Source organism: Myotis myotis, unplaced genomic scaffold (assembly GCF_014108235.1).
Source record: "Myotis myotis isolate mMyoMyo1 unplaced genomic scaffold, mMyoMyo1.p scaffold_m19_p_8, whole genome shotgun sequence".
NCBI classification, from domain to species: domain Eukaryota; kingdom Metazoa; phylum Chordata; class Mammalia; order Chiroptera; family Vespertilionidae; genus Myotis; species Myotis myotis.
In genome coordinates, this window is record NW_023416390.1 from 69,784,377 (window position 1) to 70,047,108 (window position 262,732).

The 262,732-nt window shown below is 38.3% G+C and overlaps 2 protein-coding genes and 2 pseudogenes across 4 annotated transcripts in view; 1 reads left to right on the forward strand and 3 right to left on the reverse strand.

The window, feature by feature from the left end:
- The window catches only part of ARHGAP15 (Rho GTPase activating protein 15), a 666,367-nt gene extending 569,608 nt beyond the window's left edge, over positions 1-96,759 (reverse strand). The window contains exons 1-3 of the mRNA XM_036320866.1: positions 96,630-96,759; positions 65,861-66,040; positions 15,767-15,835 (exon numbers count right to left, since the gene is read on the reverse strand). Coding sequence (XP_036176759.1) covers positions 15,767-15,835; positions 65,861-66,025 — 234 coding nt within the window. The 5' untranslated portion in view covers positions 66,026-66,040; positions 96,630-96,759. The remainder of the gene's footprint in view (positions 1-15,766; positions 15,836-65,860; positions 66,041-96,629) is intronic.
- Positions 96,760-134,964: 38,205 nt separating this feature from the next.
- On the reverse strand, positions 134,965-242,167 carry KYNU (kynureninase). Of its 3 annotated transcripts, XM_036320769.1 has the most exons (15): positions 242,013-242,159; positions 241,010-241,203; positions 235,181-235,362; positions 218,402-218,522; positions 208,205-208,287; positions 197,048-197,109; positions 195,244-195,315; positions 193,652-193,726; positions 190,790-190,936; positions 178,308-178,406; positions 177,442-177,515; positions 147,882-147,934; positions 145,983-146,068; positions 138,519-138,749; positions 134,965-136,234 (listed from the first exon to the last, which is right to left on the reverse strand). In XM_036320769.1, the coding sequence occupies exons 3-15, from the start codon at positions 235,347-235,349 to the stop codon at positions 136,100-136,102; spliced, it is 1,407 nt and encodes a 468-aa protein (XP_036176662.1). In that variant the 5' UTR covers positions 235,350-235,362; positions 241,010-241,203; positions 242,013-242,159; the 3' UTR covers positions 134,965-136,099. The 3 variants fall into 3 exon arrangements, with proteins under 3 accessions (XP_036176662.1, XP_036176661.1, XP_036176663.1); XM_036320768.1 differs by lacking the exon at positions 241,010-241,203 and having other exon boundaries at positions 242,013-242,167; XM_036320770.1 differs by lacking the exons at positions 218,402-218,522; positions 235,181-235,362; positions 241,010-241,203; positions 242,013-242,159 and adding an exon at positions 210,600-210,658.
- On the reverse strand, positions 229,219-233,270 carry LOC118661444 (annotated as a pseudogene).
- An 11,832-nt stretch (positions 242,168-253,999) lies between the features above and the next one.
- LOC118661767 lies at positions 254,000-254,688 on the forward strand (annotated as a pseudogene).
- The last annotated feature ends 8,044 nt before the right edge of the window (positions 254,689-262,732 follow it).

The following is a 262,732-nucleotide window of genomic DNA, read 5'->3' on the forward strand; positions in this document are numbered from 1 at the left end:
TGCCTGCACCTGTGCTGTGACTTTACCTTTCTGACCTGGATTCCCAGAACCTAGAGTCCTGGATAGCACCAATAGTCACAATAATAAATACTGTTTGATCAAATGAGTGAATGAATAATGGACTGTTTACATTTTTATTTAAATCATCATAGGAACCTGGAAAAGCCAAGAAATTCAATCTGTATTGTGACAGATGAAAGGAAGAGATATTTGGCAATGAGTTGTCTCAAACCACTAAAATGTCACCAGTTAAAGAATTGGCTGTTTACAGACCCACTCTGATCTAGGCAATATCTTTTCTGACTTGTTCATTATTATACTCCTAATACAAAGTACAGTACTTAACCTTCAAAAATATATTAGGGGAGAAGAATTTTGAATAATAATTAAGAAAATTGTGATAATTTATGGTAATCATAGTAAAGATTTTTTCACATATCAACATTTCCAGAAAATTCCTTTTACTTCAGCATGCTCTCCACAGGGTAAAAGAGTCTAAGGAAGCTCTCTTGCATAATTTTTAGAATCATGATGCTCATTAGTGACTTTTTTATACTTGGATACATCTATTCATTTGCTTTCCCCACCTTTTATTCCATGTATACTGTTCCCTTTTCTTGGTGCCAAGGAATCTTGTTTGTCTACCCACTAAAACCCATATAATAAGTTCAGTGTGTAACTCTGGGTAGTACTGGGTTCTACAAATGCCTGAAAGAAGGATGTTTTCGGTAGCAATTAGCATCACAGAGGAGGTCCCTTTCTTTAAGAATGTATATTGAGAAATTTTGTTGTGTAACCATAGACAAAATTTGTTTTACTTAAGCTTTCGTCTGATGAAAATAAAATTTACCAAAAGCCTGAATTTATCTACCAAAAAGCCACAAAACCTCTCTACCCATCAGAAAAATTGATGCATGCTTTCTCAGCTAAGAATATACCCTTTCTTACCCCAAAAATATTCACTAAAAGGCCACTGGGTAGACCAGATAAGTGTTTTGTTGATCATTTCTCAAAAAGAGGAATGTGAAAGGCAAAAGTTAATACTCATGCAGGGGGGGGAATCAACATAAGCAGGCTAAAATTATTTACCTTAAAATTCCATCTCCTTGAACACATAAGCTATGTTCTTCCAGAAACTGCTGGATCTTTTCAAGGTACCTGAGATTAGGGCCAGGGTCTGTATATCTCATGTTAGAACTCTATACATTTGACTTAATTGCCATTAAACAGACAGAGCCATTTCCCTTGGTCTTGAGTCAATGCATTACAGTTGTCAGGTATAACCACAAAGAGGTCCGGGAAAAAGGAAAGAGGAAGGGGTAAATGGCAATTTAGTAATATTTTCCTATATCTTCCAAAATCCAAGCTGCCTTCAGTGTAATAAGAAGAAGCTAATCATCCTTTTACCGTGTACTCTTAGCTACAACACTTACTATTACTAATGTGCACATTTTTACATATCTACAAGTATCTGCATGAATGTTTCTACATGTAGTTATATACATGTACAGACATCATGCACACATTCTCACTTCTGGAAAGTGTTCATTCCTCCCCATTGTCTCTTTATATTTATCTACAGTCATTCATTCTTTCAACCAATTTTCAAGTTAAAAAAAAAAAAAGAAAGAAAACCTTCCCTTTCAATATAGCTGCTATGTTCACCCTGTTTTGCTTTTAAGGGGAATGGATACCATAATCCCCTCCAGCCACCTCAGACACTTAGGCCAGCTTTTGCCCTGGAATAGAAAACTCCAATCAGGCTTCCAACACAGAAAGCACTGCCTTATTTTAAGTCCCATTCTGGCAAGCAAATATTTCATGAGGTAGATTTTAAATTACGTTAGTAGTCCTTGTCATCATATTTTGAAATGTCTCACTATGTTTCAGGCACCAAGAATCAATTATTCTGGGAGGCTCATAGGAGCTGGCAGAAGTATTAGGTCAAGCAAAAGATTTCCATGTATTTTGCATGTAGGTTTATACATGGTACCATACTAATTATTCTAATTATTTATTCCTACTTTATGGTCATGCCATGGTTTGAAAGGACAATGATACATAAATTACAGTTGAGTATGTTGGTCATCTAGAACTCAGGTGGTCTTATCTCTAGTAGTATATAAAATTATATATAGCTTTAGGTCTAAGTTGAGGATACCATAATGCCAAGTTCTGGGCCAATTTGAAGGTATTTAAGATAGTAACACTCCCTAAATTATGTATACTTAACAAATGTCAACTAATCTTTAGATGCTGAATCTGGCTTCTTGAGCTATTTGTCCAATGTCCCATAGAAGTCCTATTTAATGCTAAGTGGCAGGAAAGATCAGCAATTTGTCTAGATTGGATGCCAGCCAGTCTTCTAGCATTGAGGACATACTCAGTAGACCAAACTCTGCTCAAATACAGATGAAAAGAATGCATGGTAGTAGGATAGCCAGGTAGCACCGGTTTATCAACCTTAGTTGGAGGTGAGAGACAAGGCAGGAGAGCAGAAGGTGATCTCTGATTAATGTAACACTTGTGGCAGAAAGACCAGCCTACACTCATAAGTACAGACACTGCAATTTTTTATGTGAAGTCTCCACGTTGTTCTCAGATAAAGAAGTAGAATCGAAAACAATAGGTTTTCATCAGCACCAGTACACCAAAAGAGTCCTGTCAAAATACATGTTGATAAAAGGAAATGAACTGGATCTAAGGCTTTCACCAGATTTTGATGAGGAAAACTTGGCTTTCAACACCAGAACCACAAAGCCCTTACTCCTTATAACATTTACTCAGCTATTGTATTTAAGTCATTCTTCTTTTTCCCCTTTGTTCTGATTCTGTGTTCACTGGCAACACTCTGACTCCTAAATCAACTTCCTAGGTTCTTTGATGTAGAATGTGGGTGCCTAAAATAGTCAGCATCAGAATATCCATTACATAAATTTATAATCAAAATTATAGTTTATACATCAGACTTACAATTTGGTTACTAGTAGATAGTCCCTAGGGATCATTATCTCTCTAAGCCCTGATAACTTTGATAAATATAATTTTTTTAGACCCACAAAACTGAGACAGCCCTAAACTTGCGAGGGCCATTCAAAATACTGCCACTCTGTGAATCTGTCTCTGATGGACTGCCCTGCTCCAGGAGAACTATGCCTCATCATTCTGTAACTACAACACCAGGCTACTGTAATTGTCAAACATATTTAGAATTTATTTTCCTATTTAATTATGAGACACTTACTATATTTTTTCTGAACTTTTAATAGCTCTCAGTACTTTTCTGTTAATCTTGTTTGATTTTATAATCCTAATATATAAAGAGTCAGGGGCCATCACAACCTAAACGTCCGGACGGACAATCAAACACCAGGCTAGGGTCCTGGCCGGCAAGGTGGGAGTCAGTCCTGGGTCCTGGCTGCCCACAGCGGGAGTCAGTGCTGGGTCCCAGCCGCTCACGGTGCAGCAGCTGGAGGGAGCTGTGGGAGCTGAGCCATGCTGCCACTGGACTGGCCTCTGGGTCCCTCTGCACCCCAGCAGGCTCTGGGGAACCAGAGTCATGCTGCGATCTAGGAATCTTGGTCCCTCCCCCCACCTGCAGGTTCCGGGGAACCGGAGCCATGCTGCTTGCTATCAGACTGGCCTCTTGGTCCCTCCCCACCGGCCCGCAGGCCCGTGGAACCAGAGCCATGCTGCGATGGGACTGGATCCTACCCAAGGGGCCCTGGATTGTGAGAGCATGCAGGCTGGGCTGAGAGACACCCTCCCTCCCCCACCCCAAGTGCATAAATTTTCATGCATCGGGCCTCTAGTCTATATATATATCTATAGACTATATATATACATATATATATGCATATATATATATATACATATATATATATATATATGTATATATATATGCCTAAGCGACTGGCTGACTGGCCGACTGGCTGGCTGGTAGCTATGATGCACACTGACCACTAGGGAGCAGATGCTCAATGCAGGAGTAGAAACCACAGGCATGGAAACATGGAACAGACTGATGAATCTCAGAGTGAAGGTGGGAGAAGGGAGGACAAGAAAAGATTAACCCAAGATCTTATATGCATACTAGAGACCTGGTATACGGATTTGTGCACCGTACATTGGGCCTCTAGTATGCATATAAGAGGGTCCCTAGGCCTGGCCTGCAGAGATCGGGCTGAAATCAGCTCTCTGACATCCCTTGAGGGGTACCAGATTGCAAGAGGGCAAAGGCCATGCCAAGGGACCCCAATGGTGCACGAATCCATGCACTGAACCTCTAGTTTCTATTATAAAACTCAGAATGGGGACACACCTGGTTATATCATTTTACTCCTAAATTATGCTTCTCTTTTCCTCTTAAATTATTTTTTACTTCTCCATTACCCACAAATAGATATATCTGCCTGTCTTCTTTCCATTGGCTTAATTTTAAATTTATTTTTCATTTTTTCTATTTTTAAAATAAAAATTATATTGAAGTTGTACAACATAGTGTTTTGTACAATCATACATATACATAATGAAATGATTACTATAGTCGAGCTAATTAACACATCCATCTCCTCACATAGTTACCTTTCTTACCGTTTCTTTTTTTGTGTGTGGTAAGAGCATCTTAGATCTAATCTCTTAGCACATGTCTAGTATATAATACAATCTTATTAACAATAATCAGCATGCTGTATATTAGCATGCTGTATATCTCTGGAACATATTCATCCTACATAACTCCATTGGCTTTCCTTCTCATAACAATGTCTTTCGGATGTACCACTTCTCTCCTTAGAGCTCACTGTTTACATTTTTCTTCTCCATCTGCACTTATTTTTATACTGTCTCTTTTTTGCTATATCAGATCTGTTAACCTTATATGTGGACTTGCTATAGATGCAATTCGTTAGGAACAGAAATGAAAGTGAGGGGACAAATCATCTTAAAAATACAGCTTTTCTGTATGTCATATAAAGCACTAATTTTATAAAGAATTAAATGCTGAATTATAGAAATATCTTACATATAGCTTGAAATGTGATGTTTTTAGAGACATGAAATCATGAAATATAATGGTTTGCCTAATGTAAATATATAATTTACTGTGCACATACTTTTAAAAAGTGGTAAGCCAAAATTCAAGTTGGATACACTGATTACATGAAAAGGAGAATATAAGAACAGCAAAGGAAAATGATTCTGGGTCATGCATGAGTGGTGCCAGGGAAGGAGCAACTAAGCATTCTCCAAGAAGTTCTTGAGAAACTGGTCTTGATTTCAGGCCTTAGAGTTAGGCAGAGTTTGCTCACTGCAACCTATTAATAACCATCTATATACATGTTGCTCAATACTTTCATGGATATTCTCCCTTTCTCTCACTGAGAATGAGAGAGCATGTTAGGCATTGGGGTTCTGCTGAATGTCTTAAGCCATTTTTCTAATGTTGGGTTTGGCAAAGCACATATTATGCTTTGCCAAATATTTTCCCCATCATTTTAAACCCCTGTGTGTTTCAAAGGAATTTTACCCACATGTCCTGATTTATTTACCCCTAAATCATCAAAATGTCATTTTGAAAAAGCTAGTATTTGATGTCTAAAAACCCCCATAGCCTTTTTCCTAAGACCTTCATCTTGTAACCAGTGTGTTTTGTTTGGTCAGACCAAAAAATCCAGGTTCTGTTTGGGAAACAGACTCATGAAGGCACCTCTTTGTGTCTCAAAAGCTTACTTCAGTATTCTGGAGACTTTTCCTGTATCTCACCTCTCCTTCCTCCTCTTCAGTTTCTCTTCTGTCCTGAATTATATTTCTTTGTGTCCTTGATATAACTATATTGCTATTTCTTTGCCTGCTATTGGAGCTCAGTTAGAATGGCCTTCTCTGTACTGTCTAGGCCAGTCATTAGCATAATTCATTTTTTGTTAGAACCTAACTAGAGGCCCGGTGCATGGATTCATGCACCGGTGGGGTCCCTCAGCCTGGCCTGAGCCCTCTTGCAATCGGACACTTCAGGGGATGTTGGAGAGCCAGTTTTAGCCCAATCCCCACAGACCAAGCCTAGCTTGTGGGGATCGGGCCAGACTGGCCATCCAATATTCCCCGAGGGATGGAGTAGTGCACAAAGTGGCAGGCAGCCGGGGAGGAGCCTGAGCCCGGGCTGGGCCACTCCCACCATCCCAGCCCCACTGCGCCTGCTGCAGCTGCTGCTCGGTAGCACTGCTGTAGAGGCAGGAAAGGCTTGTGCTGCTGCAGCTGCGCTTGCCAGTAGTGAGCCCGGCATCTGGTGCCTGTCGGTCAGCTGAACAGCATAACCGCCGTGGGAGTGCACTGACCACTGGGGCCAGCTCCTGCATTGAGCGTCCACCCTCTGGTGGTCAGTGTGTGTCATAGCGACTGGTCGACCAATCTCTTAGGCATATCCTAATAATAGACAAACATGATAATTAACCGTACCTTCACTACACCTCCCATTGGCTAATCGGTGCAATATGCAAATTGACCGCCAACAAAGATGGTGGCTAATTTGCATACTGTAGGCAGGGTGGGACAGCATAAGTCGCCAGCGTGAGCCACCATCCAGGCCCCCATGTGCGACCCCAGAAGCCGCCTGCCTGCTGACCGTGATCAGATAAGATCCTGGGCCGCTGGCCAGCCCCAGAAGCCCCAGAAGCTGCCTGCCACCCGTGATCAAATCCTATCCTAGGCCGCAGGCTGGCCCCAGAAGCCCAAGAAGCCCCAGAAGCCACCTGATATGGTAGTAATTCTATCAGTAAGCACTCTGAAAGTCAGTGGCATAAATGCACCAATTAAAAGACAGATTATGAGGGTGAATCAAAAACAAAACCCACTTTAAATATAAAGACACATATAGATTAAAAGTAAATGAACTAAGATATAGCCTGTTTTGCTCAGTGCATAGAGCATTAGCCTGTGGACTGAAGGGTCCCAGGTTCAATTCCAGTCAAGGGCTTGTACCTCAGTTGCTGGCTTGATCCCCACCCAGTCCCTATCAAAGCATGTGCAGGAGGCAACCAATCAATGTGTCTCTACCTTTCCCTTCACTCTCTCTAAAATTTAATGGAAAAATATCCTTGGGTGAAGATTAACAAAAGTAAATGCATTAAGTAACATTAAAGAGATTATAAGAAAAATATATTCCAAATTGTGTTAGTTGTATAATGGTTATGTTTAAATTATTAACACCTAAGAAATTGGGTGAAGGGTACATATAATATGCTGTAGTATTTTATAGGTTTTTTTTACATGTATGAGATTATTTCAAATTAAAATATTAAAAAATTAAAAATTAATAAAATATTAATTGAAATGTATCTGCATTACATGAAAAATCTCCTAATTGCTTCTAGCATAATTTATTAAATTGTGCTAAAATTTACAAGTGTTCAATTAAAAAATATCTTAATTTTAAATGATATAATAGAAAAATATATAATAGTTCAGTTATAAGCACTTATCTGAAAATGAAAATTTAAAGAAGTGAATTTAAAGAAGGAATTAGCCAAAGAAAATATATACACAACCCATGGACACAGACAACAGTATGGTGATGGCCAGAGAGAAGTGGGGGACAAGAGTTGGGTAGAGGGGACAAAAGATGAAATAGGGACATCCTATATCTACACTAATAAAAGAGAAACATGGTAATTGGCGTACGACCGCTACCCTTTTCATTGGCTAATCAGCGAGATATGCAAATTAACTGTCAGCCAAGATGGCGGCTGGCAGCCAGGCAGCTTGAAACTAACATGAGGCTTGCTTGCCTCAGTGACGGAGGATCAGGATCATTGGAGGAAACCAACGTTCCCTGCCTGCGGCTGCAGGCCTCTGAGCGGGCAGTTTAAGAAACATTGTAACAAATACCGCCGGAATTCAGCCAGCAGATTCGCAACATTGTAAGCAAAGGCCAGAAACCTACTTTCAGCTGCGGAGGCCTAAGTGCTGGAGCCAAGCCTCAAGGTAAAGCTGGCCCAGAATAAAAAAAAAAAAAAAGAAAAAAAGGAGCGGTTGGGAACTTCAGTCACTCCCAGCCTGAAAACAGCCCTCAGCCCCTCACCCAGACTGGCCAGGCACCCCAGTGGGGACCCCCACCCTGATCCAGGACACCCTTCAGGGCAAACCAGCCAGCCCCACCCATGCACCAGGCCTCTACCCTATATAGTAAAAGGGTAATATGCATCCCGGCACCGGGATCAGCGTGACAGGGGGCAGCGCCCAAACCCCCTGATCGCCCTGTGGCTCTGTGTGTGACAGGAGGCAGGGCCTCAACCCCCTGAGCAGCCCTGCTCTGTGACTGATAGGGGGGAGCTCCCCAACCCCCTCCACCCCCCCCCATGGGCCCTGCTCTGTGTGTGATGGGGTAGAGCCATAACCTCCCCATCGGTCCTGCCCTGAGTGTGAGAGTGGCGGCGCCCCAACCCCCTGATGGGCCCTGATCTGTGTGTGACAGGGGGTGGCGCCGCAACCTCCCCATCGACCCTGCCTTGAGTGTGACAGGGGACGGTGCCCCAACCCCCCAATTGTCCCTACCCTGAGCGTGACTGAGGGTGGCATCACAACCTCCCAATCTGCCCTGCTCTGTACATGACAGGAGGCAGCGCCCCAACTCCCCAATCGGCCCTGCTCTGAGCCCGACCAGGGGCTGCACCTAGGGATTGGGCCTGCCCTCTGCCACCGGGGAGCAGGCCTAAGCCAGCAGGTCGTTATCTCCCGAGGGGTCCCAGACTGTGAGAGGGCACAGGCCGGGCTGAGGGACGCCCCCCCCCGCGCCCCCCCCCCCCGAGTGCACAAATTTTTGTGCACCTGGCCTCTAGTAATAATAATAAAAGGTTAATATGCAAATTGACTTAACGGCAGAATGACCAGTTGCTATGATGTGCACTGGCCACCAGGGGGCAGACGCTCAATGCAGGAGCTGCCCCCTGGTGGTCAGTGCACTTCCATATGGGGAGTGCCACTCAGCCAGAAGCTGGCTCATGGCTGGTCATTGCAGAGGTGGTGGCAGGAGCCTCTCCCACCTCCGTGGCAGCACTAAGAATGTCCAACTAACGGTTTTGACCTGATCCGTTGGGGGTCTAAGCCTTTAGTCGGACATTCCCAGGGGGCTCCCTGGCTGCCAGAAGGATGTTTGACTGCAAGCTTAGGCCTGATCCCCCGGGGAGTGGGCCTAAGTCAACAGGCGGACATCCCCCAAGGGGTCCTGGCCTGCAAATGGGCACCGGCTGGGCTTAAGGACCCCCCCTCCCCCCCCCGCATGAGTGCACAAATTTTTGTGCACTGGGCCTCTAGTGTGTGTGTATGTATATGAATGTATGTGTGTATGTGTGTGTTTATATATATATATATATATATATATATATATATATATATATATATATATATATATATATATATATATATTTCTGTCTAAGCAGTACGGCAGACAGGGTTATTCAATGTTAATAGCATTTTTGTTGTTGTTGTGTGTTCTTTTTCTCTACTCCAGAGTTAAATGAACTTAAAATGTGTGTCTGGATGGGAAAATTTATTTGAACCTCTTGTTGTGTTTTAATGGTTTCTAATCTCCTTACTATCAGCTCCAGGCCTTCATGATCTGAGAATCACGCCCCCCCGCCCCCCATTTGCTCACATCCCCTGACTTATTTCTCTATTTTAGCCAGTGTGTGATTCTTATACTTTTCCAAATGTAACAATTTGTTCTGTCCTCTAGACTTTTTCCCTTGCTGTTCCTTCTGTTTGAATCATTCTTCTTCCAGTTCTTTGCTTGACAATCTCCAAACTGCATATCTCAATTTAAATGTCCCCTTCAAAGAGTGTTTTTATGACTACTCAATCCAAGGTAGGCTCTCCCTCTCACATAGAAACTTGTTTTTCTGCTGTTAAAGCAGGTTTTGTAATATGCATTTATGGAATGATTTATTCCCTTACTTATTGAACACTTCTCTTTACCCATAGATTGAAAGTCCCTCAAGAAAAGAACATGAGTATTTAGCATATCAATGCATACCCAAAAACTAGCACAGGAATGGCCTCAACAAATATCAGAATTTATAAACACACTGCTATTTGAGACAAGAAAGGGTGCATGAAACAATGAAAACTGGAAATGGTTTCTATGAGTCATTAAGTTATATAATTATTATTAACATACTACCAGCTTAAGTATCTGGGAGCATGTTATTTCAGAAAACCTAATTTTATCTCGCCAAAGTCGAATTTTGAAAGACTGAAGCACTTGTGGATTTTTTCCTTCGGTTTAGTCAATAGAATCTTTCCCCCAAAGTGGCTGTCTTTTGTTTTAAAATAAGAAAACACTGTGTGCTCACAATGCCTTTCATCCTCAAAGTCCTCACAAGTATTAATTAATCTACAAAATGATATCTGGCTCCAAAAGGTAGAATCTATGACTTAAGGTTTATCTACAAAAACCTGCTTTGCCCCCAAGGCCTGGCAACTTCCAGAGCTCTGTCCTCCAAATCCTCCTAGCTCAGGAGGGAACAGATGATTCTCTGAAACCTGCCACAGGCTTTTGACTCCTGCAGGGTTATCCATAGACATGTCTTTTACTCTTTTGATAAAAAATAAAGATGATAAAGATTTAACATGTTCTAAACAGGGTTATTTTTCTCGAACATTTATTTACAGGGGGGAAAAAGAAAAGTGCCATGAAAATAATTAGGTCTCATGAATAATTATATTATAAAGTATACAAGATCAGGTAATAAACACATATTGGTATAGTTTATGTTTCATGTTTAAAATTGTTAATGCATTATAGTGCCTGCTAAGCATCCATATAGATTCTCAGAAAAGAATTTTGGGCTCTTGTATTGGTGGCACATGGATTTGAATACCAGGCGGCAGAAATGATGTCACCAGTCAGTGAATGGGGTAGTTTCCACCATGAGATTCTAATTAAGAATTTATTCTTTTGTCAATATTTGAAAGAAACACATTATGCTTCTATTTAACCACATTGATCACAATCTACTTTATTAAAGAAAACATTCGGAGGTAAAGCATGGCCACCAAAGGATGATAGCATCTTTTAGAGCCCCCATGATGGCAGATGCCACTTTTGTAAAATAAATCATTTTCCTCCAAAGGGGATGGATCTAATGGAATGATTTTGCCAGTTATGCTTAAAGCGAAAGCCTCTCATGATCCCTGGAAAACGTTCAAAAATGTTCTGAATATAAGAGATGAAAAAAGATTTATATAGCACCAAATGTTGGACATAAATAATCTCAAAAATCGACATCATGAAAATAATGAGTAATAACACCAACTTAAAGGATTTCATTACTTTATAAACAGTTTTAATGTATGTTATCTCATTTGTGGTAGCTCATTCTGGTAGTTACTGCCAAGGGAAACTACTGCCAAAACCTGTGCATGACTTCAGAAGCAACACTGAGGCATGAGGGAAAGCAGGAGAATTATAGGGCTGGAAGTAAGGAAGATGCCAGATTTGTGGAAAAATATGTAGATCTAGGTCAAATATACATATACATATATAAGTTAGATTAGTCAGATGTAAAGAAGACTTCATAGATTCTGGGATAATTCAAGTCTTGGTGTAAATCATAGTAGTTAAAAAGTAATCAGAATTTGCTGTTTGGGGGAATTGGTGGCTATTCTGGCATTGCCCATCATGATGGAGTGATTCATAAATAAGAGTTGTGGGGTAGGTGTGAGGTGGAGGGGGAAAATGGTGGGGAAATGTTATCTTAGTTGATATCTGAGTAATTAATTATTAAAATAAGATACTGTTACATGTAATTACATTGAAAAATTGGCTTTCACCATGAAAAGCAGTCATATATTCATTAATATTTGAAATCAACAATATTTAATAAACCTTTAATATCTTAATATTAAATCAATTGACAAGCATGTCTTTTTTGAACAAAAACTGGTGCCAAAAGCAATATAAAGTGAAGTATTATATAAGAAAGAAAATAGAAGTCGTGACCCCTAACTTCAAAACATTTATAGTCTAGCCATGAAACAAGCCTATTACCCATGAAATAAGAGTGAACAACAAAAGAGTGCTGGGATGAAGAAATAATTGTTACAGAAAATTTAAGCTCCTTCAGAGTTAGAGCCAAGTCTTAATCATGTTACTATTGCTGGCCTAAGGGTATGTATTTGGGAGTAGATAATAAATAAGGTAAATCGGGGACCATGAAAGAGGCCTATAGACTTAGTGTTATAGAATATAGGAAGCTGTTGAATGTTTTGACAAGAAGAATGAAATAATAAAGGTACTGTTTAAAGAAGGTTGGTGTGGGAGGTCAATGATCTTATGTAGCACTGGGTACAGGGGACAGTAGAGGGATTGAGATCAGAGGCATTGGGAGGTCTGGGCAAGTGTTTGACTGTACACATTAAGAAAAATGTGGGCACCACATCCATTGTGAAGAAACTGCTTCAGAAAATGCTGAAAGGTCATAGAGAAAATAAAGGAGCCAAAGAAAATGTGTTCTAAGCCTAGATAAATGTTTACTACTAATGCAGATGAGCTCAGTGCAAAGGGGAATCAGCTTGGGAGATTTCACTTCTGAGATGACACAGAGACATACCAGAACAAATGATTAATTCGAACTTCAAGATATAGGATGAGATAATGAAGAGAATGTACAAGGATAGACCTGTGTATTATGTAGGCCTGGAAGTAAAAACCAAAGCCATTAACTATCTCATTTGTGTGCTCATTTAACATATATTTACTGAGTTCTTCCATGTAATAGCAATTGTTATAATAATGGAAACAGAGTTATGAAAATAGGAGACAGTACCCTTGCTCTCATAGAATATTCTGATGAGATAAAAAACAAAAAATATATAGTATGCTACATGTTTGTAAGTTCTATGGGGAACATTAAATTAGGGTCGGAGAAAAGGATTGTGAATGGAAATGGTGAGGAAGGATTGTTTGCTTGTTTTTAAGAGAGATTAGGAAACACCTACCTTAAAAGGTGGAATTTATCATTTGCAACAGCATGGATGGACCTGGAGAGCATTATGCTAAGCTAAATAAGCAAGTCAGAGAATAAATATCACATGATCTCACTCCTTTGTGAAATATAATGAACAACATAAACTGATGAACAAAAATAGAACCAGAGACATAGAAGTATTGGACAGACCAACCTAAGAGGGAAGGCAGGAGATGGGGGCAAGAGATCAACCACAGGACTTATATGCATGCATGTGAGCATAACCAATGGACACAGACAGTAGGGGGGTGAGGGCATGTGCTCGGGGGTGGGAGCGGCCGGGGAGAGGTCAATGGGGGAAAAAGGAGAACTTATGTAATACTTTAAAAAATAGAGAACTTAGCCCTAGCTGGTTTGGCTCAGGGGATAGAGCGTTGGCCTGTGGACTGAAGGGTCCCAGGTTCGATTCTAATCAAGGGCACATGCCTGGGTTGTGGGCTCGATGCCCAGTAGGGGGCGTGCAGGAGGCAGCCGATCAATGATTCTCTTTCATCACTGATGTTTCTCTATCTCTCCCTCTCCTTTCCTCTCTGAAATCAATAAAAATATTTTTTTTAAAAAATAGAGAACTTGCCCTGGCCAGTTTGGCTCAGTGGATAGAGCGTCGGCCTGTAGACTGAAGGGTCCCGGGTTTGATTCCGGTCAAGGGCATGTACCTTGGTTGCTGGCACATCCCCAGTGGGGAGTGTGCAGGGGGCAGCTGATTGATGTTTCTCTCTCATTGATGTCTCTGACTCTCTATCCCTCTCCCTTCCTCTCTGTAAAAAATCAATAATATATATATATATATATATATAGAGAGAGAGAGAGAGAGAGAGAGAGAGAGAACTTAAATAAATAAAAGGTAATATCTGAATCGAGATACAAAGCAAATGAAGTAATAAGCCTTACAAATTTCTAGGCATCAAATGAATTATTTTATATCAGGCAGAGGATAAAATAGTTTTAATGGCCCTGTGGAAGAAGTAAGGTGGTCAGTTTGGCTGGAGCCGAATGAGCTGGGAGAAAGAAGAAAATGATGAGGCTAACTGGCTGGCTGGGACCAGTAGGATCAGATGAACCACTGGATGTTGTTCAGCTTTTACCCTAGGAGTTATGGGAAGCCAGAGAAATTTGAGACAAGGAGTGACATGATGTAACTTGTATCTTAATAAGGTCACTTTGGCTGTTGTGTTGAAAATAAAAAGTAGAGAGCAAGGATGAAAGTGGGCACATCAGTGATGAGAAGTGAACTGATTTTAAAGATAGAGCTAACAGGGTTATTTGATGTTTAAGTTTATCTTGTAAGAGAAACAAAGAAGTCAAAGATGACTTTATGAGTTTTGACAGAAGCATCTGGAAAATAATATTAGCACATTATAAAATGGAGAACATTAGGTGTAGGAGAAAATCAGAATCAGTTTAGGATATGTTCAATTTGAGATGTATGTTAAACATATAAGTGAAAATGTCACAATATACAGTACTGGAAAGCAGTTTACTAGCCAAGTGAAGAAAATATTGCCTCCAAAAAAGAGAGTTATCAATTGGGTTTAATATTCAGGTAGGTTTACTAAGGAGAAAACCTGAAACTTTAGGGATGAATTTAAGCAAAATGAAAGCAACTGATGACCTTGATAGAGGGTGAGTTGTTGGGATAAAAGCCTAAATGGAGTTGGTTCAAGAGATAAAGAGGGGAGAAATTAACAGGAGTAAAGGTAGACAATTCTTAAAGGGAATTTTTATTCTAAACCAGAGGAGAGTAATGGAGGCATTAGCTAGACTGCTAGAGTGAAGTCGAGAGATCTAGAACATGCAAAGCAAAAGAAAATAAGACTAAACCAAGAAAATACATATTTTAGTGTTAAAAATTAGAAATCCCAGTTAACAGTAATGGAATAGCAGGAGATAAATAGGGATAAAGTCATCACTGTGTAGCATCCTGTGAGCCAATAGATTGGTAGCATGTTGACCAATGTGAAATACAGCAAGAAGTATGAGCCTGAAGAAAAAAGGCATTGTATTTATCAAAAATGAGGTCATTAACAGAAAAAGCATCAAAATATATCAGAAATGTGGACATATATTTTTTAAATATCTTTTTCATTCATTTATTGTTTTTTAATGTTGCATGAACTTTTCTAGTCATTTGGACAATAAATAAAAGTGAAAAACAAAAACCTACTCTGGTAGACATAGAATCTAATAGTAAGAGATGAATCTTTCCTTAAAAAACTGTTAAAATGTGCCATAGGCCCCCACAGTCTCTGATTCCTACAATTCATAGCCTTATGTAATTCCTTCCCCTTGAGTGTAGACTCCATTTAATAATTTGCTTCTGACCAAAATAATGTGGCAAAGTTGAGAGGATATAATTTCCACCGTTAGATTACAAGAGATTTTGACTTCTGTCTTGTTAGTAGACTCTCTTGCCTGCTCAGCTTGCTGTGTGCTTTGAAAAAGCAAGCTGTCCTGCTGGAGAAACCCATGTGGCAGGTAACTGAGAGTTCTCTGACCAACAGCCCTGGAGGAACCGAACCGGCCAATAACCATGTACATGAGCCAAGCCTTCAGATGTGACCCCAATTCTGGCTCAAAATCTGATTGTAACCTTTTGAGATCTTCTGAGTTAGGGGACTCTGCTAGGTTCCTGACTCACAAAAACATGAGGTAATAACGTGTGCTGTTTTAAGTTGCTGAGTTTTGGGGTAAATTCACTTTGTAGAAGTAGGTAAAGAATACAGTCTTGGAGTGAAGGAATCACTTACCAATTGTTCCAATGGAGGAATAACATCGTTCAAGACATGCTGTGAATGATTCCTTCTGTGTCGGGATATCTGCAAAAGTATTGACATTTAATGCTATTATAGTTTTCCTTTTAAAAAGCGACAAATGATTTCAAAGAATATAAATTAGTGAATGTACAAAACAACCATATTCAGATTCATTCAAGAAGGTAAATAAATTAAATATAACATAGGAAGTAAATCTTTTGAGACTGACTAATTTGAATAAAATGTGTACTCAAAGATGGTTGGCTGCAATATTTCATATTCTACATTCTCTGTCTACCATGTAACTTCCTACAAGTTGTGGGGTCTATGTTCTTCATTTTGAACCTAGGAAGATGTCTATGTCTTGAGGTTTAGGAGAAAAAATGATGACATATATTAATGACAAAATATTTTTCATTGACATAGTTATTTAACTATATGAAATCTGGAAAAACACCACAAACATAATAAGTGCATGACTGAAGTTTGGTAAACAAATTTTAATGAGAAGAAATTGAAACAGAAATAACCAGTTATTGAGCACACACATTTCACCCTTGAAGGAAACCATTAGTTCCATGGTATAAACAAAATTCAAATTGATAAATGATATGATAATATTGTCTGCTATTATTTCTTGAGTACTTATTATTTGCCAGGCACTAGTCTAAGTGTTTTGCATTCATTAATATATATTATTCTCATCCAAACCTTAAGAGGTCAGTTATATTACCCTCTTTTCATAAGTGTTAGAAACACAGACACAGATTGTTTTAAGTAACTCTAAAAAAACCACAGTTAGTGGTAAATATGGGTAATATTTTAACATGGATTTAAGCCCTCAATAAAGTACAATATTTGATTTCAATTTATTATTTCTCCAACAATATAAATGTATATGTATAAAGACAGGCATTAAATGCTTAGGGAACTATAAAGTTGAAATCCCTGCGTGCATAAACAGATATCTGAGATAGGAATTTGAAGAGAGTCTAACTTATAAATTTGTACATAGTTACACAGGAAGCTAGAAATCAGGTTTCAAATCTGTTATAAATCATCTTAATATTCCTTTAGGGGAAGTAATATTGCTGATAATTCCTAAATCAATAAGCTAGCCAATCTATCATGTTCAACCTGGTTATGAAGATGGGGGGGAGGGAGGGGAGTGCAGAAGAAATTTCATCACCTGTCTTTTGCTTAACTGCTCTTCTCAGTGAAGCATTAGGCACAGAAATATGTTATTATCCCAAATCAGATTATGCTGACTGAGACTTATGATTTAGGAAATTCTGGATCCAAATTGTTCAGTTGTCTTGCATGGATATCAGGAAAATTAGGATGTTTTAAGAGAGCTGTCTGTACATGATGATATACTTAACTGAAATAATTATAAAGAAACTTGAGGTCAACCAAGTTTTGATTGAAGTCTGATTCAAAGAATATATGAATATATATGAAAATATTATAGAATTTATATATTTATAAATAACTTATTACTGCTATCTGGTAATTTTGCAAATCATTATGTGGCACATTCTTGAGAAACATTCCCATTTAAGGCATTATATGTCCTTATAAACCATTCAATTTAGCCACACCTCATGTATAGTACACTCATTTGCTGGTCATTTCTAATAGTAGGTGCTCAAAATGCACTTTCTTTGTTAAAATTATAAAACATCTCTACTACTAGTATTGCAAATAGAGTATTTTATTTTGGATGGTCCTACGTTTTTCTCCAGAATTTCATAACTTCTAAATGTATCTGATATCAAAAACCTACATTTTGTTCAGCAAATTTCTTCTGGATAAGTTTCAGAATGTGGGCAGAAGTGTGATCCATTGTGTGATCTTAGGTGCTTTCACTTTTGTAGGAATCATTAATTACTCCCTGAATTTGGAAAACTTGAATAACAGTAATAATATTAACAGTAGCTTGATATAACTTTATTTAAATACACTAGAGGCCTGGTGCACAAAAATTTGTGCACTGGCGGGGGAGGGGAGGTTGGGGGGGTGTCCCTCAGCCCCACTTGTGCCCTCTCACAGTCTGGGACCCCTCGGGAGATAACCACCTGCTGGCTTAGGCCCGCTCCCCAGGTGGCAGATGGCAGGCCCGATCCCTGGGTGCCTGCCCCACCTCCCTGGGTCATGCACATGGCAGGGCTGATCCGCGGGTTGGGGTGCTGCCCCGGGTCGGGTGGCACATGGGATGCCAGGGCGGGCCAGTCGATTGCTGCTGCCCCGCCCGGCCGCTCCGGGTCAGGTGGCACACGGGACGCCGGGGCGGGCCGGCCGGGCCGGCCTATCGCTGCTGCCCCACCCGGCTGCCCTGGGTTGGGTCACACATGGGACGCCCGGCTGGGCCGGCCGATCGCTGTTGCCCTGCCCGGCCGCCTCGAGTCAGGTCGCACACAGACGCCCGCCACCCCAGGTCGCAGATTGCAGGCCTGGATGGCGGCAGGACAGGTGGGATGGCGCTGTCCCGCCCTGCCTGCAGTATGCAAATTAGCCGCCATCTTTGTTGGCAGTTAATTTGCATATTGTGCTGACTAGCCAATGGGAGGCGTAGCGAAGGTATGGTCAATTACCATGTTTGTCTATTATTAGATAGGATTATTTTCTCCTTGAATTCCAGAAGCATTTCTTCTGAGGAAGCCTGACAATATGGTTTTTGGAACTTTTTTTGTTTCCAAATGTTCTGAAATAGTATAAGGTCCTTCCTCTAAACATTAAGTAGACATGTATGTATATCTACCACATATTTGTGTTCACAGCCTATTTTTGTTTGCTAATTCTTATATTCAAATTATAAAATGTTGGTTTCAACATTGTTTCCAAGTTCCTGTTTGAGAGATCTCCAGTACTTTAGCAAAAAGAAGCCTTAATAATTTAAAGTTTCTCTCTTTAGAGGTGACATGGTTATGTCTTACACTGCTTTTCTATCAGTGTTCTGCATTTTAAGTAACTGAATTTTCATAGTAAGTACTTGAGTTGATGACAACCTTTCCTTCTCAGGTGAAAAAAAATGTCAGAACTCATCTTCTTTTTATTTTTAATGATGCTATCTTCCTATTGATTTATTGTGTTCAGTAAATAGAAATGATTTGTTGTTATCACTGGGGGGAAATTAAATACAAATGTCTTCTGATTTGTCTTTTTTTAAAAAGATATGTATTTTACTTATTTTTTAAAATATATTTTTATTTATTTCAGAATGGAAGGAAGAGGGAGAGAAAGAGAGAAACATCAATAATGAGAGAGAATCATCACTGGGCTGTCTCCTGCTTGGGCCTCCCTGGGATGGAGCCCATAACCAGGGCATGTGCCCTTGACCGGAATCAAACCCAGGACCCTTCAAGTCCGTAGGCCAACACTCTATCCACTGAGCCAACCAGCTAGGGCTGATTTGGCTTTTTTTTACTCAATATCAGGTTAACATATCACTGCAACATTTTTAGATCAAATCTATGAGTTTTTCCTGCTTTATTACCACCCACCACTCTTTCTCCTTCTACTTCCCTGCTCATTCTCAAGTACTTTAGCTTTGTGCAAAGCAAAGCAGAAAAATGGAGTACTCAGAGTGTTCAATGCAAATTTTCCTTTAAGTTCCTTTTTGCTCTTATTATAATATGCATGATAATTAAGTTTTCCAGATATCTTTCCTTTCAAGAAAAAAAGAATTAAAAAGTCACTTTTTCAAAGTATCTTCATTTTTTCTTCCATTCCTTTTTCATTTTTATCTACTTAAAGGATATGAAACTGATGGGTGGAAATAGTACTTGATATATTAAAAACTGTAAAAATAACACAATTTGGGCATTTTATTTTTCTGGTGTAGGAGGGTCTACTGTGAAAGTTATACATAAACATGAAAAATTCCACATAGCTCTGTTTTTAAATAGATTACCATTTTTGATGAAAGTTTATATCTTGTGGCTTAAAATTGAAATAAAATCACTTGAATAAAAGCATTAGTTTGTTCCAACATTTTCACAGACACATACATTTTCTGAGGCATACCTCCCATTACCAACCTCCCTGGATACTTAGATAAAAAACAGAAATAAATTTGTGGCTAAGTTTAGTTTTTATCTTTATGGTTCTCAAAAGTTTCTCTCTCTCTCTCTTCTCTCTGCTCTCTCTCTCTCTCTCTCTCTCTCTCTCTCTCTTCTCCCCACCCTCTCTCTTTTTTGGTGTATCCCAATTCTTATGTTCAGATTTTCATTTGTTTTGCAAAATTATATTTCTTAAAGCTATCACAATCAGAAATTAAGAGATATCAGTGAAGTTTTTGTTAGTTTGTTTTATGTGGAAACATGGCCAATATTTTTTGTATTTACAATTTAGTTGTTTAGAAATAATAATCATAAACCTAAGTGCTGACTAAATTTTTAAAATTGTGTTTATGTGGAAGGTAACTGCTGTTGAGAAAAAAAATTTAAGATATGAGGACATTACCTTATCATGCTTTTTCCTCTCTGTCTTATCTGTTTGTGGGCACTGTAGAGTCATCCATGTCTCACAATTACTCTACCACTAACTAAATGTATCTTTCATAGTCCTAATTGAGATAAAGATATAAATCATAAAAATCCAAATTCTTCTGTTTTGTTCCATATCAGTGTATCACACATACAGTGTTTAAGACTTATATTCTACTCCTCCCTCTGCTCACAATATCATCCAATTGCCATAGTGGGCATCCAATGCAAATGTCCCTCTTTTTTATTTTTGGCTTTTACATAAACCTCTTTCAGTTGTATGTTGTCAATCAGAAATCTGACACTCTCTCTTAGCTCTTTTAGTCCCTGCAGAAAATGAAAGGAAAATATCTGTAAACCTTCTGAGGACATATGCAAACCTTCTGGGGACATATTAAAGTTTATTGACTTTTTTTTTCTTTAGTTTGTTGAATATTCTTTGGTCAGTGTCTGAGTCACCTGTAGTGTTCACCAGCCTTTCAATCCTGGGGAAGTCTAGTTGAGTTAAATTCAGCTTTAACCACATTTTCCCATCTTTCAGACAGACAAAGGGAAACACTTACTGGAATGATTTTAACTCCTTGATATTTTTCCCTTGCTTTATTTAGTCCCAACCACTGTGTTCTTCTAAGAAGAAAATTAAACTGCCACATAACTTCCTCTTTAAAGAAAAATTAATTATGATCTATGTGTACTTCCTTATTTATTGCTAAATACTATTTCCTTTAGTTCTCTCTCTCTCCCCGACCCCGCTCTTTCTCCCATGTTTTCACTTTCCAAGACAGTTTTTTCAGACTGAAAGGTATTATTTATATGGAATTCATCTGAAGTACATTTATGTATTGTCTTAATTTTTAGATTTATTTCCTTCTTTCTCTGTAGCTTAATTTATATTTAGTTATGTATTTATAAACTGCTATAATAAGAAACTCAAGGCCAAAATAGACCCATAAACATTTTATTCTACTTATAATGTTATTATAACTAAGATAGCATGTAATTTGTTAGATCTATAGCAAAAGTTACTAAAATTATCAGTTGAAATAGTGTATTCATCTCTTTTATGCTTTACAACAGAGATATTTCCTCTGTTGATATTACCAAAAAATAGTTTAGAGACTAGATAGTAAAAAATATAACACTTGTGCCAAACTGACATTTCCTCCACAACTGAAAGCCATGTTATCTTTTAAATAAAAGATTTAAGACAACAGAAATTGATACCAAGAAAGCTATCACACAAAAAGCACAAGTACCACAGAACAAAACAAAATAGAAAATAAATAAACAATTATTGAATGTTTAAAGTTATTAAAATGGTCTATTTTTAGCCAAATGAAACAAATCATTGTCAAGTCATCATTTGGCTATGTTGGGCAGAACCTTATATCTAATTTCATGAAGTTCAACTATCTGGAAAGTTTCAACAAATTAGAATCAGGCTTTATTTTCAGTCTCAAATATAAAGTCTCTTTCATGTCCCAGAAGAGCTTAAGTTGAAATTTCAAGTTTCCTTGTTATATTTTCAGGTGTATGTTCAATAGCTGAAGAAAATTTTCTCTTCTTTGGAAAGGTATAATCCATTATATAATAACTTGATCCATATTATGTAAAGTTTGATAAAGATATTTATTCACAATCAGATTTCTATAGTCTTTTGATACCTTTCCTCACCTGTCATTATTTTTTAATGCAAAGATGGAAATGTATTATTTGATTCATTGAAAATGCTCTGTCTGTGTGGAAAGGTCAATTCTAGAAGCATTGTGAGAGGCAATACTTTTAATAACTATGACTTGTTTTTTAAGAATTAACAGGCTTTTGGTCAAATATTTAAAATATGCATGGAAATGCTCTCAGCATCTTTAGTGAATATCTAATAATCGTATCATTTCAGTTTCCTTTCTCAGTTATTCTTTGAGGTTTTCATAGACCCCCAAACTCACCTTCTGCTGCCGAAAAAGCAGATTTAGTTCTGAAGGTTAATCCAACTCAGCAGGATTGAAGGATGGCACTTTTCCTTGGTCGTAAGTATGTTGGCTCAGGCCAGACAGCTGTTAGGACATTTTCCTCTGGGAATCCTGCCCTCAACACCCACGTTGATGCACATACATGGTCTACTGGCTGCCGACTTCTATGCCCATCTGCTCAGATGGCATGGTGCCCACTCACAAGTTGGCTGGATCCTTGCCCTTAGTGTGTAGATGCCAGGCAATGATGGGTTTAGATGGGCAGCCTGCATAATACTACAAGTGACAATTTTCTCTCTCTCTCTCTCTCTCTCTCTCTCTCTCTCTCTCTCTCTCTCCAATATCTGTCCTCTGTGCTTTCTCTAAAAGAGGAAGTTGTATTTCTCCACCTTTGATTATACCTGTGGACACATGTGGCCTCATACAGGTAGATATACAAATGTACCCAGCCTGCTACCAACAGTGAGCTGAAAGGGATGAATCCACAGAGCTCCAAATGGCAAGTTCTAACACTGAAACGGGTTGGACTGTGAAAATCCCCACCACCTGGAGTCTGTCAGAAGAAATGTAGCATGGGTGTGAGTACAGCAGACCTCTCGCAGACAGCGATGGCACCAGGAAACAGCTTAAGTTACAGCACTTTGTGTCTATTGCAGCTCCAGCACAAATCACTTGCCTTACATTGAGAAGGCACAAGCAGCAGCAATAGAAATAAATCAGGCAAAAAGAACCAGCTTAATGGGAAGACAATTTATATGCTCAATAGGGGCAAGGGTGCAAGCTATAATATTCAGACCTCAAAAATAACCCTGACTGGAGGTCCTAATAGAAAGAAAAGGCAACAGAAATAGCCTCTCTCATTCCAATCTACAGCGAACTCATGGAGAGGAAGAGACTGGCATAGGAGGTTGTGACTTTAATGATCCAAAGCATATGAATGCTTGTTAGCAGACAGCAGACAGACATAAGTAAGAACAACAGTAATGGCTGCATCTGCAGCCTGGCCTATGGAACGCAAACCAATCAGACAGCACTGGAGAGCAGTGCCAGGAGGCATGTTAAAGCCATGCTTTCCTTGTGTGTTTATTCAAGGGTGATTGAATTCAGGGTGTTGTCAGTCTGCCTTGGAGAATGGTTATCCATGTATAGGCATGATCTTTCTCCCTGAATATGCTCTGTTGAGTCAGTTAGTTATGTGTGACTACTTGCTCTGTCCTAGTCTTTATACAGTGCCAAAATTCTGCAGTTCAAGTTCCAAAGGAACAGGGCCTGAAAACTTTTGGCTCCAGAATCAAATTAGGCTTCTCTGCTTCCCCAGCCAGAAATGCATAAATACCCAATAGCCAAAACCAAAGAATTTGACATTGTGGAATGAATAGAGCTGTCATATAGCACTAAAGTGTGGAAATATCTACTGTTTGAAGTTAGGACTAGTTCAACATCTCCAGTAATCAGAACAGACTTCATGGGTTATTCTGGCTTTTGATTGGAAACGTTTCTGGCAAGCTACTGATTCCAGATATCCAGGGATCTGCCATCTTTTTCCTATCAAAAAAAATTCTCAAAGGCAGCACATTTTCATAAAAGACAGATCCCTCACCCTATTTTCCTGATTGACCTTCAAGTTAGCACCACCTGCATCGGATGTATACTTAAAAGAGAACTGGTCAAAGAAGAGGTTAGTTGGTATAGTATGAACAAATGTTTATGTAAAATTATATTTGGAATTATCTGGGGAGTTTTCACCCATTTTTATGAACATCGACAAGGAATGGGTATAATCACCCGAAACTCCTCAATCTGATTCTATACTATAACTCTCGGAGTTCTCAGAAAAAATCATTTTCTTCATGATTTAACACACCTTCAGGTTATAACAGTAAGAGTCACATGCAACTAACTTATGGTAAATGAAGAAAAGCAGATGTCCTGCCTTGAGGTTAAGGGCCATGTTTTACTAATCTTAAAATCCAAATAACTTAGCATAGTATAGAACACATATTATAGGACTGGTCATTTCTAACTTTATATTGTATCTCTTTATACATGTGACCTATTATTTCATTGAATTCACCAAGACCTTCAATAGCCTATAATGTCTTGTTCTAAGATATCTTGTTAGAAATGCATCCATCATTCTTTTTAAAACATGGGCCATTCTTTTTCAGATGAACTTTCATAATATCCCATAAAATAGTTGTCTTGTAACCTTACTGAAATAAGGTTAAATTTTCAAAATGATTTCCTCTCATCCCCACTCCCCATCAGTCAGCCATTGAAATAACTAATACTAGCTAGATAATAGTTCTATGATCTATGTAGTATATAATATGTTTGGGGCTTATGTTCCTCTTCTAGATAGAAAAAAAAGCACATATATAGATATATGTAGGTAGAGATATGAATATAGATATAGATGTACTTCTGCTTTTTAATGGGATTATATAATTACATAGTTTGTTAGTTTTGAACAGTTTTATGTTCTATTCTCACTTAACCATTGAGCAAATTATTTAACCTCTTGTGTCTATGTCCTCAATTGTAAACTATGGAATGGTATAGTACTTATTCTTCATAGGATTACATTATGAATAATGAAATTAATAACTATACAGCTTCAACCACATGATAAGTTCTCATTATTATAATCTCCTCTATACCAATCTTCTATTAGTCCTATTATTAAATGAGTAAATATGTTCTAGTAAAAGGGTAATTGACACTAAGATAATATGCTTATAAAGTATTCTTTCATGCCTCTAGAAACCCTTTTAAAATGATGTCTTATTTTACTTTAAGGAACTATAATCATTTCCTTCTAGGATACTTTGGAACATTTTATTAGAAAAACTTTTAAACACTCAAGGATATCAAGTTATATTGGGCACACACACCAGGAGGTGGAAATCTTGGATTCATCTTAGAATTCTGCCTACTACAATCCCCCATCTGGCCCCTAATCATGTCCCTCCCACAAGTAAAAAGTCACCCCCTCCCAAGATATAAAAGAGTATCTCTTATAATTACATCAATTCAAAGAAAGTCTCATCCTTTAAATCTAAATCCCAGTATCTCATCAGCTCAAAGAACTAAACCTAATTTTGAAAGAAGTTGAGTTTGCCTAAGATCAACTATTAAATAGCAGATGCAAGATTTAAACACAGGTAATTTGGTGCTACAGCCTGTTGTGTTTAACACATACTGTGCGCAGTATCCATGCTATAAAGTAGTTATAATGATTGCACTCATTGCATAGATGATAAATCTAAGGCAAGTAAGGTACGTAGGAAAAGATCACAAAGTTAGTAAGGATCAGAGGCAGTTTGGTTTATCCAGATTAATCTGATTGAAAACCCATGCATTCTGATAACAGAGCTTTTAAATGTGGAACTTACCACTTCTCATAGTGAATATTCAACAAATGCTTGTTACCTGACCATGATATCACGCAGTTTTCAGGTTAAAACATGGAATGATGTTTATCACACCTTTACTCAATTTTATACTGAAGTGCTTATTTTCTATTTTCATCGTCATATCTCAGATAAAGAATCTTTATAACCATTATTTTATCTAAGATGAAATAATAATAGCAATGCTTGGAAATCAGACAGGTGAAGAGAATAAGAGTATGTATAATTTGCCACTATATTTACTCAAAAATAGTGCTACATATTTTTATTTGGTGAATCCAGATGTTGGAAAATAGCCATCTGTTCTGGATATTATACTATACTAGTTGAGGTAAAGATGCCGAATGGATATCTAGTTGAAAGTTGAGGACTGACCACACCTTAAGCTCCTCTTTCTACCAAAATCAGAATAAAAGAATAAAAATGTACATATAGAGACTGATAATGTGAGAAAAAGTGGATGATAAATCTCAAAATATTTTTGGAGGATAAAAATTATATGAAAGCATTGTCATTACTTTATAAAACGAAATTAGCTACAACCTCAGTTTGCAGCAATGGAAAATGGAACCATGATGACAAAAAAAAGTTAGTAAGTCCCCCCTCTTCACAGACCAAAAGCTCATCACTTGGTAGCATCAGGTACCCTGAAAGACAAGGTTAAGACAGCCTATAACAGCATCATTCAGAAAGTTGGACACTCAAGCACACTCACTCATCACTTATTGCCAGGGATTTCTCCCAGACCTATATGAGACAGATATTAAGTCAGGTAGCCTCTAGATTCTTGGCTCAAGGCCATCTGGCATTGTGGATGGAAGAGAGAAGTGTAGGCCTATAAACTAAGGCAGGGGTGGGCAACCCCTGGCACGCGTGTCAAACATGGCATGCCAATAACTTTTGCTGGCACACGAAACCCTCTCTTATAATCTTCCATTTACAGTTTTTTTCTTAATATCGACTTTTTATTTTTCAGATAAATTCAATGTAGGTGCATCTTAGATAAATAAATAATTTTACATAACAAGTTATCTTAAAGACCATAGACATGGATTGACGAGAGAGGGGAAGAGCAATTTCTATGCCTCTGCCTTTATCTCTCCCTGCCTTCCTAGATCCGACCAGTGTTTTGGTTTCATCCACATACACTTGTGAATCTTTGTTCTCCGTGATGAATTTTGTTAAGTCTCATAATAGGAGTAGCCTGACGGATGAAAGTAGTAGCTCGTGCATATCTCTGAAGGTCACGAAATGTAAACCTGAGGTAAAATCTCTGTCATCAGTGATGCAGCAGCAAAAGTCCCACTGATAATATCAAACGGAGTCATAAAGTTTTCTGTCAAACTATCAGTGTACATGTATACATTAAAAAATACATGTATTTTTCATCATCATATACTGTGTTTTTGCCGCTTGAATGAATTTTATTATTTCTTCAAAGTTCTTCACATACGTACACCTTAAGAGATATCAAGTAGGCGTAACATGTTCTCCAAAAATTAGGGTTGACATGCAGGAGAATTTTGAGTCAGAGATTTTGCTGGTATTGGCAAGCACTCACAAAAAGGTTGCCACCCCTGAACTAGGGGATTAATGTATACCTACTAAGCAATGAGAACCTTAGCACCCATTCTCAGCTGTTCTACATGTTGGTTTTACATGTTCTACAAAGAAGCTAGTTAATAAACAAGCACACTAACCCAACTCCAAACACACAGATAGTATTTCAGTTCCTTCTTTTAAAATATGAATGTGCAGGCATGGGCTACTAGGAATTAATTAATATATGATAGAATATTATAAAATATATAACGTATGTATAGTTAATTTATAATATAAACATATTATATAATACCTATATAATACTGTACAATTAATATCTTATATATTATAAATTATAATTACTACTATGATCACAGTATGCCAGATGCTCAAGGCCAATTTGAGTTTGAGGGCCCTATTCAGAGTAGGATGTTCAAGGCCAATCTGCCATACGCAGGTGCCAAAGCAAGGACACAACAATCTTACTGTATGCACTGCATAGGCATGCCGTTCTATAACTCGAATATTGATGTCACTATTTGGCAAGAAGCCTCTTTTGCCTAAATTTGTATAAAGATGTGTTGCTGACCAGCCGGTATACAGCTGCTTTGTGGGGCTACTGTGTTTGCAATGACTGCTGTGTTTGCGGGGCTGCTTTGTGAGGCTACTTTTGTACAGCTACATTGTAAGGCTACTTTGCAGAACTGTTTCGTATGATAGCTCCTTGGTAGCAATGGCTACTTGGTCTACAATAAAGACTCTCCTATATGCCTATGGCTTCTCCTGTCTTGTCCGTCTAATGCCTGGCATCGGAGGATCTGTATTCCCACACTATATTGCACATATTTATTGAGCATCAGTATTTACAATGCACTGTTCTAACTGCTGAATAAAATAACCTCTGCTAAAATAAAGCTAATATAGTTGGAGAAAGTCACCAAATGAAGGAGAACTATCAAAACAAATAAACATAAAAAGGAACCCCCAAAAGCAGATATATGAAACTTAAAAAATGTTATTGGTAATATTATATAGAAATAAGAAAATATATAGAATTCATAAAAATAGGAACAATAGTAAAGAGAAGCATTTGAAAATTAATAATATAAAGAAATATATTTGTTAAATCAACATAAGTTTTGGAGGATAAGAATAATAAGTATGTTAGGATATAGTAAAAAAAGGATGAATCATAGGAAAGAAGAAAAAAGGGAAAGATTGATAGGAGTTTGACAGATCTGCTGACATCTTTGAAAAATTAGCTCTAGGTATGACAAAATATAAGTAAATTAAACTAAGTCAATCATTAACTACATGAAAGAAAGTTGAATGCACTGGGAATTATCCTATCTAATAATAGAGAAACATGGTAATTAACCGTAACTTCACTACCCTTCCCATTGGCTAATCAGGGCGATACGCAAATTAACTGCCAACCAAGATGGCGGCCGGAAGCCAGGCAACTGAAGCGAACAGGTGGCTTGCTTGATCCAGTGATGGAGGAAGCCAACGTTCCCTGCCTGCTGCTGCCAGCCTCTGAGCTGCACTCTAAGAAACAATGTTGCAATTATAGAAGCTAAATAAGCTCCAGAAACCTGCTTTCAGCCAGCTTCAGCCTCAGAACTTAGAGTGGCAGTGATGGCAACAATGTTTCAATTATAGAAGGCAAACAAACCCAGATATCTGCTTTCATCCAGCCGCAGCCTCAGAGCTGGAGCCGGCTCTCAGCTCCAGTGACAGCCATAGAGAGTAAATAAATCCCAGAATAAAAAAAAAAGAAAAAAAGGAGAGGTTGAGAGCTTCAGTTACCCGCCAGCCTGAAAATGGCCCTCAGCCCCACACCCAGACTGGCCAGGCACCCCAGTGGGAATCCCCACCCTGAAGGGGGTGTGACCAGCTGCAAACAACCATCATCCCCTCATCCAGGCTGGCCAGGCACCCAAGAGGGAACCCCACCCTGATCCGGGACACCCTTCAGGGCAAACCAGCCGGCCCCCACCCGTGCACCAGGCCTCTATCCTATATAGTAAAAGGGTAATATGCCTCCCAGCACCAGGATCAGCGGAGCCGTGAGGCCTCCTGAACCCGGGTTCAGTGGAGCTGCGAGGCCTCTCGGCACTGGGATCAGCGGAGCCGCGAGACCCCCCAGCCTGGGATCAGCAGAGCCTCCCAGCACCGGGATCAGCGGAGCTGCGAGGCCTCCCGAACCCTGGATCAGTGGAGCCACGAGGCCTCCCAGCACCAGGATCAGCAGAGCAGTGAGACCTCACTGCCCCGGTGTCAAGCAGAGCCACGAGGCCTCCCAGCACTGGGATCAGCAGAGCCGCAAGGCCTCCTGGCCCCTGGAGCAGCGTGACAGGGGGCAGTGCCCAAATCCCCTGATCACCCTGCAGCTCTGTGTGTGACAGGGGGCGGGGCCACAACCTCCCTATCTGCCCTGCTCTGTTCTTGAAAGGGGAAAGTGCCCAACCCCCTGATCAGCCCTGCTCTGTGGGTAACAGGGGGGAGCTCCCCAACCCCTTGATCGGCCCTGCTCTGTGTGTGACAGGGTACGGAGCCCCAACCCTCCTAATGGGCCCTGCTCTGTGCGTGACAGGGTGCAGCGCCCCAACCCCCTGATTGGCCGGCTCTGTATATGACAGGGGTGGTGCCACAACCCCTGATCCGCCCTACTCTGTGCATGACAGAGGGTGGTGCCACAACCTCCCCATCGACCCTGCCTTGAGTGTGACGGGGCGGTGCCCCAACCCCCCAATCGGCCCTACCCTGAGCGTGACCGAGGGTGGCATCACAACCTCCTGATCCGCCCTGCTCTGTGCATGACAGGGGGCAGTGCCCCAACTCCCCAATCGGCCTTGCTCTGAGCCCAACCAGCGACTGCAGGGCAGGCATCTAGGGATTGGGCCTGCCCTCTGCCACCAGGGAGCGGGCCTAAGCCAGCAGGTCGTTATCTCCCGAGGGGTCCCAGACTGTGAGAAGGCACAAGTGGGGCTGAGGGACACCTCCCCCCACCCCCCACCCCCCCGCCAGTGCACAAATTTTTGTGCACTGGGCTTCTAGTGATTATATAATAATTTTTGGCTCAACTAGAAATATTTTAAAAATCTCAATAACGTCAAATAGTGATTGAAAAAAAATGTGATGGAACTATAATGGAAAAGGAAAACAGGAAGGTATGGAGTATGAGTGCGAATATTAAACTATCATAACAGGAAGTCAATACAAATACCTAAGATATATAAATCAGGATGAATCAGTATATGATTAGTGCTGAAAAATATGAAGTTAATACAAAAAAGAGACAACAACAACAACAAAATAAATGTGGTTCCTCTAGGAAGTGAGATTGATAGATAAACATATGGAGAAGCCTGAGGAATGTTATTTTTAATCAAAAAATTTTTAGACTAATATCTTTACTTCGTGAATAACTTTGATAGAAAATAAGCATTGATTACACATTAATGGTAACATATCAATAAAAAAATAAAATGTTCATCAAATAGTCTTGAGAAAACATGAAAGGGAGCAGGTAATTTTCACACCTAATTGGATAAAAGCTGAACCAGGAGTTTTGGCAGTCAACTACATTAGGAAAAATTCCCACTTACCTATGAGATCCTTGAATACGAGTTGACTACAGAAAGAATTATAGGTTTGTTCAGCAGAGAATAATTGTTTTTTAAAAAAATCACAATGGTAACAACTAATGGATTTAAGCCCTGCATTCACCATTAACTTTGCGTGATTTAGGGCAAGTTATTTAATCTCTTTGTGTCTCAGTATCCTCAGATACAAAATAGAGAATATAATAGCTTATAGCAGTGATGGCGAGCCTATGACATGCGTGTCAGAGGTGACACGTAAACTCATTTTTTGGGTTGATTTTTCTTTGTTAAATGGCATTTAAATATATAAAATAAATATCGAAAATATAAGACTTTGTTTTACTATGGTTGCAAATATCAAAAAATTTGTATATGTGACACGGCACCAGAGTTATGTTAGGGTTTTTCAAAATGCTGACATGCCGAGCTCAAAAGGTTTGCCATCACTGACTTATAGCTCACAGAGTTATGGAATTATTAAATAGATTAATACTTCTAAAGGGCTTTCAAGAGCACCTGGTAGGTAATAAGTACTCAATAAATGCTAGCTATTATTATTATTATTATCAAAAGAACTCCTAAATCCTGAACCCTATCAGGAGCCCTCCTAAAGGAGCCGTGTCAGCCGTTTTATCTTTTTAGGGTTTTGAATTGAGGACTCACTTCCTAGTGCACTACGGGGAGTGAAAGAGAGTCAAAGGAGAAAGCAAGGAGTAAGTGCGACTGTGACTCCTCTTCTGTTTCCTCCGGCCTCTCTTTCTTTTGCTCTGTGAAGGCATTTCACACATACAAATGCAACTTTCCAAATAAATAGCTAAGGGATAAAATGCTTATGTTTGCATTTAGTACCACAGTGCAGGGAAGAAAAAGCATTGATGCTATCATTTAACTAGATATTTATCTTTCTGGACATTAAGTGGAAGAGGCTGGGAAATAACCTCTCAGTTGTTACTAGTGGGTGAGGTGCCACTATTTCCCTGATTCTGTAATGTCCACAGAAAGCTTTTTATGTTCCTGGTTTTTACAGAAATCTACAAAGATAAAGAGAAAGCCCCTTCACTAGTCACCTACTTAAAACCTTTTCATTTTCAAATCAAGGGAAGCGTCCACATTTTTATTAATTTTTTAAAAATAACTGTCTCGTTAATGCTCCCCTTAGATGAATAAAGAAGGAGTCCAATTCTGAGCCCATTTTTAATCTTCCATTGTGTACACACCACAATGCAAGAGTTAGCTCATTAGTGCTCTCGGCAAGGGCCATCATTTTTAAATGATCACAGTGTTTGGGGAGAAATCAGTCACATAGAGTAATGCTTCCCAAACTGTGGTCCTGAGCATTTAGGGGAAAATCCTCTGTGATTCATTTAAGAGATATTTTAAGGGAAATGTGAAAGCTGATAAAATATAGGACCAACTGGGACTGTTTTGAAGATAAAGGGACATAGCATGGCCATAATATTGGTTTAGGGACAGGGATTTGAAATCAGTGGTAGTCCAAAAATGAGGAATAAAAACCTTAAGTCATAGCACATAAAACAGGTGAAAACAAACCTAAGAATCATTGATTTAGGTTGTATACTAGAAGAAAAATTTTATAATTTAAACAAATTTTGTAATATAAACTCTTAAAATGAAAACTATCTAGCTACACTTTAAAACAGGAAACTTTAACCTAACAATCTTTAAAAATATGTTTTCATCACAAAAAAGGCATATTTTTATTCTTTGAAGGTAGAGGTAATTTAAATATAGATTACTAAGTTTTTATTATAAAAAAGAAAATATATTTTTGTTCCTACTACATATGCTCAAATTGCCCTCATAATTTTTTGTTTTAACACTGATTTGCTTTTCTTCAGTTAGCCACAATGAAAGATACACTCAAATCAGCATTAAAAAAAGAAGAGTTGATAATTATTTTTTAAATATTCACAAGAAGCTTAATGACAAAGCCCTTGAAGGAATGTAAAGAATATACTTTACAGGAGTTTGGTGGGGATTTTCTCAGGGTATATGACTTGTTAACTTGGGGTCTCAGTTTAAAGAAGTAAAAGAATAAGGTAAGGGTTAGAAGATCTTCATAAAGCTAATGAATTTGGGGAATTTTTAAAAGTACATATTTCATACCTCTTTTGTAAACTTAAGATAGGATAGTTTTTCTCTTCATGTTATGAAACATCACTTAAGAATTCTGTTTAAGAAAATCACTTTCACATGATTTATGAAGCCCTTCTGATAATACTGACAAAGGATAAATAGATTTCTTATGATAGCAATTACTAATGAGAGTCTATAGTGCATGGTGAAAAAGGCAAAATTCATTCTAACCATCAAGAAAGGATATTTATTTTTTTTAATATATATTTTTATTGATTTCAGAGAGGAGGCGAGAGGGACAGAGAGATAGACACATCAATGATGAGAGAGAATCATTGATCGGCTGCTTCCTGCATGCCCCCCACTGGGCATCTAGTGCCTGCAACCTGGGCATGTGCCCTGACCAGGAATCAAACCATGACCTTCTGGTTCATAGTTCGATGTTCAATCACTAAGCTACACCAGTGAGGCAAGCAAGGATATTTCTAGAGAAAGAATTTCAACTCTTTTGGACCTCCAAAAATACCTGTAAGTAAGAATTGTTACTATTTCAGTGACTACAGCCGTTAGGTAACACCAAGAGGATATTGCAGAATCTTTGAGGGGAACACAGTTTGAAAAACATCTCCCATGTGAATATGCTTCCACCCTTATCTACACTAATAAAAGACAAACATGCAAATTGACTGTACCTTCGCTACACCTTAAGCCACGCCCAATCAGAGCAACTATATGCAAATTAACCCAACCAAGATGGCGGCCAGCAGCCATGTAGCTGGAGCAAGTAGGAGGCTTGGTTGCCCCAATGATGGAGGAAGCCAAGCTTCCCACTTGCCCTGGCGGGCTCTGAGCTCCACTCAAAGCAACAAAGTTTCAATTATAGAAGGTAAATAAACCCCAGATACCTGCTTTCAGCCGGCCGTGGCCACAGAGCTGGAGCGAGCAGGAGGCTTCCCTCCTGCCTGCCCTGGCCAGCTCTGAGCTCCTCTCAAGGTTACAAAGTTTCAATTATAGAAGGTAAATAAATCCAAGAATAAAAAAAAAAAGAAAGAAAGAAAGGAGAGGCTGGGAGCTTCCATCGCCAGGGGGCTTGGCCAGCCAGAAAACGGCACTCAGCCCCTCACCCAGACTGACCAGGAATCCCAGGGGGGACCCCCCACCCTAAAGGGGTTGTGGCCAACCTGAAAACAGCCATCAGCCCCTCACCCAGGCTGGCCAGGCACCCCAGCGGGACTCCCACCCTGATCCGGGACACCCTTCAGGGCAAACCAGCTGGCCCCCACCCATGCACCAGGCCTCTATCCTATACAATAAAAGGGTAATGTGCAAATTGACCCTAATAGCAGAACGACTGGGAATGATTGGTCACTATGACACACACTGACCACCAGGGGCCAGGCGCTCAATGCAGGAGCTGCCCTCTGGTGGTCAGTGCACTCCCACAGGGGGAGCTCTGATCAGCCACAAGCCAGGCTGATGGCTGCCAGTACAGCGGTGGTGGTGGGAGCCTCTCCCACCTCCTCAGCAGCGCTAAGGATGTCCGACTGCAGCTTAGACCTGCTCCCCACTGGCAAGTGGACATCCCCTGAGGGCTGCTGGGCTGCCAGAAGAATGTCTGACTGCCAGCTTGGGCCCGATCCCCCAGGGAGCTGGCCTAAGCCAGCAGGTGGACATCCTCCGAGGGATCCCAGACTGCAAGAGGGCATAGGCTGGGCTGAGGGACTTCACCCCCTCCCCTCAAATGCAAAAATTTTTGTGCACTGGGCCTCCAGTCCTATATAATAAAGATGTAATATGCAAATGGTTGTTATGCCCAGATCAGCAGAAGGGTGTGGCAGCGAGCTACAAGCTGGTGGTGGAGAGCTACAGGAGGGCAGCAGCAAGCTACTGGTGCATGGATTCATGTGCAGGGCTACTAGTACTAGAATAAAAATTAATGAGAGAACCAAAATTTTAAAGCAAGGAAAATACAGAAAATCTTCAAGGTATATTAGCTTCAGTCTGTGTTAGCAGATAAAAGCAATGGGCAAAGAAAGTTTCAATAGGGATAAAGTAAATTACAAATGGAAGAAATTTATTTTTATGATAGCAACTATATGCAGTTCATCCTAGTAATCACAAATATCAACACCATATTGGTATATGGCAGGCATGGAATAAATGTTAAATTAAATGCTAAGAATCAATTTAAAAATTTCACTTTTTTATGACTTTATATATATTAGCCCACTTTATCAAAGCAGTATTGTATGATATAAAAGAAATTATTACATACATTTGGAAGACCAGGAAATTGAACTATAGTTTAAACAATTATTTCTTGGGTGATTTCTATGAACAAAACATTGTGTTGAATCTTGCATTGGTGAGGCAGGATTACTACTGTAAAAAATTATACTTTTTTTTTTCACTTACATCCAAAATGTCATTTGATCATACAATTTGTCTCCTAAGTAGGCATTACTCAATTCTAAACTAAGGCTCAAAGATATTAAGTAACTAGGTATTAGTTAGCTACTTATTTGATCCTATACCAATACATGATGTTTCCTTGAGGCCACATAGAGTAGAAGCTGCAGGTTCCTTTCTAATGGACCATTCCATCCCCAAACAGCCAGGTAATTTATGGGTGTGAATATGGATAAAGAAAATAGTCCTGCTGTACTCAACTCAAAGTCATAGGAGAGAATTCCTAAGTAAGCAACACAACTATATAAGTTTGCCCAGTTTGCTATCCCTCTCTTGGCTATGCAATGGTGTCCAATTTTTGGAGGTCATATTTATACAGATAGAGTTTCAGTTAGTGCTAAAGGCACTTGTCCGTCAGACTTTTGCCTCACCAAGAATCTTGCCTTTTCATCAGTATATGCAACCATTCACCCTGTCGAATGCTATTCTTTGCAATTCAGCTAACATGATAGACTTCAAATATAAGCCTGCAGAGCAACAAGCTGCATCAGCAGCTGTGTCATTTCAGGTTATATGTTTCTGTCCTTTCTTCATGAGACTTGGGCTGCTGGAATGCTGACCTCCCAGTTGCAGTCAACTGCCATGGGCTACTAGTCAAAGAGAAGGCAAGAGCTCTGAAGAGCAAGGGCAAACCAGCCGAGAAACTTCTGCTTTGGCTAACCTCACGTTCCCGTCTTTTGCCCTGTCATGCCAACTTGATGACTTACAAAGACTACCTTTTTATATGGTTCTGACTTCCAACTTCAATTTAAGGACACTGTCTTTTTCTTTTAAATTTTGATTCCAATAAACAAACTTATAACATAACAGTATTTTAGCTTTAAAATAAAGATAAACAAATTCAAGATAGAGAAATCTAAAGTGTTTTAAGTTGCATCCTATTCTCACACTTATACTGGAATTGTGTGACTCTTTCAGCTGTTATATACTTTTATTTCCTTTTAGTGTGCTCCGATTTCTTATAAGATCATTTTATATATTTTAATATACTTGATAATTTTTCAAATCAATATTTATATCAGTACAAAGTAAACAGTAGTCTTTGATGGTGCCCACTGAAGTCCTTCCCACTTTCCTTACTGATCATTGTTCCCTTTACACAGAAGAAACAAGACTTAAATCTGAAAGAGAATTTAAATCTCTACAATTCCAATAACAGACCTCTTAAAGCGATAATAATTAATCACTGATTATGAATAAATAATCTCTTGGTTATGAATAAATTATAATCCTTGACATTATACAACAGCCCTGCTGACTTTCTCCTACCTTTGCTAATCCTAATTCACTAACTCTTCTAATGAGCTTAGCTGAGCTCAGAGCGACTCAGAATCTAGGAGATGTCTGCCCTCTCTGCCCCTTATCTTGTAAGGATGAATACTCAGTGAGCCTCTCAAGAATCAGAGTCCTGAGCAATCCACCCTGAATCTCTGCTGTTATTCAGGCCTAAATGTTTGAAAATTCTTGTGATCCTTCCATAACTTTTGTACTTGCCTCTAGAATGGATTTAATCTCTAAGATTGATCTCCCATACTTGGCAGATAACCTTTAGTACCCTGATCTTTTTTTTTTTTTAATTATACAACATGATTTTATTTTTTTTATTATTTTTTAATTTTTTTCTTTATTGATTAAGGTATTACATATGTGTCCTTATGCCCCCATTGCCTCTCCACCCCCACTCATGCCCTCATCTCCCACCCCCTGGTGTCTGTGTCCATTGGTTAGGCTTATATGCATGCATACAAGCCCCTTGGTTGATCTCTCCCTCTGAACCCCAACCTCCCCTACCTTGGCTCTGAGGTTTGACGGTCTGATCGATACCTCTCTGTCTCTGGATCTGTTTTTGTTCATCAGTTTATGTTGTTCATTATATTCCACAAATGAGTGAGATAATGTGATATTTATCTTTCCTGTGTGATGGAGAGTGCCTACCTTGGATCATTCTTGTTAGCTGAAGGGCTGCCTCCTTTGAGATCCTGCTAATTCTTTTTCCACGGGCTAGACTAAATTCTTAGTATCCCTGCTACTGAGTGGGGGCCCTGCTACATAGAGACAGATATCTTACTACAGAATGCCATCTCACCTAAATCCTTTGTGATGTGCTCCCACCATCTGCTTGAGCCAGCTGGTAAACATGATTGTCTAAAATACCTCTAATTTTTTTTCACTCTGAAACATTTGCCTTACCAGAGCCAGTTCCTGAAAATGTATTAATTTCCATCACAATAGATACTGAGTTTTTTTCTGGTGAGTGTTTTTCTGGTGAGTGATAGCAAAAGAGAAGATAATTCCCTACAAAGCTTGTGACGCTTATGGAAGATGCCCTACTGGTTCTATAATAATTCAATAATCTTCTATACTCTCATCTCATATCATCTCCTCTCGTCTCCTCACTTCTTCCCTACTTTTCTCTTCTCTGCCCCTCTCTCTCTCTCTCTCTCTCTCTCTCTCTCTCTCTCTCTCTCTCTCTCTCACACACACACACACACACACACACACACACACACACACACAACCTTAGGGAAATATTTGATAGAACAAGTACAAAAAGGTATAGATTTTCTGAGACATAGAAAGATTGGAGCCTTGCAGCATAGAAGGTAGACATCTCTATATTCTTCATAAGTACAAGCTGACTTTGTACAGCCTGGTGATATTGGTTTCATAGGCTGAGTTTCAAAGCAGAGATTGGCCAGTAGAGGGGACTCCCAGTTTTTGTTCCTTTGTTTTAACTTTCAGGCCTGAGAGATTTGGTCCTCAGCAAATAGCAGAAGCCAGATTCTGATTTGTAAGGTCTAGGGTGAATTCAGGAATCTCTATTTAAAAAAATCTTTTCAGGTGATTCTTGTGATCAGCCAAGGTTTGTAATTACTACACTATAAAATAGTGCTAATTTCCATGGATACCCTACATAACTGCATGCACCCTAGCATGATGGAAAAAGAGCACTTCACATTCCAAGTGAGCCTAAGACACTACCTCTAGGATTTGGGTATTGGCTTCTGGAAATCCAAAAATTTATGCTAAACAAAATAAATTGATAACCATATATTGGGAATGAAAAGCAGTCCTGAAAAATACCACAGGTAGAAAGCATTTACCAGAATGAAAGGACAAAGGTAAAAAGAAAGGAGCTTTCCTTATTCTAGGACCTGAATGATTGTCTGGATTTGGTTTGCCTGTGAAAGGGTATGAAAATAATCTTAGAAATGTCGGTAAAGTCAACAGATAATGTCCTACCAAATAAAGAGAAGTACTCCTCATAATGATGACATTAAACTATAGGAGACAAATTCACTGCATCTACCTAGTTGACTATAAATAAGGATAAACCTCAAATAGCTTGAAAAACTCCTACTGTCAGCACCATTCACACATTGAGGTTTGCATTCTTTTCCAGGGCCATATCATTGTACTGTAACTCTGTTAGTGACCATATTACTAAAATCTACCTTACATATATGAAAATTAGTTGAGACTATGTCTATAAAGCACTGATACCCAGCTTAATTCATGTCATAGTTTTCTCTTCTTCCCCACTCCTCAAAGTAAATGCCTCTTAAGGAAATAGAGATAACACTAGTGGCCATGCCAATGTCCAGCATCAACACATGTATGCTCATGTGAGGAAGTGAAAATAGCCATGAGAAGTTTAAGACAGCATAGGATACTAAGAACACAGCTGTTGAGTTAAACAGGCCTAGGCTTGACTACCATTTTCTTCATATGTAACTTGGGTTTCCTGATTATATGAAAGTGGTAGGACAGGCACACCTCACAGAGTACTTTGGATAATTAAATCTTTTAATACATGCAAAGTGCAGAATGAAGTCCCAAAAACATAAGTAAATATTTGATAAATATTAGCTATTTAAATTTTTAAATTCCCATTTTGTTTTTCCTAGAACGTAATGATTTTGGAAAGAAAGTCCAACCATGAAAATTAATATGCACTGTTTATCCATAAAGGAATCACCATGATCTGGCCAAAGGAAAACATATTTTTTACAGTAATAAAGAAGAAGGCCTTCTTCAGTCAAGTGCACCTTTGTTAATCAGTGATTTGCTAATGTAGGTAAAGGTGTTTAATCATGGAACCTTCCTTTTCTCTTCTGTATCTGCCTTTTAGAGAGGTTTCTAAGGAATTAAAAATGACAGATATTATTGAACTGACTGATTCTGGCCATTGGGGACTGTGGTTGACATGTGGCTCTCTTGGGGAATGCCTCGGCTCAAACAAACTTAGTCCTCCCAGGCTCAGTGCATGTCCAGCTAGTTTAAGGTTGTCCTTCTACTTTGCCCTGTGCCCAAGTCTATTTAAATCTAACCATACAAAATTTGGAACAGAATGTAAGGTATAATCTAGGCCAAATCTCCAGTTTTAAACTTGTGAAAAATAATACCCAGAATTTGCATAGGAACCATACCAGAAGTTAGAAGTTCTGAGCAGCAGCCCAAAACTCTTTCCAAGATATAAATCATGCTATTATTATCACTATTAAATCCTCTAGCAAGTCAAAGAATTCTGAAGTGTAACTGTAAATCATGGCAAGAATGAAACACTAGCTTGCAAATAAGAGACGGTAACAATTATTAGAACTTGACATGTGATAATTACTTTGTGCTTTATGTGTATTAAAATCTTTTAACGCTCAAAACAATGCTTTGGGAGATATTGCTATTATTATTATTATTACTAGAGGCCCGATGCATGAAATTTGTGGACTCGGGGGAGGGGGGTCCCCCCAGCCTGGCCTATGCCCTGTCACAGTGCGGGAGCCCTGCCATCGATCGCCTCAAAGGGGTAGGCCCCACCCACCCATCCGGGGCTCCTCAATGGATTGTCCCGAAGAGGTAGGCTGGAGCTGTGGGACCTGCCTCTGCACCACATGGAGCTGTGGGACCTGCCTCTGTGCCACGTGGAGCTGCGGGACCCCCAGCCTAGCTGCGCAGAGCTGCAGGCCCTGTCTCTGCGCTGTGCATGCAGCATCAAACTCCTGCCCACCCACGCGCGCAATCTCCTGGTGATCGCTCATTGTGGCGTGAGGGCATCATGGCGTGAGGACGTGACGACCACATAGACTTGCACCCTCTCCAATCTGGGACCCTTCGGGGGATGTTCGACTGCCTCTTGCAATCCGGGACTGCTGGCTCCTAACTGCTCGCCTGCCTGCCTACCTGACCGCCCCTAACCCCTCTGCCTGCCTGCCTGATTGCCCCTAACCACCTCTGCTTGCCTGCCTGATTGCCCCTAACTGTTCTTCTACTGGCCTGATTGCCCCTAACTAACTGCTCCTGTGCTGGCCTGATCGCTCCTAACCGCCTCTGCCTCAACCCACACCCGGGACCCAGGATTCCCTCCTCCGGCCAGTCGCAGGCACTCTGGACCTGAGCTTCCCTCCCTCTGGCCTGCCACAAGCACCCAGGACCCAGGCTGGCATTGTCCAGGCTGGCCGCAGCCACAGGAGACCATGGGCGGGCAGCTTTGCCTGGGCCGCAGCCATAGTGCTGGCGCCCGGGACCATGGGGTGGGTGGCTTGTCCCTTTCCTGGGCCACAGGCACAGGCGCAATTGTTGGCACCTGGACCGCAGAGCAAGTGTTTGTCCCTCTCCCATGCTACAGCCAGGCTGGTCTACATTCCTCTCTTATGAGCTCATTTGTGCCTGGCTGGTCCCCATTCCTCTCTCCCTGGTGTTGAGTGTCCAAACCCTTATGGCGTGATGACCTGAGGGCATGATGACCATTTGCATATTAGCTCTTTATTATATAGGATTATTATTTGTGCTTTTTGCTTGTTTTGTTTCTTTAGTGAGGAAACTGAGACACAAAGAGGTTAGAAAGCATGTAAAATGCCCACCAGTTAGTAAGGATGAACCAGGATTTGAACCTAGTTCATCTGCCCACATTTTTAATCCACCAAATCATATTGACCAGGGAAATTTCCTGGCTATTTCTTGAGCAGCTGAGTACAATTTAGGCTAGTTAGCTATGGAATCACTTACCCTATCTGTGAGATGAGGAGATTGGAACCAATTATCTATAACAGCTCAAGCATTTCTAAATTGTGATTTTATGTTACTATCTGCATCTCAACTCAGAAAATAAAGCTCAAGATTCATAAAGCCCTCAAAAGCAACAAAACTCAATATAACATCAGGGAAATAATAAGTCAAAACATTTTTTTGTAGGTTTATAACAGTTCCTTATTACTCTAATGCACTTGACATAATACTATTTTTCTGAGTATAATGAATTGTACAACCCAGACACACAAACAATTATTAGTCATTTAGATAATATTCAGACTATATCAGTTAGTTGTAAATCTAAAATTCTAGTGAGTACTTTCAAACTAATTGATAACTTCTCAATTTCTTTTCTTTTCTTTTTTTTTTTTTTTTTTTTTGCTAACTTAGAGGTAAACTGGTATGAAAGAGAAATTTCATCCCTCAATGGGATTCATGCTGCATAAAATTGAACACTTATTTGTAGTTCTCCTTATAAAACCAATAGCTATTATTATTTTTCATTGATTTCAGAGAGAGGAAGGGAGAGGGAAAAATAGAAGCATCAATGATAAGAGAGAATCATATATTAGCTTCCACCTGCACGCCCTCTACTGGGGATTGAGCCTACAACCCAGGCATGCACCTTGACAGGGAATCAAACTGAGATATCCTGGTTCATAGGTTGATGTTCAACCACCAATTCTCACTGGCCAGGCCAATAGCTATTATTGTTAACATGTTTTTTTTTTCCTTAAAATAAATATTGCCCTCACCATCTAAGAACTTAAAGTCTTATAGAGGATACTGACAGATAGGCAAATACAGTGCAGCATGATAAATACTGGAATCCCTCTGGAAATAGATTAGCATTTCTACTACGCTCTGGAATGAAGACACTATGTACTTTTTGGATTCTACTTTGTTAACTTTAGACAAAGTTTCTCAAACACTTTTCAGAGTACTTTATACTAAAAAATAGCTTAAGTTCCTTAATTACCATAAACACCATATTACTGTGGGTTATATGTAATAATATTTACCATGTTAGAAACTAAAATTGAATAATTTTTAAAATACTTGTATATTAATCAGTTTATACATAATAATAATAAAACCATTATTTATTTGCATAAATAATATGTATTTGTGAAAATAGCTATTTTCTAAAACAAAGAACAATGTAGTGAGAAGGGAGGTTTTGATTTATATATTTTTTCAAATATCTTCAATGACTGGCTTAATAAAATACAGCAGGAATCTCACATTTGCTTCTCCATGTAACCTGTGATAGTACATGTCGCATAGTCGCTGGAAGACTTCACTGTAATTTGTGTGAGAATAAGAGTTAATATTATAAAAATCAATTTGATCTTTGGGACTCCATGAAAAGGTGAGAAATCCCTAGGATCCCTAGACCACCCTTTGGGAACATTGTCTGTAAGATCCACATGCACAAATACATGAGTGAATGAGCAAATGAATATGTAAGAGGAAATAAAAGATAGAAAAATGCAAAAGCCCTTTTCTACTGTCAAATCTTGTGTTGGATAGTCTTTATGTTGTCCTGAATAAGTTTCTTTTGGTGAGAGTAGGGACAGTCTTTCCTAAACCAATGAAATAATCTTGGTGGTACTATCCAAACCATAACCATACCTTTTAAGGCCTGATTCCACACCCAACTGGACCAGGCATTGTCGAAGAATAGTTTTATGACCCAAACAAAGCCAATTAGAGTTTTTGCCTGGAATTTTTCTGGCTCAGGCTGATGGAGAAGAACTTCTTTTTCTTCCACAATACACCACTCTAAGCATGTGAACTGCCAGCTCTCATATAACCTACTTAATGTAGAAAAAATTGTGTATGGCAGTGGAGAAAGAAACAATATAGATAGGGAAAATAAGCAATGGTAAAGGACAAGACATTCTAAATTTTGATTATGTGGCAGATTTTTAAAAATATTTTTTATTGACTTCAGAGAGAGGAAGGGAGAGGAAAAGATAGAAACATCAATGATGAAAGAGAATCACGCCCCCTACTGGGATCGAGCACGCAACCTAGGCATTTGCCCAGACCAGGAACTGAACCTCAACCTCCTGGTTCATAGGTCAGTGCTCAACCACTGAGTCATGTTGGTCAGTCCAGATTTTTTTAAGGTGTCTATGAGATCTCCCATTCCACAAGTACTTATTACACCATGACATTGACACTCCTCGCATTAATAATTTATATTCCTTTCTCTTTAATTTAGGAGGCCTGTGACTATCACCAAAGTGACACTATATGACTTCTAAAACCAGTACAAAGAGTTCAGACAACTTTTATCTGGTTCTCTTGAGACACTAAACACTTATAACCTTGTCACTATGATGTGAAGAAGATGAAGCAGGCCATGGAAGGCCTATGTGGAAGCAAATAGAGTCCCAGACACCCCCTCAACCCTCAGCCCCAGCTGGGCTTCCAGGAGACAGTAGCACTTGAGTAATTTTGAAAGTAAATCCTTCAGGCCTACATTGAGCTTCCCCAGCCAATGAGATGAGCCTTTCTTAAGTCCCGCTCAAACTGAAGATTTGTGAGTCAAAGAAACATTTGGGAATGGTTAATTAGACACAATTGTTAACTAATACATGCTATGGATGCCAATATATATATTTTTTCTAGTTAAAATGGGTGTCTATATTTGCAAACAAAAGGCCTGACTAGTACAAGATGATTTTTATATAGATTTTCCTATTTGTTAGTTGGTTTTCATCATTTAATGTTAATAGAGAAGGAAAGAGAAAGGAGATTTACTTTGCCATCATATAATAATTTTAACCAGCTGTCCAATGCCCAAACGTGTTTTGAATATCTAGTAGTTAAACTATTAATAGTGTGTCTTGTGCATATAAGTATCGATTCCAGTTTATTTTTGAATAATGTGAGGCCAATAACCTAAATTAACAAAGTAATAGATTTTAACTTCTTGAGTAATTTGCTTGTTTTTGAAAATGGCAATTACAAAAGTGTTATAGTATAGTTGAATAATAGGAAAGTTTTCCATTATTGCCCACTCAACATTTTCCATACATGTAACTGTGTGACAAAAGCATCCTGAAGTATTTTACTTAAGGGAATGAAGTCATCTCTCTTTCTCATGCAATCAGTTCATTGTATGCAGGAACCTTTCAAGATATAGGAACTCAATTGTGTTCAAGTTTCACAGTGCAGTGATTATCTTGAAATTTTCCAACACTATGTACCATAAAATATTAATTTCTTTCCGGTATTGTATACATCATATTATTTTTTTATATTATTATTATACTATTTAAATAAAAATATTTTCTGATTCTACAAACTTGAATTTGACTTTTTTTTCTATTGAAATTACATCTGTTATTAGGTTGGAATTTCAAGTTGATCATCAATCAAGCCCTGGTGATAGTGGTGGTTTGCAGTAGTTAGAAAGGCCTCCTTGAAAATACTGCACAGATTTCTAAATCCAAGTAAGAAGCTTTAAGAATAAAAGAGTTACAGTGACATCTGAAGATGACTTTAGAGAGCATTTCCACAAGATCTGTGGTTAGAATAAAAGTAGTGAGGATAATTTTTCTTCCCTCTGTCTATGCAGAAACCTATTCCATATCCATGGAGACATGGGAGCTTTCAGATTTTAAGCATTTGTCTCCTAAGGGAAGAAACACCAATGAAAGCAGATCATTATTACAGGGATCTCTGCCAACCACAGGCTTTAAAAAGGCTATCAGGTAATTTTCCATTCCAGCCTTTTCTCCTTCAGTCTTTCCTCCTTGAATATCTGCCAATTACTTCTGCCAATTGTTTCTGTCCCAAAACTTAGCTTTTGATCTGTGATGGGCCTTAACTTACTCTGTGGTTAATACATTTTCAAATTAGTCTTCTGTGAATATTATAATATCATCAAGCACTGGTAATACTTATGCTCTTCTTCATTTCTTCCACTCAGGTCAGACTAGGGGCTTCCCAAGGCTCTCAACCCACTGGTTTGGGAGCCCTTGAGATGCATTAAAGAGCTAATGACCCATACAAATTCAGGCTTGATATTGTTTAACCCTCTCTAGTTTTCTTTATATGTATGCATATGTCTACCACTACAAAGTGTCCATTTTCAAATTATGCAACTGTAGGATCCCAGGGAAAATTAAAAGTCTACAATATAAAATTGATTTAAAACTTGGATATGAAAAGTCTCCATAGTGTTGTTACTTTTTTAGTAGTGAAGTGAACAGTGTTCATATGTCTAATTAATACCTAAAGAGATATTTTTCCCCACTTGATCAAGTATAAAAATGTTGTTAATATTTTTTTCAGGATACATTGTGTTTGTGTAAGAGTTTCATTATAGAGTCATTATTCTACTATTTCCAGGAGGAGATGTGAATATGAAATAACCATCAAGTAATTCCTTCATCCTTCCAGAAAAGGGCGAGACTACACTTATTAATCCGTACCAATCCTTTTAACAAATAAATCAAATAAGCACTCTAAAGTATGATCTAATTCCTACCATTCCAACTGGATTTATAACACATCAGTTCTTATAGAAAGAAAATAAAAATATTGTAAAAAGTCAGAATATTAAAAATAACGCTTAGGCAAGCAGTCCGTATATGACCTGAATGACAAATAAAATGCATAAAGCTAACATTACTTGGCAAAAACAAACAAAACAAAAGAGGAGAAATTTTCTGTAAAAAATAACATTTCTTGAAAGCATTTTGTTTTCTTTCTTTCGTTTTTCTTTAAAAATTAAAAGGTCTGGTAGTGCTTGCCAATTATGGATGGGAAAGCTATTGGAATACAGTGCTCTCAAAGGTGATGATCAAAGTCTTTTCATTCAGCTTTTGGTGACTATTAAGCTGCTCATTTGGTCGAGGCTATCATTAGTGTCTTAATGTGAAACAAAAGCTTCAGGACAAGAAGTTCTGGTTGAAGATCAATATGAGAGATATCGCTTCAGTTACAGCCTTAATAATTGTAACCGTAGGGAGTCTGGCAGAGCTGGGTTTATGAATTAATATAATATAGAATTCACCAGGTACAAACGGAGAGTACAAATAAAGGAGAATTGCAAGTAGTGACTACGCTGGGAATACTTGGGTGAGAGGGAATTGTTTGATAAATGCGAGTTGACTTAAAGTGGGCTTTAGTACAGTTGCCACAAACACATCTTCCAATAAGAGAATGCATATCTGAGGGCCAAATTGGGAAGGGAATTCCACCAAGGAGAATAAAACTGAAAAAGACCCCTTGAAAAACGATTAATTTTACACATTCCATTATCTGATAATGTACCTTGTGGGATTTTTTCTGTAAGTGAGTAAAATCAAACATACGGTTGACATTTTCATGTGAGTTGCTGCTGAGGTACAATAGTCCACTTGGACAGAAGTTACAAACCACATGGTCAGAGACTGTTATAAATCTACCAAATAAATAATATGCCATTAACCTTTTCTGATTAATAGAGATTATCATTTTATCCTGAGGCAAACTGTAAATGAAAAATAAAGTACAAAAATATTTACTCAGTTGATTCAAAGTAAAATTAGAGTATTTTTAAAGTTTTATAGCTTTTGTTATTATCTCTGTATAGTTTATTGCTTTATCTTTACTTTGATGTTTGCCCTTTGATTCTATCTTTGAACATTTATTTTGCATATTGAAGCCAGCTATCATTTTCCAGACATTTGGACTTGTGATGTTGCAATGAGAGATTGCTTCTCTTGAACCAGAATCTGACAATTTTTATGGGAATGTTAAAAGGGCAAAATAAATTTTCCCCTACCAGGAGAAGAAAAGTAATATTTAAAACATATAAATATATCTATATTTTTATCAGAGCACACATTCAAATGTATCTGGATAAATATTACTTATGTATGCATGCATGTTCATATACGACTATAAATTATATTTAAAATACTTACACATGAAACAAAGATCCTGTTTTATTATATCTTTAGTTCATAATACCAAAATTTAGATCTACTAGTTTTACCTCATTTCCCACTACTGTCAAGTATTTTTACTTTTAAAGTAATGGAATCTACAGGCACTTAAATGATATATATATATTTCATATATATAAATGAAATATATATAAATATATATATTTGAGTATTCTCAGGAACCCCTTTGTTCTTAAACTTTATATTTTTGTTCAACTTTCTGGTCACTCCAACTCCTTTGTTGGTCTGAGTCCTCTTTTATGTCTATACTTTGTCACAATGGGATCTTGGCTGTTTCTGTAGCATTAAATATCAGCTGTTGGTTGAGGCATCAAAATGCTATCTCCAGGGCATACCGATTTCCTGAGTTCCAAAATTGTCCCCTTGCCACTTTGACTTCTCTGTGCCACTGAAATCTCACACTTTCCACAATCAAACTTCACCCCTTGACATTTCACCTTGTCAAATCCATACCATTCTTGCCCTGGCTAGGTGGCCCAGTTGTTTGGAACATCGTCCTGTACACCAAAATGTTGTGGGTTTGATTCCGTCAGGGCATATACCTAGGTTGTGGGTTCAATCCCCAGTCAGGCATATATGGAAGGCAACCAATTGATGTTTCTCTTTCTCCTTTCTCTCTAAAAATATCAATAACATATCCTCAGGTGAGCATTACAAAAAAAAAAAAAAATCCATACTATTCTTCTATTCTTGGTTCTTCCTGTCACAGTGTTAGGCACTGTAATCAATCCAATTTCTCCATCTAGATACCTGAAAAGAGCCTTCCTACTTCCTTTCTACCTGCATGTCTTTAAAATTCTGTGCTTAATATATTTTTTAAATTTGTTTTCTTTTATTTGTCTCCACTTAATCAGTCTAGTACAAGTTACCATGATTTATTGGATCAAGAAGAGTCTGGACTTCTTAATAGTGTTCCTGTTTTCTCTTTTTCTCTCCTAACCATTCTCTACCAAGCAGAGAGACTCCATCTGATTAAAATCCTTTAGTAGCCTTGGATTGTACATACAATAATAAAATCTAAACTCTTTATAGTAGACTACAAAGTGTTGCTTAATCTAATAAATGTTCCCACTCCCACCTCACTCTTAATATACTTTATCATCTTACTCTGATCTTTTATTAGCCCTAGCTCTGTCTGATATTTTGTTTGCAGCAGCAAGTATCCTGATTAAAATTTACATTTTCAAGTCTTCCTTGGAGTTAAATGTGATGATATGGTTTTGAACAATGAGCTGTAAGCAGAAATCACTGAATGGGTTTTCCAAGGAAGCTATTTAAAGAGGGTAGGTTCAGATTACACAGGCCTTTAGCCCTTTGCTTATCTTCTTTCCAGTCTGGAATGCAGCTGAAATGCTAAGGTAAAGCAGCCATCTGCTGGCTATGAGAGGTTCAGCAATAGGAAATTAACCACATTCTAAAGATGGTGAGTGGAAAGAGAGAAGCCCATGTCTTTGATATATTGTTTAGCCAAGCACTGCATCTGCTGAGTACTTACTACAAAAATGTAAGCCTGTTACTCATTTATGCTAGCGTGTCCACTTTGCTGTTACATGGGGCCAAATGCAATCTGTAATAATTACAACAGGTCAAGTGACCATTTCTGGACTGAATTCATTATCCAGATAGGTGGCTGAATTTTCCTCTTGGAATTGGGTACAGCTTGAGAGCAGTTTGATAAGCTCTGTTATCCATCTAATTTTTAGTCAACAAGATGACCTAGTATAGCCCTGGCCAGTGTTGGTCAGTTGGCTGGGCTTCTCCCCATACACCAAGAGATTGCAGGCTCAATTCTTGGTCAGGGCATATGCCCGGGTTGCAGGCTCAATCCCAGGTCAGGGTGCGTGCAGGAGGCAACTGACTGATGTTTCTCTCTTACATCAACGTTTCTCTTTCTCTCTCCTTCTCCCTCCCTCTCTCTCTAAGAATCAATAAAAATATATTTTTAAAAAAGACTACCTAGTATAGTTTTACTAGATACAGGTGGGATCATCTTCAATTTTCCTGCCTTGTTCTCTGATGCAATTGGCATATACATATAAATCTATATATAAATATAAGTCCCCAACCTGCCCTTCTACTGGTGCTCCTGAACTTCAGCTCCATCTTTATCAATATTCTTGTGGTTACTATAATTCCCACTTCATTTCCCTACCATCCTTACCTTGCTGTTTTCTGGGAATTTTGATCTCTGAGTGGATATAATAAGCTGGGGAAGGATAAAGAGGAACAGAAGTCTGCCTTTCAGAAAACAACACTGCACAGTAGAGGGAGTCTTGACTAGTTTTGGGGTAGCACACTCCCCATAAGTTTTGAATTATAGCCAGACAGTGAAAGAGATTAGCTAACTATTTCAGTTTTGGTAGATGCATTGGTGACTTCATGTTCATGAGGTGAAGCACAGATGGCCTATTGGTGTTTTATCCCCCTCAATTTATTTTTTATGTCTTTAGTTATGAGATATTTCTAGATTCTAATTTTTTCTTACTTTGTGTTTTTCTCCCTCTGAAACTAGAAGAGATATCATTAGGTACTACTAGCCACATAATATTTTAAACTTTTTAAAGTACATTAAATTAAAAAAAACCACATATATAACATATTAATTTTTAGCCAGGTTCAGTTGAGGTTAGCTATGATATCTGATTTTAAGAAATTTTCATGTTAGTAGGGGATATATGATATAAAAATATTAAAAGTTGAACAACAATAATGAAGGGTAAGACATTTTCAAAATAAAAGAGATACACTAAAGCTGAAATAATGAATAATTACATAATTAATCAAATGAATAATTGGTCTATCAGTTCAGATGAGGGAAAGGCCAGTCAGAGAAAATGTTGCGTAGATGATTGAGTTTTAATTGGTTCTTTAAAGTTGAATATAATTTTAATTAGCATGAAATAGAATATACGTCTGATTCCTACTTGTTCTCTGGGCCAGGATGAACATAACAGAATGTCATCACAGGGGCCTAGGGTAGGGTTTCAGGGCTTAGGATCAGAGCCATAATACAGATTGTGGCTCACAATGACCAAAGCTTGGGCTTTGGCATCAGACATCCTTGGGCTCACATCTCAGTTACGGCATTTATTTGTTGGTGTGAGGCCTTATCTTCTCCGTTAAAGTACTTAGCACAGTGCCAAGTCCATAGGAGATGCCCCAAATGGTGAACATTTGTATTACAGTAAGAGCTGCGAGTCATAGCTGAGGATGGAAGCCAGCAGGCATTATTGCATGAACAGTATTAGAGACTGTTTGTCTAAGAATCAGAAGCTGAAATAAAACAGGAATAGGTTGAGTGAGAGTTCAAGGTGATTTGAATCAAAATGGTTCAGAATATAGGTGAGTATTTGGAGCTGGTTTGCTGAAAGGTGATGGTCAAATGGCAGAGGAGCAAATGGGGCAACTTAAAACGACAGAGCCAGGCCTGCCAAAAGGACTTTACATAAATGGGTGGCATAATTATAATAATATTTTTATAAAATTTTTGAATGCTTTCTATGTACTCTGGTATCATACTTATGTACATTATCTCCTTTAACCTTCATTAGTCTACAGGTAACTGGTATTTTCATATTCATTTAAAAGTGTAAATAAGAAGGCCCAAAACCATCAAAAAATTTGCCCAAAGTAACGTAGTACAGTAAAATGCAGAGCCAGAATTTCCTCCCAGGTTTGCCCAATAGAAGTTCATGTTCATAATCACTAAAATCCTATTTGCTCCCAAGGATGGCAAAAGTACTTTGGAGATAATATGCAGATGTACTTGAGGAAATTAGTTATATACTTTTAGGTTTATGGTGCCTAAAAATAATACTGGCTAGAATCAAATGTTACTGGTCAAAACACTGAACCCATATCAAACTCATAACTAACAAACGAGGGCATTACAGTCTCTTTATCATACTCACCAATGACAGTTCTGATTGAACCTGCAGGGGCACTTCAGGGACAGAGGCTTGCCACATCTCCCCATGACTGAATCTTTGATTTGTCACTGGAGATTTGTGTACCACAGGGGCACTAATTAGTGTCTCTGGGAATCAGCAAATGATAACGTTTTACAAAGTTTCATTTATATAATAACCACCCAGATATATAAAAGAACTATTTTTCATATATATAAATATATATATATATATGCTTTTTCCTATTTCAAAACCTTATCCCACCTTGGAAAAGAGAGCACCTTGGAAAAGTTATATACTAAAAGGAGACATGAGTTCTGCAGTTCTTTGCATGACAACTCAGCTTCTTTTTTTTCCTCAGAAGGCTTGTGAAAAAGGTTGAGACAGATAATGCAAAGTTGACATGGCCTAGTAAAACATCAGGAAGGTGACCTGACCCAGTGAAGGGGGGGCGGGGGTGTGGCTGGTTCACCTGCCATGAACTAGAGGGCACTGGCCCATCCAGACTGGGCAATAGCTATTTACCTGCAGCTGCTTATTGTCTGCTCTTTGGGGAGCCAGAACAGCAATGCCTGCATTTCTGGGTATTTTGAGAGATGTCACATGTATAAAATTTTATGTGAAAACACAGTGCTAAATTAAAATGTCTGCTCAATTAAAAAGAAAGAAGGAAGAAACACTATCTAGGCCAAATAAAATACATCTTTAGGTGGAATTCAACATGCATTCTCCAAGTCTAGAGCTTTCTGAGAATCCATTGATGTTTGTTTAAAGGAATTTTTTCTTCCTCGTGTGAACCTATCCTCACTCCATAAAGGCACACAGCTTCTGATTGTGTTTACTTTTCTGTTTCACTTCTTATGGATATTACTAGTACATGTCAATTGAAGCTAAATAAAAATTTCTACCAAAGTTTTCAAGTCTTCAAATTAGTTTAACTAAAAAAAAAAGTAAAGCAAATGATAAGTACTAAGATGATTAGTCAAATTTAAGTTGACTTAAATGTTGTATAATGTTGTGAAGTGTTAGATAGCATCATTCTTCATTTTTAAGGACCTGGTGTGATTCTTTCTTATAAGATTTAGAAGTGCACCTCTTCATCACATACAAAGTAGCTTTGCATAAAGTTTTCAGAACTATTTAACAAAACCCACAAAAGTTAAATCAGAGACAACCCAGAATAAACAGAATATTTATAACTTGGTGACAAGAAAACACCATTACCATAGATAATCACAGTTGTTTTTTTTAGTGTTGTCTAAAAGGTGGCAAGATGTTTGTTAATTTATAATAATGTAAGTCTAAAATTGAAATAAAACCCAAATGAGAAAATCTGAATAAGAAAATTATTCATATTTAGTTATAAAATAGACTGCTTTTACACTGTCAGTAAAATGTGATAGAGACTACATTTCCAAATGTATGACTGACAATTGTCATCTTCTGAATTTCCCAGTTTATAATTAATAATTATCATCTTTTGAGTTGCCACAGTTTGCTCTCACCTGAAGAGCCAGTCAAAGAAATAACTTTAAGATTACAAACTGATACATCTTCAGGGCAAGCATTTTGCATAAATTGATGAAGATACCATAACCCCAACTAAATTTAAAAACACCATTCCAGTAAAACAAAAGATAATGTGAGCAAAATTGAGTCAGTCACTTGATAGTAACTCCTGTTATAGACCCATTAGCCTCACTGTTTAATGTGTAACTAGCACATATAAAGTCAATATTATTTTTAAACAAGTCCTGCAATACAGGTTAAAAAAAAAAGATATCAGAGTTCTAGGTGCATGTTGGTGATCTTGGGAAGCATGGATCTTCCAAGACAAGTTTCAGCTAAGCTGTCAGGTAGGAGCTGGGGGCTTCAGAATTCGAAAGGAGAGGAGTGGATAGATTCATAGTCAAAAGATGCAAATTAGTTCTCTTTATGCATCCAGAATCTGATCTGTGTTTCCTTGTCTATAATCATAGCAAAACTGCTTACCAATTACACATACTTGAGAGAAATAAGGAATTGTGTGGTCTCAAAAGAGCCTATTTTGTGCTTGGTCAGATAAACCCAAAGATCTGAGAATCAACTTGCCTTAGGCAGAGCTAAATCTTTAAACTGGTTAATTCCTTAGTTCATTTCCTGTATTGTGGCCCTAGTTTGTTTATTCAATTTGAAGAAATTACTCTTCAAAAAGTTCTTTTTTCCCTTTGTTTTTCTTTATTTCTCAGGATGGAGTAAGCTGCAAAATAGCTCATCCTGCCAGTTGAGCCTATGTGCTCTGCTTTTTGCTTCACAGTCAGTGCTGTCATCCTTGCTTTAATGCAGGTGCGCATTGGTCATGGCCGGCAACTTGTTTTAAGGGCCGTGATGGCAAGTTCTTCTTAAATAGGTAAGAATAGCACTAATAATAAGGACTACTTACATAGGTTTTGTAAATTAGGTCACTGTTTCCACAATCAACTTCATAAACCTTCCACAAGTCTGCTTGGAGGACAATGTTCTGCCAGACACCAACAGCAAATATCCAATAAGTATTTTTAATAGTCAAAAACTTGGTGAAAATTTTGCATGCTCTGTAAAAGTCTAAGTGGGGCCTGTTTTCAGTTTTCATGTTGAAAGTATAAGCAGTCATAGATGGCAAACAAACATACTAACATTTTAATTTTAAAAAAATGGACTCTTAAAAGTTTATCATAAATTCACCAAGACTAAGGAAGGGGGGATAAAAATGGGTAATGAATAAAATGTAACCAGTTAAGAATACTTGCACCTTGACTTGTTACCAAAGAAAGTACTTTAATAACTTGGATATGCTAAAGGAGACAAGACAAAGGAAATATGTCAAAGAGAGTTTAAAGTAGGTTAAAATCAGGTAGGAATCCCATGATTTTAAATTTTAAAAAAATGATTTGAGATTTACAATCCATAGAAATCCATCTATAGGAAGAAAGAGTGAAGACTTTTTATTTATTTCACAGGCCAATTTTAAACCCTGTGTACAATATTTGTGACATAAAGTAAAGTATATGATGCTAATACTATTGTTGAGAGTGAGGCGGTACTGGCAGAGACAATGATGAGGTCTAGGAAGCGAAGGGGCTGAGACCTGGGCTATCCTGGGATAAGGAGTGTACCTCACTTGATTGTAACCTCCAACAGGACAGAGAATCTTTCTGTTTTGTGTCCTCAGCTTTCAAAGCAGGCTCCTACATATAATGGATGGCAATAAATATCTGTAAAATGAATAAAAGCATGAACTAATGCATGAATGTATGAAAGTAGTTGATCTGCTTGCCTACTTTCCCACTTTGGGAATTCTTAAAAAAACAGAGGCAGGATTGGGGTGATGACCACTCAGTGAGCAGGAAATGATTAACGCAGGGACCTCAGGACACACCATTAGAGTAACATTTCCAAGGGTTTGTATTATATAAGATAGAGAACACTAGGGCAAAAATAACAATTATAAAACTAGCTTAAATATAGGTCTTTACTATCCAAAATAAGTTTTAGGTGAGAATTATAAGGATGTCACATCAATAATCTGTGTGAAAGTAAAAGCTATTCATTAGTATTTCCAAGACAGGGAAAAAAATGTCTTCTATCTTTCCTTCTTTTTCTTTTTTTTTCTTTTTTTTAAAGTATGGAGGTTAAGTATAGCACATCCAGGAATGTAAACTTCTTTCCCATCTATTTGATCATGCGTTATTGGCATTAACACTGTCAATAATTCATGGTAAAAGAGGAAGTTGCCATGAAAGGTTACCCATTGTCAGGCTATGATCAATAGGTAAGACCACAGTGGGTGATGTATTATCATGTATCAGCCAGATTCACTTTCTCATGGATCTTGAAAACAGAAGTTACGCTCAGTTTGTGTGACCTGAGCAAAGCTTATTTGTTCCTTCTCCTTTCACTGCTGATTATAGACTACACCTTGAATACATTTGAGTCCAGAACAGCTCTCGCTATTTAAATTCCTGTGATCTGGCAGTGGGCCTCTAGGACTTGCCTCCATGTTTTGATGTTGGCATTTATATTTGAGCAAACAAAACTGTCACTTTGCTTTCCTGTCTTCCTCTATTGGGTCACTTTGTGCTCCATGATATGATCTAAGACAATGCAATGCAAGGAGACACATGTCCCTTCTTATTGGAAATATGAAGACTGCAGCTTCCTTTTAGCCTGTGGGAAAGAAAGCAGGTCAGGTGTCCAAAAGTAGTGGAGGAAAGTTAATGTCATCACTATTTCTCTTCCCCACAGAAATGATAGAAGATCATGAGGCTTGAAGGGCACTGGTTTCTACACAGAGGGATACAGAGAAAACAGTATCTATGTTGTTTATGTATATGATACTGTGGAAGGACACCCATCTACTAGCAAGACTACCATTTCTGAACACGTTCAAACACATTCTTAATCTAATACCATCTTGCATTCTCAGGGGGGAAAGTGCGGCTCACTTATTAAAATCACCTCCTAAGTGATAAAAAAAATTAAAACATTAGCAGTCATTTGGCTTGTTTGATTTAGAAAGTAAAATCACCTGATTATTTATATATTTTGGTTTTCAGAGTAAAGCATCGAAAATATTTTGAAACTTAAACATTTCAATGTGTTTTTGTTTCATTTTATGTTATTTTTTATTGCATCCAAATGCTAGTAAATAAAATAATTTATACATAAGTGGGTGAGAGGTCTGCATCAGTCAGTTTAATTTTTGTTGTCAATGGCATTTGCATGTGGAAAATGCACCATATTGTGGAGATGGTAGGGGCCACCAGAAATGACACACTGGTGCTTCTCTAAGTAAAAAAGAAAAAGATAGAATATAATAATACATAGGACAAAGTGAAAAAAGAGTAAAATAACCGGATTTCTTGAGGTGTTTTTTTGTTTGATTGTTTGTTTTCTGCCTTCCTCCAAAGAGTTTTCTGTCCTTTTCTGAGGATATACAGGGTGAGTTTTCTGTCCTTTTCTGAGGATATACAGGGTGGGGCAAAAGTAGGTTTACAGTTGTTCATATGAAAAATTATATAATATTTAATAAATAATAATACAAGAATAATCTCTGTTTTGCATACTCACAAATGTAAACCTGCTTGTATCCCACCCTGTATATGATTTATCTTACTTTATCCTTAAGATTGCTTGACATATGACAACCATACTCCCTGTTATAATTGAAATCCCATATCTTTTCCCCAATAAACTTACTGCCAGTGCATTGGAAGTGAATGGGAATCATAAAAACACATCACCTCAAAGGAGAAGCCTATGAGATCACACGCAGAGAGGATGCATTGTGGCTGGGAGAGAGTGGCACTGTACATCTGCGACTTACTTACAAGACGCATCCATGTAAAAATCATTGCTTTTCCCTTACTTGATATTGTTTGGAAATGGTTCTGCTGATCAGTTTTTAATATGCCTTTTGAAAACTGACAAGTACTTTACCCACATCTCTTTAGGAACGCATGGATTCAAAGGCTGGATAAAATACTTTATGCTTCCCAACACAAACCTGAGAGGGTAATTAAACAGATGGTAACAATAAACGGAATCTGAACACATCAGGGACTGGAGTCCCTTATTAAAAGCCTTATGCACTGAAGGGAGGGGGAAAACAACTCTGGGGAAGTGTTTTTGCAGCCAGCACCTTTATGTCTGCCTTGACCTTATAAACAGAAGCAAATCAACCATTTAGGGCTGGGTTTCCTACCACTTGGGAGAGGGCAATCCAGAGGTCGTCTGCACACGCTGAGGAGCATGAGTGTGAAGTGTGCCTCTAAGGAATGCCTCAGGATTGCCTTCAAAGACATCAATTTTAGCCCTGGCCAGTGTTGCTAAGTGGTCAGAGTGTCTGCCTGTGCACCCAAGGGTCGCGGGTTTGATTCCTGGTCACGGGCACGTACCTGGGTTCCAGGTTTAATCCCCAGCCCCCAGTCAGGACCCATGCAGGAGGCAACAAATCAATGTGTCTCTCTCACCTCTCTCTCTCTCTCTCTCTCTCACTTTCTCACTTTTTTTCTCTCTCTCTCCCCTCCCCTTCCTCTCTTCTACTCTCTTTAAAAAAAAAAATCAATGGAAAAATATCCTCAGGTGAGGTTAAACAAAAAATCAAACAAACAAAAAAGACCTCAAATTCAGACACAACAATTTTGTAGCTGTCAATTCACCCGGTCCCCACCCCTCTGGCACACACATACACACTACATGGAAACCTATGTTGGAAGATTTATGCTTGAAGCACAAAGCTATTTTCTCTACCTGAGGCCCAAACTAGGTATAGATCCCTATGATAATACAGGTGTTCTGAATATCTTCAACCTCATTTGTGGCAACAGAATGATTTCCTACTTATTCCATCCTTGAAACAAATGAGAATTCTTCTTATTTCTCAGAACTTATTGTCACTGCCCTGAGTCAATCTACAGATGAGGAGAATTGAAGCAATCTTGATATTTCAGATTTTTTAATGTATGTGGTTATTTTTCCTAGAATGTAATGAGCTCAAATATATAAACATCATATACATCTCTCTCTGTATATATGTGTATATATAGACAGATACACACACACAAACACACACACACACACACACTAGAAGCCCAGTGCATGAATTCATGCACGGGTGTGGTCCGGCCAGCCAGCCCTGATCAGGGCCAATTGGGCTGGGCCGGCTGGGAAGAAGGGCCACAGGCGGTTAGCCGGCCAGCCCTGTCCCCTGGTCGAACTCCCCATAGAACTCCCGGTTGAAGAGACAATTTACATATTGGCCTTTTATTATATAGGATATATGTAGTATACTAGTATATGCACACAGTATAATGTATACGTGTATGTGTGTGCACATACACAAAAAGAATTCATTCTATGCAAGAAAGGATCACGTTGCTGCAGAAGGTTGCAGTGTTACCATGCCACTACACATGCAAAGATGCTATGTTGCCATTACATAAGGCACTTACAACCTGAGGGATAATCAAGTCAGTGTTTGTTCTTCTTCTGGTCCTCAACCTGCTTCAGTTCTCTGCTTCACTTGGCAAGTTTTTGGAGTACCATTTATGAGTAACATTCGGCATCAGTGCAACAATGATTTTTGCTTAATTAAGTGCTAGCAAGCAAAGTACCATGTCAACTACAGTGTTTTAGATTAATTGAGGTTATAATGATGATCTATAAAGGACATTTTGAAAACTGAGGCAAGTATTAAAACAGGAAAATCTACAAGGTATTGACAAATGTAAATCAAGTGGCAGACATCATATTTCAGCTTGCATGTTACCTCTCTGTGGGTTCACATTACCATATAACACTGTCCAATTTTAATTTGGGGGCTTGATACTTAATTAATATAAAAAGACTGTTCCCACCTTCTGTTAAAATTGTACTTAAAAATGACATGCATCAACTTGGGAATTTACTATAAAACTCTCTTAATAATATTGACTATGGTCCTAAAGTTATTTTAAGAGTGAAGTGTATTATATGAATTAAATAAGAGACTGCAAGTAATTTACTGGCATAGCATGGGTGCTGCCACACAGAGTAGTAGGGTAAGCTTTTTTAATTAGAATGTACACTTTTAGATTACTGATTATGAACATCAGGGGGACCAAGATTTTAATTCATCAGTAATTCTCCTTTATGTCTACACTAAGATGTAAAAACGAGACCTCTGGCTCTAACTTGGTATTTCAGAGCCTTTCAGGCTTGTGCAGAAGCTGTTTTACCTGTAATCTCTAGTGCTGCTCTGCCCCCTTGTGCTGCTACAGCGAACTCGACAGAGGAACAGTTTGTCTTCATCTTTGTACGTGAACTACAGAAAACCCCCGCAGTCTCTTCTCACTTTTCTGGCAAGTTCAAGGTCAGTGTCTAGCTATTTTCAGCTCATCTCTTCTTGATCCATGCAGAGAAATGACAAGGTAACGTGATTCGAGGTCAGCTGTATTACAGGAACCGTTACATAAACGGAGAAAGTGAAAATCAATCCTAGCTGACAGTGACTTCGGGATAATCAACGCTCACTGGATGCCTCTGTCAGCTCGCCTGCATCAAATACCGTGTGACTTCTGTCAGATCTTTTTAATAAAACTATATTCTCACTTTCAGCAACCTAAATAACTATTTCACTTGAGCTGGATTGTTCAGCTATGTTAGCCTTCCAGATCTGTAAACTATGCTAATGATTCTTCAAAAAATTTCATGGTTGATACCCATTATCCTGCAGTTTGTTATTCACCTGAGATGCAAGGTACTTTTGCAAAGCATGCTCTTATTTTGCGTGGCTCCTGTGAGCTTCCCTACAGACTATTGCATCTTTGGCATTGAACTCAACACCCTTCCCCAAATCATCCGCAGCCCGAATGCCTCTCTCTTCCCTCTTGGTAGCACAGCCCCTTCATCAATCATTTCTTGTTGAGAGATTAGGTTTCCTTCTCCATTGTAGGTGTTCACCATTGCTTTCCTTTTTATCTTTGTATTTCTTACTCGAATGTGTTTCCCTGATGCAGAACTGGAAAAACAGTGTTTAACAAGATGTTCCCCATCAGTGGCATTCCCACTGACTGCACCTGATATGCCAGTTTCAGGAAGGAGCTGTTTTATCCCAGCCACCTTGCGCTCCCTGGAAACTGTCAGGCACTCAGTCCTCCACTGAAGTACAATTTACCATAATATTAGTTGTCAGTAAATTCAAAGACGGAACTCCTAAAGCTATAAAATGGATTAGAAGCAATTTAAAAGAGAATTAACAAACTAGAGTAAGAGTATACTGTCAACAAACAAATGCTCCATCATAGGACTGTAATTTGGAATTTTAATTACCCCTCTGCTTCTGTAACAAAACAATGTCTGAACTGGCAGCGATTTGAATCTCTCACAGGTCATTGAGCATTCTAGTTAATTACTCTATGAATAGCCTGTTTTTCTCCCCTCTGGAAACACGTTTCTAATGGCAGTCAAGGTCTGACAAATGTGTCATCTACATAATTAGCTAGGAAGCAACACAAAACATTAAACATGCTTTGTGCCGACAACTATCAAAACATTTCATTTGTTGTCAATTATTCATTACTTTGTAGGTTCTGAAGGGGTTGTTATTATGGAAATAAGTCCAGATGCTAACAAGGTTAGAGTTTTGGATTCAAATTAGTAATCAGAGGACTAACTTTTTAAAAAATGTATCTCATCTCGTGTACACTCGGCACCGTGTTCAATCTGCAGGAGGTGACAAATGTAGCTGTGCTCAAGATAAAAACGGAAAAGGCAGAGCCATGTATGTGAATCCGGGAGCCCAGGCTCGTTCTTTGAAGTCCAGCTCTACAGTGTTGCTGTACACTTTCTGAACCTTTGACAAGTCCCATTTGTGCTTGGTAAACAGAGTTAAAGATTTTCACAGCATGAGATGACATGGGATGGCGCAGGCAAGGAAAACAATCTTTGGTGGAGTTTTTTATTCTCTCCCCCCTCCCCAGGGCATATTATGTAAAAGTCAAAATGCAGGCTAATCAACTATTTTTGTCTGCTCTACAGAAGCCTATGTACCTTAGGTAACCCTTGAATTTCATAAAAAATGTTGCTGATTTTGAAATCTTGTTTCTTTTATTATTGTTTTAATATCACAGAAAAGGCCAAGTATTTTGTGGAAAGCAGCACTCCTGATGTATATGGAGGATATAAAAAGATTTCTCAACAAAATTGACCTCTCAGTGGCAAAGAAAATTGTGGTGGAAGACACATTATTGCTTAGTCATATCTGAAGCTTGGATCTATGGAGAGTCGCACTCCACTGTGCTCCAGCTTTTCCTTATAAACCAAAATGCCTTACAAATGTCATCGAAATAGTCCAATAAAGATTAGGAACAAAACTCTGTCCTTACATTGATGAGATAAGGAAGATTTAACTGCTGGATGCAGAGTATAACAACAGCTCATAAGGTTTGTTGTTGAATCAGAAAAACAGAATTCAAATTATACTTGTGTGTGTCTGGAATTTAATTGAGATGAGCAGTTTATTTTCTACATAATGTTTAATCAGATGCCTGTACTACAGAGCTAGATAAAAAGAAAGAAAACAAATTCTATCAGGAGAAATCGAGAAGACCCGTTATCTACCGGGTGTGCAAAATATGTCAGGAAATAATTCTACCCTGGGTGCTGAGATTGCCCAGTTAATAAAAAAAAAAATAAAAAATCAGCCACTCGCTAAGAGAAAATAATTGTCTGTATCCATATTTTTCAAAGCAAAAAGGCAGCCACATCGTACATTAAGTAGGACACATTAAAATGAGCTTTAATAATCTTTATGCAGAAGGAAACTAATCCTTTTCCAGATCATACAATCCACAGCAATAAAAGGAAATCATCAAACTAAAAACAATTTTAGAAATGGCTGCAGACTCTCTTTTAATTAACATGCAACAGATCATATATTTATGAGGAAGTCAAAATATTTAGGAAGCCTATAATCCTGTAAGCCTTAATGTGGTATAAAAACAACAAATAAATGCAAAGTGTTACTGTTATCCATGCCTGCCTGATCAATGGTTTTCACATATTGATCTATAAATGGAGCTGACAGTCTGTGTTGGCTGCACATTTTCCAAGCGGCGCTATTTTTTCACAAAACCAATACGGGCAATTACCTTTGTTTGAGATGCCAAGTCTTATCAATTCAAAGTGATTTAGTGTCATTTTAATTAAATATCAGGATCCACTTCAGGACAATTTATACAAACAAAGCCTCAAACCTAACTATAAGCTTGATTTGAAGTAAACATGGACAAGTCATATAGTCTCATAACATTTCTCAAAAACTCGACTGAACAGAAGGCTTATATTTTTAGTAGCAATTTTTATGTCTGCCTTTTTGGCTAGCCACAACTTTGGCAAGTATCCTATAATCACAGAAGTAAGAAACAAAGAAAGTTGTTTCCTCTTTTTTCCTATAATAGATTTAAAAGGAACATGAACGAGCCCAGACTGTTAACAGAAGCAAAAGGAATCTTACGTGTTAATGTTTAGCAATGGTTCAAGCTAAGTCTTTATCTGAACACTAATAGAAAGATATTTCCCTGTCCATAATGGCCATGAATGAATTAATGCACTTATGTGGGGTTTACAAGATGGAAATGGTAAATATTCATACATGTTGCTGCTTAAGCCACCAGCATTAAATACCGAAACTACTCCTGCCTGCAAATCCTATGCCTGCAGTTTCCTGACTTCAACTATTCAAACTCTTCATTAATATCTATTCTAAAATGTCTACTAGGTTGGAGGATCGCTCTTATAAAAAACATCAATGCCACATTAATGCAACAACCTTTTGCATTAGCTATTTGCTGGATTGCATGCTAGCCTTTTTAGCCTTTAAAAAGCCACACTTCACTTGCCCCATTTACACTCACTAAGCTTTCTGCTTCTGTGGGTAGCACATTCTGATATATCAATAGCAGTCCACCTTTAAGAGGGCTCGCTCCAGTACTGAGGGTGAGACAGCAAACCACTGAGACCAAAGAACATTCCTTCCCCACCAAGCAGAGATCTCCAGATCTTGCTCACAGACAGGCAATTTTCTTGCTAACCATGTCCTCCCATGTCCAAATTTCCTCCCTCACCAATATTCCCCAAGTACTAAAGTGACCTCTTTGAATTTTGAAAAGGCATCGATCTTATAAACCACATAAAAATGATTATTTGGTGTTTAAGGAAAATGATGCATACCACCCAATAAAATAGTAATGGAGTATCGATACCTGGTCACTGAAAAGCTTCCCTGCAGCACTTAGGTAATCAAAACTTTTAATTTAACAAGTAAATTCACCTACGTTTGCAGGGCTTAGGGTTGAATTAATGTTCATATTGACATTTCAAACTTTTGCTCCTAGATTTAAACACCAACAAATAGGCTCTTATCAGGTATATAGGAGAAGTTTATATTGTGTTCTGAGCTCACAGTTGTATTGAACATACTTACAATTGAACAAAATAAAGAAGATGAATTTGTGAACTAATGACAAAATTATATAATTGATTTGACCCTAGAACCTTTGATTACTTTTTGTAATAAGTTAAATTGTTATGAACATAAGGTCAGATTCTTGTGTTATTATGTACTCTAATAAGTCCATATTTGCATAATTGTCATGCCAGTGTACATATATACATATATACCATGCATATTAAATAGGGTGCACATATATATACACCATGCATACTAAATAGAATGCATAAGACATATATATATATAGTTTCTAAGTATTCTTAATTTTTTCTGTACAGATTAAATGTACAGAAAACATATGCACACATTTTTATTATACATTTTCTCCTATTTCTCCTAAGTTCAAAATACCCCCCCTTGACCTCACTCCAACCTTCAACTTCTGAAAGATCAAGTTCTTAGTTAGCTTGAGCAGATATCTTTAACAGGCTTGTTTGAATAAATATGCCCAAATACTTTACATTCTGTCAGTATCTAGTCAGAAAATTGTGCATGGAAAAAAAGAGATGAAAAGAACTGAGACAGAAAGAAAATTAGTGCCATGGCAAGCTTTCAATACAGTATCTCAGCCAAGTTTTCTCGGTGAAATGACATATCCTCACTGAAATACCCTTTTTATATAATTATGCACTGAGCTCACATCACCCAAAGTAACTTACTTTTGTTCCTTATCAAGGAATACATATTGCCCAGGCTAAGAATGAGGAAACAAAAGCTGGGATAATTATGGCGGATTTAACTTTGGAAAACTCTTATTCTCCAGCAGTCCCGCATACAAACCCCCAAACTAAAGTTATGTAACAAGGTAATATCAACAATGAGAAACTGCATGATAAAATCCTGCCCAAAAGTGAAAAATGCTAATTTTGTCTCATTTAGCAGCTGGATACAGAAATGCTCATTAGTTTTAAGAGGGTTAATCCTTTTAACTTTTGCATATTGATATGCCAATTATGCCTAATTGTACAAGAGGCATCAGTCAAGGTAATAGTGCATAAACACATGAAAGTTATTAAGTACATCCCAACATGTAATAAAGTAGGTGTTAATTGGTAGCTGAGTTCTGCGGGCTATTGAGGTGGATAATTCATTGAGAGATGGATCACTTGTAATTTCTCTCCATAATTCCTTTTGCAGTCTCACGCTGTGATGTTTTCATGCTTGTCAAAAACAACTGCGGCATAGTGCCTTTTGTTAAACACAGCCAATAAAATATGTTAGGCATCATTAAATATACTTAACTTTTAAACTTCTTCAAAGGTACAGTTCTTACTGATAATACATTATAGAGATTCCAATAATTTACTCTAACCACTGCCTCAAGTTCATAGTTGAGGAACATTTTAGCTGGTTCAAAAGCAGAGTCGGGCTGGCAGTGTTGTGCCTCCCTGCAGACAATACTTTTAAATGAGAAATAAATAAAGAAAAATGCATCTCTGGATACCTTATCTAAGGGTGTATTTCTCGCTCCCAAAATATAATCACTGGCTTCCTTATGCTACATTTGCCTTAATACCTGAAGAAGGAATGATTCAAATCCTGTATTTCTCAGGTGCCTGAGGTGATTGTGGGTTAATTTGGCACTTGAAATTTGAGTGAAAAACAGGGAATACATGTAATTGGTAACATGCTACTCAGCAAGTTTATCTCATTTAATAACTCAGTTAGGGAGCTGAATATTTCATAGGTCCCTGTGATATTAACGGAACACACAATTAATAGCTCACATATTTCTGCTGGGTGACTGGAAAACACAGCCTGTCCCCAGCTAAACTATTTCTCGCTTTTGCTCTCACTGTGAGAAACAACATAGATCCGGGGTCCAAAAGAGTGGCTAACATTGCATCAATAATTTTGTAACATCCTATGGCCTCAGCTGCAAGTTACCACCATTATGGAAGAAAATTAACCAGAGGAGACTCATCGCAATCAGTGTGTTTAGTGGCTCAGGATGCGTGCAGGGGCAGGGACACAATTGGCAGTAGAGTTCATCTCTAACTATTTTATTTCAAATCTTCCTAATGACACATTATCGAAACAAAATGGCTTCCTCTCCAAACCTTAAATTGCCATACCATTTCAATCGTTTCAGCTCATTCCAAATCAGTCCTAATTTCCAATATCATATATCGCTGAGATAATTTTAAGAAAGAAATTGTCACGTTTTTGTGGGTTTTTTTCCCCAAAGACTTTTTTCTCGTCTCGGTTTATTCTTAGCTAATTTTAGCCTCTGGCTTTTCAAAGTGATGTACTGTATTTGGAAGTACAAACACCACATGCTAGCATAACCTCATTATTTTTATGACACTGAAGCATGATAGTGGAGACCCTTAAAATGAGGCAAAGGTGCTCTTCAGTCTAGCTAGCTCCAAATCCACTTTATCACTCTGGATTAAGCTCATCCCTTCTCTTGCAACTGGGGACATTAGTATGACTATAAGTAGGCAAGATAAAATACATTATAAAATCAGTTTTCTCATGCACATTAGGAAAACAAATAAAACAAGGCTAATTTATGTTGTTGTTGTTTTTTACACAAAATTCTGTGTTAGGGAACTTGGTTGTTAAGGATATTGACTTACAGGTTCAGTGACCTTCCCAACATCGGTGAGGATCATGGATTTACTTTGGCTCAGTCTATCATGGTGACTGTTGGCATTTTTGATTCTCATCTGCACAGCTCCAGTGCCTTGGCAGGTGGAAATCAGTGTTTCTACGGAAGTATCTGAATTTGTAGATTTCTGCATATTACAGTGTTATCCCTGAGAAAATATAAAAACATTATATTATTCTCTAAAAACTCTTGGTGGAGTGCACATTCCTATTAGCCAATAAGGTACAAAAATGAAATATAAAGTCTTTACTTTTCTGAGTAGTAAATAAAAAGTTCATTTCTTTGCAACTGTTTCAGTCAATTAAATTACTGGACAATGCTGCACATGCCAGAGGACTTCAAAGTGCACAGGCAACATGCCCATACTCTGTGCAATTTCTAATTCCATTAAAAAACAAATGGCGCCCTAACCGGTTTGGCTCAGTGGATAGAGCGTCGGCCTACGTACTGAAAGGTCCCAGGTTCAATTCCGGCCAAGGGCATGTACCTTGGTTGCAGGCACATCCCCAGTAGGGGGTGTGCAGGAGGCAGCTGATCGATGTTCCTCTCTCATCGATGTTTCTAACTCTCTATCCCTCTCCCTTCCTCTCTGTGAAAAATCAATAAAATATATTTAAAAAAAAATGGCAATATCATACAATGTTCCTTATATTTCATGATGTTGTTATCTAGTCATCTTTAGGTTATATTATTTTTGTATTCACATTTTCATCTGTTACCCACTCCACTTCCACACATGACCACCAACACTGCTTTTTGGTGAACAAAAAACTATGTCAATAAAGTCAACTTTAAGTAAATAGAATTGTCATTACAGCAAACCACCCTGGTCCCAATGACTATCAAATATGTTGGCTTGATCTTATTAGCATGGTACTTAGCCTCAGTCCCCCCCGCCCCCCACCCAACCACACACACGTATAATATCCACAAGGGGCATTAAAATTCTTATGTCCATCACCATCTGCCAACTGAACTAGATTTAGTAGCTTAGTTGGACATAATATTTACAAAGAATGTGAAGAAAGAGAAAATTAACACCATTTATTTATTTATGCATTTATTTATGTATGTATTTATTTATATTTGCATAGACAAAATTTGACCAGGCAGGAAAATTGAATGTGGGCACATTTAAAGGAGTAGCAGTGAAGAAATAATAATTTGGAAAAAGAAAACAAAGAGAACTGAATGAACTTTGGTAGCAGCAATGGGTGGGTTAGAAGGGCTTTAGTTACTTCCTCAAATCCATAATTATTTTCAACTGCTCCTCTCCATAAGCACCACAAGTTAACATATCATCTCATTTAATATAGAACTTTTACAATGCAAACACAGCTTTTAAGCTTCTAGAAACAGATCCTGGCCTGATTGTTGTCTCCACATTCCGCCTAGGTAGACATTCCATAGCTAGCGTGGGCCTATGTGTAAACAACAGAACACTTTGTCACCAGTTATAGAAGCCAATAAATTCCAAAAGAAGGATGAAATTTTAAGAAGCAACTATATTGGTAGCCCTATGTCTTCGGAGCAGACAATGGGGCTTGAATTATGGTAATGTTTAAGAGGACACTAAAATAACTAGAAAAGAATGAAAGCATTTCAATAGGAGGAAAGTGTCACCTCATAACTGACACCACTAAGGCAATTGAGTGTCGGGCAATGTGTTCGGTGGTTTAATCCTTGTAAAACCTATGAGACAGACATTAAACACATGTTTATAGAGGAGAATACTAAGAGTCAGAGAGACTAGTCATTTTTCCAAGGACACTGTACAGAAAGAATTAAGGAGTATGCATTTTATTCTCAAAAAAAAGACCCAGATAACTATCAACAGATTAATAGATGGACAAATTCTAAATTGATGCATACAACTACATGGATAAATTACAAATTCAATGTGCTGAATGAAAGAAGCCAGGCAAAAAAAAAAAAATAAAAGTACTTATTGGGTGCTTATGATTTCACTTACATAATGTTCTAGAAAATTCAAACAGTGGCAGAAAGATGATCAGTGATTATCTAGGGATGGGATGGGGAGAGAAGTGGATCATACTGGATACAAGGAATCTTTGGGAGTAATAGATATGTTTGTTATCTATGATTTAGATGATGGTTGAACAGTAGTAGTCTACATATTTTAAAAGTAATCAAACTGTACACTTTCAGTATTTGCACTATACTGTACTTCAGTTATACCTCACAAAGTTGTTTGTAGAAATGCTGTTTTAAGAATTTCTTCACAGATGGTTGCTCATATTTTCATTTTTATGTTTCTACATTAGTTATGTATTATAAAATTTATTTAATTAAGAATAAAATTTCATTGCCGAAACCGGTTTGGCTCAGTGGATAGAGCGTCGGCATGCGGACTAAAAGGTCCCAGGTTCGATTCCGGTCAAGGGCATGTACCTGGGTTGCAGGCACATCCCCAGTAGGAGATGTGCAGGAGGCAGCTGATCGATGTTTCTCTCTCATCGATGTTTCTAACTCTCTATCTCTCTCCCTTCCTCTCTGTAAAAAATCAATAAAATATATTTTAAAAAAAAGAATAAAATTTCACTTTTAATAAGATTTAAAACATAATTTGAATAAGAATATTTTGTCCCCCTATTTCATCCTATCTAATAAAAGAGTAATATGCAAATTGACCATCACTCCAACACACAAGATGGCCACCCCCATGTGGACATAAGATGGCCTGAAAGGGAGGGCAGTTGGGGGTGGGGGGAATCAGGCCTGCAGGGGAGGGTAGCTGGGGGAAACCAGGCCTCCAGGGGAGGGCAATTAGGGGTGACCACGCCAGCAGAGGAGGGCAGTTGGAGGTGACCAGCCTGGCAGGGGAGGGAAGTTAGGGACAATCACACTGACAGGGGAGCAGTTAGGCATCGATCAGGCTGGCAGGGGAGTGGTTAGGGGATGATCAGGCAGGCAGGCAGGTGAGAGGTTGGGAGCCAGCAGTCCTTGATTATGAGAGGGATGTCCCAGATTGGAGAGGGTGCAGTCTGGGCTGAGGGACACACACCCCTGCACGAATTTCATGCACCGGGCCTCTAGTAGAAATATAATCATTACTTTGATAAAAGAGTTTTAAGATATATCAAATCTGGCCACTAATGTAGGCATAAAGGATCTTACTTCTATATCTAACTAGAGTAAGATATAGATTAATATATGTGTGTGTGTGTGTGTATCCTATATAATAAAGAGGTAATATTCAAATTGACTGTCACGCCCTTGCACAAGATGGCTACCCCCATGTAGTCAAAGATGGCCACCCCCTTGTGAACACAAGATGGCTGCCACAAGACGGCCAGCAGGGGAGGGCAGTTAGGGGTGACCAGGCCAGCAGGGGAGGGCAGTTAGGGGCAACCAGGCCAGCAGGGGAGGAGGGCAGTTGGGAGCGACCAGGCCTGCAGGGGAGGGCAGTTGGAGGGGACCAGGCCAGCAGGGGAGGGCAGTTGGGGGTGACCAGGCCTGCAGGAAAGGCAGTTTGGGGTGACCAGGCTGGCAAGGGAGGGCAGTTAGGGGTGACTGGGCCAGCAGGAGAGGGCAGTTGGGAGCAACCCGGCTGTCAGGGGAGGGCAGTTAGGGGAAATCGGGCTGGCAGAGGAGTGGTTAGTGGGTGATAAGGCTGGCAGGCAAAAGGGGTTAGGGGCAATCAGGCAGATGAGCGGTTGGGAGCCAGCAGTCCTGGATTGCGAGAGGGATCCCAGATTGGAGAGGGTGCAGGCTGGGCCAAGGGATACCCCACCCATTCATGAATTTTGTGAACTGGGCCTCTAATGTGTGTGTGTGTGTGTGTGTGTGTGTGTGTGTGTGTGTGTATCTTTTCTTTTAAAAAGTAAATGCATGTGATATAAATAGTTATTTCTCATATATCCCAGTACATAATATATTTTTTATTTTATTCTGTCTGTGATTTATTATTGAGCCCATTAGTGTTTCTTAGCAGCAAATCTATGAATTTTTGACATTTATGAAAATGCTAATACCAAAAGCATGATTTTTTTTCAGTGTATATTTTAGTGAATCGAAATAAGAATGAATGAAGGCATGAAAATCTAGAAATTGCCTTTGTAATGGAGACCTTGGGTTCATGGTAGATTGGGTACATAAAAAATGCCCTCATGACTTTAGAAGCACTGTTTCTAATGGACACCTTTGCGATCTTGTACATGTCAATGGACCTCTGTTTCATCATTGGAGAAAATGGTAGTGAGGGGGCAGGGGCAGCTAAGAGGACTGCTGTGACCTGCTGGGTCCATTTCTTTTTTTAAAATATATTTTTACTGATTTCAGAAAGGAAGAGAGAGATAGAAACACCAATGAGGAGAGAGAATCATTGATTAGCTGCCTCCTGTATGGCCCCTACTGGGAATTGAGCCCAAAACCTTGGCATATGCCCTGTCTAGGAATTTAAATGTGACCTCCTGGTTCCTGGGTCAATGCTCAACCACGGAGAAGCACGGGCTGGGCTGTAGGATCCTTTTCACTTCTGAAACTGATGTGCTTAAAGTCTGGGAGCTCAAGAAGTATTACTACAGATTTACACAGCACAGTAGTTTTAGGTAGATAAGCAACAATGTGAATGGTTTGGTGTGAATTGATGCCCAAGGATTTGAGTGGGGGGAAATCTATGATTAAACATATAAATTTTTCTAGAAAAATCTGGGTTCTCCTCTGAGTGCATTCAAGTCTTGAGCTTCCATATTACTCATTAGATTCAAACTCCAAGGACGGTGTGTTTATAATACTGGTGAGGAAATCACTCAGGGCAACGGCACTTTCTTCTGACCAAGAGCATGAAGCCACTGTATTTACATAGCCCGGCCATGTTCCATTTATAGGACATGCTGCTTCCTCAAAGTCTGCAAAAATTTCATTGTCAAATCAACATTTGCATTCTTGTATTGATTTCACAACCAACTCCTAATTTGCCTAGTGATGTGCTGCTGTTAAAGGGCTGGGCTACTTAAAAAGCCTCTTATCTGGCTTCCCCACATGTTTTCCTGGGGACAGACTACAGGAAACATTTTTAAAAATCTTCTTTCTTTAGATCTTTCTGTTTGGCTGATTCCTCCCCTACTACAATGTTTGTGTCATTTTTCTTACCCCATTCTCTCCTCTAGCTTCACTCCCTTTCCTTCTGAACCATCCTTACATTTGATTGGCATCCCCCTGCACTCCATTTGTTCTCTATTCAGCTTTCCTGTATTTTGTTCTACAATGGCAGTAACTTCATATTATTTTATAATTGTTCTCATATTTGTAAATAATTTTGCAGAACATTACTACATTGCTCAGGGAAGAATAAAGAAAAAACACGAAGTCTCTTGTCAAAGATTCCTACGAGCAGAATATAAATTATCCATTAAACATTTATTGAGATTCTCTTAAGTGGCAAGCACTATAGTAGAGATTGGATATACTCTTTTTTCTAATGAAGTGTCTTACAGTCTGTCAGGGTGATAGAGCAATCATATGTAATTAAATGAGAATAGAGTTGTGACCAGGTAGATAGAAGAGCAATGGCATTAAACTCAGGTGGAACTAGGAAATGCTCAGACAGAAGCTGCTGTCTGCATAATAGATGAGTCAGTGCTCAAGCTAAGTCAGAGCAGGTTGGGCATTTCAGGCAAGGGGCTCAGTGATGCAAAGGTATGCAAATAACTGTGAGATTATAAGGCAGATATTGAAATGTGTTATGAAGAAAAAACAGAGTGCCAAGAAAGTTCAAGGAAAAGACAAATGATGGATTTTATTTTTTTAAAAGCATTTATCCTCAGTGTGTGTGATTGTGATCATCTTGCTTGCCTCTCATCCGGCTGAAGGACTGACTGAAAACCCCATCCCTTCTAACTCAACCAGTGGTGTAAGGGGCTGATAATCTAGACCAGTGGTTGGCAAACTTATTAGTCAACAGAGCCAAATATCAACAGTACAATGATTGAAATTTCTTTTGAGAGCCAAATTTTTTAAACTTAAACTATATAGATAGGTGCATTGTTATTAACTTAATTAGGGTACTCCTAAGGCTTAGGAAGAGCCACACTTAAGGGGCCAAAGAGCCACATGTGGCTCACGAGCAGCAGTTTGCCAACCACTGTTAGACTCTGAGGGAGAGAATGTGGGAAGAGGGCTTTCCTTGGCATAATGCACAAAGTTCTTGTTTGGGCGATCTGAGCACAAGACAGACAGAAGCAGTCCCCCCACCCCACCCCCAGGACTGTGGTAGGGGCAGGAGGAAGGAGGGAGGACACAGGAGGAAGGAAACCTGATGGACTGAAATGACAGCTGTGCTAGTGGCTGTGGAACTTATAACTGCTGTACTTGTGGGTTAAGAGATGATTTATTGTCTTCCCTGTTAGGAACTTCTCATTCTAAGCGGTTAAGGCTGTTTCTAGTTCAAATTTTGCAAGTTCTATTTGGATCCCACTTGCAGCCCTTTCTTTTTGCCATCTTTCAATTTCTCCTATCCCCTTTACCCACCTCCTAACACTCCTTCCTTCCTCTCCCAGGCACCTATGATTCCTTTCATGTTTTATAGGCCAAAGTCCTTACTGCAGCAACTACTCAGGCCTCCTCTCATCCACAGAGTCAACACTTCTGATATTCCATCACCCATGCTTTCTTAAAAAGTCCTTGAAACATACCCATTTGCTCCATGAATCACTTAGATGTATCTTAGAGGGGAATGATGAAACCAATCAACACAATGTCAGACTTCCCCTTCACTTCCTGGGGTCGCATTTCCCTGAATCTCAACTGGAATCTCTTCTGATTCTGTGGGGAAAATACCTTGCAGGTGAAGAGCTTTGATTAGCCAACTCCACATATGACCTTAAGTAAACTTAGGAGGGAGGTTGCATTGTGACTTGAGATAGGATGTTAATTAGCATTGCATTCTACTAAGTGGTGCCCCTGGAGTTGTGCAATATGATGGCCCTGCCTTGGTGGTCTTAATTTTGAGTCTTTATGAAAGCAGTTTCAAGAACAAACTCCATTATGATGCCTTCCCAACCTCAAATCAAAAGAAGCCCTCCCATCCCAGGGTCCATCCTGACTAAGCTGCCAGCATCGAGGAGTGGATGTGCTTCCAGAAACGCATGTTTCAAGTTCAGGATGTATTCAGAAAGACCATGAAGAGCTCCAATGTGTGAGTCTTTCTGTGTTATTATTCCAGGCATATTCACAAAGTTTTGAAATCAGATTCTGTTATTCCACCCAGGTTTTTATTCTTCAATGACCTTCAACTTCCTAGACTTGGTAGAATAGATTATATTATCAATATTTGTCTGTGTATTTCTATGCAACTTAGTAACATCAAACATTTTGTTAATTATAAGTAATATTAACTTTAAGTTTCATGTAATATATATGTGATTTGATTCAGAATTTCCCTTGTTCTTCCTGACCATCATCATCATCAGTTTTATTAGATAAAACATTGATACATGAGGCAAAAAGAGCCTTGTTGAATGACTAATGAAAATATGAAGGAATTCGTTCATTTTGCATGTGTCTAACATATCCATTGATTTTCTAAAACTCTCCAAATAAATATTCCTGAGTTAGAAATAAAAATGTAAATCACTTAAGACTGGCTTCACGATTTTCAGACTTCCTGATTTTGTATGTACCCAGAGAAGAGCAAGAATAGCTTCTGATATTGCACTAGTTCCACTTTCCATACTGTTTTAAAAACAGGAAGCAGTGATGACAATGCACTTCGTAAGAGCCACACAAACTCTGGCTCTGCTCAACAGACTCAGTTCTGGGCTGTTCTAGGCCTGATTCTCCCACTGTCTCTGCAAATACCCAAATAGAAATGAATGTGATATTTTGTCTAATCATAATTTCATGGATGCTCTGTCAATTATTTTTTGCACTCTGTTAATTACACTAAGATGCAACCACTGGCCCTTTTGAGTTAGAAACTGAATTTTTGACATCTCCTTCCCATCAGCAGCATTAAAAGTGGAAGTATATTAAGAAAATTGTGAGCTAGGAGATATTGAATTTGCACTGTGCTATATATCTCCAGGATGCAGAGCAGAGAAAACTGAAGTTCAGAGATACTGAGACATTTTCCCAAGGTGCAACAGCCTGTTCAAAAGTAGTCCCAGAACAGAACTTAGAGCCTACATCCCCAAACATCCTTGTTTTAGTCAAAGACCTCCAAGTCAAGTAGAAACTGTGTAAGAAAAAAATAAGGTTACAAGAATTCCCAGGGAAATCCGACAGATCAGGGAATTAAAATGGTAATAGGACAGCCATGTTAGGTAAATCTTACTATTTAATCATTTATAAATGTCCCTGTGCTTCTTGACAAAACAATTGAGACTTAATAAATGTTTGTTGAATATATAAGTAGAAAAATATGGAAACAAGTTAATGCCAGTGGACATAGCCTAGAAAAGCATTACCCATAGGAAAATGTCTTTGCGCAAGTTTATTTCTTAATGAAAGAAAAATATGTGTTACTCACATTGGCCAGTGTTTCGAAGGGCCACATGAACTATGGATATTTCATAATCAGTTAGAAGCAGGAAAAAAGCAATGCATTTCAAATCTTCTGAGGCTAACATTAAACATACTTGGAGGTTCATATAAATTTTTGAAAATATGAAGAATACCATGTTTCCATTTTAGAATAACTCCCTTGTTTCTTTCTCATTTAAAAAATGGCATTTATCACGAACTTAGAATTTAGCAGTTAATTATCCTGACAATAGAGAATGTTTTCCTTGAGTATCAAATTTCTTTAGGTACATCATACTCTTTCTCCAAAAAGCAGGGCTCACTTGCCAGACATGAACTACCACTGAGGATTTCGTAAGGAAATCCATCTCAGAAGCAGCACTGAATGTATCCCAGGGAATTCCCATTCAGTGAGTGTTAACCAGGTGTTCACACTGTGGCAAGTGAGCTGTCTGGTCACCCTTGCCTTCAAGAGTTACCATCCCTGCTGCTTGAGCACAAGGGGAACCCTCTGTGGTGAAATGAGCCCCCTTTGTTTCCTGGAATATCTGGGAAGCGCTGTTCCTCTAGGTCTGCTAAGAGCTCATGGCAGCTCCACTGACAAACAGTACTTCTCTGAGAAATTCACTCCGATCCCTGGAAAGATCTTATGTTGATCTGTGATAGAGCACGGTCTGTTTGCTCCCGCATGGAAATGACTTGCGGCCTTGGTAGCTCCAGTAATATGTGGCACAACCTTCGTGCTACACTTTCCTGACAGGTCAGTAATTAACTTGCATTGCAATTGTTTGTCGTCTCCACCACAGCAGCCATTTACCAAAATAACATTTTAATTTCAGTTTCCTTCCAGTTCACTTTCCTTTTCTTATTTTTTTCCCCCTATGGCCTCTACATCTCTATTAAGTCTAATTTCCCCAGACCACTTCCAGATAGTGCAATAAAACTCAATTTCAAAAATGTCAAATATAATGAAAAAAGAAGATCACAGTAAAGGAATGTGACCAAAGCCACCCCCATCGGGTAACATTGCCATTCACGGGGCAGGTGTTATATAGAGGAAGTGTGATAATAAGGCTTTGCATTTATTTAACTTAAATCAGGGAATCTGGGCGATATGCCACAGTTACTGACAACGTCTGGTAAGTCAACCACATGGATAAATTGTAACACAGTCATTGTCATTGCATGTGAGCATCCTAAGTGGTGAAAAGGACAAGTAAAATATAATTCTGAGTAGAATAAATCCTGGACAAAATTGTGTAGGTAACCTTGATCTTTTCTTAGATCTTGGTATCCCATTGCCATTTCCTTCAGCCTTTTAGATTCATCCTCTTGAGAGCAAAGCAACTGATTTCACATTTGAAATTTTCACTGAGCCTCAACCCTGATGAATAGACTTGCTAGGTCTCACAGTTTCTTTAAAAATTATTAAAAACTGGAGGTTGAGTTAGATATGAGCATGCTTGTCTACAGTGGAGTCTGACGAGAGTGCAATGGAGAGTGGGATTTAGGACAACTTCAAGAGGAAGGTGGCATTTGACTTTGATATTATATGATAGATAGGACTCCAAAGCAGAGAAGGGATATGAACAGCAGTGCAGGCTAATAACACAATATTTAAGGAAAATAGGGGTGAACATCCATAACAAATGTTAGGGTGTGTGGTGAGGTGGGAAAGTTAGGAAGAAAGAATTAATTAGGGCTGTACTGGAGAACCTTGCAATTCCTATTAAAGATTTTAGTTTTGTCTTATAGACCCTGAGGAACATTGATGACTTTATTTAAGGCATAATCCCATCTCAAAAGAGACCCAAAAGAATGGATCCCAGCCCTGGCTGATCTGGCTCAGTTGGTTGGAGCATCATCCCATACACTGAAGGGTTGTGGGTCTGATTCCCTGTCAGGGCACATACCCAGGTTGCCGGCCCAATGCCTGGACGGGGTGTGTATGAGAGGCAACCAATCGATGTTATCTCTCTTCTCTCTCTCTCTCCTCTCTCTCTCTCTCTCTCTCTCTCTCTCTCTCTCTCTCTCTCTCTCTCTCTCTCTCTCTCTCTCTCTCTCTCTCTCTCTCTCCTCCCTTCTCTCTTAATAAAAAAAAGAACGGATCCCTAGACACTTAACAGTACACAGTAAGCAATGGCATTGGCATGGATGCTTTTTAGTTAACTTTAAATCAGAATCAAATTCACAGCATCTATTTGTAATCACCAATATTATGATAAGAACACACAGGTATCTGGCGGGGTGCGGGGGGATTCTCTAGAACTTTAGGAACTTTACTTTGAACTTCCAGGTACAAGTTTAATGCTTCTGGTTACCAAGCAAATAAAGAGAAAGGTAAAGACTTCACGGGAATGACAAATGAAGAATTTAAAGATGAGAGGTCCAAGGGTGCGATTGTATTTATTAAGGGCATAGGAGAAAAAATAAAATTTAGATAAGTGGAACTGCTTCTGAATTTCCCTCTGATGATCAGCTAGGAAGTAAAGATTAAAAAGCAAATAAGAACACAATGTCTGCGCCATTGTAATTATGTTTAGGCAGCATAAGAAATTTTATGAAATGCCAATCTCCTTGGATACCCAGGAGAACCATAAGGGGCATAAGTAATGCAATCTTCTCTGTTTCCTCTGTCAGTTTTGACCTAATCTAGCAAGAAATGCTGAGCCATTTTCCGCCTCTTGCGTACAAGTATCAATTAAGGGAAAGCAGGGTGACTATCTTAGGGCACTGCATGATGAAATGTCACTGATGGAGAAAACTGGGCGACAGAACAAGCTGCTCAGCAGCCACCACATTAGAAACAGGCAACACAAGCAGTCTCACACTCGCTCAGATGGACTAATTCACTGATCTTCGGGAAAAGAGTATCAAGTGCGAAAAACACATTTCAACCTACAATTGCTTGTTTCCTGGGATTTCATGTTGTATAGTATTTATTTCCCAAAGGATGCTACAAAGCCCTTCATCAAGCAGATTAAATCTAATCAGGCATTGCCCTGGCTGGTGTGGCTCAGTTGGCTGAGCATTGTCCTATACACCAAAAGGTTGCCAGTTTGATTCCCAGTCAGGGCACAAACTCAGGTTGCAGGTTCAATCCCCCATTGGGGATGGAGCAGGAGGCAATCGCTTGATGTTTCTCTCTTTCCCTCTCCCTTCCTCTCTAAAATGAAGAAAAACATATTTTTAAAAATATCTAATCACCCATCAATTGCGGTACACCAGGCTTTCTCTATCTCTATTGTGGCCTGCCCATGTTAAAATATGGAGAAGCTGCATATTGCATAATTAGTGCTCAACATTAATGAACAGAAGTCAGTAACTGACAGTAGTCAAATATGGCTGACATTTGTTTTATTTAGCAAGTTTGTTATTGTATCCAATTAGTCTTTCCCTAATGCTCATGGTTTCAAACTCTGAATTTACTGGATTGGATTTCAGTGCCAAAAGGACATGTCTTAAATTGGGACAGTAATATCATAGTCCATTTTTGTGACAATGGCAATACCATTAAAACGTTAAAATATTTCACAACATCTCCTTTAGTGCATTTAAAAATCAGTTTCTCTCCCACTCAATTATGTATGCAAGAAAATACATTTTAAATAGTTTTGTGTGTGTGTGTGTGTGTGTGTGTGTGTGTGTGTGTGTGTGTGAATGTCTGTGTTTGTGTAATCTGTGAGGAGCATTACTCAGAAGTCCCCATCTACAGATTGTTATCAACTAGGTGGTATGTTACTAAGTGTCAGTTCTGAATGCCCGGTATTATTCAGAGGAAGTTCAATTACCCACAAGGGAGATTGGCCTAGAGAGGTGGGGCTTCAATCCTAGCAAGGGAATGGGGCAATGCATGAGTCAGTTGCCAGTAGAGAAAGTTATAGATAGGGACAAAGCAAATGCCTGATGATGAAGGCATGACTTGCTGAGGTACTGGGATTTGTAATTAAAGGGGAACACACTTGATATTTGTATCACAAGTGCAGACCAAAAGCCATGATCACTTTTTATAATTTATTATCAAACTCACAGAACTTCATCCCATGGGAATTAGTTCAAAATTATTTGCAATAAGCTGAGATTTATTCTGGGAATTCAGGTCAGAAATAACTCATCTTCCACTGAAAATGAGCAAATGGCTCTAGTAGTGAGGAAAAAGAAGCCTGTAGAGCAGTGATCTGCAAGGATCAGTGTGAGGAGCTTCATAAACAGGCAGGTTCCACTGTACCTTCCAAATACATGTCCACTCAGCAAGACTGAAGAGGGGCCTGAGAAACTACAGGCATGGCCATCACCCCTGGTGACTCAGATGCATACTGGTCTTTCTTGAGAAACATGTATATAGAATTATATAAAGTTACTAGAGGCCTGGTGTATGAAAATTCATGCACTGGAGGGGAGGTACTTCAGCCTGGCCTGCCCCCTCTCACAGTTCAGGAACCCTCAGGGGCGGGAGGCGACCCAGCGATCAGAGGAAGGCAACGCCCCATCACACCTCTGCTGCTGCCACTGCCGGCAGTGCAAGCCTTGGCCGGCCCTGGTTACCTGAGCCTTGGGCGGCCCTGGGCAGCTGGGCAGCCACCATCCAAGGCTTACCTGGACCTCAGACCAGCCCTGTGCGGCTGGGCAGCTGCCATCTGAGGCTTGCCGCGCACCTGCTACCCCAGCAGGGCTGAGGGGACTGGGCACCGCCATCTTGTGGCTGTGAGTGCCACCATCTTTGAGGGCATGGCAGTCAATTAGCATATTCCCTCATTGGCTGTGGGCACCGCCATCTTTTGAGGGTGGGGCAATTAGCATATTCCCTCCTTATTGGCTGTGGGCACCACCATCTTTGTGACAGGGTGAGGGTCAATTAGCATATTCCCTCTTTATTAGATAGGATTTTTAAATTTTATATCTGCATTGTTCTAAAATTGTTACCAATTATTATACTGTCTCTTTGTTTTTAGAGCCCATTGTTACTAGATTCATATTTTTTTATATTGTTGCTCAAATTAACTTTTCTGAGAATACATTTCACTTGGGAATATGCTGGTGGTTGGGGGGAGTGGTATGGATCACAGTTGGGAATAGTGAGAAGAGGGTAGGTAGCTGAGTAGGTGGGTTTAGAGATGGATACATAGACACAGAGGTACATGAAAGTAATACTGGGAATATCTATTTGAGATTAATTTAAGTATGATGTTTAGCAATCCAGAACACACATCCAGGGTTAGTTATTGCTATAAAATAAATTCTTTCACATACAAGAAAAACCCCAAAGGATCATAAGACAAGCAATCGGGGTCTATTGTATAACTTTCAGCAAAGGTGTTTTTTGTTATTGTTTAATGTTTATATCATGAACTCTGCATGAGTAAAACAACTTCAATTTAAATACTTGCAAACAGTTATCTTCTTTGTTGAACATCAAAGGATCTTTGGTGTAAGAACAGATTCCACAAAATATTGTTGTGTTCACCCAAATTTAATCTGAAGTTTGGGGCTAGTAAGGCTTCCTTTTATGAAGCCAAGAATATCAAAATGGGAAAAATTATTTACCAGCCCACGTTATTTAAATTAAATGTTTTTGACTGCATTTATCAATCCTTCTTTGAAGATCTTTCGATATGCTACATATGTTGTATATCTTAAAAGGTACCCTTTCCTTTCTAGTTTGATTAACTAAAGGCTCTTTTTATAGTCTCTTGAAGCACTTCAGCTGCATTATAAGGAACCTCAATCCTTGAGTTGTTTGAGGACTAGATTCCCCATTTAAAGAGGTAGTGTTTTCCATGGACACAGCCAATAGAGGAGGGGAGGAGGGGATCAATAGGGGGGAGGGAAGGGGACATCTGTATTACTTTTACAATAAAGATACATTAAAATTAATAATAAAATAAATAAAAACATATTTTAAAAATAATTAAAATAAAAGTGGTGTTTTACTTCTCTTTTTTCAAAGGAGAGCTGGGGGAGTCCTCTCCCCAGGAGCTGAGATGTAGAAAAGAGGGTTAGATGCCTACCTAGTTCCAGTTAATTGAGTGTTACTATCATTTGTAGTAGTGTAGTCAAAATATTATTTTAGGTTTCTCACAAAGCAAAATATATGACTTTGGCTTGTGCATATTCAACTCAAAAGGGAATGCATAAATATTTATATTTTTTAAATGGCTACCAGGGTTATCTATTTAATTTAAACATTGTTGAACAGTAATTCTTTTTTCTCACTCTCCTCCTTTTATTCACTTATAACCTTGTCATTCCACTTCTGAGGCTTAGGGATTCTGATCTATTAATAGATAACATGAATGATGAAATGGGTTATACAGCCACACCCAGCTACATTTCCCCATCTTGTGGGCTGTGAATTTCACATCTGTCTGTGTATGCATACATGTGTGTTTAAATTGTCCTTTCTATTATTACTGCTACCCAAGGTATATGGAACTCCCTTTTAGCGTCCCTACAACAATGCATCCATACAAGTGTGGATGCTCTGGTCCATAACTTATATCACGTGTCTTTGAAAATAGCAGGCAAACTAAAGATTACTATATTTGCTATGATTTAGAAAATTAACCTTTTGGAGATATCTTTTCATGGTTAAAAAATACTTTGAGGAGAATTGAAAGCAAAAGAAATTTTGTTCTTTCAAATCAGAAAAATGAACACAGTCATGAAAGTTAGACAAACAAAAAAGGACCTAAATTAAAAAAAAAACAAAAAAACACACAACTATATTTAAATGGATACATTTTCATTGGATAATCTAATGTGCTAGTCAGTCACTAACCCTTGATTAGAATGTATTGTGTATACAGTAATCATTGCACCCTGCTCCTGCTTGCTTAGGAGCAACCATAAATTCAAAAAGAGGTGGAAAACCAGCATACTGCCAACCAAACACAACCCACAGACATATATTGTTGGGCCTGAACAATGATTTCAAATGTTTTGAATGAGTTCCTATTGAAAATGAGGCTTTTTAATTTTTAAAAAAGTATCTATCTGTGTGTCTTCTCTTGAGAAGTCACAAGGTATGAAAAACTTATCAAGATATGCATGGTAACTGTCAGCTGGAGGTGGGCACCTACTACATCCTCTAAATGGCCAAGTTCTGTCTGGTCCAGAAGTTCTCTCCCTTCGCACCTGATTTTCATAGGTATCTTGACTGGCTGGGGGCATTTGTGACTGTGATTCTTGGTATCAGTCACCTCTGGGAACATTGTTCCTCTGATGTGTGGGTTGAGCAGAGATTCTACTGCACATTAAATCAATATATATATATACACACACACATACATACACACACATACATATTAGAGGCCCGGTGCACAAAAATTTGTGCACTCAGGGGTCCCTCAGCCCGGCCTATGCCCTCTTGCAGTGTGGAACCTCTCAGAGGATGTCCACCTTAGTGGGGACCCTCACCCCATGGAGGTTTGGCCAGCCTGGATGAGGGGCTGATGGCTGTTTTCAGGCTGGCCACATCCCCTTTAGGGTGGGGAGTCCCCACTAGGGTGCCTGGCCAGTCTGGGTGAGGGGCTGAGGGCCGTTTTCAGGCTGGCCAAGCACCCTGGCAACGTAAGCTCCCAGCCTCTCCTTTTTTTCTTTTTTTCTGGGATTTATTTACCTTCTATAATTGAAACTTTGTTGCTTTCAGTGGAGTTCAGAGCTGGCCCCGGCAGGTGGGAAGTTGGCTTCCTCCATCACTGGAGCAAGCAAGCCTCCTGCTCGCTCCAGCTCCGTGGCTGCCGGCCGCCATCTTGGTTGGGTTAATTTGCATATAGTCGCTCTGATTGGCTGGTGGGCATGGCTTAAGGTGTAGCAAAAGTACGGTCAATTTGCATGTTTGTCTTTTATTAAGACAGGATATATATATATATAGATTTTTTTTTTTTTTTAATCCATGCTGGTAGAATTAGAGATGTAGAACAGAAGCAAGAAGAGACTGTGTTTGTTCCACTGATTTAGAATAGGTTATTGAAGATTAACATTATTTCATATATTCTTATAATGTTTTCAACATGACCTCAAATTACCAAGAGTAGGAGATTGTACTGTGCTCTTTGTTATTGCTAATAAGTTCCCCTTTTCCTCCTTTCTTCTCTGACCTCCATTACTCTTCCTTTTATATTTTGGCAGATAATTATATCCTGGCTTCTAGTTTTTTTCTGTTCTCTATTTGAGTTGAGTATCTCTTCTGCTCAAATTTAGTGTGGGACCCTTAAATTCAGATGCTACATTTATCAGTGCTGTTGCTCTGTGTTGTGTCTAGAGCATTACAGGTACTTGGTGCCTGTCTGAAATCCCCTGCCTCCAATTCCCCCAAGACTGTGAGCATTTCCAACCAGGTCAGGTTTGCAACTATTTCAGACTGGTTGTGGTTTCTAGCCCCAAATGGCACTGGACTCCTATGTTTCTTTCCTACTTCCCTACATTAAAAGCTGCCAAATGACCTTGAGATACAATGCATTCAGGTCAGAGAATAACCACGCATCTCACCTTCCCCATCCCTCAAGTCATGCTCTACCCCACACTGACTAGTCTCTAGTTTTCCTTTCACGTCAACTTCCCACTCTGAAACCACAGCTCACTTTCTTAAAGCCAAACTATAACCCAAAGTGCTTGACCTGTAGGATAAAGCTGGTTCTCCAAGGGCAGCACCATAGCCACTTATCTTCTGAGCATCTGGTCAATTACTTCCCACCGCCACACCTTACTTGCATTAAGTGGATGTCCTAATAGTTTTCAGAATTAGGACTGAGATTGTTCTACTCACTTAACCTACATAAATGGAATCCTGAGCAGGTTTTCCCAGGGAGAAAAATAAAAATTGATCCTAGACCTCTCAATTTCCTTTCTTATTTTTCCTTCTAGAATCATTTTGCTAGAATCCTAGCATATCTACCTCAGGAACCTTCTATGTTATCATCTTACTGCCCCAGGCAAATTCAGATACAAAGTAAAAGTGGGTGAAGAACATTTTGCTTTCTCTCTTTCTCCTTGTCTCTGTAGTTTTTCTGTACTTTAATTGCGTGTCCAAGAGTCAACGGCTGCCTACCACTTTTTGAATTGCACTGTGTGATGGCTATTAATTCTTCAAAAATAAAGGGCATTTTTGGTGAGGACACATCTTGAGCTGCTCAAAGGGAAGTTTCCATATCAACCCAAAACTGGTAAACAAACAAGAAAAGAGTGAGCCTTCGTCCTTCTCCCACACACAGCTGTACTATCCTCCCCCACACAGCTGTACTATCCTCCCCCACACAGCTGTACTATCCTCCCCCACACAGCTGTACTATCCTCCCCCACACAGCTGTACTATCCTCCCCCACACAGCTGTACTATCCTCCCCCACACAGCTGTACTATCCTCCCCCACACAGCTGTACTATCCTCCCCCACACAGCTGTACTATCCTCCCCCACACAGCTGTACTATCCTCCCCCACACAGCTAGTACTATCCTCCCCCACACAGCTGTACTATCCTCCCCCACACAGCTGTACTATCCTCCCCCACACAGCTATACTATCCTCCCCCACACAGCTGTACTATCCTCCCCCACACAGCTATACTATCCTCCCCCACACAGCTGTACTATCCTCCCCCACACAGCTGTACTATCCTCCCCCACACAGCTGTACTATCCTCCCCCACACAGCTGTACTATCCTCCCCCACACAGCTGTACTATCCTCCCCCACACAGCTGTACTATCCTCCCCCACACAGCTGTACTATCCTCCCCCACACAGCTATACTATCCTCCCCCACACAGCTGTACTATCCTCCCCCACACAGCTGTACTATCCTCCCACACACAGCTGTACTATCCTCCCCCACACAGCTGTACTATCCTCCCCCACACAGCTGTACTATCCTCCCCCACACAGCTGTACTATCCTCCCCCACACAGCTGTACTATCCTCCCACACACAGCTGTACTATCCTCCCCCACACAGCTGTACTGGGGAAATGAAAGCAATAGCAAGAAATGCTTTTGATGAGCTCTATAATCATACCATAATACTTACAATTGAAATAAACCAAAAATATCTTGGAATAAGTTTTATTTCATAACGAGGGGGGAAATGGTCATCAATGGATTGAACCTAATAAACCAATTACTATGGCTACTATTTGCATTACATTTAACCTTTCTTAAAAAACAATTATTATTTGCCACAAACTAGACAAAATATTTTACATACATTACTTTTCTTTTTATCTTGTGATGAAACTCCCCCATTTTATTGGTGAGGAAACTCAAGGTCAGAGAGATGAAGTACACTGCACAACATAACGTATGTAATATCTAGCAAGTGGTGGAGCCCAGGATTGAGCTTTGCTTTTCCTGACTTCCCAGCCTGAGCTCTTAATATCTTTACTATCTCTATAAGGAATAATAGAAGTTCTGGACTAAAGTTTGGGAGAAATATGTTCTCATCATGTTCTCAAACAATTCAATTTCTCCATGTGTTATTACTTTCTTTAAATCTATTAAAAGCTCCTGTTTATTTCACTATCTTACTGGAATAATTAAGTAAAATAAGTATGCGAACTCACTTGAAAAACTCAAAATAGAATAAAAATAGAGAATGGACATTCTTCTATTAATCAACCTAAAGACAAAATAAATCTGAAATAGCCAAAATAAAAATAATGAGAAAGAGGTGTATGGAAACAAGTAAGGCCCCTTTCCAGAGTCTAGAAAAGACTTAATGGATAACCAAATAAATAGCTATGACAATAAGTAAAAACAGAGAGGAGGAACTGGCTTCCCCTAAAACATGGCAATTGACTGGACGTATGGAATAAGTGAAACCATAGAGATTCCAAAATTACTTGTTTAGATGACTCGAGAAATCAAGGTATAGATATATCAAGTAACAAACTAAAATTAGGAAAAATATTGGAAGAGAAGCCAACTCCAAAGATAGAAATTTAAGAATCAAATTTGTGAGATTACATTTAAAGCATAAAAATGGGAAAGAATGTCAAAGGTGCCTGGGTAAAAGAGAAGATGGTCTAGAGCTGCGCCATTCACTAGAAATATGATGTGAGTCACATATGTAATTTAAGTTTGTGGTAGTCACATTAGATGGGTAAAATAAAATTCATAAAATTAATTTTAATAATATATTTTAACCTACTATATAAAAAATTATAATTTCAGCACATGATCAATATCAAAATATTAATGAGATCATTTACATTCTCTTTATTTGTAATAATCTTCAAAAGTGGGAGTTCACTTTACAACTCAATTTAGACTGGACACATTTCAAGTGCTGAGTTACCATTTGTTGCTAGTCGCCACATCATAATGTTCAGCATGGCTTAAGAAGGAAATTTTGAACATTAAAGGACTTTGGGAAGACATGGGGTTGTCCAGAAGAGATAAAGAAAAATAGATAAGGTACCGGCGGTATGACAGAAACTAAGGCAAAAATGTTTCCTTCCTCATACATTTTGTATCACCTGTATATGAGGTAATTAATATGAACCAGCAACCCATTTTCCACAGATGGCATTGCTAGACATTCAACAAAGCAGAATCCCTTTAGACCAGTGGTTCTCAATCTGTGGGTTGGGGGGTCGAATGACCCTTTCACAGGGGTTGCCTAAGACCATCGGAAAACACATATATAATTAAATATTGTTTTTGTGATTAATCACTATGCTTTAATTATGTTCAATTTGTAATAATGGAATTGGGGGTCAACACAACATGAGGAAGTTTATTAAAGGGTTGCGGCATTAGGAAGGTTGAGAACCACTGTTTTAGACCCTTTTGGATGCTAAGAAACATAAAATGAAGTACAGCACTGCTTAACTGATGTCACTTAACAGGCTTGAAATGCATAGTGTAGCACTGTGAAAATAACATGCTTTTTGCATTATCCAGATATTCCTGTAAATCATGATATACTCAGCTAAGTAGTACATAAATTTGGATACTTAACCACTTAATCTTACCTTCCTTATCTTCAAAATAGATACTAACTCCCTTCCATGGTTTTAAATATGTATATATATGTATATATGTATATATATATATTCATTTTAGAGAAAGGTAGAGGGATGGAGAGAGAGAGAGAAAGAAACATTGATGTGAGAGTGAAACATCAATCAGCTGCCTCCTGCATGCCCCCTACGAGGGATCAAGCCCACAACCCAAGCATGTGTCCTGACCAGGAATCCAACCAGCAGCCCTTCAGTGCACAGGACAACACCCAGTTAACTGAGCCACACCAGCCAGGGCTCCCTCACATGATTTTTGTAAATATCAAACAATATTACATATGCAAAACACCTGATACATGATATGCATTATACACAATCATAGCTATGATTAGTATTATTAATAATCCCACTCTAAAAATTTAAGTATCTAAGAATCGTAAGTATCTTGCAAATAAGGGAATATTGTCTATTTTTTATAACACCATAGTACCTACCACGGTGTTGGAGACTCTACTGGCATATTCAACACTCATGTTCACTCCTAAACTCCACTTCCTTTAAGAAAACCATCAAGATTCAAGTAGATGATATTATATGGAGACTCAGGTTACTTCAGTTCCCAGTACACTTATCATAAAAATGAATATGGACTTTACTGTTCAGTTTCTAGCCCTTAAAATTCTAATATGAAACTAACTAAAGCAGAAAAATAAATTAACAGAAAGAAAAATTTCCCTTGACTCAGCACCTAGTTTCCTGAGCAATCTACTTTTCCTAACACTTCTAAAAACCTATCTCATTTTGACTCTCAGCTTGGCATTAAATCTGTAGAGACTAGAACAAAAATTTCTCTAAGGTTTTAGAAAATGAATCAAAAATAAACATAAAATGACTAAATTGTAATGCCATGGTTTTAGCAAAATAGCTTAAAATTGCAGTAGTTAGAGGTGGTTGGTATGAATGACGTGGTACTTGTCCTTGGTTTCAGAAAGGCACCACAGTATATAATGGATCCAGGGTTCTAATCTAACTTTCACCACTGCCAGGTTACTCGAAATGTACCCTTAAAGCAACGGTTCTCAACCTGTGGGTCGCAACCACTTTGGCAGTCAAACGACCCTTTCACAGGGGTCGCCTAAGACCATCCTGCATATCGGATATTTACATTACGATTCATAATAGTAGCAACATTACAGTTACGAAGTAGCAACAAAAATAATTTTATGGTTGGGTCACAACATGAAGAACTGTATTTAAAGGGCCAGAAGTTTGAGAACCACTGCTTAAAGCAGCCGTGGGCAAACTACGGCCCGCGGGCCGGATCTGGCCCGTTTGAAATGAATAAAACTAAAAAAAAAAAAGACCATACCCTTTTATGTAATGATGTTTACCTTGAATTTATATTAGTTCACACAAACACTCCATCCATGCTTTTGTTCCGGCCCTCCTGTCCAGTTTAAGAACCCATTGTGGTCCTCGAGTCAAAAAGTTTGCCCACCCCGGCTTAAAGTGTCATTTGTTAGAAATATGTTTCTAACTTCTCTTCCCCTAAATTTACCCTGTTTTTCATACCCAGGAGAAATCACAAACGTCCATAAAATTATCCCTGATTCTATAGCTACAGTCAACTTTGTATTGTTTATTAAATCACTAATCAAATATTCATTGTATGTTTATTATATGTACTAGAGGCCTGGTGGATGAAATTCGTGCACTGGGGGAGGGGTGTTCCTCAGCCCAGCCTGCACCCTCTCCAATCTGGGACCCCTCAAGGGATGTCCAACTGCCCACAGGGATCAGGTCTAAATGGGCAGTCGGACATCCCTTTCACAATCCAGAACTGTTTGTTCCCAACCCCCCGCCTGCCTGCCTGCCTGATTGTCCCTAACCACTTCTGCCTGCCAACCTAATCATCCCCTAACCACTCCCCTGCTGCCTTATCGATGCCTAACTGCTCCCCTGCCAGCCCAATCGCCCCCAACTGCTCTCCCCTACTGGCCCAGTCACCCTTAACTGACCTCCCCTGCAGGCCTGGTCCCCCCCAACTGCCCTTCCCTGCAGGCCTGGTCATTCCCAACTGCCCTCCCCTGCCAACCCAGTCCCCCCTAACTGCCCTCCCCTGCTAACCTGGTCAGCCCTAGCTGCCCCCCCCCCGCAGGCCTGGTCTCCCCCCCCAAAACGGCCCTCCCCTGCAGGCCTGGTCACCCCCAACTGCCCTCCCCTGCTGGCCATCTTGTGGCCACATGGGGGAGGCCAACTTTGACCACATGGGGGTGGCCATCTTGTGTTTTGGAGTGATGGTCAATTTCCATATTACCTCTTTATTATATTTGATGCCTAACATTGTTCTAGGTTCTAGGTATTCAGTTGTAAAATGATAGACTAGATAAATACTCTCACAGACCACCTAGTCTATGTAAAGATAGCCAATAAGCAATGTAACAAAATAAATATAATTCCCCATATCCAAAAGACTATTTAAGAAAACAAAAACAGAGTAATGAGATAGAGAGGGCTTTGCAAATAATGAAAGAAGATTGAATGAATTTGATGTACAATGGAAAGCTGTTTGAAATGGTTTAGTAGAAGTGTTGTATAATTTAAGTATTGAGAAGGCCACTCTGGTTACTCCTTGAGGAATGAATGTTATATGAAAAGTAGAAGCAGGGAAACAAATCAGGATAATTATACAGTAACAGGGGTAGAAGTGATGAGAAGTGATTTAATTAGGACATTTAGAGAAATCTGTTAAATAAGAGCTGAATATATACAATTAGCATTTATAAACATACAAACATATGAATAGATACAAATGGGCTTATGTAAAAATCAACAATTTGAAAAAATGTACATAAAATATAATATTTAAAAATTTATCAAATTTCCCATTTTTTCCTGAATCATTTTCTTCACCAAAATTTTCAATGATTGTGAGACTAGAGTTTTCTTATTCTCAGAGCATACTTAATAAATTACAACACAGAGAAACACTTTTAGGGCCAAAAAAAAAACCCTTACTGAAAGGTTCTGAAAGCTGCTACCTTCTCAATCTTCTTGAGTTCATTCAAAACGTGAAAATCAACATTAATCCATATATTTTTATGATTTTTCTCTAACTTGACACTAGAAAGTAAACTGTAAGTGTAGCTTTATCTAAAATTATGATGTCATCAAAATGTCACTTATTGTACTCATTTAGCACATTTTTTGAGGAAAAGCCATAATACCAAAAAACAAACAAAATTAAGAAAAAATTAAAAGAGCTATTTGTCAAGGAAAAAAAAGATATAACTTTTCAAGAGCCATTAAATAAAATAATGGTCAATATTTTGCAGGCTCTGCTTATAACTGATGAGTTGGATATGGTTTGGGGTAAGGAGTGTGAAGAAATAGTGGAATTGAGGGTACTTCTTAGTTTACTGTCCTTAAAAGATAGATGTATGTTGGTACCATTAAATGAGAAGGATGGAAATAGGGAAGAAGCAGGCTGGGTCAGGAACAAATGGGGAGTAGTTAAGAGGTTAGTCTTAAATATCCTCATTTTGTTATCTCTGTGGGAGATTCCATTGGAGACCATGAGTAGGCAATTGCCTATAGTTCCAGTGCTAAGAAAAAGATTTGGTGTTGAGATATAATTGGAATATAGATAGTATTTAAACTCATGGAACAAAGTAAGATCACCTAGGAATAAACAGAAGACAAGAGCTGGGATTGGAAAGGTAGAAATCAGAAGACTGAGTGCAAGACATTCCAACATTTAGAGGGGTGGATGATGAGAAAGAGTGAGCGAAGGAAACAGAGGAGGAACATCCAGTTAGTTTGGAGAAAAACTGGGAAAATGAAATATCCCAGAAGTTAAATGAACAGATAGGCTCAAGGGGCAATGAGTGTTCATTTGCATTAAATGCAGCTCAGATAATCTATAACAATAAAAGCATAATATGCTAATTAGACCAGACAAAGCTGGGGCTACTGAGGGAAGCCTGGGTCCCAAGTGCCAGAGGGAAGCCGGTGCCGGCAGCCAGGGGAAGGAGGGCCTACTCTTGCATGAATTTTGTGCATCAGGCCTCTAGTGGATAATATAAAGACATATAAATAGCCTTTGGACTTGGGAAAGCGAAACCATTAGGACTCTGACATAACATATTCTGTACTATTCCTATGGCATTGTATTTATACATACAAATTTATATTTAAATTGCTATGTTTGTGAAACTACGAAGTTTCCAATGGCTAAAGAGCACACTGATTCTTTGTGTCCCTGATAATTTCCAGCACAACATAGTGTACTTAGTTGCTCAAAATTATTTACGGAGTTGAACTGAATTGGGCTGATGCCACAGAAAAGAGAAAAATCAATTTTAAAATCCACAATTGTACTTATTGTGTTATTGACAAGAACAATATTTTAAAATAAGTTATTCTGCCTATTCTTTGGCATCTTGTAAGTACTCCCTCTCATCAGATGAGCTTCCCTACCATGTCAGAGGAGGAGAAAAAAAATGAAGCATGTATACCTTCAACTTTGTCTCCTCATTTCATCTTATCTATATCCACTTCACCTGCATATACACTTGTTCAGGTGCTCTTCCTTCTGTTCCAGGTCAATTTATCTGCCTGAGCTAGTGATTATATCCAGCTGTCTGAGGATCCTCTGAGACCTTGCTGCATTTCTGAATATTTTTCTTCATTTTATTTATTTGCATTCCTTTTCTCCTCTCCTTCCTTTAAACATTTATATTTTATCCCATTTTATTGGCGACTGCTATTTCAAGCTTTATACAAAGTGTATTTTACATATGTTAACCCCAATTCCTTACTTCCTTTAACATCTCATTCTAAGACTTGAACTTCACTGATGCTTTTGATCCTTTATTACACAGTTGAGAAAGGATAGAATGACAAATAGAACTTTAATCTTTTAAAATCAAGCTCAACCCCAATCATCATAACAGAAATATCAAATAAAACTGTTGAGATACAGTTTTGTACAGATTGGCAAAACCTGAAAAGTGTGGCAACACAATCTGTTGGGAAAGCTAAGGAGCTTCCAGCAGCATCCTCATTACATGCTGGGGGAAGTTCAAAAAGTTACAACTAACATGAAGAAGAGTTTGGCAATCACTATCAAAATTATTTTATCTCTTGGTTTTTAAATAAATAGTATTTCTGGAAATTCATTCCATAGATATATTTTCAAGTGTTCACAATTACATTAAAACGTTCATGTATTAGCAAAAAATTGAAAACGCCTGTGAAACTTTTAATGAGACTGAAATTATGCGTGATATATCCATGCAGTGGAATACTGTACAGCTGTAAAAAATAAGAGGATTATATAGGTTTGTATTTATTTTTAGTATGGAAATATATCCATGATATTACTAAATAAAAAAGCAAAGTATGCACAGTATGTTACCTTTAAACATAATAAAGGAAGACATGAGTTTAAAAATGTGGTTGACGCCCTAGCCGGGGGGCTCAGTTGGTTGGAGCATCATCCTGTGTGCCAAAAGGCTGCAGGTTCAATTCATGGTTGGGGTTGTGCAGGAGGCAGCCAATCAATATTTCTCTCTCACATCGATGTTTCTCTCCCCCTTTCCCTTCTTCTTTCTCTAAATTCAATGAAAACATATCCTCAGATGAGGATTTAAAAACAATGTGGTTGCCTGTTTGGTTAAGGTGGGGATGAATGTGGTATATAAAAATTAGAATGTGGGAAAAATTTTCTCTAAAAGTTTTATATTTGTTTTATTTTGATTTTGAACGACCTCACTGTATCTATCACCTATTCTCAAACTAAAAATAAACAAAATTACATATAAAAATGACTTTCATAAAATGAAAAGAAAAAAAAAAGATGATTGCAGCCTTTTTAAGAACCTCAGGGCATTTGGGGAGATGAGCTAGCGCCTGATTTCTGAGGAATACCTCTCCAGTGACTGCAACCATTGCCATAAACTTCCCTGACGCATTTGTCACCAACAGTGAGGTATATGGAACAAATAAATCCTGATGCTAAATACCCCATTGAGAAGCAAAATGTGCATATCCAATTAGGTATTTTCCATGCTCAACAACCTTGTTGTTATTTACAATCAATCCCTAGTCATAATCTGTTCAGCAAGTCCACTCTATTAGGATCTCAAACTATGTTTCTGGCCTTACCTCCTACCATTATCTATTCTTCTAGCCAACAAAACTAGACAACTAATCCTTCCTCAGAAATTTTCTGATATTCCTCCATGTTTTTGTGCCTTGACAGATTCTCTTCCTGTCACTTGGAATGTTTCTGATCTCCCAAGTCCTAGCTTTGTCTGAAAACTACTCCAAATGTTTCCCCCAAAACTGTCCTGAATTTTCCGGTAGGATATGACCAAATGAAGCAACATCTGCAAAATTCTCTAGTTTTTGGCTGACATAACAAGAATACAAAAATGTTAGATGAATTTCTGAACCCTGATAGAATATATTTTGTATCTTTTATGGCACGTAGAAATTTTTATTTGCATCATAATTATTAAAATAGTAATCATTCTAGATTATAAATTTTAGATGACAAATATTCTGGGGAGGGGGTTCATACATGGAGTAGCTGGTTAAAAGTATTTTAATTTCAGTTTAATTGAAACACTTGTGTCATTCAAACTTACCTGTAAACTGATACTGTATTTCATTCTGATGATAGAGTCTGGACAATGTAAGTAAGTAATGCTTTTAAATGTGACTATATATGTGGCTGTGTTGGGGAGCTCTGTGCTTTTCCCTACAAGTAATGAAATCACCTTTCTTCTGGGGAAAGCATTTTCATTTCTGTTGTGTGGAAGCTCCTCTTTTCAGCTAAGAGAACATGTGTTGCAGGTACAGGTGGCTCCTCGATGCATGTGTGGGCCGGTGACCTAGGCCTGGTCACTCATGGTCACTCAGGGTGTCTGTGCCCGAGTCAAATACCTGCTCAGCTATGGTCATGTGACAAAATTCAGTCCAAATAGATCTCAATCCAAGACCTTTCTTGTGTTACAGGAAAGGCATTAATTTGCAACAGAGTTTGTTGAAAGGATTGGATGTAAACTTAAAACTTTCTTGTCATTTAAGTGTGAGTTTCTACAAGAAACTGCTGATAGAAAAAAAGAACATAAGAACGAATCCTGATATTTATGTATGATCTCTTGGATACAGCCATGCCTGACTTTGCTCTCCTTGGAAATTTTAATTATATAAATCATTGCCTATCTCTATCATGTTGGCTAATTTTAGCTCATTTTTCAACCCTTTGTAAATGAAAGTCTACTATAACTGAAATTTAGAATATAAGTACATTTTATTTATTTATTTATTTATTTATTTATTTATTTACTTACTTACTTATTTTTAGCCCTCACTCTAGGGCATGCTTAGAGAAAGCAAGGGAAGGAGGGAGGGAGGGAGAAAGTAGGGGGGGAGAGAACATCGATGTGAAAGAAAAACATTGATTGGTTGCCCTCTCTATGCTCCCCAACCTGGGATGGAACCCGTAACCCAGGTATGTGCCCTGACTGGGAATAGAGGCAGGACACAAGTACATTTTAATGTCCAGCTATATAACAATTATTTTGTTATATCTATGCTTCTGTCACTAAAAGGGTTAAATTTAGGATGATAAATGATTTTTTAAAAATATATATAGCAATTGATTATGCTAAATATTTTCCAAGTTTATGAAAATACCAAAACTATCTGAAGATATAATACATGTAACTTTCATCTACCACAAGAAATATGTATGTCTTTTCTGGAATACCTAGAGCAACGGAAACATCTCTTTGATGGACCCTTTATAGAGGACAGTCTTAGGAATTCTGTGCTCAAATACCACGGCAGGACCAATGAGTAACAAAACACACTTCTGCCATAAAACCTAGCTTCCCATTTGCCTCACTTGACATGGAATTCCTCAACATTTAGCTGTTCTTGTGGATCCTGTCTGCTGGGAGACCTTAGTAGAATTCTAGTTGGAGGAAGAACAGTGGCCTGGCTAAAAAATAGAGAAACAAAACGCTATGACCTTTTTCTGTGAGCATGGACAACTTTCATCAGAAGCTCTCAATGCTGAGAAATAGGATGAGTAGATCTTTAAGGACAATGGGAGTGGGATGGCATGAGCAAAGTGAGGCCTATCCCTTTGGGTACCAAGGCTGTGTGGGGTATTCTAAATGAGGGATAGAGTAGGCCACTCCAGAACAGACCCTTAAAAAAGAAGAGAAGGAATATTAATGAAAGCATGTTTCCTTTCTGATTATTGCTGAGTGCTGGCCCCAAGTGGAAAAGAATGATATTCTTTTAATAAATCAGTTTTGAACTAACACTCCAAATGAGATCCTCTGCATTGCTGTTATTTCACCAAAATTCATTTCTTATTTATTCACTTAAAATGTATAAAGGTATAGTAACCTACAGTAACTCATTTGGAATTGCTTCTTAAGACTTGGTCTGTATATTCAAGAGATAATACATTACTTGTTTTACACGCAATTCTGAGTGTATTTTAGTTTACATGTCTATAAGTACTACTTATTGTTCTTTATGCTTTAGAATGCTAAGCTATGTTTAATTAATTCTTAATTTTACATATATCCCATGAAGTGTTTTTATTTTTATTTTTAATTGTTTCTGCAAGAAACCATTGTTTTACAGAGAATTTGGTTTTTAAAATATTACATAGTCTAAAAAACTATACTGACCTTTTTTTTTCAGTACCAAATGCTTATGTGGATATTCATTTTGTTCTAATGTGTAAGCATTACATATGTTTATTCATGCAATGTTATTTTATAATAAAATGAAATAAAGTAATAACATATCAACTCAAACTATCTGAATTACACAGCTTCTACAGATACAGAGGGTCAGAACCACAATATTGAAGGCAGATTTAAATAATGTTTTCCATTGTGAGGTAATGCAACAAATTAAAAAGCTAATCAGTATATCAAAGCAAATTCATATTACCAAAGTCTTCTTACATTCTAACAATAAAAAATGTATTGAACACCAAGTCTTAATTTGTTTTTTTTGTGATCATTTTAAGTTAACAAGTAGCAAGCTTCAGTATTGACAATTGAAGAGGTCTTAAAATGGAGTGTACTAGTATGCCTAATAATTTCCTGCTAACTTGACCATATAAAAAAACACACATTTATATATGTCTTTCAATAGAAGACAAGAAAATTGTTGCCACTTATCAACCCTGTGACCATGTTTAATAACACAAAAATATAGGTGTTGTGGGGGTCATCTCTTCCCCCATCCAACAGCACAATAAAAATAATATTAGAAAATAGTGGATCATATCGGGGGCTTTTATTAAAATTCTTTCAAAAATCTACAGTCAGATTTATTTCAGGTATTTGTCTCTGAGATTAGCAACACTTTCATATTTTTTGTACATATGTTACAGCACACACAGACATTCTCTAAAAGCAAGAAGTCAATATAAAAGTTCTTGTCAATTTATGATTAAGAAAACCTTTTTATTACTAGAGTTTTTATTTTGGAAAATCTCAAGGAAGGAAAATTATATAATTACATAAATAACAAAAGTATATCGCTAATTTGCCTCTTTCCCCAGAAGTAACCTTCGGTGAAGTCAGCTGTGACTTCTGCTTTAAACATACAGTTTTGCTTATGAAATAAAACTTGCACTCATTTCACTTACACCTTAAGTAAAATTTAGAAAAAAATACATCCAAATGTCACAGTACAGAGCTTTCTTTTGCATTTTAAACTTTGCTGATTTTTAATAGCTATTTAATAAACTACTCATTTAATGACCTACACCTTTTCAAGGGTTTCTAGTGCTAACTTTATTACAGCACTTTACAGTATCTCTCACATTGCAATCCAGATGTTATTTCTTATTGTTAAAATGCCTTTTTTCTTTCATTTGCTGGATCTCAAATAGTACATATTTTTATAAAACCAGTTAAAAATGCAAACTTTCACATTTTCTCTAGTAATTATTTTTAAAAAGCACTTTCAAACTAAAAATATACCTTATTTCGTCTTTAATATTTTACTATGAAATCTGAGTAAAGGATCCGAGTATAATATCTCAATAAAGAAGCTGAGAATTTGACAGCTGCGAATATGAAAAGAATATTCTTGCCTGCACCAAAGGAAACAAACTTACGTTTCAATCACAGGCGGAAACATCACATTTTTTATAGAAATGTTTGTATGTTCACACCAAAGCTTAGGATAATCTGTCAAATGTTTTCCAGTTTAAATTTCATGTTCAACATAAAGTTAAAACTCACTTACCTTTTCTCCGTGATGACTTGTTATTGAAACTGCCATCAACTTGTTACTGTTAATGACTCTTTCAGCAAAAACGGAAAACAGTGAAGTCACATGTCGTAAGAGTAGGCCTATGTTGGATGCTGTTTAATTTCAGAACTGAAGAAAAAAAAAAGGAGGGGGTGGGGGTGAGCACAAAAACTTTTAAATAAAACCACTTCCTGCGTAGTTACGGTTAACCACACACATCGCATCATTACTCGATTTGAAGACATTGCCTTGTATAGTCAACAATATCGCTATTTTTCGATGTGATTTTCAATTTTCAAACACTACAGACTTGTATAGGTATCACCAATTCTGATTTAAATGGGGAAAATGTGCAGTTAAAATTTTGGCAGGGGGAGGAGCCGGCTGCTCAGCACTGAGGGAACTTCCTCTTTCTCTGGCTCCTAGCAAGGGCTTCCAACCTAAGTCTTTACTCCCCGTGGCTGCCTTGAGCATTCTCCCAGGCTGTCAGAAGCTCTGCCTACTAACTGAGAAGCCAAGAAGCCACTCCCAGTTCACAGACTCGGGGCCTCGGTCTCACCCATGGGTGGGCCCACAGAGGGGCTCCAGTTAATAAGGTCATGGGTTGCACAGGTTGCATCAGAACTTCAGAGAACACAGCCCCGGCCCTGCCATCTGGGGGGAAGGAGGGCAGTCTTCTAGCACATGCTGGTGTGGCACTGGCTCTGGCTGTGGCTCTCGCATTGGTGTGTCCCCTCTGGCAGCTTCCGAAGCAGGTCTGAAATCTGCTGAAGAGCTTTTGGTCTAGCCCTAGCAGGTTTGGCTCAGTGGATAGAGCATCCGCCTGCGGACTGCTCTATCCACTGAGTCCATTCTGGTCAAGGTTCCATTGACCAGGTTCCATTCTGGTCAAGGGCATGTACCTTGGTTGCGGGCACATCCCCAGTAGGGGGTGTGCAGGAGGCAGCTCATAGATGTTTCTAACTCTATCCCTTTCCCTTCCTCTCTGTAAAAAATCAATAAAATATATATTTTTTAAAAAGAGCTTTTGATCTAGCTAGCTGAACGATTCCTTGTGTGGCCTGACTTAAGGAGAAAATTAATGCTCCGAAGGGCATCCTTTCTGGCATGCTGCTCTGTGCCCATCTGCGTCAACCCATCCAAGACATACCTTTGGTGGTTGTTGTTGTTGTTGTTGTTTGGGGGGAGGGTGGGCATCGCAACCATCAGGAGAGGGTATGTGTCTTTATTGGACCACTGCGTTCAAGAAATAAGCTCCCGCATGTCCAGGCTTTGCTGGTTTGGCGAGATTTCCAAGACATTCACAAACGGAAAAGGTTCCCTTCCAAATACAGGGGAACACTGAATCACAATATTTTGTCACCCAAATAAACGGCTAGAATCTGTACAGTAACAGTCAGTGGTTTGGAATGTTGGGCACACAAAAAGACGATCTTTAAAAATATATTTGGTAGATGCGGCCCAAGTTACGGGTGACACTGTCCCTGCAAGCTCATCGCCTTTCTCTTGGCTTCTCCTTCCCCAAACCGGATTTCAGATTGGCCCTGGGACTCACTGTGGATGTGGGTCCAGGATGCGCCTGCGCACAGGTTAGAGCCTGAAGGTCTGCGCTCGGTGCGTCTCTGACGCCGAAAGAAAGGGGACCGGAAGTGAGCAAATCAGAGTTCAGGCCTCAAGTCCACGCCGGTATCTATGTAACCTTGGCCAAGCCGCTTAAATGACTGAGGTTCCAGTTATTAGGCCCTATAACGGAGCATGCACACAAAATACACCTATCTTTTGGAATAACATTTTTGGTCCCCAAATTGGGGAGCTCCCCGGGTAACATGCGGAAGTGGCCTCCATGCACCCAGGGAGGGCCAGGGGCGATGGGCGCGAGGCTGCTTCCGGGTTGGGAGGCGGCGGTTCTACGAAGCGAGAGAACATATACACGAGGCTTGTCTTGGGGGCAAAAGGCACGTTTCTCTCTGCACCTGCGTTCCAGAATCTTCAACGTTTCTGTGTAGAAGCCGTGCCTGGGGTCAGTCCTGTATTCTGTCCAGATGGTCTCGCGAGGCTGTGTCCTTGGCCGTGACCCCTTCCCCCGCTGCGGCTACGGGGGGCAGAATGGTACAGTCCTAGGACGCGGAGCAGGCGAGGCGCCTCTGACTGCCCTGCCCAGGTCCAGGTCTCGGGTTACTGGTGGGCAGGACTGCCTGATGCTGACCCGCTGTTAGGACATATATGCCTGCCTCTTTTGTAATGTGCCCTGCGCCGTCAACAAGGGTTTGTGTATTTGTTTGTTTTTTAATATATTTTTATTGATTTCAGAGGGAAAGGGAGGGAGAGAGAGAGAGAGAGAGAGAGAGACAGAGAGAGACAGAGAGAGAGAGAGAGAAACATCAATGATGAGAGAGAATCATTGATTGGCTGCCTCCTACATGCCCCCCCCCCCCCCCCATCGAACCTGCAACCTGGGCATGTGCCCCTGACCAGAATCGAACCCAGGACCCTTCAGTCCGCAGGCCAACGCTCCATCCACTGAGCCAAACAGGCCAGGGCAACAGGGGTTTTGTTAGCAGGGAGGTTGCTAGTTTGGCAGCTATCTGACTACATTGGAGGCAGATATCACAGCAAAAACTATGGGCACATGCAAGAGAAAACATAGGCTAACTATTTGTAAAATAAGCAACACATTTTTTGTTTCTTTACAAAAAGCCCCATGTTTCAAACCATTGATTTATTAAGTCTCTTAGGCTGGATGTCAGATTGCTCGGGATATTCACGTGTGTTTTTATGTGGTTTAATAAAGACAAACGCATTAGCAGCTCATCAAACATTCTGTTTGGACTATGTCACAGGTGCCTCCTTGCGAAGTAGCAATAATGTCCAAGGCCATCTTATTTTGGAGGACAGCTTTTCTCATGGAGACATTTTAGTGTTTAGTAAGGACAGGCTTTGCTGGCTATCATTTAAGGATTGTTGGTGAATTTAGGAAGGGCTTTATGTGTGCTATAATGTCCTACAGGCCAATGAAGGGAGCAAATACAATGGCCAGATGATTGTACTAGTGGAAAAGAGAATGTGTCCACTTAGCTTTAAGGAGAGGAAGGTTGGCAAATTTTGTTACCTTGGGGCAGGTTCTCCTGACTCCAGAGAAAACCCAGGGTGTAGAGGCCCAACTATCCTGGTGGAAGCTATAGCCAAAGACTTGTACCATACTACCATCGGGTCCCATTTGAGGTTACCCAATAAATACCAACGTGGTGTGGCCAGTTAGTACCAAACCAGTTATTACCCTTAATGTGACAGAATGACTATCTAGTTCCAGGTTATCCATCCATATCCCTGGTCTGAGTTGCTTTTGTATTTCATTGACAATCTGGCATCCTTGCAAATATGTCATCCCACCCTGGCACTATACTGGCTGTTCTTTCTCTGCATACAATCTGCTATATCTGCTAGAAGAAGGTCTATTGCTAGGGTTCATACCCAAGCCAAGGAATCTAGTTCCTGATTGCCAGGGGTATCAGAATCTTATAAGCTGGGACGTGGCAAACAGTGAGGACTACCTGAGTCTCTTGCTGGTGAACCCAAATGTCTTCTCATGTACCCCGACCCCACAAGGGCTTATTCATGATCATCCATCCCTTAGCTTCTTATTGTCCAAGTCATAGGGTTAATCTCTTTAGAACAGCCCCACTGTGAGTGCAACGGGTTGACAGCCAAGCCACATCAGTGGTCACAAAGCAAAATGCTCTGAGTTCAGGCTACTGGCTACTGTGGTTCGTTCCTGTTTCCATCCAGATGGTGTCAGTGTTGGGTTGAATAGTGACTGTAGTCCATGTGGGTGAGTTGCCCCAACTAGACCCATCTGTCTAACAAGCATCAATGGGAATTTCCTTCATTCTTTTCTTCCGGCCCCGGCATCTGCCACGGATATAGGGACACAGGCATTTGGCAGATCTACATACCCTACAGGGCCTAGTAGCGCTTGCATTTGTAGGAGCCACTGGCAGACAGGGTGCTCATCTGCTGCAAATGAGATTGCTGTTTAGCCAGCATGGGAGTTTGAGCCATGGTAGAGGTGGATCAATGGAACATGGAACATAGTCTCAGCCCACCCCTGATAGGAAGGGAGGCTTGTATCATGATATGCTGTTTCTTTGTGAAAGGCTCTACCTTAGAAGAGCACCGTGTACACTGTTAGGAGCTGTTGCTCTTCGGGGGTAAATAGGGTTGTATGCCCCCTTCCAGACCTTGGGCCAAAATCCTAGGCATACTCTTTCATGTTGTCTCTGTCATAGTGAAACAGGAATTTTTAGGGGTAAAAAGGGACCAGTTTAGGAAATTTTAGAAATTTTGGAAATTAAGGGCACCGTGGAGGAAGCACAGGGCTGCAGAGCAGCAGAAGGTATATTTCCATAGAATGGGGGAGCTGAAAAGCTGGAACAGGTACATTTCCATAGAATAAGGGAGCTGGGAACAGCGAAAGGTCTATATTTACAAAATAAAGGTAAGGAAGCCCTTCATCCAGAAGGAGAAGAAAGCCCAAAGGGAATAGGAAAACAATAAGAGGGTGGAGGGAGGAGGACCTCACATGTCCCATGTGAGGTTCAACCTTTGAGCCCTGAAGTTACTGTAGTAACCAGTCCAAGGGAATAGTGACCAATCAGAGGGGATATCAAGGCACCAGGATCTGCATCCTTCATGAGCCATAGGGAAAAGGAACTCAGTGGGACTCTTCCCCCTCCCTATGTAGGAGTCTGTACTTGTTCTTTAATAAATCTCCACCTTTGTTATACCACCTCTGTCCGTGGATTTATTCTTTGACTCCGCAGACAAAGAATCTGGGACATCCTGCCCAAGGGAACACCAAGTGTTCCAGTCCAAAAATTCTGCTTCATTAGGGCCCAATCCATACCTTCCAGCGCCACATCCAACTCAAATGGCAGCATTGCTTGTGAGAATCTCAGAGCTATTCTTACCTTTTCAAAGGAGGCTTGTTGTTCTGATCCCCAATCCCATATGTGCTCTATCTTAACCAGGCAGTATAACGGATGGAGACACTGCGCCATGTGGGGAATAAAAGTCCTATGATGCCCCCAAATTACTACCAATACTTGCATCTATTGTATGTTCTTAGATGTTTATAGGCTTGCATCTTATCAATCACAGCTTCTGAGACAAAGTGCATCTTACCTGACCCAACAGTTTCCCAAAACTACAGCAGTGCCCGGGCTTTGAATTTTCTGTGGGTTCACTGCTCATCTTCTCCTTCGCAGATGTTCCAGCAAAGCCTAGTGTCCTGTGGCCTAGGCAAGTCTTGTCATGTTAACATCATCTTATCAAGGTAATGGGATCATTTTACTGATGTGGGGAAGGAGAACATGGACAGGTCTCAGGCTAACATCCCATGACATATTGTGGGGCTGTTAGGCAGCCTTGGAGAAGCACTTGGAAAGTCCATTGTTGCCCCTCCCAGGTGAAAGCAATTTTATCTTGTGACTCAGTGGCCAGAGGTATATTGAAATTTTTTTTTCTAAGTCATTATAGCATGATACATTCCAATGTGTCTAAAATGGTGACAATGTAAGGCACAGGCTCATGGATGGGATACATCACCTTAATCAATTCTTAGTAGCCCACAGTCATCTGCCAGGAGACATTGGGCTTTTGTACCAGCATTCCAGGCTGCTCAAAGAACTGTGGGCAGGGCACACAATACCCACTCAGTGTCGCCTTGGATAATTTCTCTTATTTTGTTATGTTCCCCTCCCCCAGGTGATTTAATATTGTTTGACAGTTACTGTCTTCATGGTTGTGGTAGATTTACTGGCTCCCGGTTGGCATTTCCCCTCAGCACTTGTTTGATTGCTCTAACCCAGAGACAGAATTCACTGCTAGACATATGCAGAGTTTGACTTTGTAGGATATCAATGCCCAATACGTCCTCAAGTATTGAAAAGAGAAAACTGCATTCTTGTGTGGGAGAACACCCAATTTGTAGAGTCAAAGCTACTTGCCTGTACATAACCATTTACTCTCTGCAACCATTGATGGTGCCGAGAGGGCCAGAAAACTTCGGAGGGTTACAATGTATTAGAGCAGCGGTTCTCAACCTGTGGGTCATAACCCCTTTGGGGGTCGAACGACCCTTTCACAGGGGTTGCCTAAGACCATCAGAAAACACATATTGAATATATAATTAAAATTGTTTTTGTGATCAATCACTATGCTTTAATTATGTTCAATTTGTAACAATGAAAATACATCCTGCATATCAGATATTTACATTATGATTCATAACAGTAGCAAAATTACAGTTATGAAGTAGCAACGAAAATAATTTTATGGTTGGGGGTCACCACAACATGAAATGTATTAAAGGGTCGCAGCATTAGGAAGGTTGAGAACCACTGTATTAGAGCATATTGAGCTCCAGGGTCAACCAGAGCCCTCACCTGTTGTTTGTTTCTGGGGAACCAGGAATAGTGAGCTAAACATAAGGCCTCCAGTTGTCTCCAAGGGCCTTCACCTGGGAGCAATCTTGGCCTGCGGTTTACACCCTGAGGCCTGGGAGGCACTTATCCCTAAAAGGGCTATATCCCTAAGGCCTTTGCTGGAGCAGGCATGGCATCAGGGATGGGTGGGACAGGTCTGAACTTCTGTTTAGGTTCTAAGGCTTTCCACAGGCTGACCAATGCAGGGTTGCTGGTCTATCTTTTCAAGTGGGATCCCTGCAGCAAGGATGTCAAACAACATTTGTTTTGGGGTTACTTTTATGAACTCTTTAAGGCTGATGGGGTAGCCTTTTTGCTTTCCAAGCTCCCTCTCTGTAGTTAGTCTTTCCCACAGCCTATACCCATTCCTGAGATTTTTTTCAGTGTCCCTAAGATCAGCAATGGATTGCCTAATATCATAAATGTTTTGTTCCATAACTGGGGTCAGCATGGATGCCAATGCCCCATACCAGGATCTTGGCATGGACTGGAATAGTTTGGCTTTGATTCCTGCAACAAACATAGCCCTATTAGGGCCTTCAAAGATAAGGGCATGGATGCCTGTCTCATTCCCAGCTCCCTAACAAGTTCTCTGTATTTCCAGGGATGCTTGTGCCCCAGGACAGTGGTCGGCAAACTGCGGCTCGCGAGCCACATGCGGCTCTTTGGCCCCTTGAGTGTGGCTCTTCCACAAAATACCAACTTCTGCGCATGGGCCACGAAGTTTCAGTCGCACTGTACGTGTGCACCCGCACGTGGTATTTTGTGGAAGAGCCACACTCAAGGGGCCAAAAAGCCACATGTGGCTCTCGAGCCGCAGTTTGCCGACCACTGCCCCAGGAGATCCTTCTCATTGGGCCAAACCTCTCTTCAGGCCAGAAGAACCCAATCTATAAAGGAGTGGAGTGCTTTGAATCCCCCAAACACCATGCTGATGCTGCTGGAGGGCAGGGTGTGTGGTGATGTTGCTCATTTCCTCTGCCACCTGCCCAGTTAGAGAGGTGCCATCTCCCCCTATATTTCAAAGCCACACTAACCATGCCTGGCAATGTTCCTTGGCCTTTTGTTAGAACTTGGCAGCTCTATCAATAAGCTTAACAAGAGGACAGTCTCTCATCGCGAATGTTTCCTGAGTTGCGGGCTGCCCTGCTGTCAGGGATTGTTGTTGCTGTGCTTTCGTTTTCCTTTGTCTTCGGGGTTGGAGCGCGCAGGGCATTTTGTCTGTTTTACTGCCAATCACAACATCTTGCACTTGTTCTCCTCACTTTCCCAGGGATTCCACCCCTTAGTGTCCCAATTAGGCTTTGTCAGAAGTGCTCAGACTTCAATACACACTGGCTTATGCCCCTGTAGCTTTGCAAAATCAGCATGCTAAGGTCTCCAACTTATTATCTTGTTTTCCCACCTTGCCTGCCAGCCTCGAAGCTAGCAGACTAGTGGACAACCATACATCTGTCGCTAACCTCAGCTCTTCTTCCAACTTTCTAACCCAGGCCAGCTCACTGTGGCAACCATTGTTTTCCCCTTTGCCAGGATGTTATGTGCAGCTCCTCAAGCAAGTGCATTAGATCAGCCAGCATTTCGGGGTGGCCCCATGTTCACATGGCAGTCCGCAAGCATCTGACATACAGGCCACCCCTTCCCACAGGGAGATCAAAGGCCAACTCGGGATTTCCACTGTGGAGGCCTCTTTCCCAAGGCTCATTTCTTGGGTCTCCAGGCTATTTTGCCAATTGTTGATTCACACTCTCAGGAGTTTCCCGGGTAACATCTGACACTAGCTGCTGCACATGAAGGGCAATGAGAGACCAAACAATGAGGCAGATCACCGCAGAGTGGTAGGTGGCAGGTTTAATTAGTAAGAGAACTAACCTTGGAGGCTTATCTTGGATGACTGCAAAAGGAGTAGGTCACCACACCCACCCATCAGAATCTTAAAAGTTTATACAGAGGCATTAGCTGAATTCAGTCAGGTATACTATCCAGATGGTCTCAACAACACTGAAGAAATTAGAAGAATCTCAGAATAGCCCTCCCTGGCCAATGTGGCTCAGTTGGTTCAGCATCATCGTCCTGTGTACCAATGTTTCCCTCTTTCTCCTCTCTCTCTTTCTCTCTCTATCCTTTTTCTCTCTCTCTTTTCCTCTCTCCCTAGAACCAGTGAAAACATATCCTCAGGTGAGAATTTTTTAAAAAAGGTCAGATTAAGTGTAAATAGACTGTGTTCATAGATTAGAAAACTAACAGTGGAAATTCATCAATATCTCTGAGTCAATCAACAAAAATGTTCAGTAATATTCCAATTATAATTGCAGCTGAATTTTTAAGGAATGCAACAAGCTGTCTCCAAAATTTCAACAGAAAAATGAATGTCAAAAAATACCTAAGTGTACTTTGAAACAGAAGAGCAAAGACTGATGACTTGTCCTGTCAGATATTGACAAAGTTCCAAACCACAATATTAAAACAGTTCCGTGCTGGCTCAGGAGCAGCTCAGAAAAAGACCGTTTATTTGAGAACTTGATATATGACAAAGATGCCATCATAAGGTAAACAAAAAGGAACAGATTGTTTATTAGATAGTGTTGCCAAGACAGACTCCCTAAATCAAGGAAAACAGAGTCAGGCCCCTACCTTAAACTATGTGCAAGATGGACCCCAGATGGATTAAAATCCACTTTTGCAAGGTAAAGCCATGATGCTAATACAATAAAATGAAGAAAATATTTTTGCAAAATAAAACTTTTTAAAAAGTTTTAATTACAGTTGGTATACAATATTATATTAGTTTTAAGTGTACAACATAGTGATTAGACATGAAAGGAAACATTTTAAACAATATCCCTAACTTAAAAGAACAACAAAAATATATGGATTTGATTACATAATAATTCATGATTTCTATTTATAAAACACTATAGACAAAGTTATAGAAACATAAAAGACTAGTAGAAAATACCTAGATTCACCAAAATCTGGGCAAATCAATAGGAAAACAATAGGCAACCGAACTAAAAAAACAAGAAAATAATTTGAATAAACAACTTATGAAAAAGAATGCCCTAACAACTGATCAGTAGAGATGCACAAACTCCCCAGTAATCACAGTAAAAACAAGTTAAATTAGCTCTTATAGAAATGGCAAATATCTGAATGAGAATTTATAGAGAAAGCAGCTCTAATATATTGTTGGTAGAGCTGTAAAGTAAAGCCATTCTGATAAAAATCTGGCAAAAATTAGCAAAATAAAATATATGCATGCACTATGTCCTAACAACCCAACTCTGGTATAAATATAGGGTCCAGGTAAATTTCTCACAAAGAGTTGTTTTATTTTTTTATCACAACAATTTAACTGATTTTGGTTCTCGTGACTCAGGTAATATTTATATGTATTGTGTCTGTGTGTTTGTGTATGATCAGGGGAAAAACAAGAAGTTTCTGTGCCTTCTGAGCAGATGTTGTGAGTTGGACACTACAGGAGAATAGGAAAGAGAAAAAAAAAAGACTTGATTTAGGCTGAGAAAGAGTTAGATCCCTTGTGAGTAGAATGAGAGAGAGGGATGGGTTTCCCTCACTGGAGAAGAGCTATGCTCCATTCTCAAGCAGCTGGCCGGCATTGGTAAACACATTAATCTGGAGGCAACACTTAATGGTTTATTGCACACTTACTATGTGCCTAGCAAGATAGCAGGCTGTGTATTAGTTAGGAAAACAAAGATAAATAATAAAAATATGTAATACGTTAGATGAAATCATTGATAAGGGGGGGGAAGAAAGCAGTGAAATGACACATGAAATATTAAAGAGGTTTAAAATTTTAAGCGATGAGAAGAGCGGTTTCACCAAGGAAAGTAAAGACCTAAAGAAAGTGAACGAGCTAGCCATGGGAATTTAGAGATGGGAGACAGGTATCCCAGGCAGAGGAAATAGAAAATGCAAACCCTCTGGATGAGGACTTTCTAGAGTGGTTGAAAACCTGTGTGGGGTTCAGTGTGGCTTGTAGAGGAGTGAGAGAGTATAGGGAATAATGTCAGACAGTAATAGAGGCCTAGTTCATGTGGCTCCCCCTGCCCTTTTGGAAAATCTGAGTGAGAAGGGAAAACATTAAAATAATTAAACTCTGTCTGTTTAATGAAGAATTAACTGAAGAAGGTAGGTGTAGAACCAGTGAGACCAGTTAGCAAGCTATGGAAATAATCCACAGCAGGAATGATGGGGGCACGGAGCGAGGTGATGGCAGCAGGTATAATGGAGAAACGGTCAAATTCTAGATGCGTTTTGAAAGTGAATTCAATAGGATTTCTTCTTGAGCAACCCTGGATAAATCAAGAGGACCTCCTGAACAACTGGAGGAAGAAGTTGCTATTAACTGAGACAGAAAAGACTTCAGAGGAGCTGGTTTTGGTGCGTTGGAGCACCCGAGTTGTAGTTCATGTTAACTTTAAGATGCTTATTTGTCAACTCAGTGGAGTTGACCGATATGAAGTTAGATAGAAAGGCCTAGAGATAAATGAAGGAGTCCAGGGTAGATATAAAAGTGGAAGTCATCAGCGTAAAAGTAGCATTTACTACCATGAGACTCAAAGTGATAGCCTATAGAGTGAACGTACATAGACAAACTAAATTTTCAAGGTCTGGGCCCAGTGCTCAATATAAAGGACTAGCTAGAAACAAATAGCAAAGAGACTTTAAAAGGGCATCCAGGAAGGAAAGAATTAAAAAAACAAAACAAAACAGTGAATCTGAAGTCCTAGAAACCAAGTGAAAACATTTTTCAAAGAAGAGAGATTTATAAATTATCAAATGCTGCTGCTAACTCAAGTGAAATGAAAGTGGCAAAATTACCTTTAGATATAGCAACATGAAGGTTACTGCAACCTTGATAAAAACAGTTTTAGTGAGATATAGGGGAGAAAATATTAATTTACTTAGTTAACGTGACCTCATCTTCTGTTTATGAGCACAGCACCTAGTAGAGAACTTGGCATATAATACATATTTTTTTTAATAAACCAGTGCACTTAAAAGTTTCTACCTCTGAGGAGCATTTCTCCCTTGGTTTAAATTTGACAACTTGAGTTATATGCGCCTAATGTTAGTTAATTTAGTTTAGAGTTTCAGTTGTAATTTCCTTCTAAATTGCAGGATATTGAATTAATTGAAGCAATTTTATGAATTATATTTTTCAAGAGTTTGCTGCACTATTTCCTTCTTTCTAGGGGATTTTTCTCTTTCTCTCTCCTGTTTGATGTATAGGGCCATTTAAGTCCTTCTGCATTTCTAGAAAACCAAAACCCCAAATCTAAGCCTGTTGAACCTCTTGTCACACAAGTATTTGAAAGAATGATACTTAAGGGAAATAGAAAATGACACTTTTCCCCTCATCTTTTGAAGACAAAATGATCCACCCCCCGCCTTTAGTTCTACCAAAAGAGATCCCCAGCTCATTTCCCTTAGCTAAAGCTTTAAAGTGTAAAAAACTCATCAAACATCTTTTCCTCTGAGACAATGTCATCTGAGTTCAAAGGATATACACAGCTCTGCAAAACTGCTGTCTTGTTTCAGTGATAAGGCCTTGGTTTTCATCTTATGTTTGATTCCAGGAAAATCAAATCTGTTTTTGTGTACACTATGCCTATAACTAAATCAGGAAATTAGGAGAAATAATCTATTTCTACAGACAACTGGGGGGGGCGGGGGAGAAGTTTCCAGTTAAAAAAAATCCTAAAATGACTTTTTACATTTTCACTCAAGATATGCTTGTTTATTAAATCTGAAAACAGATATTTATCCTTCCCCACAATGAACAAAACCTGTCCTGTTGCTCTTGAGAAACAATATTGTTTTCTTATTATGGTTAACTCTTTAGAGACCCTTTATTAGCTAACTAGGAGGTTGAGGGCAATGCTTCTTTGTTTGCAAGTTTTTCTCCAAATCTGGACAAAACTTCTGTACCATAATGATTAGCAATTAAAAAAAAATTTCAGTTCCATCCAAGGACCTACTGAATTAAAATATCTGGGCACGGATACAAAAAATCTTCACTTAAAAAAAATCCTAAGACATGCAATTTTATCTCAGCATAATTAATTTGTTCAATATAGTAATACTCAGAATAATACTTGAGCTTTAATTCATTATTTTTTTACACATTCAAAGATAGTCTGCAGATATTATGAAATAAACTATATTTCAGTAATACTCAGACAATGAAGAATTAACAACCTCCTCACTGAAATTCAGTTATAACCATTCAGCAGGGTTATTGGGTAAATTGGTTACTTCTTTCAAAGAAAATATGTAGTTTTAAATATTTTTTTTCTCTTTAAGTCTCTATATATCTTGCGTAAAATAAAAATATTAAGATAATTTGAAACCTACAAGTAAAAATATTCATCAAAGTGACATATTAGGAATAACTTTGTTTTATATTAAAGATTTTATTAATTTTTTAACCTCAAATATTATATTATACAAATATTCATAAATATTTCCTCAGTATTTGTCCTGATCAAATATAAGTACATCCTTTCCAAAAAGTCCTGAGGAATGCCCTAACCAGTTTGGCTCAGTGGATAGAGCATCGGCCTGCGGACTGAAAGGTCCCAGGTTCAATTCCGGTCAAGGGCATGTACCTTAGTTGTGGGCACATCCCTAGTAGGAGGTGTGCAGGAGGCAGCTGGTGTTCCTCTCTTATCGATGTTTCTAACTCTTTATCCCTCTCCCTTCCTCTCTGTAAAAAATCAATAAAATATATTTTAAAAAAATAAATGAAAGAGGTTGACTCTTTGACCTTTTAAGAAAGTTCTCCCCACTCTTCAATACATTTTATTAAAACCCTTTTAATATCTGATGAGGTATGACCATACATGGAGCAAAGGGAAGAAAATGTCAAAAATTAACTTTATACCCTAGCCAGTTTTGCTCAGTGGATAGAGCATCAGCCTGCCAACCAAAGGTCCCAGTTTCAATTCTGGTCAAGGGCATGTACCTTGGTTGCAGGCTCCTCTCCAGCCGGGTCCTGGTCAGGAGTGTGTGTGCAGGAGGCAGCCAATCTAGTTATTACATTTTAGTTCATAATAAGGAGAGTGTTGTCAGTAAACCAAAAGTTCCAATTAAAGTTTAAAAATTGAGTTATTTTAGCAGTTTTTAAAATTTTAGTTCAATCCTAATTATCATTGATTAATTACACTGACAAATCATTTCACAGTAGATATAACATTTATCAACAAATATTTCTGGAGTATTTATGACACATTAGGCACATTCTCCTTTGTGCATTACTCTATCCCCAATGATCTTCTTCAGTTTCCTTGAATGTGCCAAGTTCTTTCCTTCTGAAGACCTTTACTCTAGCTATCTTCTCTGCCTCAGAGACTCTGCACTCCCTCCCCATGCTCACCTCCCACTGTTTCCATAGCTAGTTCCAACAGAACTGAGTCCTTCCCCAGCTTTCCAGAATCACATACAGCCATCCTTTACAGTTGTTAGATATTCTACTGCCCAAACTCAAAATTTGCAGTCTCTTCTACCTCATATTATGCTAAAACTTTTCTGTTTGGCTTTACTGATTGACTGCTGTTTCCATCTCCTTTCCTTCCTGTTTTATTTATTTGTAGAGCAAAATCTAAGTCAAGATAAATGGGATCCAAAGAATAATAAATCAAGTAAAAACTAGGATTGTACCCCCCGGGAGGTTAATGAAATGGCAGGGGCTATCCTGCTATCCAGCCAGCTCAAAGTCTGAGACACCCATCGACTAATAGGATTCAAATCGGTTCTGGGGTCGTCTGTGGTTTGGTGCCCCCAGCATTATGGGTTTGGTGGCTGCCTGGGACTTCCTGTATCATAGCAATAAAGTTAGAAATTGCACAGTTACTCTGTAGTTAGTTGGAGGCTGGGTTAATGCTATCAGCTAGATCTGGTGAGAAGTGGACAGAAACTTACTGGGAAGGTAGAACACACCTGTCTCCTGAGTCATGGTTACCTCTGCTTGCCCATTGCCTAATCTCCCCTAAAAAGATGAAAGGTTGAATAGTGAAGAACCATAAAATACCATTTTTAATACTTTATTGATTTTTAGAGAAAGAGGAAGGGAGAGGGAGAGAGAAACATCAATGTGAGAGTGGAATGTCAATCTGCTGCCTCTTGCACACCCTCTACTGGGGATTGAACCCCACAACCTGGGCATGTGCCCTTGACCCAGAATCAAACCAGCAACCTCCTGGTGCATGGTTGATGCCCAACCAGCTGAGCCACACTAGCCAGGGCAAAATATCATTCTTTTTATATCTGATTCTGATTTGTTGCAAAGTTTTATTCTATTTAAAATATATTTCTGTTTGTATAGCTTATTTAAGATTATATTTTAGGTAATTTGTTTCTTTCATTTGTCCCAATGGAACAAATTCAAAAAGCAAAGATGATTTTCAAAATAGTTAAAAAGTGGTGAGGCATAGACATTGACTAGGTGATTATTGGTATTAATATTCAGCCTTACACTCATAGTGGTTGGGTGCTAGTCATGCCCAAAAGTAATGCTCCAGGTTAACACTGACATAATAATATAGGGCCAATAGCTCATTCTTCAAGTTCTTGTCTTGAATTATTATGTTCCTTGAGTTAAGGAAACTCTAAACTGAATGGTCCCAGAATATTAACTATAGTCATGATGAACAGTTATTACTGAGAGACTTCAAATTTTATGAAGAATTACAGGACACTAAAAGACTTCTGGGTTTATTTTACTTTGTTTTATGTTTTTGCATGTAATTGAATTAAGTAGTGTTGCAAGATTAGTGTGGTCTCCTGTTTCCTTTTCAATAGTAGATCAACTATATTGTAAACTAAACAAGCTTTTTCCACCTCATTTGACAACAGAATTCCAAATTTTAAACAACCACATGACAAATTGATCTCTAAAATGCAAAGCTGGTGCCCAGCTGGTGCCGCTCAGTGATTGAGCGTCAACCTATGAACTAGGTCATGATTTGATTCCCAGTCAGGGCACATGCCCAGGTTGCGAGCTCATCTGGGCGTGTAAGAGGCAGCCAGTCAATGAGTCTTTTTCATCATTGATGTTTCTATTTCTTTCCCTCTCTCTCTCTGAAATCAATAAAAAATATATTTAAAATAAAAATTAAAAATAAATAAAATGCAAAGCTGGTGACCTCATTTATTTCAGAAGTAGGGGGGTCCTATCAACCTTACTTTAGTATCATTACTATCATTGACCATTCACATGGTAATATGAATGGCCTCAGGTTCCTCCTTCTCTAGCATGTAGCTGAGACCTGAAGAGGCCCCTCCTGGAGATGAAACCCTCATATTAGAGGCCCTTACTGTGGTTTTCCTCCAGCAGTACGCTTCCTCAAGAGTTAGTGGTCCACAGCACCAGAAAAATGTGCCCAGCAAGAGTGGCGTCTCTGGCCCCCTAGGCTTCTATAGATACTGATGATTTGGAAATTTTCTGCCCAAAGAGCCCTGAGATGCTACCAGATATTATTAAATCCTCTTCGCTGCTTCATCTTTCCAAGGGTTGACCACACTACCAGCTGTGTACATCACTGCGCCCCAGGCTTGGCTGAGGAAGAGCTGTTTTGGGGAGAGGGTTGGATAAAACTGGAGATGAATGCTGATGAGGTCCCTCCAACTGTGGGATGAGAGGGAAAGAGAGCTGGGCTCCTCAAATTGAAGACCAAGGGCAGGGGTTTGGCTCCCCTGCACCCTCATTTCAGGATCAACTCCAAGAAGCATAAGAATTCAAACTTTGAATCTGGTTTTCCAGGTTATTGTAAAGAAATATATACCAAGCTAGGAAAATAGAACTAGGTATTATTTGTTAGCATATTAAGAATGTGTTTGATAACTTTTGAATATTTAGTAATATGTGATCTTTATTTGTACCCCTGCTATGGGCCTTGAAAATGGAGGAGGGATTGGGAAAAGGGTTATTATTTTGGTGTTGGAGCACTGAGGTCAAGGATGTATTTCAGTGGAGGAACTTGGAAGTATAAATGCCTGTGCACCATAGTTGAGAGAAGACAAAGTGTCCAGGACTTAAGAATTGGGTTCCTAAAGTACAATGTGAATATGACATAGGAATAACATTTTCCTAGAACTGTGGGACCAGCTATCACTTTGTGCATTTGGAGCACCCAGAAAGGCAAATATAATTCCATACGTTCCTCTTCATCTTTCTTCTTGCCATTTCAGACCCCACCAATTGTTGCCAAGTTCTATTCCTAAGTGCCAGATATTTTTTAAAGAAAGGAGCTCAAGAGAGAGAAGATGGCAAATAGAGATTTGAATCATAAGAAATCGAGATATCTGACTAGAATCAATCGATTGATTTGATGAAGTTGGCCAAATTCAATTCAAAGATAAAATGCACCAAAAAAAGTTCTCCTTGACTCAGGCAGGAGCCTAAAACAATTGAGGAGGAACAGTATGGGAAAGGATAAAATGAAAATATTTTCTGAAATTAAGTAATAGTCAATTAAGGTTATATGTATGTAATTTTTGTCATGGTGTGTCATAATTTTTTTTTAATTTTAATTTTTTATTTTTTAATTAAATATTTATTGTTTAGATTATTACAGTTGTTCCTCTTTTTTCCCCCACCCCCGTAGCTCTCCTCCACCCAGTTCCCACCCCACCCTCTGCCCTTACCCCTCCCAATGTCCTCATCCATAGGTGTACGATTTTTGTCCAGTCTCTTCCTGCACCCCCACACCCCTTTCCCCCCAAGAATTGTCAGTCCACTCCCTTTCCATGCCCCTGGTTCTATTATATTCACCAGTTTACTCTGTTCATCAGATTTTTTATTCACTTGAATTTTAGATTCACTTGTTGATAGATATGTATTTGCTGTTCATAATTTTTATCTTTACCTTTTTCTTCTTCCTCTTCTTAAAGAATACCTTTCAGCATTCCATATAATGCTGGTTTGGTGGTGATGAACTCCTTTAGCTTTTTCTTATCTGTGAAGCTCTTTATCTGATCTTCAATTCTGAATGATAGCTTTGCTGGATAAAGTAATCTTGGTTGTAGGTTCTTGCTAATCAACACTTTGAATATTTCTTGACACTCTCTTCTGGCCTGCATAGTTTCTGTTGAGAAATCAGCTGACAGTTGTATGGGTACTCCCTTATAGGTAACTGACTATTTTTCTCTTGATGCTTTTAAGATTCTCCCTTTGTCTTTTGCTTTTGGCATTTTAATTATGATGTGTCTTGGTGTGGTCCTCTTTGGATTCCTTTTCTTTGGGGTTCTCTACGTTCCTGGACTTGTAAGTCTATTTCTTTGACCAGGTAGGGGAAGTTTTCTGTCATTATTTCCTCAAATAGGTTTTCAATATCTTGCCCTCTCTCTTCTTCTGGCACCCCTATAATTCGGATGTTGGTACGCTTGAAGTTGTCCCAGAGGCTCCTTACACTATCTTCATATTTTTGGATTCTTTTTTCTTTTTGCTTTTCTGGTTGGGTATTTTTTGTTTCTTCGTATTTCAAATCTTTGACTTGATTCTTAGGATTCTCTTGTCTGCTGTTGTATCTCTGTATATTATTCTTTATTTCAGTCAGTGTATGCTTAATTTCTAGTTGGTCTTTTTTCTTTTCATATCCTCCAGGGTCTCACTAAATTTATCAGTGGTTTCCAGAAAATTCTTGAAAAACCTTATAACTGTGGTTTTGAACTCTATATCCAGTTGTTTGCTTTCCTCCATTTCTGTCATTTGTGACTTGTTCCTTTGTCTCCGCATTTTTTTTATGCTTCCCTGTGTTGGTAGAGTAGCTTTGTGTGCTAGGTGTCCTATAGGGCACAGTGGCTCAGCCTCCCCAACTACCTGAGGTGGACACTCTTGGTGCACCCCTTTGTGGGCTTTGTGCACAGTCTTGTTGTAGTCTTGTTGTAGTTAAGCCTTGATTGTTGTAGTTATCACTGGGAGTAATTGACCTCCAGGCCAGTTGGCTGTGAGAATCAGCTGTGTCTGCAGTGGGAGAACTTCTGTGCTGAAGACACCCTTCTGGGGCAAGACTTGCTTCAGTGGGGCTTTGGTGCTCACTGAGTCTGCCCCCTGAGTGTGTTCCTTATGGATCTGAGGAGTTGTAATCTGGATGGTCCCACTCTGATCACTGGGTACACTGGCTCCTGGATATAAGGAGGTGCTAATTTAGCCTCTGCCTGAGGCTACCCAGCAGGAGCCACGAAGAGATCTGCAGATTCCCCTTCCTTTTTTGGGGTTTGGAGGTGTCCAAATGAGGCCCAGCTGCGAAGCAATGCAAGCTGCTGTGGGGCCTTGGGCCTTCTCTTGGAAGTTCTGGGTCTGTCTGGCCCAGCTGCAGTTTGTTAGGTAATTTTCAGATTGCAAAGGGCCAGGCATTCATATGCAAAAGCCTCTGCTGCAGCCTGGGTAGGGCAGGGTCTCAGGGAATCAACAGGGTGGAGCAAGCAACTATGGCTGATCCTCAGCCCATGCCCTAATGGGCCCTGCATCTCAGTGTCCAGGTAATTGCTGCAAGCACCTCTGAGGGAAAGCCACCCTCAAGTTCCAAGTTCTGCCTGCTGCCAGACAGTCCAGTTTCTCCCTGTATGAGTCCTGGATCCCCTGAGACTTTCCGGAACTGGAGTTCAGAGCAGTTGGGAGCGTGTGACTCCCTCCTGATTCAAAAAGACAGCCGCGTCCTCAGGTGCCAGCCCCTTTCCACACGCTTGAGCCTTCGTACCTCTGCACTTTACATCCGCACCTCCTCTGAATCTCAGTGCACTTTTCTCTTTACTTCTAGTTGTAGATTTTCCACTCAGCCAGCCTTCCTGTAGTTCTGGATGAAGTCCGTTTTGTCTTTTAGTTGTATTTTTGTAGTTGTTGTGGGAGGCAGCAATTTCCGGTGTTTACCTATGCCACCATGTTGGCTTCTCCATAATTTTTTTTCTTAAAGTGTAGACTTGCCCTAGCCAGTTTGGCTCAGTGGATAGAGAGTTGGCTTGCAGACTTAAGGGTCCCAGGTTCGATTCCCGTCAAGAGCACAGACCTCAGTTGCAGGATCCATCCCTGTGTGCAGGAGACAACCAATCCACATCAATGTTTCTCTGTATGTCTCCCCCCACATCCCCGACTTCCCCCCGCCCCCTTCAGGCTCTCTAAAAATCAATGGAAAAATATCCTCTGGTGAAACAATAACAAAACATACACACACACACACACACACACACACACACACACACACAAAAACACAAACAAACAAACAAACTGTAGACTCATTCTCAAGATACAAAAGACCTTGTGATCGCTTCAGTAGTCTGCAACATAAGGAGAAACTTGAGTAGTCAATCTCATTTCTCCCCTTAAGCCTAAAATGACATAAAAATTTCTGAATAGTTAAATAGCATTAAGAAGTAAACAAGCAATGATTTAGAGTTTAAACATTTTTCACTAGCATTGAAAATCTTTATGAAATCAAATATTAGGGGTTTTGCTGGATTCTGAGGTGCTCCATCCATAAGGTTATGATCTTTTTTTTTTAATATATTTTATTGATTTTTTTTTTTTTTTTTTTTTTTTTTTTTACAGAGAGGAAGGGAGAGGGGTAGAGAGTTTGAAACATTGATGAGAGAGAAACACCAATCAGCTGCCTCCTGCACATCTCCTACTGGGGATGTGCCCACAACCCAGGTACATGCCCTTGACCGGAATTGAACCTGGGACCCTTCAGTCTGCAGGCCGACGCTCTATCCACTGAGCCAAACCGGTTTCGGCGGTTATGATCTTTTATAGAAGAAATATCTAATGATGTTCTTCCTATTAGACTAATATCTGCTGGATTTTCTAACTTCACAAACTTTAGTGTTAATGCAAAATATAATTTTTATAACATAATTTTATTACATATAATTTCATTCTTAGAGAAAGGTATTAACTTACTTAGTAGGAATATGAACTTGCTTTTATAAATGGCTGAAGAAAATCCCTATTAAAAAGGGGTCTTTCTGTAATTTCAAATGAGTGGCATTTTCATGTCCATGTTATTTTTTGTAATCCTTTATAAATATTTCCTCCCATGTAATTTTATGTACTCCAAATTATGCTAAGCATGTGCTTCATGTTTTCATTATATCAGGCTACTGTGTACAGAGGCCTTAAAAATCTTTGATGCTACATTGGCAGAAATACAATCTTTTAGTGAAGAAATGAAAGTGTTGTATGTATAAATCAGCCACTGCAAAATATATTAGTCATATTTAATGAAAGTTTAAATGCAGAATCTCTTTTTTACTTTTAGCCTTTTGCATATTGTTTGATTCATTACTTAAAACTGAAAATGATGCCCTTGCTGGTTTGGCTCAGTGGATAGAGCGTCAGCTTATGGACTGAAGGGTCCCATGTTGGATTCCTGGCAAGGGCACATGCCCATGTAGCAGTCTGGATCTCCTGTAGGGGGCATGCAGGAGGCAGCCAATCAAATATTCTCTCTCATCATTGATGTTTCTCTCTCTCCTTCTTCCTTCCTCTCTGAAATCAATAAAAATATTAAAAAATAAAAACTGAAGATGAAGACAAAGAGAACTTAGAAATTCATATCTTGAAGTATTACCAAGTACTCAGCTCTTGATATAAATGCCAGAGAAAGAAAGACCAACGTCTGATGAACTCTCTATTGGTGAAATACTGAATTGTTGCTGAATAGAATTATAAATGCAACTGACATAATGCTTTATCCTGAAGCAAAATAAGTGTAGTGTCATTTATTTGCTGTATATATTTTGGCTCAATAGTTATCAAATATCACTCTAGAAGTAATTAGGATGGTGGGACTACAATGTAAATATCTATGTTGCTCTTATGTCAGAATGTCTTAGCTTAGAAATTGCCCAGGAAATAATATATTTTAACCACTGGAGTCCTTTTTTTCCCCCCAGCAAGTTATAGCACCATAAGTTTTCATTTTCCTCAATGTCTTTTCTGCTAATATAATAGCTTGAGGATTTAAAATCCTGTGCTGTTATTGTAACTTCAAAGCCTTAAGACTGCAATTGAATGAGGCAGTTCATCTGTCATTATTCAAATATGAAGCAATTATGATGAAATAAAGATAAAATTCCATTGAGAAATACTCCAATCACTTTTCACTTATATTTAACTAGAAACATAAAACGATGCTTAGAAGAGTAAGTTAGGTAATAAAACTGAAGAATAAAAAAGCATGAATTACTGATCTATAACTGAGTCATTGTGGAGGTTTTGGGGAATGTAAATAAAATGTGTCACCAATATTGAGTGAAAGTTTTGTGCATGGTAAACAAAACAAAATAAAAGCCAGAACAAAACAACCTATTATTTAACTGGTCAAACTAGTGTCTAATCCGATGTTATCCAGCAGAAATCTCGTAGAATTGCTTGCTTTTAACAATGTATCCCACCTCATCAATATAAAACTCAGTGAACCTACATGACTTTGTGTGTTTTTAGATAAGATATTAAATGCAGTAAAAAACACGTGCCATAATAACAAACAAATGAGCTTTTTTATTTTTTTATTTTGACTGAGCATTTTACATTCTTTCACTTGTACCAACTTCATTATCTTTAACTTTAATATTTCATTTTATATATCGAAATTTCAGTATCTTACTTATTTATATTAATTAAATTGACCTAAAAGGCCATTCAATAACATGCTCAACTATTTCTAAAAAGAGGTAGAAATAGAAGAAAAGTAAAATATACAGCCTTGTCATATCATAAAATTTTAAAATGTTTTACATTAACCATTTTTCTATTAATTTAGCACACTTTTATTAAACACAATTCTACATTTATCTTAAGTTCATGCTATTCAAACTCATCTATAATAATAAAAGCATAATATGCTAATTAGACTGGACATCTTTCTAGTGTCTTTCCGGATGACCTTCCAGACGAAGCCAGGGCTGTGAAGGCTAAGCCCCTTGCACGAATTTCATGCATCAGGCCTCTAGTATAAGCATAATGTTCTACTTTTATTTAGCATGATTTATTATTTTCTTATTTTTTTATTTATATGTATAATTTCTAATACAGGAAGGACCCATTAAAATTGTCACAGTTTTCTGAAGTTTTCTACATTGAATTAATAATAAACATGATGACTAAGTTTAATATTTCAAATAACAAAGCATTATATGAATGCCTATTTTGTTCCATATCTCTGTCCAATACTTAGATGAGGACAAATACATTAAATGGAGATAAAAAATCAAAACAAAACAGATAAATACACAGGTGCAATGAAAAGACAAATAAAGGAGTACTCATATTTGCAATGAGAATATTTAAATAACTCATGGAATCCTGCTATAGGAAGTAAGGATGACACCCATCAGCAAGAACTTTGTTAGCAAGTTAAGACTTGGCTGAAACTTGAAGGACAAGTACAATGTGTCCAGGAGACAACGAGTGAGAAATGTCGTCTAAAACAAGGGAAAACATGGTGAATTCTGACTGAAGATCAGCTTGGAGAAGGAGTGTGACTAAAGTTAAAGACTTAGGGATGGGAAAATTAACCTGGATTATCAGGTGTACCCAATCACATACCTCTTTAAAAGCTGAGAACATTTCCTGGCTACAGCCAAAGGCTCTGGAGCGGGGATAAGGACACATATGTAATAACTTAATCAATAAAGAAATGTAAAAAAAAAAAAAAGAAAGAAAGAAAGAAAATGGAAGACGGGATCATGAGCCAAAGAATGTGGGCAGTCCTTAGAAACTGGAAGAGGCAAGGAAATGGATTCTTGATAAATGAATACAGCCCCATCAACACCTTGATATGAGCCCAGTGAGGCCTGTGTTTGACTTCTAACCTACGGAACTGTAAGATAATAAGTGTGTGTTGTTTTAAGCTACTAAATTTGTAGTAATTTGTTACAGCAGCAATAAAAAACTAATACATCAACCTAGGGAAGAAGTTGAAGAAACCAAAGGCTCATTGAAGAGGTGTCGGATTATAGTAACTAAAACTGATAGCAACTTGGAGGAAGAGTAATAATCTGGGGAGGAATAGAAGCTAGTTCTCATGTAAAGCAATGTCCCAGCGGTTGGAGAACAACAATGGTTGCCATTAATCATTTTAGTCTCCTTTACCTGCTTATGAAAGATCTGAGAAGACTCCACATTTCTGATGCTAGGAGATTATTAAAATAAGTGAGGAGAACCGATTCTCCAATTAGTTAATTTTATTAATCATGAAACCTGAAAAATATCTAGCTATTGAGAAGTCAGTAATAGTCCATTTAAAGTATACAAATTGTTGGTGGGAGAATGCTGATTACGGGAGAAAGCATTTTTTATTGTTAATATTACTTAATATTAATTAGTAATTGGATGAAAGTTTGTAGGTGGAGTGAAGTTCCTCTGTTTCCCCTAATGTCCTGCCTATATACTGTATTTGTTTCAAAACTTGCTGTGCTAACAAAAAAAAACACACAAAAAAACACAACTGACCAGTGTGTCCTTCAGGGCTGAGGGGCTTTTTTGACTTAAAGAATTTAGGTTCAAGTGTGTACTGGTACTCAGAAAATAACTCCCCTTCTCCCTAGGTTGCAGGAGGTGGGACTAGGTTAGAATGAAGTATCTTTAATGGAATAATCTTAAATTATTATTTTCTTCTCCTCAAAGTTAGTGTGAGAATAGTGGAAACAATTGTGGGGAGAAAAGAAAGCAAGTTGTCTCACAGGTGGGTCCACCCCTTCCTCCTGGGCACATACAAGAGGCACCTGACCAGTGTTTCTCTGACACATTGATGTTTCTCTCTCATCCTTCCTCTCTCTCTAAACAATCAATGAAAACTTATTCTCAGGTGAGGATTTAAAAAAAAAAAAAAGGTGATTCATGTATATCCTACAAATCAGTGGATACATCCTGCTTTCAATGCTAAATTTCCCATGTTTGAAATAAGTGTGTAGCGATTGAAGCCAGAGAATCCTCTGAGGTGCAATTCTGTTTTCTGGAAGGAGGAAAGCAGGTTTATGAAGACACCGAAGCAGCTAACAGAATCATCAGTAATCCCCATTTGTCACCCCCAGAGAGTGGTTGTGTAGCACTTGAGAACTGCAAAATCTTCACAGAAACACAATGGAGAACATGGAGGAAAAAGTAACAACAGAGAGTGTGAACCTAGGGTTCTAGAGCTTGAGTGTGCTGGACCTGAGTTTCTACATCTGTAAGATTCAGGGATGTAGAATTTAAGGGTCCCCATCGCCCGTTAAGCAAACCACAAATCTACAAAAGGAGATGACATATTGAAGACCTATATTTTTTAAGACCAGTGTGGATCGTGTTTCATTCATTATGGAAAACAGAATGCTTTGGTTGATATCAAGATAAAGTATCTAGCTTGTATTTTGGAAAACAATGTTATGGAAAAACAGACTTCATCTATAAACACAAGAATCCCATCCAGGGGGGACACACTTGTGTCCTGAGAGGTATCTGGGAAGTCAGGAGGAATTTGTGTCAACCTTGTCACATTCTACCTGCATCCTCTGCTCCTTCAGTACAATGGAGAGATTCATCAGTCACCCACACGATGTAGGTTTCTTTCTTTTTCATGTTTTTGACTGAGCACGTTTAATTGAGCTTTTGAACGTGAAGCCTGCTATATGCGGCAATGCCACAGCACTTAGATGACCCCAATTCCTCCCTGACTCACTGCTTCCCTTAAAGAAAATCCAGTAAGCTCAGACTTCTGAGGATTTTCAGCAACTAGAGGAGAAGCCTTCATTTATCCCTAGAGTTGAGATTAAAACTCTCCTATCTATTCACTTTCACAAAATCTGGTAAATGTACCTCTATTTAGTTCATTCTCACTTAGATTTAATAATATTGATATCTATTTATAGTTCTTGATTTTTTGGGAGACAACAATTGTATTTTCTATATTTTAATGTCTATTTTCAATGTTGGGCATAGTGCATTTAAAAATATTTTTAAAAATTCTAAAACAAAAATTTTAATGATGACATAATAAATCAATCCCTTACAGTTGTGAATTTAAATCAAATCCAGTTTTCTACTTTTATAAATAATATCTGTATAAGCTTTCTAAGTTTAATAAACAAAAGTAATATATAGCCTTATATAAATTCACATTAAATGAGTTTGGGTCAGATCAGGGTGTGCCATCAAATGAGCAAAGAATACCTGTGATTAGTAAGTATGAGTCCCTTCCTACCCTACTCCCAGTTACTTTATAGGACTTCAGGGCAACAAAGATTTATCAGGACTGGGTAGGGGGGGTGGTGAAGATGTTATATATTTTGCTTAATAGAAAACTAATATTTAAATTCTTACTCCTTTATTTTTCTACCAAGTTAAAAATTATATACCAATTTAAGGTTTTTATTTTTTCCCTTGCAGTGCATAACATTGGGAATTGTCCCATTTGTTCTGATTGTCTCTTGCTGTTTAATAAATTACCCCAAAATGTAAAGGCTAGTACATTACACCTCACAAAACTTTGGCCCAACATTTGAGAAGGGCTTGGCTTAGTGGCTCTTCTACCTTATGTGAAATCAGTTGAGGATATTCAGTTGTATTCAGATTGCAAATGGACTGGTCTGGAGGAGCCAAGATTTCTTTACTCACATATCTGTCACTTTAGTGGAGATTGCTAGATGACTGGGTTCAACCAGGTCTGCTGATGGAAGTGTCTATGCACTTCCTCCAGCATAAAACTCTGAGGGTAGCTAGACTTCTTCCATGGTATCAGCTTCCCTCTGAGAGAGGGATGCAAGGGATGAGTATGAACAGCAAGGCTTCTATGACAGCTATGAAAGGCCAACATCCTTTCTCAAGTAAATACTAAGCCAGCTCAAATTCAAGAGTAAGAGAATTAGATTCCACACTTCAATGGAAATAGCAATCAAGAACTTTAATCTAATAGAGTTGTTTAAGAAATGAAAAAACATATAGGGTGTCCCCGCGAAATGTATACATACTTTGAATAAAGGAAGAATACATTTCATTTTTAAAATGTTTTTTAATTTTATTTTATTGTTTAAAGTATTACAGATAATAGTACATATGTCTCCCCCCCCCATTGACCTTCCCCTAGCCTTCCCTACCCCTCAGCATATGCCCTTACCCCACCCCCCAGTGTCTTGTGTCCATTGGTTGGTTATGCTTATATGCATGCATACAAGTCCTTCGGTTGATCTCTTTTTTTATTTTTTTTTATTTTTTTAAAATTAAATCTTTATTGTTCAAATTATTACAGATGCTCCTCTTTTTTCCCCCCATAGCACCCCTCCACCCGGTTCCCACCCCACCCTCTGCCCTTATTCCCCCCCCACCCCCACTGTCCTCATCCATAGGTGTACGATTTTTGCCCAGTCTCTTCCCGCACCCCCCACACCCCTTTCCCCCCCGAGAATAGTCAGTCCATTCCCTTTCTAGGCCCCTGATTCTATTATATTCACCAGTTTATTCTGTTCATCAGATTATTTATTCACTTGATTTTTAGATTCACTTGTTGATAGATGTGTATTTGTTGTTCATAATTTGTATCTTTACCTTTTTCTTCTTCTTCCTCTTCTTAAAGGATACCTTTCAGCATTTCATATAATACTGGTTTGGTGGTGATGAACTCTTTTAGCTTTTTCTTATCTGTGAAGCTCTTTATCTGGCCTTCACTTCTGAATGATAACTTTGCTGGATAAAGTAGTCTTGGTTGTAGGTTCTTGGTATTCATCACTTTGAATATTTCTTGCCACTCCCTTCTGGCATGCAAAGTTTCTGTTGAGAAATCAGCTGACAGTCGTATGGGTACTCCCTTGTAGGTAACTGATTTTCTTTCTCTTGCTGCTTTTAGGATTCTCTCTTTGTCTTTTGCTCTTGGCATTTTAATTATGATGTGTCTTGGTGTGGTCCTCTTTGGATTCCTTTTCTTTGGGGTTGTCTGCGCTTCCTGGACTTGTAAGTCTATTCTTTGACCAGGTAGGGGAAGTTTTCTGTCATTATTTCTTCAAAGAGGTTTTCAGTATCTTCCTCTCTCTCTTCTTCTGGCACCTCTATAATTCGGATGTTGGTACACTTGAAGCTGTCCCAGAGGCTCCTTACACTATCTTCGTATTTTTGGATTTTTTTTTCATTTTGCTTTTCCGGTTGGGTGTTTTTTGCTTCTTCATATTTCAAATCTTTGACTTGATTCTTGCGATCCTCTGGTCTGCTGTTGGGAGTCTGTATAATGTTCTTTATTTCAGTCAGTGTATGCTTAATTTCTAGTTGGTCCTTTATCACAACATCGAGGGTCTCATTAGATTTCTTGAGTATCTCACTACATTTATCGGCGGTCTCACCAGTCTTCTTGAAGATCTCACAACATTTATTGGCGGTCTCACCAGTCTTTTTGAGGGCCTCATTAAATTTATCAGCAGCTTCTAGACAGTTCTTTAAAGACCTTAAAAGTGTGGTTTTGAACTCTATATCCAGCAGTTTTCTTTCCTCCAATTCTGTTGTTTGTGTCCTGTTTCTTTGTCTCGGCATTTTTTATGCTCCGCTGTGTCGATAGAGTGCCTTTCTGTGCTAAGTGTCCCAATTACCTGAGGTAGACGCTCTTGGTGCACCCCCTTGTGGGCTTTGTGCACAGTCTTGTTGTAATTAAGCCTTGATTGTTGTAGTTATCACTGTGAGGAATTGACCTCCAGGCCAATTGGCTGTGAGAATCAGCTGTGTCTGCAGTGGGAGAACTTCTGTGCTAGAGACACCTCTCTGGGGCTAGACTTGCTTCAATCGGGCTTTGGTGCTCACTGAGTCTTCCCACTGAATGTGTCTTTTATGGTTCCACAGAGCTGCAAACTGGATGGTCCCACTCTGACCACTGGGCTTCCTGGCTCCTGGATCTCTAGGGAGGTGCTAATCTAGCCTTTGCCTGAGGCTATCCAGCAAAAGTCTCCCTGCAGGGCTTGGGCAGGGCGGGTCCCATGGGATCAACAGGGTGGGGTTAGCAATTATGGCTGCTCTCAGTCTTGCCCTCAGAGGCTCTGCTTCTCTGTGTCCCAGTAATTGCTGCAAGCCCCATGGAGAGAAAGCTGCCCTAGGGTTCTGAGCGATGCCAGACAGTCCCGCTTCTCCCGTATGAGTCTGGGTCCCTAGAGACTCGCCCGGAACTGGAGCTCAGAGCCTGCGACTCCCTCCCGATTGAAAACAACAACCACACCCTCAGTCGCCAGCCTGCTCCGCATGCTCTCCGCACCTTAGTATTTTACTTCAGCACTGCGCCTCCTCTGAGTCTCGGTATGCTTTTCTCTTTCCTCCTAGTTGTAGAACTTCCACTCAGCCAGCCTTCCTGTGGTTCTGGATGATGTCTGTTCCATCTTTTAGTTGTATTTTTGAAGTGGTTGTTCGAGGCAGCAAACTCCGGTGTTTACCTATGCCGCCATCTTGGGTTTTTTTGATTCGGTTGATCTCTTACTCTCCCCCTACCCCTGCAACACTCCCCAGCCTTCCCATGGTAATTTGACAGTCTCTGCCTCTGTATCTATCTTTTTGTTCATCAAGTTATAATGTTCTTTATTATCCATAAATGTGTGAGATCATGTGGTGTTTTTCTTTCACTTCCTGGCTTATTTCACTTAGCATAATGCTCTCCAGTTCTATCCATGCTGCTGCAAATGGTAAGAATTCCTTCTTTTTTATAGCAGCATAGTATTCCATTGTGTAGATGTACCATAGTTTTCTAATCCACTCATCTTTTGACAGGCATTTAGGCTGTTTCCAAATCTTGGCTATTGTAAATTGTGCTGCTATGAACATAGGGGTGCATATATCCTTTCTGATTGGTGTTTCTGTTTTCTTGGAATATATTCCTAGACGTGGTATTACTGGATCAAATGGCAGTAGAATCTACAGCTCTCAGCTGTTAGAGTGTGTATACATTTTTGGGACACCCTGTATATATGATAATTTTTTAGCACTTAGTTTTCCAAACTGAATGCTTCCATTTTTACTTTATTTTCCTTTATTACTGGGGTTGAGCATTACATTAACTATCTATTGATCTTTGAAATTGTAATGTATTATGCTGTCTACTTCTGTTCTTTGCCCTTTATTGAGTGTTAATTTTTTCCTTACTGATGTGTAAGAATAATTTTTATACCTTTATATAAGATATATCTTTTTAGGAAACTTTGTGCTTATACTGTATATTGCATATAAATATAGAAGAACTAAAACAAACTAAGTTATTTTCAGAGAAATTTAAAATTATGGAATAGGTTTGATCTTACTTAATCTCTGATTCTTTAAAAAATTATTCCAAGTTTAGTGACATGAGCACAAATAAAAGGCCTTTGAAACATACACAAGAAACACACACACAAGATTCATAAGACTTTGCATGATTAAATGACTAGAGATAAGAAAATTTTTATTTCTTGAAGGCTATATGCTATATTTTGCATAGGCTATATTGAATATTATTTAAAATAATTTAAAGGTAAAAGAAACATTGGAGATAGTTGGGGAGAAGTGCTAACATCTATGGATTATCCGTTGAGCTGATAGTCACTTTGATAACTGGTTTATGAGAAAGTATTAGGATATTTAATCCTCACAACAACCCTGAATTTTGAAACTAGATGATTACTCATTGCACCCACAATGTTATAAATTAGAAGGTGAAATAATAACCTTTGAATTGATATATATTGGAATTATTATAAGTTAGAAGGTTAAAGAATAACCTTCAAATGTGATAAATGATAAGGTTAAGGGGATTGCCCTATATCACAAGTAAGAATTCAAACTCAGTATCCTTTTCACTTCCCTATTAAGCCCCCCCAGTATTTTTCCCACAAAACAACCCTGCCACAAAATGGCATCTATTTTGAAACTTCATATCATTATGGAGGATATTTAAAAGACACTTGTTAGGATTATGCCAATGTCTATTTCTACTCTCAGACATTTGACAAAAATATAGCAATAGATAACTAACAATTGAAGAGGTTTAAAATTTTGCATTGTAGGTATCATACAGAACATAATACAAAAAAAAAACACACCACAAAAAAGCAGTAGAGCAAACACTATCACAAGAATTGAAATTTTCCAGTGAAAATGCTGCCTGAAATAATCTACTACTTTTTTTCATTGATACACACTTACTAAATAATATGTAAAATACTGACACCTAATGTTAACTTTTGTAATATAATTTCAGAAAATTTTCAATATCTCAAAGTAGAATTTAGGAAGCTACTAAAGAATTATGGTTAAGCAAAGAAAAATCTTGTGTGGTATTTTCAAAATAAAGTTATTTAATTGTCTGGTGTATTAATGAAATAGTGTTCTTGAAAATTAAAGATATAAAAAATAGCTCATATAAATTTAAAACCTACAGTTAATGCCATGGGCAGGGGGCAGCGCCCAAACCCCCTGATCGCCCTGCGGCTCTGTGTGTGACAGGGGGCGGGGCCACAACCTCCCTATCCACCCTGCTCTGTTCGTGACAGGGGAAGGCACCCCAACCCCCTGATCACCCTGCGGCTCTGTGTGTGACAGGGTACGGAGCCCCAACCCCACTGATGGACCCTGCTCTGTGAGTGACAGGGGGTGGCACCGCAACCTCCCCATTGACCCTGCCTTGAGTGTGACAGGGGGCGGTGCCCCAACCCCCCAATTGGCCCTACCCTGAGCGTGACTGAGGGTGGCATCACAACCTCCTGATCCACCCTGCTCTGTGCATGACAGGGGGCGGCGCCCCAACTCCCCAATCGGCACTGCTCTGAGCCCGACCAGGGGCTGCACCTAGGGATTGGGCCTGCCCTCTGCCCCCCGGGAGCAGGCCTAAGCCAGCAGGTTGTTATCTCCCGAGGGGTCCCAGACTGCGAGAGGGCACAGGCCGGGCTGAGGGACCCCCTCTCCCCCCGAGTGCACAAATTTTTGTGCACCGGGCCTCTAGTGTGTATATATATATATATATATATATATATATATATATATATATATATAATATTATGTCATGTGCAAATAGTGAGTGTTACTTCTTCCTGTCCAATTTGATGCCCTTTATTTCTATCTCTTGCCTAATTGCTATGGCTAGGACTTCCCATACTATGTTGAATAAAAATGGCAAGAGTAGGCATTCTTGCTTTGTTCCTGATTATATTATTAATGATTGCCTTAGGAAATACAAGTAACATCTTAACTAAAACAATTTAATGTGGATAAGCAGCAACCTAATTTAAATAATATTTTCAAACATTGGTCTAATATAGCTCAGTTTTTTAAAAGGAAAGAAGCAATTCTCCTTCTCAGTCCTACTAATCCATTTTTCCTCTTTTCTATATTTTTATTTTCTTTTTAAATTTTCTCTCTTATAAAAATACTGAGTATAAATTTAAAATATTTTCTAAGATGCAAATATTAAATAGCATTTGCAATTATAAATGTAAATAAACACAATTTCAGATGGATAAATAGATAACTTTTCTCTATCATATTGTTTCTGTGTAGTCAAACTTTCTTTACTAGAAATATTTTTAAATGTTGTCCTATGTCTGGTACCAATGAGGGAATAAGCTTTGTCCTTTGGATGAATTCTTCTCTCCTTTAGTCAACATGCATACATATATGCACAAAATTACTAGCTTTAGTATTTTTTATAAAAATGTATATTATTTGAAATTTCCAAGATGTACCTAGATTTGCAGAGATAAATATGGCTCACTATGATTCTTGAGTTTTTGACATCAAATAAAAAAAAATTTTATCTCCACACTAGCTGCATGATATCATTTATTGGTATCCAATAGCTCTCCCCCTTTTCAGCCTTTGTATGTTAAATACATAAAGGGAAAAGCAGATTTCTATTTATATCACACCATATCTTCTCAACTTGCTTAAGTATGAATTATAGTATGATGTCTATATTCCTTTTTCAGGTATAATAATAAAAGGTTAGTTGTTTTTTTTTTTGTCCACGAGTTTCAAATGTTTTAAAGCTGCTATTTACAAACAGCCTTAGTTTAGTTACACACAAACTGTTGGAATGCCCTCAGAACTTCTTAAGTTACAGCTTTCTCTCTAATTATGAGCCATATAGTATTGTCTATATCACCTGCCAAATAAGCAGCTTTTGTGCTTGCCAAAACAACATCTGAAGGTGTTCTTATTTACATGTATGTTGAAAATACAAAGACATAAGCATGGTTTACTGTATGTTAAAATTAATAAAACCACTGCAATCAAAACACTACCTTTTTATTTCCCCCAATTAAACTGTATATTTTTTAAACGCAGTTGATTTTTGAATTATCTCCTTAACCTCTACTGAGGAAATTAAAACAGCATTCAGTATCCATTTTGCTGAGATTTTGGGTTTGTTTTACATGGAAGAGTATGGACATATGTTAAAGTATGTTGAGAATTAGGAATTTCTTAATATTAATTCAAAACATAGAAGGCATAGCTGCTATTATGTGAGCATATCTAAAGCAAATATATGACTAGTGTTCAGCAGAACAGAAGAAATAATTAGTATAAATATTAATTAGCCTCTGACAAACATTAATTATTAGTTTCAGATCAAGTTTATCATCTTTATTCCTTTCAGTGAATGAGATTCTGATTTTCTAGAAGCCTATTTTAATTTATATCTTAGGCACCATGTTCATATACTGATAATTACAGTGGACACAGATTAATATTTCATGATTCAGTATGATTAATAAAATGCTCTTGTTTAGATGTCAGATAATAAGAAACATACTTTAGTAGTTTATGCTGGCTTTATTTCATTCATAACTATTCATCAACTTTTAGTTTTTGAGTATAATGATTCTTTTCATCTCTTGACTACTTTCTATATATCATACAAAGTGCTATGCTTTCTTTGTGATTTTTTAATCAAAGTAATTTGTGTAAATAGTTCACAGTTACACAGTATTGACAGTAATGATACTGTGTGCCCCATATTATTTAAATGATTTTATGTATTAAGTTATTTAATCTGTGTGACAATTCTATGAGGTAGTACCATAACTGTCTAATTATACAAAGAAGAAAATTAGGGCATTGAACATTTAAGTTATAAGGTCACATGACTGGTAGGTACTAGAGCTAGTATTTCAACCCTATATGTTGTTTTCGGAGTCTGTGAACTTAATCCTTACAGTAAAATTCTATCCATGTTTCAATTTTTATGCCCCAAACAGTGGTCCTCTGACCCACTGACCCATGGCTTCAATTCCTACCAACAAATAGCCACAGCTCTCAATTATTTTAGCTATTTCTGCTTATATTTAGTTCCATATTTTTAAATAACATGAATTTATTGCAATTTCTTAAACTTCAAAATGGCAACATTATTTTTCTTCCTACTGTGAAAATTAAAGATTTAGTCATTATAGATCTCCTTCCCCACAGCCCACAAACACATGCATGCAAATACACTTTCTCTTCCCTCATCTCCAAATATAGTGAAATTGTGATTTAGATTACATCAATATTCATTGTTTGCATGTTTATAACTTACATAAATATTATTTACAGCTGGTGTTGTGTATATATGAAAGAATAGGAACATATGTTAAAATATAATGAAAACAGCATTTTTGTAGCATTAAATTGAGAAATACAGGGTATATAATCTCTACTATATGTTTTACTCTGATAATCTTTCCTTTGCTGTACAATCTTACTTTTTAGTTAATAATTGCCTTCTTTTACATTTGCTCAATACTGTTCCTGTACTAATTTGCATCTCAAATTTGTTCTGAGAGAATCTAAAACTCTTCTCACAATTCTGAAACATATCAGGCACTAGGTATTTCATCAGTTAGAGAGAGAGAGAGAGAGAGAGAGAGAGAGAGAGAGAGAGAGAGAGAGAACCTACTTATTTGTTTTCCGGAGCTCTCTGAGCAGATCCCCTTCAGGGCTGATGGACTGCCGTTTTAATGGGACATGAGCCTTCTCTTCATACTCAGATTGGGAATTCCATTGCTCCATTGCCTTCATTTTTGCAGCTTAGTCTTTTCCAGTAGCTTCTGAGAGTAATACATGAGAAGAAAACATTCTAAAATTTTTCTCACCAGAAAATATCCTTAGTCTACCTTCACATTGAATTGATAGTTTGGCTTGCCATGGACTTCTCTGTTGGCAATAATTCTCCATATGAATTTTAAAAGCGTCTTTAATTTTTCTGTATCTTTCAGAGTTGGTAGTGAGAATATTTATATCATTATGATTGCTAATATTTTAAATTTTATCTGTAAAAGTGTTTTATAAACTTCTTTTTATCTCTAGTGTCTTACATTTTTCCCATCATGTGATTTGTATTTTGTAAAAAATAAACATTATGTTTATTAGTCATGAGCCCTCTTCTGAAAACATAACATGTTTTAAGAGAAGTTCTTGGGAAGAGTTTCAGGTTTTGGTAATTTTTTCTTTTCTATTTTATCTACTCTCTCATTTTGTAGCTATCATTAGACAGGTGTTGACTACTAGTGTTAATTTTTTAATTATTGAATCTTTTTTGTTCTACTTTTTGAGATCTTCAATTTCAGATTCCAAAATTTCCTTTGAAATTTTTTATTTCTGATATCATATTCTTAATTTTCAAGAGCTTTTTCTCATTTCCTATTCCTTTTTAAGTGTATTGGGTCCTTGTTCCATAGGTTTTCTTTTCTCTTGGAATATATTAATTATATCTTTTCCCCTTTTCTTCTCTCTTTTTTTCTTTTTTCATTATATTATTTGTCTTCTTTATTTCTTTTGGATTCTATCCTGCATTTTAAATATTATTGTTTTATGTCTGGTGATAGTTTGTGTCCATCCTATATAATAAAAGCCTAACATGCTGTGTCTGACTGTTTGTTCAACCGTTCAACCAGTCGCTATGATGCTCACTGACCACCAACGGGCAGATACTCAGACCGGTAGGTTAGCTTGATGCTGGGGTCCAGCCAATCAGGACTGAGTGAGACTGGCTGGACATGTCCTGGAGCCCTCCCGCAGTCCCTCCCTGCCTCCCTGGCCCCAATTGTGCACCAGTGGGGTCCCTTGGCCTGGTCTGTGACCTCTTGCAATCCAGGACCACTCAGGGGATGTCAAGAGAGCCACAGGCCAGGTTGAGGAACTCCTCCGGTGCATGAATTTGTACACTGGGCCTCTAGTTCATTTATAAAACTGTAGCTCTTTAAAGCATTGCAAGCATTTTGTGTAGGGACAGAATTTTTGATTAGTGGGCAGCATTATACCACAATGAGATCCATGTAAATATTTGTAGCTCTTATCAATTAGACAGAACAGTTTTCCCAGAGAGAAATTTATATTCGTGCTCCTGTGCTGGGCTGGATATAATTTCTTGGGGGCCAAGTAGGGGGGAGAAGTTAGGGTTGTCACCACCTAGCCTGCAACATTTGGCTACATCACCCTAATTTCAGTCAGATGACTCATCCATCTCCTTGGCCACCCTCATGTGCCAAAGCCTAGAACCATTTCAAGTTTATTCTTTTTAGAAAGTAAACTCTTGCCTTTGTGGATGTGGAGAAGATGCAATATTCCAGTTGCAGAGACTGGAGAAAGCAATCTGGGTCCAACTGCGAAATGTACAGACGTTCAACCACCTTCTTTCTATTCCACCACACATCTTGGCCTCCAGAAATAACTGGTACCTCAAGTTCCTAAGCATTTCAATGGGTCTTTGAACTGGATCAGATTAATACTCTTTTGATATCCTCCCCTGTCGCACAGGGAATTATATTTCAGCTTTCTTCATTTTTCTGTCAGTCCCTCTACTTTCTAGCTTTTAAAGTGTGTTGACGTCTTTCCTGTGCTCTTATTCCTTATCATTTTGGGGGGTATTTCCATGTTTATGCCACTTTTATTCATGCACTATAATTTTTTGTGTGAGATAGATGAATAATATTATCTGGAAATATAGATTAGTATACAGTAATTTTGCTCCCTTAAAATGATTATAAGTTATCCAACTTCCTCAGAGAAAGTACTTTAAAACATTGCTTTCTAGGTTCCTTATTTAATTTTTAATTTTCCTCATGCAAGTATACATTTAAATCTTTAAAGGAGATGAACATTTCCAATGAATAGGAAATCACATAGGTACTGGATGTTAAACAGCACAGAAGTGCATGGATTAATCACAATGACTGTGCCAACGTGGGCTGGACTGTAAGCCATTTAATGGAAGTGTTCTTGAACTTTTAACATGCTTCTCTCCAATCCTCTGAAGTAGTGATTGTTGAGAGAAAGAAACATACAAAAGAGAAAGATAACAAATGTAGTACATAAAAATATATGTAACAGGTTTTTTTTTATAAGTTAATGTGGGAATTAATACAACCAAAGAACAGTTATGAAACAGCAATATTACTGAGAATTCAGTGAAAAATGTGACATTTGGAGTCACCAGTTTCAAACAGTCTGGTTCTGTTGTCGTTGCCTAAAAAAAGAATGTCTGTGATTCTCTCGTTCTATTCTTTTTTTTCCCTCTTAATTGCCACTTTTCCCCCAGACCAGCTGTAGCATCCATGTCCTGACTTGGATCCAACTGCTTACTTTAACCCATAGAGAAAATGCCTCCATAGACTCTGCATATATCACTGCACTGTCTCCATTCTTGACAAGCCTGTTGTTTTAACATAATACAAAGCAAGGGGAACTGCATGAAGTAAAGCTCCCACATACTGGGAAAGAGAAAAGTAAGACCTCTGTTGAGTAAATATTGGCACAAAAATGCAACATTCTCTTCACCTAAAATAATACTCTGAGTATATGTGCTTGAAATTCCAACTAAGGCCCAGCAGTCTAATGTCAGTTCGTTTATTTGTCTCTCAGGAGAATTTGTGCTTTGAAGCATCTTTCTCATTTGATTTAGGACAATGAAGTCATTCTCAATGTTGCTCCTGGGTGGGATACAGAGAAAGGGTCTTTGAGGCCTACAGGCCAAGGAGGCTGCCATATAATAGTGAATTACATAACCAATACATTACATGCCCTTGCTTTTTAAAGTTTTAGAATTATTTCCAACCTCAACATAAGAGTAAACATTTAATTTCTACCTATGGAGTACAGGTATCTATTGGTCTACATATTCGTAATATTTTACATAACTCTGATGTATTCTAGTGGGCTCATGTCTGAACCAGACTCAATCATACAGGATTTTCTACTAGTTACTCTTTTGAGACAAAGCTCACAGGGGACTTCAATGTAAACATGGACAGCATATACGACATGTTACAACTGCACCTTTCTCATTCATTACCTGCCTGTAAGAGGCTAACTGCATATTTAGCTCAGTGCTAAGAACTGAGAGACATCCCAAGAAAAAGAAAATATTAACAATATCACTAAATATTACTAAAGCAATTATACAGCCACTCAACTAAGATAACATAAAGAGAGCAGCACAATATATAGTACATTCTTGATAGACATCACTACTTGCTGGTATTGTTAGAATTCTGCATCTTTTTATTTAACTCTAACATCCAAGTGGTTGTCCAAGTTAATTTCATTCAAATTTGTTTCAATATGGAAATAATTATGTCATAGTCACTCTTTCTTGCTGTGAATATATACAAATGTAGAAGTTTGTCAACCCGTGAATAGTGATTATGGTATCAACAGCTAAAAACAAGGGACATCCAACAGGGCAGAGTACAACTCTAGCTTTCATAGAGGATAAGATTTGGAATAGAGGTTAAGAGATGAGGCACTCATTTCTTTTTTTTTTTTAAATATATTTTATTGATTTTTTACAGAGAGGAAGAGAGAGAGACAGAGAGTCAGAAACATCGATGAGAGAGAAACATCGGTCAACCGCCTCCTGCACATCTCCTACTGGGGATGTGCTCGCAACCCAGGTACATGCCCTTGACCGGAATCGAACCTGGGACCCTTCAGTCCACAGGCCCATGCTCTATCCACTGAGCCAAACCGGTTTCGGCAACTCATTTCTTAATTCTAACCCTCAACTGCCAGTATCATGGAGTGATTTCTTTCACTATTTTAGCGGTAGAGTAACATCCAATGTCTTTCATCCAGGGAAGTTGCCATTAAAAAAAGGAGAAATTATGATAACATTATATAAAGGGATATCCTTGAAAAGTGATTTAGGGCCCAAGAGTGGGTGGAGAAATCAATTTAACAAGTTTCAACCAATATTTGTTGTAATAAGATAAAACAGAATAATAAATATCAGAGTACAGGTAAATAATTCATGAACCTTTGGTTTTTGCTATATATACCACTTTTAATTCAACCTAAGGTGCTTCCTATTCATTGTGAGAAGCATGCTAATGTCAGGGATGGTAATGAAAAAGAATGACCAATGGCAATTGTAAGAAGCAGTTGATTGAAAACTGATAGACTTTTCTTTCACAGATGTTAAAATATTGTTACAAATTGTGTGTCAAAATAAGGCCTATCCACACATAAATGTAGGTCTCTGTTTTTAGATATATTTCTTAATATGGATTGTGGCCAAAAATATTTGAAAGCCACTGCTCTAGAAATTTGTTTTTCTGTTCCTTAGATTAGAGCTGGATAGAATATCCCAAAATCATACATATATCAGATGGTTCAACTATAGTGCGTATAAGAAAGTCTTTGGGTAATTTAAGCTAAAGTGATATTTAGAAAATTGACACAAAAATTTCACATATATTATGAAATTGTCAGTCAATGAGAAATTAAACCAGTAACAATATTTCACTGGCCATGAACTGTAACAGCTAACCAAGACTCTGTACATAATACTTAGACCAATGAAAACCTTGATTCACAAAACACCAAGAAATTGGATAGACATTTAGATTCCTCAGGAACATTGACTTCTAAAAGAATTATCCCAGATTTTTTTGTAAAGTATGCAATTCATTGCCAGTTAGGTATAATTAGTTTTTTAACATTTCTAATGATTAAAACTTGAATGAAAATCATAAAATAATCACAGCAGCTTTCAGTTTGCTTAATTTGTTCTAAACACTGTTATGTTTTCTTTCTTCAGCCTCAAGTGCAGAATTGAGCAGACTGATAAATTTATAAACATCGTGGAAAGAATTGTAGAGAGGAACCGGAGCCACTCGGATGCCATTGGGTTCCCGCTTGTCACACTGTGGGGGGAAAATAAGGCCCCAATACTGTCAGCATTATTCTCATCATGAAAATCTGCGTTCGAGATGAACTTACATGAAATAGTCATACTGATTTCCCTAAAACTTACTATATAAGCAATTTTTCATTTTAATTAAAACATAAAGTTTCTATGCTATGTGAAACTCTCTTCTTAATTATAAGTAAACCATTAATGGGCTGTTACATGAATATCCAAAAGCACTTTTCTGAAGTCCATTTAGGTCATTTTCTTTAAGCATTTAATAGAGCATATGTATGATTCGTCTGTGGGAGACACTGGAGAGTCGGGAATTTTGGACACATTTACATGAATGAGAACCTCACACTGCCCTGGCAAATTCCAATCAATTATCCTTACATTTAATTCTCTAAGCCCTAATCTCTCAGGTAAGGAGTTGGCTATATTCCTGATGTGCACCTCAAGAAAAAAGATTCATTTGATGTGAACCCAGAGAAAGAATTTATCTGCCCCATGGTCAACCAAGGGCCCAAATATTATGAATTACAGTCTAGTGTCATTAACTGACAGGGGCTCCTCACATACTCTGTACACGGAGAAAAACCTCAAATTGAACTTTTGGCTTCCCGCAGTTTGTTTATACCATCCGAGTCAACAACTGTGGGGAAACCATCGTTTCATCTTTCTACCAACAGACTGAGACCTGCCCCATCCAATCAGAATGGCTCAATTTGTATCTTTATTTTAACTATACTGAGCAATCACAACTGCACAATTGGATACCTCATTTACATAAAATGGACATAATTGGAAACCTGGGTGAGAACTTTCACTATAAAGGTGGCTTCCCCTTTGTCCAGGGTTGTTGAATACAATTTAGGTTGCTATCTAAACCTGTGTTCTCAGGCTGTATCTCCTTTTGCTCAAATAAGTCGCTTTGTTATTTATTACAGCCTAAAATTAGTTTGGGTTTACACTGGGAATGCTGAAATGCTATGAAATGGGCCCAGACAAATTTGACCTCGCCTGAAGTTCACTAGAACTATATTAAGAAACTAGAGGCTCAGTGCACAAAATTTATGCATTCAAAGGGCGGGGAGACCCTCAGCCAGGCCTGCGCCCTCTTGCAGTCCAGGACCCCTCGGGGGATGTCTGACCAATGGCTTAGGCCTGCTCAGCCATCAGTGGGACATCCTTAGCACTGCTGCAGAGGCAGGAGAGGCTCCTGCCACCACTGCTGCCCTTGCCAGCCGAACCTGGGTTCTGGCTGAGTGGTGCTCCCCCTTTGGGAGTGCACTGACCACCAGGAGACAGCTCCTACATTGAGCATCTGCCCCCTGGTGGTCAGTGCACGTCATAGTGATCGGTCGTTCTGCCGCTTGGTCAATTTGCTGCTTAGTCAATTTGCATATTAGCCTTTTATTATATAGGATACCCACTACAGGCTAGACAGCATAGTAAATGGTTCATGTGCGTTGGTCCATTTCATTCCCATACCAACTTTTTGAAGTAAGTATACATTCGCACCCCAAAACAGATGCGAATCTCGGGCTGATACATGTTAACTTTCCCAAGAACATGTCTTGGTCATATTGATTTGCAGGGGTGATATTCTGATTGGTGCCTCCAGAGTCTGCGGTGGTGACCTCTTCTAAAGGTCTGGAGGGCCACTCGAGTGCAGGAGTCCCTAGATTGCATTATCACCACTTTCCTGTGAAATTATTCTCTTAACACCTATTAGTTCCTTTCAAGAGACTAAGAAGGCCACTTTGGCCCAATGGTTAAAAAAATTATTTCATACAATGTTAACACTCCTCAGATGTGCCTACATATCTTTTATAACTTAAGTGACAAGCTTGAAAATAACTTAGTTTAATCAAACAACAAAAAAAGATTGACTGATTTTTCTCTCCTCCATTATAGTAGTATGTTCTTTAATTCTATGTATTCCATAAATATGTATTAGGGCTTTTACTTGTAAAAACTAGTGAGAATGTGTCCTAATTATGATGAAACAATATTTGTTGCTCAAACTGTAATAAAAGTGAATAAATTACATAAAACTGTACTTTGTATCCAAAATTTGTGGTTTCTTCTTTTTTATCAGAAATGACAGATCTCTGTGCCCTTTAATTAGCAAGTCCCGAATACTGACTTAGTTGGCACTTAATTTATCCCCAGTAACTCGCTGATTGATGTGAAATTACATGCACCAGTGAAAGAATAAACTAAAGAATCCAAATTTTCCCCCTAACATGCAACCCCTAGAGAAAGCCGGGTAGCAAAGCAAGAGATATACTTACAACCACTCCTCTTTTTTCTAGTTCTTGATATATAGATTTTATTGGAACGGAAAATGTTAATGTTAGCTGGCAGCCGCGTTCCTCTATACGGGATGGAGTGATTACGTTCACCACTGGTGTCTTGGTTTCTGCTTTCTCTTTGCCATAGTAGTGCTTGATCAGGTATTCCAGGTAACCCGTGAGCAAAACAGACTTTCTTCTCAGTGCTTTCATGGTTGCTTTCTTAAAGATCTGTAGAATGAGAAACAGTCAGATTAACAACATTTTGTTGATTTACAAAGAAGCAAAAATAAATTGCAAATCATGCATAAAGAAGGAAGTCACCACTTTTAACCTCTCCAAAAACCATCCCATTTTAAATAATCGTTTTGTAAAAATATGTCCTCTTTTAAATCCTTTGCCATCAAGAACTGAATGCAAAGTTTCTATATCAGACAAACTGCAAAAGTGCCATTTAAACAATACTTACAAAAAAAAAAAGCTGATGTAATGTTCCTTCAGAATTATTTAAATTAGCTTAGAATAATTATTATAAGTGTCCCTTAATAAAGGAATTAAAATATCACATAACTTGAACACTTTCTCCAAAACCATCATAATCAGGAAGATGTTTTCTTTTCTGATATGAAGTTTGTTTGGTCCACAAAACAATACTGTAAGAGCTAAATGTCCATGCCTATGTGGAAGGTGATGTTGAAAATATTATTTACAGATGTTTGACCACGTCCTCAATCTCCTCCAGTTTAGCAGTAAGAAAACAGCAAGTTTTATCAGACAGAGAAGCAAAAAATGTTACACAATACATTTGTTAGTACTAAAGACTCGGCCTTTTTTCCCCCTTTCTCCTCCCTCACCGCCCGCCCCCTCCCCCCCTCCCCCGCCTTTTTTTCTTTTTTCATCACTTTTTTCCCTGTTACACTCTAGTATGGTCTGAAAACACTGCAATTTCCTGCCTGAGGTGTCTTATATTAAGATGAGTGACAAGGGCACACAGTAACTGGTGTTGGAACATTAGAGGTCAGAACAGACATGCTTTTCTAGCTTATCTCTTCAGGTCAAGTAGAGTTTAAAAATATATCCTCCCTATAAGAGCGGAATGAACTTCAAACAGTGTGATGCACTGGCCTGCCACTTTCTGTCCCTTTACTGTATCATGTTATGCCACAGAGCAAAGACAGGGTCATTCAATGCTGTGTAGACTTCATAATGTCTATGAAAACACTTATATCTGTATATACGTGTGGGCCCGCATTCTAACAGGAGTAAACACTTTAGGCATACATGTTCGTCCCCTTCATTGCATGGAGGGTATAAATTTGGCTGAAGAAGAGGAAGGGAGTTGTATTTTTTTTCTTTCAACCTTTTATATTACAGACAATGATTTAAAAAAACCCCACAATTCATACCAATCTGGACTTAACGTACCAAGCTCTCTCATCCAGAGCCACGTATCTGACTGTTACTCGACATTCTAATTGGATACATGTATAACAGGCATTTCTATCTAAACATATTCAACATTGGGATCCCCAATATTCCTCCTAAAGTCACCTTCTCCTCAGGTGTAGCCTTACCACCTCAGTTTTTGGCAATTCCCTTCCCACCAGTTTTTCAGGTCACTTTGGTATCATCCTTGACTCCTTTATTTTCCAAACAACTCCCACAAATCCATCTGCAAAAGCTGGTAGCTCTATCTTTAAACTATATCTAGAATAAGACCACTTCTAACTACCCGCTTTACCATGTTTCCAGCCTGCACCACTCATCTCTCAGGCAGCATAGAGTGGTATCTTGCCACCCAGACCTCACAGACTATGCCTGCAGCCTTGGAGGAGACCAGCTGCAAGGGGAAGCTGATGCCTTTGTTTCAGGAGGCATTTGTGGTCCCAGTGCAAAGAAGAGAGTCATCCTCTCTTATTCGTGGCTTTGCTTCCCGCAGTTTCAGTTGCCCATGGTTTCAGTTGCCCTCCCTCAACTGAAGTTCAAAAATTAAATCAAAAGTTCCAGAAATAAACGATTCATAAGTTTTAAATTGTGCACCATTCTGAGTAGCCTGATAAAAATCTGTTGCACTTCTGCTCCATGTCGCCCAGGCTGTGAATGTCCCTTTGTCCTAGTGTCTCCACGCTGTGTGCCCTCCCACTTAGTCGCCAGCCTGGCTATCAGATCAGCTGGCATGGCATGGCAGTGCTTCTGCTCCAGCAAGCCTTACTTACTTCATAATGGCCCCAAAGTGCAAGCATAGTGAGGCTGGCAATTTGGACATGCCAAAGAGAAGCTGTAAAGTTTGTCCTTTAAGTGAAAAGGTGCAAGTTCTCTACTTAATGAAGCAAGAAAAAATCTTTGAGGAGCTCCCTAAGACCTATCGTAAGAATGAGTCTTCTATCTGTGAAATTATGAAAAAAGAAAAAATGATAAAGAAGGGTGAGTACAGTACAATGAAATATTTTGAGAGAGACCACATGTGCATAACTTTTATTACAGTGTACATTGTTATAATTATTCCATTTTATGATTAATTATTGCCATTAATCTCTCACTATGCCTAATTTATAAATTAAGCTTTATCATATATATATCATAGTATACATGGAACATGATATATACTATGTTCCATACTATCTGTGGTTTCAGGCCTCCACTGTGGGTCTTAAAATGTATCCCCTGTGGGTAAGGGATTATATTCTTTAGGACTCAGGTAACCCCGGTTACATGGAGTCCGGTAGGAGGCATTTCTGTGTAAAACAAAATGTAGCACGTCTGGCACGATGAGAACTCCATGAGGGAACATCTCCAAGTTGTTGTGTGTTCTTAAATATATTTTTATTGATTTCAGAAAGAAGAAGGGAGAGAGAAACATCAATGATGAGAGAGAGAATCATAGACCAGCTGCCCCCGCTTGGGAGTTGTGCCCGAAACCCTAGCATGTGCCCTGACCTGGAATTGAACCATGACCTCCGGGTTCATAGGTGGACACTCAACCACTGAGCAACACTGGCCAAGTTTTGGAACAAGTGAGCCCAGTTCAAGAAACAGCTTCCTCACAGAGGCAAGGCACAGCCCAGTGTTTTGACTCTTGAGTTTGGAATATAAAAATATGAGAATAATCTTTCCAAGCTTCTCTTTGGATATTAATAATTATTTGAGGAAACTTTTATTAATAAAAAATTCTGGAAAATTTCCTGGTTCTGATATGGGCCACATAAGATACAGATGGGGGCAATGTGAGAAGTAGGACTTTTAATGATATTTCATTTGTATTCATAGGTTAGCAAGACTTTGGGGAATATTACTTAAGCTCACAATTTTTCATAGGAGGCTTTGCTCTTGCAAATTTTTCTTAATAACTAGAAACTATTTTTTTTTAACAAATATCTCAGTGTTAACATGCTATTGCTCTTTGTTAACAATAAAATAACTTTGATCTAAAACTGTTTTCCACTTTACCACCGCAGGTGCATTCTGAGGCACTATAAAATTCTTTTCACGGAGTGTACTATAAATGTCTCTGCCGAACCCTCACATCGAAATATTAAGAGGGGCTAAAAGGAGAAGTTAACAGGGAAAGGGAATAAAATCTCCTCTTTCCTTCTTGGCTTCTGATCATTTCTGTGCTTGCAGTACAGAGGCAGAATATTTTTTAATAGAAAAAAAAATGAAAAGTGTAATTTGAAAATATTCAGCTTATAACAGAATTCTTGGCAGTTTCATCTACTTGGGCTCCCCCCCCCCGCCCCCCAGTAAAATGAATGCAAAGTTAGATAAGTTTAAATAGGAAAATAAGCATAAGCATGATGCTTTCAATTGTCATATTTTTCTCCTAAATTCTTAAAAATGGCTCTCTGATAATTTTCTGAGGAAATACAAAGTAAACCTCTTCTGACTTGCCATGTATTTTATTTGAGTACTCTAATTTTTATTTTGAAGCTATTTAATTCATTTTAAATTTGTGTCCTAAAAGGGTCTAAAATTTGTTTATATATTGCTACATCCAAATATGACCTTTCAAATTACAATATGAATATTATTTCAGTTCAAGTTAGTAATTGAAAATTGAGGAGACCACAGAAGTACTCTGGTCAAAAGATTTTCACTTAGAAGAGGTAAATCCATTAATGAGTAGTTGTCACTTGTGTAAGCCACACTTCGTGTCCCCACGAGGGGTGCAGTTCTTGCCAACCGGTTCCTACTCTAGTGCTCTTTCCCTTGACCCACAATATTTTTAAAGTATTGTATAAATGATTAAGAAGCAACAATATAAAGAAAATGACAGTTCAAAACTGACTATAAGGTGCTATTTTAATAGTATCATTTAAATGTACATAATTGTAAATAGTCATTTAAAATCCTTTGCTTTAAATTCTTATTGTAACCCTGAGATCATGCTCATATGCACTGCTTCTTAAATATAGACTCTCTCCTGCAGTTGGCATTTGACTATGTGGAATATTTTTCGAAAGGGAAGTAGAGAAAACAAAGAAAGGTAGTTTGATTCAGGTATTTATTTCATTTGCTCAAACTTCAATTGCCTATCTTCCATATGCAGTAACTTCTAAACAAATAAGTTAAGTCCAGACATGGTTAACTTACTGGTGCTTACTCACATGGCAAACTCAGAATCATCTAGAAAAGGGAACATTAGGTAGAGAATAGGAAACAATGAACTGTATTAGTTTGTAATTTCAGAATTTTGCAATTTATAATGTGGAGAAAGAATGTCAAAAGAATACTTTCATCAACCTAAGGTTTGATTACCTACATATAATTTCCTTTAGGTCATTGCCTCAGCAGTGAATGACTTCAGCAAGGTACTTCTAAGAGGCTCCTGAGAAGTACTCAGGTGATAAGAAGCCCCCCCCCCCCCCAAAAAAAAGTGTATATCCCTCTTCTGCTGGCTCTTAAGGCCCTTTGCTGGCTTTAAACTTAGATATTAAAGGAAGAGATAAACCAGTCTTCCGATTCCAGCTGAGAATAGAAGCTTGTCTGGGGGACTATAATACACTATGGTAGGAAACTACTGGAGGGAAAGTTCAGAATCAGACTCTTGCCCTGGCAGAGGGGTGAATGCTGGAATAACCCACCCACCGCAGAGAATATACCAGTGGAGAATCAAAAGAAAATTTCTAGATAAGGCTTAGAAAGATAGGAAAAATAAGAGGAAATACCTTTAAATATAGTTTTTTCTAATGTATGCCTTGGTGGCTTTTTTAAGTAGTGTAATTCATCTTCTCCCTGATATAAACTGGCAAGTAAGGTAAGCAAAACATTTTGTTTTGAAATGTTTAACAGACGCTTTTCTCTGAATGACTTTTATAAAAACAATTCAAATGTCATTATCTAATCTGCTGAGCCGATTCCCTCCAAAATTTATCACTAACAAAAATCTTGTTTACTGAGTTTATTTCAACCTAAAAAAAAAGCTAAAAAGTGAGAACAGCGCAAGTTCCATCTAGTGGTCAAACTGAGAACCTGCTCTTTAAATTAGGATGAAATGAAACCAGCTTGATTATCAAGACCTAGTAGTGAAGTTGCATAAAAATACTGTAGAGCAGTGGTTCTCAACCTTCCTAATGCCGTGACCCTTTAATACAGTTCCTCATGTTGTGGTGACCCCCAAACATAAAATTATTTTCGTTGCTACTTCATAACTGTAATTTTGCTACTGTTATGAATCATAATGTAAATATCTGATATGCAGGATGTATTTTCAATGTTACAAATTGAACATAATTAAAGCATAGTGATTAATCACAAAAACAATATGTAATTATATATGTGTTTTCCGATGGTCTTAGGCAACCCCTGTGAAAGGGTCGTTTGACCCCCAAAGGGGTCGCGACCCACAGGTTGAGAGCCTCTGCTCTAGCGGAACTTGACACTGCTTCCCAGTGGCCAAAATGAGAAACTGCGAAAATTGTTCACAGATTCCTAGAATTTTAGGTTTAGAAGAGACTTTGGAAGTATTTCCAGTCACTCCACAACACGATTTCCTAAAATATCAAAAACTATTTTATCTTTGGATGATTTAAAATTTTTGAAAATAAAATTTTATTTGAATAGCTATTTGCTTAAAAATCTCTATTAAAAATGTATATGTCTACTTAAAATATATTTTACCTAAATGTGTGTATGAATATATTTTTACATAATATATCTATTTATACTGCTATTGTGCATGAAAGAGTTGTTAAAACTATATTGGAATAAGTTTAGTCTCACTCTGAAATTAATTAATATTCAAATAATTAGTTGGAATATATAGATAGGTAGAGATACATCAAATTATTTAGATATATTGAAGTAGAGAGATATGCAGATCTAGGAAAACAAACTGGTTCCTTGGATATTATTATTTAGGGTAAGACTAACTTTAAGTAAAAATATGAATGAATTTAAAGAAAAATATTTAGCCAGTAAGAGTAGAGATTATATACATGACTATAATGGCATAGATCCCCAGTTTTAACAAAATTTACCCTAACTCATGAAACAACCTTACCCAATCTTTGTTTTACTCTGATTATTCATATATATATGTATATATGTATATACTCCCTCCTTAGTCTTCCTAAAACTTTGTCAGTTCATTGTTTCACAGAACTAGAAAGACAGAGCCCCAGTAATCATAGCATCGTCTGGCACACGGCATTCTCTTAATAAATAAATGTTGAATGATTTAATTAATTGGGAGTTAAATATGGCATGTTTGTTTTAATATTGAGAAATCAATAGAAGATTAAGTAACTCACTCATGTTCACACAAATTGGAAGTGGAACTAAAAGTACGTCTCCCCAGGTGTGTTACAGGTAACATTTACAATGTGCCAATCATCCTGCTAGGGGCTGGAGACACATAGAAGGTGATAATTCACATAGGGACGCATCCTAAAGGTGAACACTACCCTTTGCACAATGTTTGTGCACAGTGCGATGTTAAGTCAGAGGGAGCCCAGGATCAGATGCTGCAGAGGTGTGATGAGATAATGGACCCTCCCTGGAATTTCTAACAGGTCAGCCTGCCAGACAGATGGCCACACAGATACGGGCTCCTCCCTAGAATAAGGACCCCCAACACAGATACTGACTCCTTCCTGAATATCTTGCTGACCCCCACGGCGGGATCTTCCTCAGCTGAATACCGTGATGACCCCCGTGGGGGGAACTTCCTCAGCTCCTGCTCCCGCCCCTCACTAAACACCTGTATAAAAGAAGTGCCGCCCCGCCCTGTTGGCGCGAATTCACTGGCCCCACCTTTGGGCTGGTGGGTCCCGCTTGAGAACGCAGCATTAAACTCTCCTTCCCTCCTCTTTAACCGTTTGGTTCTCTTTGTTCTCTCTGCTGCTTTCTGGGCCAAATCACATGCACATTATAATCTTGTTGATTAGCAGAGAAAGTACTACAGCATGTCACAATCAGGTAAAGAAAAAGTAAAGATGTGGGAAGACTGGCACACAGATCACTTACCTCTAAACTAGCCTGCAAAGGACAGACCAACAATATGGGAGGATTTGAAATTCTAAATCCATTGGCTCCAGGGATTAACTGCAATTCTGAAAAATTCATATTATGTCATTTTAACAGAATATATCTTAAAAGTTATTCTTTATGGATTTTTTTTTCAATGACAGAGTAGTAGAGAGAAAAAGAATTAAACATTTATATCCCTAAGATTTCTGAGATAATTTAAGAGAAAATCTGTGGACCTAAAAAACTGGCACACATTTTCCCTTTACCTATTATGTCTGTCTCTCCTGCCCCCACCTTCTTAGGAAACTACCAAACACTAGAGCTCTTAGACACAAGATAAAAGTGGTCTCTTCTAAAAGCTTTTCTGGACCCTGTCCTCTGCCATTCCCAAGCCTGTATTCCTTGTTCTGCTTCATGCTATGTTCTTCCATTATGAAACCACATCAATGAGAGAAAAACATCAGGATTTAAATAACTTGTAATCATAATGCTGCCCAAAGCCAGACATATCAAATGAAATGACCTATGAAAGTGACTTTTAGCACTAGGGTCAAGTGGCTTTTCTTAGGGAAAAAGAGGAAGTTAAAAAAAATAATCTGCCTAAGTATGATATGTTTAAAAGGTGAATTAATATAAGATATTATCATAATTAGAATTAATTAAATTGAAAGTTAAATCCAATAGAGTGAAAATTGCTAACTAGAGACCAAATTAAAACTAAGACTGACTAAATAAACTAGAATATTCTGGGTATTTCAAGATTCATCTAATCCAGGATTAGACAAGCTATGTCCTGTGGGCCAAATGTGGCCCACCACTTGTCTTTATAAATAAAGTTTTATTGGAACACAGCTCCATCATTCATTTATGTATGTCTATGACTACTTTAGCATTACAATGGTAGAACTGAGTATTTGCCACAGTGACAGTACAAACCAAAAAGCTTAAAATAACTTTTGTTTTATCCTTCACAGAAAAACTCTGCTGCCTGATCTAATCCACCTCCCTCATTTACAGATAAGAAACCCAGCACAAAAAATTTAAGTAACTGGACTGATCTCATTATTTCAGCAGCCAAGATGAAATATAGTTTTCCTGATTTGACTGGAAGAGCCCATCTTGATCCTTTTTCGTCTTGGTTTTTGTAAATGTGAATTTGCTTAAAATCCTATCTCAGGGTTGGACATCATCTGAATGATCAAGTTTAAGTGGGATTCTCGCAACATTTGCAAAGCTTTCTGTGCTCCATGTGATTGCAGAACAGAGTCATTAAGGAAAAGAGCAGGGCAGTACACCCCTGTGCCTGGTGCACTTTCATGTCTACCCTCTGAGGTTTACCTGCTACTGTTCAGTAAGTGGCAAAACTACAAAAGGAGGAAAAGTTGGAAGAAGAGGAGATAAAAATGAAATAACACTGCTGTTTGCTCTTTGGTTTAGATTTGTCTTTACCCACAAAGCAAATCCTGAAATATATATTATTCACATTAATTATGTGAGAAGAAAAATTCCAAGATGACATAGCTGGTGCAGCATCACAAAATTACTAAGCAGCAACGTGGGATTGACACCCAAGTCTCTCTGGGTCTGACTCCAAGGCAAAAATCCCTCTTGTCCTCACTGCCTGATGTTCGGGTACTCCATATTGATGCGGTCGGATCCTTTATGCTAGATTTCGCCTCCTCTTATCTCCCTACAAAGGGATAGACTTGACATCATGCTGAATTCTATAAACACTTAGTCTTACACTCTGGAAATGTCACTTCTTATTTTAAAAATTCTCAGTGGCATTTTCAAAGTGCATTCTCCAGGAGGCATGTATATTACGTATCATACAAAGACTGATGACAATTAAAGTTAAAATAAAATGACTTGTAAAGTAAAATGGAATACACTTACTGTTATCCATTTTAAATCTGGTGCTGAGTTCATGGCCAAACCATCCCACTAACCTAAAATATAAATAACAACATTAGATACTTTGGTCTACAAAAATAATCACAATTAATATAGAAATCTAGGCCCTGCATATTGAAACCACGTTTGATACAAGTTATCAAATACTTGAATATGTAAATTCCATATGATATCTTAAAACCATTCATATTTATAACCATATCAAGACTAAGGATTAAATCAACTTTTCATATCACCAGTTATATTGTTTTTATAAAGAGCTATATTTAATTACCTTTCTCATATTTAAAATAAAATGAAATGAATAAAAATGTTTGGCTTTTAAAATTTTAAAACAAAGATAAAATCTCAAAAAAAGAAAAGCATTAAAACAATATATTTTACAATAAAACCCCCAAAGAGAAATGGTGTAAAAAAACCTATATAATAGCCCTAACCGGTTTTACTCAGTGGATAGAGCATCGGCCTGCAGACTGAAGGGTCCCAGGTTCGATTCTGGTCAAGGGCATGTACTTTGGTTGCAGGCACATATCCAGTAGGGGGTGTGCAGGAGGCAGCTGATGGATGTTTCTCTCTCATCAATGTTTCTAACTCTCTATCCCTCTCCCTTCCTCTCTGTAAAAACAAACAAACAAACAAAAAAACTATATAATAGTTGAAAATTTTTCAATAATTTTCTAAAGAAATTGGTTACTTTCATATTTTAATTAAAATGTTAATTTTTGTTATAGGAAAATTATATGAATGTGTAATAGATGGAAAAAATACAAAATAGTTTAAAGAAAAATATAAAATTTGAGGAAGAGTAATACAATATTCCTGGTAGTAGTTGTCTCTAAATAAATTTTTAACTTTAAAAAGGCTATAAAATAGTGAATAAGTAAAACAATAGAAACTTAATAAAATAATTTTCCATAAATGGAAAATTGCCAAGTAGAAATGCAGGAATAGGACTGATTATAGTGTGACAATAGGAGAGTAAAAAATGAGCTTGCAGAAATCAGAAAATATTAGAAAAAAGAGAAGAATTTGGAAGGAATGCAAGGATGTCAGGAAACTACATCAAGGGGCAGAGGATAGCTTTGAGGAAAAAAAGATTTAAAATAGTTTAGGGAGAAAATCCTATATAATAAAACCCTGATATGCAAATAGACCAAACTGTGATTTGCTGGCAGGTGGACATCCCTAAGCCAGCAGGCAGACATCCCCCAGGGAGTCCGGGGCTGCGAGAGGGCGCAAGCTGGGCTGAGGGACCCCACTCCTCCAGTGCACAAATGTCGTGCACTGGGCCTCTAGTAATAAATTAATAGGCAAAACAGTTCTATCACCACCAGAGTGAACTTCCAAAGAAGGAAAGCAAACAAACAGAAAAACTTTTTAAAATGGTGTAATTCTCCAGGCCAGGTGTGGCTCAGTGTTTGAGCTGCCAACCATGAACCAGGAGGTAGTAGTTTAGTCCCTGATGAGCAGGCTCGATCCCTAGTAGGGGGCGTGCAAGAGGCAGCCGATCAATGATTCTCTCTCATGATTGATGTTTCTATCCTTCTCTCCGTCTCCCTTCCTCTCTCTGAAATCAATAACATATTTAAAAAATGAAATAAAACCTGAAGGCGTTTTAAAATAACCATCTTAAAAAAGTTATAACTCAAGACAATTTTGATGAAATCAAAACTGATTTAAATCTACATATTGAAATAAATACAAAATTGTCTGAAAGACTTGGGAGAATTAACCTAGAGTGGTTAATTTTATTTATAGCTTATTAAAGTTAATGGATTTTGAAGATGAAAAAACAAACAGAACTGTGTTTGCAAACAAAAAGGGTGAATATAGAATAAAGGCAAAAATATCAGCGTGGCCTCAAATTTATCTAATGCAACCATTTATTGACAGAGAATAATGTAGAAATACCTGTATGATACTCAAAGAAAGAGAAAGAAAACATAACGTACAAATATTAGGTTTGGATAAGGCAAACTGTGTAAAGGTTATTGGTGTTGATCAAACAAGAGTTCAGCTAATATTTTTTTTCCCATAAACTCTTCTTGAAAACCTGCCTAAGGGTGAACTTAAGTCAGCCAAGAGATGACTAGGGAAATTATGATGTTTGATGACTATTGAATGTATTTAATAATAGAACTAAGAATAAACAAATGTGGAGATAGAACATAAATAAAATGTTACATGGTAATGTAAAAATAACTAACAAAGTAGGGGGAAGTAAAGTAATTTCACTGCATAATCATCTATAATTTAAACTTGATAGATCAAGTAATAGAAGCACAATCAGATCTAAAAATACAAGTAAACATCAAGAAAGTAAAAATTGACTAAATCATGGGGTAATGAGAGAATAGGCAGAGGAAGATAAAACCTGCTAACTCTATTGTTGCTCATGAAAGGGAACTAATAGAAAAGGTAAAATTTTAAATTAAAATCTTGACTATCAGAAAAACTAATTAAAACTAAAAAATAAGCCTTGGCCAGTGGTTCAGTGGTTAGAGCGTGGGCCTGAAGCATGGAAGGGTTGAGGGTTTTATTCCCAGTCGTAGGTGCGTACCTGGGTTTCAGATTCAATCCATGGCCTTGGATGGGTAGCATGTGGGAGGCAACCAATCTCTTTTTCTCTCTCTCTCCGTCTCTTTCTACTCCCTCCCTTTCTCTTCTCTCTCCCATGCTTCCACTCTCTCTGAAAATCAATGGAAAAATATCCTCGGGTGAAGATTAACAACAACAAAAAATAATGAACAAAAATAGCAAAACAAACCTTTACAAAGTTCTAGAAGCATAAAGTATGCCATTAAATTAAGACCAGACAGCTGTCACTGCAAATGCTAATGAGTTTAATTAATGTATTAAAAAAACAATGCTATCATATTGTACCAGAAATCAGAGACTGTTACAATAAGTGATTCAGAAAGAAAAATGATAAAAGTGGGTTGGGGAAGGGGGTGGAGGTTGGAGATGGAAGAGAGCATAGAGGGAATAAATGATGATGAAAAATAAAGGAAATATTAAATTAAATTAAAAAAGAAATATAAAATAAATATAAAAACAAAACAAAAGGCTGAGCAAAAGTATAAATGGAAAATGCAAAAGCAAATCAAATGTGGATGCAATTTTTATATCAGACAAGAAGGAATTCTGACCATAAAAGGAATGAAATGATTTAAATAAGGACATTTTGTAATGCTAATTAAACTAATTCAAAATAAAGATAAAACAGTTATGAATTTCTAGACATTACATAACAGGGAAGCAACATTCATAAATTAGACATTATAGAAGCTACAAGAGTGATAGAAATATTCTCTGTTAGAAGAACTTGATTAACCTGAGTTTATGAAAGATCAAGTTGACAAAAATATCAATTAAGAAGGTAAATCAAATTGACAAATGTTTAATGCTTTACTCTGAAGTAAAGATAGCTGTTTTAGAAGTGCTCATAAAATATTAACTAAAACTAAATACAAAACCTTAACATTTCCAAAGTGGATAAATTGTTGAATATATTTTTATTACAATGCAATAAAACTAGTAATTAATAACAAATTCAGACAACAAAAAGACTCAATTACCATTAAAATAAAATTTGTCTCAAAGTACTTTTAGGATCAAACTGAATTGGTAGAATTGTTTGAAAAGATAATACTGTGGAAAAATATATTTGGATATTACTAGAATAGGGCATAGAGAATAGTTAACTTCAGATTTCAGATCAAGAAATTTTAATTAAACTAATCAATAATAAGACTAAAGAAGTTATAAAGAACATAAAAATAAATTGAAATAAAACAGTAGTGTGCAATTAATAAAGGTAAAAGCTGGAATTAATTGTCAGAAAACAAAATAATAGTTCCATTAATACATAAGTAAAAACTTCTGTGATGGGGAGGGATACCAACTGATTGAGAAAATACAAGACAGTATATCTATAAAAATGGAATATTATGGGGAAAGATAATCACAATAAAGGGAAAAGTAAGGACATCACAAAAGCTAGATTGCTGCAATCAATTATAAAACCTAGATAAAACGGATGATATTCTAAGAGAGTATTTATCCAAATTAATTCCAAAAGAGAAAGAAATTTAAACCAAGAGATTTTAATAGAAAAAATGAAGAATCAGCTGAAAAACCTAAAATTTATGAAAGAATAAGGACTGATAGGGAAAGTCTATCAACTCTTTTCAGTGTAGATAATTCCAATGCTATTTAAACTATTCCAAAGCATAAAAACAAACAAACAAACAAACAAACAAATAGAGGGGATATGGGAGGGAGATATTTCCATTATTTTCAAAAACAATATATTGGTGTCATACGAGGTTAGAATTGCACAGATAAACAACAAGCCAATATGACTTCAGAGATTCTAACAGCATATTAAACTATTAACGTGTTATGAAGAATATATTTCATTTAAAGAATACAAGAATGGGTCTATATTAGCAAATTTATTAATGTACAATTATAGTAATAAAGCTAAAAAGAAAATCATAGAATCATCTCTCTAGGATTACTTGCAAAAACATTTTCAACATTCTGCAACTATTCTGAATTAAAAGAAAATCTTAACAAAATAATAATAGACAAACACTTATTGAAATGAAATACCTATGTCTTAAAGATCAAACTTGGACTTAATGGAGAAACACCAAATGTGGTTTCAATAATATTAGATTTTGCAGTTATAAAAATTGAAAAAGAGAAGTAAATTATTACTACTTTCACATTACATAATTTAATATCTGATATAAGCAAAAAGATTATTTAGTAGCTTGGAAGAAAATATTAGAAACAAACATCTGAAATTTAAAACTGCTCCAAATATATTACCAAGAAATGTTCCAGACCTACATAAAAAACATTTTAAACACTCCTGAATCTGAATAACAAAAATACTTGAATAACATTGAAAATCAAGAAAAATGCCAATTCTCCTCAAATTGATGTATAAATTTAATATGATTCCTCCAAAAAAGTACATTTTTTAATTTGGTGCTAGCCAAGCTGATTCTAACATCATATGGAAATATATATCATGCTAAGATTCCTAAAAAATAAAAACAATGAAATTGGATATTTCTGTAAAAATTACAATTTCAAATTTTCAGAATCAAAACATTGTGGCATGTGTTAACAAATCAATTAATATGTAATTCATTGTATTAACAAAGCTAAAAAGAAAGTCATAGGATTACCTCAATAAACTAATGAATCATAAGAGAAAATTTTATCAAGCAACAGCCTATTTTTAAAAAAATCATTTGTAACTTATGTCACAAGAGGTTAATCTTCCCAGTATGAAAATATCTAAAAATCAATAATACTACTATTTGTAATACTTTAAACAATAAAAAACCAAATAAATAAAATTATTAGTAGATTAAAATAATAATGCAAAAATAACCACCCAATAAAATGACCAAAAGATGTGACTAGATCATAAAGAAAAGGAAAATTACTTTTAAAAGTTAAAAAGTAATGTAAGAAAAATACAAATAAAAGCTAGACAGATACCCCAGTTCACCTCTTAGATTGGCAAAAAATGATGTTTGATTATGAACTCTCTTGGTATTAATGGGGATAAAGAATAACTCACATATTATGTTATGAGTATAATTCAGTGCACATCTCTGGAGAATAAATGAAAAATAACTATAAAAGCTACAAATGCACATATACTTTGACCTAGCATACTCACTTCCTGGAATTTACTCACCAGGATTTATAAAAGTCTGATGTGAATGATGTATCACTATGGTCATTGTATCCCTTTTGTCTTTTATTTTTTTTATACTTGAAATCACTTTCTATTTTATATAATTTTATTTTTAAATTACAATTTACATTCAATATTATTTTGTATTAGTGTCAGGTGTACATCGCTTTTAGTAAGAATCTGAGAATAAAAAGAACCTAAAATTCCTTCAATAGGAGGCTGATTTTATAAATTATGAAAAATTATTTTAAATCTACATAATAAAATACCATTTGGTGTTGCATTAAAAGTGAATGAGGAAAAGTTCTATGTTCTTAAAGGAAATGATTACAAGAGACATGAAACCAAAAAAAAAATAAATATGCATAATAAAATATATAATATCTATTATGCATATAAATAATTACTTGCTTATTTTCTTTTCTTCCTCAACTAGAATGTAAGCTCCTGTGGTCAGAGACTTGTCTCTTAGTGTTTTTGTAAGAGTGTTTGTAATGTGGGTGATGTGATGTGTGGTGAGCAGTCAATCAGTGAAGTATTGGTTAAACAACTGAATCAGGCACGCTCTTTTGAGGGAGCTGAGCAGAAGGATGAATATATTTTAGCAAACGAGAAAGGGAAGGGTGTTCCAGGTAGTCAAAACAGCACATGCAAAGGCCCAAAACTAAGAAAGGGCAAGGCTCTTTGGGAGCTAATGCCTTTTCAAGGTGGACTAATCCATGTTGTATAATGGACAATATGTCAGCCATTTTAGATGAAGCCAATACTTACTGAAGAGGTATTATCTGAAATTTATTTAGCATTTAAAAATTTGTTTTTCTTTTTAAAATCCCTCATCTAAATTGAAAATAAATTGTGAAAGCATAAGTATCAAAGACATAATTTTTTTAAGCCTCACCTAAGAATAATTTTTCCATTGATATTTTTTAGAGAGAGTGGAGGAGAGGGAGGAGGAGAAGAGAGAGAGAGATAAACATCAATGTGAGAGAGACACATCTATTGGCTGCCTCCCACACACACCACGACTGGGGCTGGTGATTGAGCCCGCAACCAAGGCATGTGACCTTGACTGGTAATCAAACCCATGCGTGACTCTTCAGTGCTCAGGCTGATGCTCTAACCCCTAAGCAAAATTGGCCAAAGCAAAGATATCATATTTTAATGGTTAGAATGCAAGTCACAACTCTCTCAAGTCTAATGTGAGTTCATATAACATTTTCATCTCTGTGAATGGGGTAAACTGAAAGAAAAAACTTAGGACACAAATTTTGTATGAGATGCTGAAGTTTATCAAAATGTAGATCTACTTTGAAAAACATTAAGAATTAGTTCCAAACAGTTCTAACAAAATACCTGAAACTTTCCTGGTAGTGATTTATAAAAGCCATGTACACTAAAAACATTTTGAACTTATTATATTGTGCAGAAGAAAGGAAGAACTTATTCTATTAGAAACCAGAGGCCTGGTGCACAAAAATTGTGCACGGGTAGAGTCCCTAGTCCTGGCTGGTGATCAGGGCCAATTGAGGCCTTCTGGCTGCCCAACAGGGCCTTCCTTCATTCTGAGCCGCCCCCTGGTGGTCAGCACACATCATAGCGAGCAATTGAACTCCTGGTCTCCTGGTCAAACTCCCGTGGGAACAATTTGCATATTAGCCATATATATATAGATAGATAGATAGATAATCAGAACTTTTCTAAATTACATATTTACATATTGAAATATGTATCTATTAAAAAAAGAATTTGAATTATGGCTGCATACATTCCAACTGAAATAATCATTAACTTCATGAAGTTTTACATAATTATAATTAACACTAGAGGCCCAGTGCACGGGGGTGGGGGGGTCCCCTCAGCCCAGTCTGCATCCTCTCGCAGTCCAAGACCCCCCAGGGGATGTCCGACTATGGAGGGAGCGGGCCTAAACCACAGTCGGACATTCTTAGCACTGCAGAGCCTTTCCCGCCACTGCTGTTGTGCTTGCAGCCGTCAGCCTAGCTTGTGGCTGAGTGACGCTCCCGCTGTGGGAGTGCACTGACCATCAGGGGGCAGCTCCTGTGTTGAGTGTCTGCCCCATGGTGATCTGTGTGTGTCATAGCAACCAGTCATTCTCTGGTCGATCCGCCATTAGGGTCAATTTTCATATTACCCTTTTATTATAAAGGATAATTCTTTATGTATATAGATGTCCACTTTCTCTTTTAAAAGATTCAGGGTAAGCTTTATTTTAAAAGTTAACTTGTCAAATATTTCAACAGAGTTAACTTTGCGTGCAAAGTATTTTTAGAATTGTTTGATGTTTAGATTGATGGCTATATGATGGATTTTGAATCGTCTGTGGGATAAAAGCATAGGAAATAGGATATATCTAAAAGTGGAGAAAATACAAAAGGCAATTCATCAGTTCCGGGAAAAACATTTATTTGGCACTACTCTAAATTCCACTCAGGCCCCTGAGTTTATTTCAAAGAGTCCATCAGTGAGTTTTACATTGTTTGAAGTTGACATTTTATCTAAACTATACTATTGTTCCTAGTAATTGTAAATTTCCAATTCTATATGACTTATTCCTATCCATCCCAAAAATCTTGCTTTGAGGGAAAATGTTTTGGGTGGTTTCATGAATATTCTCAAAAATCTATGATTATATTTCAGTAATCCTACATACTGCCAGCATCATCTCCATAAAGCGAGAGAGAGAACCTACCAAGGGAACAAGAAGGAATAGCCTTCACATAAGTAAATGAACACATATCTAACTTCACATTTAGCATATCCCTGTGCCTCCAGGGAACATGAGGAAGTTAGAGGTGTTAAGAGGTTACTGTTTAGTCTTCATCCAGTCACCAGTCATGAAATATATAACATTTGAAAACTGATCAGATTTTCAGTTGTATACGTTGATACTGTGAATAATCATCAAGTAGCAATTCTTGGTTTAGCTCCGTGAGCATTTTGCATGATGTCCCTGATCTCCTATACTTCCAACACACATACAGGCTACGTTGGCTGATCCCCCACCACCACCTCCCTTTTTCACTCTTATTTTTATTTTTTGTGCTATACTATTTGACCCTAAGTGAATTCTGATGATTTAAAAATGTGTTTGCTAAATTTCTAGATTACACTTAATATTAAACTTTAGAATTATTGCCAAGTGATTGTTCCAGAATAAAGTATTAAATCTGATTAAAAACTGATGGTCCAGTTTAGGTCCTGCTCCTGCTACCTATGCTCTTTTGCTCACACATTAATTGCCAGTTTCCCCTGACCTGAAAAATTTATGGATTTAAGGACAATTACTGATATAACATGTTTTGGGCAAAAATTTGGAGGGTAGTAAAATCTTTGAAACTATTAAGAATTTTTCACATTATTTATGAACAGTTTCCTACAACTTTCCTCTTCTCCACAGTGAATCAATAAATGTTATTGCTTCAGGGTCCTTTGTTAGCTGGAGACCACAACAGGTAGTATCAAAACTTTTTTTAGCTTAGAGTTCCAAAATGAGCTTCTGAAACGTATAAGGCTTCTCATTTGCAGACATTTTGCAAACAATGTCTATTTTCAAAAGACATTCTAGTTGTCATGTGTCTCATAGAGCTGAGCATAAAGTTTATGCTGTAAACAGCAACAAGAAAAGAGAATAGGAGAAACAATGAACCTACCCCATGAATAACATCAAGTTTTCTCATGCAAAGGACAGAGAAGCTTTAAAAGTGGAAGGGAAAGATTGGATTCAGCTTTCCTACTACGGAGCCCACTGCACTCCCTTCCCCAGGTAAGCCTAGAGCAGCGGTTCTCAACCTGTGGGTCGCGACCCCTTGGGGGTCGAACGACACTTTCACAGGGGTCACCTAAGACCACTGGAAAACACATATATAATTACATATTGTTTTTGTGATTAATCACTATGCTTTAATTATGTTCAATTTGTAACAATGAAAATACATCCTGCATATCAGATATTTACATTACGACTCATAACAGTAGCAAAATTACAGTTATGAGGTAGCAGCAAAAATAATTTTATGGTTGGGGGTTACCACAACATGAGGAACTGTATTGAAGGGTCGCGGCATTAGGAAGGTTGAGAACCACTGGCCCAGGGGATGGGAGCTGAGAAGGTTAAGGGGTCAGTGGGAACTTCAGATGTGTTTGGGAGGACCTAATGATACAAATTGCCAGAGCCATGAACGCTCAGCCTACTGAGGCAATGCAAAGGGGTTTGTCTAGAATCCCGCTATGACACTTTGGTGCCATAGAGATAGCACCTCAATTTACAACCTGGAATCATACTAACCCAAAATATCCAAGAGAGTATTCTGAGATTCCCAGAGAAGGGAGCAGAAGTGACTGAGAAACTGATCGTCCCCAATGGAGCTGGAAGGTTGGAATAAAGGGCAAGGGGTCATGGCAGTTCCACAAACATCTCGGAACATGCAGCAGTAGAGAACAGATGGCCAAAGAGGTGCCAGGAACATTGTCATAGGTTCCAGGAGATGGCTGTGAGCCAGATGCCTCTCCCTTATCTATGTCTGAGTGCCTTGCATGTCATCCATCCTTGCCACCTTAGGTGCCATCCTAAGAGGAAAAGCACAAGAACTCTGTACTGACAGAGCTCAAACTATGAGTTTACTGAGAAAAAAATCACAAATGTTACTAAGCGAACCTAGAAGTTGCAAGACTGCATTTCCTGTATCAAATAAGTTGACAGATAAAAGTGAAGAAAATGAAAGTATTTGCCCACCTAAATTTATGGCCTGACGACATTTACATATACAGTTTTAAAAAATTACCACATTTCTGGAAAAAAAAAGGCCACATGTTTTTCCCCCCATTTCTTAATGGGATCAAAACAAAAATTGAGACAATAGTTTTAATGCTTTTTTTCTTATTTAGCAACTTTTCTTTCATTTTTGTGTATTCACTAAAGCACTAGGTATTTTTTTTAAAAAAAATGTATTTTTTTATTGATTTCAGAGAGGAAGGGAGAGGGAAAGAGAGATAGAAACATCAAGGATGAGAGAATCATTGGTCGGCTGCCTCCTGCACACACCACACTGGGGATGAAGCCTGTAACTTGGGCATATGCACTGACCGGGAATCGAACCGTGATCTGGTTCATAGGTTGATGCTCAACCACTGAGCCACGCCAGCCAGGCAGCACTAGGTATTTGTCATTTCTGTTTGTGGTATTAAAAATTCAAGAGTATGAGTTATGATGAGTCCTGGGTATAGTTGGCAGAAACATCAAAGACCTAGGGTGCAAATATGGTATCATAAGAGGAAATCATAGCTTATAATTGAATGTACTGATGACATGTTCCTAACTCAAATATGAAAGAAACAACTCCATGAAGAGAAAAATGTGTTAATCATGGGGGGGGGGGGAGAAGAAAACAACAAAACTAGAAACCAATTATATAACAGAAGTCAAGGCATCTTTTTCTTATGCTTTATTTACTGAATCTATAAAAATACTTTAACTTTATATCTGAAAAAGTACAAACATAATATAATGATTGCTTTAAACTTGTCTACCTCATTAGTTGATGATGATATACCTCAATTGCATTTACTCACTAAAGAAATTATATTTTGCTATCCAACCGTTTAACACCAAGGACCCTAGAAGTACAGCCCTTGGACTAGCCCCGTTGGAGATTCTAATTGTCTACCATCCAGCATCACATCCATATGACCTGGATGGAAATTACATAATTCCATAGAACATTTAAGAGTGGTCTGGCTCATTAAATTTTTTATTCTCATGCCATCAGGGAATACAATTGAAAAGACATGGTGAGCAAAGCTTTTGCACAGTGAACTGCCAAGGGAAAAAGGATGGAAACTAAGATGTGTTTCCTGGGAAATGTTAGGAAACACATGACAGGATAGTTTCATGTCATCTCACTTAATCTTTGTGACAACACTCTGAGGTAAGTATTATTTCCATCATTTTAGATTTGAGAAAAGTAAGGCTTATAGAAGTTGAGTGATTATCCAAAGAAATGCAAGTAATTAAGCCCATATCCTGCTCAGTAAGTAAGCAGGAATACTGACCCAAACAGGAAGCTATGTTTGAGATAGCATCATCACAAGGAAGCTGAAGGATGTGTTCAAAGAGAGTTTTTCTACAAGCCAATAAGTGAGTAGAATATGAGATGCTCAGTCCCTGGGAGTGGTGTGGAAGAGCAGAAATTAAAAGTAAACCTGGGGGAGGTGGGGGGAAAGATTAACCAAAGAACTTATATGCATACTAGAGGCCCGGTGCACAAAATTCGTGCATGGCAGGGAGGTTGTCCCTCAGCCCAGCCTGCACCCTCTCCAATCGGGGACCCCTCAGATTGCAGGGGCGGCCTGGGTGAGGGGCTGGGGCATTTTGCAGGCCAGCCACACCCCCATGGGATGAAGGTCCCCTCTTGGGGGGATGTGGCCAGCCTGGGTGAGGGGCTGAGGGCTGTTTTTAGGCTGGCCACGTCCCCCAGTGGGGACCCACGCCCCTCAGTGGGGACCCCCCCGATGGTGGCATGATCAGGCTGGGTGAGGGGCTGAGAGTTATTTTCAGGCCCCTTCTTCAGCAGCTGGCCAGGGCAGGTGGGAAGCTTGGGTCGCCTTGACGACCCAAGCCTCCCGTGTGCTGGGCTGGCTCTGTGGCTGCCGCCCACAGGCCCATCCTTCACAGGCCAGCCAGGATGGGTGGGAAGCTTGGCTTCCTTCATCACCAGGGGCAACCCAAGCCCCCTACCCGCTCCAGCTGGCTCTGTGGTCGCCATATTTGCCCCACTAATTTGCATACTTATTTCTGATTGGCTGGTGAGTGTCACAAAGTGATGGTTAATTTACATATTTCTCTTTTATTCGTGTAGATATGCATAGCCCATGGACACAGACAATAGTGTGGTGAAGGCCTAGGGTGGGGGGATGGGGTTGTGAGCAGGTACCAGGTGGAGGGGGGTCAATGGGGGAGAGGAAAGGGGGACATCTGTAATACTTTACACAAAAAAGTTTAATTTTTTAAAAAAGTAAACCTGCATAAACTAAGATAGTTTAATGGAAGTCAGAGGTAAGTTAGAGTAAACTTGATGCCTGTTGTTAGTGACTCTACTTCTATTGTTTATGTTCCTAATTAAATTGCCTTCCTTTTGAGACTTATTAGAGTTTTTCTCTATTTATTTCATCAATTCTTTAAAAACCGTACTTTACTGGAAGCTGAAAGACAGAGACACAACAGTGAGCTAAAAACGAAATGGTCCCTGCCCACAAGATGTGGCTGGGGATACAAATTAATTAAACAAATATGAATCCAACAAAAGGGTGGGCGACTACCCCAATCCCTGCCGCCTGGTGTTCATACCTTTGAGTGACTCTCTTATCTATAGGTGGGACCTGTGACTCTTCATCAAGAAGCAGCAATTCAGGGGACATAGTGAGGTAGAAAAATTGAGAAAAGGAAAATGAACTCAAACCTAGATGTTTGATATTAAGCAATAGCCAAGGAAGACCGAGTTGCTGACATATTCCGTTAGGAGTGAGGCATTGAATGGATTTAAACCCTGACAGAAATGAACCCAGAGACTGGGAAAGATGAGAAATTTGGGTTTCATCAACATGAACATTGAATTTATTCAAAGGAAATGAAAAGAAGAGAAACAGAAGAAAACAACAGCTCTTTATAGATACTGTTTATACCATATTTCCCTGCCAATTCAGATTACTCCAGAGCAGGACAATAACATAATTTTCTATTTCACATGCCACTGAAGTCTAATATCTAGATGCGACAGTGATATCATTGAATTCAGTGATCAAAGCAATTACTTGAAGGAAATATTCATCAAAAAAACTAAACAAATTACGAATACAACTCTCTTACAGTTGTCACCATTTTAAAAGGGGGAAAAGATAGTCTGTGTTGTATGTGCTTCAAAGTCCTGGGGTCAGTGGTGGTTAATTGTTTCAGCCTGCCGCTGATTTTTCACATGGTGTTCTTCTTCCTTTGCATCTGTATTCTAACATAAAGTGTGAATAATTACCATGTTCCTTTAATCACCAGTACTATCTGTCTTCGATCTAAATGAAATTCTAAATGTCATTTCTTCTGGAAATAATTGCAACTTTTAAAAAAATTAATTGCTCGACACTTTGACTAGATAAAAAGAAATCGAATCATTTAATGGGGCATTATGACAAATGAATGACATTTTTATCTTATTAAAATTTATTTTTACCCATAACCCCTTGTGAAGTAAAAATGTCTTTAGATCTCTTCTTTAATATGTGACATTTTAAGGTTATTTTGATATTTTCATGGAAAAACAACATCAATGATATATTTTAAGCATAAGAGGCCAAGGTAATAGAACTCTTTCCATAACTAGATTAAAAATTTGAAAAACATTGTTAATTTAAATAAAATTTAAAAAAGAAAAGCATTCTATTTACTAAACTAATATGTTAGAGCAGCGGTTCTCAACCTGTGGGTTGCGACCCCTTTGGGGGTCAAATGACCCTTTCACAGGGGTCACCTAAGACCATTGGAAAATACATATATAATTATATATTGTTTTTGTGATTAATCACTATGCTTTAATTATGTTCAATTTGTAACAATGAAATTGGGGGTCACCACAACATGAGGAACTGTATTAAAGGGTCGTGGCATTAGGAAGTTTGAGAACCACTGTGTTAGAGAGATAAAGCCTTTCTTCCATATTATCTTCTAAATCAGTGGTTCTCAACCTTGGCTGCACATTAGAATCACCTGGGAATCATTTTAAAATCCTGATTTCTGGGCCTCATCCTCCAGATATTCTGTCTCTTTGTTATGGGGTGAGGCCACAACATTAGTAACAAAGAAACAGAATTTTCCAGAGGATGAGGCCCAGAAATCAAGATTTTAAAAATATTCCCAGGTGATTCTAATGTGCAGCCAAGGTTGAGAACCACTGACTTATGGAAATGTAGGTTTTTCCTGATTAGATTTTTGTTGTTTTAATAATTTTGAGAGCAACAAAACAAATGTTAATTAAGCTTTTCTTATGAGTCAGACACTGTTCTAAGCAATCACTTAATCTTCAGAATAGATATTCTCATTACCCTCATTACACAAATAGTGAAATCATAGTTTCAAGGCACTTGACAAGTAGCTTAAAATAGCTGATGAAGCCTAAATGTAGAATGACCAAGGATATTCACAAACAAATGCAAAATCACCTAAGACAGATTTAAAAAAAAATGAATCTGAAATTCTATAACAGAAATATTTCCCCAAATACTTGAACGTGGTATTTGGCTTCTGAGCTGGCAGAATGCCAAGCAAGATGACAGCCACATTCTTTATATATACAATGATTTTTTTTTCTGTCTTAAAAGCAGTTCTTTTGACTTTCTCTATTTTCTAATAATTTCTATAAGTTCCTCTTCTTCAAAATGCATGAACTGCCTGACTGGTGTGACACAGTATTGAATGTTGACCTATGAACCAGGACACAGTTCCAGATCAGGGCACATGCCAAGGTTACAGGCTCAATCTCCAGCAGGGGACATGCAGGAGGCAGCCAACCAATGATTCTCTCTCATCATTGATTTTTCTATCTCTCTCTCCCTCACCCTTCCTCTATGAAAACAATGCAATTATATCTTTTTAAAAATGCATGAACCTAAGCATCCAGTTTAGAAAACTTAGGTAAGCATTTACTCATGTAGCTTGATATCTTTACAAATGTATAGGAGGCTGTTTAAAGTCAAATAAAGAAATGATTATTTTATAAAGTAATCATTCAAACTCAAAATACATCACAAAGAACTTAGGGAAAAGTTAAATTCATTTTAAGATTTCTACCACTTGGATCATAGGAAAGGTAAAATAAAAATACAATAGAAATATCGCCTAAATGAAATCTTGGCATGAATTTTAAAACACAAACATTTTAAAGTTAATGAAGTAAAATTAAAAACCATTAAATTAGTTTATAAGTAACTATTATCTCAACAAGCTCATAAATCATTCCTGCAAACTGAATATGAACAATAACAATTAAGATGCAATCATGTAGTACTGGGACTAGAAATTTGACTCTTTTGCCATCAGAAGTTAAAAATGAAGCAGTGAGCTAAGTTACTTAGAATGAAGCTATTAACAGAACTTTGAGAAAAGGTATTGGAAGAGAGTCAATAAATAATAATAAAGGGAAGATTTTAATATTCTTTGAACATCTGAAGTTTCCTAAAAGGAATTTCAAATAACTATTATCTAATGGAAAGCATCACATATTATTGAGGCATGATATTCAGATTCCATAAGAGAAAGCCACCAGGGACACACTGAATGTGATTTTGGATGCTAAGATTTATGAAATGAAATATCCAAACTCTCCGTGATCTCCTTAAGAAGCCTTTAGTAGCAGAATCTTCTGCATAAATCTCTAAATATTTCATACACTGAATTAATTTGACTTATTCTGCAAACCCCTTACCTCTTCTCACCTAGTACTTCTCCAAAACTATAACAAAACAACTTACTCCACTTTTCTTAGCCTGTGTGAAATATGCAGTTCAACATTGGAGCAAAACCCAACATGCAAAAAAAAAAAAAAAATCACAGTCTTTTCTAAGAAGGTACAATTGCATTAAAGACTGCTTTACTTTGACAATTTATCATTCTACATTTAATAATTTAAGTCTATGTTTAGGAAAATGAACCTGACTGAGACTTAGGTTATTTCTTCCTCTTCTTTTTCCTCTTCCTTTTTCCTTTCTCCTCGCCTCCCTTCTTCTCTCTCTGTCATTCTTTCTCTCTCTTAAGGTTCCAACTTAGCACTAAATGCAATTGTATTACTGCTTTCATGGCTTCAAAAAATGTGTTTAATCAGGCAAAAAGTTGTAATATTACAGAAACCTGGGACATGTGGGGTACACCATGTTCATTTATGCTTAAGCAAAATTTGTAACAACAATTGGGGATAAGTTTGAATGTCTGTCATCTTATATCCTAATGTCCTCTATAACCTAATCTCAAGAAAAAGTATATTACTGAAAACCCTCATCAAATAATCATTTTTCAAAGAATCCCAAACTTCCACAGAGGTTGCTTTATTCAGAAAGTAGTAAAAAATTTATACATTTTTAAATTTTTCATAATACAATGTTTGACAGCTAAACTTTAAGAAACACGTACATAGCACTTTTTCAACTTGAGAAAAGGAAAAAGATGAACAAGTTATAGTAAAGTTTGCTACCAATTTATCTGCACTTACTGTGCTTTATTGCACCCACCTCTTCCAACAAGGGGGAGGGGAAGAAGGTTACCAAAGCCATCAGTATAATAAGTGACACACAGATTAAATCAAGTCGGTTTCAGATTCTGAGTTACTCTTACTAGCAATCCCCTCATTGCAATGCTTCACTTTCATCGTTTGAGAATCAGAGAGTTTAAAATCTGAAAAAAAAAACACCTTAGAGACCCCCCAGGCCTAGTCCTTTATGTCCCCTCACCCCCTGAGCAAAGACCTGGTGAGGTGAAGTGACCTATATTTGTAATCTTGTTCTACGGGAACAGTCAATGATTCATCTTTGTCTTTAAGATAAAATAAAAATTCTTTACTTGGAATGCAGAGATTTCAATGCCCTGGCCTCTGACGGGGCACCCTGACCAGAACACCCCACCACGACCCGATCCGCTTCGGTCTGACCCAGAGTCAGAAGGCTTTCTCCAGTCAGCGCAGATACTGTCTCCTCATCAAAAATTTCTCTAGCCTCTCTTTCTTTTCACTCCTCAAACTGAACAGTAAGTTCCAGAACAGAGGGGGTCATTTACACCTCTCTCCCCAAATATATCGCATACTGCTTTGCCTACAGTAGATGCTCAGTAAGTATTTTTAGTTAATAAATGAAATAAGTGATTACTAACTTAGCACCCTTTTGTGTAAACATCAAATTAATCTTTGATTCTCCATTCTTGCCCATCTATCCAAACTTTTCTGTCTGTCCTCTCAATTCAATTTCCTAGTAACTGTGTCCTGGTTTCTTCATCTCATTTGCATTACCATATTTTAGATAATGAGCAGCTCACTTCTGTAAGATTGCAAATATCCCTTAACTAACATTCACATTTCTATTCATGAAAGTCCTTTAGTGTGCTGCAACCTATCTGTCAGAATCGATCCGGAATCCTACAACTTCTTATCACCTCTCTGCTACCCCTTTGCTTTGAGTTGTCATTCTTTGCCCGCTTCCCATAACAGTTCCCCAGCAGCTCTTCCAAAGCCCACCCTTACCCTCATACAGCCTATTCCCAACAAAGTCACCAGAGCGATCATTAAAAGTTGTTATGTCATGTCACTTGTGTGGTAAAATGGGCTATAGATGCCACGTCTTTATATTGCCTTATAAGGGCCTGCATTTCTGGAGCCCTTTCTCTCTCCAATTTCATCTACTAATCTATAGCTTGGCTTGATCAATCTGTTTCAGCCATGGGGGCCTCCTTGCTGTTCCTTAAATACTCAAGACACACTCCTGTTCCTGGACCCTTTGATAAAATATTCCCTCTGCCTGGAACGCTCTTCAACAGATAATTGCTTGGTTGTCTCCACTTACTTCATCCCTTCATCCACATTTTATTTTCCCAATGTGGGCTTTTTCCTGAATGCCTTTTTAATACTGCACATTACCAAGGATCCCACATACAGTATCCCTATGCCTACCCCCACCCCCACGTTTTCAATTGTCCATAGGAACTATCAACTTTAAACATATTATTTAATTTGCTCTTTATTATATGTATAGTTTGTTTTCCCTTGATGAAATGTAAACTCTGTGAGGGCAGAAACTTTGCTTTCTTTTTTCATTCATACCAAACACACTAAAAATTGCCTGGAAAATATCAATAAATATTTTTTAATGAGTGCAAATGTAGTATAGAGGTATTTTATAGCTTTTCTTTCAAAGATTAGAAATCTAAACTCTTCCACAATGTCCAGTGAAACCATTAACTTATTTTTATGAACAATTATAGACTTACTTATAGTTTGTTAATTATAGCCTTTACTTTTAGTTTGTTCCAAGTTTCATTCATTCATCACCAGTAACAGTGTTTCTTTCAGCCTCTAATGACAGTCATTTCTAACCAATCAATCAAATTTAGATGAGCAAATGCAAACAAGGATGGGTAACACTCTACCTTCAGGGAAATAATATCAATGTGGTAAGATTTGTTCATGGCTTCAGAGGAACATAAGTCTCCCTGTGAAGTTCTTAAGCCATTCTTCACAAAAGGGCATTAATATTGCCAACAGACCATGCAGAATGAGAAGTAAGGCTTAGGAAACAGAAACACAATTGTTCCAGTTCAAGTCAATATTAGGATCCAAAAAAAATAACAGTAGTTCAGGCACATCTGGGGAAAGTGGAGTTAGTACACAGGACTAGGACCAGAGAAAGCAGTAGATATAAACTATAACAAGAGGCCTCCCAATAAACCAAACTGAAAAATGAGACAAAGAACAAGGTGAGTCTAAATTCAGGCCGTTGGAAACCAGCACATTTGTAGGAAATGTAAAGGCATGGCTACGTGAAGGGAGGAGATTCAAAGGTGCTAATAACAACTGAAAGTCTTGAAAACCGACAAAATAGGATGCTTCAGCCCATAAATTGTACATTTATCCCTTGATGCCCGCAACCAGTCCATATGACTGTTGTAAGACTTGGCATAGCCATAGTATTAGAATGACAAGCAGAATACTACTAACTCAAATTTAGTAAAGTTCAGTTCCTATTTTCTAAAAAATATTCATCTATTCACAATTTCTCTACTCTGTCCCATCAAGTGATCTAATACTACTTTGGAAAGCAGTTTGAAGTGGTATCACAAGGTTCCATCCCTTTTCCTCTTATTTGCCCACTCATCTGTAAATACTGCTAAGAGTTCTTCAACTGTTTGTTATATATTCTATTACATCAAGTCTTACTCAATACGAGGCTTGTACAAATATGTACAGTGAGCTAACAGTATGATAAGCATACTATTATTAAAAAGTGCTTCCTGACATCATGCGTTTTAGTTAATAAAAATTATTTCCAGAATAATGTGTTGTCCTTACAAGAACTAAGGCAATATTTTCTTGATGTGAAAGATTTATTAACAAATAAAATCTTTGAAAATGTCCTGCATGTACTTTCTTGAAATATATTATTTTTGAAATATTGGTTTATGATATTTTGAGAAAATATTGACATTAAAAGCACAACAAGAGAATACATCTGAATTTAGGACTTTAGAAATATTTGCCATGTAAATTAAAATACTTATGAAGAGGCCAGGTCAGTGTTGCTCAGTGGTTGAGCATTGACCCATGAACCAAGAGGTCACTGGTTCAATTCCAGTCAAGGTACATAACTGGGTTGGGGACTCAATCCCCAGTATGGGGTGTGCAGTAGGCAGCCAATCAATGATGTTTCTCTTACATTGGATGTTTCTATCTCTCTATCCCTCACCCTTCCTCTCTCTCTAAAAATAAATATAAACATATTAAAACAATCCTTATGAAGAATTTTTTAAGTTGTCTGCAACTAGTTTTCATTGGATATATTTGGTCTTTGTATGAACATATGGAAATTCATATTTAACTTGACAGTATTTTGCAAATCATATCCCTTCAGAATAACTTGCAAAGTAGAAACACTTCCATATGTTACAAAATGGTTTGTCTATTATGCTGAGAATAAAGAAAGAACTATATATTCAATAGCAAAAATTTAAAGATATTTTCTGTCCGGCCAGCATGGTTCAATGGTTAAGCATCTACCCATGCACCAGGAGGTCATTAGTTTGATTCCTGGTCAAGGCACATCCCTGGATTGCAGCCTCGATTCCCAGTAGAGGGCATGCAGAAGGCAACGAATTGATGATTTTGTCTCGTCATTGATGTTGCTAACCCTCTCTCCCTCTTCCTTCCTCTCTCTGAAATCAATAATAATAATAATACAATTTAAAAATAAAAATATTGTCCTAGGCATCATGGATTATGGAAGTAAAAAAGATCAAAAGGACAATGTCCCTGTACTCAGGAAATTTATAATTAATTTATTATCAATTTTTCAAGCAAGCCCTTTAAAAATAAAGAGTTAACTGGCTGTTTTTTTGCCTAAGTTGCCATGGCTTGTGCTAAATGTTCTATGAGCTTGACCAAAGCTGATTAAGAGGGATTGGTGTGGGAACCAAGGCAATCTATCTATCCATGAACTGGTCTTAATGAAGATAGTTCTCAACTCTACAGAAAAAGATAATTCCATTCAATTAAATCCTCTCTTTGGAGTAAAAAGTGAACAAGGAAAAAATGAGTAAGATGTGTTTAGACCTTTTTTCTGAGCAATGTTTTATACATGTTCTTGTGGTGTGTGAAGTTAGCCTGCCCGGGCCATGGAAGCTCCGGGACCCAGTGGTGAGTCTGTGTACGATGAGTAGTTACTATGAAGTTCTCCATGCTGCCCACACCACATGATACATACAGCACCGGATTTACTCAACAAGAATAAATAAAAGTTTAGCAATAATAGCTCTTCATAGTTAATATTTAAAAAAACCTGCAGATTTCAAAGGTCACTTTAGGGATAAAACTTGAAGCAATTAAAACAATACTTGAAGCTCTTTGAAAAGTTTTACTTCTTGTGTCTTAAAGGTTCAATGGTCTCATATATCTTCACAGACACTAGATTGTAATTTCATAAGAGGAAATAATTTTTGAGGTTTCAAAGGATTCAGCTTTCCCAAATTAATAATTATGTTATCGTTTTCTAAGAGAAGTGATTTTTAAGCAACTGTGGTTTTATCTTTTTATAATGATAATTACTGTTTCAACTTTCTTTTAAAAGCCACTTTATCTCTTGAAAAGCTCAGATTATTTTCTATATTTTTTAACTCTGATCACTCCTTAGTGCATAAACTTTATTTTTATGATCACAGCTTAAATTCATCAAATGTGACAGTTATCTGGACAATTTTTCATAGTAAAAATTGTCACACCAAGAAAATGAGGGATCCTTTCAGAGTTATTGATCTGAAATGGTTTCCAAATGAAAATAGGTGTAGGTTATATGTCATGATTCCATAGATGTGTTTTCTTCAATCAACTTGTCTTCTTTTAGAAACCTTATAGTGAGAATCTGGGGACTAGGTGCTATGACAGGTATAACCCACTTCATGAGTGTGGCTTTGAAACTAAGTGAGAGCATGAAACAAAATCAATGTTACCACTGTTTATCATTTTAAAATATTGTGGAATGGAGATAAAGAGCAATTTTTCTATAAAAGGCAGACCGTTACAAGTTAATTCAATAACTCAGATTCCATAAAAATTTTAGTGAAGAGTATAAGAAGGAAAAGATCACTTGACATATCCCTTTAAGACATGTCATTTAAGCCCTAGCCAATTTGGCTCAGAGAATAGAGCATCAGCTCTCAGACTGAAAGTCAATGGAAAAAATATCCTCAGGTGAGGATTAACATAAAGAAAAAAAAACACGTCATTTAAGTAAATCTTTATACTTCCTTAAATTTATGAAACTAATTAAGGGGAGTCTCTCTCATAGACAACAATTTCAGCTTTCAGAGTTACAGAGTGAATTTATTCACTTAGTTAACATGGCATTCCAATTTGCAAGAAATTAGTATCTATAAGTCTCCCTACTGCCATGCTCAAGATTTTCCGAAGCAGCTCTGAGAGTTGCTTATCCCTCCACTGCTCTCGCGGCAGTGTCTGGGGGTTCACCTAGCATTTATTAAAGTGTTTCCTGTGGCGTATGTCTAACTTTGTGTTACCAATTATTTAAATGATTTATTTAACTATTGAAATGGTATATCTCCAAATAGAGTGTAAGATTTTTAAAATCATAAGCAACATCTTATATTTATTTGCATCTATGAAAATATGTTTTATAAAAATATTTGTTGGTTATATTTGATACATCTTCTTAATTCACTCAGGATTATTTTCCTTACATGACAAAGCAATGATCACCTTAGAAAAGACACTTTTGTTGGAGTAAGGTAAAATGGAGGTTTCACCATGTTTCATTCCTGAGATTAGAAAGTTATATAGATATATTGTAGGTCCTCATTATTTGATGACAAAATATTAGAAAAAAATCAATTTAAAATAAATCAAATGTAAACCAGTAACCATACTTTCATAGTAATTAATAAATTTAAAAAATCAAATATTTGATTGAGATGCTCCTGAAAAAGAGTCTAGGCCCTGGCTGGGTATCCCAGTTGGTTAGAATGCCATCCCAATACACCAAGGTTGCAGGTTTGATCCTTTATCTGGGAATATACAAGAATCAACCAATAAATGCATAAATAAGTAGAACCACAGATAGATGTTTCTCTTTCTCTCAAATAAATAAATTTTTTAAAAGAATAACTTTAAAAAAATAAAAAGAGTTTAACATTATATAAAATTTTAAACTTATAATTTTGATAATATATAGATTAAAATTATAATATGCTAGTTATTAAAAAGAATAAATAATAAATCTAGTTTTGATTTTTTAAAATTTTGTTTTATTGCTTAAAGTATTACAAAGAGTAGTACATATGTCTCCTTTTTTTTCCCCTTGACCTTCCCCCGGCCTCCCCTATCCGCCAGTGTCTTGTGTCCATTGGTTATGCTTAAATGTATGCATACAAGTCCTTCTGATTTTTGATTTTTACTATCATTATATTTTGAAAAATATAATGATAGTGAAATACAAGCTCTTCTTTTATTACATTTAACTTTTTCAGCATGACAGTAAAGACGATGATTTCTACAAAAATTTTTGAAGCATTCATCGTTTCCTCTTAATCCCTGATGTCGAGTCATTTATTTTTGAAGTATCATGTCTAATTTCCTCTACTTCATCTGTTAATGGTTCTCACTCTGCCAGATTCTCATTGTTCATGATTTTGTGATTCAGCAATTCTTTATAGTATCACTTGCGTCATGAAATCCTGAATCTCTTAAAATATTTTACTTTACAATCCATTTCACCATGTTGTCATTGTGTTATCTGGTATTTATAACATTCATCAAGAAACCAAGCATTTTTTATAGTAATCCATAGAGATAGATGCTGATACTAACTGAAGAAAGGTGTCAAGTAAGAGCTAATTTTATAAGTGCGTATTTCATTAGTGAATATTTCCTATTGTGACAATCTTTGCTTTCCTATGTTACCATGTATCTTTGGGGACTGGAGTAATGCCTTGTTAACCAGGAACTCTAACAATTTACAACCAAATGAAAATCACTGTTAAAAAGTAAGCAAGCAAGTGGTAAAAGTAGAAATGGAAATTGGTGTCCTCTATAAATGTTTATTGTTGAAATCATGACTATGGATGATATGCTCTTGGGCCAAAGGACCAAGGGTAGAGGCACTTAGAGAATCCTTGTAAAATATAGATTAGTCACACACATTGGAACAGAAGCAAGAGAAAATGGTACATTGGAAGCTTAGGTCTGTGGGAGGTAAACATCAATGACACAGGAGATTTCCAAGTATATCTAACATGGCTGAGAGGTTAAGAATCTGTGGCTGAGAAGTTGTCCACGATAATACTGGACACATAACTCCATCACGGGTTCAATAGGCAGAACAGATGCCTTGAGAAGTCTGTGTCATATTTCAACTAGAGATTCTGTGAAAACTGTCACTTCAAAATTTCCCGATATAGGCCTATCCCATTTGAAAGTATCTGGCTGGGCGTCTTGTGAATTCAAACACCTTGCTACTGCCACCTACACTGCTTTGTTCTCTCTTTAACGAGGAGGACTTATGCAGATACCAGACGAGGATGTGATCATTAGTAAGTCAGAAAGGATCCCTGAGAATCCAAAACAAGGTTTAAATTATAGGTAAGTGTGGGACCATGGCACTCTCCAGCATTGCCTGGAGAAGTATGTGGGATCAAATACATCAAATGAGCATTGCTCCGAATAAACGTGCTTTAGACGTTCTCACCCCGTAACCTTAATTGTAAAGTTGGACCAAGCAGGGCATAAGCTTATCTTTTATTATTAAATCTTCTTGCTAAAATGTTGGTGCTTACTTTTATAGTATCTTAGGCTTGTCTAAATGTTGTTTATTGTGCCTTCTTTTCTTCTTCTTCAAGTTGCCAAATAATAATAATACTAAACTACCTTTCTGAGTTCTAAGATTTGCCCTAGCCACACACGGAAGTCAGACAGCCGATTTGGCTGGGCCTTTTTAACCTGCAAATTGCTTATTACAATAAAGGAGATGACTCAAGCTCTTAATGAAGTTTGAAAAATGTCATCTCTATTTAAAGCCTTCAATCAAACACCTCCAGATGATTATGGAAATGTGTTGGCATGGTTTGAAATTCCAGCATTTTCATCAAAATTGTCATTAGGTCCCATTCTTGGGCACTCAGAAAGTTTTTTTAAAATTCCAGGAGAAATGAGTATCTCAAGAGATCGAATTAGTACCTGGGAACATTGGAAAGTTTGTTACACCAGCATGAAAAGTGAGGAACAGCAGTTCTTTGGTATATGTGATGCCATTGGACAGGGCAAAAAAGTAAGTGATAGAAGGAATCTTAATAGCTCATATGATCCATTCCTGTATTCATGCTAGAGTCTCTCTAAAAATAGAGGCTTGGGGGTTGGGGGTGGCAGGGGGGTGGGGAGGTTCGCCAGTGTGAGTTAGTGGTTGAGAGTTGACCCAGGAACCAGAAGGTCATGGTTCGATTCCTGATCAGGGCACATGCCCAGATTGTGGGCTAGATCCCCAGTAGAGGCGTGCAGGAGGCAGCCAATCAATGATTCTCTCTCATCATTGATGTTTCTATCTTTTTCTCCCTGTCCCTTCCTCTCTGAAATAAAAAAAAATCTTAAAATAAATAAATAAAAATAAAAAGGTGGGGGGAAGATGGTGTGATCTTGAATTGAAGTCTATGGACACTTACAGAATAATCTCTTTATGGAATTCAGAAATATTTGAAGTCACTAAAATCAAAAGTATTGACTTAAAGTGCACCAGAAACACAACATTAATCAAGGTAAAAAGACAATTTCAAAGGTATTTAGGCACTTTATTTAGTGATACATTTTTATTGTCAAATTTTTATAATTGAGAGTATTCCCCTTCATATCTCAGAGCAATAATTACTAACTTTATAGACTAAAAAGATGTCAGCCCTCAAGGAAAAAAAGAACGAGATGCTATTTACTCACGATTAGTCTTAATTTAGTATAATTCTTAGCTACATACAAGGGTTAGCATATGACACTGGAATGAGAAAAAGGGATGATAAACTAGGAAAAGGTCAAATTCCAGTTGAGACTAACAGCTTGAGTTATGATGCTTAATGCAGTGGATTGACTCTGACCTCTATTAATTCTCTTTATTGGCAAAATGTTCTTGGAAGAAGTCTTAGGTCATAGGTTTTGAACAATGGCCAACATGCATATTTAAACAAAACAAAAACAAAACAAAAAAGGAAGTGAAATATCTTGGTAGAGATGTAATTTACCAGTTGTTAATGGAAACATCATTTAAAAGATATTTCAAAATTATATACTGAATATTACGCTTTTATAGTGCAGGGTTACACATCTTGGGTCCGCTCTCTACACCAGGTGGCCACAATGCCCTCTTGCCCAGCCTTGACGAACACGTGTGCATGCCGTGTAACCATGCACCTAGAATACCTCCCACTAATTCCCACTTCACCTTGCTCTACCTCTTTATTGAAGGCTTTGACTACACAACTATTGTACTATAAATATATAGCCAAATGAAAGAAAAATAATGTGTGTGTATGTGTGTGTGTGTGTGTGTGTGTATGTACTTTAAAATTACTTGTTAAGGAATGAAAGATTCAACCAGGAAAAGAAATGTTATTTGAATACTACTTATTTGAAATAATATGTTTAGCCACTAGATGTCACCCTTTTTTAAGCAACAAAATTTGCAACGGCAATATCAGTTACATTCCCTATAGGGTATAAGTTGGTACCACTGGAATTAGCCATTCTGACATCACATCAAAGAAGCTTTAACACATAAATAAACAACAACAACTAGGATTTCCTGTAAGGCGGGCTTTGTGAGTCAAGCCTGATTTGGGTCTTGTCAGTCTCCACAGCCAAATAGTTGAAATGCAACAATAGTTAATAAAGTATAATTTTCAAAAAAGTTAAAAGCACGACTCTTATACAAATATAAAATGAATACACATAAATATCTCATTCAACTCATTAATCATGGAGGAAACCAGTAAGATGTAAGAGAGAATCAAGGAGTGGAAACTTAGACCATCAGGCTGTCAAAGACCTGCGGAAATGAACGTGGCCTTAGGCACAAAACTGCATAACGTCCTAAAGATCAGAAAATGTGATGCTTGGGGCTATGTTTTCTGCTTGAGAGAACTGATCTCTGTTACACAAAAGTTTACAAGTTAAAAATGCAAGTTCTTAGCCTACATGCGTGGATCACATACAACGCTTAAGTGGCCGTGCTTAGTACTTTACATGCATCATCCCATTTTATTCTCACAGTAATTTGAGGTAGATGCTGACACTGACTTTAGTTTGAGGCTAGCACAGAATGTCAAGGACCATTCTTCAGGTCACGGACCAGCAAGTGGTCAAGCTAGCATATGAATCTGGCCTGCCTAGTATGGTCTTTCTCCTGGGAACATGGACTTAGCTATTACAGCATCAAGAGAATGTTGGGATTCTACAACTTGAGACACATGTGAGCATACTACAACCCCTTCACCCTCTCCTGCTCCTCATTCATAAAGGACAAATAACAATGAAGAAGTCTCAAGTGTAATAGATTGATGTTGTAAGCCCAGATCTTAACTGTTAACACTTGCATTCTATAGAATTGTGTAGATTAATTATCACACCCCCTCTGCCACTCCCAATGCTTGCTCTTTGGGATGATATAATATGTCAGATCTTCTATTACAATTTAAATAAGTGGAGAGTAGAAAGTGTTCAGAGTGATGGATCTTCACCCAAAAGCCAGCAATATATTATATACCAGCAAACAAGTATGCTAGATAAAATGTTATCCATGAGGTCTGCTAAAATTGAAAAGAGGCCTTTTGCCCTAGCTGGTTTGGCTCAGTGGATAGAGCGTTGGCCTGTGGACTGAAGGATCCCAGGTTTGATTCTGGTCAAGGGCACATGCCTGGGTTGTGAGCTCAATCCCCAGTAGGGGGCATACAGGTGGCAGCCAATCAATAATTCTCTCTCATCATTGATGTTTCTATTTCTCCCTCTCCGTTCCTCTCTGAAATCAATAAAATGTTTTAAAAAAGAAAAGAGACCTTTTATAATATGCACTAAAGGCCCAGTGCATGAAAATTGTGCACTCAGGGGCGGGGGGTGTCCCTCAGCACGGCCTGTGTCCTCTTGCAGTTCAAGAACCCTTGGGGGATGTCTGACTGATGGCGTAGGCCCACTCCCTGCCATCAGCTGGACATTCTTAGTGCTGCTGCGGAGGCAGGAGTGGCTCTCGCCACTGCTGCTGCACTCAGCCCTTTCCCTGTGGGAGCACACTGACCACCAGAGAGCAGCTCCTATGTTGAGTGTCTGCTCCCTGATGGTCAGTGCGCATTATAGCGACTGGTCATTCTACCGTTTGGTCAATTTGCATATTAGCCTTCTTTATATAGGGTGATATTCTTATAATATATGGCTTATATTCTTTTCAGAGAATTTGGGAAACAGGGAGAAATCTAATGAACTGACAATCATTAGAAGAAGAAGTCTGCCTGACAAAATACCTGTCTAGAGAAACTCTATTTAATTTTAAAACTTTAAAATTTTGAAGAAATTTATATATAATCAAATGAATTATAGAAAATTATCTTAAATTTCTAGGATTCATATACACAGAACCTCAGAAATATGATGTGCTCCAAGCTTTATTATAATTCAACTTCAATTCTTGAAAAGATTATATCACTCAGCCAGTAGCTGGGAAGATTTAGAAAACTAATCAAATATTATTATATGACTTATTTACTAGAGCCAGTCTCCTTATCACCCATACTCTGATACAACTGTGAAAGGTGTGTGTGTGTGTGTGTGTGTGTTTGTCTCCAAGGATATTATTTATTCATCTCTATACAGATAAAAGTAGAGGAAACACTGTGAGGTCCCCAGTCAAATAAAAATGTGTCTGTGTGTTGGTGTATCACATTTGCATTTACACTTGCTCTAAAAAATGAAGAAAGTTATATAAAATTTTTAAAAAGCTCTGCTTTTATGTAGGCAGTCTGTTGCCTAGTGCTCAGCTTCTTCATTTTTCATGGGTTATAAAATCTTTTAGGACAGAAGACATTCCTTACAAGATCATCATATTATGTTTCTAGCTTTAGAGGTAGATGTGATTTTAGTAATAAAACACCACATTTAAGGCTCTATTTTGCACATCTCTTGTTGCCTTTGATTTATTCTTTGATGTGAGAAATCAGAACTTTTTTAAAGTCTAATTTTTGAAAAAAATTGAGTAGTCTCTTTTCATTAAACCATCTGCTCTACATGCTTACAGTGACTCACTACTATTACAGAAGCTCCCTTTTTGTGATTACATTTCTTGTTCAACCAATTGAGCTCTTTGGGAAGCATTTATTTCTGATAAAGCACATCATTGTTAATATAGTAGTCAAATGATTATAATCAATCCAGATTCTTAATGGATAGCATCTTAAAGAATTTATGTAAATTTAATATATTATTAATGCAAATTAGTGTATTTAACACCAAAGAAGAATCTAAAGATGGTACTCACGCAGGTTTAATTGTATGGGCATGCTTTTCATGGACAAAGGCACCAGCGAGACCTCCAGCTCCTGAATTTAAATACTGGATTGAAAATAAATTAAGTTATATGGGTTTATCTGAATATATGACAAAGATAAACAATGTAATCTTTTTCTTATTGTTGTTAAGAAACCAACTTTTGACCAGTTCAATACGTGTGATTATTTGAACATTCATAATAAAATAAAATTTGGGTTACCTTGTTCAAAGAAAAACAAATGAAATGTGGAAGTGTTAATTGAGAATAAATAGCTATTACTTTTTTGGCTAAATTTTGCCCCAACTAATAGATAACAGTTCCACTGAAGTCAATCTAATTTCAAAGCTCATTAGTTTCAATTATTTTGTCACAAAAATATTTAAGTAATAATAAAAGTATCATATTTTAAAAACACCTAGATTAAAAATAGTTCCATTTCTATGCTCCCTGTCCATTAAATTGTCTTCAAATATCAAATGCAACTTGATTCCATAAGAATTATCTTACACATGTAGAAATTTCACAACATATTAAAAAAACCCCACCAAAACTAAAAACTCAATCAATTTGAATTAATTTTTAAGTGTGAAGTGTTGTTATTTTTCCCATAATCTCCTGACTTTCTATAGCAGCCAGGGAATTGAAGCAATAAGTACTCTATAGTAGATGAAAACACCAGAATTTAATTATCATACTATAAGATTGGATGACTATAATTAACTAAAATCAGAAAATATACTAATAAAATGGAGAAAAGTAGTTCAAATAGCTAAAATTGGTCAACTTTCCAGTGTTTTAATTAGGTTAATGTTAATAGGGAATAAAAGGATATAAATATATTAACTAATTTGTACCTTATAGGAGCACCAGCAGGCAAAGTCAACTCCCCAGTCATGTAAGTGGAGTTCAACATTTCCAACTGCATGCGCTAGATCAAAGCCAACAAAACAACCCTGGGGGAGAACATAATAACAAGTTTTAAATTTGCTTAATGGTTAGAAATAGTCCGTACACATATCTTTAAGAAAATCTTTGACAAAGAGATCAACCAAAGGACTTGTATGCACGCATATAAGCATAACCCATGGACACAAACAGTAGTGGGGTGAGGGCATGTGCTGGGGGTGGGAATGGCTGGGAAGAGGTCAATGGGGGAAAAAAGAGACATATGTAATACTTTAAACAATAAAGAATTTTAAAAAATTAAAAAGACCAATAAGAGATTGTTCTCAGATAAAAAGAAAAGAAAAAAGAAAAAAAAAATCTTTGACAAGCTAATATAACAGAAATTTGGTTCATCCTTTGGTGCAGTGGTTCACTAAGAGTGAATCACAAACTCCTGGGCATTCCCAAAACACTTTTAGGTCAGAACAATTTTCATAAAGCAAGACATTCTTTGCCTTCTCCACTGTGTTGATATTTGCAATGATAATGCAAAAGCGGTGATGGGCAAAACTGCTGGCACCTTAGCATAAATAAATGAAGGCAGGGGCCCCAAACTGTACTGGTTGTCACTGCACATCAAAGCCATCCAGTTACAGGGTGGGGGAGAAAGATCATCCTACTTTAAAATATCCTTGATAAATCTGTAGAGATGATGAATTTGTATTAAATCTCAAAATTTTCATATTTGGAGGTTTAATGTGGGAAGTATACTTAAAACATTCGACCACATTCTGAAGTATGATGGTTCTTTCAGAGTAATGCACGTATGTGATTATTTGAGTTGCGATCTGAACAAGCCACTTTTACTCAATGAAGACTCTCACTCCCCCACCCATGGAAGAGAAACCGTTAGACAATATTATAAATGTGTGAGTCTGTCAATTCAAGAAAAACAACTCATAGTATTTGTTTCTATTTTTTTAAGTAGTTTCTAAGAGAAATTAAAATTTTAAAAAGCTTGTGCTCACTTCTATGAATATGACCCCTTCCCAGTATTTAAAGATATTTCTCCTGAGCTTAATAGTGATATATAATTTTAAAATAATACATAATGAAATATGTAAGTAATTGGAAAATATCCATAGCTCAGTGAAAATATTCATAGCTCAGTGAACCAAATGGCCAATCTTGATGTTACATGTCATGGATAAAAAGTCCATTCAAAATGCAAAATCAACCAATGGATTTTACTGTAACAAAGTACAGACAGTTCAGTAATTTTGTTTCACGTACTGCACTACAACTACCAAGAAGTTCTCACTTGTCAAATTCGTGTGCAGTATCAAAAAATATGCAGTTAAACTACTCCTGCTTTTTCTGACTATATGTCTGCACGAGGAACAATTTTCTTCCTATTCTTCACACACAAAAAAAATTGAATGCAGAAGCAAATTACACACATACACACAAAAAGCTGTCTTCTATTAAACCAAACAGTAAAGGAATTTGCCAAATGTAAAACTTTTTTTGCTTATTTCAGAAAATAAAGGGTTTTTTTCCTTAATCATATATAATTTTTGTTAATATGTAATGGGTTTGATATTGCTATTCTAAAGTAAATTTAAAAATAAATAAATATATTTTAAAATTGTTTTAATTACAAATACAATAAATAGAAAGAGATGTAAACATAGCATAAAAATCTTTTAGAGAACTATTGCTGTAGAGTATCCTACTAAATTGAAGACATTAATGGACGTTTTTAGTTTATCACTTAATCCCACATCATGCCCACATGTACTTTAATCAGTTCAAGTGTACACATGTTGTGGTAAATTGCCTTAACAGTTCCAATTCTTTGTCCCTTCTTGTCATTTGCCATGTAATTTTTCAGTTCCTTCCACTGCAGGCAGGGTTCTATTCTCTGAAACTTGGATCTGCCAGATGAGTTGTTTTGACCAGTGGAATGTTAGCACATGTACTACAAGTAGAATCCTTAAAGCACTTGAGTGGTTAGGCTTGCTCTCTCTTGCCCTCTGCCATCTATGAGAAGGACTAGCTTGGCCAATCTGCTAGCCCAGGTGGAAGATGAAAAAATGTCCATCAGAATCAATCTTAATGAGCTCAGCTTGGTTCTGCTGGTCTCCCCACTCTCCTTTCTTTAGCCAGAGAAACCTGCGTGAGCTCAGCTGAGACTAGCAGAATTCCTAAAGCCAAGTCCTGCTCTAATCAGCTGACACAAAGGTGACTGTGGGAGCTGAGAACCATGTATCCCAAGATCTGCCTCAGTGGTATGCAGATTACTTTGAGGCAACTTTAGCAGCAGGCTCCAGAGAAACTTCTGTCCCTCCCTTTAACTACCTAAAAAACAACTTGAATTAGGGACCTCGGCCATAATAAGAGGCTATCAGAGATAACTTATTTTGGCTTCTCTGTAGGGCAGGACAAGCTTCTATTTACTAAACATCTGTTCTTCTTGTCATCCTGCAATGATCCTTTGACACTTCCCAGGTGCGTTACCTCATCCCTAGACCAGGATGTCTTATATACACACTAGAGGCCTGGTGCACAAAAATTTGTGAACTCGGGGGGGGGGGGGGGAGGGAGGTCCCTCAGCCCAGCCTGTGCCCTCTCACAGTCTGGGACCCCTCGGGAGATAACAACCTGCTGGCTTAGGCCTGCTCCCGGGGGGCAGAGGGCAGGCCCAATCCCTAGGTGCAGCCCCTGGTCGGGCTCAGAGCAAGGCCGATTGGGGAGTTGGGGTGCTGCCCCCTGTCATGCACAGAGCAGGGCGGATCGGGAGGTTGTGATGCCACCCTCAGTCACACTCAGGGTAGGGTTGATTGGGGGGCTGGGGCACTGCCCCCTGTCACACTCAAGGCAAGGTCAATGGGGAGGTTGCGGCGCCACCCCATGTCACGCACAGAGCAGGGTCAATCAGGGGGTTGGGGCGCTGCCCCCTGTCACTCACAGAGCAGGGCCCATAAGGGGCGTTGGGGCTCCGTAGCCTGTCACGCACAGAGCAGAGTCGAACAAGGGGTTGGGGAGCTCCCCCTGTCACACACAGAGCAGGGCCCATCAGGGGGGTTGGGGCTCCATACCCTGTCACGCACAGAGCAGGGCCCATCAGGGGGTTGAGGAGCTCCCCCCTGTCACACACAGAGCAGGGCAGATCAGGGGGCTGGGGCGCCACCCTCTATCACCCACAGAGCAGGGCCAATCAGGGGGTTGGGGCGCCACCACTGTCACACTCAGGGCAGGGCCGATGGGGAGGTTATGGCTCTACCCTATCACACACAGAGCAGGGCCCGTGGGGGGGGGGGGGGCACCGCACCCTGTCACACACAGAGCCACAGGGTGATCAGGGGGTTAGGGAGCTCCCCCCTATCAGGCACAGAGCAGGGCTGATCAGTGGGTTGGGGCACCTTCCCCTGTCATGAACAGAGCAGGGCGGATAGGGAGGTTGTGGCCCCGCCCCATCACACACAGAGCCACAGGGCGATCAGGGGGTTTGGGCGCTGCCCCCTGTCATGCTGATCCCAGTGCCGGGACGCATCTCGGCTCCGCTGATCCCGGTGCTGGGAGGCATATTACCCTTTTACTATATAGGATAGAGGCCTGGTGCATGGGTGGGGGCCGGCTGGTTTGCCCTGAAGGGTGTCCTGGATCAGGGTTGGGGTCCCCACTGGGGTGCCTGGCCAGCCTGGATGAGGGGATGATGGCTGTTTGCAGCTGGTCACACACCCTTCAGGGTGGGGGTCCCCACTGGGGTGCCTGGCCAGCCTGGGTGAGGGGCTGAGGGCTGTTTTCAGGCTGGCGGGTGACTGAAGCTCCCAACTGCTCCTTTTTTTCTTTTTTTTTTTTTTTTAATTCTGGGCCAGCTTTAGCTCTGGCTCCAGCTCTGAAGTCTCTGCTGCTGAAAGCAGGTATCTGGTTTGTTTGGGTTCTAAAATCAAAACACTGTATCAACTCCAGCTCTGAGATCCTGGCTGGCTGAAAGCAGGTTTCTGGGGTTTTGTTTAGCTTCTATATTTGTAACAATGTTTCAAACTGCAAGCTCAGAGGCTGGCAAGGCAGGCGGGGAACATTGGTTTCCTCTGTCACTGAAGCAAGCAAGCCTCATGTTAGCTTCAAGCTGCCTGGCTGTTGGCCACCATCTTGACTGGCATTTAATTTGAATATCGCCCTGATTAGCCAATGGGAAGGGTAGCGGGCGTACGGCTAATTACCATGTTTCTCTTTTATTAGATAGGATGTTCCCTTTCTATCTCTAAGCCAACTCGGCATGCGTCTTTCATGTAAGCGGAGGTCCCTTACATATGTATGTATTACTTTTGGTTTTCTCTTGCTAATCTGTCTCATATCTATTTGATTATTAATCCAGCTAGAAGAACCTTGATGGTAGAGTATTTTGTTCCCCCCCCACAGCCCACAAAGTAATGATGTTTTTTACTCTATGCTGTGTTCTTCCTTTACACTGACTGGAATCTTTAACAGCTCCTTATTAGCTGAGTCTATTTTGACTTATTTACTTGCATGGCTTCAAGTGTCTTGTATGTCTGCCTAGTAGAATTTGGTGTTTTAGAAACAAATATTTCCAAAAGGATAACCTGGATTAGTGAATTTGTATCATCCAAACTGTACCTAAGTAGTAACTTTCTAACTTAATGGCTAACCATCAAACCACTTAGCTTTCTGCATATCAGCATAAGTTTTACTTAGAGAATACAGTGACTCATTCCACATTAAGACAACTTGGTACCTGAACATTAATTTAAAAGATAAACAACAACTGATCATAAAATGGGGGTGGGGAGGGTGATAGTTCACTTTGCAGAAATGTTTTACCTCTCAGTTCTTCTATTGTTTACTATATACACATATAATATTACATCCTCAAAGTGGTAAATTTTCTGTCACTTTGAAGAAACATCTATCAATTGAGGTTTTCAAAGGAAATAATTGCAGAGGGGCCAATTTTAGATTGTTCTAACACCTCTTAAGAATAAAGAAATTCAAACTGCTATTATGGGTACTTTCTCTAGAGGAGAGGATGCAAACTATGACCTGTTCTTAATAAATAAAGTTAACCCTCTCATTTGTTAAATATTGTCTATGGCTGCTCTTGTAGGTGAATTGAGTAATTGAAACCCAGACCATAAGGCTGACGAATTCTAAACTATTTACTATCCCATCTGTTGCAGAAAAAGTTTTCTGACTGTTACCCTAGACCCGTGGTTGGCAAACTGTGGCTCGCGAGCCACATGTGGCTCTTTGGCCCCTTGAGTGTGGCTCTTCCACAAAATACCACATGTGGGCGCACGTACAGTGCGATTTAAACTTCGTGGCCCATGCGCAGAAGTCGGTTTTTGGCCTGGGCGAGTCTATTTTGAAGAAGTACTGTTGATATTTGTCTCGGTTGACTAATGAGTTTGCCGACCACTGTGAGAGCATAGTTTCTATTAAAAACAACATTCAACATATTGGAGAATCCATTAATTAGAAACCTTGCTCATTATAATGTGGACTAAACTTGCATCTCAGAAAAAGTTTCTACTGGTAAAATATAACTAATTTGGGGAAGAGGTATATCTGGGCTTTGTTCCTCATAAAAAAAGAAGTAACAAATATCATAAAAATACAACGGATGCTCCATTTTAACATAAGATTTAGGAGTGATAGAAAAGAAATACAATTAATCTCTATCAAAATTTAGAGTTTAGCAAAATTTGGGTTTGCAAACAACGTTTTTACAACTCAGCTTTTCATAGATACGATTTTACAACTTAAATTTTCTTGGAAACCTCAAGGATCAGAAAACCCAGCACTTTATTATCAATTATTTATAAAGAATAGGCACAATGAGGAAACCATGAAACTTCACCTACTTTATCCCATTATTAAAGCCCTGTGGTTACATCTGTGGCACCACATTAAAACAACAACACTCACGTTCCTACAATATGTTTTAATGCATGTACAATTCTTTCCCCATAGATGGCATAAAACATAAATTATTAAAATATAACCATTTTGATTAAAAGACCAGAAGATACAAAGTTGAGTATTACCACAAAATAATTTTACAAAAGTTTCACTAGATGGCAGCATCATAAAAATTAAAGAATGCATCGTTCCTCCAAACCTCTCTACAGCTATCTAGTTAATATTTTTATTATATTACTTCTAAGAGTAATTAAAACAATATGAATTGGTGAAAACATAAACTCCACACTTGAGTACCTATTTCATGTAAATTTTTAAATAAATAAATATTTTTAACAGATTTTATTAAAATTACCCACAGGGCTCACACTCGTATTGATACAACCACATGGAAGCATAGGAGTGTTCGGCCACCTTGCTTTATCATTAGTCCTCAGATTATTGCAGCAGTCTTCTCTAAATATATTGTTATTGAATTTAGAGAGAGAGGAAGGGAGAGGGATAGAGGGATAGAAACATCGATGAGAGAGGAAGTCATCGATTGGCTGCCTCCTGCAGGGCCCACACTGGGGATCCAGCCTGCAACCCTGGCATGTGCCTTGACTGGAATCTAACCAGCGACCTCTTGGTTCCTGGGTGGATGCTCAACCGCTAAGCCACACCGGCTGGGCTGCGGTAGTCTTCTAACCACTACAAATACTTCCAGCCTTCCTTCCTTCCATGAGCTTGCGAAATCACATATTTGATTGTAAGATTCCCTGTACCCATTCAAAGACCCACCCATTAACTTCACAATGGAACTCTCTGTCCTTGATTTGGCTCCTAACTACATTTCAGATCTGGTCCTCTCCAGCTTTCCTGTCTCAGGTGTTCCATCCCTCATTCTTAAAGAAATAACTCATCAAGCCATTTTGCATAAACTTTTCTGTCTCATGCAACATGAGATCCATCTTGCTGATGGACACTCACTTATCCTTTCACTGGCCAAACAGGTCTGTATTTAAAGATAATCAACAATGTGCAGAGCACAAGCACGAACCCAGAAATTTTGTGGGGTCCACCCTCAAAGAACTTGTATGCATATATGCATAACCTATAGACATAGACAATAGTGCAGTGAGGGCCGGGAGGAGGCAGGAGTGGGGAGGATAGGGTCAATGGTGGGGAAAAAGAAGACATTTGTAATACTTTCAACAATAAAGATGAATTTAAAAATAAATAAATGAATAAACAAAATAGAAATAGACCCAGAAATACAGAGAACAAGCTAATGGTTGACAAAGAGGAGGGGGAAGGGGTGTTGGAATGAAAATATAAATAAATCAATGAAACTTTCCCCTCTACTCCCCTCCCACTCCCCCTAAAAAAAGATTGTGTAATAAAATCCACAGGGCATATGAGAAAAATGGTTTTTGGGACAACACTCAAAAACTTGGTCAGTGACACACAAAAAATGGATAGAAACCTGATCAAGATGACAACACAATTTTTCACATGTTAAATGATTAAGAAACAAAATAAATGGGTGGATGTCTTGAATAGCCTTTTTTCCAAAGAAGACAGACAGATGGCCAATAGGCATATGAAAACATGCCCACCATCACTAATCATCAGGGAATTGCCAAAATGAGATCTCACCTGTCAGAATGGCCGTTACAAAAAAAAAAAAAAATCAAAACAAACAAGTGTTGGTAGAGAAATTTGATTCTTCATATACTGTTGGTGGAAATATAGATGGTACAGCCAATATGGAAAACAGCAAGGAGTTTATTCGAAAAATTAAAAATGCAACTACCGTATGATCCAGCAATTCCTCTTGTGGGCATTTAACCAAACGAATCCAAAACACTAATTTGAATCCAAATCATAAATTATGTTCATTGAAGCATTACTTAAAATAGCCAAGATATGGAAACAACCCAAGTTTCCATTTATTGATGGAAGATGTGGTACATATATACAATCTAATATTACTCAGGCATAAGAAAGAATGAAATATTTCCATTTGTGACAACATGGATGAACCTAAAGAAGTAAGTCAGAGAAAGACAAATACTGTATGATTTTACTAAAATGTAAAATCTAGAAAGCAAAATAAATGAATAAACAAAATCTAAACAGACTCATAGATTCGGGTAACATAGTGGTTACCAGAGAGGAGAGAGGTTGGTGGGTAGTAAAATAGTTGAAGGGAATTAAAAAGTACAAATATTCAATTATAAAATAATAAGTCGTGTGTGTATTATATAACAAATATAGCAATCTTCTCTATATAGAAAAGCCTAATATGCAAAGTGTCCCCTCAGGAGTTCAACCAGGAGACCAGGAGTTCGATCGCTCGCTATGATTTGTGCTGACCACCAGGGGTGGTGTGGAATGAAGGAAGGCCCCGGCCAGCAGCCGGCAGCTGGGGAAGGGAGGCCCCGGCTGGCAGCCGGAAGGCCCCAGTTGGCCCTGATCACTGGTCAGGCCTAGGGACCCCACCCGTGCACGAATTTTGTTCACTGAGCCTCTATTAATATTATAATAACTTTGTATGGCAACAGATGATAACTGGGCTTATCATAGGGATCATTTTGTAACGTATATAAATGTAAAATCACTATGATGTACTCCTGCAATGAGTAGGATGTTTTATGCCAATTATACATTAATTTTAAAAAAATTAAAAAAAAACTACAATGTGCTGCTATTACAAACTAATCAGATCCGCTTTTGGTAAGAATGGCGAGCAATAAAAACTCTCATCTATATGCCAGATTGATACAACCCTTTGGAAAATTAGCATTATTGATTAAAAATGACCATACACATACCTAATGTTCTGAGAATTCCCCTTCTAGCTACATATTTAACAGAGATGTGTATGAATGTTTACCTAAAGACATTTATAAGAATGCTCAGAATAGAATTTATTTTAATAGCCCTCAAGTGGAAAAAAAAAAACACCTAAATGTCTATACTGATTATGCTGGAAATAGTGATCTATTTCATACACTGTAATTATATACTGAAATAAAAATAAAACTACTGCTACATGTAACATGAATAAATATTACAAATGTAATAGTAATCAAATGTCAGACACAAAATAATACATATTGTAATATTATAAATATATATGTATCTATCTATCTATATCTATATCTATATCTATCTATATCTAGATATATATGTATATCTATCTATATCTAGATATATATGTATCTTTATATAAAGTTCAAAGATGGACAAAGCTAATATACAGGGTGTCCCAAAAATGTATACACACTTAAACAGCTGATATAGCTCAACTGATGTTTTGTTATTTTCAGATTTAACTCATTAGAATTAATAATTATTCAAAGTGTATATACACATTTTGTTAGAAGTCAGGAGAGTGGTAGAGAGCTAACAGGCAGTATTTGGAAAAAGGCACAATAGGAGATACTGAGTGTTATAAATGTTCTAGAAATTTTTTGCTATAGGTGTGATGGTTTCCAGGATTCAAAATAACTCATCAAGCCATTTATGATTTCTCTCTTTTTCCCATGCATCTATTTATTTAATTAATATGTTCTTCACAATTTCTGTCACTTTCCTTTTACACAAATGTAAAGTTCCTACTTCCAAATACTCTTGTTGTTTTATTGCTCCATCCAACATCATTTTTGTTTCCACCATACTTCATGTCTGAAAACTTTACTTTTTTTTTATCTCACTGAGCCACTCCTAACAGCCTTTTCTATAATTTCCTATCTCTCTCTTGATTGACACCTTTAATATTCTCTCTGCCTCTCCTTCAGCTTTATCTTCATAGACCACCCAAGAGAGCTATGTCTGTCTACATTTTAATGAACTTTTCTCAACCTTCAGTGATGATGGGGGGAGTTGTATAGCAAGAGTATAAAAGTTTGTTAGAACAATTTTATAATGGATCAAAGTCTGCTATATCACCACTTAACTCCCATAGTACTAGTATATCAGTTCTTTGTGGTTACATTTAGATGAAACTGCTCATTCATATCTTTATTTGTCTGAAAACTCCAAGAGAACTTCAGTTGGTAGGCACTTATGATATTATTTAAGTGAACAGAAGCATGCAAAATGCTGAGAGAATGGTTTTAGCATCCAAAGTAGTAAAGAATGAGAATTACATAACACCTAAGTAAATAAATGTATTTTTATTTTAAATGGGAAATAAAGAAAATGGATTTCTGAGCCACTTTCTATAACTTCATATTGAGGACCTATGAGGGGGAGGTGACCATCACTTAACAGCAGAAAGTGTGCAACCCAATAGATATTTTATCCTCTTCAATATCCACTCTGAATTTATTAACTGAGTCTTGTTATCTCAAAATAACACTTTTGAAAAGGCAAGTAATTTGCTTAAAATCATATAACAATTAAATGATGTAGCCAAGACGAACCTTAGGCTGTGTGATTGATTCCAAAACCCATGGTCTTTCTTCTCTGTCTCATGCTCATTTCTATGAAGGTTAATGAAACGTGTATGTATACGGAGGGATTCGGGGACTGCTGATTACTGGTATAACATTTTAAAATATGATTTTTATTGGCCTCCCTTTATTTTGGTGCCTAGCATTTAATATCTAAATTAAGAAGACATTATCTTTATATCTTTTGTAATGCACCACTTTCACAGTTATCTATCAAACCAGTTGGAAGTCATGGTTGGAAGTTCCTAGAGACTGCTGATAACGGTGCTAAATTTCTTTTCATTAGTTCCATTCATTAGCTTCAATAACTGAATATATTAACTAGACTTCACACATAGATTAATCCCATAACTTATTAATGTTCAGAACAAAACTTGACTGTCACCTTTTTAAATACATGATTTCATTGCCGAATCAAATAGAACTGCTATTTAAGGATTTCTTTCCTATTCTATATATATATATTTTTATTGTTTAAACTATTACACACAGAACATATGTCTCCTTTTTCACTTATTGACCTCACCCCAGCCCCCCACCCCATCCCACACACATGCCCCCACCCCCCTAGTGTCTGTGTCCATTGGTTATGCTTATATACATGCATACAAATGCTTTGGTTGATCTCTTACCCCACCTTAACCCTCCCCTGCCTTTTGCTGAAGTTTTACAGTCTGTTCGATGCTTCTTTGTCTCTATACCTATTTTGGTTCATCAGTTTATGATGTTCATTATATTCCAAAAATGAGTGAGATCATGTGATATTCATCTTTCTCTGACTAGCTTATTTCTCTTAGCATAATGCTCTCCAGTTCCAACCATGCTGTTGCAAATGATAAAAATTCCTTATTTTTTACAGCAGCATAATATTCCATTGTGTAGATGACAAAGGAGGCAAGACAGTCTCTTCAATAAATGGTGTTGGGAAAATTGGACAGATATATGGAAAAAAATGAAACTAGACCACCAACTTACACCATACACAAAAATAAACTTAAAATGCATAAAGGACTTAAATATAAGAGGGGAACCATAAAAATCTTAGAAGATGCCATAGGCAGCAAGATAGCAGACATATGTCATAGCAATATCTTTACCAATACAGCTCCTAGGGCAATGGAACTAAGGAGAAAATAAACACATGGAACTGCATCAAAATAAAAAGGTTCTACACAGCAAAAGAAACCATCAACTAAACAACAAGAAAGCCCCCTGCATGGGAGAACACATTTGCCAATGTTATCTCTGGTAAGGGTTTAATCCCCAACATTTACAGGTAACTCATACAACTTAACAAAAGGAAGATAAACAATCCAATCAAAAAAATGGGCAAAGGACCTAAATAGACACTTTTCGAAAGAAGGCCAAGAGACACATTTAAAGATTTTAAATCCAAATTGTAACTGTTGAGAGTGTTGCTCCTCTCTGGTCTCTTTTTTAAAGCAAACATATATTAAAATAACTTTTTTACAAAAGCATATATAAAATAACACAAGTTCAAAATGGTAAACAATTTAAGTGTGATTTGGTAATACTTAAGGAAAAGTTCTTATTGTAGGTGTAATTTCTTAAGATTCTTAGGGATAAAAATGACTTCCTTAATGTAAACTGTGCAAAACTCAATCTTCTGATAAAATTTTATTCTGCACCTGTCTTTTTCAGCTACCTAGGATTAAGCAAGACTGAAGTATATTTATAATGAGTTACAGTGTGACAAACGGCCTAGCATGTAGCTACTTTCCTAAATATTCTGTCTGCTTCCTGTTGACTAAGCAGCTCAGTTCAGGTGATATCACTGGCAGGAAGCTCACCTGTGCTGCTGCCTAGAGGTAAACATTGGGACAGTAGATGCTAGTAAGGAGGGGAGACCAAAGAAGTGATAAAAAGAGGTTTAAAGGGAGATGCCTAAAGCAAAAAGGTTTATAAGATTTTTATATGTAAAGCTTTTCTCTTTTTTTTAACTCTTTAAGTAATTTTACATAGACACAAAGATATTTCACTAGAAGTACCGTCAGTAGGGTGATGTGTGGGGTGCTGTGAGAAGGAGCAAATGATGTGCATACCTTTGCTTGTCCGGCTTTTGTGATGGCGGGCATATTGAAGTGCTGTCCAGTATAATAATGCACCCCACTAAACAGGATCACTGCAATAGAGTCTCCTTCCTTCTCAATTACTTCAAGGATGTCTTCTGTTCTCAAGGTTTCTTCCCCCTAAAGGCACAATAATAAATTTCTCACTTAATAGTTCCCATCTAAAATTCACCATGAGCACTTTCCCGCCATAAGTAGATCAAAGGGATTTTTTCTTTTCAAATTAAAGATCTTCCAAAATTTGGCAAGATAGAGGCATTTGAGCACGGTTTTTATTATTATTAAATAAGGATGATAACATAGTAAAAAGAGTTTTATAAAGTATAATTTTTTGCAGAACCCTACTTTATTTTCCAATTAAATGTTGCTATTTGCATACTTATAAATTGTTTCATTCTTATCCCCACCCAATAAAATACAGAAAGTACAAGTCCATGAACTATTACATAGCAAGAGAAATTTCTTAGAGATAAGTATTTCACTTAACAATCTAATATTGTGAATTTTTGGTAGAATAAAAATACTTATGCATCTTTCATCTGGATATAACCTAACTGTTATCTTCTACTAATTGAAGTGTTAAATTTCCTCCACAGCAGTCTAAACATCAAGACCCAAACTTGAAAAAAATATCAGCAAAACTCAATTATTAAAGTAATTTTCTGCACATCTCCCCATGTAAGACCAATGATTGGTTACTTAGTGAAAATTGTGCATGAATTTAGATTTGGTCTTGTAAACAACTTGAAAAAATAAAAAGAAATCAGCTAAATACAAAGTATCAAATTGTATCATAACAATTTTTATCTATTTATGAAATCTTCAGAAATATTCTCCAGTGCTAAATCGCACATGATTTTGAGGTGAAAGCATCACTAACTATACTAATATTAGAAGGATTTGAGGGATTTTCATTATTCATAAGTTTTCCTTCAGTTATTTTTTAATAATTCTTGCTATTTGCTAATTACTGAATCCTGTGTTAGGTCAATATATATATATGATACATACTCTAGTTTCTACTAGAAGCTTAGAATTTGTTTACAAAATAGAAATCTATAAAAATAGTATTGATATTGAAATCTCTGAGTTCTTTAGTGATGTGTACTTTATTTATAAAAAGGGTTTCAGTAATTCTAAAACAATCTTCTAAGTAAAATGAATTATATAATAATCCAAATCTCTTTTTCTTAAAGGAATCTAATATGGTTTGTCCACCATAATTTCAAAAAATAGTAAGAAAAGTACTCTATATATTAATACTTATTATTTATTGTAAGACTCAGTATTAAGCAAATAAATATATTTGTTAAAGATAGGATATGGCCCAGCTGATATGGCTCAGTGGTTGAGTGTCGACCTATGAACAAGGAGGACAAGGTTCAATTCCTGGCCAGAGCACATGCCTGGGTTGTGGGCTAGGTCTGTGCATAAGGCAACCCATTGATGATTTTTTTCTCATCATTGATGTTTCTATCTCTCTCTCCCTTTCCGAAATATATATGATAGCTATGGCAATAATTTTCAGACATGCAATGCTCAGCTATTTAGTCAGGGGCACTGACGTTGTGTCAAATAAAAAAAATGACAACAGCCAACACAACAATAGCCATCAGATGTGAATGAATCAAAATTATACCTATTTTTTTTGTCAGATCGGCAAAAAGTATATTTTTTGGTGTGCCGCAGAATTTTAGTTCTAGCAACTAGTTTATGTGCTCCATGAGGTGAAAAAGGTTAAAAATCATTCATGTTGACTTGCTCTAATCTAGTAATGCTAAAGAGTGCTCCAAGATTATAATTACCTCATGAGTCTTCATAACACTTGTCACTTTTAACATCAAGACTTGTGATATATTAGTGACTATATTCCTTTTTTTTGGAAATTAGCTATTTATACATGACCTATGGGGAGAAAAATATCCTATCACAGGTGTGGAAACTTTCCATTTCCTTAATTTATTTCATGTTGGCAAATAGAAGTGAATGAAGTAGATTTTAATTCCTCAACATATTATCTGTCGAAAGAAATAATTGCTCAAACAGACTAGCAGCATCATTTGTGAATTTAACATTTATTCTATGTGGATATCCTGGTGTGCAATTTCACAAGCCACAGGGTCTCTATGCCAAAGTTTCTACAACTTACTAGTAGCCTTATATCTCTATTAATGTAAAGTGTGCATTATTTCTGATCTTACACATATTGTCAAGTCTGATCAGGTGTTTTCTTTGTTACCTGCTTAAATATGAAGGGATCTCAGAGAGATAAAGTAACTTTCCCAAAGTCCCTTACCCAGTACGTTGGTGGGTCTGGGATTGCGCAGGGGTATATCAGCCACTTATGAAGCACAAGCTTTTAATACTATATCACATCCCTTTCTACACCATAGTCCAAGCTCAAACGAAAACATTTGATACTTAGAATAAGAAGAGACATAAAAGATGGCATCATTCAGTTCCAAAAAAATATTACTAGTTTTTAATATGATTTTAATGGCATCCACAGGCAATGGCATCTGAAATTGAAAATGATATATGCAATTTGCCATCTTTACCCTCCCACTGAAGAATATGGCAGACTCCAGTGCTATTAATAGTAAAAGACTTTGCTTGTAATATGACTAGCCCTTGGAAAATGAAAATAAGTATACTCTTGACTTAATCCCCCCTTTTAAACAAAATGACAACTGTTTACTGAATTATAGGTTTTTTTTAAACGTTCTTGAAAGTTCCATTAAGATAATGAAGATAGTAAACATCTAAATAAAACAAAGAAAAAAAATCAATACTAAACAGAAGTGTGATGAATATGTATTTCTCTTTCTCATATACCTCTCTTGGCTTTAAAATCCGCATACTTTTCTCAGTGTTGAGTCCATGAAGTTGAAGCTGTGATTCAATAGCATACTGAAAAATAAGGATAATTTATTAAATCACAGTGCACAGAAGTACTTGAAATATCTCTGAAAATAAATAATAAGCCCTGGCCAGTGTGGCTGTTTTTTGGGCACTGTCCCACACACCCAAAACGTTGCCAGTTAGATTTCCTGTCCAGGCACATGCCTAGGTTGGGGCTCAATCCTCCACAGGGAGAATGCAAGAGGCAGCTGATCATTGGTTTGCTCTCACATCGGTGTTTCACTCTCTCTTGCCCTCTCTCTTCCTCTCTCTCTCTCATTCCCTCTCTCTCTCTCTCTCTCTCTAAAAAAGAAAATAAATAAATAAATAGAAAATAAATAAAAGCCATGAAAAAATCTAAAATAAATAAATAAATAGCAATAAACGTACATTATTATATCGAAGGTCAAGGTTAAAAGTGACTAAACACAATACATTAGAGAAGAACTGCTTAATATAATTTGTAGGCAGGAATCTGAACATTCTTTGAAACATAAATAATAGAGATAAATGGAAACATAGGAGCCAACCAACTAGACTTCAGGGAGTTACAAGAGATTTTTAGAATAAGAAAGTAAATCACAAATGCAAATCAAAATTCTAAAATATAATCAAAGCATAGTGTGGACTTGCTAGGCTTGAACAGAGACTATGCAAATGACTCATCCTAGAGAAAGTAAACTAGTAAAAAAAAAAATATATATATATATATATATATATATATATATATATATATATATATATCTCGAAAAGTTCTTTTCAATGAGACTACTAGATCTGAATGGGTTGCAGTAATAGTGACCCCGAATTTTTTCAAGCTATTAATTAAGGTTTTGATCCTTTTTAGTATGGTAATGCTATTAATGTGGACATAATTAAAGGATTTAAAGTGACAAGATGTGGACTAGAATAGTTAACAGTGATAATATAAGGATGAAACTTGAGTTTCTCTATGACTAAAACTGAAATGAGCAATATACTTTTATCTGTGTCTGTATCTGTAACAATCTAACTTCTTATCAACTGAATTGCTGATAAAGTAGCATGCCTTTTTTAGTGAATCACAGGAAATTTTTTAAAAATCTCTAATAAAAATTTTTACAATACTTGCTAGCATGTTTTAAAAATGGACAAATAAAATTTTATATTACTATTCTGTGTAACCAAAGGATTAAGCACTAGGACATATATCAGTATAATTTTATAAAATAAAAGAGCAACAAGAATTAACAAAACATTTATAACGGCACTTGATTTAGACCAGCAGTTTGTTGAATGCTGTTTGAAAAGACTAATAAATCAATGTTCCTGTTCAATTCTTTCCTCCCCTAGCACATGTTTTACTTGAACAAAAGAAATAAAGCGACACTTTGTTTTTTAAAATATCTAAATCAAAAGCATTTGACAGATCTTTTTATTCTAAGTTTACTTAGAAAAAGACTAGGGAATAAACATTCAAGTCAGGCAAATGATATGCTTCGCTAGGAAGAATAGACAGAATATAAATATAATTTGAAGAATCTCACATGATCTGAAGGGAAGGCTTTGGCTTCAAGAAGAATTTTGTACCGTTTTTGTGTCGGCTTAAAAAACGATAACTGCAATGAAATGGATTTATTGAGAAAAGCATTAATGCACAATTACACATTTGGTTAGTTTATACTACACTTTCATTTTATAATCTCCAGCATTTAAAAGGCATTAATTAATTACACATGTAGGTGTCTGTCGAAGGTACCTTTCCAATTAGCCTCATTTCCAATGAATTATAAAGAGAAAGAAGAGACTGGCAAATTCAGGAGAAAATGTGAATCAGAAAGTATAAATCCTCAGACTTTATTTAAACTTTAATTGAAAAATTATCTTCCTAATGCATTTAATGGTAATTTCTCTATTGTGAGACTGAAATATCAGTCTTATTTATATTGGTTTATCTTCCTCTGGTGATTTGGTTTCTAGTACATAATATTTGCACTGCTTTACTATATTATGGGACTTTATTTTAGGTCCAATTCAAAAGTCTTTTAGCCCTAACGTGAAACATTTCGCATTCCCAGGGGCACCAGGGAGCAGTGGCTCACTCATTCACTGGGGCCTTTTTTTTTGGTTGACCAATAGTTCATGGAGAATGAGGCTGACAATAATAGCAATGAAAATGATTGCTACTGTTAATTACGTGTTGATCATTGACATGGGTGCTAAAGCAATTTTCCATATTATCACATTTTATACTCATGCATACCTACAAGGTAGCCATTATTATTCTCATTTTTGCAAAGGAGAAAATTAAGATTTAAACACCTCAAAAAACATCCAAATTCAAACAGGCATTAAGTATCTTAGCTGGAAGTCAATCCAGGGATGTCTGAACTTGAAACTATGCTTTTTACTATGATACGTAGCATACTCCATAAGCATGTTTCTTCAATCATATTTAATTATCATGTCTCCATTTTACTAAAATAAAATATTGATGACTTCATTGTGCATCTTAGTCACGTAGATATGATTACAAAAACTTAAAAATAAAAAAAACATTTACAAAGCATCAAGCAAGTACTATAGACATCATATTTCAAATCAAGAATGTATTTGACATTTATTAAATACTTTGGTTTGGCTCAATGAATAGAGTACATAGAATGTCTGCCTGAGGAATGAAGAGTCCTGGGTTCAATTCCAGCCAAGGACACGTACCTGGGATGTAGGCTCTATTATAGGCTTGATTCCCAGCCCTGGTTGGGCGAGTGCAGGAGGCAACCAATCGATGTGTCTCTCTCACATCGATGTTTCTCTCTCTCTCTTTCTCCCTTCCTTTCCACTCTCTCTATAAAAATCAATGGAAAATATCCTTGGGTGAGGATTAACAAAAAGGAAGCACCTTAAACACAGTAACTCATTTCAGGTTCTAGGTCCCTTTTCTCCAATTTAGTTTTATTTTCACATTCTTTTTTAACCTATTTCCAAAACTTAATATCTACAAAATCATACTGATCCATAATCCCCCCTGCTGAAGTCCAGCATATTGGAAAAACTGTCTTTCTATAAAGCTCAGTGCTTGCTCGCATTTGTATGTCATGGTTTTCTGTGCTTTTCACCCACTGTGACTCTAATTCCTTATGTTCTGAGAAAAGAGCTCTTTGCAAGAGTCAACTCTCCTATAAGTATGAAGAAGCTTACCAGGGTCCAGCATTTCCTGCTAAAAACGAAAATAGCTTCACGACTTATTTTTAAGTAACTAAATCACCAGATGCTCACGAATTAAAGATAGAAAAATGTCAGGTTCTGTAAATGAATGTTTACGAAACCTTGATGGGAGAAGAAACTTACCAGTAGAAGATGCAAATTAACAGTCAAAGCATTCATTAGGACTATTTCTTTCTCATTGGCTCCTGCAAAGTAAATGTCATAATTTAAATTTTTCTATTAGTGCTAACGATATGTGGAAAAACATAGTACGAAGGCTTTACTCCTTCATCTTTAATGTATTTAGAGATAAGGGCATATTTGATATGTCATCAGAAGGAAATGGAACTTTTCCCATGTGGCTCATTTTATCAAACAATATCTGGACTTAGATGCACATAGCTAACTAAAAATTACAGTTTATTTTTGATATAGTAAACAATAACAGCAAAGTAATGAAGCTTTTGTTTTGTTCTGTAAACTAAAAATGATTTATCCTATTATCAGCTAGTTTGTCAAATTCCCAGAGAGCACATTTTTGCAGTAAGTGTATTTCCAAAAGAAATCTTCAAAGAAATAAAAGCCAATCACATTTTTAAAGCTGGTTGTGTCTAATGTCAAATTAAAATGCACCTTCCCTAAAAGGAGGCCACTTTGTCGAACATAATTCACTGTTCTTCCAGTGAAATATGTGATAGCACATGTCAGGAGTCCTCAAACTACGGCCCGCGGGCCACATGCAAATACAAATATTGTATTTGTTCCCATTTTGTTTTTTACTTCAAAATAAGATATGTGCAGTGTGCATAGTAATTTGTTCATAGTTTTTTTTTTTAAACTATAGTCTGGCCCTCCAACAGTCTGAAGGACAGTGAATTGGCCCCCTGTTTAAAAAGTTTGAGGACCCCTGGTATATGTGATAGACAAAAGAGCTAGAAAGTAAAATATAAGTGTGTAAATAGGTCTGGGGCTTATTCAAACACACTGATATCAGATAATCTATACTAATAAAAGGGTAACATGCTAATTAGACCGGATAGACCGGACATCTTCCAGATGTCCTTCATGACAAAGCCAGGGCATGGCTGGCCTGCAAACTGCCCATGACCCCTCGCCCAGGCCGCTGCCCCACAGCGGTGACCCCCCACCCCAACCCAGGGCCCTCTTCAGGGCAGGCCAGCTGGCTCCCACCCATGCACCAGGCCTTTATTCTATATAATAAAAAGGTAATATGCAAATTGACCCTAATAGCAGAACGACCTCTGGACCAGTCACTATGAGGCTCACTGACCACCTCTGGTCCCTTTACCCAGCTGGCAGGCTCCGATCACCTGATGGCCACCCACAGAAGGGGCAGGGCTGGTGAGCGGGCAGGAACAGCCTACCTCTCGGTCCCTTCCCCCAGCCGTCAGGCACCTATCACCTGATGGTGACCGGGGATCCAGGGGTGGGTGGGCGTAGGGGGTGAGGCCAGCTGCAGGAAGCTGGGGAAGATGGCCCTGTTCACAGGCCAGCCCCAGGGACCATACCCGCACATGAATTTTGTGCGCTGAGCCTCTAGTTAATATACAAATGCATTATCTGATGAATAAAGCATGCAAAACTAAGATATCCACTGCACAATTATAATCCAATCTAATTGTTGAGGGTTGTGGCACTAGAAACAGATCCAGAGACAAAGCATACATTGGATGCTTAACTCAGAGCACAATGACTATGATAATACTTTCCCTATTTTTAGTTCTTGTGTTGTCTCTCAAAGGCAATTAGACCTGTGTAATAGGATAATGTCCCTTTACCATCACTGAGAAAAATGGGCTGTAGGCTTTAATGCTTATAAGGCTGTACTAAATATTAGAAAAAGAGTATAATACATGTCCTTCATTTTGTACCCAAAGAGATACTTCTGGTAGAGTTCCATTGTAATAGAATGGGCAGTAATTGGAATAATTACTCCAATTAATAGATTCCAGGTTTAGTTTACTTGAGGGGAGTCCACTGGAAGTAATTCTACAATTTAGGATTCTAGATTTCAACATAGACATTAAAAAAAACACACACACCTTCCTGTTGCATTTGGCAGATAGATTTCCCCATTTGCTAAGCAAGGTTGCTAAACGAGTGGTGGGTGTATGCCTGGTCATTGTAAGGTGTATAGTGTCTGAGGTCAAGTGGCACTAGAAACAATCTTATTCTACATTCCACGCATTAATAAAATTTATCTTAAACACACTACATAGATATGAATATGATATGCTTATGTTGTATACAGTGGCATATATCTTCAATCATATGAAAATATTTTTGCACTATGGCAAGATAAGTGATACCAGCTTTATTAATTTGTTTATTTACATGATGGTATAAATTTTTTACTGTTATTTCTAAAACATTATCTAAGATACATAATCTGGTATTATCTTTAACTCCCTGTTAGCTATTTGCATGCATCTTTTCTGAAAATCATTTATTTCATTAAAAAAATATTTTGGCAGGGAGAGTGGAAGGAGGAAAGGAAGGGATAGTAATATAAAGAGACAGCAGAATTAACAGAAAGGGATGTATTTGAATGAACGCACTCTAACGAGAAGAAAGCACACACAAAAAGAAAACACAAAATGAAAAATAGAGATATAAAAGAGTCAGGATGGGGCAGGGGAGAATTTCTATAGAAGCTCAGACATTCCATTTTTGCTTAATGATTACATTCTGATTAAAATGATTATAGATTCCTGGAAAATTTTAGTCCTCCAAACAAGGCAGTGTTCATTTGAGATCACCTAAAATTTTTCTTGCCTGGGAATGTGATGAACCAGATATGCTGGGCTGAATTCTAGACATACACTGGACATTGTGCTTCCTTCCCTCACATTCAATGACATACTAACACTGAATCAATTCTTGGTAAAGAATCCCTCATGACACGAATACTTTGGCACACATGGAAATTATTCTCCTTGGAACGTTTTAAATTCAAGTCAATCAAGTGCTTCACAAAATACTCTCCTCACCTGCTACTAACGTTAATCAAGGACAGGGTTGGTCTAACATACATACATGCATGCACATATATATCTGAAGGTGGTGTTAATATTAAAGTTTCTGAACACTAGTAGAAATGTTTATTCCAAGTGTAACCTAAAGGCACTAAAGATGAAGTGTTCTTAACATCAAAGGGCCAAAGATTTTTAGTGTATTTTAAAAAGAAAAGTCACCTAATGACATATCTTTTTTAGTTCAAATTGTATTTCTGAAACCACCATTCTCCTAATATAATTAAATGTCATCAGCATTCTATAAGAAAATAAACCTTTAAAAAAAGAAACTGAAATTTTTCCAAGTTGCTTTACTTTGTTTCTCTTCTTCTTCTTTTTTTTTTTTTTTAAATATATTTTATTGATTTTTTACAGAGAGAAAGGGAGAGAGATAGAGAGTTAGAAACATCGATGAGAGAGAAACATCGATCAGCTGCCTCCTGCACATCTCCTACCGGGGAGGTGCCCGCAACCCAGGCACATGCCCTTGACCGGAATCGAACCTGGGACCTTTCAGTCCGCAGGCCGACGCTCTATCCACTGAGCCAAACCGGTTTCGGCTGTTTCTCTTCTTTTTCCTGAGATTTTTAAAAAATTAATGTTGCAATTTCAAGAACTACACGTATTGAAGGAAAATCTTTTTGAAAGCTTCCCAAAAGTTTATCAGTCTTCGAAAGATCCTTTACTTTGAAGATCATCTACAACTCACTGCAGTAAATGTCAAGATGTGAATCACTTCACCTGAGATGGGTTTGAGCCAGGGCTCTCATTTGAAAAGTGATTTCCTGCTTATTTATTTATTGAACATAATTTTTTGCTTTACCAGGAAGTGAAACCTAGTTAAATGTAAGCTTTGCCTTCTTATTTCTATGTCTGGCAAGTGAAAGTTTATTGAGCCCTTACTATGTGCCAACATGTCTAAACATGTGGTATGTATTATGCAAATCACTTATTCTTCACAATTATCTGATAAGATTATCTACTTTGAATTTCCATACCTTATCAATGAGGAAAGGAATGTCCAAAAAGATGAACAAACTTGCCTAAAGTCTCACAGATAGGAAATAGAAGACAAAAACTTACTCTCCATACAAAAATAATTAAAATCTCTGTTCACGGTTACATTTTGAAGAGATTTCTACATTATTTAAACCCTGTAAGTGAAATACAGGAAGCCCACATTCATCACAGACTTTCCTCTGCATCTTTCTAAGTGTAATTTAATTTCAATTAATTTGCAACATGAGGATGTCAGGCCTCCCAGCTGCTTAATGTTTGATAACACGATTCACGATGGGTCCTGCAACTGCCATATCCTTTTCTGTATATTTTATTAACTAGAAGCTAATATTATTGTGGATCTGGTTGCAAGATTTGTGCTTGGGAGAAGTTTGAGAACTTTCCAGTCTATTTTTCAAATAGCAAATTCCTTTGGCCTCTAGTGGTGGCTCGTGCATGGCTGAGCATTCCAACTCTGTAGAGGGCTTCCAGGGATTATTGCTTTTCTGAGGGTTAACCACAAAGTTCATAAAGCAAATTGACGTTCACATTACAACAGCTTTATAAGCTGAACTGCTTGTAGCTAGCCCTTTGTGGTTTTTATGTACCCAGGGAGAAATAGGCTTAATAATAATACTAATAATATTCTTCAGCAATTCTATCTCTAGCATCTTGATAACATGATATTAATTATAAGAGAAAGTTATCCAATATTTTCAGAGTTGTAGGCTCTCTATAAGATGTTTTAGTAATAGTTTTTCTTCTCATCTGAAATTGATATTCTTTTCTATGTCTATGAATAAATCTCATTACTCATTGTCTCTTCCTCCTCTCTATCCACTCTATCAAATTGTACAACATAATAATTTTAGTATCCTCCTGTTACTTCTTTTTGAGATATTTTATGATGAAATTAAAGGCTGTTGTTTTAAGAACCGTGAAGAGTCAATCATAAGCCAAACTATACAACTTGCCTGTTTGCTCAGACATACTAAATAGCCTAGCAAGTAGCAAAAGTAAATTTGACTTCTGCTACTCTTTACTGTAGTTACCACACAGTTGTTTTAAATATTTTCTTATTTAACTACCTCTGCTTCCAAAGAGGATTCCAGGTTTCTCGTATTACAGTGTGAGGAAAATTGATAAAAAGTAGATATAGAATACAATACATGAAGATAAAAAACAAATCGGAAGCCATGAAATGTTTTTGTTACTTCAAACTTTACCAAATATTCTCAGAACTTTCTAGTAACTGAGCCATAGGACTTTCTAGTAACCTGCATACGACGTGCAACAAGGTAAACACACAACAAATAAGATAAACACACACAAATACCTTCCAAAGAATGTGTGTCTACTAAAGCAAGCATGTCAAACTCAAAGACTAACACGGGCCAAATAAACAAGTTTTTTAAGTTTATGTGGGCCGCAAGAAAACAAAAGCTTCAATTTTCATAGAAATGTAAGTTTGGTTTATTTCAATAGAGACATGCTGAATACAAAGGGCTGAAATCAATGAGTAATTGTTAACATAAAATAATTAAACATTTTAATAAAAATTAATATTTTTCTTGAACATTAACTTACCAGGCACTGAATAACTGCACAAATTAATAAGTATAATGCAAATAAACCTAACTTTCTTGTTCTCCAAAAGTGAAATATTTCCTGTTGCGCACACCAAACAAGTCAGTCCAAGACTAATGACGAGGCAATCGGCTGCTAAAATATTTGCTACTAGTATTAGTGGAGAGAAATGGTGCGCCTGAGCATAAGGCATATAAGGGAAATGAATGTAACATGATTATAGTGCTCAGTCATTAGAGAAAGGAATTGAATGCAACATGATTATAGTAGTCATTAGCAAATGTTGTAGTTCGTTATTAATAACTAGAGACCGGGTGCACAAAATTCTTGCACGGGTAGGGTCCCTAAGCCTAGCTCTGTTGGGCAATCAGTGGGGCAATCGGGGGGCCCCTACTGGCACCTGCCTTGGCCAGCCTGACGCCACCTGTTTGCCAGTTCTGCCCCCTGCCGCCACCACTGGTTGTCTCCCTCGCACAACCACTTCAAAAATACAACTGAAAGACAAAACGGACATCATCCAGAACCACAGGAAGGCTGGCTGATTGGAAATTCTACAACTAGAAGGAAAGAGAAAAGCACACTGAGACTCAGAGGAGGTGCGGAAGTAAAGTGCAGAGGTACGGAGGCACACACAAAAAGGGCTGGCAACTGAGGACATGGTTGTCTTTTTCAATAGGGAGGGAAACACAAGCTCCTGACTGCTCTGAACTCCAGTTTTGGGTGAGTCTCTGGGGAACCAGACTCATACAGGGAGAAACTGGACTGTCTGGCATCAGGCGGAACTCGAGGGTGGCTTTCTCTCAGAGGTGCTTGCAGCAATTACCGAGGGACACTGAGACCCAGGGTCTCTAAGGGCAGGGCTCAGGATCAGCCATAACTGTTTGCTCCGCCCTGTTGATTCCCTGAGACCCTGCCCCACCCAAGCTGTGCTTAGAGACTTTTGAATATATGAATGGCCTGGCCCTTTGCAATCTAAAATTACCTAACAAACTGCAGTTGGGTCAGAGAGACCCAGAACATTCAAAAGAAGGCCCAAGGCCCCACAGAAGCTTGCATTGCTTCACAGCTGGGCCTCATCTGGGCACCTCCAAACCCCAAACAAAAAAGAGGAATCTGCAGATCTCTCAGTAGCTCCAGCTGGGTAGCCTCAGGAAGAGTTTAATTAGCACCTCCTTAGAGATCCAAGAGCCAGTGTACCCAGTGGTTAGAGTGGGACCATCCAGACTACAACTCCTCAGATCCATAAGGGACACACTCAGGGGGCAGACTCAGTGAGCACCAAAGCCCCACTGAAGCAAGTCTTGCCCCAGAAGGGTGTCTCCAGCACAGAAGTTCTCCCACCGTAGACACAGCTGAATCTCACAGGCAATTGGCCTGGAGGTCAATTCCTCCCAATGATACCTACAACAATCAAGGCTTAACTACAACAAGAATGTGCATAAAGCCCACAAAGGGGTGCACCAAGAGTGTCCACCTCAGGTAATTGGGGAGGCTGAGCCACTGGGCCCTATAGGACACCTAGCACACAAAGCCACTCTACCAACACAGGGAAGCAGCCAACATGTGGAGACAAAGAAATAGGTCATAAATGACAGAAATGGAGGCAAGCAAACTACTGGCTATAGAGTTCAAAACCACACTTATAAGGTTTTTCAAGAATTTTCTAGAAACCGCTGATAAATTTAGTGAGACCCTCAAGAAATCTAGTGAGACCCTCGAGATTATGAAAAAGGACCAACTAGAAATTAAGCATACACTGACTGAAATAAAGAATATTATACACACTCCCAACAACAGACTAGAGGATCGCAAGGATCAAGTCAAAGATTTGAAATATGAAGAAGCAAAAAACACCCAACCAGAAAAGCAAAAAGAAAAAAGAATCCAAAAATATGAAGATAGTGTAAGGAGTCTCTGGGACAACTTCAAGCGTACCAACATCCAAATTATGGGGGTGCCAGAAGAAGAGAGACAGCAAGATATTGAAAACCTATTTGAAGAAATAATGACAGAAAACTTCCCCTACCTGGTGAAAGAAATAGACTTACAAGTCCAGGAAGCATAGAGAACCCCAAACAAGAGGAATCCAAAGAGGACCACACCAAGACACATCATAATTAACATGCCAAGGGCAAAAGACAAAGAGAGAATCTTAAAAGCAGCAAGAGAAAAACAGTTAGTTACCTACAAGGGAGTACCCATATGACTGTCAGCTGATTTCTCAACAGAAACTTTGCAGGCCAGAAGGGAGTGGCAAGAAATATTCAAAGTGATGAATAGCAAGAACGTACAACCAAGATAACTTTATCCAGCAAAGCTATCATTCAGAATTGAAGGTCAGATAAAGAGCTTCACAGATAGGAAAAAGCTAAAGGAGTTCATCATCATCAAACCAGTATTATATGAAGTGCTGAAAGGTATTCTTTAAGAAGAGGAAGAAGAAGAAAAAGGTAAAGATACAAATTATGAACAACAAATACACATCTATCAACAAGTGAATCAAAAATCTGATGAACAGAATAAACTGGTGAATATAACAGAATCAGGGGCATAGAAAGGGTGTGAACTGACAAGTCTCAAGGAGAAATGGGTGTGGGGGGTTCGGGAAGAGTATGGACAAAAATTGTACACCTATGGATGAGGACAGTGGGGGGGGGGGGTGAGGGCAGAGGGTGGGGTGGGAACCAGGTAGAGGGGAGCTATGGGGGGAAAAGAGGAACACCTGTAATATTCTGAACAATAAAGATTTAATTAAAAAAAGGTTAAATAAGTTCAGTCTCTTAACCCTTCTAAACAAATTGTTTTTTTTCATTTTCCTTAAAAATGAAAATGAGGTGTGGCTATTTAGAAATTTCAGAGATTGTTGTGAGGTATGTTCATTTACTGGTTCAAGAACAACAAAAACAAAACATGGGCATTTAATAAGCAGCAACAGAGCTATACACTTTTAAGTGCTCAGTGGAAATCTTTTTGCAAGGCTTATTGGCTTTATAAAGAAATCTCACTAAGTAATATCACCTTACCACTTTCCTGGACTAGATAAAAACATCCTAACTCCTCTTTAGAGAATGATAAATATTGAGCACAAAAATAATAAGATTAGAATGAAATTTATATTCTGAAAGCACACCTAGGAAAGAAAATAAAAAAATAAAAATATCCACACCTAGGGAAAACGTATGTTCCCATGTCAAATTAATCCAGAGGCTATTTTCGTTTTTTTTATTTGCATGTTAGACATTTTTCTGAATATACTAGTAAGTGGCTTCTAAAACAATGAACAAAAATGAAAGTATCATTGAAAAACTACTTAACACAACTTTAAGCACAATTCTGGATTGTGCTTGGGAGGTAGTTTCCTACATTAGAATACACAATCCTCTAAGTCAGCGGTTCTCAACCTGTGGGTCGCAACCCCTTTGGGAGTCGAACAACCCTTTCACAGGGGTCACCTAAGACCATCGAAAAACACATATATAATTACATATGTTTTTGTGATTAATCACTATGCTTTAATTATGTTCAATTTGTAACAATGAAATCGGGGGTCACCACAACATGAGGAACTGTATTAAAGGGTCGCGGCATTAGGAAGGTTGAGAACCACTGCCTAAATAATGCTGACAGTTGATCAAGTGCTGTGTTCCCAAGAACTCAACTGACCTACCTGGCTGATAAAAATCCGGGCTTCAGTCCCAGCCCCAGGCATCCAAGGCTGTGAAGATTCACCCTGGGGCTTCCTGGAACAGTCCTGGCTTCACACCCTACATGTCTGCCTGACTCATTGGCTGCTGCCAAAAATACTGCCCTTCTAGAAGGCTTTCTACCTGCTCCTTTTCCAGCAATGGCTATATTTCTGGTTTGTACTTATTTCAATTTTATTTTTTAATGTTACCGTGGTAGGCTGATGGGCCAGGTACAGAAAGAAGGTCACTAGGGTGGAAAGCCCAGGTGCCCAATAACGAGCAATCAGTTGTAGGGGGGACCTTGCCCCCAGGGTGACTTTTCCTCCCCTAGCCTATGGCTGCTGAAGAGGTTTGGACCCCCTGACATTTCCTCCCTAGAGATAACACCTAGGCCTCAGTTGTGTTTTAGCTCCAGGCAAGAGACCCCAGGGCTGACCTCAGAGCCAGCTGCATCGAATAATGACTCCCTGCCCTGGTGCTGACCAATCAATCAGTAGAGTCCTAGACCCTGAAAAGACACACCTGGACTGGTGCTGTATATTCTATTGAGATCATCCCTTGAAACTCCTCTAAAATCTCCACTCTTAAACCCCTACAGCGGTTCTCAACCTTCTGGCCCTTTAAATGCAGTTCCTCATGTTGTGACCCAACCATAAATTATTTTCGTTGCTACTTCTTAACTGTAATGTTGCTACTGTTATGAATCGTAATGTAAATATCTGATATTGATATGCAGGATGGTCTTAGGTGACCCCTGTGAAAGGGTCATTCGACCGCCAAAGGGGTCGCGACCCACAGGTTGAGAACCGCTGCCTTAGGAGGAAGGACTAGATCTCTCCCTCCTGGGCGCACCCCAGTGTCTTTTCCTTCTCTCTTCAACACTTTCAAGCTCTAAGAGCCCTACCTTTGCCACTATAACTTATTTTCTAAGGCCATTTTTTCTATGAATTACTTCTACCTCTGTGTTTTTCCAAATAAATGTTTCTTGGCTCTGAATTCTTTCCGAGCCAGAACCCAGGTACTGAGGCTGCTGAGCCCAAGTCCAATCTGATCCTCTCAGTCCAACACCTGGTGCCATCTCACTTCTGGCAACAAAACCAGAGCTGGACTTGGTTCTTGCACTGTGAGAAAATATATATATATTTTTATTTTGCTTACTCCACTCAGCTTTCCCCACTCTAATTCCATTTTTGCCCCACCTCAAGTTGATTTTATCTTCTAATTATTGGCCAAGATACAACTGGGGTGAAACACAGATATTTGTATACTTGCCTATAAGAGAGTGTAGGTTTAAAAAACCTTTTGAAAGTTGAGGTTTTCCTAAATTCTCCATATATTTCCAAATAACACCATTCAAATTGCTTACATTTTATTTTTTGTTTAATACACTAAATTTCATATAAAATCTCAGGCAATACTGAATATTGAACCCAGTTAAATAACTATTTTTCAAATATATTTACCATTTAAAACTATCTTGAATACCACTAACACTACACATAACTCACTTTAGGAAACACATTATGGACCCAAAAAAATAGCATAAACAATATTATTTTCAACAATACTCAGTCTAATGTTAAACAAATCACCATTGATTAAATTAAAATGAGCCCAAAACTGATTGGTGTTTTAGGCCTTAGCATATTAAGGTTAGTGTTTATTTTACCATATAATGAAATCTTAGAGATTTCATTTAAGTCGATCTTTATAACATTTGTTTAATTATAAATTAATGCAGTGCATGTGTTTTTCACTGGGGAGTAAATATTAGTTTTACTATATACAAGAAAAAATAATAATTTCTTATTTCTGTACCAAACCTAGTTATATTCTCTATAGCAATCAATTCTCAATTATGCTTGCTCTTTACCATTATGAATTAAAATGGAAAATCAGGATGTTCTTTAATAAGATGTTGTCTTTATAATCTGTTTATAATTAAATAATAAGGTCTTTATAAATCTTTTGGAAAACAATTATTTTGTACTCACCGACAATGTCAGTCATAAGACCTGCAATAGCCTCATCTCCTGTGATCCACGGTCGTTTCCCTGTGTCATGACCATAGGCTCCCCTGAAATTAAAACGGGACATAAACATCCTTAGCTTGTGTGTGTGTGTATGATTTTTCAAACATCAGCATTAGCAATGGAGCAATTCTAAATGAGTTTTGTAATATTCTAATAATTATATGAAGTCATGCTTTCTAAAACCAAAGTAATACTTGAGAACTCTGTTTTTTAACTTACTTAAAAATTTCTTTGATTTACTTTTTCTGGGGGGTGAGGGTAGAAGAAATTGCCCATAGACTATTTCATTATTTTTTTTTTAATCTAAGATACTTTTTTTTGAGAATTTCAGCACTATTTGAATACTCTACTTGTATACCTATAGCATATGCAGTATCTATACTATAACCTACCTACTTTTTGAAGCTAAAGACTAAAATTATTATAAAAGCCAATTATAAAATGTAGCTATAATCTATAAATTAAATGGAAGTGTATAAGGTATAACTATACTCAAGTTTCAAGAATGAAACTTGGCAATAATCAAAGCCAATATTACATCTTGACCTATTTCTAGAAATGTATTCTATCATATTTCAACTTAATTTCATCATTCCAGTAAGTCTCTCTGTAGGTATAACGCACAAACAAAAACATACAAAAGAGAACTTCAACTCTCAAAAAGTTTTCATCAAATGAGGAAGGCAAATAAATACATGTGAAAAAATGTAGAAGAAATTAAAACAAAGGGTCTGAAAGAATAAAAGAATGTTACAAAATGCACAGGCCCAGCTGCCAGGCCTAATTGCCTGTTTTAGCTCAACTCCCCAGGCTCCCCCCCCCACTAGAGATAGGAGCAGAGGGAAAGACGCCCTCCCTGAGGAGGTTCCAGGAGATAGCCCCAACAAAGGGCAGGCTTCAATCAACCATTGAGATAAACAGGTTGTAAAAACACCAAGCAGGAGTGCCTTATCCCTATCAAGACACAAACCAGACCCCTTTGGAATTCCTTTGTTCTCCTCTTACCCTCCTGCATGCCACCCCTCCCTGATGTGTGATTTTTGCATATAAAAAGATGAAAAACCCCTGACTGGGCGCCCATCTCCTCTGCTCCTGCGTGAGTATGAGCTGAGCCCCAGCGCGCTCTGGAATAAAACCTCTTGCAGTTTGCATCAAGGGACGTCTCCTGCGGTTGATTGGGGTCGCCGTCGGTCGGTGGGACGGAGTGGGTTCCCTCTCCGGGGTTCTCACAGGTCAAGGTTGGGAAGGGGAGTGGAGGAGGGATGGGGGTGGTGTTACAAACTTGTATTTCCTAATTCAATTGCTCTTAATTTTTATAAATTCACAAACTATGTAAACTTGGGTCAAAGAATAACCATGTGGTTTTTGTATAGTGTAGACTATGAATGAAATTCCGTAAGCTGGCAGTGGTCACTGGGTAAACCTGTTCTCATAGGTGAAGGGTAGCGGAATATGCTTCCCCCAGATATCTCTGTGGTATATTATCTTGAGTTGTAGGCACCAGAAAAACATCAATTTCAGGGAGATGCCATCTCTAAACTTTCCTATCTGCCTAAAGATAAATCCTCCAAAAGAGGAGAATTTACATTAGAAAAGAAGATTTAGAAAAGTCTTCTTCCATAAATTTCCATATATTCCCTCTTTATGAATTTCATCAACCAGGGAAGACTGACTCTTGTCACAGAAGAGATTAGACGTCAAAACCACACCCAGACAAACTTTGTTGCAAACTTCATACCTCCCATCTATTATTCACAGACTCATTCATCTTTCCTCAAAATCATCTATTATCCCTCTCCCCTTTCCATATTAAGATGGGATTTAAGCCTGAATTCTAAGTCACCTTGGGGAGTTATTCATTTTCCACTGGGTATCTCAGATTCTGATGAGAAATACATGTAAAAAATTTGTTTGTTTTTATCTTGTTAATCTGTCTTCCCTCGAGAACAGTGGACCGAACTGAAGAAGAGGAATCCTGTTTTTTAACTTTTTCGAATTTTCATGGTGTGAGTACCCCCAAGGTACTAGTAGCTGACTTCAAGGTATCAACAAAAATCCTGAAAATTTAACGATGGGCTTTTATCACCTGGTCTGAGCCAGTTCTAGGTCACTGCTAGTTAAGAGACTATATTTTTAGAAGCTTATCGGGCTTCATTTCCCATCTTTGTAAAAGTAGATGGATGATAATATATATCTTAAAGGATTGCCATGGAAAATAAATAAAATAACAAGCAAAACAGACTGCTACACAGTAGCCCTTTTCTAAGTCTTCTTTTCTAATGTAAATCTAATGCTAAAACTCCTTTCACAGGGCATGTGGCTTACAACACAATTTTAAAACTAATATTTCAATTACCGTATTAACTGAGATGAAGGAAGAGGACTTCCTTTGGAAATAAACATAAACTATAAGATCTAAGGAGGAAGAGAAGGGCAATTGTTAGTTATTATTATTCATATTATTATTAGATAGCCTGCAGCTTGGCTCCACCGACTCCCAATATAAATGCTAAAGACAAAAATCATTATCATTAAATGGTAGTTAAAGGCAGATACTTGGATCCTTTTTTATTTTAATCACACAGAGCTCCATGGCCTTCGCTGATAGCACCATACATCTTATTACATTTAGGTAGTAAAATTCTATGTTCTGCCTCAGAGAATTTATAACACAGAATATTATGCCACCTACTTCTCACTCCGGTAGACACTGTGGTAGGGGTAATAATCTTTAAGGATATGTTTCTCCCTGCAATGCTTTTGGCATTTCTGTCCCTTTAAAATATCACACATAGAGTCTGCTTCTTCATTTTGTCAGGCCACTAGCCTGGGGTAGTAAAAATGTACTTAGAAAGTGTTACCCAAATAAACTCAAAGCAAAGTGGTCTGTCATTAGGAAGAATTGATGTAGATTACAGTGCACTTATAAACATTCTATTAAAGTTAAGAAAAATATTATATTGCTCTCATTCAAAACTGTTTAAAATAGTTGCAGCATAGTTGCAATCTTCATTTACAAATGCTGGGAAGAAAGAGAGAATGGGAGAGAATTAACCAGTGTAGAAGGCAGTTAGACAGGCATGAGCAGATTAGGAACAATGGGCCAGGTACTGAAGTCACCTGGTGGAAAGACCTGGGTAGCTAGCAAGGGGCAAAGGTAGGCTGGAACCTTGCCCCTAGGGTGACCTTTCTTCCCTAAGCATAGCAAATTGCTGCTGGTCCTGCAGTGTAGACCCCCTGTAACAGGGTATTAAGAAGCTAGGAAAACTCCTAAGCAAGTGGAATAGGGAAGCTGACACAAGAAAATGAAACAAGGCCAAACAGTTTGGGCAGCTTGCAGCCAATTTGCAGCAAAACCTTATCTTGACAACAAATGGCTAATACCTCTCCTCACTAACCAAAGATTGAAGGAAAAGAGGGGGAGTTTTAATGCCTTGTATCCCTAACCAGAGAATACATAGCATAAATCACCCTGGAACTGCCAAGGCAGGAGGGGGGTGGGCTGGGGGGGAGGCAAGAAGGGAGAGTTTATCTCACCCACTAAACAAAGAAGTCAGCCATTTGGGGAAGTTTAAACAGAGAAGCCAGCAGTCTCAGAGCTTGTCAAGATCAATTCACCAAACACTTCTCATAAATTCTGAGAAGCCATAAACAAAGTAACAGGGAGACTTTGAGATCTAGTCTGTACCAAGATATCCGGCAGAGGAATTTAAAAACCTATGGACAGAAAAATATAAAAAGCCAAACCTCTACCAGGCAGCGCTTCTCAAACTAGTGGGGAAGTCTGTCTGTGCTTCATAAACCAGACATATTTTGATGTATTTGCTTGCTTTTCTTCTTTAATAAATTTACTTGCTTTATTTCAGTAATAAATTTGCTTTACTACAATGCCACCCTCAGGGGGTCACTCGTTTTGAATTCTTTCTCATCAGCATGACAAGAACAGGGTACAGCCCTTTCCCTTCCCTTCGCCTCCAGGGGCTGTCCAAACACCCTTTTCTGGTGTTTCAGGTGCCTACAGCACCCTGACCTTTCATATTGCTGGTCATTCGGTTTGGACCCTCCCCTGACATTTCCTCCCCTGGCATGAATGGGGTATTCTGTGAGATGTACATGAAGCAATATTTGCTCATGAAATTAGATTTCAGGATATCAGATATAATTAGGATCTTAATAGATATGTAGACCCTCTTTGAAATAGGACTATGCTTTAATTATCCTGAAAAATGAAAAGTGGCCCTGCTTTGAACAGCTCTCCCCTCAATAAATATGAATTTGCAGTCTTCATGATATCACAAATCTTTGTTCCCTTGTGACCCAATTGCTGATCTCTCACACTGAAATCAGGAAATCTTTGTAACATGTTACACTATGCACTCTCTTATTCATGCTGAAGGCTGGCAGATTACGCCGCACTAAAATTTTCCTCTTTGGCATGGGATTCCTTTGAGCTGAAGGCACTTGAAAAACAGCAAGTGCATGGAGAGGCTGTGTCTGAACTCCCCTTAACCTGCCTGAAAACAGATCTTCCAAAAGAAACTCAACTGCCATAAATCCCCTCCCAGGAGTTTCATCAACCAGGGAAAATGGGCTCTTGTCACAGGACAGAGAGTAGAAGTCAACACCACACCCAGAAAAACGGTCACAAACTATCACACCTCCCATCTCTTCTTCCAAGGGCTCATTTGTCTTTTCTAAAAATTATTTACTCTCCCCAATGTGGCCTATATCTCCCTACTTTTCCCCTGTTGAGATAATATGTAAGTTCTCTAATTGCATCGCTTTTTTATTGATTTAAAAAAAAATAGAGTGAGCAAGCGAGAGAGGTGGATTTGTTGTCCCACTTACTTATGCATTCATTGGCTGATTCTTACATGTGCTCTGACTGGGGATCAAACCCACACCTGGGTATATTGGGACAATGCTCTAACCAACTCTGGCCAGGGCTGCATCGCTTTTTGGGGTTGTGCATGAAAAAACCTGACAAGCTCAGGGGAGGCCTGCATGGTGCTCTTACAAACTCAAAGGCCCAAAGTAATTATATCAGCATGTCTGAAGTTAAAATTTCCTAACTAAAAGCTAGTCACAGCAGTTAGTCATGTCCTAAGCTGGTATCTTCTGGACAAAGGCCCATCTTTAACGAAGCCTGTCTATTATCTTTTTGCATCTGTGATAACATACCTTTAGAATGTCAGAGTAACCCCCAGTTTTCTTCAGACCCCTCAGGACACAATCTCCCACCAGGGTACAAGACCAAGAAACCCCTCATTATTATCTTGTTCTCCATATACCATCTCAGGGTTCTGTAAATGTTAATTGTTAACTATCCTATACCTGCAAATATAAAAGGAAAGGATGTCTATCCATTTACTTTTTATCTAGCCTTAGAGATTTCCCCACTTTGCTTTCTCCTGCCTCCCTAGTCTACCACCAATAAATTTCATGTAACCCCCTTACACATCCTCCTTTAATTTTAATGCATAAATGAAGGTGCAAAACTGCCATTTGCTAGACCATTTTCTCAATCCTTTGAGATTTTGCTTCCCAGCAACTGTTGCCAATTTGGCTCAAATAAACTCATAAAAATTCTCTACAGGTTTGATCCTGCCTGGGTGGCTCAGATGGTTGGAGCCTTGTCCCATACACCCAAAGGTTGTGGGTTCAATTCATACAAAAAGCAACCGATTGTTAGTTCCCTTCTAGCTGAACTTTACCAGTATGATTATTATCCCCTACTATTCTCCTTTAAATAATCTAGGCCATTAGTAAATATTTAATATAAAATGTTCTAAAAATTCTTTAAGCTTATTGCCTATCCATTTTAGCAGACCAACAGGGTCCAAGCATATTGATCTTATTGGTTCTTACTGTTATAAGTCCATTTTGCTGATAATAATTATATATCAAATGGGTCAAATCACCCTAAATGTTTTCTATTTTGGAATCCTATATAATAAAAGGCTAATATGCAAATTGACCGAACAATAGGACAATGGGTCACTATGATGTGCACTGACCACCAGGGGGCAGATGCTCAATGTAGGAGCTGCCCCCTGGTGGTCAGTGTGCTCCTACAGAGGGGGTGCTGCTCAGCCAGAAGCCAGGGCTCATGGCTGGCATGGCAGCACTAAGGATGTCTGATTGACGGCTCCTAAACTGAGAGAGGGCACTCCCCCCCAGATTGAGGGACTCCCCCCCACCCCCGTGCATGAATTTCATGCACTGCAGAGGCGGGGAAGGTGTCCCTCAGCCCGGCCTGCACCCTCTCCATTCTGGGACCCCTCGGGGGATGTTCAACTGCTAAACCGGCAGTCGACATCCTTCTCACAATCTGGGACTGCTGGCTCCTAACCGCTCGCCTGCCTACCTGCCTGATCGCCTCTAACTGCATTCTCTTGCTGGCCTGATCACCCCCTAACTGCTCTCCCCTGTTGGCCTGATTGCCCCCTAACTGCTTGCTCCCCTGTGTCAGCCTGATCACCCCTAACTGCCTCTGCCTCAGCCCCTGCCACTGTGGATTTGTCTGGAAGGAAGTCAGACGTCCAGAAGATGTCTGGTCATCTGGCCTAATTAGCATATTACCCTTTTATTAGTATAGATTGTCACTTCACAAAACAAATGCATTCTCCAAAGTAAATGTTATTAATATAATTTAGAAATTGCAAAGTTGAAAATGATATTGGGAAATAACAATAATAAGAATTAAAAAACAAAACAAAAGGTAAGTAGTTTATTTTCAGTTTTGTCTTGAATATCTGGAAGTTTTAGAAGAAATCAGCTGGATACTGAAATATTTCAAGGATGCTTCTATTCTTGACCTTTCCTTAGCATAAGAATCAAAGACAGTACCATATAAATTATAAGATCAGGCTACATTATGCCCAGTGATGGTTTATTTTGTAGTTAGGTAGGTAGTATGCCTGTAATAGGCCATAAAAGATGAAGTCATGGAAAATGACGACCATGAGCCAAATGGCATTTCCTACCTTACAGGTCATGGATGCCCAGTCAAAGACTTGGTCTCATTATCCCAGAGCAATATTTCAGTGAAAGCACTCTCATTTTTATGTTACCATTAAGATTATAAATTGTTAATATTATTTTTTCCTGTTAAGCAACTTCAATGTACAACAACCCACTGGAGTGGCATGAAGATTACTTTAAGCCGAAGCATGTGAACAAACAGTAGTCAAATAAAGAAACAGTATCTAGACTTAAGCAGAGCCTCCCAAATATACAGCTGCCATTGAACCCCTCATAGAGAGGGTGGCACTGTCCAGGGCGGGGGTGCAAATTCAGTTCCCATCAATCTCCCTCTTGGGGAGCTCCCAGCTAGGAAGGGCACTGCACATTATCATCAGGAGGAAAAGGCCTGTGGAGCCTTCCCTACTTTCCCATGAAGCCCCAAAACTATGTCCTTTTGCTCATCTGGTATTTAAGCTGTACTCCTGGCTGCTCAGGGAATCACTCTTCGGACAGTGCTTCTGCGAGCACGTGAAATACACTCTTCTCCAGTTAATCTGGAGGCTGTTCACTAGTCAAGAGGCCCCCAATGAAAAGCTTTGCTCCCAACAGAACCTCAGCATGGGATTTTAAACTAAATATTTAGGAGCAAATAAATAATGAACACTTTTGAGATTGAAGTTGGGGAGTGGGGTAGGAGGACACAGGAGTGCAATCCTGCACGTCAAACACGACCCAACCGACATCCGTGGGCAGGCAGAGCCATGGTGTTCACATGGCCACCTCCACTTAAAGCACAAATACCGAAATAAACAAAGACAAAACAAAACAAACTAGCTACCTAATCTTTTCCTCAGAAGAAATATTTTTTTTATTTAGTTTGAATTGCTTGAAGCATTAAAATGTACCTCCTTTCTGAATCATCTAATGAAAATTAGATAAGAGGTTTTAAGGTTATGTAATATTCTATTGTCACGGGGTAAAATGTATAGTTAAAAGGTAACAATAGAAGGGTAAGTATTATGCAGAGACACTTTCCTGAAATATAACTTCAAGTCTTGAAAATAACCAACCAGTCCCTTAATGAAGTATGATAATCATGAGGATATGAATAGGATAGCAAGACAGCATTTTTTAAAATGCCTTGAGGATAAAAATGCACAGCCTAGCTGATTGACTATCCAAGAGGCAAGGACATCCTCTGAAGTTCAAATTCATTCAATTTAATTCTCTGCTCTCTTTTACATTAAAGCCAAAAATGAATATTAATCATTTTTATTAACTCTGACCCTCATTTTTAAAATACTAAAACCTGCTAATGCAAAATGCTTCTACATGTAGTGATATGTATTTTCCAATGTGTACATAAAGGTTATGCAGATAAAGTTATAACATGCTTAATAAATTATATAAACCTTATAATTTTTTTGCAATAAGTTGTGAATTTATATTTCTAACCACTAAAATTAAAAACTTTGCAGTGTTCTCCAATAGTTGTGGAAGTGATCATTTGCACACTCAGTGTAAACTAACTTAGCAGGACAGATACTACTCCCAATGTGAAAGACCAAAGACATAGAGAATAATGGAAATGGAGCAGACACTGAGTTTCTATAAGAGCCAAATGTCTTGCCTTTCGAGTTCTTACATGGCTTGGTTTCATCCTCCTGAATTGTTTGTTTCTAACCTTCAAGCTTGGCTCCCTCTTCATAACTACTTTTTTAGATTCTAAGAATCAGAAAATGTTTTAAAAATATTTCTACTAATTTTTAATATTTTAAATATGTAAATAACTAAATAATATAAAATTTTTAAATAGTTAAAAACATTTTGAAGACATTTCTAGTTTCAGCTTTATCGGTAGTTACCGGGTGTTAGGATCACCAAAGGAGGAATGCACAAGGCCGACGGGGGTAAAGAAATGAATTTATTAGGTCATCTGGGAAACCAGATGGGATGAGCCCCCCAAATGGCACCAGCACCTAGGTACAGGGAGTCAGAGATTTTAAAGATTCTAGGCGGGCTTTTTCTGGGCAGAGAATTCTCTGGGTGGGTCTGGAGGAGAAAAATAATGGTCTTAGCAAGTGGAATGTGGTCTAAGTGAAAGGGAATGTCAGTTGTGAAGTAGTCTAAAGGCAGTTCCCAGAGTGGGAGGGGTATCAATTCAATTATTTGGATTCAGTTGTTCGATCAGACCTAACACGGGGGAACGATAAGAAGTGGATAAGGTTAGGGATTTAGAATATCGCTGAGAATATGAAACTGATGAAAATAGATATCCTTAAACTGCCTATTAATGCAATGGATTTTCAGGAGGGAAAATCAGTATGCTTGAGAAGGTTGGGATTAAAGAGGATAAGCATTCAGGTAAACAGAATGTGTGAAAAGTTTCATAGGCAGAAAAGTAAAAGTAGAACAGAAGCAATGGAGAGAAGAGATCCTGATTTAAGACCCCTGCATGGTAGCAGGGAAGTTGCTTAGCTCAGCCCAAGAGGAGTATCTTCTTAATAATCGTGTTCAGTTTGGGGAGGAAAGTGCCTTCTGCTCTACTTAACCTAATCCTCTTCCCAACAATTTTTATTTCCTTATTTATAAAAATTACTGTGATAGAGGTTAGCCAAGAACAAATCATAAAATTACTAAATTAAATCCCAAAAGTTAACTCCCTTGTTAGTCATCCTATATAATTAAGGGTAATATGCAAATTGACTGAACAGTGGAACAGAATGCCCATGGCCCCTCACCCTGGCTGGACCTGCCTCCGAGTGGGCAGCCCCCACCCTGATTGGAGCTGGCCAGCAAACCACCCGCGGCCCCTCGCCTCAGCCGGCCTGCCCCCGATGGTCCCCATGAGGTTGGCCGGCTGGACCCCACCAGTACATGAATTCTTGCACCAGGCCTCTAGTTAAGAATAATTACATATGTTTTAAATGTGAAAACTCAGGAAAGGGATTTAAATTTTTTAATATTTTTAAAATTTTACTCTTGAGTCTGCCAGTAACTTGCCCTGCAACCTTATTTGCTGATCCTCAGTTATTTCATCAATAAAATAAAGTATCAAATGACATGATCACTAAGCTTCCTTTCTACCCTAAAATGCTATTAAACACCTTTCCAAACATTAAACAATCTAGTGTGATTTTTTAAATTCTTCTGTGAGATACTGAATGACAACTTTTGAAAAAAAATACTTACATTTTGGCCCACTTATCTAGTTCTTCTTCCAGATATGTTTTAACCATTTTTGGTTGAAGGCCAAGAGAATGTCCCAAGAAATAGATGGCGTTTTCATCCTTATTCACTAATGATAAGTCAACTGGAATAGAAGAAAATGTATAAAATGTTTATTCAATTAATTCATATTCTTCCATTTGGCATTGCTAATCCAGTGCAAACAATAAATAAGATTAACTTCAAGAAGGATAATAAATAATAGCCAGTTTGCCTTAGTGCATAGAATATCCCTGAAGTATCAGGGATTTGATTCTGGTCAAGGGCACATACCTAGATAGTAGGCTCAATACCCAGCTCTGGTTGGGGCTTATGCAGGACAACCAATTAATGTCTCTCTCACATCAACATTTCTCTCTGTCTCTCTCCCTCCTCCCCACTCTAAAAATCAATAGAAAAATATCCTTTGGTGAGGATTAACAAAAATAAACAAACACACAAATAAATAACCTCAATTCCTCCCAAGGATTACATCAGATTCTGTAAAAAATAATTTTTTCCATCTATATTTTAAAATAATTACTCCTATAGAATCATTTCTTGAGGTCTTTCATATATATTTTGCTCCATGAGAAAGTCTAAATTATCAATTACTTCCAATCATAAATACAAAGAGAAATTAGAAAAGATTTAAAAACAGTATTTTTAGAGGAATTATATCAGCCTCTCCAGTCAGAGTGAAAAGTTAACAGAATTCAGGCAAGTACTAACCCTCTGAATTGATTGATGTTGTAGATATGCCAAATTAAAAAAAAGTCTAAATGATTATATATATTATATATAATATATTATATATAAAATAGATATATTGTTACATTTTTTCATTCTCTGTATCTATACACATATATTAGTACATATATAGGCAAAGATTGTTCTCTATATCTACTTCTTATTCAAATAAATCAGAACTTTAGTGATTTGTCTGTATTATAAGTTTCCCTTGACTGCAACAAATGCAGTTTCACAAGCAAACTAATCCATGTGCTTAAAGCAGTGGTCGACAAACTCATTAGTCAACAGAGCCAAATATCAACAGTACAACGATTGAAATTTCTTTTGAGAGCCAATTTATTTTTATTTTTATTTTTTTTATTGCTTAAAGTATTACAAAGGGTATTACATATGTATCCTTTTTTCCCCCCCGCCCTTGACAGTCCCCTAGCCTCCCCTATCCCCAGTGTCTTATGTCCATTGGTTATGCTTATATGCATGCATACAAGTCCTTTGGTTGATCTCTTACCTCCCTCCCTATATAGGTAGGTACATTGTTATTAACTTAATTAGAGTACTCCTAAGCTGGCCTTTGCTAAAAACGTCCTCAATCTGATTGAGGTACATTCGCTGAGGTCAACCCCTTCCAACTCTCCCATCCACACTCGTCTTGTATACTTGTTTCGTTCATCCTCTCTATATGTCCAAACCATCTCAACATACCTTTCTCAATCCTCGACACTACATCTTCTATCACTCCACAATGTTCCCTGTATGTGCATGCCCGCACGTAGTATTTTGTGGAAGAGCCACACTCAAGGGGCCAAAGAGCCGCATGTGGCTCGTGAGCCGCAGTTTGCTGACCACTGGCTTAAACTATAGCCTAGAAATGCACGAGTTTGTAATTGTGTTCTACTAAATGTTTTCTTAATTCTATGGGGAAATAAGGTACCTTCTGGCTAATATTTCTTTTGCATCATTTGCCAATATATTTGTCTTTACTTTAGAATACCCAATTAAACCTCTCCAGACTTCTTACGACATATCATCTATTTAATACTGATCACTTTTATAGATACTGTGCCTCTTTTCCACAGTCACCTCTTAAGCCTGACCCAGTAAAAAAGCTGTAAATATTGTTCACACATTTAAATTGTATTCATTAGCAGTACTTTGTTGACCTAGAGAACAAATATTGAAATAATTTATTTATAATTCAAGGGTTTAAATTGGTGTATCATGGGTCAAATTTCAACTAAGCACTCAAATAAGTACATAATAAAGACAGAACATGTCCTGTGTTTGTCAGCCCCATCAATGATCAAAGATGAGGAGGCAACAACTCAGATTTCTGTCACCATTCCATTATTTTTGTTCTTTCATTGCTGATTCTTTTACAGACAAATAGGTAGTGGGCTTTTATTTAGAAAGCATTTTTAAAGTGTGCTCAATGTGAAAGAAATACAGAATTATAAACTAAATCATCTTGACTAGTGCCAACCCAAAATATGTTTCATTATGTATTAGCTTTATTTTTCTCACACCTTTGCTCTTCAAACAAATTTTACTAAAAACTCATTCATCCACCTATGTGATATCTCCTGCAGGTACAACACTTGTAGTTATTACAGATTGTTTTCTCTCTCTCTTTCTCTCTCTCTCATAGCACTGCCAGAATGGCTTGTTTTCTTAGAGAAAAGAGAAAATAAAGTTAGCAATGTAGTGAAGTGAGGATAGTTGGCACCTGATGTTGGAAAGAACAACCTCCCACCATAATACAGATCTACTGTACAACCACACCTCTCTCCCACTGTCCCATCAGTAACTGTAAGAAACAAAAGCTATGATAGCTTGATAAGGGAGGAGATATAGAAAACAAGTGATAGCAATAAAGAATCTTTGAGAGGGAACCAAGATGGCGGCATAGGTAAACACCTGTACTTGCTGCCTCACACAACCACATCAAAACTACAGCTAAAAGACAAAATGGATATCATCCAGAACCATGTAAAGGCTGGCTGAGTGGAAGTTCTACAACTAGAAGGAAAGAGAAAAGTGCATTGAGACTGGTAGGAGGTGAGTAGGTGTGGAAATGTGGAGGTACGGAGATGCGCGTGAAACGGGCTGGCAACTGGGTGAGCTGTTGTCTTTTTCAATCAGGAGGGAGATACAAGCTCCCAATTGCTCTGAACTCCAGTTCCAGGGGGCGAGACTCTGGGGACCCAGACTCAAATGGGGAGAAACGGGACTGTCTGTCATTGGGACAGGAACGAGAGGGCGGCTCTCTCACAGGGGTGCTTGCAGCGATCATTCTTCCTGCATGGGGCTGCTGGACACAGACACCCCGGGACCTCTCCGAGGCAGAGCAGATTGGCAGCCATTGCGGTTTGCTCCACCCTGATGATTACCTGAGAACCCGCCCCACCCAATTTACAACCCCACCCAAGCTGTGAGCAGAGGCTTTTGCGCATGAATGGCAATCTAAAACCTAACAAACTGCTTCTGGGTCAAAGAGCATCAAAGCTTCCAAAAGAAGTCCTAAGTCTCAACAGCAGCCTGCATTGTTTCACAGCTGGGCCTTGTCTGAGCACTTCCAAACCCCAAACAAAGAAGAGGAATCTGCATATCTCTCTGTTCTTTTATATCTAGAATCCAAGTCTAGAGTCTTCTGGAAAACATCCATGAGAATTTGACCTCTAGATGAGAACTGTTTCAGTGCCAGAGCTTGGCTGTTACACAACTAAACATCTTGTGGGTTTTGTTGGATGGTTTATTCACTATGTGCTTATGGCCTTGGGAGAGTTCCCTTTACAAAAACATTAACTGCATTTATTCTTTGTTCCAAAGTCAAGTCTGGACTGACATCAACCAATCATTCTTGTTCTTCAGGATATTTTCTGTCTGTTGACAAATTTTTAACCTATTGAGGATTTGGTATTCTCCCAAAATATATAAATTGAATTAATCCAATTCCAGACTCCCAAATGATTCCCTGTTTTAACCTTTCTTATATACATGTCTATTGTACTGTTTAACCTAGAAATAAATACTTTAAAAGCAAAAAGGACATGAAATGCAAATAAAAATTTAACAAAAAGAAAAGGAAATGTACAGTAAAAAAATGAAAATTTTACAATTATAAGCAGCAACAGTAGCAAAAAAGTCACAAAAAATATTCACAGCACAATATCCTGAGATTTTAATAGTGGTAAACTGACTCATATTTGAGCATTCTCTCCTTTGTTTGTCACCTGAGAAATGGGTAACTCAACTTACAGGTATCAGCATGAAAGGGTTGTCAGGTTGAGAAGTGAATTGTTCCAGATGGAAGATGTTTGAGAAAAGTAAATTCCACTGCATTTTAGAAATTATGACTGAACTAGTGGCCCAATGCATTAAATTTGTGCAGGCGGGTGTTCCCTCAGCCCAGCCTGCACCCTCTCCAATCAAGGACATCCCTCTTGCAATCTGGGACCACTGATTTCTAACCGCTCACCTGCCTGCCTGCCTGATTGTCCCTAACTGCCTCTGCCTGCTTGCCTGATTGCCCCTAACTCCTATGCCTGCCTGCTTGATCACCCCTAACTGCTCTCCCCTGCCAGCCTGATCTACCCTCTAAGTGCTCTCCCCTGCCAACCTGATCGCCCCAAACTTCCCCTGCCTGCCTGATCACCCCCAACTGCCCTCCCCTGCTGGCCTGATTGCCCCTAACCCCCTGCCAGCCTGATCTCGCCCCCAACTGCCATCCCCTGCCGTCCTGATTGCCCCTAACTGCCTCTGCCTCAGCCCCCACCACCATGGCTTTGTCCAGAAGGAAGTTGGATTTCCTGAAGATGGCTGGTCAACCTGGTTTAATCAGCATATTACCCTTTTATTAGTATAGATAGATTATATAGGATAGAATTTCTCAAATGGTGGGAAAAGCCTTTTTCAGCAGGAGGAGATGCTCTTGGCAGACAAAAAATACATAATCCCTATATCTGGACTGATAGCCAGCCATATGCACTATACTGGCAAACTGGTCATTGAAAAATTGAACCACTTTCTTACACCATACACCAAATAGCTGTTGCCCTTAAAACCCCTCCTCAGCCCCCACCTTAGGTTCTTCCTTCGCAGTTCACCCAGATTAGGTTATGATTGGTCAGTTTCTATGCCAGTCAGCATCAAAAGCTCTGCCTCCTAGGCAACCATTGGCTCCTTGCAGTTCACCCAGATTTGGTTCTGATTGGTCGGTTTCTATGCCAGTCAGTGTCAAAAGCTTCGCCTCCTAGGCAGCCATCTTGTGAGGGCGTGGGGGTTAATTTGCATATTACCTCTTTATTATATAGGATATTTCTTTTCTTTGAAGTAGGAGTTGTCAATTTGGGCATGAGCTCTTATAATATCTCAATAATCCCTTTTTGTTTTCTCGCCCATTTTAATGGTCTCTTCACAAAGGACATGAAGCTTACTGAAAACTCTCCCTTTAAAAAGTAAATCTCTGCTTGATTAACACGTCATTTTGATGTGTCCCATATATTGGTTAAGTCTTAAGATTGACTAACTCTTCTTTTAATGCCTTTACTTCTTTTGCTTTTGAAGATCTTCCTCCTTTGCCTTTATGTCCATCTCATGTTTGGGATGAAGTAAATAAGGGTTTTATTTCTTTCCTCTTAATCCATCTTAATCCTGTCCAGAACTACTCTAAAAAATTGTGATCTGTGATTTTGTGTTTGTTTTATTGATTTTTAGAGAGAGAGAGAGGAAGGGGGTGAGAGAGGAAAAAAACACAGCAATTTGTTGTTCCACTTACTTATGCATTCATTGGTTGCTTCTTGTATGTGCCCTATGTGGAGATTGAACCTACAACCTTGGTGTTGAGATGACATTCTTACATGCTGGCCTACCCAGCTAGGGCTTGATTTTGTGTTTAAGTCAGATCATTTGCTGCATTTGCTCTGTTAAACCCAATAGGCACAATACCCAAATAATGATCTTGTTCAAGGTAGGGCAAACCAAGCCTTTTCTGTCAAGAACCAGAAAGTAAATGTTTTAGGATTTGTGGAACATACAATTCCTGCTGCAAGGACTTGTTTCTGTCATGGTAGCATAAAAACAGCCATAGGAAAATATGTAAATAAATAAATGTAGATGTGTTCTCATTAAACTTTATTATATATAAAAAACAATGTTTGCTGACCCTTGTCCTAAGGTCATTCTCCAAATTCTGGCACAGATTGGACATGCTGAAAGAGATCGTGAATTTCCTATGTCAGTCAAGCCTCCTTGATCTGGAGATAGTTTCCTGCTATTGGCCATCTGTATTAGTTTGCTAGGTGTTTTATAACAAAGTTCAATGAACTGGGCTTTAACCAACCGAAACTTATTATCTTACCATTCTGGAGGCTGTAAGTCCAAAATCACGGTGTTGGGAAGATTTGTTCTTTCTTTTTTTTTAAATGTACTTTATTGATTTTTTTACAGAGAGGAAGGGAGAGAGATAGAGAGTTAGAAACATCGATCAGCTGCCTCCTGCACACACCCTACTGCAGATGTGCCAGCAACCAAGGTACATGCCCTTGACCGGAATCGAACCTGGGACCCTTGAGTCCGCAGGCTGACACTCTATCCACTGAGCCAAACCGGTTAGGGCAGATTTGTTCTTTCTGAATGCTGTGAGGGAAGGATCTGTGCTAGGCTGCTCTACTTGACTTCTAAATGGCTGTCTTCATGTTCACAGATGTTCTCCCTGAATTCTCCTTGTCTGTCTCAAAATTTTCCCCCTTTTATAAGTCATACTGGATTAGAGCCACCCTCATAGCCTCATTTAAACCTGATATATCTATAAAGACTTCATCTCCTATGAGGTCACATTCTGTGGTTCTAGGGGCTAGGACTTTAACACATAAAATTTTTAGGGAACTTCAGTTCAACCCATAATACACTCCTTAAAGGTTTATTTGACCTCAAAAGGTCTAAGAACTCAAGAGTGTTAGCTTTCCATAAATGGGCTGAATTATGTCAATAGTCATTTGACTGGAGGCCTCATCTCCTGACAAAGGTTACAATGTGATTGCTGTAGAAGTTCAAGATCCTGGAAATTAATTTGATTGCTTCTGAGTAACATTTTACCTGCATTAAAAATGTCCATCACTCTAAACTTTATTTGCTTATTCTTTTAGTTTATTTATATGTTCCAAGTCTAACCCAGGAACCAGTTTCATTTATGCAAGATTAAAACAGGAACTATAAAGTAACTAAAAAAGTTTTTTTTTGTTTGTTTTTGCAAATTAAAGAGAAAATATAGAAGCCAATGGTTTGACAAAAAGTAAAGGTGAGTTCTAAAGATATTTAAGTTGACTTGTCTACGTAAATATTTTTAAAAATTAGCTTGTTATTAAAAGTAACTCAAATGATAATGATTTTATTTATCAGATGCCAGTGTGTGTCTTTAATGTATATGTCATTGGGGAACTTCAGTTCAACCCATAATACACTCCTTAAAGGTTTATTTGACCTCAAAAGGTCTAAGATGTGCCAGCAACCAAGTGTATACATATAAACCAACATTAAATGGGAGTGTCAGTGTGAAATAAGTATAAATATTTCCTATCAGAATTGCAGGAATGTAATTCATTCCATATGATTAATGTTTATTGTTGTAATATTATTAGAGATTTCTTATTAGACTAAAAGACTAGTTTGTTAACATATTTTTATCTATTTTTTTAAGTAAATGTTTCTTTTTATAAAAATTAGTTTAAATTGATTTCTTTTTAATTTAGGAATTTCACTTTCTGCTTATTACACACTTCAAAAGTCTAAGATACAACTTGATATAAAGAAGCAAAACTGATTCAAAGCCTAGATCTATGATGTAAGGAAGAGTTGATTTCTCAAAAGTTACCTTGGTAACCATTATTCTGGGATTGGTTGCTGTGACTGCTAGATTTTCATATTTTTTGCTTAAATATGTAGAGGAACCCTAGTCTGTTTGGCTCAGTAGATAGCTTTGCTCTGCAGATTGAAGGGTCCCGGGTTTGATTCTGGTCAAGGGCACATGCCTGGGTTGCAGGCTCAATCACAGTAGGGGGCATGCAAGAGGCAGCCAATCAATGATTCTCTGTCATCATTGATGTTCCTATTTCTCTCTCCCTGTCCTTTCCTCTCTGAAATCAATAAAAACATATATTTTTTAAAAAATGTAGGGGGATTTATATTTAAGAGATCTTTTCCTCCATATAAATATGAAAAAATGAAAACCCATTCATTTAAAGGTCATTGACAAGTAGATTTAGGTGTTTTATTAGAGTGTTCTTTGGTTAGAAATCCTAGGCTAAAATTCCAACATATTATGACTGCTCATTTGAGAAATCTAAGGATTTCACTCTCAAATTTAACAAGAAATAAAAGAAGAAACATGAAAAGAAAGGAAAAGAAAAGACCCTTGTTAAAGATATGCAATGTTTTTACAGATTGGTGAACATGAAATTGTTGCTGATTGTATTGCAATTAGTAACAGGAAGCATAAAGATTCAAGCTGTGTTTGTTTCATTTGTATTTTGACTATTTGGAGTCTTGTTAATATCAAGAAGATTATAAGCACCTAATATGAATTTGTTGGATAAGAGCTAATTGTAAAATTGTTACGATCTAAATGCTTGTGATACTAATGTGCTTGGGTCTTGGTTGTCGTTGTCAATACTGAGTTGAATTTGGTGATTTGGAATACTAATTAAGTAGGGTTGATGTTTATCTCTATAAATCTCTGAGACCATATTCCTCTGAAAAAGTAGGTCCAAATTTTATCAGTAGACAAATAATGTCCAGAAGCAAACTACTGGTCCCAGAACTTATCACTTTTATTAAATGACACATACAGCACTGCATCTCACAATTCCTAAGGACCAATTCTGGGTTTGGTTATTAGAATGAAAAACTAGCTTACAAACATATTCTTCTTTTTGAAAAAATATTTTCAAATAAGTGGTTTTTTCTTTTTTAGTATAATTTCAATTTAATAGTTTTTTTCTCTTTAACTACAAAAACCTATCTTTTGTCTTTTATATTTCAGAGAAGTCTAAGATACAACTTGACCTGGAGGAGCACACTCCACTCTGACACAATAAATGTAACTAAAATTCATTGAGTAGCACTTTAGAATCTGCGAAGTCTGAAATACAAATGTCGGTAGGTTTATCAAAGGGAGAAAACCAAAATCTGAAGTGCCACCAGAATCTGACATTGAATTTTTTATTTTGTTTCCACCTCTGAGAAATTGCTCTTGTCTTGGTTTCAAAGACAGCCTGAAACCCCAAATTATATAGTGTATGGACCCACTATTCCCACATCTGGCCCTTAGAAAATTACTAAGGGCCAGATAAAGAGAGGGTGAGTAAATTACTCTAGTTTTTTTTTTTTTTTTTTCCTATCAGTTTTTTCTGTGATCATCCATGGTAATCACCGGTCAATCCTGTGACAGTGGTGGCAGTTATAACAGCAGCAGCTGCACATACACTCAAACCACTGAGAAAGAAAGCATTTCTCTCTAACCAGAGGAAGGATAGTTCTAAGAACGTAGGAAAATTCTGGTTGCTTTTGTTCTCTGCCCTCTTGCCTTACCAGAAGCAAGTATAGTCACAAGGAGTGAATAACAAAATGTGTACACTATATTTTAGTTTTCTGACCAGAGGAAAATGAAAGTGGGCCTCTGGGAACAGGAAAGTTTTAGGCCTATTGCAAAGAGGGAGCTTAAGAAAATGATCATATAAAGTTATACATAAACTCCTGAGCTCACCCTGAACTATGCTTGAATGTATCTAACCCTAAACAATGTAAGAAAACATTGAGAACTGATCCCAGATTTCACGTTGGTGGCTAAGTGGTCTATGTGCAGGGCAGATCCTTGCAGACTAAACTTATCTGGGTAGACTGGGTGCTAACATAAACCAAAGGAAATGAAAATATCAACATTCACCATAGGATGTAATAAGACACAAAGTCTCATAAGAGAATATTCAAAATATATAGATAAAATTCAAAATTATTCAACATAAGAACTAGAACAATCTCAACATCTCTGACAGGAAAAGAATCAATAAACATCAACCCCAAAATAACACAGCTATTGGAATTATCAGACAAAGATTTTAAGGTAGCTATTATAATACTAATGTATGAGGAAAGTTATTATTTAAATGAATGAAAAATAGAAGTAAAATATTTTAAAAGGAAACAAATTGAAACTTTATAACTTAAAAACATACAATATATAAATTTTTTAGTAATTCCAAGAAGGACTCAAGAGCAGAATGGAAATCGCAGAGAAAAGAATCAATGACCTTGTAGACATAACAATAGCAGTTATCCAATCTCTGCATCAGAGGTTAAAAAACAGAGAGAGAGATTATAAGAAAATGAACATGGCAGTTATGCCAATATACAAAATCATAACATTTGTATCATTGAAATACTAGAAGGAAAGATGAAAGAGTGGGGTGCAATAGGTTTTTAAGAAATCCCAGAGCTACATTTTTTTAAAAAAAGAAAATATGTGGGTAGTTCACAATCTCATACAACTATTAATGCTAAATTTCATTAGCTATTAGGGAAATGCATATAATATCCCAAATAAGATATTACTACACACATTAGAATAAGTTTAAAAAAAGAACAAAAAAAATTAAAAAAGAACAAAAATATGACAATACCAACTGCTAGTAATAATGGGGAACAATAGGCACTCACACATTGCTGACAGCAATGAAAAATGTTTCAGCTAATCTGGAAAACAGATTGACAGCTCCTTCTATTGTTAAAAATGCATTTGTAGTGTGATCCCGCAATCTACTTATAACGTGCTAGACCAGGGGTTGACAAGTTATGGTTTGTGTGCCAATTCTAGCCCACAATTAGTTTCTGTATAGTCTGCAAGCTAAGAATTTTTTTAAGCATGTTTAATTGAAAGAAGGAGGAGGAGAAAAAAAAGATGGAAAAGTCACCATCAGACTGTTATTATGGCTAGAATTCTGGAAATGGTATATAGAAGTTCATTTTCTATTTATTCTTTGTGTATTATACCACTTTGGTTAATAGCTGGTTCTAAATATAATGGTTAAAATTTCAAGATCTCCATTTTTTAAATATAATTCTTCAAGTAGGATGGTTATAAGGTATGTAAACACCATATTTTCCTGAGAATGTGGCTGAATGCCAAGAGGCGGGGTCAGTAATGACAGCAACACCAAGGCAATTAAGGTCCATTCTACAGGTTTGAATATAATATTTATATGTGTTAATCTGAAAGTTTGGACAAGATTTTTAAGTTGTGTGCAAATATCTCCGAATGCAATCTGAAGAGGCCCCAAACGTCCAGGCAATTTTTACTCAATTTCTGCAAGTACAATGTGTTTTCTAATCTGTTTCTGAGAACTTGAATCTATCGTGGAAAGGTGGGATCACGCTCTGCTGAGTCCTGTGATTTGGTGGTTTCTTCTACTAAAACATCATCCCCAGCCCAACCGGCGTGGCTCAGTGGTTGAGCATCGACCTATGAACCAGGAGGTCATGGTTCAATTCCTGGTCAGGGCACATGTCCATGTTGTAGGCTTGTGATCCCATTGTGGGGCGTGCAAGAGGCAGCTGATCAATGATTCTCTCTCACCCCTGATGTTGCTCTCTCTCTCTCTCTCTTCCTCTCTGAAATCAATAAAAGTATATTTGATAAATAAAAATAAAACAACAAAACATCATCCTCTATAAAACTCTTTGATCCTTAGGTGTTTCTTTGATTTGTGTGTGTGTGTGTGTGTGTGTGTGTGTGTGTGTGTGTGTGTGTGTGTATTAATCCTTACCTGAGGATATTTTTCCATTGATTTTTAGGGACAGTGGAAGAGAGAGGGACAGACAGTGAGAAACATTGATGTGAGAGAAACACATTGACTGGTTGCCTCCTGCACGAGCCCTGACCAGGGCCAGGTCGGGGAGGAGCCCTTGATTATAATCAAACCCAGGAACCTTTGTTTCGGGTGCAGGCTGACGCTCTATCCATTGAGCCAAACCGGCTAGAGCTGATCCTTAGGTTTAATGTTTCAGTTACCTTTTTCAAGTTCTCATAACTTGGCAGTAGTTTACTGGCTGTTATCTGAGACCCTAAAATTCATCCAAGCTGTCCTGAGAGTCCCACAAGGCAGGGGAATGACTACCTGAGCCAGAGACTGTGTCATCATCAGGTTCTTCTTCTTTAACCAGAGGGGCTGGAAAGGCTTTCAGACACACAGACACATAATTCTGGCCATACAAAACCCTCAAAGTTTCTCCTGTCTTCCACGCAATCAAAGTCTCCTTCAGAACTTGAAGTTTACCCTTGCAACTCCAGGCACTGAACTAAAAGCTAACCAAACTTGGTTTGATTTGGCAAATTTTCTCTTAAAACGCTCAGCACTTTTCTTACTTATGCCCACCAAGAGTTATTTCTGAACTACTGTGTGTTTTTTTCAGAAATTTCTGAAGCTTCTAATTTTTCTGGTAAAGGACTATTTGAAGGCATCTGAATATTTACTTTCTGTAAAAGAAGGTCACAAGAAACAGCTTTCTCCTATCTAATCTGCAATTGCCTAACTGCTCAATAACATCTAATAATGTTTGCTCTTTGTTTTCTTGCTTGAAGTTAGTTTTTTAACCAGCTTTCTTTTTCATAATGCTGTGTGTGTGTGTGTGTGTGTGTGTGTGTGTGTGTGTGTGTGAGAGAGATCAGTTGTGGCCTTCTACCCATTGCATTTGTTCTGTTTCCTGGTAGAATGGAGGAAACAAAGTCTTTCTCATTATCACTAACAGTATCACTTGGAGTTCTAGTACAACTAGGCTCATACTGCTTCACAAAATGGCCAGGATTGCCAAGATCTGGTGTTTTAATGGCCTTATTGCATAACTGTACTTCTTGTCCAGAACGGCCACTTTGTACTTCTTTTAGCAGATGAAAATCAGGGTGCCTTTCTTCTTCTCGAACCCACACTGCAGTTTTAGGAATTTGTGCTTCACAAAATTTAGATGCTTTATAACAAAGATTGTTGCACAAATACTTTCATAGACTTTATTGGTTTTGGTAGACATGTTATCTCTTTGTTTTGGTACAATTCCTAGCTTCTTGTGACAATAAGGGCTAACCACAGAGCTTGATAATAGAACATTCATCCACGATATTGCTGTAATGAGCCAGTGTGATAAACCTCCCACACTCCTTTAAGAATTCTGTAATATTCTCTTCTACAATATGTAGAGCTTTTCTCTTAAACTCAGACTTCTTTCTCATAGTCTCTTCTAGTTCTGCTTTTCTTTTAGAAGCACCTTGTTTCAAGTACTTGTCTGTGTAGTATCTGCACTAGACTCATCCATGGGGATCCTTGTCGTATGGTCAGTACTGACTCAGGTACCTCCCTCTGAGGTTCCACCTCCCCTAGCTTGGTGCCAGGGGAGCTACAAGGTCCAGGCGCAGAGAGACTAAATTCTTTATTGAATCAGTTCATCTTCTTTCCTTTTTTTTATTTTAAAAGAATAAGCAATAACTTATCCAAGATTGTAATATTCTTAGTTATTTGCTATTGGATATCTGATTAAAACAAATTTTATACCTATCATCAGGATACTAGAGTCAATTCTTTTCTGTTTTTTATTAATCCTTACCTGTGGATATTTTTCCATTGATTTTTTTTTTTTTTTAGACAGAATGGAAGGGAGGAGGAGAGACTGAGAGAGAGAAACATCGATATGAAAGGGACACATTGATTGGTTACCTCCCGCACACCCCCTCAAAGGGTCCGGGATCAAGTGTGCAACCAAGGTACCTACCCTTGACCAGAATTGAACTCTGGACCAACGCTCCAACCACAGAGCCAAACCAGCTAGGTCAGGGTCAATTCTTTAGTACAATTAAATATTTATATGCACAATGCTATCTCTACCTGGGTTCTGATTAATTCATTTCAAAGCTTAGTAAAAGAGTCCTGTGTTGATCTGATATTAACAATTCCCATTGTTAACAATCTAATTCCCATTAGAGTTAAAGGTCTGCAATCAAAGGTCAAAATAACATTCTGTGGCCCTATTTTAGGCTCACTTTACATAATCTAATTTTTCCTTCGCTGTAAGACCTTAAACATTTTTGAGCAACATTTGTCTTTTCCTCATGGAAGAACTATGGCTCTGAAAGACTACTTGCTGCTCAAAATTCACCCAACTATAGAGTTAGAGCCAGGAATTCACAGCAATCTCAGATCACAGTGGATCCCAAGGCAAATATTATGACTTGTTAGTTGTTTGTGCTGCGAATCTATTGAGCTGGGAGTGAGAGAGATGAATTAGGAAGCACGTTTCAAAGCATGTGGAAGAATATGAAAAGGTAATTAATATTTGCTGAATGAAAGTGACTCAACATGAGGATGAAAATTGTGTTAGTTAATAAGTGTTAAGTTCAGTAACAGAAAAAAAAAAATCCGAAATATCATTTTAACTTTCTGTGTACCCCTTTATTTCAACAGTTTTTTATTCCTGGAAATTCAGGGTTGGGTCTTACCTCAAATCCTTAACGCTATTGTATAGAATAAAGGCCTCTTAAGAAAAGAAAGTCAAAGACACCTACCCCCTACTGCATCGCCTCTAGTGTCCAGGAAATAGTCATTGCTCATAAGTGTGTGACTAGACGTGGCCATTATTTAATATCATTCTCCCAGACAACTCAGCCCAACCTGAAGGCACAATGGACCACTTTCTCTCCTCAGTGCTTCTGCCATGTTCTTCCTTCTCTCTATAATACCACCACCCACCCTTACTGGAAAGGTTTTGTTACTATTTCTGTTTGCTTATTTTGTTGTGTCTGCTTTTCTTGTCACTCATGAAAACGAGTAAAATAAATTGTATTTAATTGTGAGGAAATGACAATTTTCAGTAAATGCCATCAAGTTCTAGAGCACTGATTGCTGAGCTAATCATTCTTGCTGCACGCAGAGAAGAAGGCCTGCAGCTCTGTGGCACTCCAGCATCCTGCTCTCATCCCTCAAGCAGCACCTCACCCAGTCTCTCAGGCAGCCCCTGGAGAGCACACTGGGGTAAGGTCACCGGAGCTCACTTGTCTCAACTGAGTCATGGTTATTTGTGAGAGTTTCCACATTGTGTGCTGCATGTCACAGTGCCCCTTCTGTCACTGCGCCCCTTCCTTCCCATCGCTGAAAGAATAGTCTTAGATTTAATGTCCTCATTTTCACACAAAAACAGTTCTTTTCATCCCTTAAGATTCAGATAAAAATGCCCTTTCATTCTAGTACAGTGGTTCTCAACCTTCTGGCCCTTTAAATACAGTTCCTCATGTGGTGACCCAACCATAAATTATTTTCGTTGCTACTTCATAACTGTAATGTTGCTACTGTTATGAATCGTCATGTAAATATCTGATATGCAGGATGGTCTTAGGCGACCTCTGTGAAAGGGTCGTTCAACCGCCAAAGGGGTCGCGATCCACAGGTTGAGAACCGCTGTTCTAGATTCTAGAACAGTGATGACGAACCTTTTGAGCTCGGAGTGTCAGCATTTTGGAAAACCCTAACTTAACTCTGGTGCCATGTCACATATAGAAATTTTTTGATATTTGCAACCATAGTAAAACAAAGACTTATGTTTTTGATATTTATTTTATATATTTAAATGCCATTTAACAAAGAAAAATCAACCAAAAAAATGAGTTCATGTGTCACTTCTGACACGCGTGTCATAGGTTCGCCATCACTGTTCTAGAAAGACCTGGAAGATTTTTCTGCTGTGATCTCAGAACACTTCACTTGCAGCCCCGTTTTATCCAGTCTCATGTAGCTGTCCTTTGTATCCATGTGTTTCTCAATTGATATTCAGCAACTTTAAGTTAGATATAAGGTTTTCTCTTATTTCATCATCCTATAATTCTACAGGGTGCCACCATGTGTTACCTAATAAAGAAGAAGCCAGTTAAGACAGCTATTGACTCAACATCACCCTAAAATCATATTAGCTGATTCTCTTAGGTTATGAATATCCAAAATTGTACCTGCCCCACTTAATCTCAAGAAGAAAGGAAATTAGACTCTATTGTAAAGTATGTGAACCAATTTTGGTGGATTAATTCCATTCAACCTAGTAGCCTCTTTCATTGACGTAAAATAGAGCAAAGCCAAATATGAAAAATTGCTTTATATTTTGATACTGTGCTACCTAGTTGCTGATATATTGATATATATATATTGATTTCAGAGAGGAAAGGAGAGGAGAGAGAGATAGAAACATTAATGATAAGAGGGAATCATTGGTCAACTGCCTCTTGCAGGCTTCCTACTGGGAACTGAGCCTGCAACCCAGGCACATGCAAGGGAAACTAACTGTCACCTCCTGATTCATAGGTCAACACTCAAGCACTGAGCCACACTGGGTGGGCTGTGTTTTGTTGTGTGCTTTTTTTTAAAAAAAAAATTTTTGTTTTTAACAGAACATTTCCCTAACCAAGGACAGAGTCAGTTTACTCCATTATTGTTAATTTTCATTTCTTGGTCATTGATTGTTTTTGTTTGTTTGTTTTGTTTGCTAAGTCTTATTCACATAAAATCCCTCATAATATACCAAATCCCCAAATTGGCAAGTATCATGCTATAAACTCAGTGTTATAAAATCAAAGATATTGTAATAATATACTGAAAAGGAATTGTTTTAAGCTCAAAGTGCTTCGAGAACAAGTAAATGCATCTGCCTATAATTTTCATTCAGTCAATCTATTGTTCAGAGAAGTAGATGACAGTAAAAGCATCCTGTAAGTATTTTGTTCCGAAAAGGAGAGGAAACATAAGGAATCTGAGACTAGGGTAGGCTGACAAGTTGATTTAGTAGCACGGGGAACCTGCTGTTTTTCAGACAATTGCAATGGCTCTATTATATAATGGAACAATGATTTTCAAAGAGTTATGGTAAACACTTGCAGTAACAAAAATAGATTAATAAATTGATTAAGGAAAATAAAACTTTTTCTAGAATTCTCACTTGGCGGGAGATCCTGCCTTTTGGGAATATGAAAATACTCCCTGAAGTGCCTCAGCTTATCTTCTTCATCAAGACGGAGGGCGACCCTCTCATCTGTAGGGAGACATCGAAGTTCAGATGCCACGCGTTGCACTGTGTCAGCTGGTAACTCAAGAGGTAAAGGCTCCATTACAAGTTGTTCTCTAAAAATGAAAACAGAAATGAAAAATAATAAAGCCGCCATAATTTTTTGCAGAAAATTAGCCCTTTGAGTAAAACACCTTATGTTTTGAACTAAGAGCCTCATCTTCCCAACCTCAGAAATAATATTGTTACCTGAACAGCATTAAATTCTGTGCCTGAGTTTTTCTCATGTATCAAACCAAAAAAATAATAGTCCCTTAGGGATGTTGTAAGGTTTGAATTAGGCAATGGTAGTTTCAATAAATGCTCGCTTTTTTTTTTTTATTTTCTGGAAAATGAACCAAATTAGTGACTGTCTAACATATATAAATAACTTCGCCTTTTCCTCTAGATGCCACACTAGAAGGTAACAGTTAAAGATGCTTTTGGGAAAGTGTAGGGAACAGCACCCCACCTGCTTATCCCTCCCCTATCCCACCTGCAGTAGCCCACCTTAGTGATTCTTTGATGATAGTTTTAACACTACGGAGATATATACAATATAACCTTAACAAATTCTTTACTGCGAATGAAATGATGTTGATAAAAAAGGTGCTTTACTTTAAATAATATTGGTATTTTTTTGGTATATGAAGACCAAATAGGTCTACTTCCTGCTGATAATGAGAAACGTCTCTTTCACTAGTATAGATAACAAAACAGGACTTTGTGGTGTTTCTTGAAACCACATTTGACTCCTTTTAATCATCACTGAACACTCCCCACCTTTTTGGAAAGAAAACTTAATCTTTCTGAAGGGGATAAATAACAATGAACATTTAGATACATTTAAACTTCACACAAATTTTATGTTTTCTATATTTCTCAAAATTTTAGTTTTTTGAAATTGAGTAGAATAGTCTTTGAGAAAAAAAGTGTTTTTTCCTCAGGCCAGTTTGATTTATCTATTTACACTTTTGCCTGGCTTTGCTTCTATATCCCTCCATTCACTTTCTTTTTCAATAAATATTCATTGAGTGCCTATCATGTTGCACCATGCACTGGTGGAACAGCAATTTATAAGATAGTATATAAGTAGTAACTCTTGTGGAGTTTACATTTTAGGAGGCAGAATGAAAAATAATTAAATTGTATAATAGCAGTTAGTTTCAAGATCTATGAGTAATCGGATAGAAAGTCACTGGGGTATGGAATAGTTAGTTATTGGGAGCTCAAATACCTCTTTAGGGCAAGGCTATAGAGTCACTTCTGAATCATGTTATGGAGAAGAGCTGGACCTGGAGGAAGATAATAGCAAGTGCAAAGGCCCTGAGGACTTGACCTGTTCAACTAATGGACTAAGAGAACTAAGGGGAGGGAGAAACTATGATGCAAGAGAGACACTGGCAGAAATTATTTATGAAGAACTTGGAAGGCCAGAAAGTTTAGATATTTTTCTCAGTTAAATGAGAAAACATTGGAATGTCTTGAGTAGAAAAATGATATGATATCATTTTGCATTAAATAAAAATCACTTTTTCTGCTCTCTGGTGAATTATTGTTTAACTGAGAGGTAAATTTAGGCTATTTTAACAGTTCAGGGGATAATAACAGTAGCTTAAATGTGGGGAGGGGAAAGGTAGCAAGAAATATCTGGATTTAATAATAAAATTCTGGGACAAAAATCTAGAAAATCTATGGTAAAGACAGGAAAGTAGATAACTTTAAGCTTTGGGAGAAATTCCTAAAGAAATACCCAGGGAAGAAACATTGTGAGGAGAAAAATCAGAGTTCTATTTAGAACATGTTAAGTTTGAGATAAATACTGACCATCCAAGAAATTATCAATCTGGCTCTTGAATATTTAAGCTCAAGGGAAAATCGGATCAGAAGACATATGTTTGATATTTTTTAACCCATAGAGTGTAGTTAAGACCTAAAATTCCTAGGCACCAACCTAAACAAACATAGATAAGGCTCTAGAATAACAATTGAGTTATCTTTCTTCCACTCTTCACTCTCCTTCCTCTTATCCCAACACACACAGTGTTAGGCAATAAAGAATGCCATGTCTGAGTTTATACAATGCTAGTAAAACAAACATTCTTCCTGTCCTCTAAGCTTACATTCTTCTGCTTACTTGACCTCTTCCTTTCTCAGATGCCAATGGTCCCCCTGATGAGCCATCCTTTATGTTCCCAGATAAGGGTACTAAGTTTCACCTGACATTGTTTTTAGTTTTGATACCAGTAATGCCTTTCAGTTGCTGCAGTTCATGCTTTTGAACAAAACCCGATGATTTCTCCATTGATCTTGATGGTTCTTTCAATATCTGACCATATAAATTATTTGCTCTCTTCATGAAATTTTCTCTCTGTGATTTTCCTTATGCCATTCCTATCCCCCAAAATGTTCCACTTCCTCTTGTACATATTCAGGTCCTAGTCCTCTTCCAATGTTCTAGCTCCAATGGGCCTTTTTCTTGAGGTCTGCCATGGTGTCTCAGCTAAAATAGCCTTTCCTCCTCTGAACACCTATAAAACTTATGAGCACACATCTAGTAATAAACAATACATTCTGTCAGGTACTGTATTTATTTAGATATATATGTGGATGGGAAAGATCAAATATGCTTGTCGTGCTGACAACTTGATTCTAAATGGGTCTCTACCTCTATTTTTCTGATGAAAGAAACTGCTTTCTGGGTAGAGATGACTATAATTCTGCCACTTGACATTATCAATGGCCTGGTCATTATTAATTAGACCTCTCCTGGACACTTGAGCCACTAAAGACAATGGTTTCGTCAATGGCCTGTGAATGATTGGCTGTGAAAGCTCTGTCCAAACAATCATGACAGTGTTTAGCCGAGCATGTAATCAAATTCATTCAGGAATGAGCTGTGAGATATAGTTCTTCAGTCAGTTAGAAACAGGAGCAAAATTTAAAAGAATCAGAGGGAGAAGCAATAAAGTGGTAGAGTATAGAAGGTGTATTGTCATGGATGAGTCATTTTTGAGAGTCATACAGAACAAATGATTGTTAAAGCACAAAGTGATTTCAATAGTAAGAATCTGTTAAAAAATAGTTGGGGATGGAGCAGCTATTGTTCTTGAGAGCATGATAGGACAAGTCAGTCTGGAGACTCATTGAATCCTTCCATGCAACAAAGGATGTGGAAGGCCTGGGAGGCTGCCTGCCTTGCTGTTCTGAAAACCCCATGAACTGTGTTTCTACCTTACTATCAAGTGTGTCTTACTATAACCCATTACTTAGGGCAGCTTGATTTAGTTGCTGGTCTACCTACTGAACTGTATTCTACTGTCGGGGGTGGGGGAGGAAGAGAGGGGCTGAATCTTATCTTTATAGTCACCCTATTATTGAGCAGTGCCTTTTAGATAGAATTTTCCTCTAAATTGGCAGTTTAATAAGAATACACAAAATAGCTGGGTGAATTATTTGATGTGACAAATTACATGTTACTAGAGTGTCTCCCTCTCCTATTCCAACTACATGGGGATAGAGAAGCACTTCGATGAGACTCAGAAATACTTTTAAGAGAGCTTGTCTTATATTTGTGACTTTCTTTGGAATCAGCATTTTGAGGGTTCATTGGGGCTAACTTAAAACTCTAAATGAGGTTCCTAAATTAATATACAGATTATTTTGTTACCATTATATCCCAGTAAAATTCAACTTTCCTTATTTAAAAAAATATTAATATTCATTCATTAGCCTCTTTATAGTTGTTTTTTATTCAGTCCTTTTAATAATCCTGAAGGATCAGTATAATTTCCCCCATTTGAGGACTAAACTCTGGAATAAAGAGAGTAAAAACAGAAACAGAAAGGTAATAAAGCTTATTCTGTGGACTCACACTTTGTCTGAGCAGCTGAGTCATTGGTGCTGCCTGCATCATGGCATGTGTGTGGGATATGCAGAGCAAAATTCCTGCCTAAAGACTTGAACCTTTCACTTTATTTTTACATGCCTCTTGCTCCCTAATTTATTGTTATTATTTACTATTTCTTTAGTCCATTCCCTTTACCTCTCTTTACTTCTTGTTTCAACTTTGTACTCAGTCTACAAAGCATCACAGGATTTGAATCCATCTACTCTTTTTAAATTATCATTTTATTGATTGATTTTAGAGAGAGAGAGAGAAGAAGGGGGGAGAGAGAGAGAGAGAGAGAGAGAGAGAGAGAGAGAGAGAGAGAGAGAGAAAGAGAGAGAAACATCAATTTGTTGTTCTACTTATTTATGTATTCACTGGTTAACTGTTGCATGTGCCATGACCAAGGATTAAACCCACAACCTTGGCATATAGAGATGATGCTCTAATCAACTTAGCTACACTTCCAGGGTTCCATCAATTCTTTGTAATCAACCCTTTGCATTCAATGCCGTGATACCACCGTGCCCTTATTACAAAGAAGCAATTTATTAACTCACTACAGACCCGGTGCATGAAAATTTGTGCACTCTGGGGAGTCCCTCAGCCCAGCCTGCACCTTCTCATGGTTCAGGGCACCTCAGGTGATGCCCATCTGCCAGCTTACACCCGTTCCCTGGGGGATGGGGCCTAAGCTGGCAGTCAGACATCCCTCTGGCAGCCTGGGAGCCCTTTGGGGATGTACACCTGCCAGCTTAGGCACACTCCCCACAGTCAGACATCCTTATTGCTGCCAAGGAGGTGGGAGAAGCTCCCACCAGCACTGCTGCACTTGCAGCTGTCAGCCCAGCTTGTGGCTGAGTGGAGCTCCCCCTGTAGGAGCACTTTGACCACCAGGGGTTAGCTCCTGCATTGAGCATCTGTCCCTGGTGGTCAGTGTGCATCATAGTGGCTTGTAATTCCTAGTTATTCCACCATTAGGAACATATTACCCTTTTTAAAATATAGGATAATAACTGCTGCTTAATTCTGCATTGAACCCACCAGCTAAGAAAATTAGTGCTTTGTAAACCACAATTTTATGCTTTGTTTAAGTTGACTTTTGCAAATAAATTGACATGCTGTTATTTTGAAATAAATTCAATTCAAGTTAAACAGAACTCCAATCTTATGTTTTACATTTTTAGTACTGATTTTATGAAGAAGGTGGAAATATATACAGATGGTCTCAGGCAAGTCACCTAACCTTTTTGTATTGCAATGTTATATAAAACTAAGTTAAATATTACTTTCTTCAGAGAATCATGATTAAAATAAAATTAGTGAAATACTTTATAAAAAGATAAAATATATTCTTGTAATATATTTCAATATTAATACTTTGTGATGAAAATTGCCACTTTACCCTCAACTTAGCTTCTGCAATTTTGTAAATCTTATTTTCACAATATTATTTAGACAGCTAAAACTTCATAGCTAAAAAATTTATGATCATAACAATTGTTGTTTCTATGCAGTTTGGAGCTCAGGATCTTCTCGTCACCCATGGGTCTAAAGTTAAACAGTTAACTAGATGATATGAGTACCCTGTGGTTAATCTTTACAGCGTTTCAGGTATCACGCCTGAAATGAGCAAATTGCACGTGTGGGTTCAAAGTTTGGAAACTGCTAAGCAAATTATAAAGTGTGTAGCTTTTCATTGTGAAAGAGGGAAAGAAAATGTTACTTATTTATTTTTAATTGAATATATTGGGGTTACATTGGTTAATGACATTATATAAGTTTAAGTGTACAATTCTATAATACATCATCTGTATATTGTATTGTGTACTCACCACCCCAAGTCATGTCTCTTTCTGTCACCATTTATTCCTCTTTTACCCTCTCCTGCCTCCTGCAACCCCCATTTTCTCCTGGTAATGACTGTACTGTTGTCTGTCCATGAGGATTTGTTTGTGTGGGGGTTTTTTTTGTTGTTGTTCTCTTTTTCCTTTTAATCTTTATTGTTGAAAGTATTAGATAGGTCCTCCTGGGGGGAAATGTTATTTAATATATGTTCATAGAGCAACAGTCTTTAGCCCTATCACTGTTTGAGAAATGAATGACATCACTCTGTCACAAGTGCATATTTCATATCTAAGATTATATTAATTACATGCTGATCTTCACATTAATAAGATTAATGCATTTACTCCAATTTACTACTTAAATAACACCCCACCTTTTTAAAAATAAAAGCAGGAATGAAAAAGATACAAACTAAAAACACTTCTTGCTATGTAGAAAAAATGTATCAACTTTCTATTCTTAGGCAAATATTTCATAAAACGAAACAGAAGCAGCCTGTTTAATAATAGACATTTTCACTTCTCTAAATAAATATTTAATGACTAAAGTACCACAAGACAACTACAGAGTTAGCAGAAAACAAAAAACTTACAGCTTATTGAATGAATTTTGATCTAATTTTGCCATTTAAACTTAAGTAACTAGAGGAGTAACTTTATTAATCATAAGTAATAATCTTTTAGTACGTGAATTCAATGAACTATTGACATGAATTCTTTTTCACTACATTGGTAAAGATCTCTCTTCATTTGACACAAAATTTTACAAACTGTAGAAATGATCTCTGGAATTTTAAAGGAACAGCCATTAAGGAATTCCACTACTTATATGAATATAATTTAGGGGGGGGGGGGCGGGAAGGAAAAAGAACCTGGCAAAAGAAGCTTCTAAAGCATCATGACAAGGATATTAGAAGAAAAAATATCCCTTTGGAAAAATCACTGAATATATATTTGTGTACAAAGTATATACCAGTGTCTCAATGCTTACCGGCAATCTGATGGGGTTTGTTCACAGCTCCCGGTGTTTTTTAAAGACACACACACCAAACAAAGCTCTTAAGAGTTCCTTACAGACTTCTAGACCAGACCTCAGAGAGAAATTCAAGGCACTTCTGCTCAGCCTCCACCTTGTGGGGAATTTATGAGTTTATTTTAGTTCCACCCCATCTAAGCGATTGTAAATCTCCAGTCACAGATAAACACGTAAGCAAAATGCTGCTTTTGCTTTCTGTTTCAAATACTACGAGTTCTGCCCCGGACTCTTTCCTAAAAGCAGCTCTGCCCTTTAGACTCCAGCAAACACTTCCTTGCCCTCAAACTAGACAGATCTCTGGGCCTGTGAGTTATATCCTATCCTAATATATATAAAAAGCTAGGTGCCATCATGACCAAATAGGCAATTGGTCACCATGAAGTGCATGGAGCACCTCTCGGTCCCCCACCTCCCATGGCCCCCAAGCTGGTCACCATGAGGGGGTGGCTAGCGGCCGGGTGGGACTGGGGACTGTTGAGCGGCAGTGAGGGCTGCTTGACGGGGGGTGGCCGTGAGATTAGCAGAGCAGTCACCCAGAGGGCAGCAAGTTTCGCGAAGCAGTCTTGGGACAGGGGAGTTTCGAGGAGCAGTCACAAGGTGCGGGGAGGGGGGACTTTTGTGGAGCTTCCAGCGGCAAGCTCCATGGGGTGACAGCAAGCTTCGCTAACAGTCCAGGAGCAGGGGGAGCCTTGCAGAGCAGCTGTAGGATTCTCCAAGTGTCCTGGGGCGGGGAACTTCATGTAGCATCGCAAGGTGGCAAAGGCCATGCAACCGAGGCCAGGCTAGGCCTCGGGACCCTAACTGCACACGATTTCATGTGCACTGGGCCTCTATTACTTATTACTAATCTACACTAATAAAAGAGAAACATGGTAATTGGAGTACACCGCTACCCTTCCCATTGGCTAATCCCCCTGTCACTCACAGAGTAGGGCAGAGATATGCAAATTAACTGGCAGCCAAGATGGCAGCCGGCAGCCAGGCAGCTGATGCGAACAGGGAGGCTTGCTTGCTTCAGTGACGGAGGACTCCAACGTTCCCCGCCTGACTTGCCGGCCTCTCAGCTGCAACTCTCAGCAACTATGTTGCGAATAAAGAAGCTAAAAAAACCCCCCAGAAACCTGCTTTACTCAGCGGAGCTTCAGCCAGCCGGACCGCAACATTGTATCAAATACAGATGGTAAACAAAGGCCAGAAACCTGTTTTCAGCAGCCGAGGCCTCAGAGCTTAAGCTGGCCCAGAATAAAAAAAAAAAAAGAAAAGAAAAAAAGGAGCGGTTGGGAGCTTCAGTCACCCGTCAGCCTGAAAACAGCCCTCAGCCCCTCACCCAGACTGGCCAGGCACCCCAGTGGGGACCGCCACCCTGAAGAGTGTGTGACCAGCTGCAAACAGCCATCATCCCCTCATCCAGGCTGGCCAGGCACCCCAGTGGGGACCCCCACCCTGAAGGGTGTGTGACCAGCTGCAAACAGCCATCATCCCCTCACCCACACTGGCCAGGCACCCCAGTGGGGACCCCCACCCTGATCCAGGACATCCTTCAGGGCAAACCAGCCAGCCCCACCCATGCACCAGACCTCTACCCTATATAGTAAAAGGGTAATATGCCTCCCGGCACCAGGATCAGCGTGACAGGGGGCAGCGCCCAAACCCCCTGATCGCCCTGCAGCTCTGTGTGTGACAAGGGGCGGGGCCCCAACCCCCCTACCCCCCACGGGCCCTGCTTTGTGTGTGATGGGGTAGAGCCATAACCTCCCCATCCGCCCTGCCCTGAGTGTGACAGTGGCGGCGCCCCAACCCCCTGATCGGCCCTGCTCTGTGGGTGATAGAGGGCGGCGCCCCAAACCCCTGATCCACCCTGCCCTGAGTGTGACAGGGGGCGGTGCCCCAACTCCCCTATCTGCCCTACTCCGTGAGTGACAGGGGGGAACTCCCCAACCCCCTGATTGACCCTGCTCTGTGCATGACAGGGTATGGAGCCCCAACCCCCCTGATGGGCCCTGCTCTGTGTGTGACAGGGGGCAGCGCCCCAACTCCCCAATCGGCCCTGCTCTGAGCCCGACCAGGGGCTGCACCTAGGGATTGGGCCTGCCCTCTGCCACCCGGGAGCAGGCCTAAGCCAGCAGGTCGTTATCTCCTGAGGGGTCCCAGACTGCAAAAGGGCACAGGCCGGTCTGAGGGACCCCCCCTTCCCCCGAGTGCACAAATTTTTGTGCACCGGGCCTCTAGTAAATAATAAGTAGGGTATCCTCATTTGTGTGTGAGCTGAACTAAGGAGTTTGTCCAGGAGCCAAATCCCAAAATTTGCATCCCTTCCTTGCTTTAGGCTTTGGTAGATTAAGGACTAGAGAAAATTTCTTTCCCAACTCTGCAGATAAGGGAACTTGGACCATTGAGGCAGAAACCCACTGTTAAAATGCATTGTGAGCTTCCATGTTGAAGGCAGCGTTTGACATTTAATGGATAAACATTTTAGTCAAACATTTAAAATAGGTTCTAAATATACTTTATTGCCAGTGTGTGTGTGTGTGTGTGTGTGTGTGTGTGTGTGTGTGTGTGTGTTTTAGAAACTCCTAGATCATAAATCTAGACAGTCAACAAGACAATCAAGGACGAAAAAGAGTTTCAAATCATGTTGAAAGTGTTGGGGTAGAAATAGAATATTGGGGACTAGCTGTAGTTATGGGAAATATTAATCATGCTCCGTTAACCATGACTGCCTTGTGTTTGTTAAAGAAAGGACATTCTAACCTGGCTGGGAGTTATATGCCTTCAGAACCTGGGAGTCAACCTTGGACCTGGGAGTCAACCTTTGAATGTTGTCCTTTCTCATTCAAGAACTGCCTATTACCATGGAAAGATTAGCAACCTTGTTGCCCAAAAAATGGAGTCTCACCCCAGCCTGAATTGCCTACTTCCCCATTCCTGTAATCCCTGCTTCCCCTGTGTCATTCTTGTTCTACCCTAATTAAGCAGCTGGCTTATGGGGGGCTGTAGAGCAGATTTTTGTGGATGACCTGCTGCTCCGCCAGCAGTATTGGAATAACTGCTCATATATGAATCAACCCTGTCTGCTTAATTGGCTTAAGTAGTGACAGGCAGCACAGGCCCATTGATTATCCAGCTACAAAAGTTGCCTACGAAACTTTGATCTTTTGAAGAATGCCCTTTTAGTTATAAAAACCAAGATCAAAGAGTTTCAGAATTAAGAACAAAGATAGAAAGTAAACCTGCATAATTGAATCACTTGTACACCTAAGCCTTGTTGAGCTCCTAGAACATACCAGGTAAAGCAATTTTTTATTCAACCATATATATCATGTGTTTGCTATATAACCCTGGACAATCCAACTAACTCATGCTAAGACTCAGTACCACACCTTACAAAAGGACACATGAAAGTACCTTTCCTCACAATATTACTAATATACACTGAGTGGCCAGATTATTATTACCACCTGATGTTTGTAGGCAAATTAGCCGTATACTGCATTGTATGGGATATGGAAGCTGAAGGCCTGTTCGAACACCTTTGCTGTCTGCAGTTACCAAGACAAAATGTCTCCAATTTGCATAGGAATACAAGGATTGGACAGTCGAGCATTGGAAAAAAGTCATGTGGTCCGATGAATCACGTTTCCAGTTGCATCATGCAGATGGCAGAGTGAGAATTTGATGGAAACAGCATGAAAGCATGCACCCCACATGCATGAGTACAACCCTTTCAAGCTGGTGGGGCAGTGTTTTGGTTTGGGGCATGTTTTCCTGGCATGATTTGGGCCCTTTAATTCATGTGGAACAACGTCTGAATAGCACAACATACCTAAGTGTCATTGCTGATCAAGTTCATCCTATCATGTTGATGGCGTATCCTAATGGAGATGGCTTCTTCCAACAAGACAATGTGCCATGCCACGGTGCTCATATTGTGCAGGAGTGGTTTCAAGAACATGAGGGAGACTTTACCTTGCTTGAGATCAATCCAATCTCAATCACCAGATCTCAATCCAATTGAGCATTTGTGGGACGAAGTTAAAAGAGCCATCAGGCAGCTGGTTCCACAACCATCAAATCTCACAGAACTGGACAGTGCTATTCATCAGGCATGGTGTCATATTCCTCGCATCACCTTTCAACATCTCATGGAGTCAATGCCAAGAAGAATTGCCTCAGTATTGAAGGCAAAAGGTGGCCTAACGAAGTACTGCTGGGGTGGTCATAATAATCTGGCCACTCATAATAATATATATCCCACGTTCAAAGGCTGTTAAATTGCATTGTTTACCCATATCTTCAGAAAAAAATCACTTCTACTGTCATGGTAAAACAACCTGCTTCCCTATTTATATGGTCTGGCCCTCTAGCAACTTCAGTGTGAAATTATAGCTAATTTGCCCACAAACGTCAGATGGTCATAATAATCTGGCCACTCAGTGCATGTATAGCCAAAGTACCAAGACATGTAAGACAGTGAATAGCCCTTTCTTTTTTTTTTTTTAAATTAACCAGTCTGAAAGTGCTGGGTGCCCTCCCAACTCTAAAGGAAGAGGAGAAAACACATGCAACTTTTTAAAATTGATTTTTCAGAGAGAAGAAGGGAGAGAGAGAGATTGTTTGTCTCCTGCAGTCATGGAACCAGGAATCAGACCAGGAAACTAGGTACATTTCCTAAAGGGATCAAACCAGCCACTGCCTGGTATATGGGAGTGATGCAGAATTTTTAGACTGGAACACCCGGTATTCCCCTGGACTGGAACCTGGATTCTTTGTCTGCCAGAGTCAAAGGATGAATCCACAGACAGAAGGTGGTATAGCAAAATGGAAATGTATTAAAGAACAAGTACAGACTCCCACGTGGGGAGGGGGAAAGAGTCCCCCAGAATGGATTCCCACCTAGGGAAGAGTCCCACTGAGTTCCTTTTCCCTATGGCTTATAAAGGCTGCAGATCCTGGTGCCTTGATATCCCCTCTGATTGGTCACTATTCCATTAAACTGGTTACTATAGTAGCTCCTGGGCTCAAAGGTCAACCTCACATGGGACACGTGAAGTTCTCCCTCCCTCCCCCTCCTTCTTTATTGTTCTCCTTTTTCCTTTGGGTTTTCTTTTTTTTCTTCTGGATGAAGGGCTTCTTTCCCTTTATTTTGTAAATATAGACCTTTTGCTGTTCCCAGCTCCCTCATTCTATGGAAATATACCTGTTGCAGCTTTTCAGCTTCCTTATTCTATGGAAATATACCTTCTGCTGCTCTGCAGCCCCGTGCTTCCTCCATGGTCCCTTTAATCTCCAAAATTTCTAAAATTTCCTAAAACCTGTTTTTTTCACCCCCTAAAATTCCTGTTTCGGGAGGAGGCTCCAAACAACTGAGCCACACTGACCAGGGCCACAAGCAATTACTTTAATACAAGTAATTAAATAGTAAGAAAAAATGTTTCATCTTATAAATCCTATTATAATAATCCTCTGGAGTAAATACAGTATCCTCATTTTGTTAAACTGGAAATGCAAAACTTTAAATCTAGTCAGGTTGTCTTAAAATTTGTACCTTTTTTACTCTTTCTCTTCCTTTCTTCTTTTTCTTCTTCTTCTTCTTCTTCTTCTTCTTCTTCTTCTTCTTCTTCTTCTTCTTCTTCTTCTTCTTCTTCTCCTCCTCCTCCTCCTCCTCCTCCTCCTCCTCCTCCTCTTCCTCTTCCTCTTCCTCCTCCTCCTTTTATTCTTATTCTTTTTGTAATGATGCAAGAACTTTGGAGGATTTGCCAATATCTAGGAAGTGAGCTTGAGGATGGAGTCTGTCATTGGTAGAAGAACTACACTCCTTTGTTACTGACTACGGATATAAAAATAGAGATAGACATCTACATAATAAGTTCTTGCTTTCACATTGTTTCTTCCAAAATTTTTTGATAATGATGTTAAAAACCATTCCATCAGAATATTATCTTGAAAAATATTATTTAACATAGTCACTTTTAAAGAACTTGCTTGGAGTTATAGGCTATTCTCATATTTCTTATATTGTGTTTTTTTTAATTTGTTACCTTCATAAATTAAAAAAAGAAAATATTCATTATATTCATTTTATTTTATTTTATTTTATTTTATTTTATTTATTTTATTTTTGTTAATCCTCACCTGTCGATATTTTTCCATTGATTTGCAGAGTGTGGAAGGAAGGGAGAGAGACAGAAAGAGAAAAGCATCAGTGTAAGAGAGACACATTAATTGGTTGCCTCTGGCACACACCCTGGTCAGGGCCAGGGATCGAGCCTGCAACCTAGGTATCTGCCCTTGACTGGAATTAAACCCGGAACCCTTCAGTCCACAGGCTGACACTCTATCCACTGAGCTAAACCCACTAGGGCTCATTACATTCTTTGAACTAGGTACAAAACTAAATGTCAGCAATGTAGTGTGGAGCAAACTCTGTCAGAATAACATAAACCCCTAAAAATATAAAGCTATTGTGAGTTAGCAAGTCATGGGGGGAATGGTGAAATCAGACTCCACTGTGTGGCCAGCTGTGGACAGAAAAGAAAGGAGAGAGTGAACTTGCATTTTATTTATTTATTTATTTATTTATTTATTTATTTATGGAAACAAGAAGAAAAAACATGTTGCCCGTGATAGGGTTAACTTGAAGTGCAGGCAGATAGGGCAGGGTCCAATGGAGAACAAAGGCAGGTGGAACATAGGCAGGGGCAGATAGGGCAGTTTGAGCAACCTAATCACAGAAACCAACCAAGCAGAAATAATGAAATGTTTCTGGACTCAAAGCAGGAGGCATGGGAAAACAAGGGAGGGCCTGGGGTACAAGGTGTCCCGTTGTATTGCAAATCAGCGAGCTGGCCAAGACGCCTTAATGAGCCAATTAGTTAGGAGTCATCTTTATTGGGCACAGGTTCAGAGCAGATTACCTCTGTCAAATTTTCTTTTTATATTATTCTAGTTTTTTGTGTAAGTTATTTTTGTAGACAGCTTGTAACCTTGAGTACATAACATATCTAGCAAACACCTGTTATATCCATACAGACAACTTGTAACCTTGAGTATATGTCATATCTATATAGACACCTGTAACCTTGGATACAAACACTTGGTATGAGAATATGGGAATTATTATCAGTATCAACATATCAGTCCCTTTAGATGGCTAGCTTGCAAGGTGTGACAGTTAAGTTTATCTTTTCTATTATCCAAGCTAAAAAACAAAGTTGTCTTTTTATAGAATAAGAGACTATCTAAAAATAACAGAGTAGTTCAAACTGCAATTTTAAACAGCAGTTTTCCAAAGGAAGGACCACCATGCTTCATTCCCCACTGGTTTTATGTAAATGAGTCAAATCATTGACTCTTGGGGGTTGTTAACATTATTAACCTACTTAGCTTTGAGGTTTCCTTTACTAAGTCCTGTAAAGAGAATTGATAATGAGGTGCATGTGAAAGTTTTATCTTTAGAGAACCCTTCTGCCTGTGCTGCTTTAAGCCTGGTGTGATGAAGCCACTTTGGGATCCCGTTGACCTTGACTGCCATGGGGGTGGTCAGGATGATGGTATGTGGTCCCCTCTAGGTAGGAATCTTGAGTGGTAAATTTCTTTACCCAAACAGAGTCACCAGGGCAGAAGGGATGAACCAGATCAGAAGTTGGTACAGGCAGAGCATCTTGGATGTGCTTCTGGATTGCTTTCTGGGTAGACTGAAAAGCCTGTAAGAACTTGAATAAAGACTGGTTATAGATTTCAGCTTTTATTATTATTTTTTTTAATTCGGGGGACTATTTCCTGGAGTAACTGCTTAGCTACTGTGGTGGCTGTTTCTGTCTTAGTCTGGTAGGTCAGGGTCTGGAAGAGTCACTGGAATCTGTAAGGGCCCCACTGGTTTTAGGGCAGCCTCCCGGCTGCTTCATCTGTTATTCACGCGACAGCAGCTCAGTTCCCTCTTGCTTCTGGGGAGTTCCCTTGTCTCACATAGGTAGACGGGAAAGACTTGGTTACATTTGGTAGCACTAATTGGCCCATTGTCCGTGCTCTGCTCATGTTTGCCTAACTACCTACCATATTACCTCAAGGATTCTGGGCTCTGAATTCTTTTAGGGAAAATGGATGTCGGAGGGGTCCTCTGCTACTTCCATGCTGAAGGGGGACAGAGTTTTCTTTCAGAGCCAAGAGAGCCTTGCTGTCTGTCAGAGGGACAATGGGGCCTGGGCACCGAAGAAGGTGGGCTTGTGACCTGGTAAATTTTAAACTGCCTTACAAAATTTAGTATTATTGAGCAATTAGAACAGAAAGAGTTATAACAAATAGTATGGTGGAAGGGAAAGAAAACACTTCAGTTTTGATAACTTCTATTGAAATAGAATTTTCCTCCTTAAAATTATTCCTCTGTTTCTTTAATTTGGCCTGATTGTTTGCATAAACACAATAAGAATGGTAACTGACTATCTTTGTCAGAATTTCATGATTGAATTTTAATGTGCCCCATAGGGCCAGGAAGCCAAGTCATCCAGCTGCCATCAGGCTTGCCTACAGAATCTGCTGAGTTAGGTGAATCCATCACCTGCAGTGACTCCACTCAGGCCCGTGCCCTAGGCTTCAAGGCCCATTTTAGAAGCCCTCCTACTCCTTGCAGCCTAGAGTGTGTGGGGGTACACAGGGACCCAGAGGCACCCTTATTGCTCCCCTTCTACTCTGACCAACCACCAGCGATGGCAGGGTATGGGCCTGATGCTCCAGTGCTAGCTATTTTCAGGGCCACCAAGCAAGATACCAGGATTTCTCTGTGGCACTTTTATTTGTTTCAAGTCTTCAGAGTTCAGACAGGGCTTTTTAAAACATGATACTCCAGTCAAAGTTTTTGGTCAATAAAACCACTATTGGAAACCGGTTTTATTGAATTTATGCAAAGAAATGTATTTCCATGATTTATTAAGAATTGCCAAATTTCGGAGGAATTGTATAAGGAGAAAAATATACTGACCTGCTTTAAGATCTTCTGATTTTTCTTGCCTGTCCTTTCTATGGACTTTTTAGAGTAATATAACAAAACAGTAAGTGCCTTTAAATGACAAGAAGAAATTTAAAATGTGTCTATACTTAAATAGACAGTTACAGCTGTCCCTGTAGTAGGGTTCCCCTACTTGGCTTGTCCTTAAACTACCTGTGACCTCTGGGGGGGGTGACATGGCCTCTCAGAATGGATAAGGGAGTAGCTCGTCCACATGAGCTTTATCCCTTTGCAGGGTCTCACATGTCACAGGACCTCACAGGGTCTGTAATTCCTGTAGCAGAGGGCTGGTACTCACCACTTCCCTCTGTTCTATACAGGCCTCCCCCACTTTTCTTAAGTTGAGGTTTGTGCCACCCCTGACATGGGCATGGTCACACAGGCCTGCAAGGCAGTATACAGGCTGCCAACTGTCTTTCAATAGAGACTAAAATCTGATGGGTATTTTTCCTTGCCTTTGGGCACCTGCCCTTTTGGCAACTGCATTCAAATCTGTAAGAGAATTAAAGGTTAGTATAACATATTTATATAAGGAAGTACAATATTGGCACTGTGGCCACTTCAGGCAGCCAAATTTTCTGTTGCCAAACATGACACATGGTAGGGCTATACAAACATCTCAGGGAGGTAACTAAAGTCCATTTTTGACCTTCCCACACAAAGCAAAACTGTAACTGTCTCTCTGGAGTCATGTCCATGAAGACGCAGGCATCATTTAAGTCCATTATACAGTTTTCTCCAGGCTACTGTCAGGGCTGTGCATGGTGGCCAGTTTTTCTTTCTAGCCACAAACACAGTCTGTCTAAGTTCCCTAAACTGCATTCTGCCATGGGAGAAGGTTGTTTTACTGTACATAGACAGCTTAACCCCTATACAACTGGGCTTGGACCTAGCAAACTGCAGTCTATAAGTTCAATATGCAGCCTCCAGTCCTCCTAACCCAACAGCGTCTTGGCTAGTCCCTTAGTCAAACTCCTCCTCTCTAGGAGCGTCTGAAAGTCCTGAAGGCTCTGGGGTCCATAGTAAGTGCCTTCCCTTTACCCTCTCCTGTTAACCCTGTTTATCAGTTACAGGGCCTTGCCATCCCTGTCTTTCACCACTGCTTGGTTCCTAGTGGCGAGCCAAACATAGCCAGGGCTGCAGGGAGAGACAAGTTTGTACATAGCAAAGTGCTCCGGTGACGGTTTGGGCATCAGGCCCTGGTCTTCCCACCTGTCCTCCTTCCTGGCAGAGACCACGGCCTCCTCTGCAGGCTCCCTTGCCAGAATGTGGCATATAGCCCCCTTAACCAGTATCTTGGCCCACCCGTTGGTCTAAGAGGTTAACTCTCTTTATTTCTTCGGGAGAGTTCAAAGTCCCGAGCCCTCCAACTCAAAGGAGTGTCTTTTCTCCCTTTAATTCCTTGCAGTACCAGAAGCTGCTGCTGAAGTCTTAACCCTTTCAGTACATTTACAACCGGGGAGCTTTCACTAGCTCTATTTGCTGCTTTCACAGATCCTGGGCTCGCTGCTCTATTCCCAGGGCTGCCAGGAGGCTAGTAGCTGTCACTGGCTTTTGGTTTAACTGCTGTAGCCAGCAAGCCAAAGGCCTAAGTCTTGTGTTGCTTGTTGTAAAATGCTCATTATTCACTGGGCAGCAGTTGGGCAGCCCTAGTGTCAGGTAAATGTCTGCTGTCCCCCACTTGTCATTGTTGCTGCTGTTTGGCTCTGGGTGTCTGACCTCCCCTCCTGCTTACTCTTCTCACCCCCGCTTACCTACCCACTCTTTCTCTAGGCAAAAGTTTCTGCTGGGATTGCCTGGCTGCAGCTTACATATTTGGTCCCTCTACCTTCTTTTGCCTGCTCTTGCTTCTTTGGCAAAGGTCTCTCCCAAGCCTCCTGCTCCATCTGCTCTTTGGGAATCTGGTTCCAAGTTTTCAAAGGGTGGGGAGTCAACAGGATCTTCCAACAGGGCACTTACTCCTAAAGTCCTGTCCTGACACCTAGTGTTGGGAGCACTGGCTCCTGCTGGGACCCACACATCTTCTAGATCCTGCCAGTAAAACCAAGTGTCAGAGCAGCAAGGGCACAGCTGCTCTGAGTTGTTCTGAGTTCCTATATTTTTTCTTTTTATTTTATTTTATTTTTTTTGTAGTTTTAACCTTTTAATTAGTAAGCCAAATGCTTAAGTCCTTTATTGTATGTTGTAAAATATTTATAATTCACTGAACAGGCTTGTAGCAAATATATATCCCTGGACCACAAGGCTTTACAGGGCAGCCCATTATTGGGTCCCTTTCCCCATGTGGGGAGTCTGTATCTGCTTGTAATAAATTTTCCACACTTTTGCTTAAATCTTCTGATCCGTGGAGCTCATTTTTCAGTGTCCCGAGACACAACCCCAGGGAAAACACCTTGGCTCACCGTTCTGGTTATCACCAGGATAAATATTTGTACCAATTCAGAGTTGTCTATTAATTTCCATGTATGTCATCTTGCATATAACATATGTCTCTGAGAGGTTGTGACTGATTTTATCCCCCTCAAAGCCTTGACCATGACTGGAGCTAAATAAATATCTGTTGCATTAAAAAAATTTTTTTAAAAAAGATTCAGTTCCAGCCGAAACCGGTTTGGCTCAGTGGATAGAGTCTCCGCCTGCGGACTGAAAGGTCCCGGGTTCGATCCCGGTCAAGGGCATGTACCTGGGTTGTGGGCACTTCCCCAGTGGGGGATGTGCAGGAGGCAGCTGATCGATGTTTCTCTCTCATCCATGTTTCTAACTCTCTATCTCTCTCTCTTCCACTCTGTAAAAAATCAATAAAATATATTAAAAAAAAAAGATTCAGTTCCTTCCATCAATATTAATGATCAGGGTTTTAAGGGAAGCTGTATTCTCCCAAAGGGTAATTTAAAAATATTTTTTAAAATTGATTTTTAGAGGTTCCTGTCCCCAGCGCGCCCTGTGCTGCCCACCCCACGCCATGTGCGCCGCTCAGCTGGCGGGGGCCGGCCCCGCGCTCCGTGCACGCGTTCTCCGCGCGCCCGCTGGCCGGCCGGTGGGGAGCCCCTGGGCTGGGCGCCCCGCGGGGCAAGGTGCTGCTCATCGCCAACGTGCGCGACTCCACCCAGATGCACAAGCTGCAGCGGCGCCTCGGGGCCTGGCCGTGCTCGGCTTCCCCTGCAACCAGTTCGGGCACCAGGAGAACGCCAAGAACGAGGAGATCCTGAACTCGCTCAAGTACGTCCGGCCCGGCCCGGCGGCGGGTTCGAGCCCAGCTTCACGCTGTTCCAGAAGTGCGAGGTGAACGGCGCGCAGGCGCACCCCCTCTTCGTCTTCCTGCGGGAGGCGCCCAGCGACGACGCCACGGCGCTCCTGACCGACCCCAAGCTCGTCACCTGGTCCCCCGTGTGCCGCAACGACGTGTCCTGGAACTTCGAGAAGTTCCTGGTGGGCCCGGACGGCGTGCCCGTGCGCAGGTACAGCCGCGGCTTCCCCACCATCGACATCGAGCCCGACATCGAAGCCCTGCTGGCCCAGGCCCCCGGCAGTGCCTAGGGCACCCGCTCACCCACCGGCCCCTGGGGGTGTTTATCCATGACGGTGTTGCCTCTAAACCTACGCGGAGGAATGCCTGATGTCCAGCCAAACCCCCCCGCCCCCCATGCGCCCTGGTCCTGCCCACTCCAGCCTCCCCCTCCCACACATGGCTTTCACAATAAACTTCCCGGTGTCAGCGGGGGGGGGGGGGGGGGGGGGGGGGGGGGGGGGGGGGGGGGGGGGGGAACCACCAGGGATCCAGCTCACAACCTAGGCATGTGGCCCTGACCAGGGAATTAAACCTGCGACCTCTTGGTTCCTGGTTTGAGGCTCAACTGCTGAGCCACAGTGACCGGGCACAATAGGTTTTAAACTGTAAACTTCATCCTTATTCTTCAGGGTTTATTCACTAGAGCTAGGCCAGTGCCTGGCCTCTAACAGACTTCAATGGATGTTTGCTGTATTACTAACCAAATTAAATTTAGTGTAGCAAAATATTTCTGTAAGACTCCAAGGCTACAAATAGAAACAACTGTGACACTCTATTTCTGAATGTTCCATAATTAAAAATGGATGAAGCTTGGTGGCCAATTCAAGTCCCATGATTAAAAGTGTTTTGTAGAAGTGGAAGAAAATTGCAACCTCAGAAGCCAGTTGGGGAAAATTTTCCCCCTCCCCTATAGTGTATAGGAAATTTCACATTATCCATTTTTTAAATTAAATAAAAACCTTTTAGGAGCTCACTTTTCACTTTTGTGGGGGAAAATTTAATGAGTCATTAATAGGACTTTCCTTTCTTCTTTAAGAGGGTGATGAAAATTTCTGAGATGTTTCACCCATAGCAAAATATTCTAGGGCCGGTCTATTCCCTTCCTTTTCTCTCTTCCCTTCTATCCCCCTCTTCCCTCTTACCCCTCTTGTTCACCCCACACTACCAGCCTGCACACCCAAACACTCTTTGCCCTTCTCCTTGGGGTTAAGAAATATAAGGTAACATATGCTTCCTCAAAAGCCAGGCTAGGACTTACTCATCAAGCAATTTCTATTTTGAAGTGGAGGAATGCAGAATAGTCGATATATGGTCAGGAAAAAATATAAAGAACAGAACACACACATCAGACATTATCTTTCTCTGCTCTTTGCCCTCTCCTTTCCTTCCCCCCTCTACCGTCCACTTCCTTCCCTTTATTTTTTCTTTCTTTCCTCCTCCCCTTACCTTCATTTCCTCTCCCTACCCATCTTCATTCCCTCCTCTCCTAGTCCTCTCTTCTTCTATCCCATTTCTTCTTCCCCATGCCTTCCCTCCAACTCTCCATCCTCCCCTTTTCTCCTTTCTTCTTATCCATTTGTTCCCCTCTCCCCTCTCCTGTGCTCTCCCCCTCTCCCCTTTTTCTCTCTTCTCCCTCTCCTTCACTTCTCTATAGCAGGGAAAGCAAAACAAATTAATGCACCAGTAGATCCCTAGGATTTATTTAAGTAATCTTTTATCTCCTTCCTGTGATGTATATATTTTAGTTATTAGAAAAATTTCCCAATAATGGACAGGGACTTTCCTCCATATGTAATATTTTCTGGTTTTCTGAGTAAAACACAAAGGCTCATTATAAGCAATTTTCCAGTTGGTGATTAAAATTCATTCAGAAACTAAAATTCCTATACCCCATTAACTTTTTCCTAGATCAGACTTCTCTTTCACTGTTAAATACACAGAGGTATTTAAGGCTATGTATTGTGTTCTAGCAGGGGAACTTTAATAGTTCTATTACATGATCACATGCCAATTTGCCCAAATGTCTGATTGTTTACATAAAGAATTGGACTTAACAAAATAATCTATTTTTTTTTCTGTGTTTAAATAATAAGTGAATTAAAGAATTGGAGATGAGCTACAAAGAGCTTTTAAATAATTTTGAAGAACGTCAATGCTTTTAACATTGCTGGCCTATTTCAATGAGCCAAAACATTTGCATAGATGGAACTTTGATTAATTAGTAAATGACCATTAAGGATTATGAAACTGTTACTATAGAGTAAGGTTTTTGCTTTCTGATAAATTCTTTTGTTGTCACAGTTATTGCCTTTACTGTTTATTTAACAACACAGATTTTTTTTTTTTCTCAAAGTAAAGCTGTTACTGTGATCATCATCCTCTGGATACTTAGAGGTCCCTGAGGTTCCTGTAAAACAGAAAACAGAGTCTCTTCAGTCATATTGACTTCATGGATTTTACAGCAGTAGTGACAGTGTGATGACAGTTTGCAAAATGGGAACAGACACACATTTTCCGTTGGAAGGCAAAGCTTTCACACACTAGGACTTTTTTCACCATGCAAAGTACAATACAAGTGCTCGGGTTTGACTATAGCAATTCACACCTTTTTGAAAATGCACTTTTGAAAAACAACTTTTAAAATATGAAAATGAACTATCAAGAGAGGCAGCAAAGGGGGGGTGGGGGTAATGTGGGGATAAGGACACATATGTAATAATCAATAAAAAAATTTTTAAAAAAGAGAGAGGCAGCAAAGTGTGTGTTGGGAGGTGTTTCTTCAAGATCTTCCTGTGGCATTTGACTTTCTCCCATGAATGGCTGCTTACGTGGTTTCTGGTACCACTAATGAAGGCTAGGAAAGTTCCCACTGAGCATGTGTCCAGCGCCAGGACACCCATTTTGCCCTTAAGTATTTATTTGTGACTTCTCACAGCTATCATACACATCCACCAAAATACAGAAAAATCTAAATTTTCTTAATTGCACACTGCAGACAAAGAGAAAGGTTTTATTAGTCTAGAATTGAAAGGATGTTATTATAACATCCTTTATTATTATAACTATAATATAGTATGTCTCCAGGAGCCAGAAGGAAATGTTTGTAAGGGCTCTCCTTTAGATAAGAAAAGTACACTGTATGAGAGATGAGCAAGAGCTCATAAGAAGTGGAAAAGAACATCCATAAACTTGATATTTTAACTTGTATTTACACATAAGAATTTACATAAGAATTGTATCCTACTCCATAGAATTATTTTTATAACCTTGAGGAAATAGATCATTTTTAAGCAAAATGTGCAATTTAAAAATTGACTGAATTAGAGGAACACTTAGAAACTAACAATTCCTTTAGAGGGGATTGAAAATATGTTTAAAGCATTAGCATATGCATAACTATATCATATTTAAATCACTTGTACAAGTATTGTCAAGTTCTAGCTCAACTTTATTTATTTTGCCTTAAGTCCTTAAATAAAGTAGATATTAAGTGCATTTTTTAAAAAAGTCACATTTGATTACAAAATCAATATTCATTCATTAAACTTAACTTTTTTTTTTTTTAGTGATGCTAGTGACCCTCTCGCCAGCACACTCTTTTTATTTTCATTTATTTTTTACTAAATTTTATTGGGGTGACATTGATTCATGTTATATGATTTTTAAGTGTACATGTCTATGATACATGATCTGTATATTGCATTTAATGCCAAGCACTCAAAGTCAAACTATCTTTCTTCACCATACATTTGGCAGCCACTATGGAAAACAATATGGAGTTTCCTCAGAAAATTAAGAATAGAATTACCATATGACTCAGCAATCCCACTTCTGCATGTCTACCCCAAAAACCTGAAAACATTTATTTGTAAGGATATATGTACCCCTATGTTACTTGCAGCATTATTCATGGTTGGCAAGACATGGAAACAACCGAAGTGTCTTTCGATAAATGATTGGATAAAGAAGATGCAGTACATATATACTATGGAATGCTACTCCGCCATCAGAAAAGATGAAACTGTCATCTGGGACAACATGGATGGACCTTGAGAATATCATGCTAAGATAAATAAGTCAGTTAGAAAAAGTTAAGAGCCCTATGATTTCAGTCATATGGCATATAAAACTGAAAGTAACAAATGAACAAATAAAACAAAAACTCATAGCTCAAGTTTAAAGAACAGGGGCTTCCCATGTTATTCAAACTAATTCTAGATGATAGAGAAAGAACTTTCCTGTTGGTTTTTTTTTTAATTATCTTAATCTTAATTCCAAAACTTGATAAGGGTAGGAGTGTAAGCTATAAAAGTCTGTTTCAATTATTTTAAAAAGTTGATAAGGTATCATATCCCTTATCTATTTTCATCAAAATCACTTATATTTATTCAGGATATAGAAGTTGAGCAAAAATAGGTTTAAAGAGGACAGATAATACAATAATAAATAAATAAATAATAATAATAATACAAGAATAAACTTTCACATACAACTGCAAACACTTTTGCCACCCTGTATTAACTCTCTTTAAAATAAGTTATTTCCCATTACATTTTTTTAGCATGTTTTGCTCTTTTACAGGGCTTTTTTCCCTTTTTCAATTTTTTTTAATTTTTTGTTTTCTTATGTAGACTTTAATTTTAATTTATTTATTATTGTAATGAAAAACATATAACATACAATTTTCCATCTTTTTTTTTCCCCCACTATAGTTTACTAATATTCTGTATTAGTTTTACGTGTACAATATAGTGGTTAGATAATCATATACTTTACAGAGTGGTCCCCCTGATATTTCAAGTACCCCCTTGGCCTGTACATAGCTATTATAATATTATTTTCCCCCTATTGAGCTCTCCCCAGCCACATGGCCTCATCCCCCTAGTGTCTGTATCTTTTAGAGCAGTTTTATGTTCACAGCTGGTAAACAATTTGATTAATTTCTACTTGCTCCTTCCGTTGAATTACTCTAAAATTTAGGTAAAGAGAAAGGATTCTTTGATATTTATAAAAATGCAGTATCAGAATATTTGATATATTTGATTTAGTAAAATAATTTTAAAATATCTCTTTATATTGCAAAAATGGGCAAATTGGGAAATATAATTAGAATATATATTACACATATGAATTAATATGCTGAATATATAAAATACTAATACTCATGTTTATATTACTCAATAAAATATTCTTTTTATCATTTAAAATTCATTTTACCATGAATTTGATATTTTTGTACTCATATAGGTAAATCTACTTTTTTGTTGATGTTTTCATGTCCTCATTTTTAGCCATATTTTGATATCATTTTATTTTGTTTGTATTTTAAAAGGCATATAGATAAATAAACATCTATGTAGTACCCTATTTATCTACCTATATAGCAAGATCAAAGAATATCTCCTTTAAAAAATATATTTTTTATTTATTTCAGAGAGGAAGGGAGAGGGAGAGAGAGATAGAAACATCAATGGTGAGAATCATTGATATGCTGTGTCAGCACGCTCTTACCAGGGACCGAGCCAGCAACCCGGGCATATGCCCTGACTGCGTTCATAGGTCACCACTCAACCACTGATCCACACTGGCCTGGCAAAGAATACCTACTTTTTAAGAGGACATTAACTATCTCACATTTATTTAAATGCTGATGTATTTGGAAGAAAGATTTAGGGACTAACACATCTTGGAGTGACTGTGTGTAGAAGTTGTGAAAGCAGTCTCACATGGTGTGGATGGCTCATCCAAGAGATTAGATGTCATAAGAACTCTGCATACAGTGGCCAAGATGGTTAACGACTATCATCCTGGGGTTCCTGAAGGGACATCCTGGAAGCATATACAGCACCTTCTCTGGGTGGACTGTATTGGGAATCTTAAGGTACAGTTTTCCATTAAAATCTGATTTTAGGGTATTGGCACAAGTTGTGTCTGCCTCAAATATTCGGCACTGGTTTTGTCAATAGTAATTCCTAAAAACACGCTGATCGCTGAATGAGAGGACAGGTTTGTCTTCAGTATTTGACACCATGTGAACCCAAAGCCCAAGCTTTCTCCTTTAATACCTCTCTACAAACACACACACACACACACACACACACACACACACACACACACACACACATGCCTTCACACACAAGAGAATGATTGTACCTTATTCCTTGAACATGATGTTATCGACCCATTTATTTCTAAGGGCAGATACCCTAAGTGTTTCAACTAGACCTTACTATTACTCTCTGGGTAAGGCAAAAAAAATGTATCTAGTGACTTGAAAATGATTTAACATCTTCAAAAGATTAAGGCAAATATCTGCCCTCGCAATCCTTTGAGTATAGAGGATAAAGGTCAAACCAAGACCAAACATTTACTCTCTCAAGCTGCTCCTTCGATAAAGTGAATGTAGTGGGAGAGAAAGAAAACAACATTTCTTTGCCATTTTCAATTGGAAGCAATGTTAAGATTCCCGAAGGTGGAAAGTGATGAGCCAGGATTTGGGAAAGAAGCTTGGTGATTATTCATAATCCTGTCCAGAAATGTGGGCCATTTTCTACCTAAAATTCCAACCACAGTCTATTTGGATGGAATAAAAGAATGGGGTTGGTGCTCAGCAAGTACGATTGATGGAATAATCAGTCTGTGGTGGAATGGGGTACTCTATAGAATGAAATAAACATGTGGAGCCAGAACTCAGGAAAGAAGTGATGTTAGCCATATTCCCCCCACTAAACACACATATCGCAATGCAAGGAAAGATTCTGATTCTGAATGAACATCCTCAGATCTCATTAACAATTAAAGAAACATGGCAAAACCAGTTGACATCTCAGCAACTTAGTTGTTTGATTTACATCAGATTGTGCCCTTGAACCCCATTTGTTTTGTTTCTTAAGGAATTTGGCTCTGCAAGAACTCCGATTTGGCTTTCTGTTTTGGAGTGAACTGTGGGGAATCAGAGAAGCAGAAACATGAATTTCACTTTATATATATTTGACCTCAAAACACAATTCTTCTTTGAAAAACCATAGGAGAAATATCATTCAGATTTCAGCTTTTGGAACAATTGTGTTACTTTTTGCTCTGGCTGTTAGGAAATTAAAATGAACTTTTTGTTCTGCCTTTAGCATCCTTGTGGGAACTTTGACTAACATCACTGAGTTCTAACTTCCTCTTGTATTTACTGTACAATAATCATTCCACTGCACCAATCAATTTATTTTTTAACCACCATATGGCCCATTGCATTTTAATTCATAATCTAATTTCCCCAACCCTGGTCAAATACTAAAGACAAACAAACAAACAGACAAATAAACAACTAGGTAATTATTGCTCCCAAACAAATTTCCACTCTCACTTTGGCCCCTAATTGCTGCTCAGTAAACCATTTACTTCTCACCTGTTGACTCAAAATTGTATTCTCTAGAGCACCCACTTGAAATATCCACTCATAAACCTTCATTTGAAGAAGGCTTCAGAAAGCATGGTCAGATCCCCAAAGCCTTCACTGTACTGATCAGAGCATCTCCAGGCTATTCTACATGACAAGGGGGCTTTATGGTCTGGATGGTTTTTGTGCGGTCAGTTGGGTCAGCACTCTAATTGTAGAGTGGTCTGCAACTAGCTACATCTCCTATTCAATTTACAGAAGACCTTCTAATAAGGCAGGTTGTGCATCCTCTGAGTTCTAACTTTTCAATTTCCTTTGTTCTTTGTCAGAACAAAGAAATTCCATTGTAATTATTCCCCTAAGATAGTCCTTGTAATTATTCCCCTCACATGAGAACCCTGTATTTTTATTATGCCTGCAAGAATGAACTTTTGGACTCACTGCCTTGACACAGGATGGATGCAATAGCAGGTTAATGTTTTATTAACACCAATAGCTAACTGAGCAGGACACCGTATAATTTAAATTAATAAAATGGACACCCATACAGAACAAAAATATAATCAGCAGTAAGAAATATGCAGGAGAAATTCTTTCTTCATTTTCTTTTATCCATGACTCTTTATGAAGTTCACAGAATCATCTCCCTATTGGTGCTTTACATACAGTATGAAATCCTCATTTTGTCCAATTGCCTATTCATTCCCTCCATCCCATTTCTACCCTCACTTCCTGTCCCAGTCTAATCTGTCATCTTGTGACTTCCTTTGGACAGTCTCCTAACATGTTTCCCAGGCTCTGTATTTCCCCCTATAATCTAAATTCCATGCCATGCACAGGTCAATCTTCCCAATCATGTGTTACAATACTCATTAAAGGCTTTTTTAAATGCTATCCAGAAAGTATGAAGTTCTCGACATCTCATATGAGGCTCGTTGTGTTTTGGCCTGTGCTTACCTCTGAAGTCTCATCTGGGGCCCTTCTTCCCCTGGATG

Bases quoted from the DNA above. Each gene is read 5' to 3' on its own strand.
- KYNU (XM_036320768.1), bottom strand. From the start codon at position 235,349: ATGGAGCCTTTACCTCTTGAGTTACCAGCTGACACAGTGCAACGCGTG. The intron at 197,110-208,204 runs GTGAGTACAAAA...TTTACTTTGCAG, and splicing joins TCTTATGACTGACATTGTCG to GAGCCAATGAGAAAGAAATA. The intron at 136,235-138,518 runs GTAAGTATATCT...TTCCCCCCACAG, and splicing joins TAGAAAAAAGAGGAGTGGTT to TGTGACAAGCGGGAACCCAA.